The sequence below is a fragment of the Dermacentor andersoni genome, chromosome 2 (assembly GCF_023375885.2).
Source record: "Dermacentor andersoni chromosome 2, qqDerAnde1_hic_scaffold, whole genome shotgun sequence".
In the NCBI taxonomy this organism is placed as follows: domain Eukaryota; kingdom Metazoa; phylum Arthropoda; class Arachnida; order Ixodida; family Ixodidae; genus Dermacentor; species Dermacentor andersoni.
The window spans coordinates 14,846,901-15,135,258 of record NC_092815.1 but is presented as its reverse complement, the minus strand read 5'-3'; the positions used below and the strand labels follow the sequence as shown (position 1 = coordinate 15,135,258).

The following is a 288,358-nucleotide window of genomic DNA, read 5'->3' as shown; positions in this document are numbered from 1 at the left end:
AAAGGTGTCATAGACTCGGCAATAATTTCAGAGGCCGGTCACGTCCGTTATTATGAAGCTCTATGATTTTCAGGATAAGGCGCTGGTGCTGAGGAATTTCTATAAACTTAAACACACTAGCTTTCGTGTTTCGGAAGACTTCTCGCGACAGGTTCGCAATATTCACAAGAAGCTTTGGAAAACGTCCTGCTCTTGTAGGGATAGTGGATAGTGATTTGATCATGTATTTATTGACAGGGTACGATGCTATTGGGATAGCACATCCAATACTCTCGTCAGATCATCTGCTGGCTCAACTAAACCCGCCAAAACACTTGCTAGGACCAAATCCCCTTGACTTCACAGTACTGGCAATAAACTTTCCATTTTAAATGTTACTGCAAGAAGCCTCATCAGCAATTTCTCTAAATTTGTTTCCTTGGTCTTCGTCTTACTCGCCACATATTATTGGTGTTACTGAGATCTGGTTACATGATGGTGTGCATGATTCTGAGGTAACCCCCCCTGGTTTCAAAGTGGTTCGGTGAGACAGAAAATTAGGGAGAGAAGTTGCTCTATTTCTTCAATCTCACCTTCACTTTTCTGTGCTCCTTGCCCCACCTGATACTGAGTCTTTGTGGTGTAAAGTTCAACTTGAAAATATGTCTGATTATAGGGGTTGCTTACCGTCTGCCTGGTTATAATATTGAGCATTTACACAATCTATGTGAATTTTTGCAAAGTTATAATACTTCTTCATCCAACATTATTTGCATGTATGATTTTAATGCTCCTAGTGTCGATTGGTCTTCTGTGAAAGTAAGCCGACACCAAGTAGCTATCGGGTGGGAGTTAGTCCACATTTCATTGTCCTGTGGCTTGCACCAGATCGTTCAGGATTTCACTTGGCAAACTTCAGTCCTTGGATCTTGTCTTTCTTACTACATCTCTTTTTAATGCCGGTTGCAAATACGATGTTATTGATGCATTATCTGACTACAATGCTGTGTTAATTTCAGTTCCAGGCATCTTCCCTAAATCCTGCTATATCTACCGCACATTTCCTGACTTTAACCGCGCTGATGATTTGGCAATAACAGACGCCCTATGTGATTCTTCTCATGAGTTTGAACTTATAAGTACCACTCGTGGTACTAATACCTTGACAAGTTTCTTTGAAAATCTTGTCAGTAAGTGTATCAACCTTTTTATTCCTTTAAAAACAAAGAAAACAAACACTGAAATTCCTTGGATGACTAGGGACATTTTGCATTTATCACGTCGTGTGGCCAGATTACGTCGATCGCAACACTCTGGTGACTTAACCAAACTCATGCAATTCCATAGCGCTAAAAAGGAACTCTGTTCCAAAATGGTTGCTCCAAAAAAATTTTATTACAAGGTAACCTTGCCGAAATTAATGATGGCTAAATCCCGTAAATTTTGGAAAGCTATCCTACCACCTGGGTCATCCTCAGACACGCTAATAATTAACAATGTTGCAGTTTCTGATTCGCAGACAATAGCTTCTTCTTTTAACACCTACTTCCACTCTATCTTTACGACTGACAACTCTGTAACCCCAGTTTTTTATTCCGAACCATACCCTCCTATCGACGATATATCACTGTCTCCTGAGGGTGTACTTAATCCTAAACTGAGACACCAAGAAGTCGTGTGGTCTGATGGTACCCCGACTGTCTTTTTCATATGATACTCTCTTTGGTGCTGCAGATATCTAACAATTATCTTTAGAAAATCTCTCTCAACTGCCACCCTTCCTCCCTCGTAGAAACTTCCTTCAATTCTGCCCTTACTTAAGTCAGGTAACATTCAATTGTTATCTAACTATAGGCCAATCTCCTTAACAGCACACTCATGTAAATTACTCGAACACATTGTCTTTAAACATATTATGGAATTTCTTGAAACTAAAAAAATTTTATGCACTTCCCAGCATGGTTTTAGACGTGACCTTAGCACTATGTGTATAATACCCCTGTCACACGGCAAATCTAATGTCATTTCCAACAAATGACATTTGTTGCGATTAATGTCATTATCGCAGTGCACTGTCACACGGTGAAAACTAATGTCATTTGAAAATGATGATAATGATGATAGTAAAAAAAAAAAGACACGCCTCAAACCCACTTTTGTCTAAAAATTATTTTCCAATATGCTAAATTACACTAGAATATGTGATCGTTGCTTTCAAACCATAGCATTCGATCACTAACTTTTCGACATTGCCAACGAAGTCGAGTCAAGCCAAGCCAAAGCTAAGGCAAGCAACAGGGCGAAGAGAACGATAGGCGCGTCCGCTACATCTGCTAAAGTGGTACGAGAAGGGCAGTTGCATGTCATCGCCGTTCTGCGTTCTGATGTGCATGTGGGCTTCTAATATCCTCATTCTTGGCAGGTGCAACAGGAAAATGCGCATGTTTTTACGCCAAGTCAATTGAAGCAGCCGCGGCAGATGCTCCGGTGCGAACCAACACGACTGCTGCAGCCTACTAACTCTATGGCTGCAGCGAAAGCTAAAGACTGCTGTCTGGTCACTGGACTGAGAGTAGTTTTCTGTATTTACGCACGTGGTGGACTTCAATGTCGCTAAAGCAACAATTAGGTAATAAAATTGATAGAATAATAGTGATCCTTTGTTAAAACAAAAAAGCATGTACTGTTTGCGAAACACTGGTACACTCATGGTGTCGAGGATACACATTCGTTTCCAAACGAATGCGAATGAGTTTGGCGAACTCATTCGTTTGTAAATGTCATTTTCGACAAATGTCATTACGTTTTACCGTGTGACAGCAAACAAATGGCATTATCAGCGAATGTCATTCGTTGTAAATGACATTAGATTTGCCGTGTGACAGGGGTATAACACTACTGACAGAATTCGTTCACAACATCAGCAGCTCTTTAGACAGAGGTGACCAGATTGATGCTATTTTTGTAGATTTTGCAAAGGCCTTTGACGCTGTCTTACACCATAAACTTATGCACAAGCTGTTCGCTATACTAAAAAGTGCATCTTTGGTTGGCTGAATATTACACTTCCTTTCCCAGCGTTCGCAATATGTATGTTTCAACTCTACTAACTCACCCTTGATGCCTGTTTCATCAAGGGTTCCCCAAGGCTCAGTACTGGGTCCTCTTTTATTCCTGCTTTTGTATTAATGATCTCCCCCTACACACCTCAGTTAAAATATCCCTTTTTACAGATGATTGCATTTTATATCATACAATTACATCTCCTACTGATCATGTTGTCCTTAACAATCATTTTTCTGACTTCTGTAACTGGTCCAAAGCATGGCAAATGAATGTCGAACTTTTCCAAAACTGTCTCCATGTCCTTTACACAACGCTCATCCCCTTCGTTCTTTGCCAATGCTTTTAACAATATTGCTTTAAATACGGTCTTCGAATTCAAATATTTAGGTATCCTACTAACACACGATTTGTCATGGTTAAAACACATTGATGTCACCTATAACAAGGCCCTTAAGGGGGGATGAGGGGATCGGAACTAACTTTTTCATTTTTTATCTTAGAGTGATGAAATTTGGCATACAGGTTCGAAATAGCATCAAACAGACAGCTGCAAAGTTTCACAATCATATCTTCAGTAGTTTTTATTTTATCATTATTTATATATTGCTCACATGTTGCTTGCTCGTGGAAAGCCTAGCGTGACAGCAAAATGGGTTATGGGTCTGTAAATGTTTTTAATAGTTACTAAGAAGTATAGTCTAAGTCAAGATTCTCTTAATTTCTTTTTAAATTTCTCTGCTCTTCTTCTAAACGATATAGTATGCACCTTCTCTTTATGTTTAGAATGTATCATGCTCCAATTATTGTGTAATAAAAAAATGGTGAGCCTAAATGGTAAATCTGAGACTGTCTTGACATAAGGCACACTTCACCAATTGCAGCAAAACAAACAGGATTAAAATCCGTGCTCCCATTGCCGTGCTATGCTTTCCACGAGCGAGGTGATAAGCTCAAAACAAACTTTTGAGAAAACAAGCCTCAAAGTTCCATACTGGCACACACTGTCTAGAATGCTCCTGCATTGTAGAATTTGGTGTCCTTGGCAGCAGGTGACTTCTTAGCCCTCTGTCCTTTCAGGAGATGGACTTTGTGTGCCTTCTTCATTCGCTGGGAGTCTTTCTCGACAGCCCGCTGAAGAGAGAGGGCACCAGGGCGCAGGCCCAATGTTGTGCACAGGTCTGAATAAGCTTTCAGACTGCCCGAGTTGTACTTTGAAATTGCCTCGTGCACTGCTGTTTCCACAGCAAACAGTGAGGCATGCTGGTCTTTTGATACTAGTGACCATATCACTGAATGGAGACTCTCAGCCGCGTTTTGAGTTTTGCCTCCTCTGCACCGGGCCAGCAACTGAGGGTCTGAGAGGCGCTGGTACACAGGCAGGAGTGCTTCAGCAACTTTAGCTGAAAGCTTGTACTTGTGAGCTGGTGCTGGCTGCCCTTCTGCCTCAGCTGACCGGTGGTTGCACCAGCTAAGGGGGCCAGGGGGACACAGCTCATGATGGGGCTCATCATCTGTTGATGTGATGTGGTAGTACGTTGCCATTACTGCCCTTTGCATTTCCTCGACTTCCGAGTGGTTCCGCAGAGCAAGGCCATAGTAGTTTGTCAGTTTTTTGATGAGCTGCTGTGTCAGGCCCCCCTTTCCACCTAGTGGCTCTCCTTTCTTTGCCTTGGCCACCAAAGAGCGAAGTGCAGCCCCCATTCGTTTTTTAACATGATTTATGCAGTCCTCTTTAGATAGCTGCACAAAACCATAAACTTCTTCATCACATAGAGTGCGAAACATGCGGCTGTCCCCGTCACAAACTATGTTTGTGTAACGTAGATCATTTCTGCTCAAGGAGCGCCTGAAGAGCTGTAGTGCAGCCTCAACCTCCATTCTTCCAGAATTCACATCAGTGTTTTTCTGGCACTGGTGTTGCTGCTTCCATTCAGCATAGTTGGGGTCACTTTCTGCTGGCTGTCGGCTGCACCCAAGGCAGAAGTTGGACAGAACTATGCAGTCCAACACAAGCCCTGTATGGAAATCAATTATACAGCCTACGCCGGTATGGGAGCTGTGGCCGCGTGTCAACCATGTGCCATCATACACTACTGTAATGTTCTTTGAAAATGTTGTCTCCATTTCAGTGTACACCTTTTTCACTGCCTCTACAGCATCTGTGAAGATGTTGTGTGCAGCTGCCGCTGCGGCAGGCTTGAAAGTCTTTTTGAGGTGCCCATCATATGTTTTGTGGTGTAACCCACGATGCGAGACATTCATGGTGGCCCAGAAGTCATTAAGAGCAGTTGGTCCTTTCCCAATGCTCTTTATTGCTTGCATAGCTCTGATGTTGACCTCGAAAGCTCTAGAGCCGCTCTTCCTTTGTGAGGACCACTCAGACTGTAGGGTACTACCACAGGAAATGCATGAAAGTACCATCTTCACAGCTAGTCCCAGTTCAGTCTCGCGGTGCACTGCTAGGCCGGGCTGCTGACAAGTTGGGCAAAGCGGGGAACCAATCAGCGAGTTCAAAGCAGCAACTTGAACAAGCATAAACTCCTCTTCTGGAGGTGCGGGAATGGCATTTTCCTGTGAGCCAGTCAGCCCGAACTTGCGCTCCGTTGCTGAAACCGCGCGAAGCGATTCGCGAACTCTCGACGCTTGCAGTTCTGCAGTTTCCGCGGACACAAATCGTGTTTCCAGGTGAGCTTGAATAGTGCGACGTTCACTGGGCGAACAGTCAACACTGCGATGAGCGGCAAGGTCGGCCGCCGGCGCATCCGCGGCAGCGAGCGTGCGCCCGCGTTGCAGCTCCGTCGAAGCGCCGGAACTCGTCGATGGCATGGGACTGCCTTCACTGGCGGTTGTTGGCTGCGGAGACATCTCGGCGTTGAACGAAACACCGCGGAAGCGCGTCTCCGATGCTCTGCAGTCGGGCGGCGATGACCGCTGCAAGCTCACTCCGTAATCTGTGCTGGACGAACTTGCGACGGGACGCTCGCGTACGGCGAGACTCACTGGCATGTCGATCGTCACCGGTGAAGTAACACTGCGCCCGCGCTTCGACGGCAAAAGATCATGGTTCGTCTCACTATCGCTGGCTGGTGCTCGACTCGGCGCAAGATCCCGCAGCACGTTGGGCGAGAGATCGCACAGCACGTTGGGCGCGTACTCCGCCGATTCTGAACGGACGCTCGGCTCGGCCGAACCACCTGCTGACAATCGCCGCTTCTTCCTTGCTGTGACGGGCTTGCGTTTCCGCTTCCCGTAGGCATGCTTCGTCCGGTACTTCTTTTCGAACGTGCGCGGATCCATTGCACGTGGCCGACGTCCTCGAAACACAAGAGAAGGAAAGTCCAGAAAGGCTTCCCAGCAGCGGACAAAAGCAGACGCTCCTTGCGCTCCTTGCCTCGGCCGCCATTATGGCGCGGCGTCGACCAATGAGGAGGCGCCTTACAACGAGCCGCGGCGCAGAGCCAATCGGGGCGCGGCAGCCATTGGCTGCTCCGTGCTGCCACTCTCCTGTTTTTCTTTTTTTGTGCGCTTGCTGGCTGGCAGGGAAGGAAGGGAAGGGCTGGGACAAAGAGTCAAAGAGTCGGGCTTTCCAACGATACCAAAATGGCGGCGCTCCGTGGCGGGAAAGCCGAGCAGTCGCGCGTTGAACTTCGCGGCTTTTTCGCGATTTCGGGCGGATTTGTGGACGCCGGCACCGACAAATATATTTATTTTAAGTGCTTAGAGTTTGTTTTTCGGTGAAATATTTCAGTACAAGATAGAAATGATGCTGTAGATTCTGAAAAGCGTACTTTTCAAAAATCGATTTTTTTCGCGAAAATCGCGATCTGATCCCCGCTTCCCCCCTTAAGAGACTAGGTTACTTACATTGTACGCTGTGTCTTGCTCCTCAAGAAACTAAACATCTTACATATAAAACCCTCATTTGCCCCATCCTCGAATATTTATGGAATCCATATAAACACTGCGACGTCAAAAAACTAGAATCGGTGCAAAAAAAGGCAGTGCGTTTTGTTTGTAGGAGATGAGAAGTAATTTTCACCAACTCTCTTCCCCTACTTGGTCTCACTCTTGTTGTAGAGTGTTGCAAACTTGAATGCCTAAAATTCGTTCACACATTAATCAATTCACCTTGCCTCTCCTCTATAGATAACTATTTGACTTTTTCCAAACCCTCATGTTTGTTCATCCCACTCCTGCAGTAGCCTCACACAATAGCCACACACACACACGAGCACGCACGCACATGTGTGCGCGCTCACACACACACACACATGCACACACACGCACACACACACGCACACACACACACACACACACCTATGCAAATGTAGTACAGCAATGTACTACGCGTACATTGAATTCCCGTTCACTGTCACATGTGAGTGTGCTTCTCTTAACAGAGCTGAAATCGCTTCTTGTGGTCATAAATATTTAATGCCAACAAATTCGAAACAGCACTGTTTTGGCAGATGCTGTCAAACAAGAGATTGAATCTGAAGGGCACTACATGCCATGGAAGAAAAATTAACAGGGTGCTCTCAGTTTTGCTTGCTGCGCATATGGATGGCTCATTCAAACTGTGGCTGTTCGTTATTGTGAATAGCATTTTAGAAGCTCGCAAGCGGCCATAATGAATCTGACCCCAACCTTCATTCGGAGGGATCTTTACATTACAGTTTGAATTTAACAAAACCACTGCACACCACATTTGCACTTCGAGGAAAGAACCTCCATTGTGGCAGTAGCACGCAAAACATAGCTGTGCGATTTGCGGGTCCATGCCAAAAGCGTTCCATTTGTGCTCGCACGGTTACACTTAAGTTGGAAGGGATTCAGATGCTCTGCAAGCCGAAAGCCACTTTCGAAACTAGCAGCATGTATGTAGTGTTGGCAGTCACTGACTTGGGGGCCAGAGGGGAAGGGCCAAGAGTGAAGGGATATACCAGTCTTGAGGCATCGGAGTGCTGAGTGGCACGCAAAAAGAGGCGCATGGACTTTTTAGGACAATCCAGAAGCAAGGATGACTGGTTCCAACAGGAATTCGATTTCGAAACCCAAAACCCGGTTCGTTGACCAAGTATGATGATCGGCTGTTCAAATGGCATATTGTTGGTATTGTAACGGGTGCACCAGGCATGTTCACATGTGATTTAGAGTACAAGTGTGTTGTTGGGGGCACTGCGCATATCCATAGACGCTAGTTTGCTACCGTGGTGTGTCTATTTCTCCCTTGTCATAAGTGAAATGCACAACAAGCATTTCGACGCACTCAAGGCACACCGTGGTCTCATGTCCAGGCTACGCGGGCTTTTAGGGTTAGCATTGCAATCAGCATATCAAAGACTATGCCGCAACACAAGTGACTTGCAATGTTCGTGAACAAAAAAGTGACTTGCAAGAAAAAATAAATAAACTTTTGTTCGTACAAAACAGCCTTGGAGAAGCAAATCGTTAATGCTTGCGCTTTTCATGATCTCCAAAAACTGCCAGAGACGTGTGTAGGTCTCACACCGGAGTCACATGGCCGCTTTTATTTACAAGCAAGCTCGATCCGCATTGAAAATCGACTGCCATTGGCTCCCTCCTGCAGCTTCCACAAAGACGCTAATCGTGATTGAGAAATTTTATCTCAGTTGGGCTTGGCTGCGATCGAAAGTGGGTCATGTGAGTGCGATATCAGATGAGCTTCAGATAGGCATATTGTATATTTCAAATTATCAATATACATATAGAACTATTTCACGATCCCCTTCGAGTTCGATATATCCGGGATTGACTGTACATAGAAATTTCTATCTCTTTCCTCTTTTTTTTTTTTTTTGATCAGCTGCGCAATCAGAATTTGCTTTTGATGGCTGCATTCAATTGCAGCTCCATGTGTCTTTGTTGTGAACTTAGCTCAGGCAGGAAGGTTGTGGTTAGGTTTATTTTAGTGACTCTTCATCGTCCTCATCTACAGTGCCATTTGAGCAAACAAGCTAGTTTTCAAGGTATTCAGTGAAGGCTATACTATGTTCATTGTAATCTCAGAGGCTCCCGAAAGCTTATCTTCAAAAAGGGCCAAAGAGACCCTCAGTGTTCGATCCCATGGGAGCATCAAGAAACAGAAAGAGTAAAAATGAACAGCACTGTTTAAGATTTCTTATTCTGTGCTCAGCCAGTAAACGGTAGCGCTAGGCTAATTTTATATGACAAATAAAAATTATAACAGCACAAGTGTTATTGCCAAGGGTGGGACGAGCAAATGATGCTTAAAGCTACAGTGGTGAAGAAAAGGCCATATAGAGGGATGTGCATTGGCTTTTGATATTCATGGAACCAAAAGAAAAAGTAGATAGAAAGCAATTCAGTACTGACTGTTCGGCGTGTTGGTAATCCATACTCAAGGAAAAGTGCAAACGAACAGGGAAAACATGGACTGCGCTCGTCCATGTTTTCTATCTCGTCCCTGTTCATTTGTGCCATTCTTCCTTGAGTAGAATGCAAAGGTTCCATGAAATACAGTTTGGCAACTCCTGTTGTAAATTATGGCTGTTTGTATATTTGGTTGCTGTGGCACCTATTCTGTTGCCGTAATGAACTTGCCTGTTTGGACTTCATCCTTATAATCTCAATCACAGTATACTGCCATCTATCCACATTAGTTCTAAAAGCCATGCTGTTCTCTTCCTGTCTCATAATGCTGTGTTCTTTAACCTCTTATGTTACATCCTCTAACGTAATATCACCAAGGGAAGGGAAATGCAATCAAGGGAAGCAGAGGATTAGTTAGTGTGATAAGAATAGCATATTTGCTGGCACGGATGAATGTCTGCCCATATGAGACAGGGGTAGTTGGAGATCACTGGGAGAGTTCTTTGTCCTGCGGTTGGCATAAACAGGCAGGTGATATGTTTGCTGCAAGGCAAGGTTACAAATATTTATATCCGTGCTTGTCTTGTGTGTTCTTTTCTTCGTCCGTTGTCGTCTGCACGGTTGCATAATGCATTCCAAGTTACAAATATGCTCCGTCATGCCCATTTTCTTTCCTTTGGGATTCCATCTTGCACACAGGTGGTGGACTTGAAGGAGAGCCCAGGCAACCCACTGGACATTGTACAGACCTACTACCTGATGACAGTGAAGCCACAGGCTTTGCCAGACGAAGATGTGACCGCACTTGGTGGGGGAGCTCCTGCTCCCACTAGTGGCATGACTGGGGGTGCTGCCACCCCTTTGGGAGCTTCTACACCATTGAGCCAGTCAGGGGGTGGGGCAGCGTCTTCCGTTCCTTTGAGTACTGTGCCAACTGCTGTCACCGTGGGCCGGAGTTCTGAGGAAGGCACAGCTATGGAAACGGAACTACCCAAAGCATTCCTGCGAGTGGCCAACTTCCTCCAGTTGGACACATTTGCCATTGTGCATGGGCCCTGCACAAAAATTGACAGTGAGGCACAGGTTATCTTATCTTACGTGATTTGATGACCACGTTTGATGGGGGCAAAGTGCAAGAATGCTTGCATAAGGAGCATTTTGTGCATGTTGAAATCAAGGTGGTCAGAATTCAGGTCCTTCCACAATTGCCTTTCTCATTGCTTCTGTGTTGCTTTGGGACACTATAATAAATAAATAGACAAACAAACACATACATAAATAAATCAATAAATGAAATTAACAGTTTTAACGAGAATGAAAATTAACAGGGACGTATCCAAAAGGTTCGTTGAAAATAACAGTTTGCCATGAGGATTTGTCACAGCACATTTGAGAGACTGCGTGCAGGTTGTCTACCAACCTGGAAAACAGGGAAAACCGGAAACTCTCGGGAATTTTGAATAATCTGGAAATACTGAGGAAGAACTCGGGGAATTTGTGCTTCTATCAGGGAAAATTATCTGTAATTTTATTGAAAGGGAACGAAAGTTGCGGTAATGGTGGCTCGAGTAACAGAGAGGAATCGTAACAAATCGTCTTTGACGCCCTGTCGTCTGCTGGAGTTGCCAGTGTACAGTTGATGACTGACTTTCTGGACGCCCGATAATTCCGACGGCTTCACGGCACCACCACACACCCCATAGAGTCAATGTATAAGAACGTCTAAAATTTTCGGTGCAAGAACACTTCACAGTCCGATTTTCTGAACTGTTTGCCATGAGCGCTGGTCTGAAACGGCTGTAGTCAAAGCTACCACTGCCACCATTTTGATTACCTCGCTGCCTCGAACCGGCGCTCTCGCAGGCAGTTCCGTTGGCAGCTGCAGCCAACACCGCAGCAACGCTAGGCGTAGCTGCTTCGGCGTTAGCTATTCAGCTTCTTGCCGTTTGCTGCTGTGTTTTTCATTGAAAGAATTCGCCGGTGTCAGTAATGGCACCAACTCAGTCTTTGTGGGCCTCGCGATTGGCTTCGAAGCTCGGAAAGCACGATTCATTGCATAATGCCGGTTCCTGAAAGTCAGCTCCGTCTCTATAGACCGTTTTTTCGTAGGCGCCGCCATATTGTGAACGCAGTGGCGCCGCCTATGAGCAGCGCCATACTGGCTTTGGTGAAAGCGGTCTTTTGCATGGCAGGTATGCGCTCGGCGGTAGGTTCTGGCGTTTGTTTTCGCGGTCGTGTGGTCTGTTTAGTACGACGTGCGTCTTCTACGTGGTAAACGGTTCTGTGAGACGTGCTGAAGTGGTTTAAGGCGTCATGGCCGGAATTTCTGCTGGCGTTGAGGTGGACGTAACACACAGCGTGATGTGTGCGTGCATATTTGAGCCTACAATCAGCCTCGGAGATCAATTGTGTATTTCTGAATGTTCCAATCACTAATGTGTCCTTATTGCAGTATTATCCTCTATTTCTAAGCTGCGGTTCAGGAGCCATGAAACATACGCGACGATCGTAACAGCGTGGGTACCGTTCTGCTACGATAGGAGCTGTGCTGTTATACTTTGACAAGCGTTCAAACTGTTCGCTGCAGGTTACATTGCGTGACTACTTCGTTGGATGGATGAGGTTTCCACCCATGAATAAAATAGTTTTGGCTAGTAATAGCAGCATACCTTACCGTCTGAATTAAGCTTGTCCAGCAAAGCGACCGTTTACAAACTGCGCGAGCGTCCTAATTAAGCAGTAGTAGGTGCTGGATTACAGATATTTTTGTTCTATATAGCGCATGGTCCAAGCATACGGCATCAGCGGTTATATAACGTATTTACTCGCATAATGATCTCACCCCTGAATTTTGTCGTCAAAATTCGATTTTTTTTATTTCCCGCGTAATGATCGCACCCCGAACTTGCCGCAGCGATATGTCGTGTGCCAAGTCTAGCTTATAATGATTGCGCTTACCATCTGTTGAATGCTACGCGAACGACTATTCAAGACAAACCAGGCGGTCTGCACGCACCAAACACTCTTAAGTAGATGCCTCATTTCATTACTTTCATCACTTTCCGCACTTCCATGACAAAAAGAGGTACAACCAAACTTTCCTTTATTATGTGTAGGCTTTATAATGGTTGTGGTCAACAACAAAAAAGGCGCCTTTCGATTCTCCTCATCTGCACTCGTGGGCAAGCAACAAATCGCAAGCGGCAACGATAGTAGCCACGTTTACACTGATACGTTAAAAGTGTACCTTATTCATACGCCAACGCTTGTAACACAGCTAAGATATTCACCTACCCTTAGCGCAAACGTGCGGTATTAGGATAGTAGTGAAGACAGATGCCGCAGTTTCCGCAGCATGCCCGCCATGTGTTTCTATGTCACTGGCAGCTAAGCGCGCCCATCTGTTTCTGCCCCCTCAAAGTGGACATGGCTACGTTATTGCCGCAAACTTGCCAATATTAACGATATTATTCGTTACTGATACGGAAAAAACTGTTTCAATGCATGTAATGTACTCACGAGAAGAAAAAAAAAATCGCGTTCGGCGCTTTCAGCTTGCTCAGCCGGCCGCCATTTTTGTTTTGGTGTCCCGCACCCGCATCCCGCAGCAAACGGGGGACGAAAAAAACTATTTTTTTTTCGCGGGAAATTTAACCCGCGTAATGATTGCACCCCTGAATTTGCGTCAATTTTTTCTCACAAAAAAGTGCGATCATTATGCGAGTAAATACGGTATTTATAAACGTTGTGCGGTGTTAGCCCGTTTTCTCTTGCTTTTTAGAGAAAGAGGATGATAACCGAATTTTTTTTTTCGGTTGTGTTCGTTCAGTTCTCTACGACGCACTCACATGTATTACGGAAACTTTGCGCTCAAAAATAGCCATCACATTCTTTTTATGCGAACCCTCTCATATATTATGGCTGTATACAGGCCAAAAAGGCAATGCCGAAGCACACAGCTTATATGTGTATCTTGCTGGCTCACCAACCGCAGTGGTCACTGTGTTGAACAAACAGCACCATGGGCCTCATGCAGCAAGGCTAGCGTAGACATATGGTAATTTCAAGCATACTAGACTTGAAATGCGTGAGAACGATGCCAGTGTATCACAAATATTTGATAGCGCCTGCCGCTCAGATGTTTTGTGGTTGCCTTAGGTTGGCCGTGCACGAGCATGCGCTCTTATGTTTTATGTTTTACTCCCTACGCCAATCGATCAGACAGTGAGCTGATTTACCATTTAATGTTGGTAATACAGAGACGCCGGTTTTCTTTGTTGAATTAAAATCGATATAAGCAAAACAGTAAACAACACATACATGCACCGCGGCTGATAATGCGCGTACACCGCGGCTGATTATGCGTGTCACATTTTTGCGCCCCCAAGACATATTTCTGCCTACAGTAGTTACCGATGCACCGAAAGGCTTCCCTGAGGACCTTATATCAACGAACATGGCGTAAATTTCACAAAGTAAGATCTAAAACATCTCGAAATCGTTCCGCAGCATGCGACAGCAATATTTTCAAGCAGCGCCGCGCCGGATCGCCCAAGCCAGAGAGGAGGAAAGGCTCTCCGCGTGCACTTTCCTCCTCGCCCGATGAAACGGTCTATACAGCAGTGTTACGCGATGAAGCATAAGCATGGGAAAGGGCAATTGCCACGGTACACAGTTGTCCTGTCACAGTATGAGCGCTGACATGCCTAATAAGTGTACTGGCAGGCCTTCAGAGCATCTTCAGATGTGCCCGTGGCGATTTGAGCCCTTAAGGACAGTAAAAGACATTAAATAATTTTTTCGAACTGACTGATTTTTTGGACATTTTTGCGGCCCCTAGGGTGTCCAAAAAATTGGACGTTGACTGTACAACTGACTAAGAGGATCCTTCAAATGGTCCGTAGGGCGAACACGTGGCAGAAAGATGACGAGAATAGAATGACATATGCATTGAGAAATAAACAGGAAAGGAAGCGAGCCGCCGCTTCTTTGAAGGAGCTTGAGCTCAAAAAACTAAGTGTTGGCTGACGCTGAGATGCAGATGTCCCTCATCCAAACCAAAATAAACTCTTTAAAGCAGTGAAACGCAACGCTGAGGCGTTGTGCGGGCTCTGAGAGTATGTCAGGACAGTTGAGGTTCACTTACCAGTTGTTGAAAGAGAATCTCACTTGTGACAAAGTTCGGGCCTCGTACCTTTGAGCTTGCTATCAGTTGATAGAAATAGCTCATGTTCTAAAATATTTCCTTCTGTATGCATCTTATTTTTATTCATATTTGAGAATGTTCAACTCGATTTCCAATGGGTTTCACCATTTTTTTATATTTTTTTTATAAGATATTCACTGTGCATTTTGCTAACCCCTCGGTTCTGTTTTCTTTTTGAATAAAACAAAAACTACTCCTCAATATTAAAACTGGATTAAGTCACTGTTCGAGTTCGATTAAGTCGTTCTTTTTTAAATTTTTTTAACATGCTTACCAGGGAGTGACAGCATTGGGCGACATGGCGTCAGCCCGTCTTGACATAAAACATAGTTCTGTGTCACTCAGGGAATTTTGCAAAGGCACTCAGGTAAAAGCTGAAAAACTCAGGGAATTTGCAAAAGTAAACTTGGTTGACACCGTGTGCATGTGTCGAAAGGGCTACCTGCAATGGTGCTGTTCCAAGTGGCGATTATTTTGTCCGTGCATTTTGATGTGCACAAGCTAACATGTTATTCTTGCAACATTTCAGTGTCCTTGCTTTCTGCTGGTGGAAAGAGAAAGGTGAGTTTACAAAGTTCAATTTAGAAAAGAACATTTATTGATGCCTTTTATTTACATGATAGCTTTAAAAGTTTAAGGGGGGATGCGGCTTTCGTATCGCAAAAAATGACCAAAAATTTAATTTTTTGAAAAGCACATATTTCGTTTCTATAACTATTTATTTATCTGATTCCGAAATATGAATGCTGAAAACCGCATAGAAGTGCTCAAAAAAATTTTTGTAGCAGCCAACGTGACGAAAGAATTCCGAGGAAGTCACGAAAAAACGGCGTTTTTCAAGCTGCGATATCTCCGCAATAGCGCAACCGAGTGCGCAATCTGAATGACGCAACCTCCATTCAGAAGCAAGCACACAAAAAGCAAATGATTCAAGGTCGTTCCGAGGCCTCCAATTGGCCACGCCCGTCACGTGGCCAATTGGAGCTTTGCCATTGGTCTCGTTGGCAGTGCGCATCTTCTGCTACCGCGTCGCCACGCGCAGGCCGCGCCTCTCGGCGCGCGATGTTCGTCTCTATGTGTAGTGTATAGTTTCAGAAGCTTACATCTGATATCGCCCATGACTCGCGCATCTGACAATCACCTCACATTGTTCGTGAGCACATACGGAGCGTAGTTTCGGCAGCGGACTCCACAAGTGATAAGCGCCTCCTTGCATTTCGGCTCGCCAGGATTGCCAGTACTTGCGGAACTTGGCTGACTTGTGCTGCGATATGCGCCTCTGGACATATCGGCTCGCCTTCAGTGCGTGGAGAGCATAGTTTTGGAAGCTGGTTTGTGTTGTGATACGCTACTCTGGACATATCAGCTCGGCGCATTCATCAGTGCTTGTGGGGCGTAGTTTCGGAAGTTTACTGGGGACCATGAGTTGGCGACCGCTGAAGTACAAGACGGCTCATGCTTCCGGCACTCGCAAGCGAAAATCGCCGACAGTGAAAAAGACCTCTTCAAGGTCGCGTGGCAGTACTGTGCAGCATAGCACTGAAGTCACAGACGCGCAGCCGAGGACTCCACATGCGGGCAGGATGTGTACACATGCCAATGATGCCATTCAGGAGCCGCTGCCGAGCACTTCACACGCGGGTGGAATACCTACTTGTGTCAACGATGTTGAGGAATTGCTCTTTAGCACTTCTTACGCGGGCAAGACATCTCATGTGAGCAGCAGTGGCACCATTGAGCTTGTCGTGCCGCGTTCCACATCGTTGGATGCATCCAGTGATCGTGCCTCGGATGTGTCCGATTATTGTCTCGGCACTTCGCACGATGTTGCTACACCGTCTACAAGTACGGGCGGCACCACTCAGGCGCACCTGGAGCCGCGTTTTGTATCGGCCGAAGCATCTTGGGAGGTCGCCGCGAAAGAGCAAGCAAAATTAAGTTCGGTGTCGGCGACCGCGCGGAAAATGGAACTGAAGGGTGAAGGCGAGGTGCTTGCCGGTACAACAAGCGGAGAAGTTTCTCATCGTTCAAATGTCTGCCCTGACCGCTCTTCTCGGCAAATCTAAGTGCCAGCAGTGCTCCCAACCACGACTTTCAGTTCAGCTGGAAACAAGACATGGATTAGCAGCGCAAATGATACTGACGTGCATGTTTTACGGCACTGTCGCAAAGGGATGGTCATTGCCGCGAAAGGAAGGTTGCAAAATTTTTTACGTGAATATGAGAGCTGTACATGATGTTAAAAGTATTGGCAAAGGGGCGACAGCTTTGACCGATTTCTGGTCAATATTGAATGTCTCCCATAGAGGGTTGCATCATAAAACATTTCAGAATCATCTCAAGGCTGAGTTTAAACCTGCCAGTGAGACAGGTGCGGCCAATATTTTTTTCTGATGCTGTGGTGGCAGTGCGCAATGTCTACAGGGAGATGGACCCTACCTTTAATAACAACATAACAGTGGTTTATGATGGGACATGGTTAACTTGTGGCCATACATCCCTCATAAGTGTCGGCTCTGTAATGGAATTTTTCACAGGACTGGTGCTCGACTGTGTCGTCCTATCAAACCGATGCCATGGTTGCACGTTTGGCCCCAAAGAAGGGGATGAAGGCTATAATGACTGGAAAGCATCACACGTCTGTCAAAAAAACAACAGATGTGAACTCTGGTAGAATGGAGGTTGAAGCAGCATTGACTCTATTCAGGAGGTCCCTTAGCAAACCTGGTTTGCGATATACAAACATTGTTTGTGATGGTGACAGTAGAACCTTTGTAGCACTCTGTCAGGACAAGACTTATGGATTTATTCCATTTACGAAGGAGGACTGCATCAATCATGTCAAGAAAAGGATGGAGACGGCTCTGTGTGCCCTGATCACAAAAGGCAGGAAAGGGCAACCTCTTGGAGAGAAAGGTGGCCTCACTCAAGATTTAATAAAGAAACGGACATATTACTATGGCATGGCTCCGCGTGACAACGACAATGTTCAAGACATGCAAAAGGCCGTGATGGCAACATATTATCATATAACATCTACCGATGAAGACCCCCATCATGACCTTTGCCCGCAGAGGCCCCAAAGTTGGTGCCAACATCAGGCTGCAGAAGCAGAGAAGCCTCCACCTCCTCACAGTACCGGCTTGGAAAGCATGTTGCCAATGCATTGCTGCCCGTGTACCAACGCCTTTCTGACATGCAGCTCCTCAGCCGTTGCCTAGGAAAAAAAAACAAAAAAAAAAAAACAGTACACTGTCAAAAGCCTTCATTCGGTCATATGGTCACTGCTGCCAAAAGATAAAAACGCATTATTGGTTGTGACAGAGAGCTGTCCATGAGGCAGTCTGCAAATACAATACTGGGGCCTGCTGTGCATATGCTGAGTATTGTGCAACACTTGGACTGCAACCGGGACAACATGCTCTTCGCAAAACAGCTGAAAAGGATGTCTTGCGGAAAAAAAAAAGTCAAGCAAGGCATATCAAACCGAAGGCAGGGCACACAAGAAGCCGCGCACTGAAAAGGACACAAAAGACTACAACCCCGGTGCCTTTTGATAATGTGAAATCTAAGGTACAACTTTGAAAGCCTGTTTCTTAAAATGACTTTTCTTGCTTCCTACTTTGCTTGTACCACTGATTTCTTTGTGACCACTAGGTCTATTTCAGTTCTGTTTTTTCCCTGTATTCCTGCATGTATGTCCAGGGCATGACACTCTTGCTTTTGCAGTTTGACTTTCCTACAATTAACGATTTGGCTACTTGCTCACAGCCTAAACGCCTGTGGTACAGTCACCTCTTAAAAAATGTAAACTAAAAAAAATTGCATTGCAAATAAAAAGATCTAAAAATGTCACGACGTCAACCATTCATCTTAGAAGGCACAGTGCTTTGCACAAGTGTTCTATCATGCGAAAAAGGAGGTGAGGCGTGCAGACAGGACACAAGAGTAGAGAAGTGGACAACATGAACGCCTATCATATTTTTTAAGTGATTCAGGCTTGGAACAAGGCCAGAAGGAGAAAAATATTATACATAAAAAAGTTCTAAAGATATCTTTATGAAATTTATACAGTAGTGTCACAGAAACATTGCTGATAAGTCTTCCAATTTTCATAAAAATCCACGAAGAAATAAGAAAGTTGTTGTCGAACGCCACATCCCCCATTAAGAGGAAGCCTTAGCTCAGGTGCTCCTATCTAAATACACAGGAAAGGAGAAATCGTTTTTCTAAGCAACCACACCCGCCCTGGTTGCTCAGTGGCTGTGGTGTTGGGCTGCTGAGCACGAGGTCACGGGATCGAATCCCGGCCACGGCGGCCGCATTTCAATGGAGGCGAAATGCGAAAACACCCATGTGCTTAGATTTAGGTGCACGTTAAAAAACCCCAGGTGGTCAAAATTTCCGGAGCCCTCCACTATGGTGTGCCTCATAATCGGAAAGTGGTTTTGGCACATAAAACCCCATAACTTAACTTAAGCAACCACGGCACCAAATTTGATGAGGTTTGTTGCATTTAAAAGAAAAAGTTAGAATCTAGTGACAGTTGGCAGCGAATTTTTTATTTATGTTGTCAATTTATTAATAAAAATTGGCAAAAATTGCAAATTCTCAGAAAACGAAACTGTCATGTTTACCACTGTGTAACTCAGCAATAAAAGGTGCTACCAAAGTTCTGTAAATTGCATCTAATAGTACTTCTAAAGCAGACAAAATTGATATAAAGTAGAACCTCGTTGATGCGTTCCCATTACATACGTTTTCCCAGTGCCAACGTTCGCAAATGAGAACACAGAAAAGGACCCAATAGAGTTACGCTCATGTTTTACCAGTTCATATGTTCCCAGAACATCAAATTTTTCGCCACCAACGTTCAGTACATCGCCAAATTGCGATCATATGATACGGCTGCTAGATCCCATGTAAATAAGAAAATGCGCGATCGAGAACAGTATATAGCTGCCCGCCATGGCAGTTTCACCGCAATACTCACCCGCCTGTCTCACGTGAAAACGTCGGTGCACACTCAGTTTCTCATTTTGTTACCAGCAATTCTTCTCCGGGGTCGTCATACATGGCATTCACAGCTATCACCGCCAATCTTATTGTGATAAGCATCTTTGCTTATCTGTTTTGCAGCGCATGGTGCGTAGTGCCCTTGGTAGCGTACTGCACAATTTTAGTAGGCAATGCTCCAAACACACTGCCGTTCCCTGCTGTAGGCAGCGCGATGTGGGCATCACGTTTCACTTTGGTAGCATCAGGTGTTGCCCACCAGCTCAATTTCGTTTCAGTTTCCCGTTGTCCTCTTAATACCAGACTCGCGAAACGCTATTGCGTTAGTAATCTTCTGGTGGAAAGTGATGGCCGCAAATGCGCAAATCCTGGCGCCGATCGGATAGCGGCAGTCCGATGCGCTGCAGCCAGTTCGCTCGTCTGCTGCCCTGCAGAGGGACACGATGTCACAGCTTGACATATTGCCAGTTGCTACGTTTGCATTCCACAACGTAACAAAGTCGAATCACAGTGCTTGCGAAAAGACTGAGACAGCTCTGACCGCAGAGCTCTTGTCAAAATGAAGTACGTCGTAACACAAGCAGACGATGATTGCTGTGTGCCGGAAGTGCTTAAGTGTAGTGAGAAATTGTTCTTGTGCATTCTCTTTCTGTTACTTTCTTTTGATAGATATAAATTAACTAACATAACAACTATTACAAACATCATTTGTTCGCCATAAAGGTGGAAAAATTATCGATGACATGCCCTGGGCAGCCAGTCGGATAGCTCGCCCTAATGACGTCGATTGGGTGATTTACGTCATATGGGTAGAGGCGGATGAAAATTCCGCCGAGCAGTGTGCTGCGATCGGCAATGATGTACATATTTAAAACTTTGGAATAAATTACACGCTTTACGCGGAGCACTTAGATGCATCGATTAATGATCAGAAAGCCCTACTCTAACGACTCAGTACGTTTTTACAACATTGTCAAAATCGTTTCAGGGTCCCTTTAACTTCTGAGGTGTTTCTTAAGGCTCAGAACTTTTTTGATTATGTCCTCTTCATGGAGAAGAGTCTTTCAAATTGTTTGAAAAGGTTACTTGTGCCACTTCCCATCTTTCTTGTGCTCAGCTCGTTTCGGCTTCCAATGAGACGCTGGCCAAACAACCTCGTTATGCGGGCTACTTCATTAGTGAACTGGCTCATGTGGTGGCCTTCTGTGATGACCGCATTCCCTTCTGCACCCTGACTGTAGAGGTGAGTGCAATAATGATTCTGTGTGACTTTCATGGTGAATGCATGCTTGCATGGGCATGCTGGGCAACAAAAATTGCAACAATGTTTTGGAGTTTCGCTTAATTTGTTGCAGTTACTTTATTTTCATTCTTTTATTTACTGACCAAAGGTCCCTGTACAGTCCAGGACTTTGGGACCTTCTTCAGTGTAGCTTTTGCGTGCCTTTATTTTTTTGGAATAAGACTTGCTATAGGAATTTCAGGGCAGTGTAGGAGAAAAGGTGGACCAGAGTGATGCAGGCACCAGCTTTTTAAGTTCATTGAGATTAAATTTAGTTCATTGACCAACAATGGAATTTTGGCAAGGAGTGCAGCAAAAGTTTATTTGATAAGTTTGTGCATCTAATGTTCCCTCAAGCAGTAAGTCAGTGTATTCCTTTATTTCTTTTAGTCATTTAGCAAAATCGTGCTTTCAATCAGAATGATATATTTTTATAACCATGTCTTCTGATGGATCGTCATACTAGTGTTAGTGGTATCCATGCTATATTTTTTTATTTACTGTAGTCAACAGGCTTTTTCTGACATGCACAATAATTCAATTGTCTTCGTGACACTGCTACCAACATGTGACTGCAAGTCACCACTCCCCGCCATTTGGTTCTCCCGGAGCCTCAAACCAGTGAGCCAAAAACCTCAAACCTCAAAAGCCTCAAACCATGCCAAATAGCTGGCGGACGTAGCTGTCGATAGCTGTAATCATTTGTGTTTATCTGCATGTTGTTTGATGCATTCGGTGTGAGGTTGTCTTGTTTTATCATGCGCTCTGCAACGCTTGGCCTAGCTGCTTCGAAATTTGCTACCAAGCTTTTTGTTATTCAGTGCTGTGATTTTCATTGAATGAATTTGCCATCCTAAGCAATGGCATGTACACTTATTAGGCGTATAAGTGCTTGTATTGTAACAAAAGACGGCAGATGCTTATATGTGTAATAGAACACGTACTGTGTCCCGTGACAGTGGCCTCTTTCCATTCATGGTATGCTTCTCCTCAGTATATAATGTACTCTTCAAAGCGTAACATCGATGTATTGCGGCATAGCTGACTGTTGGGAACTGGCATTATGCAATGCTTAACCCTAGCTCTACTTTCCGTGCTTTAAAGCCAACTGCAAAGATAACAAAAGCACAGTTAGCACCATTGCTGACAGCAGTGTATTCTTTCTATGAAAACCAAGCAGGAAGCTTGGTAGCAGACATTGAAGAAGTTAGGACTAGTGTTGCTGCGGAGGTGCGGAGCACTGGTTCGACGTTGCAAGATAACTAATTAGTAGGGGCGGTGGCATCAATTAAAGCCGGCCTACAGTGACTGTAAAAAGTCAGGAAAATTCAACTGCGAAGGGTTTTAGTGTCTGAAATTTCAGATGTCCTTATTCATTGGCTCTATGGGATATGTGGCAGTGCTGCAAAGGCGTCTGAATTATCTGGCATTGCCTAAAAATCATGCATCCGAAAAATTGGTTGTTGACTCTAAATATAAGAAGCTCAATATAACTACATACAAGACATACATAAACACAACGGTGTATTTTGCAGAAGTTGCAAGAAAACTTCAGCATCGTCTTAAAAGCTAATTTACAGAATACTGTTTTAAATGTGCCATTATGGAAATTGAAACTCAATTGTAAGAGAAAAAAAGAAAAGAATGAAAAATTGAACTGGTATGCCGATACAGTAAAAACTCGTTAATTCGAATTCTTTGGGGATGCTACGAAAATGTGAATTATACAAAATTCTAACTAATGAAAGTCGGAGAAAAAAAATATTGCTCGATTAAAGCGCGTATATAGTCTGACATACCGTGAGTGTGCACACGCACACGCTACGTCATGTTGATGCGAATAACAATGTCTGTAGTTTGAAGCACTGGCACAGCCAACGTAACCGGATGCGGCCAACGCGGTCCAACGTGCTCGACATCGAGATGGCTCCAAGATGTAACAGAAAGATGTGAGGCTGTAAAGAAAGAAAAAGAAAAAAGAAACACGCTGTGCTGCGTTCGTGTTTTTGTCTTGAAGGTCTTGAGAAAGGGAGAGAACCGACTTGCAACAGAGGCGTTGGCCATGCGCGGCCCGCGCGGCGATGCCAGCGTCGCCAAAGTGCTTCTGCGCACTAGCACTCTCCCCATCCACGATGGTGCGAAGTTCGAATTGTCGGTGGTGGAGCGAATTTCATCGTGAATCAGCAGGATGCGTTGCAAATTGCTTTCAATACATTGTTGGAACGGACCACGGTGTCTACTTTGAGTTATCCGAAATTTCGAATTAACAAGTTGTGAATTAACAAGCTTTTACTGTACTAATGTACGAAGAGAAAGTTCACTTCTGATGCTGTGTGATGGTGTATGCCCACAGCTCAACAAAAGAAACATCTGCCACCAGGGTATGCAGATTGAAGCCAATGGGACGAACTTCCTGGTCAAGATTGTGCAGTGAGTGCCTAACAATTACCTGTTTAATTTCTTATCTGCTGTACAAAATTGAGTTATTCTGAGACTGGCTGCATTGCAATACAATATTGTACTTGTTCACGCTGACACGAGCCAGGGCTACTGCTGAGCTATTTCAAGTTCTGCAGGTGCACCTTATTTTTATCCTGTAGTAAATGTATGATGAGGCATAGAGCACAGTAAAGTTCATAAATGGTCAGAATGTCTATAATGGCTTTATCATACCTGCCAACTATTCCAAATTTTCCGTAAAATGTACGAATTTCGAGCAGTCTTACGATTTTACAAATCTTGCTTGAAATTTTACCGAAAACATTTTATTTCGAAAAACAAAAACAAAGTGAAAATGTAGTAAAATTGCACCCTGATACCTTGCACTGCCACTAGAGGGCAATACGTATGCGTGGCATCTAGGGTGCCTCAATGTAGCGCACCACCGTACAGGGTGGTGACACCTTTTGGTCTGTGTCACACCGCCGTTTCGCTCCGCGGTCGCCATATTGGGGCAAGTCGCTTGCTGCGCCTGTTCCTTCCAGAATTTGTAAAGCAGCATTGTTGGGGAGAGCATTGTTGGGAAGCTGCTTTGTCATGCACCAGGTGCTGGGCAATTGAACTGTGTTCAGTCGCAAAAACCAGCATGCCAGGGTGTTGTGTACCGCTGTGTGCCAGCTCGACAGCAAAAGGCATGCGCTGTTTTCGCTTTCCAAGGGATAAAGAACAGAGAAAAATATGGGAGGCGAATGTGAGGCGTAAAGACTGGAATGCGAATGATAACTCAAAGATCTGCGAGGTAAGCCATAACACCTATGCTGCTCCTTATAAGAGTATTTCACCTGTCCGCTTTTAGGTACCAGTGTTGTATGGTCAGAATAATGTCGCGAAGCTTGCTTTTGCTCGCTTGATCATTCTTAAAGCTGCCAGCACGCCGCAATATCGGTTTTTCTGTGATGCGAGATGCAACCAGATTTATCTCCATTGATCCAAGCCACGTGCGACTATGTCGGGTTCCAGAATTTTGTCGTTGTCTTTAGCATGTTATCTCGAAGTTTCTTACCGGCTTTAAATTTAGCTTGGCCGAGAGCGGCGGGCATCCTGTTTGTCGATGACAGGCGAGCACATTTGCTGCTATTGCCGCCGCGAAGTTGAAAGAATATAATCCCGGAGCACGCAACCTTGTTTATGTGAGTGAAGAAGTTTTAAGCTTTGTTTCTTCTTGCGAAAGCGTGTTCAAAAAGATCTCAGAAGAAGAGGGCATTTGCCGCTTGAGGAGTCTAATGAAAGTCGTAAAACTCCTCATCGAACAAGCCATTCCCATTCCAGCAGTCGATTGCTTGGAGCACAGAAGTCTAATGACCAGATTGCTGGAGCTATTCATGACGACGTGCCTGCCCGTTTACTTTATTTAGGATTACTTTATTTACTTTATTTATTTAGGATTGCGAGTAAATGTGCAAGACCTTTATACACCTGAATTTGCTGGCGCAAGCGCATGCTAAACAAGAATATGGGCTGACGCTCCATTGCCCGCCGTATCTGTGCTCGCTCCAATATGGTGGTAACGAAGGCAGTGTCTCCACCCTGTACGGCGGTACGCTACATCGAGGCACCCTAGTGGTATCATCATCAGCAGCTGCAAGGTTGTAGTGACTTCTTTTGTCTACTAGGGGGGTCATGAATCCATATCCAAAGTTCGATAGTGCCTCTAGCGCCTCTAGCGCCTCTGCAAACCTGTTGCCATGCTGTTGCCTTTGCTCGCGTGGGCGCGCGGGTTTGCACTTCAGTCAGCTTCAGTCACTGCAGTGTTGGCCTCGCCTTTTGTGTGACTAGCTACAGTGTCGGATGCAGTGCGACTCCGGCCTGTAGCGGCTTCGCACTGCAGTGGCGGACTCGAAGCCCCAACAGTACTTCCAAGTGTCTTTGAAATCGTACACGGCAGAATTTCCGTGCTTCGTGCCGTCGAAGAAAGGGGAGAAGTTTGGATTCTGCACCACGTGTGCCTATAATGTGAACATCTCGCATGGCTGCAAGTCTGACATCAAGGCCCACATTGCTTCGAAAAAGCATCAGGAATACATGCAAGCCGCAGACAGCCAGCCAAGCCTGGCAAGTTTTGTGCCCAGCTACAACGACCTCGATGTGATTCGTGCAGAATGCCTCTTCACGGCGTTTTTAGTTGAACACAACATCCCGCTAAGTGTCAGCGGTCATGCCGGACCACTTTTCCGGAAGAGGTTCCCCAAGTGCAAAGAAGCAAAACGCTACGCCTGTGGATGAACAAAGACGACGTCAATTGTTCGGGAAATGGCTGCCAACGCAGAGACTCTTTTGCTGGATGCCCTAAAACAGGAAGTATTTTCGATTGCTGTGGATGGCAGTAACAGTAGGGATATGCAGCTTTACCCTGTTGTTGCGACGTGTTTCGTTAAAAAAAATGAGTAGAGTCTAATGCCACCTTCTTTGTCTCAGGACAATTCAAGGGGAAGCGACGGGTCACAAGGTTGCAAACCCGGTTCTGGACGAGATGAAGTCTCGGAATTTGGCTGTTGGAAACCTGTTGGCTATGTTTTTGTACAATGCCAATGTCATGATCAGCAAGAAAAAGTGTTTCTACTCTATTCAGAGAGGCTCAACCAGGTTTGATAGGGGTTGGTTACCCGTGCCATCTCATCAAGTTGGACGCCCAGAAAGGAGCTTCATGTCTTGCTGTAAAGGCTGATGAGGCTTTGGTTGACAGTTTTTTTCATCTAGAGAAAGAGCTCGAAACGGAAAGATCGACTTAAAAGAGTTACGAAAAATGCATGATGCCTAGGTCAGAAAGATGTTGAAGCATTTGCCGACACGTTGGCTGTTGTTGAGAAAGTGTTTGAAGAGGCTGCTCGACCAGTGGAAACCACTACTCAGCTTTTTTTTTTTTATCAGAAACAAAGCAGTGCAACAAGCAGAGCTTGTTTTTGGAGTCATCCTAAATTCCAAGGACTTCCTCACAAATCCCCAAGAACCCTACACTGACCCCAAAGTCTGCTAACATCTTCACAAGACTGCTGCAGGCCTCGGGAAAAAAGCACCGATGGCGATGAACTCTCGCTAAAGAGGAGAGGAGCTCATTCTGGACCTCAAGCAAAAAAACTGAAACCTTATACCAACGATTCTGGGGAAGCCAGCCACGTGACCCGGGAGGAGCGCCTGTTTTATTTTTTGTCATCGGAGCTAAACAGGGCAAGCTGTCTTTTTCTCCAAAATGTTATACTGCTTTTTGAGAAGGCAAACTGCCTTCTTCAGGCACAGGCTCCTCAGATTCGTGTACTGAGGGGCCTCTTGAACCGCCTTTTCGAGGATCTCCTGACTAGATTTATGTGCCCAGGTGTTGTCTAGGCATGTCATTCATTGCTGGAATTTGACTACGGAGCTGCAGAGAACCAGAAAGGTGATGAAGACATAGTCATTGGCAGCACAACCTACTTTGTGGTTGAGTCATTGAGCTGCATTGAGAGAGAGCAGTTGTTCTCTGCTGTACATCTGTACTTAACGGCAGCATGCGATTACATTCGCCACAAATGCCCGCTAGAAGACGTCAATCTCAAGATGGCTGAAGTTGCTCAAGTACATGCTCTGGAAACTGCTTCATTCAACAGTGTACGTCATTTTATTATGGTGTTCCCTGCTATCCTACCCCAGCAGAGTGGCGAATCAAAAGAAGAAGCAATCGACGCACTTGAAGTCGAGTTAGCCAACTTGCAAGCATATCAGGTTCCAGCCGACATATTGAATGAGCCAAGGTGCGACGTGCAGTGGTCGCAATTAGGAAGCGTTCGAAGCACCGGCGGATCGCTCAGGTTCCACAGAATTTCAATGGTTATGCTGGGTATTCTCTCGATTCCCCACAGCAATGCTGAATGTGAGAGAATATTCAGCACTGTGAACAAAACTCGAACGGAGTTTTGCTGACCTGTGCGTGAGAAAACACTCGAAAGTCTACTGATAATGAAGGGGCACCAGAGTGGTACTTGCTTTGAGCAAACCTACACGGAGAAGTTTCTGAAGCACGCAAAGTCGTCAACAGCAAAATCATTGCAAAAGTAAATTGTGCCCCAGTGGAGCTTTCGCTCTTTACTCTTCAAGACACGGATTTCACTTGTGGTTGTGAAAACGTGAGTAAGCTTGTCGCAAAAGGTAAATTCCTTTAAAAAAAAAAAAATGCTGCCTCGATAGTTCTACGAATTTCCAAATCTTCAGGTTGGCAGGTATGCTTTATGCTTTTTTACCGTGTTTGAAGTAGGTGTCATGAACAGGGAAAGGTCAGTTTGCAGGGATGTTTTTATAGAAGGATCAATTGGGGCGTAAGAGGGTGTAGAAAACTGAATAAGTTTGGTAATGTACGTGGAGCACATTGCTTATTGTAGTAATTAGTATTCTCATCTGCCTTGTCTAGCCATCCACATAGGGCTCTGTATGGAACCAACTCACTTTGCTCCTAATTTTGCATGGTGGGTACAGTTTAGAATCTGATTGTATTTTTTTTTTCATGCCTAGCATAAGGGTGCATAAATAAATTTTTTTTTTTTTTTTTTAAATGTATCAGTGTATTTTGAACTGTGGTACTTTTTGGTTTGTTGTTTTATTTTGTAAGTTAACAACCAGACAAAATAACGCAGTTTTATGTAGCTTAGCCAAATTCCCTTGACATGACATCGTTAGCCTATTAATTTGCCTGGAAGTTTCACACTGATTCATTATCTTCTTGCTTTGTAGAAATTGATTCATTTCGAATTTATTGCGCATGCACGCTTAGTACATTGCACAGACTTGTGTAATAGCCATACTTTTTCTATTTAATGTCTTGTGCAAACAGTCGAGCTGCAAAGAAAAAAAAAAGAAACACATTAATTTAGGTATGGGTACCTTCATTAATATCAGTCCAATTGTCTTTGCCAAATGAGAGTCAGTGCCGCAGCCGCCATTAATCTGTACACATAGTGCAGAGGAAGGCCGCTTATCTCCAGCTAATCTCCATGAGTGCTGTGGAAGCTGTGAGCAGGACACTGGTCGGCCACCTGTGTTGTCATGGGGATATTCTGCTAACTTAAATGGATACATTTTCTAGTGTAAGGTTGTAGCTATGGTTCAGCAAGGCTAAGCTGGGCATGCTGTCTTTTTCTACCCACCATATTGGGGCTGCAGTTTATACATGGGTATGATACTAAAGTAGTTATTCACATGTTGAATCTGCTATGGAAACGATAGCAATAGCTGTGAGAACTGTTATGCAATCTGTTGGCATTGTTTGCCAGGCACCCTTGATTTTTCAATGCCTCTTGAGTGCTTTAGTGAATCACAATAGGTCTCGGATATTTTGTGTTCCACTACTTGTTGTTTCTCACGCTGTTTTATTGTACCAAGTGTGGCTCTGCCGTAGTAAAGCTGCTGCAGCATCATTCACTGTCATCACCTTCCCTCCTCTGTGCTGTTGGGTTCCCTTCTCTACTGCAGTGCACTCTCCTCCTCTGTGATACCCTGTCCTCTACCACATTGAATGCCCTGTTCATTTGTTGATATTGAGAAGAAATCGGGAAAAAACACAATACTGTACATTAACGGGGAGATATTGCCTTTTACAGCATCTGCGGTAAAGTTTGCGCTGTCACCATTACATGGTCTATATGGTGGCTTTGAGAATTGTAGGCTTCAATGGAACCTGTTCTGTTTTCGACTGAAATGCATCCTGGACTAGGTGTTAGATTTGTTGGGTGGCATTGCAGGATGCCTGCAGGCGAGGACTGGGAGAAAGAGACAGCAGCAGCACTGCAGGCTGCAACACTGAGCTGCACATTGCGGCTTCAAGTCAAAGGCATCAAGGCTTGGCAAGCTGAGGTGGGCTGTGTTCTTTCCTGGTGCCACACTTTCTGATGGCCTGCTTTGAGTACCATATTTACCCGAATCTAACGTGCACATTTTTGCTGAGAAAATGGGTCCTAATATTGCCTGCGCATTACAATCGGATACGAAACCAAAACTGCATTCGTGGTGTTGGCAACACGTTGGCATCAGAGCCATCAGATGCAGTGTCATTGCCATCAGGAGTTGGCAACAAAGCATGTTTTCATGAAGGTTGCTGTTTGTGGTAAAATATGATCTTGAGCATCCTCAGTCAAATCACTCCTGCTAGATCTCGCACGATTCAACACCAGATGCGTTGGTGTGTATGGCTGCCAGTACTTCCGGTGCTATGCCAAGATCGCTATCTGCGCACAGTGCCAGGAATGCTGTTGGCTGTATGCTTTGACAAGTGCTATGCACAGTCTCGCAAAAGTAAAAGTAGTACCTCTAAGAGTGATTGCTTTTGAATACTGCCCCGGTATGCTTTGGCATATGTGGTCAATGTAGGGCAAAGTGCGACGACGAAACGCTGCTTTCAATATAAAAGCTTTTTTTTGTGTGTGTGATTTACGATGTGTCCAAGAGGATGTACATTAGAAACTGTCCCATTTTTTTCTTTACTTGTTTATTTGCAGCCAGTACCTAAAACTAAGTGAAGCGAGTTGCTTGCTCATATGGGCATTCTCTCACTGAAGTGGATAGGCAATAGAATCTTTATAGCGGGATCGAATCCCGGCCACGGCGGCCGCATTTCGATGGGGGTGAAATGCGAAAACACCCGTGTACTAGATTTAGGTGCATGTTAAGAACCCCAGGTGGTCGAAATTTCCGGAGTCCTCCATTATGGCGTGCCTCATAATCAGAAAGTGGTTTTGGCACGTAAAGCCCCATTAATTATAATAGACTCTTTAAGGGACTTTCTCTGCGACCATGACCTACTCTCACAAATGACTTCAGCAGTTCTACTTATGGGGGAAAAAAATGAAGAAGTGGCTGTTGTAATGGCTAATGCAGACATCTATTAATGGAAGTTTATCCTGCTGACCGGCATCCCACATTGAAACTTCTGTCACTACTCAAGTACTAAGAATGGGTTGCCCTTTTCAGGGATTACAGAGGTGTTCCCTTATACCCCTGTCACACGAGCACTCGCAAACTCCTTTTGACTCCGTCGTCTATATCTCGAGGGAGATGCACTTGGTGTCACATGGTCGTTCTTCCGCTAAGGGAGCTTAATGGAGCTTTTGGTCAAGGGTGATCGGCGATCTCCCTTGGTGGCTGAAGGGAGTACTCTCGCGCCCATACTTGTTGTTGTAAAGCTGATAATTTAGTTATTGTTTGCATTAAAATTAGTGTTGTGCATGTTTAGAATGTTTCTATTGAATTGAATAAATGTTCAAGCACAATCCAGCAACATTTATGATTGCTGCTGCACAATAATCTCGACTTAGGCCGCTTTGTGCCATGTTTTTGTCGTCTTTCAGTACGTTTACATGAACCCGACAGAATCAGGTCGAGTCAGCTTGTCGGGCTGGAATATGCCTGTCGAGTTCATGTAAACGCTAACCGGTCACACAGAACAAGTGCCGACTCAGCCCGACGCATGGGGTAGGTTAACCCAGCCCTGCCTGTTTGCAGCGTGCATGTAAATGTGGACGGGTCTGGCCTGCCAGCGTCAAGACTTGCATGGGAACACTGGAACATTGTGATTTATGCACCGGCAGCGGTGATAGTATCAGGACAAGGCCAACACAAGGTAAAGGCCGGTGCTGTGCAACCTCAACATAGCGATAAGACCCATGAAGTAGTGCTGTTGCAGACAGCAGCGGGAACAGCAAGCCCAGTTCGAACACGTTGATGTCTCAGTTCGATGCTGTGTGCTGTCGTTGTCTGGACTCGTCAGAAGAGAGTTCATGTAAACATGGTCACATCGAGCTCAGTCAGCTCGATTCTTGACTTGACCCGTTCGTGTCAGGTTCATGTAAATGTAGCCTTTGTCGTGTAGTGGTTGGTGTAGTCACTCATGAATGACACTGGCACAGTAGACGAAAGGAAAGGTACGCACACAAGGTCACTGTGCACGAAATGTTGCGTTTTGAGTATAGTTTGCAGCAGTTGGGTATCACAACACAGAGCCTGCTCGCCATGCTATGGTGGCTAGCTACGCCGCAAAGGAAAACACACATTCAGCACAGGGTAATTAGCATTGCGGTAAGCACTGCTATGTTTAGCGAGCGCACTTTGATTTTTAGTGAGGTGCATGTCTTTTGCATCAAATATATTGAATAACATTCTTATGGAAGGAGCATTAATTATAATAGAAGCATAATTAAATGTTACATTCTTGTACTTTTACAAAAAAACAAACACCACTGTATGCGCCTCTGGCGGCCATCTTTAAAGAAGACTTGTTATTGGCTGTGTGACACGACCACAATTTCCTTGAGGTCGAACTCCCTTACGAAGTCTCGCGCTTCCGTGTCCTAAAGGAGTTTGTGGGTGCCCGTGTGACACGGGTATTAGGGTGTATGGGTCAGTTCCCCTAAATTTGGACACTTCAGTATATGTTGTAACATTGTGTTAGTTAGCTGCCTGTCAGTTTGTCTTGTGCCTCTCTGTGCAGTTTGTGTTCTGCAGCTGCCCACTGCCGAGTCTGTCACCCAAGGAACGGGGCCCCCGGCGACCTGTGTGCTTCATGTACGACTTCGCAGCTGGCGCACCTACCCAGGTGGCATCCATGGTAGAGGAGATGCTGCAGGACTGGAATACTATCGGGCACCTCTACGGTGTTGTGCTGCGGTTTGCTGAGGCCCTACGTCTAGGCAAGTACTTCATCTGAAAGTTCCTCCAACTGTTACTTATGTTTGCCTCCTTCTGGCTCTCATGTGTCAATCTATGACCACAACGAGAACGAGGTAAAAGCATTTTGCTCATCGCCTTGAATTTCTATCTCCCACCTTCCCTGTGTTTTCCCTGGCAATCTATGGCCAGGAAACATTTAACAGTATTAATTGTTGACTATTACAGTAAAACCTAGTTAATACCCGCTTAATAAGTGATTTGGGTTAAAATATAGCCGCGATGAATTGCCATTGAACCTAATGTATTGGCTGAGTCCTTAAGTTGTAGTCACTTAACGCATACCAAATGGTTAGTGTGTAGTATTCAATTCATACTTCGGCACATACAAGTGTAGAATCTGCAAAATTTTGTGCGCACAGACCATAGATAAAAAAATTGGGACGCACAAACCATTCCCAGGTTACAGAGAAGTTGGTCCTGATGGAGAAACTGGCTTGTGGCCTTGCTGCAAGGCCGCCATGGCGGCAAGTGAAAACACAGATTTGTTGCTGCTTGCTTTCAAATAAAACTTGTCTGCGTGTGTTTGAGTGAGAATTAACTTCTTTCTTGGCCAGTAAGTCTACAGCCGCTCGTCTGCGATTGTTGGTTAATTAGTGCATAGCTTATTGTGTGCCTGCTTCACGTTCCCCACCAACTACATATTAACGAGGTTTTACTGTATAAACTGTACCTCTGGTTGATTTCCTTGAGCTTTTGGACATCAGATATTCTTCTTTGTTCAGTTTCTTTTGTGTTGCTTTTGGCCGTTGGAGTACTGTCACGACTGTCTTGTGCAAATAGTCTCAACGTTTACTTTCAGACCAGCACAATTCTCTCATGTCTGTTGTGGACATCAAATCCTTCACGTACAAGAAGTTAGTCCTTGGTTATGGCATGAACAAAGCCAGCACTGTGAGTATCCAGGTTTTTGCCAGCATTATCTTTTAATTTTTACTTGTTTTTCTGCCATGCACAAAAGTTGTTAATGGTAAACGAATATGGTAAGATTGGGGAAAAGATTGGGAATTTCAATATTATGTCCTTGGAAATTAAAAGTGTGCTCTTCAATAATAACTTTCACAGAAAAGAGGCACGGTTAAATCTCGATATAACGAAGTCGGTAAAATTGGCACTTTATTTCAGCATATTAAAATTTCGTTGTATTGAAATTCGACCTTTTATGCGAATATCTACTGTTGCTGATGAATTTTTCTTACACGGAAGGAGCCGCAAAATTTTCCGTGTTATCAGGTAATCGGGAAAAACAAATTTAAATGAGAAAAATTAATCTTACTAAATTAGGGATTCAGTGATCGAATATATGGTTTCATACTGTGCCAATGATATATTGTCATGTAGCATCAACAGTGAAGAATGCAGCAAAACTGGGAATGATGAAACTAACGTCTTATTGGGCGAACCTGTGCCCACAAAAACAAGCTATATTCAAAGCACAGCAATAACGATGAACACAGTCGGCAATCGGCGAAAATGTGATCAGCGGGTCAAGCGCGTCGGCTTTTATGCATCAGTCATCGAAGGTTTCAGAGTAATCGCTGGTGCCCGCATGTCTTCCAGAAAGTTTTAAACAAACCATTCGTGTCATGCTTACATGCAATCAGATTACACAAGGTTTGGTGACAACAGACAGCGGATAGAACCATCGATAACATTCGAGGAACTTGCGATACATGCGGGCGCGTCACATGCTGAGCGATAACATTTGTTAGACGGTGAAAAGTGGTCACCCGATAAAGATAAATACAAGTACATGTGTCAGTATTCACATACACACCACAAAGCAAAGCCAGTGGGGCTGTTGCGTCCACTTCACTCTGGCTGCTGAAAGTGTTGCCCGCAGTGGGACAGTGCTGTAACGAAAAGTGCTGGCAGAGGCAAGTGAATGCTTCGTCTGCTTCTTGCTTCAATGCGTTTCTGAAGGTCGATTACCCTACCTCCAGCACTAAACGGGCGGCAAGGCAGCGCACATTTTATGGCCACCTTGGCTTGCCCAGTCTTTGCATCCGTGGTAGATTACCCTTAAAACAAGACGTGCGGGCTACTATGCGCTCAGCCGAGCTGATAGCCTTGCACAGCCACGGCGGGGCTCGAAAAGAAGACTCACGCCAATCCACCCCCTCCCCTCTAGTTGTGCTCGATCCCCTTTCCTGTTTTGCTCGTGCAGGAAGATGGCGCCTCAAGCCACCATCTTTCTCGGCTCATCCTCGCATGCTTTATTTCACACCCAAAGCATACATAGTATGGAGTGCGATGGGATCTTATCACACTTGAACTTTAAACGGAACATGAGGCGGCTCTGCTTCAGCGGTCACTCTGTGTTGTACAATGTGAGAGGCACGTTTGCAGCAGCCACATGTAACTCAACCATTCCGCCATCTGCAGCTGCTGAAGTTTGCATTTATTGTCTCGATATTCCTTTGCAGCAGCAGTGAAATTTTGTTATATTGAAATCATGTATAAATACACTTTGTTATACTGTATTGAGGTTCGAAATGCATGGTGTTCGGTGAACAAGAAATAATAAAAAGGTGAATAACTTTGTTATATCGAGAATTGTGTTATATTAAAGGTTGTTAATCGAGGTTTAACTGTAGTAAGCATTTTGGCAATATGCTGGGATTGCACTGCCATACATTGTTTTACTTTTGTCGATGGCCACTCTTCTGAATGCTCTTATTGAGTTATCGCTCTCGCGAATAATGTATTTTCTTATCTGAAATTTCATGAACACAATTCGTATTCATGAACGCGGTTTTGAATTGATAGCGAGATTGCTTGTTACATTCTTGAATCTACATGAGTAGGGGTGATTGCTCCCAAATGTGCAATGATGCGTGCATAAATACCAGGTAAACCTGGGCCATGATATTAGACAGGATGACTGACGGCTGTGCTCACCGCTGTTGTTGTAATTTTAGTGTTTCTGGCCTTTCTGGGCACAAGCTTGCTTAATAATGGGCTTGATTCATAACTCGCATTTTTTACAGCATTTCTGGCTCATCACCATTGCTACAACATGACAGTAGAACCTTGTTTATCCATTCCCATTTAATATGATTTTCTGGCGCCAACGTTTGTGATCGAGAATGATAAATATGACCCATTGCAGTCATACTTCCTTTTTACAGATCATACGTTCCCAGACAAATAAATCTTTTATCGCCAACATTCAGTACATCGCCAAACTGCGATTATATGATGAATTTTTCGGCCACTAGATGATGTGTGAACAAAAAAGCCACTGTGCATGCAATTGAGAGCACTAGCCACCTAGCGCAGCAGCTTCCCCGCAGTACCCGCCTGCCCGTGTCGCATAGAACACCGGCATGCACTCGGCTTCCTCTTCCAATATCGGCTAATCTTCTTGTGGGATGTCACACCTGGTCTTACCTGATCGTGTGTCACATTCGTTGCACTTGCATTGGCTTGTTCAACAGCAGCGGCAAGGTATCAAGGAAGCACAAACCTTTTTACCTCAAGGAGACACTGAATATAGCTGCAGTCGTCGATCAGAACTCGGAGAGAACGCATGTAGACATTGGCAGTGAACTTGCACTGCCGGCGTCAACTGTCATCATGCGCAGCCCGTTCAGCCTGCGCGCCGTGTTAATGATCGCATCAAGCCGAGAAGGCTAGTGGCTAGATGTCTCCATCTTTCTGCATGCTAAATATTGAAGGTCACACGTTCGAGTCTGCACAGTACAGCGCATGCGCACCTCACACCGTGTGCTGAAGGTCACACTACGGGTGCCAGGATAAAGGGCAAGCATGCAAGAGCAAGCCACCAGACAACTTCATGTTCGCTGTCTTGCAGCACAACCAGTGTGTGAGGTCATGTGATCTGCTGAGTTGTGAAGGCGCAGCGCATTTGAAATGGTGAAGCAAGCAGCAGAACAAAACATTAATTTTAGTACGAGCACGCATGCTCCTCATCATGCCAGTGTTATGGCTGCGAGTGCTGGCGGTCATTGAGCGAATTCTGTTCGTGTGTGTCTTTAGACACATGACAGCATGCTTATTTAGTTAGCAAGCAAATGTTTACTGCCATTCGTACTGCTTACGAAACCATGAGCTTTACCTTGTGTAATAGTCTGATATTACTATAGATTAGGGTAGTGCGAATAGTGGATTTTGAGCTCGAAGCGAATAGTGATTATGGCCGAATATGTTCTAATCGAATTTCGTATAGTTGTTAAAAAATACTTGGCCCAAAGGTGATATGCAAGAGCATTATTAGATGCATGAAATTATTAAGTAGACTAACTTAATTGGTGAAAATACCACAATAATTTCTAGTATGAATTATTTATAAAAACACAAATATGAGACTAAATGAAATGGGACACAGAGTTTAGTCAGTTGTCATGAAGGAATATAAGTTGTTAGACGTGCTCTGGAAGCAGGTGCTCCCTCCTGGTCGTCACAATGTTGCCTGCAGTTGAGGAGACCCTTTCGCTGGATGCCTGGGTAGCTGGAATTGACAGGTACCTCTGCGCGACTATAGCCACCGCAGGGTAGAGCTGGGAGCCCAAGGTTGACCACCATAGCAGGGGATCCTCTGACCGGCCAAGCTGTGTGGTTTGAAGATACTCATTCACCTGTTTCTTGTACTGGGACATGCCAACCGACTGCAGTCTTTCCTCTGAAGCCATCTTCACTTTTGAAAACGCAGCCCACACAGAGCATGCCTCTTTGGTGCTTGAGGCACTTTCATTCTCTCTGGCTTCTTCTGTCCTGGTCGGGTGCAGTTTTTCAACTTCAGAAAGCAGCAGGCTACTCGCCCAAACCTTTTCGCTTGGTGCGGAATGAAAAAGTGCCTTATAACGGGCATCTACCAACGTTGCCAGCACTAACAGTGGACACAGCTTCACATCCACAAACCTGGTCTTCAGACTTCGCAGGAGGCTGCCTCATTGGCTCCCGAAATGTACTCTTTCAGTGCAATCTCGGTGCACTCAAGCAAGGGTATCACCTGCAAGAGTGTTGGGTACGTGGTCGTAGACAGTTCCGTTGTTGCTTGCTGAATGGGCTGAAGTACACTGACCTGGCTGGCCATTAGCTTCCACTCCGCGGACGACAGGTTTTCAACACTATCCAACTCGGATAGCTCTGCAGAGGTTGCAGTACGAAGCTCAAGGTGCCTGGACATCATGTCATGTTCGCTATTCCACCGCGTAGGCACGTCTTGCATGACTTCGAGGGGTTAAATCCCCATATTTTTTTGCATTTCTTGCAGTCGGGCGCGTGCTTGAGTGCTATGTTTGTAGTGACAAACAATAGCACATGCCTTTGCACATAGCTGAAAGAAAGGTTGTGCTTGCTTTTTTGCGTCACGTGATGCAGAGTTGCAGAGTGTGGGTGAAACACTGAACCCTGTGCCACTAGGAATGCTCCACAGCAGCGACGAAGTTTCTGCCATTATCGGTGACAATATATGTTGGCAAGTCTTCTGGGAGCTCCCAATGCCTAATCACATTCTGCAGAAACTGGCGAATGTTTTCCGCGGTACAGTCTTCAGCCATTTTGACCGCATGTTAGAGTGTAGGTGTGCAGCACGAACTTCCTGTCCATTATGTGGCATGTCACACTTACGTAGCTCTGACAAGCGCGTGAGGTCCAGCTGTCGGTGGTCAAACTGTAGCACCTGACTCCAGCATCAATTATTGATCGGAGCTCTTTCATAACTTCAGCCTTTTTTGCGACGTACAAATTGGGGATCACCGACCTCGAGAATGTGGTCCTTGAGGGCACGCTGTACTCGGGAATAGCGCACCTCAGCATTTCGACAAAGCCACTTTCCTCGCCCACGCTATGGGAGTGCAAGCCGCCCGCGATGAAGGTCGCAACCTTCTCAGTCAACTGCCTTGCCTTCGGTGCAGTCGATTTCAATGTCGGCCGAAAATGTGATGAAACTGACGGCTGCGGTGTAGGCATCCCGGCGGTCTTTTGTCTTTCACGGGTGGCGCATTCTTCGTAGGCTGCATGGAAGCTCGGATGCTTTTTCGGGTGGTTTGCAAGTGTGGTTGTTGTCCCTGTTGGCGTCTTCAGTAACTTTTTATTGCTCACACCGTGCTTCGTCTTTAGATGGAAGTTTACAGAAATACCTTAAAACTGGGTTTTTCACACTGTCGTCTACTTTACCACGAGACGTTCATTTGAGGGATCGCCAGTCGTTTGTGCGCAGGCGCGAGTAAGAGCGGGCGCGAAAGAGAAAATCTGGGGGCTTTTGCTTCTTGAACATGTGACTCTGCCAAGGCACTTAAAGGGACACTAAAGGTTAATATTAAGTCAATGTGGACTGTTGAAATACCATCCCAGAAACCTCGAAACGCTTGTTTTGTGCGAAGAAAAGACTTATTTTAAGAGAAAATGCGTTCTGAAGCGTCCGCGTACCTCTAGTGCAGGTCAAATCATCCGCCCTCCGACCGAGGAGTATTGGCGTCATGGTCTCATAGTGACGTTGCGCCGTCGGTTAGAAAAACGGCTCCTGTAGACGGCACTACGACTTTTCTGCACAAAACGCAAATGCGCGGCCAGAAACAGCCAAGACAGGGCTGACAGCAGCGCAAAAGCGGAACTATGGTGGCTATTGGAAGGGAAAGCGCGCGACGATAAGCTGGTTCTTTATTTTACGACACCAACTTCGACGCTCGTTGCAATGGACGACCCTGATAACGACACATTGGCTCGCGATGCTGGGCTCGGGTTCAGCGATTTAAGCACTGATGAATGTGATTTTTCAGTGATTTTTCGGCTCTTTGCGAGCGCGCTGTGGCAGAGGTACGGCACTTAACCACTTCAAATGGAGAGGTTCACTCGTTGGCACACAGTGATAAGTAATGTTGGATTTGCCGCTGCAACTGCCCTTGACCAAGTTCCACAGACCGTTCGCGCATCCCACTACATCACATGGACATGGCATTCTCGCAGCTTGTTCCAAATGCAAGTTTTGCGAGCCAGCAGGACCACCGCAGCACGATGCAATAAAGAAACAACTGAAACTCCAAAGCGCGCGCGGCGCAAAGTCGAGCGCGCAGAGTCGAGCGAAAACGAAACCTTTCGATCACCTATACTACTCAAGGGTAACGTCAAAATATTATTTTTTCTTAGAATCGAATAGAAATAGACAAGTAGCATTTTCTTCCATCTTATAATCTAATGAAATGATCTTTTTAATACGAGTAGTTGAGTACTATTGACATAAATTATGATGAGGAGTGCTTTCGTCATCGGGCTAGTACCGGAATGTCGCTGGGGGGTCTCAAATCGTGTTGTGCATTTACCTCAATTTCTCGGTTACTAAAGCTCTGTTCGCGATTGTATTGACACCTTAGGCATTGTAGAGCATTGCTTTATCACTTTAACTTGACTTTCTGGTAACCTTTAGTGTCCCTTTAAGGAGGAGGTTTCTCAGCGCGTGTTGTTTGCGTTTGTCCCCTAGACATTGCCGTGTCCGCTGGCTGCCCGCGCAGTGAGGCAGTGGGCACAGATGCCCCATTTGGTGATTGCTGTGTTTGAAGGGTCAATGTTCAGACTGGTGTTGTATAAATCGCGGGTCACTTTTTCCGTCGCGACGATAACTTGGACATATACAAGCACCGCTCCAGGAGGGCACATGTAACCGGCAAATGGAGGCCTCAGGGGAGCACCTGAGGTTATAGTAATTAAGCAGGTGGCGCAGGTTCTCCAAAGGGGTAATGGGGTGATCAAAGCTGGAAGCATGGAGGCCCGTTGGTTGAGGCCGCGGAAGCCAAAGCATGCTAGGGGGTGTTCGCATAAAAAATTGCCTGTCCCCGATAGCAGACAGCCGATCTTATAACCCCTGGCATTCGCAGGCGTCGGCAGCGTCCTGGAGGCATCGTTTGGTGTCCCGGAGGTGCCGCCAATAATGCGAAATAATGACACATTGTTACAATTAGTAAACAACACGATTGAATAAATATATGTACGTCAGCAGCCACCAACTTGTGATGCTAAGTTCAGCGCCACCGCGCCCAGCGAATTCTGCAACACCAGTCAGAACTTTGCCTCTGAAGGTACGTCGGACAGACTTTCTCGCGTCTGCGGCGCTGGTGCTGGGTCAGTCATCGTCACCGGCGGCCTTTCAGCCACTTGCGTTCAACCACGGTTGCTAAGGCGCTCTGCTCTGCCTTCTAAATTTTCAATATATGCGGCCCAGGCTCTACTACAGTCGCTACTGCTCCCACAGAAGCATCTGTGATGTTATTTACAAGGTACATCGCCTTAAGCCGCAAGAAAGCTACAATCCGCCACAACTGACTTAGCCCACTGCTTCGCCTGCTTTGCCACGCCGGCAGCCAGCATCCGAGCGTAAACAAACTCGATCCCACTCCGCAATGCTGCCACGCCTAGGGACAAAAACCTACAACACGCACTAAGCCTCGTCTGCAGTACCTAGGCAGACAGAGTCATATATTCAAGGAGCAAAAGCCCCCAGATTTTCTCTCTCGCGCCCGCTCTTTACTCGCGCCTGCGCACAAACGACTGGCGATCCCTCAAATGAACATCTCGTTACTTTACCGACGAACAAGGCTTCCGCCATTTTTAACTTTGGCAATGTTGATGTCATTCTCATTCACTGAGCTTCAGCAGCGTTGGCCTCAGCATTTTTCTATGGAAATATAAAAATGACTGCAATATTTAAAAAAAAAGGATAAATTAATGAAGTGATTATTTAAAAGAGAAAACATGTGTCAGGTCAAAATAAAAAGTTATCTTTATCAGGACCTCATATTCTAACTGTAGATTTGGCGCTGGTGAGAAAAGACTGCTGGCAACAAACGCGCCAAGATGGCGCCGCCCTATGCCGGCGTTGTATCGGCATATCGTCACTCTTCTTTTTTTTGGTAAACAAAGTCAATTGAATTATTATAAATAATATAGGTGAAAGCTCCCGACATAATATTTATACAGTTCTGCCGAATGTCTGAGTTTTTTTTATCTTAAAAACTCTGCTTTACCGATTATTGGACAGTAAACAGACCCACAACCGTGAGTTTGCCAACACTTTGAAAAGCATGAATATTACAACTGCCCTCGAAGCGAATATCGAATAGCATATTATTCGAAAGTACTATTAGAAAATTAGAATATTTGCACAAGACTACTGTAGATGCTTCACATTTTGAGCAAACCTGCAAAATTCTTTAGTGACTTCGGATCGTACGTTTTCCTGGCTAATACGTTTTTCTCATGCTTCTTTTTTCAGAGCTTATGAAAGAGGTTCCACTGTACTTCAAGTTTCAGAAATAGGTTTAGTGTCATTCACAGTTGGTCTTAGTCGCAGCAGACTTGCAGAAGTGCCTGTTGTGAAAATCTATTTTTCTTTCTCTGTCTTTTTTTTTATTTACTTCCGTCATTTGAATAATGCCTTTTTGTCAGCCTTTCTGTTGGTGGCTTGCTTTCAGGTGACCATCTACTGGCGTCACTCAGAGAAGCGCTTCCACCTGGCTTTTGGTGTTGTGGGCCACACTGCTTCGGCCAGCAACCCACACACTGTGGTGGCTCCACAGCTCCAACACGAGTTCAACCAGCACCGTTCAATAGCCACATTGGTTGAGGTGCGTATGTGGACATTCCGTGCTCATTATGCCGCATGTGCATTTTGTTGAGCTGTTACGCTATTGGGCACTGGCTTTTCTCCTGAAGTATTTCTGGCTGGTATAAGCTGTAAAAGAACTGTGTATTGGCTCTGCAAGGATTTGGTACACATTCTGTGTCTCAAGGTGTGGATGTCACACACACACAAAAAAAAAGCTAAATAAATGACATTGAACAAAATACAGTTGATCCCTTATAGTATGTCAAACATGGACACATTGAATTGTCTATATCAAGCAGTTGTAACATCCCCTTGGAAATCCCATGCAGAAGTACAGTAAAAGCTCGTAAATTCACAATTCGTTAATTTGAAATTTGGGATAATTCGAAGTAGCCACCACGGTCCGTCCAGCAACGTATTGAAAGCAATATATAACGCATCCCACTAATTTACACTGAAATCCGCACCACCACCGATAATTCGAACTCCGCGCTATCGTGGATGGGGAGAGTCCTAGTGTGCAGGAGCACGTTGGTGAGATTGGCTTCGCCGTGCAGCTTTGCTCTTTCCATCTGCGGGGCCCTTTTTTCAGGCCTGACTGGAGAGACGCGTTTGTGCCTGGCCAGGCATGGCCGACGCCTCTGTTGCAGGTCGGTTCTCTCCCTCTCTCAAGACCTTCAAGATAAAAATGTGAAAGCGGCGCTGCATGTTTTTTTTTTTCTTTCTTTTTTTCATATTACATTTTTTGGAGGCTATGCTCTTTCTCTACGAGACGTTCTGCCGAGAAGCGGCACCAGGTAATGTCTAAAACATGGGGGCCACGATGTTTATTGTTGCTCGCAGTACCATAAAGCATAGCCTTTGAGATTTGTGGCTATTACTCAAAGGAAAGCATCACTGGGATAAGTGTTTCGACACCACCTATACGTATAGTAGAACTCAGCCGCATGCAGCAGGTGCAGGTCCGAAAGTACAACGGAGGCCAACGTTGCAGCAGGTTGTGGTGCGTTTCGCGAGTGCATTTTAGAGCGTAGCTCTTGCTCTTGCGACGAGTGTCGGCATTGCAAAAGTGTGTTTACATACTGATGTTTTCGGCCCGCAGTCATGCTACACTGCTTGTGCTGTACCAGCCGAAATGCTGTCCCAGCCGTCCCCTCTATACTCGCGGACAACTTTCTGCGTCTATGAAGGGAAAGCTACGGGGGCAGAGCTTCTGCACGTGTTACTGTGCTAAGCAGTCCGCCAGCGTTTGACAGTGCTTCTGGTTGCTCGGAACAGACACTGAATTGATCAAGCTTCCATGTGCGATGGTTCCGTGTTTGCCCTGTCGCGGAAGGGAAAATCTTCAAAATAAGTAAACTTTTACATTCAGTGGTGTCTCTTGTCTTACTTAACTGTTGCTAATAAGGTGTTTATGTTTTCTCTTTCCCAGCTTAAACTAACATGGATGAAAACACGGGACTCTTTTAGAAGTGCTCTCACTTGTGCGCGCTTTGCCTCTGTAGCTTTCCCTTCATAGACACAGAAAATTGTCCGCAAGTTTAACAGATGTCCTCTTTGGAGCATGCACAGAACGATCCCCAACTCGCGCACCGCTTTGAAAGGCTCTTTGCGATCATCAGCGAAGCGGCGTGGGCACCTTCTTTCTCCACTCCATGCATTGTGGGTCAGCGCAGTCGGCATGATGAAGGTGCAGATGGAGTAAGAGCCATCTCGATTTTGGGCACGTCAGACCGCATTATCTGTGTCTGGTTACGTTGGCTGAGCCACAGTGCGCGCGCGCGCACTCGTGCTATGTCAGATTATACACATGCCTTAACTGAGTGATTTTTTTCTCTGACTTTCATTATTTCGAATTTTGGATCATTTGAATTTTCATAGCATCCCCGTGGAATTCGAATGAACAAGCTTTTACTGTGTAGTGCTGCGTACACGTGTATGAAATCCCATTCGCTGGCACAATTCAGTTTATTGAGCCCTGCATCACGTTGTGTCTCTGCAAGTGCACTTCTCCTGATGGGACCGCAATCATTTCTCATGCCATTAGAAATATTCTAAGCTGAAGAAATAACGCTGTTTTGGCAGACGTTAATAAACAACCTATTTCATCTGAATGTCAGTACTTGCCATTGAGGAAAAATGACGACGTCCATGCCTAAGTTTTGGTCGCCGCTATGTGGATGGCTTATGCCAACTGCGGCCATTTGTGGCTTCGCTGCTTCAAGAATGTGAAAGGCCACCCGGTCCTATACATGTTTCATGAGAAAGTGTTGATGATGCTCAGTTATTAAAACGAAGCTTTCTTTGCCTCTTCCTTCGACTTTCCCACTGCTGCTGCTGTGGGCTACTTCTGTCGTGCACATCACGTTGGGGGATGGTTCAGAGTGTGTATATATATGACAGGTGCGAGTAAGAGAGGAAATGCGACAGGAGAAACTCGTTTTCACTCCAATGCGTCGAATGCGCACAATGCCCTCTGGAGCTCCCTGGCCGTCGCCACATTAGTCGCTTGACAGCAGTAATTATCCGTGACTCCCCTCAGAAGCATTGCAGAAACTGCAGCGCTTCCCTTTCTGCTAACATGTGCGGCCAGAGGGTATGCAGATACAGCTGTTGAGAGGAGCTGAAGGAAAGGGAGGAGAAGAGGCAGTTCCTATACAAGAGAGGAGGGGCAGGGGACGTGAGAAGGCAAGGAAACCTCACTACTATACAACAGTGGTTGCGGGTAAACAGGATAAGCTTAAGTTCAAGGTACAGTACAATACGCTGTTGCTATTTCTGAAAAATAAACGCCACGCAAATATGTCAAGATGCAGGGCTTACAGAAAGAGAGCCGCAATAATTAAAGTGCACCGCAGGGTCCAGGAGACACTATGGGAGCAGTCGACCGCCAACTCAACACTTGTCCGCCCGCTGCATTAGCTTTGCGGCTATGGCTTTCTGGAGGTCGGAGATTTGATCCCAATCGCGGCAGCCGCATTTCGACGGGGGGTGAAATAGAAAACGCACTGCACTTAGATTTTGGGACACGTTAAAGAACGTCACGGTGTCAAAATTAATCCGGAGTCCACCACTATGGCTTGCTTCATAATCAGAGTGTGGTTTTGGCACGTACAGCCCCATAATCCAATTCAAGTTTAATACTTCTGCCACAATACTATGTGCCATGTGAGGAAATGACAACACTCAACCCTCTCAGAGGTTATAAATGTGGCGCACAACAATGCCTCAAGCAAACACATCTCCCTGTGTGTTCTGTGTACTACGCAGACAAACAGCAGTGGTGCACATAAGGTAACGTTTAACATCAGCTCACCACTCTTGTGTTAGCCTAAACATTGAAGAAATTAAGCTTTAGCCGTCAATATCACTGCCAATTATTGTCAATCAAAGCATCCATCACGGAAAGCTTCACTTACATAGATTCCCACAGTGCGTAGGATCTGCATAATATTTTTACTGAGAGGCTCCAAGCGTGGGATGCTGAACTGGAGATGTCGACTGCAAAAGAACTGATAGTTCGGCGAGTTAGTAAGTATTCATGGCGAAATTTGTAGCGTGCACAGTAGACAAGAACGCACCAGCACTTTAGCGCTTGTGCCTCCACCTTCTCTGCGTCCTTGTCTATCGTGCATGCTGAAATTTGTAGCGTGCACAATAGACAAGGCTGCACGAGCGCTAAAGCGCTTGTGCATCCACCTTCTCTACGTCCTTGTCTATTGTGCACGCTATAAATCTCGCCATGGAGATGTCTACTGCCATGTTTGTCTTGATGCAGACCAGGGTCTTTGCGAAACTCGGGGGTCCACATTTTAGGACTCCGCAAGCGGCTAAAATGAATCCATAATTAACATTATGATGGATCTTTACATTAAAGCTTGGATTAAAGAAAACCACCGTATGCCACATGCGCACTTCGTAGTTTTCACGGAAATACCATCGAGGCAGCAGTGCGCAAGACTCATATCTGTGCTATGTATGCACCCATAGCCTGGCTGAATGCATTTTATTGATACTAGGGTGTGATCTGCAACACACTTGTGGGAATGGACTGGAATACTCTGCAAGGTTCGGTCCCCTTTAGATTCTAACATTTACCTGGTTGACTCCTTGAAGATGTATGACAATCGATCATTTCAATGTGTATTGTAACATACACGTGGGTAACGTTCATACACAACTTGCAGTACAGGTACACTGATGGTGGCACAACACATATCCGTACAGGCTGGTTTGCTCCTGAGCTGCACCTATTTATGCCTTATCTGGTCTAAAAAATGCACCGCAAGCACTTTGACGAGCGTGAGGCGCACCACAGTGGGCCGGACAATGCGAGCTTTTAGGGTTATTGTTCCATTCTGCAGCGTGAGTGGTTTGCAAAGTTTGTGTGTAAAACGGAAAGTAAGTAAACTTTTGTACATTTGACATGGCCTATGAGGGACAAACCCCATTTCCTCGTTTCATGATCTTTGAAACCTGTCCAAGACGTGCAGAGTTCTGAGGTGGGCTTCAGATGGGCATGTTTTATATTTCAGCTAATTGGTATAACGAGCTAACTTAGAAACGTGGAATATAGGTCGATCTGCCGAACTTTAATTCTAAAAAAATGAGGAAAAAGAAACAAACAATACAAATGGTATAAGCTGGTAAAAAATGATCAGTATATAAGACGGGGGTTGACTTTTTGCCGTGGTTTTCTGAAAAAAAGCCCTACCTATATTCCAATCTTGTGGTATACTATAAGAAGCCAACAAACGCTGACACCAAGGACAACATAGGGGAAATAACTCGTGCTTGATAAATTAAAGAAACAATAAATTATTGGAACTAAAAGTGGATGAAAAAACAACTTGCCGCATGTGGGGGAACGATCCCACAACCTTCGCATGTATTTTGTGATCTGCTTCAAGTGCGATATACCCAGGATCAAGGTTAGTGGCACCCTTTGACTGTCTGCCTGTGTGTCGCACACTCCGTGAACGAGGTGCCAACGCCGGGCCAAATTTCAAAGCCAACTTATCAGCCTCCGAAAGTAACCCCACGAAAGCATGGACAATTAATGAAAGGCCTTTTGGTGTCCCAGCAAACACAGGTTGTGGTCCAAAGGCCTGAGTCGGAGCCCAGAGTTGCCAAACTCACCAAAATATATTCTTCAAATAAGGCAGTTACATTCATACATGCACTCTTTGACTAGGTACATCACAATCCAATTCATATGGGTATTAACACAACTCTTGAAAATAATTAACGACAAGCACTAAGATTTCAACACATACCCTACAGAATGAATAGGAGCACTTAGTGTCCACTTGTATACACCCGTGCTGGTCTTGAGCCAGATGTCCCCGACGTAACTTGTGGCAAATCTCGGAAGACATCTCCAGAAATGCGGACTCCTGAGGAACTCATCGAGACGTCCTCGGCGTAACTAGAGGCAAATCTTGAAGAAGGAGCTTCTTCCAGAAATGCAGACGCCTGAGGAACTCATCTGGCCTGAAAATCCCCTTCTGCAGACGGTCGATCAACGCGTCACATCTCTTTACTGACGCGGTCTGATCTTTGAACCCCTCTGATTCCAGCACGGCGCTTTTATAGCCTTTGCTGGCATTTCTTGAACTTTCTAACAGAGTTGTTCTCCCATAGCATGAACAAAGCTAGACATCTCTAGACATTTCTTGCGTTTTCAGCCGCAGCCACAATGACTCATCCGTTGGTGCACAATTGAGCTGTCCCCCTCTCTCTCGCTGTCCTCGCCGTGTGTCGAGATCTGAGAGGGTGTTTAGGCACATGCCATCTCTCTTCGAAGCTTCTAGTCGCCTTTGATTGCGTTGTTTGTGGTGTATGCACTCTCTCCCTCTACCAAAGCTGTCGGGCAGAGGTGCTGCTTTGCTGGCTTGGGGGATGCATGATGTGCGCTTTGATTACATGCACTTTTGTCACACTGTGCCTATGCTGTGTGTATTGTGGGTTGCAAGCTATCAGAGGACTTCAGAATCTGTGTGTCAGAACGGAACGAAAACCAAAATGAATAACAAAATAAAATGATGTTTTTGCCCAGAACGAAAACGTAACCACATTATTCATTATTCTGTTTCAAAGTGAAACCGAAATATATTTGATCAGTTTTTGGTTCAAGGGGGAAAGTCATCAATCTGAAACAACCGACTTCAGGCAACGTCAGAATGTGCGTATATCTCCGCCAGGGATAGTGCGAGCGGTAGCCAGTCAAGCTCTGCACTAATATAAGCCCATCGCTCGTTGCACTAGCAGATTGGTATTGTAGCAAAACACAGGGCTAGCGTGCTGATGCGCTTAACGTTTCATTTTCTACGGGAACAATATATATAGTTTGTTTTGTTCACTTAAATTCGTTATAGTGGAACAGTGGTCTCGCATTTCAGCGAGTACACTCCATGACGTGCTGCTTTTGAGATCATGCTCAGAGCCTTGACTCAAGGCACTGAGGATGATCTTGGAATTCATAATTCACTTATTGAGAAAAATAAATACTATGTTTTTATTGTTACATTGCTTCAAAAATTTTTGCATGCGAACCTAAACCGTTATGAACTGTTGTGGGTCATTCTTTTTTTTTTTTTTTTTTGTTCAGAAGCAGAATCGTAACGGAACATTTTTCAGTGGAACGAAACTAAAACCAGAACGAAAAACATTTCATTCTGGCATACTGCTGAGAATAATGTAAAAAATTCTTACACTGTGCATTATGCCAGCCTTTTCTACCTCAGTATTGGTTGTCCTGACCGAACTCCGAGACCCTGGCACTTTCTTCAGTACTGACACCATGGATGTCGAAGACTGGCTAACCGAATAAAAGAGAGACCACAGCAACTAAGATTGCAGACTGGGCCACACTTAATCCCCTATCCTGCCCACTAGATTTCAACAGCTTCTTGCACGTAATACTGGCTCGTAACGTTACCAGTTTGTGTGTAATAATGGTATAAACTTGCTTTGCCACTGCAACTTTTAAATTGAGGCAAGTCTTCAACTGTTGTGAATGTGGCAAGAGTAGCATGAATGCATATTGCACGCTAGGATGTGTACGGCACATGCACAGTGCGAAGCACGTAGAGCATACACATTTGCCTAAGGCCTTTTCATCTGATCGTAATACAAAATTTAAAAACTTGCTTTTATTTTATCACCGCAGTGCATTTCTTTTGTTATGCTGCTGTAAACTATTAATCTTTGCCTTTGTGATTTGTAGGCAGCAGTTGAGTGACAGTCTCTCTTGGCAAATGTCTAATGTTGCAGGTGTTGAGAGACACCTATGCACCACTCCTTTCCCTCACCAAGCTCCCATCTGCGCCTCAGCTCGGTGTCATCAACAGCGTAAGTGCTATGTCAAACTGCTTGAAAGCCAAACATAGAACGTCATAAAGCTGAACAAGTTGGTAAAGTTTCATGGTACAAAAAGTGAGGCATATAAGACACAAGAGGGACGGTGCTCTTTTTTTTTTTTTTCTTATGTTCGTGTTTTACAAGCCTAACCTTCCTGAACATAGTATTTCTTGTTCCAAGGTTTTCTTTTTGTGGTCCTTGCTTCTAGGATGGAAGTGTCTCACCTGAGTTGTTAGTGAGAATTCTTTGAGATGGCAGCCAGCAGTGTGATATGCTGGGAAACCAAGTAGTGTAAAAGGATGAAGACACAGCATAACAATGCACAGCACATTGTGTTGTACTTTGTAGCTGTCCGTGTTCTTTCCCAGATAGGCTAACCTGATGAAACTACATACTTTTTTTAGCAGTGTGTTGTTTCATTTTGGTTCATCAATGAATATTTGGGCTTTGATTGGAATTGCTAATTGGTTTCAACCAGGCAATCAATGGTCCACAGGTAAATAAAGCTTTGAACTGCAGTATCTCCATTGGCCATTCCTGTAGACATAAGAGCCGTTATTCTTGCTGTATTTTTTACTCGTTTCTACTGCTGTTTATACAGAGATAAGGGAATTGAATGTGCTATTTGGGGTAAAGTAAGGGAAAAAATATAGTTTTGGGACAAGCTTTTGTGTTGTGATTCACGTTATATTACAGTGAAACAGTGATATCACTGTATGACTGTATGATTTGAAAATCGCTGAACTAACGTTGCTTGACTTCTTTGTTTTTGTGGATTGGTTAGTTAAGTGCTTGTGTGAAGAAACTTCTGAGTGCAGTTGCCCCTTTTTCAAATTTATTCTGTTTTGTGTACTTACTCGTGTACCACGCTGCTAAGATCTTGTATAAGATAGCAGTACTAATAAATAAATAAAATTATAGATATAAGTGATTATGTGCTAAATTTCATGAATCTCTTTTCATAGATGATGTATATGTTGATGCAATCACATTTCTCGATTGTTTGCAGAGGCCTCAAGTTCCAGTCCAGACATTTGTCATAATTCCTCAGTCATCAACTCATCTTCGCCTTGTATATAGAAACACGTATCCTTTATCACTTCGTGGTATCATGATTGAAAGTTTTATGTCTAAAATATTTTAATCAGTGCTAATATGCTGTGCTCAATAAGCCTCTGTAGCATTAAGTACTAGCATTATGTGCGTTAGCTGTTTATTTAATGCTGCATCTTTCTGGTCATGTGAAGTTTGGACACATCCTTTTAGCATCTGCCTTTTCCTTTTTTTTTTTTCATAGCTGTTTCTTGGCCTAATTTGACCACTCAGCAGACATAAAAACAGTCAGATAACAAGAAATGAAGAATGTAATCAATGATTTATTTTATTTATTTATTAGTACCTCAAAGGCCCCATTGAAGGGGTATTACATGAGGGGGTGGAATTTCAGCACTACATTCCTTCTATGGATGATCAGAATGACGATGAATCGATCTGATCAACAATGGCATTTGGCAGGTCATTCCAGTCCCTTGCTGTATGGACGAAAAATGATGACAGATGCGCAGAAGTGCGAGCAGCGGGAGGGCAGACGGCCTTCCCGTGGTTTATGCGATTGGAAATGCGATGGGTTGGCTTGATAATGGAGTTCAGAGATGGATGATAAAAGAATTTATGAAACAAACACAGTCCGGAAATTTTTCGGCAGTTCGCTAAAGTTGTGAGATGAGCATTGCATTTTAGTTCAGTTACACTTACACGATATGAATAGGCGGAGAAAATGAAACGAGCTGAGCGATTTTGTACAGATTCAAGAGTAGTGGAAAGGTTACTTTGATAAGGGTCCCAGATCGCGCATGCATATTCTAATTTGGGACGGATAAGTGTTAAGTAAGCAAGGGATTTCACTGATGGGGGTGCTAGTCGCAGGGTTCGTCGAAAATAACCAAGGACGCGATTTGCCTCGTTAGTAACTTGTGATATATGAAAAGACCATTTTAGATCAGGTGTCAAATGGACGCCTAAATACTTGTAAGTTGCTACCGAAGCGATTTCCGCATTCCCGATTAGATATTTTGAAGATGGTTGTGAATGACGTCGGTGGAATGATAGCAGAGATGTTTTTTTCACATTTAAGGATATTAGCCATGAATTACACCAGGTTAGTACGTGCTGAATGTCAGACTGAAGAAATGATGCTATATACTTGGAACTAAAGTGCAACCTTAAATGGAAATGGGCACTTAGAGAAAGAAAGCTGTTTTTTTATGCTTGACTGTGCCTCAGCCATCCATGCAGCAGCACTGACATGCTGGTTATGATCATTTCTCAGCCAAAAGTACATATTTATCATTTTTTGCTAACTAAGAACTTGATAAGAGTGCTTAAAAATTATTAAAAAATTAAAGTACACAATTTGCTATGCTTTTATTTATCTTTATTTTATTTTTTTGACATACAGTGGAATCTTGATAAACGGAAATCGCCAAAACTGCCCCTTAAACGGAGCACCATCCTCATGGTTAGTTGGCTTTGTATTCATGCAATTGTATTCAGCTTTGTCTCTCAATAAATGGAACTACTCCTCCTAATCATCATCATCATCATCAGCCTACTCATGTTCAGTGCAGGACGAAGGCCTCTCCCTGCGATCTCCAATTACCCCTGTCCTGCGCCAACCGATTCCACAACTAGCACCTGCAAATTTCCTAATTTCATTGTCCCACCTAGTTTTCTGCTGTCCTCAACTGCGCTTCCCTTTTCTTGGTACCCATTCTGTAACCCTAATGGTCCACGGGTGTATAACCTGTGCATTACATGACCTGCCCAGCTCCATTTTTTTCTCTTAATGTCAATTAGAATATTGACTATACCCGTTTGCTCTCTGATCCAAACCGCTCCTTTTCTGTCTTTTAACGTTATGCCTAGGATTCTTCGTTCCATCGCTCTTTGCGTGTTCTTTAACTCGTCCTCAGGCTTCTTTGTCAGTCTCCAAGTTTCTGCCCCATATGTCAACACCGATAAAATGCACTGATTGTGCACCTTCTTTTCAATGATAATGGTAAGCTTCCAGTCAGGAGCTGACAATGTCTGCTGTATGCATTCCAACCCATTTTTATTCTCCTGTGAATTTCCTTCTCATAATCAGGGTTCCCTGTAAGTAATTGACCTAGGTAAACGTACACCTTCACAGACTCTAGAGGCTGATTGGCGATCCCGAACTCTTGTTCCCTTGCCCAGCTATTTGTGATTCTCTTTGTCTTCTGATACTCCTGATAACTTCTGATAACTCCTGATAACTCCTGATAAATGGAACCAATTCCTCTGGTGCCTTGAGGTTCCGTTTAAAAAGAGTCCACTGTAGGTGCATTTTTTTCTTCTGATAGATTCAAGTGACTGTATTGCCTATTTGAATGGCACATTGCACATCACATGCTAACACGCTAACATGGAACATCAATGATGACTTCCTGCGAGAGAGAACCCTCCATAACCTGTGAGCACAGTTATGTCCTCGATATTCAGTGCCGGCCAGAGGGCTTTGTGGCAGTCAGGGACGGCGCATACAGCAAATTTGATAAAACCAAGGCTGTCGAGGATTTCACCCCTATTCAGGGACTGAGGGTAAGTGCAGTGTGCTTTCCAGAATGCGAAATTGTTATCATTTCTCGTAGAATTGCAGTGTGAATAAAGTTTTGCTTGTACTGAGATAAAGTGATAGTCTTCAGGGCATCTAAGCTTGCCTTCATTTAGTTGTTGCTGGTAAATAGGAAGTATGCTCAGTGGCACTTAATGCATGTGGCTTGCCTCACTGCATAGCATTTTGTTACTGACTTCAAGGGCTTTGTATAAGAAGTGACAATAAGAGGTATGAAGTTTTTCGATTTCTTTATTTCGTGCCCTGTAGTGTGTGTGTGTGCTTGCTTTTTGTTTCCTGTGATCATAAGAAAGTAAAAAAAAAAAATAGATTTAGGTGCACGTTAAAGAACCCCTGGTGGTCGAAATTTCCGGAGTCCCCCACTACGGCGTGCCTCATAATCAGAAAGTGGTTTTGGCACGTAAAACCCCACAATTTAATAGGAAAGTCAAAATTATACCTGTTGAGTGCAAGAATGCTAATGTACCTAAATTTAGGTGCATGGTAAGCAACCACATGGGGTTGAAATTAATCCTGTGGTGTTTTTTGTCGCCCTTATGTTGATTTTAGGTGTTGTAAATCCCACAGTTTTATTTGATTTAAGAAGGTTAAGATGGACAAGATGGAACAAGAGAGAATAATGTACAATATTTAAACGATGGCTTGATCCCTATTTGGGGAAATGGGTATGGGGGTAGAGGGCTGGGAGATCAGGCTGTGTGGCTCACTATGCAAGCTTCACATACAGTGAAGCCTCATATAGTGAGTTAAGCGTCCCTCTGACGGTAACACATGGTCGAACCCAGTCCTCGAAGGGTGTCACCTCCTTGGGCTGCTACTTTTCCCAAAATGTCTTTAGTCCATCACATTTCCACACGAGGTTTTGAACCCTTGGAGTTACCTCCCTCGTGCGCACATTGTGTGCAGAGTGAGTGCATAGATAGGGCTTCTTCTTCTTATAGGCTTTCCTGAGCAAGTTTGTGGATGAGAGTGCGTGCCAGCTGCGAAGGCGTTCCCAGTCAGAAGATGACAATCCTCCATCACCTATCCCTACACTTGAAGGTATGGATTCCTTTTTGGGGACTGGGCTGCGGCCAAACTCACCAGCTCAGCGTGGGCAAGATAGCAGTTCAGCCGCTGCTGCTGCAGTGGCTGCTGCCACAGGTGGACTGCGCTTCCATCATCCTATGACGCCACCCTCCAATCCTCACACACCAGCCTCGCCCCACCCATCAGTGTTGTCTCAGGTGAGATGTCTTTTAGAGTGGTCATGAGTTTACGGCCTTGTATTAGGGCATAAGCGGCAAAGCATTTGAAACTCTTTGGGGCAACATTTGAAGGTACTCATCAGGCTAAATCAACTTATGTAGTCCCCCCCCCCCCCCTTTTTTTTTTAAGGAGAGCAGTAGGAGTTTAGAGCTGATAGGAATGCAAAAACAAAGCATTGCAGTGTACAAGCCGCACCTTTGAGACAGCTGCCATGAAACATTTATGGGAATGCTCAGACTGGTCAGGGCCACTTATGGCATGCTTGAGTACAGCACTGCTAAGGCGTGTTAGCAGGCTGATACAGGGGCTTTTGAAAAATATTGTTGCAAGCATCCTGAATTGTGGTTTGGCTTGTCCGCAATTCACAATTATGCCAGCGGAGGGCTGCAGGTGTCTGCGCTCATCACTGGGTATGTGCAGACGCATGCATGACCTACCTCTGCTCACTTGCACTTGTACGAAAGAAAAGGCTTGTAGCACTTGGCTGCTGAGCTCTCGAAATGCTGATCAGCCAAGTGACAGCAGGGTGCTGAACAGAGAGCGATACGCCGAGTTGTGATCCTCACAACCAACTGTGTATGTGCAGCATTTTAGTGTGACCGGACGGGCTATTTGGGCCAGCATGTACTGAGAGCCTCATGCTCTGCCATTTACGCTTCATTCCAGCATGATGGTACATTTTCCATGCTGGCTGAACCAGTGGTGCATTCAGACACTTGCATTACATCGCCTCCTAGTACAGTAAATCCCTGTTAACTCGAAGCTGTAAAAACCGCAAAATGAATTGAGATAAGTGGAGTTTCAATATAAGTGAAATCACGAAAATAGAAGACCACTGGCCATGCATAGACCACATAGAGCCTTTCCAAAATACCGCAGGTAGTAATAATTTCTGTAACTTTTGCATGCATTGGCACTGGAGACGTCGGTGTCTACGGGCAATGGCGTTGCTGCCATTGTGTCAAGATAGCATACTTATACAGAGTCAATGTTTGATCCTAATGATATATTTGAAGCCAGTCATCAGAGCATAGCTGTTTTCAGACATCAAAAAAGCTGACGCTGCTACTTTCTGCATTATGATGAATTAGGGACAATTCAACTTCAAAGACCAAAACTACAGAAGAACACAATTGTCACGCCTTTAGCAGAGGACCACAAGTCACGTGGCATTTGCACCTCACCGTCGCGCAAACATGAAGTGAGCGTCTTTAGCAAACTGCAATCTTGTTGAAACGTTGTCTCGCATGCTGGCTACTTTTGGGTGCAGCGTGTGGGCTTATGGTGTCCACTTAAAAGTGCCAGTCATCCTGCCCAAGATCAGGATTGGTATGCTGTGACCATATTGATGCATCATTGACAGTGTCCTCAAAGAGAGGGGAAAAAAAAAGGAAAGACAGACAGACTCTGAGCTCACTGCTGTCATGAGGGGCCATAACAAAGTGACAGCAAGTAGCCGAGTAAACATGTGCGAGCAGTAATAGGCAGAAAGAAAGGAGAAAGATAAGCAGGAAGCGCAGCTCAGCGTAGCGTCTGGCTTGGCAAGCAGTGCTGCCGATGCTGCCTCGTTGCCTTTTACCTGGCATTTTCGAAGTCAATATTTCGAGATACTTGGAGTCTGGTGCAAAAACTTTTCAAGATAAGAGCTGAAAATGAAAAGCACATGGGTTGAAACCATGACTGGAAAAAAAAAAACCTACTTAACCGATATTTTAAGAGATCAGAGTTTGAGTTAACGAGGGTTTACTGCGTTCCTCATGCGAGACACCATAGTGCTCTGTGCTACTACGAGATGTGTTCTGTTGTCCCCAATGCAGGCACAAAGCCCTGGGCATCTCTTTGGTGCTGGCTCCCCTGTGAACCCCCTCCATGCCCCCTCGCCATCCTTTCTGGCTCCATCACCTTCGCAAGTGCCCATGCCCAGCCCTGCCACACAAGGATACATGGCATCCTCTCAGCAGCAGCCTGGTAGGTTCCACACAGAATTCACAACGCATACACAAGGGGTGTAGTGCTGATGCATTAATGATCTGATTGTCTCCTTTCAGTTCACTGTAGCATCATCATCATTTTAATTAGGTTACCTACCACAGTACAAATAACCTCAGGATTATACAATTACAAATAATCTCAGGAGTACCGCAGGGTAGCATTCTCGGGCCTTTGATCTTTAATTTATACATAAATGACATAGTCCATATGCCTTCAGAAGGTAAATTCATAATTTATGCTGACGACACTAGCATATTTGTTTCGTCTTCATCATATGCCAAACTTTTTCAGAAAGGTAATGCCATTTTAGAGGAATTAAGCACGTGGGCAGCTAATAACCAATTAAAGATAAATACAAAGAAAACAAAGGCTGTGATGTTTCATTCTACGGGTAGGAAGGTTTCAGTAGTATGTAACCTAGTTTTTCGCTGCTCAGAGATAGAGCTCGTTAGCTCTATTAAAGTACTTGGTGCACATTTTACAGAATCACTGCAGTGGGATGAGCATATCAATGTGATATTACAAAAGTTAGGTGCGATAACAGGAATTTTCAACCGAAACCCCTACTTAATTCCAAAGTCAATAAAATTGTTGATCTATAATGCCCTCTTCGCTTTGTATCTAAACTATTGTCATTTGGTCTGAGAGACTACTCCACAATCGAATTTCTTGCAGCTATTAGTAATGCAAAAAAGAGTTTTGAGAATAATGGAGTATGTGCCACTCCGGCATTGTACTGTGGAGCTCTCTAAAAATTTTAAATAATTAGAGTACAAGATACGTATGAGTATAAATTGTTGCGTGAATATTGCCTCAACTATGACTGTCATAATTCTCTCTTCATGGGTTTAGTAAATCTCCATTCGAAGGAGATATCATATGCCACAAGAACAACAGAAATATTGAATGTTTCGTATTGTCGCACTGGCTATGGTCAGCAAATGCTCCAAAACAAACTTCCACGTCTACTAAATGAGTTTAATCAAAAACAAGTCGATATTCGCGAAGCAAAATTATCTGACTTGTACACGTTCTTTCTAGCCTAACATTGACCTCTAGAGCTGTTTATGATTGGTATTTAATTATATTGTTTCAATGCCACTATTACTAAGCGTACGTTGTTATGAAATGTGCTCGCATTCGATGCTGAGGTGAAGTTACGTATGTTAACGGATGATGCCCTACGTAGGACAGTAATTAATGATGTGTTTAATTTTATGGTTTTGTCAAAGTTTATGACAATGTTGTGTTTAATATGATGGTTTTGTTAAAGTGTCCGACCATGTCAACAAAACAGGTGTGCCTCTGCTGTTGTCTTTGCCAGTATAGGGGCGAAGGACTCCCTCAAGCCATCCCTTTGCCTCCCATCACATGTATATGTGATAAACCAATGAAGAATCAATCAAGAATCAATCAGTGGTTCAGTGGCTATGATCAGCTGCTGAGCACATAGTCGTGGGGATGATTCCCTTGCTTGGCAGCTGCATTCTAATGGTAGTGGAAAGCAAAACTGCTTGTGCATTTGGCTTTGGGTGCATCTGGATGGTCAAAACTAATCAAGAGCCATCACCGGATAATTTAAATTAGACCGGAGTCATCCACTATGCTGTCTCTTATAGTCCCCATGTTGCTGTGGGAAGATAAACCCCATCAATCAACAAATCATTTTAACTAAGTGCACTGCAGCACAAATGTGTTTTTTGAAACTCTGTTTACCACTGTACTGTGTCAACTGAACCCCCCTCATGACTGCAAGTTTCCTAATGTCACCTCTCAATTCACATTATGGGGTTTCCGTGGAAATTATTGTTTGTAATTTCATCAAGGCTTAATGTTAACCCTTTAAGAGCCATGGACGAGTTTTGCTCTGTTACAAATTTTTTAAAGTAGGCCCAAGGACGAATCTGTCTTTTCCACGTAATTGGGCACTCTTTTTAATTCTGGTAAAGAGCCAGCCTGGTTCAATTCGTTTTGATGTTCTGGCGAGTTCCCTCTTTGTCCTGTTAAGGGTCCTACAGAATTGATTCATCTGTATTCGTCCAGTAGAGATTTTAAAGGTGGCAGCAGCTAATCGGCTTTCATTTAATTTAGTCATTAAGCTCCGAAGATGATTTGCTTCTGCATGAAAGCATTGACAGTGATGGCGATGTTTTTCATGATTTTTCGTCCAGTGATTCTGATGTTGCCGACTAGATAGTTTTCATACGGTGTGGCATTTGTTGGACGGAACCTCCTGCCAGTGCCTCCTCATTTTCAGTTTGTGTATTTTCAGACACAGATTGTGAACTTACTACCCTCATGTCATATATCTTTCGAATCTGTAAAAAAAAAAAAAAAAAAAAACAAATTGCTATCCAGATGTGCAATGAAAAAAATCCATTTTCTCAACGCAATTTCGGATTTTCTGCCAGTACTAAAGAGTTTAGATGTGTAATGCAAGCTTGTAATTACTTCTGTATTTTCGTGGTCACAAGTTAGTGGTTGAAGAAATTTTCAATTGCATTCATTTATGGGCAAGCACTACACAGTGCACCAGGATCCCACTGCTGTGTGTTGCATGCTGTACATAACTATGCAGAAACTTACTGTTGTGTACCGTATGTACTCGCATAATTTGCCGACTTTCTTTCGCGATTTTAGAGCTCCGAAAAGGAGGTGCGCAAGTTACACGGAGATTTTGCGAACACATCTGAAATAACGTGCAATATGTAGCAACATGCACGGTACTATATACACGAGGTGGTATGACCTTCGAATAGAAGATGAAGAAGCGCAGGAACCGAGGTACAGGAGAAGAGGAGAATGAAGTTAGCGTAAAGGTAGACAAGATGGGGGCCAGTTCCACAGCAATGCTTTACGTCTATTGTGTCCTTTAACTAGGAATGCTACATTACTTTGGCGCAGCCGACAACTGACTCCAGCATGTGGGTGACATTTTTCCTTGAGGGGACCTCCGCAGAGTCTTTTCGAGATACCAAGCTCAAGATGAACCAGCAGTGGAACTACCTCGCGAACTGAACTCGCCAGAACTCATGAACCTGGTTTTAGAAAAGGCTTCCATGGACACTGCCGAACTACACCGAAAGGGTGCTGTGAAAGTGAACTTCTGTCTGGCGATCTTCGACGAATTAGTTCTCCAACCGATGCGTCGAAAGGACTCTCGATCACGGTCTTCAACTGAAGAGGTGAGCCTCGTTTTGAAAGCTCTTCAGCTACAGCAAGAACAGATTGCGCAACAAAACCAACTGGTGACATCGCTTATAAGCCCTCTAGACACTGAGAAGCCGGTGACTAAATTTGTAGAACCCAATGCGTTCGATGACGTGTCTTTAAGTCCAGAAAGTTGGCTTGAATTCTGTGAATATACCGCTGAGAAGAACAACTGGCACTCTAATGAGGACAAGATTACTAACATGTGTAGTTACTTAAGAGGGTTGCACGTAAGTGGTACGATCTGCATATTGTTGAAGAAGCTGGCAACTCTTGGAACCAGTGGAAGGAAAAATTCTTGACAACATTCTGAAGCAACCCAGTGCAAAGATGGGACGCCGCGCTTAATTTCAAATTCAAGCAGGCCTCCCTCCTCGAGTATTTCTTTGAAAAACACTGCCTTTTAAAGCTGGCCGATCCTATGCTTCCTTCTTCTGCCGTAGTAGCACTAATAATGCACGGACTGCACATGGAAGTCCTGAAGCAAGTGCAAGTACGATCACCTAAAAGTATGGACAAGCTCCTGGAGTGCCTTCAGGACAAACCATCTACTTTAAAAGAAAATATAACCCCTAACTCAAGCAGTCACTTCAGACGGACCGGCACGGATTGGCCAAGCTGTAATCGGCGAGAACCGAGCCACCTTGCAGGCAGCATAGAGAACTTGGGTTGGCACACTCCCAGCGGTCGGGTGAATAACGTCGACAACGACCCTGAACCCCTACTTTCGGACACTCAAGAGCTCCTGACGACAAAAAACTAATAAACAAGGGTGATGAGTCCAACCCGATGACCATAACTGAGACTGTTTATTTAACTTGCTCTAGCCTACTTCACATTCCTGTCAAAGTGTGAAACAGACATATAATGGCTTTGGTTGACAGCGGTGCTTCTATGTCTATAATAAATGCCAAGCTGGTAGATGCAAGTCACCTGTATAGTAAAAGAGTACTACGGGTGCAAGGTTACGATGGAAAAGTGACAATGCAGAATCAGTGGGCCTCAGTAAACATCGAGTTCCAAGGTCATGAAATAGAGTGAAGTACTGGTGATAGAGGGTGTGGCGTACGACTTTCTGCTATCCAGACCAGATATAAAGGAACTAAAATTCAACATATACTGGGATGATGCGATTTTAGTGGAAGGGCTTTCAAGAGAAGAGACACAGCAGGGTAGAAAAAACCTACGAGTTGTTAAGTGTGCGGAGGATATTGCACTGACCTACCCTGAACTGGTATACATAGGAAGCTATCCACATGCGATGAAGTCACACAAAGTGCCTTTCAATCTAACTCATAAGACCGTCATCTGAAAATCACCTTATAACATGTCAAGAGAGCTCAAGATATAGTTGAAGAAAGAATTGCAGGAGATGCTAGACGCCGATATAATCCAACCTTTGGTATCACCCTTTGCCTTTCCCACAACAATTGCGCCGAAGGAAGATGGAACTTTCAGACTGTGCACAAATTACAGGGCTCTCAATCGCCAGACAGAACTTGTACCATTTCCCATGCCGAAGATAGACACGATTATAGATGAGACAGGTGGTTGCCGAAATTTTTTACGTATTGACTTGTGCAAAGGTTTCTGGCAGATACTGCTACCCGAAGAAACAAAAATGTACACTGCTTTTATCATGCCCTTCGATCTGTACGAGTATAACCGGCTTTCTTTCGGCTGAAAAAGCTCGCCAGCATGGTTCCAGAAGATTATGAACGAAGTCCTGAAGCCTTTCCTAGGTGTCTTTTGTAACGTGTACATAGACGATATTATCGTCTTCTCCAAAACACAGGCGGAGCATCAGGAACACCTATCTCAGGTATTCAATGCCTTGAACTTGGCACACCTCAAGGTTAATTTTCAGAAAATTGCATTCTTTCAAAGAAATGTTGCGTTTCCTGGAAAAGTCTTAGATGGAACTTCCTAAAGCACGAAACAAGAGTCCGTCGAGAGGAAACCATATGACGTCTACTCATTGCATGTGTTTTTGGTATTAGCGGGTCATTTCAGACCTTTCGTAAAAGACTTTGCCATAAAAACAAGATGCCTCATGCACCTAACGCAGAAAGAAGTTCCATTTGCTTGGGATGATGAATGTGAAAGAGTCTACCGTGATCTGGTGCACAGAATCTCTGCTGACCCTATTCTACGCAAACCAGATTTCACTTTACCCTTTGAACTGAATACCGATGCCTCACACTATGGAACAGGTGCAGTCTTGTGCCAGAAATGTCCAGAAGCATCCGGCCGAGAAAAGCGACACGCAGTAGGTTACTACAGCTACACCCTCAAGCCATCTGAAGTCAACTACACCACTACTCAAAAGGAAGCTCTTGCAGTGCTTAAAGCAATTCAATACTTCCATTTGTACTTGGAAGGTGCGAAGTTTACTTTGTTCACCGATCACCAGGCCCTCACTCATCTCTTGAATATGACCCAACCTAAGTGACTTATCGGCAGAAGGGTGAACTACTTGCTGCAGTTTGATTTCACCATCTCCCACAGACCTGGACCCCTTTTGACTGATGCAGATGCATTGTCTAGACTGATGATACAGGCCAACAAAGAACAATCTGAAGAAATCAATGAAGTAAAATTGTGGGAAGACACCGAACAATTGATTTTTATGGAAGGTCGCTATCAAGTCCCACCAACGCAGGTTTTCAGGGTGCTTTATTTGTACCAGAATTTGGAGGACACGACGGATTTTGGCGCACATACAACAAGCTACTCAAGAGATTTACGTGGCCTCACATGAAAGAAGACGTCAATCAATACGTTTGTTCATGCCACATTTGTCAAGTCAACAAAGTGAAATATAAGCAATCTATGGACGCCATGATAATACCTTGCCACTCAAACGTGCCTTTTGAAGTTATACACCTAGATTTTGCTGAGCTAAATAAGAAACGAGAAGGAGTCCGAAAAGCGCAAGCTTTTCTTCTGGCCATAGATGCACCATCGTGGTGCATTCGTACCAGGATGGTCGTGGCATGGGCAGGAAAAGAAGATGCGAATAGTGTGATCGCCCTCCTCGAACGGGATATGTTTAGGACAACCAGGACGATCGTATTTGACAACGGTCTAGCATATTAGAGTGAAAAAATAGCAAGATGGGCTCGAGACCACAATATATTAATCAAATTCTGTGCGCCATACCATCCCGTGGTGAATGGGCTTGCAGAGCGTGCTATACGAGATGTGAAACAATACATCAGGATGTACGATGTATGGATATTCCCTGGTGGATGGAAATGCGCTTTAGAAGCAGCTGTAAGACATAACAATTGCTCCTACACCAGTTGCTTCGGATCCAGCGCACAGTTCGCTTCGTCAGGAGAAACCCCTATTCTTCAGGCAGACTGTGAGCTGGGACTATTAGAAAATCTCAAGATCATCGAGGAGAGGCAACAAAAATCTCAGCAGGAGAAGTACCGTAAACGAATGAAAAAAAATTTTGACAAGAGACATTGCTCAGATATCCCAGACATTCAGGTCACCAACCTCGTTCTAGTAGTAAGAGAATCCAGTGCCAAATTTTATGGTACTTGCTCTGTGACAAAGACAGCCACTCAGAAAGGAATATTGAAGACTGTGTGGTACATTGGTGAACGTGGCTCAGTTGAATGGGCTTCGATTGGAAATGTTTTCAAGTATTACCCCAGAAGGGGTTAGCAAAAGAAACCTGGAAGGGTGAAGCTGTACGAGCCTTCAAATAGAAGATGAAGAAGCGCAGTAACCAGAGTACAGGAGAAGAGGAGCATGAAGTTGAATAAAGGTAGACAAGATGGAGCCAGTTCCACAGCAATGCTTTACGTCTATTGTGTCCTTTAACTAGGAACGCTACAATACATTAAAAATAAAATAAATTATAGCACAAACGAAGGGTACTTGTTTATTAACCAGAATTAGCACGTACTTTAACCTGCCAGATCCGGTCATGCACAGTCTAGTCGGAATCACTGGTCGAGAGGTCCGACTGGGAATCATCGTCACGGCCGCTGTCACCGCCCTCCCAAAGTGCATCTTCGGTTCTGTTGAGCGCGTTCAAGAGTGTCCAGTCTCTTTATTCTGCCAGTAGGAGTGAGCCCATGCTCTCCGCTGGCCATCCATTCCACGTACATCTTGCGCACGTAGTTCTTGAAGGGTTTATTAACGGAGACATCCAAGAGCTGCAGAACAGATGTTAGTCCGCCCGGGATAATATCCAGGTTGATCCTCATGTCCCGCAACTTCTTTATGCTGTGCACGAGATGGCCTTTGAAACTGTCGACTACCAACAACAATGGCAGTCAGAGTAAGGCCCCTGGTTGCTTACCCCAGACAGTGTCGACCCAGTTGTTCACCAGTTCTTCATTCATCCAGCCTTTTTCTTGTGTAAGGATGTGAATACGGTGTTCAACCTTCAGCTTGGGCTATGTCTTCCACTTGAAGATCACGAATGGTGGTAGTTTTTGGCCATCAGCTGTCACGGCAAGCATAACCATGCAGCGTTGCTTTTCCCAGCCGGTTGTCTTTATAGCATAGAGTTTCTAAATAAATAACCTAGAGGGAAATGTGGCGCTAGTGTCTGTGAGGGCTCTCATGAGCGTTGCCTCAACCTACATGGGAATGATGGGAAGTAAAGGCTTCGGATTGACTTCTATTTTTAGACTAGTGGCATTTGCTTGTGGCGTAGTAAACAAAGTTATACTCAAACATTATCGGGTAAAATTAATTTTATTTCTGCAGTACGTTATATAATATACAACACGTTACATAAACTTTGTATGACTTTGAGATGGAAGCATGGTTTACTATGGTTTATCACTATGCATTCTTGTGTGATTTTGTTCCCGATTTAACGCAAGAGAATAATTATTTATTTATTTTTGCAACAGCAATAACAACCGTGCATGTACTTATATAAAGATACTCATCAAGTACTTATGGAAATAAAAATGTTGTATTGTGAGAAAGTGTTGGGCCCTTGAGTGGAATGTTACAAGTGTCGTCTGCTACGACGCCTGCTCGCTGCAAATGCGAGACTTTTCTCGCAGACGACAGGCACTTACGAACTCTCTCACTCTTTCGAAAGGCTGCATCGGCTGTCACGATTGCTGAACGTCTTCAAGTACTTTTAAGCACATTTGCTGCAGTGCTAGCTAGGACGCTAGTGGAGGGCCTCCTACGAGTACGCTTCATCATATTTCATACTGACGTACCGCTTCCGAAGTGTTATGGCGTGGCTTTGCACTTACACATTTTGCGACACTAGACTACAGCCAGGAGGCAGCAACCTTTCCTACCACAAGTAAGTTTGTGTTCTCAAAATCCTAAAACACGCATTTCAATGAGCACATAAACGAGCAATGCATAATAAAGCCCTCAATAAAATTTGATTGTCAAGCCACTAGAAGTACAACTGTATATGTCTTGTATCAGCAGTGCCTTCTTTTTCCTATCCTGAAGTTTCGTAAAGCATATAGCGCTACAGTGCCAACCTAACACACTTAACAAACCTGGTCCAAACGGTCAAAACATATTCTTTCAATGTTTACGATACCGTCGCTTTCTCGTCAGGACTTCGACACCACACCGTTACACAAACATCGTCCCAGCCGCTGGCCCAGCGCGCTATCACCACTTCAAGCAGCAAAACAAAGGCAGAGAGCATTGCGTTGCACTGTCCCGCTGCAGGTTATAGCAATTGCGCTTGGAGCGAAACCAAAACTGCCAAAAAATACTTGTAGACTAGTTTGCCAGTCAACAGAATGTCAATCCGAAGCCTGTACTTCCCATCATTCCCATGATGGTTGAACGATCGGAGCGCCAGATTTCCTTCTAGTTATACTAATATGAAACTCTGTGCTTTATAGGAACGGACGAGACGCCTTTCTCGCTCACTGTTGCGTTAGGTGGTGCATCAAAGGTCAACGGGGTTTCGTCTGCATTCCCAATCTAGGACATGTCGAAGTTTCCAGTTTTGTTTAGCCCAATCACAATACAGTGAAACAGAACAACTTTCTCCTCGTAATTATGTGGCATCCACTCACAGGGGGTAGTTCTCCGTCTGCTGATGGCATCTCATGAAGCGCGTCACCCACCCTCTGCTTGCCTTGAACGTCGCAGCAGGGACCCCTTTCTCCTGCGCTATCTTTCTTGCCTTGAACTGCAGCATCTCGCACGACACGGCGATACCGGAAGACCTAAGCTCTCGCACATATTTGATAAGGTCTTCTTCAACGGCAGGAAACTTTCCTTGCTTCGGTCCTCGGAATGCTCTCCTTCCAGGTCTTGTATTTGCAAGCGCTCTTAAGCTTTCTCCAGTACCATATGTGACTCTCATTCACGCTGAAGTGCTTGGCGGTGGCATGGTTCCTGTTTTCTTTGGCAAACTCTATAACAGCAAGCTTGAATTTCGCTGTATAGCTATTGTAGCCCATCGCAAGTGAACAGCGAAAACGCGACTGGCTGATGGCGTAACCTAAACTTCCGAAATCAACCAAAGATGCACTGCAGCGCGTACGCAGAGAATGAGGGGCAACGAGGGGAAAAGTTGGTGCGACTGGCCCTCGCACACATCCGGTGCAGAAAATAGTCCGAGCCGTGTCATGTGCATGCATTCTCATGGCGGGAGAGAAGGGGAGGTAGAGGGAGGCAAACGCTCGAGCTGTTCTGACAACCCGTGAACAGGTCCGCGTCGCGTGTTTGGGTACAGTCCCTAGAATATAATATTCTAGGGACCGTAGTTCAGGGGCTTACGGAGAAAAGAACGAAGTCCTGAAAAAAAAAATAAGGGACTTCGCACTCGCAGCCCGTCTTGTGTATGATTGCGCAGCGAAGGGCGCGGCCGTCCAAAGTCTCTCCATGTGCGCACGCCGGTGAGCTGGCTCGGGCAGAATGGGGAGCGCAAAATATGCGAGTAAATTTTTTTTTCTTGTAAAGCTGGCGAAATATTAGGGGTGCGCAAATTATGCGAGGATGCAAATTATGCGGGTAAATGCAGTGTACTGTCACTTTCATGTGCATTCATGGACTTCGTCAGGCATCAACTTCAGGAGGATGAGTAATGAAGCTGACTTGTTTTGCTGTTTTGACTGTTGTGTGTTTTCCATCAAAGCACATGTTGCCATGAAATTTAAGAAAATGTTCCATTCTGAATTCATTTGCAGTGCAAAGTTCTGATGTGTTGAGTTTTATTGAGTTTTACAAATAATCAGCCGTTTGTGTGAGCAGATTGGCCAGCCAAACTATCTTCTGAAAGTATGTGCATTTGTAGCAGTCCCAGTATCTCGCAATGTAGCCTGGTGCGTACAGCACATGGTAAGTTTTTATTGGCACATGTTCAGTAAGTGAACAGTAAACAAATACCCTATTTACTCGAATCTAACGCACACTTTTTTTCCGATGAAACGGGCCCAAAAATTGCGTGCGTGTTAGAATCGGGTACGACCTTAAATCTGCGTTACCATATCACCATCGGCATTTCAAAATGGCCGCCTCGTACATACTTCGAGCCTGGCTGTCGTAGCTTCCTCCACGTTCCGCAGTACATGTTCTTAGGCAATGCTTCCTTTGGCTTATGTTAGTGCACCGTCCGGCTTCCCGTTTTCTGCATTTGCTCTATCAGCATGGAAGTGCCAACTGCAAAGACATGCCGAGTTTATGACGATGCCGCAATTGAAAGGAAAGCGATAATGTGTGCGGAGACGGAAGGAAATCGGGCTGCATCGCGGGCGTTCGGAGTTCCCAAAACTTGCGTACGGGAGTGGCGCATACAGGAGAGGCGTTCTACACCGGCGACTGCTACATGCGGCGCGGCTCCGCGGCCCCTATCTTGAAAGCAATCTGCGACGGAGACAAGAGTCTACGCATCTAGGTGCACCACGCTGTGTTCTCATCGTTTAGTTCGCGTTGAAGAGAAAGGCCGCACAAAGGTCGATTGCCTCGCTCCTGCTACCCCACTTCCTCGCTCCAGCGTTTTGATAAAAGAGTTTTCCCGGTCATTGAGTGAGATGTATTGATGTTTACTTGTGTGCACGTGACACCATGCTTGTTAATTTAGCTAGTAAGCGAATGTTTAAAAGTTTATACGGCCGATAAAACTACTATCCTTACTTTTTCGTATAGCTGTCTACTAATTTGGTATCGTAATTGGTGCTTCGCCTTTCGGGTGAAACTGCGACTTTGTTTATTTATGGCAACTTTAGTGCATTGGGATTAAATCTTTGTATTTTCCAAATGAGAGAAAGTAATATTTCTGTATGAAAGAATGAGGTGCGCGGTACTGTAAAGGACTTTTCTTTTTTTAGGTCACGCACGTTACAATTGATAGCGTTGTTCCTTTTCCTTTTTTTTTGGTTGCGGAAAACAGGTGCACGTTACAATTGAGGGCGCATTAGAATAGAGTAAATACAGTAACCTAATTTGTAAAGGCAGTTCTGCCAGAGCTGAACCTGTGTCCTTTTGATTCTGCGACAGGTGTTCAGCCAGTTGCACCATAAGGACATCAGCACCTGCATGCACTGAGAGGATCAATGCCTTGTGACAGCATCACACAGCAATGGCGTACGGGTCTGAATGATTGAGGGACATGTAATGGTAGTGGTGAAATAGAGCATGCATTAAAGCACATGAGTATCTCACCTTGATCAGTTCAGTTTGAGGTTATGGCACTAAATGCAGGAATTTTCTGACACATTGGAGTTATTTTTACTGTTGAGAAAAGCAATCGTGTTGTTACAATGCTTGCTTGTAGCTAAGAGGATGATTTCAAGACCACAGATGTTCTGCTGGGGTGCAGGTAGCCACCCAGAGGGTGGGTCTCCTTTTCCCACACCGGGGGGCTCCACAGGAAGCATGTCACTGTCGTCACCCATTCCTGGTACGTGGCCTGGCAGCCCTTCTGTACCGCGGCCATCCCCACGCCTGGCACCATCACCACATGCGCCCCCGTCAGTTGGCGGTGCTCCCATGCACAGCCCCCAGACAGGTGCACCTCTTGACCACAAGCCACCTTTGCCACCTCAAGGTGAGCCAAATATTGACTGCTTGACTTGAGCATTAGACCTAAGATATGGTCTTTGTTATGTGTACATTTAGGAAGTGGATGCACATTACGGTTTCATGTGCAGCGATTTTCCTCTGCACCAACTATAACATGGCACAACATGAACTAATACAGAAGGGAGCATTTTATGTGTGTTCAAATGTTGCTTCCTTCAGACATATAAATTTGAACGGCCTTTTCTGCTGCCTGCAACATAGCTCCTATAATGAAGAATCTGTCTACTAACACTTACCTGATTTCGGTGCAAAAATGAGAAATGTTATTGGCATTGACTGGTGTTTCCTTCCATATAGGATGCGAAAAGAACATCAAATGAGTGCATCGAGTGAGGCTAGATTCGTTTGTTCTTCTTACTGAGCAAAGTACTAGCCCACTTTTACCAAGGGGAGAGGTATGGAAAAGTGGAAATATATGTGCAAATAAAGTACTGCTACTAGTAGCAGTATCACATAGAGATCCCTGAAACCGCTCCTTGTGGCATCACAGATGGTGGCATTGACTTGCCGAAGCCAGCTTCTCATTTTCGAATGTTGTTTCATATGAAGCACTAAAACATTATTCAACCTAAAAACCTCTGGGGCACGATTTTCTCTGGAGAGCAGCCAAATCTGCAAAAAGATTGCTACACCATCATGCAGCACTGTCTTGACAATGCCATTGTTGCTCTAGTTTGGCCAAGTTCCACTGAACAATTTTATCCACTGATATGTTATCCTTTCTTTCTTTTTTGACTAAATGCTGAGAAGGTTTTAAAAGACCATTATACCTGTCTAGCATTGTATGTGTAGTGTTTCATATTCCGGTTTAAAGCCTCAGTATCTCGAGAGCACCACAAATATTTAATTACAGCACTTTTTAAACTAACCATTCAAAACATGTGTCAGGCACTGTACGACTTTGGAGATGAAAAAAAAAAAAAAAAAAGAGGACACATCACCAAAAACAGAGGGGGCTGTTAGGTGGTTTCACAAACAACTTGGAGCCCGCCATTCAACCCAGTGTTGTGATTGAAGGGCGTACAATGACCATATTGCCAAAAGCTGTCAAATCGGCTTTTCCACTTGTGTGCTTTTAAAGTGCATGGAGAAATGCTCTTCCCTCTTGTCCCATCGAGCGCTGAATGGACTTGGCTTTCCGCAGCACAGCCATAGCGAGTGTGCGCATCATGGTATCTGGTACCACAGACTGCTGCAACAGGTTTCGATGATGTGATGAGTATCTTTTTTTGTTTCATGTCTGAAACCACATTACTCTAGACGCATGCTTTGAAATGGTCGCATTAAGAGGTAACATAATTAATTATTTGTTGTGCTCTTGGGGAATTAAGGCACCATAGCATAGTTACTGTTTCAACGACTATCCAATAAAGCAATAAAAACCAGACAAAATCTCTCTGTCTGTACTCCTTTGATGAATTAACAAGTATCAGCAGTGCCAGTAATTGATGGCTCTGCTAGCGTTGTATTATGCGTTCATTCATAGTCACATTAATTACGGCATTGTTTCATGGGGCAACACGTACGCTTGTCATTTATCATCAATTCAACATATCCAAAATCAGTCAATACGCATTATCACTTCTAGCTCCATGCAATCCAATGCCTCTTTGTTACTTTGCGCGTATAATATCTTCCCTATTAATAATTTGTTCCAGTTTAACATACTCGTCTTACTCCACAAGTTGCTTCATAATAACCTTACGTTTCCGTTCATTACAACTGACCTTTTGCAGAATAAAAATATGACCAGATTTGCGGCTAACAACAATTTCTTATTACCCATGGTTCATACCAATCACGGCAAAAAAACATCTTCCTTCGCTGCAATTTCTCTTTGGAATGAATTACCATCAACCATAAAATCCTGTACTTCTCTTGCAATTTTTAAAAATCACCTTAAGCATCATTTCCTGTGATAACTACGATCTGGCGGTGTACCTTTGACTTTTATCTCACATGTCATTTTTTGTATTTCGCCCATGCTTTTTTCCGACTTTCTTTTATAACGTGGTTTTTCGTGTTTGATTGTAAATGACATGTCTAATGATGTATTTGATCTGTAGTTGTTGTTTAGAATACGCTAATTTGCTGACTATTGATATCACCATCAATGTTGTTATTAACCGAGGGTCCCACTACAGTTCTTTCACTTTGGGACCCTCGTCTGTATATTTGTCATGTAATTACTTCTGTTTTTGGAACCAAAAAAAAAAAAAAGGCAGATGTGCCAGAGTTGATGACACTGGTACCTCATTACATTGCTAGCAGCTGCTAAACCATGCCAGCTGTCTTTGTAAAAATTTTTCTTTGTTGTTGGTTTCAAGCAAGTATATCCCCTTCAGGTGCCGTTTAATTTTGTTTGTTGGAACTTTATTTTAAACAAAAATTCTTGCATCTTATGCTTCTTATGAAAAAGCTTTAGCTCGGGGTGAACTCCAATCTCCCTGTTCAGGTAATACAGTCAAATCTCAATATAACCATTCATGCGGGACCGGCGAAAATCGTTTGTTATTCTGAAAGGTCAGTATAGTGAAAGCCCCAAAATTATAACCAGTCCACCCATCAACCCATCAGTTCATAAGTTGGCACCGTTTGAGCTATCCATGAGGATGTCGTTGTAGGCTCTCGGCCCGCACTGTTGCTATTTTCGATAGATTTTGCTATAACGCACCACCGAAGCACCGTATAGTAAGAGTGACGTGTGCAATGCAGACACTGACGCTAAGAAAACTGACAAAAAGGAAGCTCCATGTCACTTCCAAATCGCAATGTTTCTTGTTTGTTTGTTTTCACATTCCTTGCCTTGGACACCTGAATACAACGCAGCTGTCTCACTCGAGGTGGACACCCTAACTATTCCAAAGTGCAAGCACGTGTTAATGACACTGTCCGGAAAGTGCAAAGTGGGACTGTGTGGCATCCCTGCGAGTATGAAGCGTGAAAGACAGAAGAGATGCGCCTCCAATCTTAGGCGGCACTTGCCTGAGTGGAGCATGTGCTCGCGAAGCCCGATGCATTGTCGCCTCGGGAATAGATGAAAAAAAAATAAAAAAAATTAAATTATCTGTCCTGTGCATTTTTTTATTGAGCACCATCTCAGGTTGTCCGAACCCCTACGCTACGGCGTTCGCTTTCTGCGTCTTGTCGTCACAGGTTAGTCTGCCCCCCGGTGTAGTCTGCTGTTTTGGCTGCTGTGAAATATACATGGAAATCTAAGAATCTAAGAACTAATTTCGGAATATTAGTTCGTCGTACTGAGGCATTGTCAACATGACATGAAAACTGAATAACAATCATTATTCTGAAAAGTTCAGTGTTCTGAGGTTCGTAGTACCGAAATATTTTTACATTGAAACCATAAGTCAGCTGGGTATTTCTGAAAAGTTCATTATTCTGAAAAGTTCGTTAATGTGGTGTTCGCAGTATTCACTGTAGCTGTAAAACGGAGAAATGCTTTTATAAGACAACTGCTGGACCGACTTGAATAAGATTTGTTGCATTTGAGAGAGAAGGTTTATTCTAGTAGCACTAAGAAGCAGAATGCTGATTTAGGGGCTGTAGTTCGTTACGAAAATTCCCAAAAACTATTGGTTTAAAATAATAATTGAAAAATGAAGCTTACAAATATATAGCTCTGCATCAAAAACAGTTCTGTAACTGCATGTGTTAAATCATATAAAGTGGACTAGTTTGATTTATGAATTTGCAGCTTACGTGAAATTGTTACAATGCTTGCAAGTGTTCTGAAAATGTTCTGTTTACTAATTAGAGTGGTATATTTCAAGTTCGTATGTACCGTATTTACTTGCATAACGAATGCACTCACATGATGAACGCACCCCCCACTTTTAAAAAAAATTATAGATTTTTACCTGCCAAAACCACTTTCTGATTATGAGGCACGCCGTTGTAGGAGACTCCGGAAATTTCGATCACCTGGGGTTCTTTAACGAGCAGCTAAATCTAAGTACACGGGTGTTTTCGCATTTTGCCCCCATCGAAATGCGGCCGCTGTGGCCGAGATACGGTCCCGCGACCTCGTGTTTGGCAGCCCAACACCATAGCCACTAAGCAACCACAGTGGGTCCCCACTCTTCCAATGAAAAAGTGCGTTTCTTCTTTTTCCCGCATAATGATCGCACCCTGAACTTGCTGCTGTGAAGTAGGCGACACGCAATATGGTTTGCCGTCCAATGAGGCGTCCGACCTACCGAGTTGCCCGGCAGCCGGATCCGAGGCATTCTGAAGTGCCATAACACTGGATGAGGCACCTGGCGTCTGACAAAAGTAGGAGACACGATTCAGCGTCTGTTCTGGCGTGTTGGACGCCTTATCGGACAACGGATCATAAAGGTGGCTGTGGGAAGAAAATAATTCTAAATTTTAACAAGCACATCGAACGCACCCCCCAATTTTGCGCAAATTCTTCAAGAAGAAAAGTTCATTTATTATGTGAATAAATATGGTAATACATCAATGTTGTCCACTTGAGAGGTCTTAGTAGGTGCAGTTTACAGAATATTGATACCATTACATATTATACTCAGTTTCAGTGTTGAAACTTGGCACTCAAATCATTTTTCAGTTTTGCAATTCAATATTTCTAAAAAGTTACTGCTTAAATAATAATCTGCTTCTTACAGTCAATAGATTTTAACTTTTTTTTTTTAGACGCTACAAAACTCATCAAGATCGATGCATTGGCTGCTGAGAACAACTATTTCTCTGTTCTCATATAGGATTTATATAGGAGATGCCAAGGTAAAGGTTCGTCTTTAAACATATCCAGTGCCTTAGCAGTGTAGGAATTTCTACTTCAGTGAGTTTTGTTGCTTCTACAAATATGAACTTTACCCCTGAAATCACGGAATACTTATGGTGCTGGAACAAAATAAACTATTTTGAGTCGGTTGTACTTGGAAAATACTAAGTTACTTAAGTAATCCTAGTGCAGAACATTAACACTACCTTAAACAGTGGAAGACAACCTTGCTGCAATATGATGGCATGCTGTCACTAGCAGCACACATCCAAATGTAGTCTTTCAACGCTTCACTGTACAATTCACACATATTAATCAAACTTGGGGCTCAGATTTAATCAGATCTGGCTTATGATGCATGCAGTCTGTGTTAAACATTCCTTTTGCTTCTAATTTTGATGTTGGGATGTACGGTTGTGCACAATAGGGAATAGAGAGATAGTAAATGCATGATCGCCGTTCACTTGTTCTCGACACACAATGCAATAGCTTAGTTGCTCTGGCGTTGCGCAGCTGAGCTTGAGGCCGCAGATTCAATTCCATCTGCGGCATTCAATGGGGTTTACATTTGGCTGGTCGAACTTGAGTGCTTGAAACACATTTGCCTGGTTCATTCAGAGTTCCGCTCTTGGAGGTGCTTCTACTTTCAGCCTGTAAGCGCGATTGAGGTTCGACAGGAATTCGATCACATAGCTACTCCGATTGCTCAGAGAAGCCACCACATTCGGCAGGGATAGGCTTTCTCTGGCTCCGATCTCGAGAGGGCTCGACATTGCTGCAAACTGAATGTGAGCACAGTAGGAACCAGTTGAATGAAGCTATCGTTAGAGATAGGTGCATGTTAAAAAACTCCAGGTGATCAAAATCAATGTGGCGTTCCCTGTTACGGCATGCCTTGTAAACAGGATGTGGTTTTGGCATGTTAAACCCCAGAACATAAATTTTCTTTTGCTTGTTCTTGACAGGTTTGGGAATGCCTGGAGGTGCGGCCCGAGTGCTTCCGCAGCGCTCATGGGCTGCTGCCATACCAACCCTGCTTTCACACAAGGCGCTCGACTTGGCCTGCCAGAGTGGGGCCGGCCATGGTGGACCCATGGGAGCTGGGGCACTCATGGGAGGTGGCGCCCTGGCCCCGCACTGTTCACCGCTTGAGCGCTTCCTTGGCTGTGTTTTCATGCGCAAGAGCCTCCATCGTGTGGTTCAGGGAGATGATAATGTAAGCACTGCTCAGAGACACGATAATGTGAGCATTGTTACCATAATAGCACTGGCGTTAATATTTGCGTGGCTCAGTCAGTTTTTCACAAATGTGTTGGCAAATCTCTGGTGCGAATTGCCAGCTTTGATTTCGTATTCATATCTTGTTCAAAGCATAGTAAAACTGTGCTTAACACTTTCCTGTCCGTGCCTATGCCCATCGATAGCCCGTTGCAATGGTTTCAGCTTCATATTTTGTTGTGCTTGGGGCACTTTCGGACAGCTAGCATCATCTAGCGCATGAAAGAGCAACTTTTTTTCTAGTTTAGCTTTTGCGTTCTTTTTTTACCACTGTAGGTGGATTTTTCAAGTGCCTTTTAGTCAGGCATGACAAGCGCTCATAGCTTTTGACATGGCGTCAACGTCACGCACAGATGCCCTTCAAAAACGGCGTAGTTCTATGGATTCCAATGATTCAGCGTCAGAATTTTTTTATGGTGGTAGCAGCACGGACTCGGAAGATGATTTTGATTTTGACTTCAGCATGGACAGCAGAAGTACATCAAATAGCCTTGGAATGTCAACAGATATCCACCGGCAGGTTTCATTTTCTACTCCGAACCGTTTCGTTGCTGCCGCATTCAGATCTAAAGATATCCGGTGTGTTCTAAAGGTCACAGTTCTTATCTGTAAGGTGTCAGTGTCGTCTGAGCAGGACCACTTGCCAGTGGCGGCGCAAAGAGTGTAGCTTTGTGCAAGAAGGTGCCTGGGAGTGAACCTCAGCATTGCACAATTATTGCACTCCGCAGTGCCGTGCGGCCGTTCATAAGAGCCGCTGCACAAGCACGATGGCCACTAGGGCTAACATTTTCCTTTGTATATAAAGAACTTCTTCAGGCGGAAAGCTTATATTTGCAATAATGTTGTATATAGCCTTTTTTGTTCAAAATGCATATTTAGAAATTTTATTATGTTATTATAGTGCAAAGCAGCATGAATGTTTTTATGGAGCTTTCTCGTTTTTGTAACAATTTTTTTAAATGAAATAATTTCTTCAGAGAATTGTTAATAAATGTTCGCTTGAAAATAATGCCATTAGGAAGCACATTGCTTCTTCTACAGATTGATACCGTACATTCTAAATCAAGCATTTGCTGTAGCAGTAGAAGAATTGTCTGCTAGACTACTCAAAAACTGCCTATTTTCCCGCGGGCAGGAAAGTGTTAAAGAAACTTGAAGTCGTGTTAAATCTGCTTTATTGTAAAGAGCAGCCTCCCTCAACTCACTCATTAAAACATGTTGGGTCCGACATTTGCATGTTTTTTACACAAAATTTTATATAACTCTGAACTGTCTTATATAGGCAGCTGTCAGCAGCTGCATCTAAGTGAATACTTTAATTTCATGATATTTGTGCACAGTTCATTGCTACTCATTTGTAAGGAGAGGTTCGTGACAAGGGCCAGAATAACATAAAGCCATTCCATTCTGTTTTTATTACAAATTATCCGATTGGTCGAAATGTCTCGGACACCCCGCCCATACGGGCACAGCCCGTGACAGCTTGACCAATCAGAGAAGGCTAATGGTAGATTTGAAGTGAGAACAGAGTGGAATAGTTTTACATTATCTCAGCCAAGGACAGAGTCATAGTTTTGACATTGGTGACAATTGGCCCATTTAGTGAGGAGGTGAAGGGAACACTGTCGCTTCGGTGAAGTGAGAGCTAAGTGAGTGTACGGGACACTTGTTGCAGATGACAATGCTGGCTCCAGCAGAGCCTGGTGTGATCCAGTTCCGGGCAGAGACACTGCAGTGCCGTGTGAGCTTGAACCCCGCCACGCTGCAGTCGCTTCACCTCAAGCTTTCCCAGTCGGGGCCCACTGACCAGTGGGCACCTGAAGAGCTCCAGTTGCTGGAGCGATACTTTGACACCAAGGTAAGCCTGTCTAGAACACTTTCTGAGTGTGGTACTATATAAACCTGCTCCTAGTATCTGGCAGCACTGTTATCAACATGTGAGGCAAATTGGCGGTACTTACAGTAGAGCACTTGCAGTGTCATTTGATGGATCACCTGCTTCCATCAAGTGCCCAAAGTTCTTGCAATATTTGTGTGTATACCTACAGTGCAGTCCACTTACAACAATACCACATATAATGATATACAGTTGCCGACCATTTTCTGGACCTTGCTGCGACCGAAATATAGTAAAAAAAAAAATTGTTCAGCCAGAAAAATAAAATTTATTAGACTTAGGACAGCCCAGAAAATATCTCTAATAATGCCCTGCCTCATACTACGCTTGTAGGTGATCAGACTTGCTTGGATTTGCGCTAGAGTGACGTCGTCTCTGTACACAGTCGCCAATAGCGTCACTGTGTTGGCAGTCTCTGCCTGAGGAGATTGCCATGGAAATTCCTGCGAAAGCAAGTGCAGATTTCTTACTATTTCAGCGCACCTAATATCTGTCACGCTGTTTAGAGGTACAAATGAACATTTAATTTTTCACTGCCTACTTTCTACATCTATTTTTAGTGTGCGTGGCAAATTTGGTTTCAGAGCCACAGAGGTATGTTCGTGGTGGTTAAAAAAATTTTTTTTTAATGACAGTTTAGATATAGCGATGATTGGTTATAATGATTAGATTTTTCATTCTTCTTAATATTGTCACTAGTGCGCTACAGTGTATTCACTTTTAAACACGATAGCCATTGACTGAATTTATTTTTGCATAATGACTAAGCAGTGCCTGTGGCAGAAGCGAGTGCACAAAAATATCTTCACTGATAAAACAGCAGCACCACTTGATGATGGAAAGTGATACCAGTGCGCTGGCCTCCGACATTGGGTGGTGCACCAAAGTGTCGTGTTACACGATCTGGAGGTCATGCCAATACACTAGCTTGGCCGAATGGTGGGTGGAGCATGGCACGAATCATGTTGTGTGTGCTGCCAAGCACACATAAGTGCTGCTTGAGTGCAGCTTGAGTGACAAATAGAAGAAAAGTACAAGGACGTACATTGGCAGCGGCAGCATTTCATTGTGAACAACTTTGTTAACCCTTTCAGGGTCAATGACGTAAATATACGGCGCCGCGAACAAGTCCAAACTGGTCGATGCCGTATATTTACGGCGCGAATTTCCAAATTTTTTCTTTTCTGACATATGCTGCCACTATGTGGGAATACAGGGAATTTCTTTCTCGCACCTCCCTCTCTCGGTTTTTGTTGCATGGTTTGTTTTAGAGCTAGTTTGCTCCGGCACATCTACATACTACCACTCACGCATTGGTGCGCAGACTGGCGGGTGGGCGGGCGGCCATTTGGGTTTTGTTCCTTAGGCAGTTTCGGCTTCGTGCGCTTGCAAAACTGATGGCTATCAACAGTGTTACTAATCGCTCAAAGGGTGGCCTCCTGTTTCTCGCTTGATTAGTGCTCACAGAGGGCGCATAGGAAGGATGCCGCCGTGCATCTTTACAGGTATCTTCTTACTTTTCTTGTGGAGAATTAAGGTTGCTGTGGAATCTCTGTCGATATTTTCCAAGATATTTACATAAGTGTCCTGTACAGGAATGTTGCATCATTTGCATTCTCTGCAATGGATTAAAAATTATGTGTGTTGTTTTTTAATATTTTATTGTAAGTGTATGTCTAATATGTAGGTGTCAATTTTTTCACATTCGAAAAGGCTAAAGATGAATGCTTTTCATTGTTTCTATTGCAGGTTGCAAGCTTCCCGTACAAGCCCAATGCCTTCATGTCATTCACAAGGCTGCTTAATGCTCCCATCAACATTCTCAAGGACTTTGTTCAGCTGATGAGGTTGGAGCTGGTAAGTGCCTGTGGAGAATGCTGCATTCACTTACCATAGTTGGTTTACAAGTGCATTGGTGCATGGAATATGTCATGCATTAGATATAGCTGGTACATGTAACTGTGCCTTGGTATTGCAGTTAAACCTCGATATATCAAACACGGATATATAGAATCATTGCATATATCGAACACTTTTTATATCACCTAAAAAATCACATACATTTTAAATTTTTTATTTCGAACAGGGTCGGACGTAAAATGAATATATCGAACTCCGCCACCCAAGACCACGTGCACTCCGCTGACAGGCAGTGAGCTTTCCGCAACACCCTCGAAGATAGCAGTGGCGCGATAGGCGTTCCCGACTGCTGCGCACTATAGCTGCACACATCGATCGTGCTGAGGGCGCCATTTGAATGTAGCGCCGCACGCACGCGCCAGTCATGGCTAGTTTGATCAAGTTCGACAATGTTAACGACGCATTGCGTTTGCCGCACCGACTCCTCCTCGATGCCGTGCTCTGCGCCTGCCGCACCTCGTAAGAACCGGCGGTTTGCATCCGCAACGGCGCGCGACAGCACGTGCTCACTGGGCTCACTTATCGTCATCATCAGCCTATTTTATGTCCACTGCAGGACGAAGGCCTCTCCCTGCGATCTCCAATTAGCCCTGTCCTGCACCAACCGATTCCAACTAGCACCTGCAAATTTCCAAATTTTTTTTGTCGCTCCACTTAGTCTTCTGCCTTCCTCTACTGCACTTCCCCTCTCTTGGTACCCATTCTGTCACCCTAATGGTCCAATGGTTATCTAATCTGCACTTTACATGACCTGCCCAGCGCCATTTCTTTCTCTTAATGTCAATTAGAATATAGTCCATACCAGTTTGCTCACTGATCCAAACTGCACTCTTTCTGTCTCTTAAAGTTATGTCTAGCATTCTTCGTTCCATCACTCTTTGCGCGGTCCTCAACTTGTTCACAAACTTCTTTGTCAGTTTCCAAGTCTCTGCCCCATATGTCAGCAGCGGTAAAATTCACTGATTGTACAGCTTCCTTTTCAATGATAAGGGTAAGCTTCCAGTCAGGATCTGACAATGTCTGCCAAATGCGCTCCAACTCGTTTTTATTCTTCTGTAAATTTCTTTCTCATGATCAGGGTCCCCTGTGAGTAATTGACTTAGGTAAATGTACTCCCTCACAGACTCTAGAGGCTGACTGGCGATCCTGAACTCTTGTTCCTTTGCCCGGCTATTCATCATTATCTTTGTCTTCTGCATATTAATCTTCAACCCTACTCTTACACTCTCTTTGTTAAGGTCCTCAATCATTTGTTGTAACTCGTCTGCATTGTTGCTGAATAAAACAATGTCATCCGCAAACTGAAGGTTGCTGAGATATTCGCCGTCGAGCCTTACTCCTGAGCCTTCCCAGTTTAATAGCTTGAATACTTCTTCCAAGCATGCAGTGAATAGCATTGGAGAGATTGTGTCTCCCTAGCTGTCTGCACCCTTTCTTTATAGGTATCTTCCTGCTTTTCTTGTGTAGAATTAAGGTAGCTGTAGAACCTCCGTAGATATTTTTCAAGGTATTTACGTAAGTGGTCTGTACTCCTTGATTACGCAATGCCTCTATGACTGCTGGTATCTCTACTGAATCAAATGCTTTTTCGTTATCTATGAAAGCCATATAGAGAGGCTTATTGTATTCTGCAGATTTCTCAATAACCTGATTAATGACATTGATGTGATCCATTGTAGAGTATCCCTTCCTGAAGCCAGCCTGTTCCCTTGGCTGACTAAAGTCCAGTGTTGCCGTTATTCTATCGGAGATTATTTTAGTAAATATTTTATAGAATACTGGGAGTAAGCTAATTGGCCTATAATTTTTCAGTTCTTTAACATCACCCTTTTTGTGGATTAGTATAATGTTTGCATTCTTCCAGTTTTCTGGGACCCATGCAGTCGATAGACACTTTGTATAGAGAGCCGCCAGCTTTTCTAGCATTATGTTTCCTCCATCTTTGATTAAATCGACTGCTACTCCATCTTCTCCTGCCACTTTTCCCCATTTCATGTTTTTCAAGGCCCTTCTGACCTCATCTCTAGTTATAGGAGGAGTTTCTGTATCCTGTTCATTATTATTTCGAATGGAGTACTCCCGAGTCCTCTGGGTACAGGTCAGTGTAGAATTCTTCTGCTGCTTTTATTATACCTTCGAGATTGCTGATGATATTACCCTGCTTATCTTTCAGTGCATACATCTTGGTTTGTTTTATGCCAAGTTTCATTCTCACTGATTCCAGGCTGCGTCCATTTTTTACGGCCTTCTTCAGTCTTTCTCACGTTATAATTTCGAATATCACTTATTTCCGCCTTGTTGATCAGTTTTGATAGTTTCGCGAATTCTATCTCATCTTTTGAGTTGGACACTTTCATACTTTGTCGTTTCTTTATGAGGTCCTTTGTTACTAGGGAGAGCTTGCCTACTGGTTGCCTTGGTGCCTTGCCTCCCACTTCAATTGCTGCCTCTGAAGCCAGCCTTGATACAGTTTCATTCATTACCTCTATTTCATCATCATCATCATCTCTCTGTTCTAAGGCTGCATATTTGTTTGCAAGTACCAGCCTAAATTTGTCTGCTTTTACCCTTACTGCCTCTAAGTTGACCTGTTTCTTCTTGACCAATTTTACTCTTTCTCTGTTCAAATTGAGGTGAATCCTAGCCCTCACTAACCTATGATCCCTGCACTTTACCCTACCTATCACTTTTACATCCTGCACTATGCTGGGATCGGCAGAAAGTATGAAATCAATTTCATTTCTCGTTTCACCATTAAGGCTTTTCCAGGTACACTTTCTGTTGCTACGTTTCCTGAAAAAAAGTGTTCATTATTCTCAGCTTATTCCTTTCTGCGAATTCTACTAGCATCTCTCCTCTAGCGTTTCTAGCATCGGTGCCGTAGTTGCCAATTGTCTGTTCACCCACCTGCTTTTTCCCCACATTTGCATTGAAGTCACCCATTACTACTGTATACCGAGTTTGCACTTTTCTCATCGCTGACTCAACATCTTCATAAAGCTGATCTACTTCCTCATCGTCATGACCAGATGTAGGAGCATAGGCTTGTTTTATCTTTAATCTATACCTCTTATTAATTTTGGTTACGACTAGTGCTACCCTCTCATTAATGCTGTAGAATTCATCAATGTCGCCTACTATGTCCTTATGGATTAGGAATCCTATCCCGTATTGCTTCTTATCAGGGAGACCTCTATAGCAGAGGACACGGCCGTTATTTAGCAATGTATAAGCCTCCCCAGTTCTAATCTCACTAAGGCCGATAGTATCCCAAACAATGTCTGATAGTTCCTCAAAGAGTCCTGCTAAGCTAGCCTCACTCAACAGAGTTCGGCTGTTAAAGGTTGACAGGGTCATTTTCCATTGGCGGCCTGTCCAGACCTAGAGATTCTTAGCACCTTCTGCTGCGTTACAGGTCTTACCGCCGCCTTGGTCAGGTGCTCCGCAGCTGCTGGGGACTGAGGGCCATGGGTTATTTGTAGATATCATAGACACCTTAATTTGCAGACACCACTTGGTTATTGACAGTATTCCAAATGCTTCGATTGACAGACATGGAGATCGCAGTAAAAGTAACGGCCAAACGAAGACGCTGCTGAGGCTGATCCCGCAAGCGCTGACATTACCCTGCTGCCGACTTCAACTGAGGCTGTAGCTGCTTTGGCACTTCTACGCCACTACTGCGGTGCAATAGAGGGCACCGGCTTATCGCTTGTGGATCATTTAGACTATGTTGAGGACTTCGTGTTTAAGCACGCGGCTGCCAATAAGAAGCAGGCTACACTGCTACAGTACTTTCAGGCAAATAAATGAATACTTTCTGTGAAGTTTCAAGTGAGTATTTACTGCGCTACGATTGGAGCGCGATCGGGGATCTTTGTTTGGAGCGCGCGTTCGGTTGCGCCGCATGCGATTGGCTTAGACCGCGCCGACGTTGCGCAGCCGACAAAGTTGGCGTGGCTTATGCTAATTATGTGTGGCGCAATTGACCGCAAGCTCCCGGCTGACGAAGTCGGTGCGGTCAGGCCAATTGCGCGTGGCGCAGCCGAACGTGTGCTCCGAACAATGGTCCCCGATCACGTCCTTGGTTCATTGACTGATTTGCAGAAGTTTTTAATGCGTTTTTTACATTAATTTGTATATCGAATTCTGGCTATATCGAACTATTTCGTGATCACAGCGCTGTTTGATATATCAAGGTTCGACTGTATGTACCAGAAGTTTCTTTAGCTTTTAATGTAGCATATCATAATGAATGCACTGTGAGCCTTAGGAAAGTTTCCTAAGGTCTAGAGACTTTCAGCACTGTGTAGGAGGATAGAAGAAATTGGTGTAATGCTAGGTAAATTTTTCACATCTCTTTGCCAGACTTTGCAGCCTCGGTTACTAATTGCAGAATTGTGACTGTCGCTGGCATCTCCATATACACCGTATTTACTCACATAATGAATGCACCCCACACATTTCCAATCAAATTTTTTCCTGAGGCGTGCAGCTGTGAAGTTTGCAAAACGACAGGTTTTCGGCTCACCGTTGTCGACTACACCGTGCTAATTCTACAAGTCATGTCTCGGTGTTCACGCACTGTCACGTCCGCGCCATTCACAAATGTCTAGGAACAAAATTCAGTGACCCTACAATATATTTAGACTATTTGCATAAATTTGGATGGCGCAAATCGAGCATGACTAGCTCAAGAAAATCGCCGGTGGAACACCAGCTTGCGTTGACCCGCCATGTTGACAGCCTGACTCGTAGCTGGCGACGCTCAGATTTTTCGGGTTTTCGGCAAGTTATCGGTAGATTTGCACCGTCAAAAGTGCAACGAAACTAGGGGTGATGTTTTATTGCAATGCAGGCCAATTATGGCGAGCAGCGAGCAGATTTCTAAACTGGCTTCCCCAAAGTGATCTTCCCGATTTGTTAACGTAGCTCCTTGCGTCGAACATGGCACTTAAATTGGAGGAACACTTCTTTTGTGCTTTTTAGTGCATTTCAGTGCCAGAAGTGCTCTTTAGAACGATAAAATTTTGCTCATCGAGCGCACTCCATGGAATGCTACAGTGCAAGTCTGCCCGCGGTCTTTTGGCCACTTTTTGGCACCCAACAGAGCGCAATTTTTTGGCATCGCAAAGCATCAGGAAAACTTTCTTTTCGTGTGGATTCTATTACGGGGGACACCAGCGATGCGATTGGGACCGAGAATAACAGTTTGGGTGCGCTGCACCATGGAATTTGACAGCTTCCGTTCTCTCCGCAGTAAACAGCTGGGAGCACTCGGCACTTGCTTGGTACCCGTTACTAGGCAGTCATCAGTCATGGGTTTGGTACTTTTGTGGCCTGTTCTGTGCCTGCGTGAGACTTATTTGTCGGCGGTATTAATTTGACACTGCATGTGCAAAAAGGTCACTGCCGCTCGGTGACGCTGATGTTTCCACTCGCCACTTCGTTCTAAGCGGGTCAAGCTCTTCGTGTGCTTCGAGTAATGCAGCTTAATATGCAAGCGTTTGGGTCAGGACCGGAAGAAATTTCGAGTAAAGTGATTTCATTATAATGAGGGATTACCATATTCACATCGGCCGGTTTGAATTAAGTGAAGCCAGCCATGCTTTTGCGTGCTCTCCATCTCCGCGGCTGATACTGTCGCCCACAGTGGGACGACACTATCATGAAAAGTGCCGGCAGCGGGGAGCGAATGCTTTGTCTGCCTCTCGCTCCAACGGGTCACCGAAACTCGAGATTACACAACCTCCAACGCTCAAAATGCGGGAAGACAGCTTACGTGATTCCATGCCCTCTCGGCACGCCCACTTCTTACACACACGGCAGATTATCTGTAAAGCAGGGTCACTCAATCACTTAGCCGGGTCACTCAGCCATGTGCAGCCACGGCCAAGACGTGCCCTAGAAATCACGACGCGCGCCACCTTACCCCCTCTCCCCCCGCCCCTCGCGTGCGCTTGATTGCGTTACCGTGAGCTCGCTCCCCTCCCCCTCTTTCCCTTTGCTCGCACGAGAATGCAAGAAGATTCTTAATAGAAAAAGGGTAAAGTTGGATAAAGTGCAGTGCAGTAACTGTCCCTCAGCAGTGGACACCTTAACCGCACAAGGGGGAGAGGGAGGAAAAGGAGTAGTGAAAGAGAGCGCGCAGCAGCAGCAGCAGCAGCCAAAATGCGACAGGCATGGGGAAAGGTGCGGTCAGAGGCGATCAGTGAGGCTGACGCCTTCGGTGAAGGCCAGAGTGCGTGGAAAAGCCACCTCTGTGAAGAATTGCAGCCCGAAGGGTGCAAGAGAATATCCACTGAGGCAGGCAGTTCGTCAACTGCTTTTGGAGCAGCTCGCCCTACTGCTAGCACAGCGTGTCGCTTACAGGCTCCACGCACTGCAGCATCAGGGTCTCAACCTTCGAGTCCAGTGGATACCATTTCATGTGGGCGTCGCCGGGAACGAGGCCGTAGACGAACTACGCACACGAAGCATGGGAAAGTGGCACCCCTGATGCCACCATATTTCTTGTCTTGCCCTCGCACACTTTCACTCACACCTATAGCACAAGGTATGCACGGCGCAATAGGACCTTATCGCATTTGGACTTTTTGTGGAACATGATACAGCTACACTTCGACAGTCACTCTTGTCACGCTTTGCGTGATTGGAGAGGTGTGTTTGCAAGCAGCCGCTTGTAATTCAATCATTTGATCATTTGCATCCGCGGAAGTTTCCATTTATTGTCTCAGCATTCCTAGTGGTGGAAGCAAAATTTTGTTGTATTGATATCGAATACAAACATACTTCGTTATATTGAGGTTTAACTATATATTAGAAGGCAGGATATCAATGGGCTAGTTGTTATTGGAAGAAAGGAAGCACAATGGAGGCGTAATGCTTTGTTTAATAAAGGAAAACAAAATTTATTTTAGGTTCTTGTTTATGACAATGCCTCCGTTGTGTGATCATTTGTGTAGTATGTATATATTTTGTCCATATGTCCTTATATATTTTTTTCAATGTTGAACCATACTGCATTTGTCACATATACAAAAACTGACAAAGGAAAGCAAAAATAGAACTGCTGTCACACCCCAAAAATTCAGGATGAACATTTATTCAAAGTGACCATGACACCACATTTGCAAACATCAGCTCTTCATCTCCCTGTGTCTTTGCAATGAACTGATCACTAGTTCTTGCTTCTGGCAAAATGTTTATATGTGACTGATCCCTTGAAGATCCTGTGAGAGTATCGGGCCGACGCCAGGTGGCGCAGAGTCGCACGAATGAGACGGTAGGCAACTGTGTAGAGTAGCAGGCACGGGACAGTAGGCAACGGTGTGTGGCGGGCAGGGAGAACTTGGAAGGCGTGTGCACGTGGTCGGCATGCGGGGAGCGTGCAACAACGAACTGAGCGATTGAAGTAATCGGCGGAGCAAGCCGCATGCGGTGGAGCGGGACGGAACGCAGACTGCGTGTTTGTGCATGCGCCGAGGATTTCCCGAAATAAAGAACGTACTTGATAATCCATTCGATGACAATTGGGTTGTTGGCACGGGAGCCTGCCGAAGTACCTACTTCCACTTGTCGGTTGTATTGACATTGTTTGCATAATAAGACAGATTGTTATGTCAGCTCTGTCTATAGACAAGTCAGCCAATGTTATGTCAGCTTTACTGTTGATCTGTCTTAAAATGACGACTGCACAATTAATATACTTTAAAAAACGAGCTTATACTTAAAACTTAATTTAATTTTTCATAAGTATGTATTTATCTTTGCGATAAGCAGCTGCCAACTCAGCAACCCTATGTTGCTTGCAAGAATCTAGGAGAACTTTGTAGCCTTACTAGAGGAAAATTGGCTCCAGAGGTTGGCACCAATGTGTGATATGTTTCCCTAAGGAATGTGCAGGTTTTTTGTGGAAAACCGGCCATCTTCTTTTCTCACAGGCCCCAGACCGGAACATGAAGTGGAGCATGCAGCTGTGCCTGACCATTCCGCCTGCCGCGCCACCTATTGCGCCCTCTGGCATGAGCTCAATCGTCATGATAAAGAACAAGATGCTGTTCTTCGTTAGTATTTCTTGTCTTTTTGTTTTTGTCCTGCTTTTGAACTTTTGTATCCTCTTCTTCACTTCTTCATCTGGAAAGCATGTACTAAACTACTACGTTGGAATTACAACCCACGTGAAGCCAACAGGCCCAGCAGTTCCAGGACTATAACTAAAGGGTATACTACACAAGTATGCAAGAAAGGAGGATTGCCATGGTGGTAGCTTAGCGATAGAGCATTGCACACACACAGTGGGGAAAGTGTAGGCTCAGCTCCCGACTGCAGCAAGCTGTCTTTTTATCCACTTTCATATCCCGTTTTCTTATAACGTCTACATTTCAATTGAGAATGAGCACTTTATTTACGCCTGTGTTTTCCTTGGCTTCTTTGTCTGTTGGCTTCATGTGGTTGTCACTACCAAGAATTGAGCCACTTGGTTCCCCTTATTTTTCTCACTTACCACAGTTGCTGACCGATAATTCGAACTTGACGGGAACCGTCAAAAAGTCAGAATAATCAGAAGTTTGAAATAAGTGCTTTTATTCCACAAATGGCCAGAAAGGTGTGCCTTATTGTCAGGTCGTCAGTTTCAGGGATACCTCCAATTTCATGTGACTAGTGCAAGATGCACTAGTGCCTATGAGTGACAGCATTCTTGGCACAGTGCCAAGCACACTATCTTTCATGTACTGTATGTACACAAAATGTACTGCATACGTGTACTGCACATGGTATGCAAAAGAACAGTCGTCACATGTCAGTAGAGGTCAACGCCTATGCGACCAAGCCTATTGGCCACAAGATCGAGCAGAGTCGCTGCCTGGTGGGTACTTCCTGAACCACGGATAGTGTGGATTGCACCTTACGTCTGCTACGACCACGTGTTCACATGTGCACGCATATTGTGTGCATATCTTTTAAGATTATTTTTTCAGGGGTTTAGCACAACTGCTGGTCTGCATTTTTTGACAATTTACAGAATCACTTAGCTTCGGGCTGTTGTCTTTACGCTGTAGTGAGATCAGTGACTGCCCATGTTGAGCACATGATGAGAGACCATCGCACCCTCTGTTTGCCACAGTTCTACCAATTTTATTGTGGCTTTGGGTTTCGAGTAAACCACAGAAAGCTGTTTTCCTTGTTTTAGAGAAATCAAGTACTTGCAACGATTCTTGAATGCCATGCTTTAGCGACTTGTCGGGATGTGTTGATCACTCCACAATCTCTGTGATACCATGCGATATGAATGAGGTGGTGTGAATATCACTCAGCAGTAAACAAGAGAATTGTTAGCAAGCACTCATTATCGCGTTATACACTTTATTTTACAATAACAGCATCATGATAATTGCAATAATTGCATAACTCTTGCTTAGTGGTTACATGGAATCCCTAGATGTCCTTTAATATATGGTTCTGATGCCATGAAGGTGAGTTTATTTTGCCTCGCACAGAAATCGTGGGCCTTCGTGTTTCGAGTGGCTGCTACAAAAGTTAAGCAAAAGTAGGGTATTAGTGAGTATCACGTGTGACAGCAATCTCTAGACGCAGGATGTCCTAACACTGAGTTGAAAGGCGGTTGGTATAATTTTCTTTCGCTCTTCAATGAGAAGTTGTTAGCTAGACAGAAGACAGCGGCCATTATTAGCTGCAATGAAACTACCTAATGGTTTTAACCTCTGAAATAATTAGAACTTTGCGCTTAACCATGCAAAGGCAGCTTTGTGCCTAAATTATGCATTTTTATTAGAGAGTTTTGGTTTAGGGGATGCAAGGCGTTGGGGCCCCTAGCGCTTGGGTGCGTTTGCGTTTGCGTACACAAGCAGAAACACGTTATATGTTAGCGGCCCCAAACGCAAGCCGCAGCGAGGTCGCATGCGCTCGCAACGCTATCAACATCTGATCTTTGCTGTCTTATCATTTGTTAAAATATGAAATCAAGCATAGGAAGTAAAGCACATAATAATGTTCTTATTAAAAGCAGTTAATAGAGAGGTTTAGCATGTCCGGTATTCGGGTAAACGGAGTCTGGACGGGGCGTTGGGGCGGGGGAGTAAACGAGAGCGGCCTGCATGGTGCAGCCACCTGGTAGCGCAAAGCTCAAACAGCCAAAAACAGCAAATATTGCAGTAACCAAGTGTATTTTACTTTGCTGCGGGTGTAAATTTCTGGCAGCAACACGATTACGCCAGTGCCGAAAATTTACACCAGCAGTGAAGTAGAATAGAGTTGGTTACATCAATATTAGCTGTTTTTGTTCGTTTGAGCTTTGCGCCACCAGGTGGCTGCACCATGCAGGCCGCTCCCGTTTACTCCCCCGCCCCAACGCCCCGTCCAACTTCGTTTACCCGAATACCGGACATGCTAAACCTCTCTAACATATATAAAAACGACGTCTGTCGACACTTGGCGAAAGATTTATAAGGTTATCTACCCGTTAGCTACTAGTAAGTTCTCATACACCACCAGAGTCATGGGGGTAACGTAGCCGCTTAGGGGCAGCGATGTTTTCGGCTGCACCAACAACCCAAGGACGGAAGTAGACGTAGCGGTCTGCGCAGGCACAGTACCGTCGCCCCTAGTTCTCGCGTACGCAAGCTGCTTGCGTTCCCTAAACTAAACTTTCTATTGTTACCACGATAAAAGTATCCTCCTGTGAAGTGAGCTGGCAATCCTGCTAATGTGCTGGCACTCTCAGTGGCCTTGCGTGTTTAATTGAACTGTTTAACTCTTTGCTTTTCGCAGCTAATTAAAGAAACATGGAGAAACGGAGGTGTATGTCTAAAATTGGTGATGTAAGATGCACAATACTTTGCTACTTTAACTTCATTGTACAGGGATGTTGACTTTATAAGAGATGCAAGATTCACAGAGAATTCAGTAATAATTAGGTTGTACAACAATATGATTACAGCAGGCAGGATGCCAGCGAAACATGCATAAAAAGCCCCAAGGAAGTGCCGAAACGCACATTGTTTGGCCGAGTGCCGGTCACCCGTTGAATGACAGTTTGCACTTCTTTCAAGTAAAAGAAGCTTTCGCCGCATTTCTTGTAAAAATTGTGGCATGGAAGGGCAATATGTAATCAGCTCACTGCAGTCAGTGTGTTTAATTACCATAAAATTTGGCCAAACTGCTCGCAGCAAAGCATCGTTGTGTACATTTCAATGTGTGCCGCTGATGACTGTCTGCATTAACGCAGTAACGGTGCTGCCACATGTAGCTCGATCTCGCTGCGAATAGCTGTGCCCGCCGTGCCATTTGGAACAGGCAATCAAAAAACAAGGTGGCCACCATGACGTGCTTGTGGCATTAGGAATCATGGGAGAGAAAATGCATTTGCGCACTCTTTCCACTCTGTTGATGTTACTCTGGTTCTGGCAAATTTTGTTGATGCTTGATTTCAGTTTAGGGACATTTCGTTGTTGAGAAATGTGATATGCATTGAATCCTATGGGCGTTTGCCTGGGATACGAAAACATTTATTTGCGGCAAGAATTCTGTTTTCTCTGGCTGTTGTCATTGCATGGTTCGACTGTGTGTAAAGCATTTTTTGTGTGTGAAAATGCGCTGAGCACATCAGCATGTGCTGCATGCACAATTAGGACACTTGTGTTCTGTGATGTGTGCAATGTTTGGTGACGTCTGCAGGCCTTAAGCTAAAGTAGCTGTGATAGGGAAATTGGAGCAAAATCCTAGGGACCCTAGTGAAATTAGAATTTGCTATTTCATTGCAACAACTTTTAATGCAGGGAACAATCACAACTTCTGAAAAACTCATGGGAATTTGTTCTTAAGTGCTTTTTGTATTGCTACAACTTTTTATTCTCAGGAAGTTTTGCCACACGTCAAAGCAGAGGAGTAGCCAATGCCTCTGAGGCCCCAATATCTCATTACATACATTTAATTTTAAAAGAATAAACAACATGAGGGACCCTTTGTTTTGCAGTTGCAGCTGAGCCGGCTGGTGCCGGGCGAGCCATCGCACATAGCAGTACCCGTGGTGTACGACTTGAGCGCCAACGTGATGCAAGTGGCCGACAAGCGGCTCGAGACCCCTGGGGCACAGCCCAATGCACCTGTTACACTCATCAACGCCATGCTGCGCCGCTTTGCCGAGTTTGCCCCACCCAACGGTCAGTGTGCCTCAAACCTTATGGGAAGAAATTGCTTGCGACTGTAAAACTGTAGCCAAATGACTTTTGGCAGTGTGTACTTAGTACCGGAGCTTTTCTTGACTAAACTTGTTGTGACCACTACCTGATGATGCCTGATGTGGTGTTTTAATATCCTTGTTTTCCTTTTATCTTTCCAGAATGTTGCATCTATCCATCAATACGAGAAATTCTTACCAGTCTCACCATTCCACCGCAGTAATGCATTCATCCTGCAGGGCTCAGTCGCATGAAGAAAGGAAATGCAAGTGGTATGCACACACGCAAGTTGGGGGAAGGGGAATTGTAACATCACAATAAATTTCATGTTCTGAGTTCACACTTTTAACATAACAACTTGCTGTGTGGATGTTCTTTCACTCTCCTCGTTTATGGCACCGTAGGAATGCTTGTGACCTGCGAGTATCAGCTGTTGTGGTAGCCATGCTGCCATATACAATATATATTACATAAACAACTCGTATGGAGTTTTTGTAGATACAGTACATAGCAGGAAATGTATTTGTAGAATGTTAATGCAGTAATTAACTTCCTCACTCAGTGATATGGTCAAGTTTTATCAGTTCAACAGGAAATAGTTTGAATCAGTTTCTTGACACCCTGTGGTGGTCAAATTAGTCTAAGCTTACGGTAGTACATAGAGAGAATAACACAGGTTATTGGAACAGCCATGTTCTTAATTATGTCAGTTATTAATTACTGTTTTCTCAGACAGTTTTGTATTTTCTATCCGAGTTTCATTTGGCTAATGTATTTCGTATATTGTTTTACTTGTGCATTTTGCTAGACATCGTACTTTTGTATAACTTTTGTGTTTTGTAAAAATTGTTATCTTTTGTGTACTTCAGTTGTTTTTCCGTAACACGCAAAGCTCGCATTTTTTCATGTATCGGTTCCCCCTATGTAATACCCCTTCGGGAGCCTTTAGGGGTATTATGAAATAAATTAATGCATATTGTGAGTGCTAGCTGCATGACACATACACTAAGCTTAGAAAAGCAATGCATAGAAAACAGTTCTGCCTCAGGCACAGTTTTTTTTTTTTTTGCCTTGGCATAACTTATGGGGCTGCGAACAGGTGAAATTTTCAACACTTGAATATTTTCGTACACAAATACACGTAGCATGTATTTTTCTGAAATTGTACTGTTTAGAAGAGCTTCCTGCTGGCATGACTTGGCATTTTGGTGTGGTTTAAAGCAAAAGAAGCTCTGGGCATTGAAGGAATCTGTAATGCTACTAATACTTTGTCAGCTGGTATATCTGTGACGTTCAGCATGAACAAAAGATAATGAATGAAAAGGAACCACATTTTACGTTGAACAGATTTAAGTTTGTTGAGCTTTCTGAGCAGTCCTCCAACCAAGTAATTCTGAAGCAAACAATATTCTGTAAAAGATGGAACAAGCAGGTTCTTTGCAGTTCTAAAAAAGTGGTAAATGAAGTATGTTAAGGTTTTTCAGGCATGTCTCACTGAAAACCTAAGAATTCAGGAGAACCTACATTTAAAATGGCGTGCTGTGACGTGTTTTCTTGTGAGTTGGAATTTAAATAAAGAAAAGAAGAAGGAGCTGTTATTGGAAGACTGGAAAGCTGAGCTAGTTGATAGCTGTTCATTATGTGCTGACTGTGCAAAAGACAGGACACAGGGAGATCTTTTTTCTTGTGGGAAAGTCTTTTATGTTTCGTACAGACACAAAGAGTAGGTACAAATGTGCCTTGGTAGTAAACAGTGATCATTCTAAGGCCAGCTACACACAGCACAGATGTTTAGCATCCAGCATTGGTCCCACGTACATGCACACTCATCTGGCATGTAAAAATGGGTTCCATGCCACAAAAATTATATAAGTTCTCAACTATTAGTGTGTCATACAAGTGCACGCACATGCACATTCACGCGGGATGAAGTGTGGCAAGATTATTTACTGATGAGTGCACATGAATTCACACTTGCTAGAAGGGAAATTAACAGTGGTAATCAGCCTGTACATGCATAGAAATTCCTTTCGAGGTACAGTCTACCGATTCTTTAACAGTACCGTGTGAGTGCCGACTGGCCGGCCGGTCAGCGCCTTCTAACAGCGTGAAGCGACGAGATCAGCAAGAGTAGCGCATGCGCACCAAGTTCACTGGAAGCCGTTATCTCCGATAGACCGGGGAGCTTGCACCGAGTTAATCATGCCAGGGGCTGTGTCATGCTGGTGGAAAGAGCCTAGCAGACGAAACTTGCGGTTCCAGTGAACTTGGTGTGCATGCACTACTCTTGCTGATCTCGTCGCTTCGTGCTGTAAGAAGGTGCTGAACGGCCGGCCAGTTGCCGCTCGTGCGGTACTGTTAAAGAATTGGTAGACTGTATGTTTGCTATTGCATTGTTGGGTATTAACTGACTAGTCATGCATGATCTTACAAACTACTAAAATGGCAAGCAACAATAACACATCCAAATGCAATGTTTAGTGGTTATTTGGAAAAGACTGCCATGAAAGGTGTTTGTCAGTCTCATAGAGGAATAATCTGAGTAATCTCGTTCACCTATGCATTTGGTTCAGAATAGCATGGTGGCAAAATAAGTATAGTGGCAGCAAAATAAGTGAAAATCAGCATACATGTTCGAACTAAAAGAAGTACTTTTGTCACTGGTGCTGTGAGCACAGAAATAACAACGTTCCAGTTGTGCTTCAGGTTGACAATATTTGTGTTTGAATATATTCAAAAGCTATTTGATACAATTCACCCTGACTTCTTATTATTCATATTTGCTTCATGCGTAAACATTTGATGTTCACACACACTGAATTGCAATGTTACCTCTACATCTTGGTGTGCTTCTGCTTTGTCATACTATTTGGTTGACGTCTCTCTCTCTACAAGGTTGACATCTCTCTCTCTAATACAATATATTCGTAAATGAAGCCTTTCTCAAAAAAAGAATAGAACATGAAATTGAGTCAAATCTTCATATTTACAATGCATGCATACAACAGGGATCCATTGGTTGGTGCTGCTCTCCGATTTGCACATGCTTTAGCAGCTCATGTGCTTGTGTAGACCGTCGTGGTGGGGTGAGAAAGCGACGAGTAATCAGAAATAGTGATCTGCGGCACCCTGGTGGCTTCTGAATAGCTGGGTGGGCGCCTCCCCTGCAAAATGTTTTACATTGCTGAAGAGCCACACAGTCGTGCAAGTGCACATGTGTTGTAATATTTGGGTCAAGTACATAGATGTCGTTCTGATGGACCTGACATTAACTAAAGATAAATTCAACTGCCCGCTCTTGAGTGAGTTCCTTGCTCTACAGCAAACACTTTGTCCTCAGCAGACCGGTGCAGTGTGCACTTGAGTTTTCCAGTGGCGCCCTCGTATCAGCCCACTCCGCACCAGGTGGCTCCTTTTTGATCCACGATTGAGGCGTGGATTTAACTAAAAAATACTGCAGTGTGTTGCTTAGTACTGGCTGCACGTGATAACATCTGCTGCTATTCAGTGAGAAACGCTATGTTCTGCTCTGTAAGATTTTTGTTTTTTCTTTGACAGAGTTCAAGTTGCAAAATTCAAGTGAAATTTTGTCGGAATGTTGGTGCACACGCACTGAAGGAAGGCTTTGTTTTGCTACTATAGTAATGCTGATTCATCCTCAGTATTGCAAAGAAAGAGAATACGTGACTGTACCAACACATAAAGGCTATTATGCAGAAGCAGTACAGGCTGAAACTGATTTATCGATGTTCGCAGCATGTCACTTCTTATTTGTATCAGTGCAAACTGTATGTGAACGAAGTATGGTCTTTCTCAGTATTTCCTCAGTGAGATGTCTTGCCTCAAGTTAGTACAAATAAAAAAACACGTCAAGATTACATTTAGAACATTATGTGAGGTGATGAAATTAGAAAAATTTCCAAGCACACTTAGAATCAGCTAGTGCAAGACAGGGGTAATTGGAGATAGCTGGGAGAAGCCTCTTTCCTGCAGTGGACATAAACTTAGGCTGATGATGATGGGGATGATATAAATTAGTGTGTATACCTCATTTTATAGCAGGTCCTCGTATCTAGGTGCTAATGTCTGGCTTTTATAGTTTTACTTCACGATAAGCTCCTAGTGTACCGAATGGTTCTCAGTGTTTGTTTGCTTTTCATGTAAAAACTTGTAGGCATATTAACAGTCTATCCTCATGACTTACCGGTGGAAGAAGAGCTTGTGTCTCATTGTCTGTAAAGAATAAATATAACATTGATGGTTAGCAGTCATGAGCAATCTTAAAGCTACACTACTTTAGGCAATTGTTCTGCACACCTTTGAGGTAACCCACGGTGAGGTAGTTGTATTTCCTGGAATGTTTCCTCTGAGGTGGTGATTGTTGCTGGTTCCTGCAGCAAGTTTGCATCAATGTTGTAAGATGGACTTTGAGAAAACCTTGGTAAGGACACAGGCTTGCTTCTGTTCCAATTTCCTTTAATTTACACATTATTTATTAAGTGTTCTATTTTAAGGCTTCACGGAGCTTAAATTAGAGAAGCACAAACAGTTTATGCATGCATAAACATTGGCATGTCAGTGCTTTAAAAAAGTTGCTTATTTTACAGCTTGTACTACACAGCTGATAATGATGTATGTGTTGTAGTGTGTGCTGCATTGTAGAAAGTACGAAATAAGCACTAAGTCGGTGATACTTGCAGTACAGGGTCCATTATGAAAGTAATGCACATGATTTTATTATGATGCGACTATCCATGGCAGCGCGGTAAAACCGGTCGAGAAATGTGGCGAGGGTTCTGCCCTACCCTACACATGTCCACATTTGCGGTACCTGGGATAGTGAACGAGGATCTGCAAATGCGCAAGGTCTGCACAAAGCTTGTGCTGAAAGTGTTGACGGAAGATCAGAAAGAACTTCGAGTTTCGCGCTGTCAAGAATTGTTGGATTTGATCCAAATGAGCCGGAGTTTCTTAACTCTGTCGTAACCGGAGACAAATCCTGGATGTTCAAGTACAACCCAGAATCGAAAAGGCAGAGCAGCAAGTGGCATACAAAATCATCCCCTCGCCCTAAGAAAGCGCGAATAAGCAAGTCTCGCATCAAAAATCAAAATGATGCTAATTGTCTTCTTTGACTCCCGAGGAATTGTCCATTTTGAGTTTGTACCGCAGGGAGAAACTGTCAACTCAACATTTTACCTGGAGGTGCTCAAGAGATTAAAATGCCCGGTCGCGTGCGTGAGGGCTGACATCAAAGACATGGTCAAGCTCCACCATGACAATGCCCCCAGCCACACGTCCTTCATCGTTGCCAACTTACTAGCCCAGAGCAACCGCCCTGTGGTCCCTCATCCCCCTACAGTCCCGACTGGGCTCCGTGCAACTTTTTTTGTTGTTTCCCTGACTGAAGAGAGTGCTGAAAGGAAAGCACTGGGAGACCATGGAAAAAATCCAAAGGCATGTTACAGCATTCCTGAGAGACATTCCCGTTGAAGACTTTCAGGGTGCCTTCCAGGCGTGGCAGACATGTCTCCGCAAGTGTATTGATGCAGGGGGAGAGTATCTTGAAGAATTTTAACCATTTGTACAGGTCCGGCCAATAAATATATTTTTCCCAGAAAATGTGCATTACTTTCATAATGGACCCTGTACACTGATATTATTGGCTATTCCTCCTAGTCAGTCAGACCAAGACCATTTTTTGGCTGAGTAGGCATATTTGAGCCACTCTACGGACAGCCTGTTCTTACCAGTTGCAGATAACGAATTTGAGGAGGCAGGCGACTGCTAGCACAAATGCCAGTACCAGCACGATGATGCCAAAAGTTGTGACGCCGCTGCCATAGGAACTGCGATGTCCTGTGCAGATAAAGAAAGAAGCAACAGAAACCTCTCTGTATCGCTATGCTGTGTGTGTTAAACCTTTCTAGGAGGACAAGTTCAATGCAGTTCTGGAAATTCAGTAAAAAAGAACTCTACAACAATGGTGTGAACCAATATCATTCCAAGAATTCACTGCCGCATTGCTTTTTATATTCCTTAGTGTCTTTAAGGTTACTAAAGATGTGCAGATTTTTGTAGGGAAACTTGTGTTTGCTTTTTAATGATTCTAATTTGACAAAGATAATAATTATGTTAATGGTGATGTTAAGTATAGTGAGAAATAGGGCTAGTTGATGTTCATTCATCTTGTGATTTACTAAGTACAGTAAAATACTACTTGAACGAACTTCATTTAAACGAAGTATTCAGTTGTACGAACTTTTTTTCAAACCCCCACCGTCGCGCCATTGAACCCTGTGCAAACGCCCTTCAGTTTAACGATATTCAGTGCAGTGCGCATTTCACTTCTATGAACAGTTTCCGAGGTGCCATGCCATGTCTCCTAGGTCATACTGAGCACTTCAAGTATAAACCGCCCTTTTTGCCACGCTTTTTTACGTTGAGAAACCGCGCCGACCGCGTTCCATTACTGACGACACGTGCAAAAGTGGAAAGCACTCGAAGGTCAGGATCACAGCATTGTTTTGCTGCAATGCATCGGGTACGCATAAGATGAAACCTTTAATCATCGGTCGCTACGCCCGCCCAAGGTGCTTTAAAGGGCTTGCATCACTCCCATGCGATTACACCCACAACTCAAAGGCTTGGATGTCGCGTGATGTGTTCGCAAAGTGGATCGTGGGCGTGAACGACGAGATGGTGAGAAAGAATCGCAAGATTTTGTTAATTTTGGACAATTGCTCAGCACACTTAGTGGACACACGTCTCAGTAACATCAGAGGCGAGTTTCTGCCGCCCAACTGCACGTCAATCCTGCAGCCTCTTGATCTAGGCATCATAAAGAATGTAAAAGTACACTACAGGAAGCGGCTTGTGCAGCGCATTCTGGTAAATTTAAGAATGCAGAAGCCTGACGCGGTTAATGTGAGGCAGGCAGCAGAAATGCTCACAGGAGCTTGGTGGAGTGTGAAACCAGCAACGATAGTGAATTTCTGGCAAAAAGCAGGTCTGCATGCAGCAAACTGGACTGCTGTGGACACCAATCTCGAAGCAGAGGACCATGGCACTGATGAAGAGAACAGTGAGCCAGGTGGCTGGCCAGAATTGTCAGAAAGGCTAGGTGCAGATAGCCCTTTGTCTTTTGAGGAGTATGCTGCCTGTGACACCATGTTGGAGACATGCGCTGCACTCACTACGGAAGATATTGTAGCAAGTGCATTACCTGAAGAAGGCGAAGACAAGGAAGATTCTACCAGTGATGACGAAGCGCCAAATATATCTGCCAAAGGGGCACTAATCGCCCTGGAAAAAGTTAAAGCCTTTGCTGCCCAGCAGCCCGCTGTGCCAGAGAAGGTTCTCGAGTGCTTAGACACAGTGACTCAGTTCACAACTGCTGCAGTGCTAAGTGCTAAAGTGCAGCAGAAGACCACAGTGTTCTTTGCAAAGTGCTAATTAGCGGAACTTGAGCAGAGTGACAAATAAATGCGTTGATAAACAATTTGACCACCACTTCCCTTGTTTTTACATAACGGCAACAAGCTGTCGCACGCTTGCTTATTTCAGTTTAGTGAACTTTCACTTTAACAAACTTTTCCCTGGGGTCCCTTGAAGTTCGTTCAAGTGAAGTTTCAGTGTACTTCTGAAACAACGAAAAAGCTTGTGCCTATGGATTTGGTACCTCAGAGGGCAGGCTTTAGAGGGAACTGTGCTCTCCTGTCTCCAGGACGCCACCACACATCAGGGAATACCACTGTTGCAATACATAGCAGAATGCATTAGTGTTCTTTTTTTTTTCTTTTTTTCGTGTTTCCCGCCACCATTAATTGCTCAAGTTCGTCCCAGCCAAGTATGATACAGATCAGTGAAGGAGGAGACCCAACGAATTCTCTTGATCTAAATAGAACATTTAAGTTGGGAAAATTCTGCCATTTAGGGCTAATTTTCACTTAGTGTCGAGAGAGAGAGAGAGATGCCAGATCGGTGGAGTAATTGTCCTGCCTGTGATCGTGTGTGGTCTCAGTACGTCCGGATACTGACGGTCGTCGTCTGCCTCGGCGGTGGTGCACTTCTTGGTGTCCTGGCGCATCGTGAACCCCTCCACGCACACACAGTGGCCTGTCAGGTCGCATGCGCTGTGCGGGTCGCTGTATTGGCATTGGGCATGGTACGTACACTTCCCGCCAAGCGGCGAAGCTGCAAGAGAATGGGGAGACCGTTGTGAGAACCTGTCCGTCTTAAAGTGACTCTGTGCATTTTTGCGAAACTATTCCTACTTCATTGTTTTCTCGGGAACTCGTAGATATCACATCATATCTTCTGTAACACTGTACAGAAATCATGTAGATTTGGTGTTGGGTTTAACTCGGTGACCGTTTCACTCGGGCAATTGAGAAGACGTGGAATTGGAAAGTGTGCGGAAACCATCCACGATGATTGTTGATGCAAGCAATGTTATTCAATATGTGCTTCTAGAGGCGCATACATATTTGTTGCACTGAGGCCATTTAGGTAGCATTTGTTGTTTCATTGCGTGATTCTGTAGACGACTGGGCCCCTGACCAGTACTTGTGTATCTGTACCAGAACCTTCTGCAGCTGCCACTGTGGGCAGCAAGAGTAGAGGACTGTGCTACCCGAAGGCTCCACCACAGCATCTAAACCTTCGTACGGCCCAAAGCTCTCGTGCTGCAGCACGTGCTGGTGTGCCTGGCTATTCGACTGCACGTGTTGATAATGTTACAAAGGCATGCATGTCTAAACTGAGCCTGATTGCCCTGGATGTGTAATTCAATTTGACAAAATATTAATTTTTCTGTTGCAAATGCCATATCTAGAACTCATAAGTTTGTGTCCGATAATTAAGTTCACATTGAAGTTTCCTTTAATTTGATATATTTACCCTGTGTTTCGCAACTCTTTGAAATGGTGCAGTAAATGTCCGACCACCAGCCACTGACCGCTAACCACCAACCAATGGCCACGAAAAGGGGAAAAAAAGCCATGTGGCTTATCAGTTCTTGTATGCCGATCTGCTAGCATTACGCAAGCCCGATGGAGAGTACTTTTCGAGAATCTAAAGATGCTTCTGCTCATTTTATTGCACCAAACATCACTACTAGAAAGGCCAGTTCCTTGCCCATAGACTTATCAGTGGGCGCTACACTCACACAGCCGCACCACACCTAAGATGTTTTGCACACCTTGCTTCTTGTGTGCCTCTCATTTCTTAGGCCCTCTGTACTTGCTTTGCTATAGTATATGCAAGGAACGCAAAAGGCTACTGGTGCCAATATTTTGAATATGTTTGCCTCTTCATAATAAACGTGTGCTTCTGTAACACGTAGTTTCGGTTTGTGAACAGTCTAGTCACCAGCAGCGTTACGTCACAAATTAAGCCAACTGCAAGACGTGACAAGCACAAAATTAGGCCACTGCCCCTCCTGAAACCGAAACTGTACTCAGAAACTGTGATAGCAGTTGCTTGAAACAAATTTGAATTGGTGTTCGGTATAGTTCCGGTGTTCCGTGATTAGTGATTGTGCCTGTTGAATAGATACACCGCTACGCCACGATACAGTGCTGGCAGTTTACGTTTAATTCTGCATGCATCTGTATGGTATAGTTTATTGCAAATTGGTCCCATAGCATTGGGTAGTGAAATATAGCAAACTCTATGCTCAGCTTTCCATCACATTCCCTTTTACCTGTCCAGCCAAAAAGCCCACCCAGATCAGCAATAAACGCTTTAACTCATCCATTTACACTTGATAACCTGTCAAGCTTTTTAAATCTTAGCTGTCATGTTTCTACACGGAACGAGAGGCGGATTTTGGCACACTGTACCTGGGTGGCAGCTGAACTGCGCCGAGACGAATCCATGCTTACAGGTGCACTGGCCCTTGACGCAGAGCAGGTTAAATGCGTCGTGGCAGTCACCGTCGTCGTTGCAAGCGTCGCCGAGCCATTGGATGCCTGCGTGCAAGAACACTCTGTGAACATGCACGTGCATGTCAAGTGTGAACAAGCACGTACCCTTAAAGGATGACCTTTAGAAAAGGATCAGTTTATGACTTTGGTAAAATATTCTCCAGAACGAAGGAACTTGGGAGCACAATAGGCCATTACATAGTGAGTAAATTGCCATTCTTGTTGCATCACATCGTGCATTACTACTGCACAATTAAAAAAAAATGTTGCGTTACACACAAGATGCTGGCAGCCATGGTCGGCTACAGCTGGTGTTAACTGTCAAATAGCAGCAAGGAGGGCAGCATGTGTCCCTCAGTCGTGCACACGAGGAGAGTGTCCCTCAGCCTGCACGTGTGGTTCGCCCAGTGCCATGCACCAGAACGTTCAGTCAATTGCCATAAATAGTGAAGTAGAGTTCACATACAGTATTTTGTACTCCGACAGCATTTATGGTCTAGGAAATTGGTTAGTGGTGTTCTGTCTGTGTACGTTAGCACCAGCTGACGATAGAAGCGTGCCAACCCAATCTTTCATCGTCATCATCAGTCTATTTTTATGCCCCCTGCAGGACGAAGGCCTCTCCCTGCAATCTTCAATTATCCCTGACCTATGCCAACTGATTCCAACTTGCGCCTGTGAATTTCATAATTTCGTCAGCCCACCTAGTTTTCTGCCATCTTCGACTGCGGTTCCCTTCTCCTGGCACCCATTCTGTTACTCTAATGGTCCGCCGGCTATCTATCCTACGCATTACATGGCCTACCCAGTTCCATTTTTTCTCTTAATGTCAGTTAGAATATCGGCTATATGGTTTGCTCTCTGATCCAAACCGCTAGTGCTCTCTGTGTCTCTTAACGTTATGCCTAGCGTTCTTCGCTCCATTGCTCTTTGCGCGGTTTTTAACTTGTTCTCAAGCTTTAGGTATAATCTAAAAGACATAAGCTGGCCGATTCGCTTATGGCGTGGTTCATGCCATAAGTGTGGTTGTCGCACGTACATTTTGCAGGAGCAGGTAGACAAAAAGCAGACGGGTGGCCTGATCACATGTGTAGGTTCTGTAACAATAGCATGTAGACTTCAGCAAAAAGCCAATGGAGAGAAGGTGTATAGGTTGGACAAGATTTCCAACACTGGAGGAACTGCAAAATATTTGGGGAAACTCGAACAATGTTTGCACGACATTGGAGGGATCGCATCTGCGGTGTTTGGGCAGTGTCACGCGACTCCCCACTTGCATATGACACTACAAAACAACAACTGATCGAACACGAGTGAGTAACCATGGTGTCTGTAGAAGAACAATATTTGCCTGTGTCCAAAATACATGCTGCGAATTTCCACAGGTCAAGTGCTCTTAATTTTAACGAACATCACAGCATGGCATCTGTCGAGGGCTGTTTGGCCACTGACTAATGTGAAAAACTCGACTCGCTATACATGGAGCCATCATGGGGCTTCGCATGTGAAGTTTCTCGTATATATATATATATATATATATATATAGTAAGCCACACCTAGCTCCTTATCCACTCCCCGAATAGGCCTTGTACCATCTTTGAAAGATATAATTGTCTAGGACGTTGCCCGCAATCGCGCTCAATATCACCGAGGACCCCCAGGACGAAGCACAGTAACCCAGCTGTGTTAGACATGGAAATGAAGCTGGTCAGTGATACCTACTACACTCTTAGACAAACGTGCACCCTTTGGGGTGTATATCTGCCACGCAACGATAATCGTCATCTGCCTTGTTTGCGTTTCCTTTCTTGAAAACGCCGCGCTCGCTATGTTCCTGTCGGGAATGCTATGTCAGGCTGATAACGCGCATGCCGTTCGTTACTGGGAAGTACCGGGCTCGCAGCCTTAAAGAAAGGAAATGCGGACAAGACTGATGACGTTTATTGTTCTGTGGCAAGATACAAACCAAAGGGTGTAATTTTGTTTTAGTGTGTATCTCGTGTAATTTTGTTTTAGTGTGTATCTCGTGCTCAGCAGCGGAGTGCTGTTGCGACGGGTGAGTAACTCGACAAACACACGGACTTGCTAATTATATATAGCTTCAGATTGAGTATTGCGCTCACTGCTGCATATAATGAACAAAGCGGACAACTTGCCTAAAAATGCGCGCTGTATAATTTCCAACGCCAAGCAATAGCTTGGTGTTATCGACCTTCTGCGATCGTCAAACAATGGTCTGTACGCAGGCCGCAGCTCACGTGATGTCATTATCTGCTGGGTCCTTTGACTTTACAGGACCGCGCGTTCGTGTATTTATGGTGAGGTGCCCATGTCCTCCGTTTGAAGAATATCGTGCCAACAAGAATTGTTGTGGGTGGCCTGCCTCAGAATGGCTGACGGCCGGATTTCGACGCGGCGCAGTTGTGTACCGATGTTTGGTTTAATTGCAAATATATGTGATGCACTAATCTTTGGTGTCAGCGCTATCGCTCTGCTAACGTTGATGTTTGCTCGCGGCGGTCTTGTCGAGGCTGGCGCCGTAAGCGCGCTATCGCGACCGATACCGGCTGGGTTTTCAGCTCGTCGTGCGTCATAGCTGACGTGGAGATGTTCGGCATCTGCCATTGGCCGCTTGTCGGGGCCTGCGAGGTAAAGAACGCGATTTGAACGGTGCGCTCGGCACATTATTTTATCGTGTTTTTAATTAAACTATACCGCGTGCGTGCTTTTTTCTATATGTCACTTGTAGCGCTTAGTCCACAGAAATCTGCTCTTGCAGGGCGTCGAAATCCTCCCTCAGGTGCATACCATAGCTTCCCGAGTTTTTTTCTATCTCTGTCTTTCCTTTAGAATCAGGTTCCTGAAATATTCAATATCTGACTGATCATTTTCGCTTTCGAGAACGGTTCTACGAATTTAGTTTTCTGTCGCATCCTCCTGTACCTATAAATCTAGGTGCCGGAAGCCTAGATATAATTAATTCGTAATAATTCTCGTGAATGGCGACTGTCGAACGTATGAGATAACAGGTGATTCACTTTCGCGTATGCATCTGGCTACCACTTCAAGGCGGTACCATGTCGGTAGTTCGTATTTCGGAGCGCTGCGATCTCTTTCGCAACACGTCACTCGTTCTTTTCTACTCGTTCAAAGTTTTGGATGTTACCTGCGGAAGTACGATAAACCGCCTCTTTGCATGGCCGCAAGCAATACCGGCTGACACTCTGAGATGCCCCTAGGTTGGCAACCCACCGATAATGTGTTGAATTTCAACTCACGGGCTTCATGGCCTCGCATCACTCAGCTTAGCCAGCAAATAGCAAAACGGCAGGATGCAATACTTCGCCAATACAGCAGCTCGCACCTGGCAACACTGCCGCTGCGCAGTTAACCAGTTTTATAAATCAATTCTGCTGAAAAATGCGCAGTATATAGTGCGACACACCTGACTTTGAAACGTGAAGCGAGTTGGCTGTCGAAGGCAAATAAACCGTTAGTTTTGAAGCGAAGCTTTGTTTACCTAATGTTACGTAACTATACGTATACAGAACACAGACCATAAAGCCTGTGTGAGCTACTAAGCACTTTGAAAAACTTCACGACTTTATTTCAGCGGTTGCGACAGGCCTAACTGCAGATCAACCCGCTGTCCATTACTTTTCCCCTTCCCTCTCGCCTGTCTTCGCATCAGCCCACGTGGTTGACCAGGGCCGCGCCAGAGGACGAAGACTCGCACCACTGGTGAGACCCTCCTCCCTGCAGAGAAGTGGCCGTGGTCACTTGGAAAGTCGTTCAGGTGGGCACGCTGATGATGGGGGCAGGTTTGATCCTCTCGAGAGCGACTGTGTCCTCATGTTCGTTGCACAGTATATAGTAAAGCGATATTCTGAATGCTTGACGACTGGGAAATGACCGTCAAAGCGAGGTTGAAGACGACGACGAGGCGCGTCAATACGAACGAAAATGTGAGAGGGCACGCGCCAGAATTTTGAAGGAAGAAGGAGAAGAACATGATAGGACGTTTGCATGCTTTGGGTACCGGGACATCATGGGTTGCACTTGAATAAAATGGCAGATTCACTCGCACGAGCTTCCCTGAACGGCCCTATCATATCTGTTTTGCCGACATCAGCTTATGTCACCGCGGCTAGGTACAGAAATTTCGCTATATCTCAAAACTCTGCAATATCCATTCTAACACCGTCTTCTGATTTCCACCATCTTGGCTTCCCATGGAATACTAATTGGTGTCCTTCAAGGCAATTGGAAGTTTATATTACAAAATTGAGAGGTCGCATACCTCCTCTAAATTTTTACTTACACAGGTCTGGTCTCGCAGTGTCCCCTCTATGTTCTTTTTGCAGTGAACCTGAAACCATCGAACATTACTTTCTCTCGTGCCGCCGCTTTCTAAGACAAAGAAAACTATTAGAATACTCATTTACCAAACTTGGCCTCTCGCTAACCTCGCCAACCATTCTTTCTTTTGGGGCGACTTCACTGGGATCCAGCCACAGGGATGCTTTTCTGGCAGTTTACAATTTTATTAGAGACACAAAAAGAGTACCTTGCTGAATTTCTAACATTATCCATAATTTAAGTTATTTCATTTCTTTACGTTTACTTATTTTATCGGAATTCCTAACAACATTTAATTACACTTCTAAACTACAGTACTATCGTCCCACGCTCCACTATACAAATCTAGTTTCTCTCTACTTCTAACCATACGGAAAACCGCCTGCTTCTTGGCCAATCCCCCATAGTGGGTACGCGCCACTGTCTGGGAAACAAGATAAAGCTTGAGGGTACGAGGACGTCAAGTGGACTCGAGGGAGCAGAAGTTGAAGTACGCAACGTTTGCATGAAAGTCGGCGCTGGTCGAAAGAAGCTGGGTCAGGAACAGACAGCGTGGAAGAGGCGGCGACGAGATCAGCCGGCAAGCGTAGGGTACAGCCGTAAATGGTCTCGGCTAGGGTGGCATCGGAGATCGTTGTTCGAAACGCACTAGCTCACAGCCCAAAAGAGGTGTTAGGGATGTGAAAAGGGTGAACTCGAACTGTCTGCAGCTGTCAGTATTCACTGTCGACGGCATACCAAAACGGCTGATCCAGGTAGAGAGGAAAGTATGGGCAACTGCGTCCGCCGTGATGTCAGGCATGGGAGCCGCTTCAGGCCACCGGATGTACTGAACAACACACGTAAGCAGGTATGTGTAACCGCGGGATGGTGGTAAAGGCCCGAAGATGTCCAGATGAATGGTGTCGAAGCGTACATGGGGGAGCGCAAATTGCCCCCATGGAGGCTTGGTGCGTCGTTGCACCTTGAAACGATCGTAGGCTCTGCAAGCACGAGCGCAGTCACGCACGTCGGCGCGTACACGAGGCCAGACGTAACGCTAGGTGATAAGGTCTTGCGTGACACGTATGCCTTGATGGCAGAGCGAGTGCATAGAATCAAAAAGGGCACGACGAAAACGAGGAGGGACATAGATGCGACTCATGCGAGTACGGCTGGCTCAAACGTTGCACCAGAGCGTGTCGCCATGATCGGGGAAGGGGACCGCTCCAGACGAAGTGATTTAGAAGACCAGAGGCGTGGAAGCTCAGGGTCGGATACTTGTGTCGCCTAGAACGAGGACAAGGAAAGGCCAGCGAGACCTGTCGTGGAGTTAATCCCGATGTGGCTCAGAGCGTCAGCCGCAGTGTTGAGGCCGCTTTTGACATAACGTAGGTCAGTCGTGAATTCGACGAGGAAAGCAAGATGACGCAGCTCTCGGAGATTGGTTGGCAGTGAAGGAACGTATGGCGGAGGCGAGAGGCTTGCGGTCGGTAAGGATGGCAAATTCTAGACTTTCGAGGAACTACCTGAAGTGCTTCACTGCAAGGTACGCGGCGTGCAGCTCCCGTCTGAAAGTGTATAGGCGCTCAGTGTCGCGCAACTTCCGCGAAAAGAAAGGTGGTGGGGACCAATGCATAATTAAGCTACTGATGAAGAGCAGCTCCCACGGCTACTGAAGAAGCGTCCACCATTAAGGCTAGTGCGAGTAGTCTGAAGGGTGGTGCAGGAGTGTGGCTTAGACGAGTTTGGCGGCGGAAAATACCTGATCGACGATAGAATCCCAACGCAGAGTGGCCTTTCGAAGTGGGAAGGAGTGCTTCAAAAGGCTTCAAGAGTGCAGAGCATGTAGGGATGAAGCGACGAAAAAAATTGATCTAACCGATAAAACAATACAGGCTGCATATACGTTGGAGGTGGATGGTCGATGACGGCGCGTACCTTAATTGTCGGGCAGCGGAGTGATGCCTTGCTTGGTGATGCGATGTCCTAGAAAATCTCCAATAACCCAGACTGATATTTGTTAAGGCTCACAACACTAGGCCGACCGGACACTGATTTCGGTCTGCCGACTGTTGGCGACAGCGTTTTTTACCTTCGTGTGACCGCCTCTGTCACATTGTACGAGTATACCGATGCCAAGCTCTCCGTCGAGCGTTGGTAGGTTGTCGGCGTCGGTACAGTGTGACAGAGGCGCCGACACGGAGGAAGAAACGCTGTCACCGAGAGTCGGCAGGCCGATATCGATGTCGGTAGGCGGCCTAGTGTGAGTGAGCCCTTAGCATTGGTGACAACATCATAATCACGCAGGCGAGCAAACAGTTGACGGAGGTATGCTTTGTGCGTCTCGGCATCTTTACTAGCGATGAGATCGTCAATGTAGGCAAAGCAAAACGATGAGCCGCATATATATATATATATATATATATATATATATATATATATATATATATATATATAGAGAGAGAGAGAGAGAGAGAGAGAGAGAGAGAGAGAGATTTACAAAGTTTCGTATCAACCAGGTGACAGCGCTTCATGTCCACGAGCAGGTAGAAAAGAAATGTTTAAAGAAATCGGCTCTTGAGATTGCATAGCGCACATCTGCTATCCAGAACAGCCATTGAAACCGCCTTTTGAAGCCAAGGTCAATGGTGAGGGACTTCTAGCCGTAGGTTGCAATAACCGAAGAGTTAATAGCCTGAAGGGGGGTTGATTTTGCGAGGAGACGCCGATCAGTTTGAGACGCAGGGATAAGGCCGACTTCGGCCTGGTGTCAACGAGCCACCGCAAACCGGTGCTTACGGTCGGGGACGTAGAAAAGGCGGCTTACGGAATGGGCGTGGTCGCTCGCTGCTGTATTACAGGCGATCGGCCACAGCATCTCCTGCGTGCCATGACCAGGGACATTGACTAGCAGCAGCATCAAAACGTAGTAGCACCAAAGCGGTAATAGCACAGGTTCTGCGGTGAAAAACTGCGTGAAGCTTGAGGAAACGACCGACGTGCAGAAGGAGGCGAGAGAGGCTGATGAAGTGGACAGAATAGAGATGCGGAGTGTCTCGGAAGTTCTTGGCGCAATTCGGCTACTTGAGACGCGAGCTTTTCTATTGTTTCCCGGAGTGAATCGAGCTTGGACACCGGACACCTACAAATAGCGTTGATGGCTGCCGGCGCAAGTCCATCATGTCGTGGGCCAGTTTCCGACAGCGATCTATTATGAGCTTAGACGAAAGTCAATCGTACGTTGGCCTGAAGACGCTTCAGGGACAACTCGAGTAGTACGGCCATGTCGAGGGAATCTGCTGTGTCGCCGAGCAGTTGTGCTGAAGATGACGCAGAAACTAGGTTGGACGTCTGTCACTGAGCTTCTCGGTACTCGGGAGCTGCTGGATACGGTGATGTGCAGGCGGGACGAGGTGGCGAAGAAGAGTCCCTTTGATTGCCGTGTACGCAGTTTCGACCAGCGGTATAGTACGAGGATGTCACGTATGTTTGTCATTGCTGTGGTGGCAGCGTTTCAAGGAGCAGCTCGTATTTACGAACTTTCGAGTCATGCGGAATTTGTACTCAGCTTGAATGAACCATAATGACGGATCGGCTATTCACAGCTGCGGTAGGGTGATGGTAGCTGCAGCTCCTATCACACACGTGGGAGGCTGAAAGGGTTTCGGAGGTGGTACGGGCGGAGTTGCTGGCGTCTGTGGTCCCCCGTTGATCTATTGCATGCCTTGTTCGAGTCCGGGTCACCAGTAACTTTGGGCTACTAAGCACAGTTAAGAACTTCGCGACTTTATTTCAGCGGTTGTGAGATACCTAAGTGCGGTTTGGTTTAGTTTGGTGCCTATGGCTTTCAGAATAGCTATGGACTTGGCGCTGTAGAACGTAAGATTATTTGTTCAAATAAAATCAGTAAAGTCAGATGGAATGAATAATCGTTAACTTAAAAGCACAAACAAAAAAAAGATGGAATTTAGCAGGGCATTCGGTTGGATTCCGTAAGAAATTTGGGACAGCTGAGCATATCGTACGTCCTTGTGGCTGAATCCCAAAGTGGAGGCCTCGAGCGAAAGAATAAGAAGTCCAGGCCGAGTCGTCGAAGAGTTATTTCCAATATTTCTTTTCTTGCCGCAGTAAAGTGGCTACGAGATGGAAGTGATGGATTGTTTCTTCCTCATTACAAAACGAGCAGAGAGGGGAGGGCACCAACCCGACCTGCGTTAAGTAGAAGTCCCGGAAGGGAATGCGGCAAAGTAATTTTGTGAGGGGAGACCTCAAGCATCCTTCTGTTACAGGATTCACTACGCCAGGGAAATGTCAGGTGCTTATAATCTGGAAAAGCGTAGTCAGTACTGGGTCTGATACGGCTTCCATAACTGATCGAATCCGAAATCTAGCTGCCCTAATGTGTCCTGTCACTGGCAGAACAGGAAGGACTGGGCCGAAAAGTGACGTCAAACGAACATTTGCAGATGGACGGGAAGTAGCAAGTGAGAGAGTTTTAGCTAGAGAAGAGCATACGCAGAAATTGAGTCAGTAAGAATAGCAGCTGTTGTAGTCGTTTGGTCTAATTTACCTCAAGCTAGAATTACTGCTATAAACTCAGCCAGAAGAATAGGCACCAGATCAGGCAGACAGTGCAAAAGACCAGTCTAGTGCAGGACAAAATATTCCAATGCCTGCCTTTCCCTCGCACTGCGATGCATCTGTCGCAATGTCAGTGTTAGTTAAAAATTCAGATTGAATTAAATTATGGGGTTTTACGTGCCAAAACCACTTTCTTATTATGAGGCACGTCGTGGTGGGGGACTCCGGAAATTTTGACCACCTGCGGTTCTTTAACGTGCACCTAAATGTAAGTACACGGGTGTTTTCGCATTTCGCCCCCATCGAAATGCGGCCGCCGTGGCTGGGATTCGATCCCGCGACCTCGTGCTCAGCAGCCCAACATCATAGCCACTGAGCAACCACGGCGGGTTCTATGTTAGTTGCTAGTGTGTTTAGATGGTCTTGTAATACGCCGTTTAACATACCGTAAGGTAGTAGTTTCGCGTGGCTTGAATTTGAATGCATACTACTGGGGAGCAAATCACGATTTTGTACACTTAGTGGCTCAAGTACTGTTCGCACAAATATAATCTGTGGTGTATGAAACCTGGGTCAATTAATTGGTGAAAATAATTCTGGATCGTATAGATGTAAATAATATGAGCACGGCTTAATGACCAGGGCCGCGCCAGAAGAAGGAAGACTTGTAAACTGCCAAATGGACGTTTGCTCAGCTGTGGATAAATTTATGGTTCAGAGAGATTTTCTTAAATTCTTCATACGTCATATTCTTTCATTTTGTCTTGACAATTTTACTAATTTTAGTAATGAGTGCAATTTCTTAATACTATCCGAATCTTGTGAGTATGCGCCATGAAAAAGTAAAGCGAAGCGAAACGAAACCAGCTTTTCTTATTCTGCTGCCGCTTTTCTTATTCTGCTGCTGCTTTTCTTCTTTACGGGAAAAAAATTTGAATCAAGGTTTAGCCAACTTGGTATAAATATTTCCATTCGGAATAGTCTTTTTTTCTAGGAGCCTCCTCTCTTGGAAACTACCACAGGGATGTTTGCTCAGCCGTGGGGAAAATTATAGTCGTTTCAGGGGATTTACTTAAATTCTTCATATAATACATTTTATTCATTCCCACGGCGGTTTCCAAGGGAAGGGAAGCGTAACAGAGGGCGGCAGAAAGTTAGGTGGGTGGATGAAATTAAGAAGTTTGCAGGGACAACATGGCCACAATTAGTACATGACCGGGGTAGTTGGAGAAGTATGGGAGAGGCCTTTGCCCTGCAGTGGGCGTAATCAGGCTGATGATGATGATGATGATGATTCATTCCCTCCCGACAGCTTAACCAATTTCAGTATTAACAGCAATTTCCTAATATCCAAATCTTGACCAATCGCCCCGCACAAGGTATGCGCTCCATAGAGGGCAAATCAAACCAAACCACCCAAGGTGTTCGCCGAGCACATCGGCCACCTCGGGAACACGCGCCAACTGTGTCAAGGTTATGTTTGAGGGTGACTGTTTTCCAGAATATGTCAAAAGTGGACCACTTCCGATGCACAGTTTGCACATTCGAAAACTGCTTTGTTGCCACGAGTGCACAAAGATTGGACACGTGAAGGTCGTGTGCACCAGTTCAGTGGTTTGTGCCCAGTGCACGGAGGACCTCACAGAATGCGCCTACCGTGCAGCCATGTTCAGGTACGCTCGAACTGCCACGGATCTTGTGTGTAGCCACCATCCAAAGACTGTCCTCTCTTAATAATGGGTTCGCCGTCAGGGGAAATTCGACCCGCAGAGAAGCCACTGAAATTGTCCGGTGTCGCCGACTCCGTCACCGACTGCCTTCCAGGCTTCTGTGAAGAAGACTACGACATCCGCCTACTTTGAGCGCCGCGCGCAGCCGATGCTAACGGCACGTCGGAGGCAGAAGCCGGCAGAGCTGACTGCCTGGTGCAGTATCGCCTATTGTCACGGAGTCAGCGTGCCGCCCCTGCTCAGACGCGCACTACACCTGTTGATGAGGCATGACAGTTGCAGGTAGACAGGTACGTCATATCCATGCTACGGTCATTAATGGATGTTATCCGTGTGCTCTTAAACAATGAGCACTGAGTGCAGTGCAGGCATCCGATGAGTTAGAGAATACTTTGGAAATTACCATCATTTCGTACGGAAGATCCAAAAGCGACCTCACCGATTGCCAGCACACAAGATTTCGCGCTTCCTTCGAACAACTGCACAAACGCAGAGCTACGCGTGACGTAATCGAAGCTTTTCACATCCTCATGCAAACGCTGACGGGTTGGTAGCTGAACTTTTGTTTCATTGACGTCCAAACAGACAAGTGGCCTTCTAAGCACTTGACGAGTTACGTGTTATCTAATGTTGTCGAGTTTTTAAAGATGGCCTAGTGTTATCACATGCGCGCCTGTACCTGTCCCTGGCTGTATATGTTCAGTTTCTTCTTCAAAGAAATGTTTGATAGTCGCCAGTATAGTACCGTTGTTTAGCTACTTCACATCGTACCTTTTCTGTCGGCGCTTTGTTCTCAAGATGAAGAGATTCCGAAGCCTTTTCGCTTCGATTTGTAACGTTACCTTCTGCATTTTCTCAGTCGCGTGTGTCGTGAAGCCGTACAAACAACTCAGGATCAGACGCTATTGCAGGTAAACCAAGATTTTACCAGGTCATCCTAAACGTCCCGCCAGCTAGCGCATTTTCATACATGAGTGCACACTATATACGAGGTACATTTAGGAAAATTTATTCATTCGGCGAGAAGTGCATCTGCGGGCTACTTAGTGACGCTCTGCTGAAAGTCCAAACGCGAATTCAGGCTTGCGGTTTCCGATAACGCTGTACGTACCTCTGACACGAATTTCAATATCATTTCGTAATGGGCTGCCTGGAACAGAGACAAAAGAAAACTAACAAAAAAATGTGGCTTGACTGGGATCTGTTATCCCGCTACGAGGCGTAGCAGAGCATGCGGTCAAGAGGATACATATCTTAAATCCGTATTCAGACGTGATGTGCCGGATTGCTAAGTGGCATCACTTCGCATAGCAGTCATGTATTGAATTGCTGTTTTACATTAGGAACGACGGGACATGACTACCTTGAGCTGGGTCTAAATCAATATCCTCGTATAATTTGCAGCGCACACCTGTGAGCCTTTATATTTAGGCTGATGTGAGCTGAAATCCTTGCGTATAAGATCGACGCAAATGTCTGTGTTACCGCGCTCAGGAAATTACAATTCACGTTTTACTAATTGCGGCGATCCTCCAGCCTGCTCTGGCAAGAGTTTAACCAATCCACAGAAAGTCTATAGACAGCCGGTGGACTGATGACTTTGCGCTTTATGTCGTTAATTGTCTGTAGACCTTGTGCAAACACTCAATTGGCATGCCTATGGACCGCTTTCTTATAGGCCAAAGCAAATAGATTTGGTAACTAACTACCTTTGTCTACAGATTGTCTCTATAATTTCAGCAGGCAAATCAGTAAGGAAATAAAGCAAATCAGCATAGATGCTTATTCGTCAAACACCCAGCTCGGGAATAAAAGTGGCCACTGCCCGTCAGCGCCGCAGAGTGCCTCACCATCGTCTGCATCCGCGTCCTCGATGGCGTCGAAGAGCGACACGATGGCGACGATTAGCAGCCTGCCGAGCAGCTTTCCGGGCGCCATGGTAAGCGGCCCTTCGCAGGCGTGCGCTCCCGGCGTCAGGCACGGAGCCCGCCGCTGAAAACCGCTCCGACCAGCCGCACTCGAAATCTCCTTCTCCCCACAGCTGCCGCTGCTGACTGGCCGAAGGCTCTATCGCCGACTCTTGGCTGCAACCGCTATCGGGGGCTTCTTTCTTCCCCTTCTGTATGGCCCCGATTATCGTTACATGGAGGCGTATCTCTGTGCCGAATGCAACATCAGATACCACCACTTTCTCTGCCTGAATTGTTTTCTCTGTTGTACGTGGCGGCCGGAAGGCGACAAATCACTCGAGAGAGCAAAGCGTGCGTAACCTTAGCCGTAAAAAGAACGAGGAAACATCGGTCTTTCCGTCTGAAGAATAAATGCGCGGTTCTCTCGCGCTTTTAAGCCGACTGGACATTTGCTAGAAGTGCTGATACATTGGCTCTGTGTTTGCTTAAGTGCATATATACTGACACGGATCGTGGAGTGTTTTGCACATGCTCTGAGGCACGCCCAAGGTCGCTGCCGCGTAGATTACATGCTGGCTGTGCTTTGTGACGGCGAACTGACCGTCGGAGGACCTGCATACATTTGCGAGTTTGACGGAGTGTTTTTTCCAGCAGCTGTGATAGAGGTGTGGCTTATGGCTTGCGTCACATATTTGTAGCGCCGACCCGTTTTTGAACTAGTCATGAGACTTTGGTTTTCATACTGCATTCTTATACAATGTTTACATTCATGTCCAGTGCTGTTGCTGCTTTTGACGATTTCCCATTCGCTTCGCCAAACCATTCATCCGTTTCTCCTTTAGCTTTATGTTCTGAAGGTGTTTCACGAGGGTGTCAAACCAATTGGTTCGGCTTTATTTGTCGCACTCACCTTTTCTGCAATGACTATAGCGTATCCTTCCTTTTGCCAACGTGCGTCTGTTTGTGGACACGCACGTCGCTTGTCAATGACGCTGGTGCCAAAGCACATCCTTTAAATCTGAACGTGCCCATCCTGCAAAAATAAATGACATCGTTACTTTCCCAGTACCGCGTAGAGGTGTCATTTTCTCTAGCGACATTGTAGTGAGTGGATTACGGACTCTCAGGGGTTTTCAAATCAGACAGGGATCTTTATGGAACATAGCATTCACCCAGATGAAAAGGCACATGGAGGCGCCCTGCATTCGCGGTCACCGTCTATCAAAAAAGTGAACGAGACATATTGAGGGCCGTTTGTGACAACTTGTCTATTTGAAAGTGTCTCCTTCATACTTCCCACTTATCGAGATGAACTCAAAAGCGAGAAGGATTCATGTCACTCATGACTTGCGATTTAAACTACCTTGACAGAACGTGACGTACCCTCGTTGCAGATGGTAATCGTAGACTAAGAATGACAATAAAAACTGGCGAACTAAATCCGACAGCTGCAAATATTAGATGCGTTTAGTTATGACATCAGCCCAACGACTATCTTCATTTGAATGTTCATGCATATAATCAACTAGCTCAAAAAGATGATGAGTGCTTTTAAAAGAGAAAATAGAAGATAAGTACAGCGCCGTTACTGCCTCTCGTGCGAGGGCACCTCCACAGCGCTGTACAGGTAAGGGAAAAGGGATAAAAAGGGTAGTGGAGAAAATAGTGCATAGAGAGAGATAGCTCAAAAAGTCACATTAACGACCTGTATAGGCCGGCCAGTGTATCGTTGAAGGTTTATGAACTCAGTCGCTATTTGTCAATTATACTTTAATTCTATAATATCGATCACCCGGTGCATGCAGATGCCATCTGTTCATCGCCTAGTTCTTTATTCGCAAAGCAGATGAGCGAAGACGGCCAAACATAATTAAGTGTACGGATACAGATGCTTTCACTTGCGTCATGTGGAAATGTCCACCGCATCTGAACACGAAGGTCGTACAAAGATTACCGCGTGTTAACTAGAATAAAAGAGGACAATGACCACGAAAAAAAGCCTGCATACAACATTGTACAGCGCAGAGCGGACAGTACATCAGCAGTGCAGTCTGTTTATCGAATGCTGTCGTAAGGATGAAGAACTGCAATGGCAGCGAAGTGATAGGCGATCGTCACAACTCGGTAGGCCGCCTCCGACGTTGCTTCAGAGTGAGCGACCGTGAATGAAATTTGTGTTCGTGTACTGAGACAGAAATTAGGGAAGATTCGAAAAAAAAAAATCGAACTCCGTTAAGTCAGAGCTTTGTGCGTGTGAATGCGTTTCTTGCTACTTCACATGCGTCTGGGCTCTTAATAGCGGCCTTTTAGACTCCATAGTTTGTCCGTCTAACTTCTACAAAGCTATTGCAGGTACTTTGGGCATACATTATAGTTTCACATGATTGTCTTAGTTAGCGGTTTTGCTTTAGGCCGCTAGAAAATGATTACGTCAGAATATTAAGTCACTTTCGTGTAAGAGCGATAGTTTATCAAATCAATGTTCATTCAACATGTAAGATTATGGGAGCGCGTTTCCACCGCTTTTAAGAAAAGAATGGAACAGGACATGAGGAACGCTGGTATTCAACTGATTTTTCCAGAAAAGAAATTAGACCGTGTAGATTAGAAAAGCGTACCATCAAAGCGCATGCCTATCACTACTTATCACGCGTGCGTATATGTAGTTGAAGACTAGCATTCTGAGGCCCTGTTTTCTTCCTCTTCTTGAAAGCGCTGAAATTATTCGTTAAATATAGTGTAAAAGTATTTATTGCAAATATCGAGGACGACTCACTTGTACGAGAGCAAAAAAAAAAAAAAAAAAAAAAGAAGAAAAAATAAATCACCGACGGTTACGTACTTCCCAATGCGAAATTCGAGCGCATCTCTATACTTGTTTTTATTTCGCGATATATTGGCTGGCACAGACAATCTGTCTCGTGCGGCACGTTCCAAACGGAGCGAAGTCTGCATCGCTAATCGGACGATCGCGAGAGACAGCGCGTGGGTGACGCGTGGGTGCGATTCAAAGAAGCCGCCGCAGACAGACCTCTGGGAGTGCGGGTCGACATACCCCAAGTTCATCAAGGAGGAGTGGGACTCGCTTCTGCGTAGCCTAGAATGGGCGCCTAGAACTGCGCTCTAAAACATGTCCAACAATTACGATGCCCCCTACTGCGAAATTTGAGCGCAGCAGTATACCTGTTTTCATTTCGTGATATATTGAGCCAAATAACTTGAGACCGAATCACCGCACCGACTGGCGGTGGGCCAATGCCGTTAGCGCCTTCGCAGAGGGAGTGGCAGTATTGGAACGCTGGTATGATGAGCGGCATCGGAGCCAACTATGGAAGACGACGTCGACGGAGGCGCGAGCAGTGGCACGAGTGCGTTCGCACGGTTACGCCGAGAGACGGCGACGCTCAACCCAGGTACGGTCGTATAAGAGCTGCGCTTAAAAAAATCCATCGCCGATACAAAACCATCGTCGCGTGACCCATCATTCCACGTCAGGGTCAGGCACACGTGTGCTGAGGATGGCGCCAAAGCAGTGGCGTTGTATACTTACTATCCTGACCTCTTGTATTATTGAGATAGCAATTATATGGACACTCCAGGCGAATTTCCTTCTTCGGCGTCGCCGTGACGTTGCGTATGAAGCCCAAAGGCGTTAAAGTCGTCGCCGAGCGCCGTGTGCTGTATGTGCGAGTGAAAGTGCGCGAGGGTGAGCCGGCGATCGCAGCTCAATCTCGCGCGCGCAAAGGAGGGAAGCGGGAAGGAAGCGCGCCGTCTTCCGTCGGGCGCGAGACTGAGGCTAGGAAGGGACGGGGGGGGGGGGGGGGGGGTCGTTCTACTCCGAGCAGCCCGGCCTGCCGCGCGCGCCCGCCCGTGCCGCTGTATCTTGAAAGGCATATGCGACAGGGACACATTCCGCCGCTCGTTGTTTCTGCGGCTTAGTTCGCGTTGATGCGAGGCGCAGCACGAAGGCCGATTCGCTCGCTCCTGCTGCCGCACTTCCTCACTGCAGCGTTGTGACAACGAGTTCCCGCAGTCATCGAGTGAGATGTGTTCATGTTTGTGCGCGTGTGACACTATGCTTGTTAATTTATCTTATTTTATTATAGCGCAAGCTTGACACGGACAACAGAAGGCACATCTGACACACACAGCGCTTGTGTGTCAGATGTGCCTTCTGTCGTCCGTGTCAAGCTTGCGCTATAATAAAATAAGATATGCCGTACCAACAAGCCCCTATTGCTATCCTTGTTAATTTACTTCGCATGCGTATGTTTACAAGTTTACACGGTCGCTAAAACTAATATCCTAACTTCGTATTAGCATCATCATCATAATCATCATCATCACCACCACCACCACCACAACCATCAGCAGCATCATCATCATATTTTATGTCCACTGCAGGACGAAGGCCTCTCCCCGATATCTGCAATTACCCATGTCCTGCGCCGGCCGATTCCAACTAGCACCCACAAATTTCCTGATTTCGTCGCACCACCTAGTCTTCTGTCGTCCTCTACTGCGCTTCCCTTCTCTTGGTACCCATTCTGTCACCCTAATGGTCCAACGGTTATCTAATCTGCGCATTACATGACCTGCCCAGCGCCATTTATTTCTCTTAATGTCTGTTAGGATACCGTCTATACCCGTTTGCTCTCTGATCCAAACCGCTCTGTTTGTCTCTTAAAGTTATGCCTAGCGTTCTTCGTTCCATCGCTCTTTGCGCAGTCCTCAATTTGTTCTCAAGTTCCTTTGTCAGTCCCCAAGTCTCTGCCCCATATGTCAGCACTGGTAAAATGCACTGATTGTATACCTTCCTTTTTAATGATAACGGTAAGCTTCCAGTCAGGAGCTCACGATGTCTGCCGTATGCGATACAACCTATTTTTATTCTTCTGTGAATTTCCTTCTCATGGTCAGGGTTCCCTGTGATTAGTTGGCCTAGGTAAACGTACTCCTTCACAGACTCTAGCGGCTGACTGGCGATCCTGAATTCTTGCTCCCTTGCCCGGTTGTTCATCATTATCTTTGTCTTCTGCATATTAATCTTCAGCCCCACTCTTACACTCTCTCTGTTAAGACCCTCAATCATTTGTTGTAACTCGTCTGCAGTGTTGCTAAACAGAACAATGTCATCGGCAAACCGAAGGTCACTGAGGTATTCGCCGTCGATCCTTACTCCCGAACCTTCCCGGTTTAAAAGCTTGAATATTTCTTCCAAACACGCAGTGAATAGCATTGGGGAGATTGTGTTTCCTTGTCTGATTCCTTTCTTTACAGGTATCTTCCTACTTTTCTTGTGTAGAATTAAGGTAGCTTTGGAATCTCTAGATATATTCCAAGGTATTTACGTAAGCGGTCTGTACTCATTGATTACGCAATGCCTCTATGACTGCTGGTATCTCTACTGAATCAAATGCCTTTTCGTAATCTATGAAAGCAATATAGAAAGGCTGAATGTACTCTGCGGATTTCTCGATTACCTGATTAATGACATGGATGTGATCCATTGTAGAGTATCCCTTAATGAAACCTGCCTGTTCCCTTGTTTGACTAAAGTCCAGTGTTGCCCTTATTCGATTGGACATCATCTTGGTGAATATTTTATATAATACTGGGAGTAACCTAATCGGCCTGTCATTTTTCAATTCGTTCACGTCTCCCTTTCTGTGGATTAGTATAACGTTTGCATTCTTCCAGTTTTCTGGGACCGTTGCAGTCGATAGACACTTCGTATAGAGAGCCGCCAGCTTTCCAAGCATTACGTCTCCTTCATCTTTGATTAAATCTACGGTTATTCCATCATATCCTGCCGCTTTTCCCCGTTTCATGTCTTGCAAGGCCCTTCTGACCTCATCTCTAGTTATAGGAGGAGTTTCTGTATCCTGTTCATTATCCTTCCGAATGGAATTCTCCTGAGTCGTCTGAGTATTGTACAGGTCAGTATAGCTGTCCACTAATTTGCTATCGCAGTGAATGCGTCGCCTTTCGGATGAAACTGCGACTGTTTCATTAAAACCCCTCCGTACGCGCTCTGGTGGAGCGTGGATTGAGGTTCTTTAGTATCTTTTTGGCCGATGAGATAGAAGTGCTTATGGGTACAATGATGGTTTCAACCACTTCTATGGCGTTATCAAGCCAGGTGAAGAGGCGTGCACGAATCTCGACCCCTTATGTGACTTTTCAGAGGTAAAATACAAAGAAGAAAAAGTCAGACGCCCTTGCTCTTCGTACAAAGCAGCGACAGCTGGCTCAGCTGTACGTATACCACGCAGGTAACTCCTTGTCTATATAATCATTCACATATTCGAGTGATATCGTGATAGTACTGCCTGCAGAAACATACTACATTTCGCTATCTTTCATTAAAGAAAGTTTAGTTAAATGTGAAGAGTCCGGACGTCCCGATTCACGTGGGAACTGTCCTCAACCTTTACGGGCGCAGTCAAGTGCCCCGCGATTGTGCTGCACACTGTCTCGCTTGCTTATGCTGTGTGCACGCCGTGCTGGAACGCAAGTTATGGAATGTGCAGGTGGGCAGCGTGTGGCAACATGGACCTCCCTAACCCGGTGACAGAGGCACTGACACCGAAAGTTCTGGATCCCCTTCTGTATCCCCGAGTCAGAAGGCTCATTTTGAAGTTTGTATAGTGGTGTCGCACTCATCCTAAAACCACCTGCTGCAGATAAAGGGGCTGCGACATTAATAATTAACCGTGTCATTTTCTTATCAGCGCGATAAACGAGACGTGAAGGGCGAAAATACAAGACAGCGCTATATACTATGAACTGAACTCTCTCTCTCTCTCTCTCTCTCCTTTATTAAAAAATCCGCCGCCGCGGTGGCTTAGCGGCTTTGGTGTCGCGCTGCTAAGCACGAGGTCTCGGGATCAAATCCCGGCCTCGGCGGCCGCATTTTCATCGTGGCGAAATACAAAAACACCCGCGTCTCTTGCATTGTGGGCACGTTTAAGGACCCCAGGTGGTCAAAATTAATCCGGAGTCCCCCTCTACGGCGTGCCTCATAATCAAATCGTGGTTCTTGCACGTAAAACCCTAGAATTCATTCATTCATTATTAAAGAGAGGAGACTACATGTTAGGGCGATGCTAAATTTGTGGCAATAAACAAACGCACAAAGCATCAACAAAAACAAACCACCGCAGATGCAAGGCCTATGATACATCTGGAAACTATATTTCTGTCTTTGACAGGGCCATACTTGACTGGCTTACACAGGATTCTGCTTCTTTATCGATATGACACGGCTCAGTGATTTGCCTCGTGTTTTAATCACGACGCATGCACAATATGACTGTATCATCAAAGAAAGAAACAGATCTACATTATCGGCTATGCGCAGCTGAGTGTGACACTGCGTCATAATTATCTCGCTTTTTTAATTAATTAATTAATTATGGGGTTTTACGTACCAAAACCACTTTCTGATTATGAGGCACGCTGGAGTGGAGGACTCCGGAAATTTCGACCACCTGGGGTTCTTTAACGTGCACCTAAATCTAAGTACACGGGTGTTTTCGCATTTCGCCCCCATCGAAATGCGGTCGCCGTGGCCGGGATTCGATCCCGCGACCTCGTGCTCAGCAGCCCAACACCATAGCCACTGAGCAACCACGGCGGGTGTCTCGCTTTTGTGTTCATTAAGGCGCACATTTGCAGCCTACAGCTGGTCGTCTGCCACTCGGAGTCTGAAGGCACAACTGGAACGTTACACTTTCGTTCCAGATGGGAAATAAGATTGCTTCCTTGCGCATGAGTACACAAGCAGTGATTCATGCTTTCTTTCTATGTGTTCCCTTAGCCACCACGTAGGCTCGTCCGAAGATCGGCTCTGTCCTTACATCATTCTCTATAAAGAGAAAACAGAACTTTCCACAAAAACACAAAACACTCAAGTTATACCGCGTAGTAAATTCGCTTGCAACTCGCACAGGCTTCTGTAAGGCGCATCTGGGCCGACTTCTTCCGCACACGCAACGAATTGCTGCCCGTGTTTTGAAGGACGCAATCTGTTGAACGTATTCGTTGCACACCCACGTACCGTAAAAGCCAATGACATTTTTCGCCTTTACTCGTGGTACACACATATTAAGAAGTAAAACTAGAAATCTGAGATTTACAAAAAGCGTCAATAGCGTCGCCTTTCATTTTTAAGGCTTTCCACGCAGACACAAGTACGGCAGCCTGGATTTTCTGGTAACAGCAGATTTGTTGAAGGATCGATGGTGGGAACACTGTCCTAGAAAGACTGGCCGCCCTATATACACAATGCCTCATGACCTCAAACGTACCGGAATCTTGGAAGAACGCTAACATAATCCTAATCCATAAGAAAGGGGACACCAAAGACTTGAAAAATTATAGGCCGATCAGCAGTACAACATAAAGGCAACAGGAAATTTACTTGTGCTGCAAACGTTGTGTTATTAGGATTAAAAAAGAGATCAGAACTAATGAAGTTGTAAGAAACTTGCTGAGTTAGTAATTTGAAAAATAATATCGCTAAATGATAGTTAAACAAATCAGTAATTTGAAGAATGCGGTTTGTACGTAGTTGTGAAGAGGCGTTAGAGAAAAAATGGCTTCGCGTTATAATGCGGATAGCCTGATTTTGAATGTGCTGAATAGAGGAAAGATGACAATGATAAGTATTACCCCAAGAAGCGTTACCATAAATGATATGACTATGAATGAAAGCGAAGTATAACGATAAAAATGCTTCTTTAGAAAAAAATGCACGTGATTTGAGTAGTGCTCTAATGCCAAATGCTGTTTTTTGTTTGATGTGTGCAATGTCGTTAGTGAACTTAAGGTGGGGATCTAATTTGATGCCGAGGAAAGAAACACAAGTCGAGGCAGGAATGTCATGCCCATTGAGAGTTATGGTCGGAGAGCAAGGTAAATGTCTGTGTGATGACTTAAATAACATGAATTGCGTTTTCGTAGGGTTTATAATGAGAAAATTGGCGTTACACCATTCCGTAATTTTTGACAGATCGCTGTTTAGATTCAAAGTTAGCGAAAGTAATGATTTATCCGAGAGGGCAACAGTCGTATCGTTTGCGTATGATATAGGTAGGGTATATTTAAGGCAGTCAGGTAAATCATTTATATAAATGAAAAAAAAAATGGTGGACTTAAAATCGAGCCCTGAGGCACTCCTTGGTTAATAATTTTGCTCTCAGAGAAAGTCCCGCCTGCGTACACTGCTAATTCACGATTGAATAGATAACTTTTTGATATATTAAGAGCTGGACCAGAAATTCCAATAGACTCCAGCTTAGTAAACAAAACTTTGTGGTTTATTGTATCAAAGGCTTTAGCAAAGTCTAAATAGACAGAGCCAACAAAGTATCCGAGATTAAGTGAATGTCGAATATAATAACTTAATGTTAGCAATGCCAAGTTAGTCGAACTTCCTGAACGAACACCGAACTGACAGGGTTTCAGCAAGCTAAATTTGTTAAGGTAGCTGTTAATACGACTAAGTATTAATTTTTCTACAACTTTACTATTTGAAGGTAAAATACATATAGGACGATAGTTTACGACTTGAGCTTTGTCACCCTTTTTATGAACAGGAATTACTTTAGCTTTTTTTAGACTCTAGGGAACATACCAGTTTTGAACATAAGGTTTATTAAGTTACTGAGAGCATCAGAAATAGTCGGAACAACAAGCTTTAAATGAAATGCAGAAATTCCATCAATACCAGGACTGGTGTCTCATGTTACAGGAAACATAAAGAAACATTGGTCGCATCGGCTCGTATGATAAACAGAAGAAACATGGGTAGTATAAATTTCATAAAAGTGATTACTGAACGCACGAACAATGCTAGGCGGGTCAGTGATAGTTACATTATTGTAAATTACTTTTTCAATGGAACTACCAGAATGCGGCATCATTCAAGGACTCGTTGATAACTTGCCATCGTTTTTTTGGATGAAACTTATTTTTCATGAATTCATTTTAGTAATATTGCCTTTTTAAAAATTAAAATAAATTATGGAGTTTTACGTGCCACAACCACTTTCCGATTATGAGGCACGCCGTAGTGGAGGACTCCGGAAATTTCGACCACCTGGGATTCTTTAACGTGCACTTAAATCGAAGTACACGGGTGTTTTCGCATTTCGCCCCCATCGAAATGCGGCCGCCGTGGCCGGGATTCGATCCTGCGACCTCGTGCTCAGCAGCCCAACACCATAGCCACTGAGCAACCACGGCGGGTATTGCCTTTTTGATTTCTTCAATAAATTACACAACATGCCGCAATATTTCTTATAGCGTAACGCTAAATTAATATTGAAAGGCTGTTTTTCAGTCTTCCTATACATGTTTTCTTTTTTCCTCATGCTCATAAAGTAGTCCTTTAATGATCCAAGGATTATGCGGAAATTTATATATTTTGTGCACCTAACTGTGACAGTGTTAGCATGAATAGCTTGTAAAAATAAAGAAGAAAATAACTGAAGTGCTTCTTCTGGATTTAGTTTGGGAACTATAACTGTCCAGTCAATTTTCTCCATTGAATCAACAAAATTTATCTTATCAAAACGAGACGTAAGATAACAGGGATTTGACCTAGGAGGTTTAGATTTGAAAGTGACGAATACAGGGTAATGATCTGTCTATGTAAATTACACCAGACTCTGGTGAAGGCGAAATATTAGTGAGGGCAGGGTTTAAGAGGGAGCTGTTTCCTTGAGTGGAAACCTATATAGGCCTAAGATGGAGATAAGCATTAGTTTGAAGTATTCGCCAAGCCATAGCCTCTTCACGAGTGAGGGTTTTGTATGGGGGTGCTACGGTACGGCCGTTTAAGCGATATTGCTGTTGGGGATTGGCGGACTGACTGCACATAAAGGCCTTCAATTGTTTTGGAGAACTTTATAAGCACACCATACTACTAAACTGCACTAATCGCACCGCTTTTCAACCCCTTATAGCGGCAACAATCGACGAGGTAGGCGACAGTGCGATAACCAAGCACTCTATCAAGCGCGAACGTCGTCTGCTCCGCTGTTCGCTTCGGAAGAGTGCGGACGCCTGGCCTTTGTTATCCGCCGACCCCAGTCGCGCACCGCAACAAATGCTTTTCTTGTGGGAATTCATCGTACACGCTGATATTCCTTTCTTTCTTTTTCAATTATTTTTCCTTTAGCATGTGCGGGCTTCAGTAATATCAAAGAAGACTGAAATGTGCATCGCAGATTACACGTTTTATAGTCGTAGAAGTGTTTTCTCGCCGAATTTTGGTGCGTGGGACCAGGCAGATAACTGGCGGGGCGTGTGTCCTCGTGAAGGCCACAACGTAGCAGCCACTGATGTGTGTTCTGCCGGTTGGTTCTTGCGCGAGTCGGACGCCCACCCACGCGATAGTAAGAAAAAAATAAGAAGGAACATAGAGAGAGAGAGAGAGAGAGAGAAAAGAAAGCGAGTCACTAATATGCTCAGTATATTTTTCACTTGCGTGAAATGAAAACTGTCAACATTAGAAACTGGATCAGCGTCAAGTAGCCGAACGAAAATATATCAGGTCGCACTGGTCGGCTTTTATAAAAGCCTTTTGCTGAAGTTTTGACCTTGCCTTCGGCGCGCTCAAAGCCATGCAATCGCTCTCCAGCTGCTTGCTTTATCGCGAACGTTGCAGCATAATAGAAGCTTTTTTGTGAAAATGGACGTATGCTCACTGTCTGGTAACACACATCGGATGGATTATCTTCAGAGGCTTCCGGCCTTTAAGAGCTTGTGTCCGCACTGCACAATATGCTTTACCTTATCAAACAATACTCTACTAGGAAACAGCGTTCACATATACTCTGACTCTACTGTGTTCTGCGCTGGCGTGCCTAACGAATTGTGCACGTAGGCAGAACTGTCACGCAAATCTCGAAATGTCGCTGGGATCGATGCGGGCTGCGCTCAAAGATCCTTTGGGGGGGCACTTTTACTTTCTCTTTGCATTTCTGACTCAATTTCATTTCGCTTCACTGTTATTTTATTAACATCGTCGATCAGACACAAAAGAAAGCCTCAGTGATGCGAAATCTTTTTATGTTGCTGATCTGTGTGTTATGAACCCACAAAAATCACTCGTTTGCTTAAATGCCAGTGCTACGTGCGCGGAGTACCATGTCCACGTATACATGCACAAAATTACTGTCATCCAGTTTGCACTGGGGTTAATCTAGTGAAAATTCTTCGAGCGCATTTTACTTCACAATGCAGGGAAATCTTGTTTTTAAAATAATCGAATAAACAACTTTATTGCGGTTGTAAAAACACCGCTCCATGCAGTTCTGCAGGTCGTAGATGCGTGTTGTTAGCAATCTTTGCTCCGCTGTCGTAATAATTGATGTTGCACTGTACCTGTATAAGGAGTCTTTTTACCGTAGTCTTCCCTCTCAGTTCTCTTTGAAATTTCTCCTGTAGCCGAAGGTATTTACCGGATTCCAGCCCGTTTATAACATTGTTATAGCGCAACCTTTTCAAGGAAAGATGGCAACATTGCTGCCTCTTTTCTTGAGTATTAGTGGTCCGGACTGCATTGGCCTCAAGTTGTCCTTGTGCGTATTCTCTTCGACCTCTTGCATGTCCTCATCTGTGTCTTTTCTGTAACAACGCACAAGTTGTCAGAAGAGACACAAAAGGAGTTGCGTGTCTTGTTTATTTATTTTGCATTGGTTACTGTAATAACAACCAATGTACCAGAGACAAGTTGCCCAAGCAGCTACATTCCGAGATGCTGTCCTGTCAAACGTATTGGCTCAAGCAGTAAGTATTGAGTTTGGTGCTATCTTTTGTAAAGTGTTGCCAAGCTCCCGTCTCCTAGATATTAAAAGGGTCTCTTGGAAGGCCACATCTTGAGTTTTCAAACCAAGATAGATATTGCTACAGAAGTTTCCGTCAGGAAAGCGAAGGTATAGTTGGGGATATTTTACTGACTGTATTTAAACTGATGTTCTTTAACTTCACTTACCTACCCGCCGTGGTGGCGTATTGGCTCTGGCGTTGCGCTGCTAAGCCCGAGCAGCGGGGTCGAATCCCGGCTGCGGCGGCCGTATTTCGATAAGAGCGAAATGCAAAAGGGGAAGAACGGAAACGCCCGTGTACCGTGCCTTATGTGCACGTTAAAGAGCTCCAGTATCCTTCAGGCAGAGTCATTGACAACAATATTAGGAATTACAGAAACTCCTTTCGTCAATTTCGCGAGTCATTACCCTTTAATTGATTGTCAATCCGTTTAATTTTCATCTTTATTCCCCCTAAATATGTCTTACGATCTTTGAAAGCTTTAATAATTATTTCCTAGTCATTCACATCTCTTTTGTTTGGTGTGAGCTCGTGTCACAAGGGTTTATTATTAAACCAATAAGCTGATGCACTTGTGGCCGCACCCCTTGATGACTCCGTGCTCTCCATTCAACCACTTCACTGGCATACATGTGTTACCGCTTCGCGGTTGAGAGAAAGTTACAGGGCCTCTTAAGACCTCTCTTAAGAGGTGAACGGCGAAAGCGTACTCTTCATCCTTTTATCATTCGCCTCTTTCTCTTTGCCTCTTCTGTTTCTCTTCTTTCTTTTCCTCTTTCTCTTCTTTGTCTTTCTCTTTCCTTCTTCTCTTTTCCTATTTCTTCTTTCTTTGTCTTCGTAGTCATTAGCAGTCATTGCAAGCCATTTTAGTCATTATTAGTCATTACTGCTTATCAGTAAGCATTTTTAGTCATTTGTAATCACTTGTAGTCGTTACAATTCGTCGTTAGACATATTGGTCATTTCGTAGTCATTAGTAGTCACTACAAATCATTTCAGTTATTATTAGTCATTAGTGGTCATTACTGAGCATCTACAGTCATTTCTAATCATTTGTAGTCGTTACAAGTTGTCGTTGGACATATTTGTCATTTCATAGTCATTACTAGTCATTACAAATAATTTAAGTCATTATTAGTCATTACTGCTCACTAGTAAGCATTTTTAGTTATTTTAATCAATTGTGGTCATTACAAGACGGCATTACACATATTGGTCATTTCGTAGTAATTAGTAGTCATTACAACTTATTAGTAGTCATTTTAGTCATTACTACTCATTACTAGATATTTCTAGTCATTTATAATCAATTGTGTTCATTATAAGTCGTCGTTAGACATATTGGTCATTTCGGAGTCATTAGCAGTCATTACAAATCATTAGTATTCTCAGTGATTACTAGTCATTATTACCATCTACCAATCTTTGTTATAACGTTATCGTTCACTAACTGTCACTATCAATCATTTTTCATTCTTCAATCTGTCTTTAATCAGTCTTCAATGACGTGATGACGCCTCCGCGGACACTGCGGCGGTCAGGTCTGCTGACACAAACCGTCATCATGAGCCTAGAAAGGCTTTCGCCTTAAAAAATTGCTGCTGTGGAGGGCTCTGCCGAAATGTGTTTGCCACTTTGCTGTCATCCTCAGCGTCCCAGTTTTGCTTAGTACAGCATGTGGAGTCCCATATGAAAATTCAAATTGTATTTATTAGGCTTCACTGCCAAATACTGCCACTCAACTTTTATTTACACAGGTCTGTTCTGGCTTCGTCCCTTCGGTGTCATGTTTTTAATGAAAATACACTTGCAGAAAATTATGTTTAATATGTCATCAATTTTTATAGCAAAGCAAGTGATTCCGATGCTGTATACGGAGCTTCTCGAACACACAGTGAAAGCTTTTCTTACGATGGGTCTTCCGCCGTTTTCCTTAGAGCATCAGCATTGGTTTCCATCCTCAGGAGCGTGTGTGGTGCCATATTTAATTCTACGAGTGAGAGAAACTCACGCTGAAATTATTTGCTTAGCTTGGACCACGAATCGACATCTACGGCGGTAGAACTGCTTGTTGTACGAGAGGCTATCCATTTCTTCAAAGCTCAGGCAGCTCAGAAATGGACAGTGTTCTCTGATGCTACGTCAGCGTTGCAGGCGGTAGAGTGTTTGTTGGGAAAAATCCCTGTGCTACGTCCTGGGGCTAGAAATTGCAGAGCTTCATGGTAGAGTTTAGTAAAGCAATGAACGGGGCTAGTTAGTTCATGATTGTATGGCGCTTAGCTTTACATTTACGGAAGAACTAAAGAACGAACATAAAGTAAGAAAAAGTGGATGTACGTCGTACAAACTACCAACTCGTTTAATACTGTTAGAACTGTTTAATACTGTCTCGCTCTCTTTTCATAGCAAAAACGAAAATATAGACAAACATGGAAAGCACTTGCAATAGCAAAATAAAAAGAGAAGTGCGTAAGCACCCTGTTCATCACGCTCGTCGAAGCTGAGGTCGAGTTTTCCAGGGCCAACGGGTGCAAGTGAACGCTGCTGATCACTTGTCACAACCTTGTAAGATTTTGTACTTAAAAATTCAGGACAACCTAAAATTACCACTCTGTATGCTATATATCACGTAAATATTATGTACATCAGTACTAATTCCTCATCCTCGAATCTCGTTGATCTCTCGAATGTTGCTTAACTTTATCTCCTTTACTGTTTTATTTATTTAGTGTTTTTTTCTTCAAATTCTTTTAACAATCTTGTCCTTTCTTGCCGAACTATTCTGTGCCTATACCCCATAATGAGTATGCGCCCATTTTCAGAAGGAACGCAAACCAAGCCATCGAAGACCGCTATCTTCCTTTTCTTTAAGTTTTGTTATTTGTAGCGCTAGTCATTTCAGTTCACCCGTTGCCCACACTCCTTAAATTTTAAGGAACCGTCAACGTCAGCAAGCTGTAGCTGCGCCTTGTGCGCACTTTGCTGTCCACCAAGCTTGGCGTCGCTGGAAGAAGACGTCGCCCATAAATTCATCACTATATCGACGGCTGCCGCAATAACCGATTTTTTATCCTCATGCATGTCCATCGCTCTCAGCAAATAGTGGTACTCGCCTTTCAAGTATACTTGTTTTGCTAGTGCCTGCCCACATAAATTTAATTAGATTGCTTTGGATGCCTGCCCACAAAGAATTATTTATAAACGAAATGGCTGTCCATTCCGGACATTCTTTCTCTGGGAGTCCCCTCTTAGGGTCGCTACCGTAGGGATGCTTGTTCAGTCGTGGGTGAATTTTTACTTAATTCAGGGTAAATTTTCTTGATAAGTTCTTGATCAAATATTTTAAATTTTTTTCTTCCTAATAACCTTTTGTTGATTTTAGTAATAAATTACTTTCTTTTTTCCTGATACCATCTTCACTTTGGCCAATTCGTCGTGCTGGGTATGCGCCATCTAGAAGGAAAAACGAAACGTAACGAAATGCTCGACAGTCCACCACTTTTTATCGTGCCGACGATATTCACACCAGAGAAAGATATCACTCGAAGCTCCACCCTGCGAAATTAGATTATGATTAGGTATACCGATAATATTATCATTTGGGGCCATTGCACTAAATGATGAAATAAATAAATAATAAATTAATACTAAATAATAAAATAAATACTAAATTAATCAATAAAGAAAGAAAGAGGCTATAGTCACAAGGAAGTTTGTTGTGCAGTGTTTGATTCTTTAAGTGAAACAAAACGATTGCCCTGCTAATTATTGTAGCTGCATTCTACCTACCAGATCAGCATTTCACTGCAATTCGTCCTCCAAATTCTTTCTTGACATTGTTTTTATTCTCTCCTTGATTATAACATCCCTTTAAATTTTCGCTGCAGTTAGTTTGACTGCTCGCTCGCATAATAGTCTTTAGTACTCTGCTTTTCCTTTTGCTTTGCGTTTATACTTTTCAAACAAGTATTTTCTTGAGTTATCTCCAGCCGGCCGATTCGTGGCCCTCAGTGGGTACGAGTCATAAAAGAGCTCCATCGCCGTCACCTTGCTTGGTTGTGGCCTCGAAACATGGCTAGTAACCTTGCTTGGTCTCGCCGAAGCCGAGCGTCTTCTTCGTCTTTACGCGCGCGGCCATGTTCACTCGAGTGCTCAAGGTGGTATTCGCGGTCGCGACTGCGAGCGTCGTCGTACGCCTGATGCAATCGCTTTCAGAGCCTCTGTATCCCAAACCCGAGTACTACCGGAGTCACTGGAAAGGCGCCTTTCGCGAGGTGTCACCGAGCGGCGAGCGGACGCGTGGCGACGGCTGGGCGGTGAGCCAGCGATGCCGCCAAGGTGTCGACGCACTCGTCCTGGTGCTCAGCGGTCCGCGCCACTGGCACCGGCGCGTGACACTGCGGGACACTCTCTTCGAGGAGGCGGCCTTCCGACACTTCAAATGGGCCGGCCTGTTCATTTCTGGACGGGAGAAAGGCGGCAATGAGCTGGACCCGTGGCTAGACATGGAGGCGGTAGCCGCGGGGGACTTGATCTTTATGGAGGACGCCAACGTGAGTTCGTCGGATCGGCGGATCGCCGGCATGCGATGGGCGTCCGAAAACTGTTTGGCCGTCAGGCATGTCGTGGCCATGGATGACTCAGAGTTGGTAGAGCCCTTCAAGGTAATCCCCATGTGAATAATTGTCACAGGTAATGCATGCACGGTGTCGCCTCAGTGGGAAGCGGCCGTAGCACGACGCGATGCGGCGCCTGATTATACCTACTGATAAACCGAAGATAGCGTTGATATTAACATTCCGCGCCGTATTTTCAAATTTCGCTTTGCTTGTGTTTTTAACTAATCATAGACCGCATAACTGCTGTCTGCAAATCAAAGCTGCGACAGAATGGCGAACTAGACAGTAAGGCGGAATTTGATCGCGGAGGAAGGAAAAAAAATCATTTTTTATGAATTTTGTATGTTATCCTGAACCACACCTCGTGCACGATGGTCTATGACGGCGGTAGAATCGGAGAGATGGCCCAACAAGCGGCGCGAGCGCGCCTCTGCACCGCTCGAGTTTCTTGGGAAGTCGCCACCCAGTGACAACAATGACGTCCTGCGGATATCTTATGGATCCACTGCATGCCAGGACATGGATATCCTAGGGATGTGCCGAATACGTTCCGCGGACGTCCCTCACACAATCGTTTGGCCACACTTTCCGTGTCCAGCCGACATCCTTGCATGTCCGCGAGGGACATCATGGGGACGTGCTGCGTACATTTTACGGAAATGTGAGGGCCTTTTGCCCAGTGTTTGCGTATTACGTCCACGATGTGACGTATCCAACGGCCAGAGCACCTATGCATCAAGAACAGACACGTCATGTGCGCACGTTGCATGCGCACGCACGCGAGCGGCGGTGCAGTGTTCTGCTGATTCTTCTAAGCCTTCCACCACGCGCAAGTGGCTCATTGAACTGAACATTTCACACTAAATTGGGCCGTGAAATTTGCAAAGTACGACGTACACACAAGCTACAGACATGATAGCTTCCATTTGTAATTCGAACATGCGAGAACACATAATTCTGTTACGAGAAGACTGAAAGAAAAAGCCTCTTGGAGGACAAATACTCACTTGTATACCGAAAAAAGCTGCATGTGGGATAACCTTTGACATCCGCAGTAGGATATCCGAAACAGGTCCATGTGCGATATCCTTGGGACGTCCGTCCTAAGATATTCGAAATTGAACGTTCGGTGGATGTCCTCTTTGTTTCCTAAACGGTGCACGTATATTGGGACATGATTCGGATGTCCTGCGGACGAAGGGTTTTTACTGGGCAGCTGGCACATACAAGCGCTCGCAAGCTTTCGCTGCTCTGTATAAGGTCGGCGATTCTCCCAATTTTTCTTGCGTTGAGAGGATGTTTGTGTTTTTAAGGGCATTTTAAGCCTTGCACACGAAAAATGAGTATACCAGGCTGTGTGGAGCTTAAAGATTACAATAGGGGCGTGCGGTTTCTACATGACTGACGCTATTCGCCGATCGTAAGCGACGCGCCTGTACAAAAAGAAAAAAAAAAGGAAAGAAATAGTATTTGGCATACACATCACTGTGCGTAGCATCGAGCTTATGGACAAAATTATTTTATGCAAGAGGTGTAATTGCTAGGTAGCACGCGATGAGCACGCATTTATTTAAATATTGTTTAGCCACCTAAAGAACAGTATAAAAATCAGCTATAAAGTGGATTCCGAGCAAATAACGATTCAAGGTTAGAATGCACCATGAAAACAATTACGCGGGATTGAATGGCGATGCTGGGATTGAGCCCAGAAAATTAAGTGAACACGAACGCTCCTGCGCCTATTGCTTCGAAGCCAGGGCTGGACAAATATACTTTGCAATTGTATATTATACAGATACAAGATACTGAGACAATAAATATTTGAAATAAAGATACAAGGTAGAAGCGAATAACCATCGGTCCTTTTTAGCAATGGCGTCTGCGTTCACGCGCTGCCTGCGCAAATCTGCTCGAACAGTTTGTTTTAAGCGACCGATACCATTCGGCGTGATATAACATCTCTCTAATGTATGACACTATGACGTGAAGCTGTTTCTGAAACGTCCGAGACGTAAAAACAGTTTCATTGCTCGCGACGCCTGCGCCTGCGTACTTTCACATACAACGGTGCGGCAAAATTGGATGATGATGATGATGATGATGATTTATTGGCATCCCCTTTGAAACGGGGCGGTGACCAATAGTCACCTAGCCTGCTTGAGCTAATCAGGTATATTTTATTCTAGCGTTTTTGTATAGATCTCCTTAATATTGATACATCCATATGTCGTGTTTCTTGTGGACCATGCACGTGGGCGCACCGACGAAGACGACGTGCACTCCTTGGCTCTCGAGCTGTCAGCTGAACTGGCCAGCGCTGCATTATCCTTTGTAAATATAGTTTGTAAATAGTCTCCAGTTGTTAATCCTTCGTTCGCGTAACATTTCGAGGGAGGGTGCTGTGCCCCGTCCTCGCCACGGAGCTCCGCAGCGGCCGCACCGTCCTGATTTCCGCCATGGCTCCCGGTGACGACACCTCGTCTGCTTCTACTCCTGCGACCCCGCCAACAACGCGCGTTACTGTTACCAACCCCCGCAATCGTGGCATATTCTCCGGCCAAGATAATGTCGACATTGAGGACTGGCTCAACCTGTATGAGCGTGTTAGCCAAAACAACCGCTGGGACCCTACCATTATGCTAGCGAATGTCCTATTCTACTTGGGCGGAACTCCTCATGTCTGGTTCCGGACACACGAGGACGAGATCTTTAGCTGGAATGCTTTCAAGGAGAAGCTCAGCGACCTCTTTGGTAATCCCACCGGTCGGCAGCTGGCTGCTAGAAAAGAGCTTGCTACCCGATTTCAGTCTTCTACTGAATCGTATGCCTCGTACATACAAGACGTGCTCCCTCTTTGCCGGAAAGTCGACGATCAAATGGCTGAGGTTGACAAAATCGGCCACGTACTCAAAGGGATTGCGGACGACGCGTTCAACTTTTTGGTATTCAACAATGTGTCCACCATCGACGTCATTGTCAAGGAATGCCGCCGCTTTGAGCTCGCCAAAAGCCGCCGCGTCATTCGACAGTTCTCCCGGCTCCCTAACACGGCTACGACGTCGTTTTGCGTCGACCTGACCACTTCACCACCCCTAAATGAGCACGTCACACGTATTGTTCTCCGCGAGCTCGAGGCTGCAAGTCCTGCGCCGCTTTATCAACTCCCACTTGACCCCCCCCCCCTTTGACCAACCGGCCCCAGTGATCTCTCTCATTCAGGCAGTGGTGCGGCAAGAATTTGCCAACCTCCGTTTTCCTGCTGCCCGGACCTGACTCCCGACCGGTGCCGACAGCTCCAACTCACAGCGATCTGTATTCCCCTCCCAGATACCGCAACCCTACCGAGTGGAGAACTCCGGACGACAAGCCCATTTGCTTCCGTTGCCTCCGCATTGGCCACGTCGCTCGCCACGGCCGCACCTCCTGGACTTCACCGTATTCGAGCTCGTTTTCGCCGTCTCCTCGCCCATATACCGACCCGCGCCGTTACTCGTCTCGCCGTATGCCTCCTACGTCAGGCGTATTCGTCGATGACAGTCGTCCTGCTCACTCGCCGTCACCTCAACGCCGTCGGTCACCGTCGCCCCAGCCACGCCGCTATTCGTCACCGCCCAATTATGGACCCTCCCGGACAGAAAACTAGACCATGCAGCTCCTGGATGTAGTGCTCCATTATCTTCGTCGTGTCGAAATCCTCCACTGACACTCCCAACGAACCAGAACTTATTTGATGTTCACGTCGACGGTGTCCCTTTGACGGCGTTAATAGATACTGAAGCGCAGGTGTCCATAATGAGTTGTAACCTCCGTCGTCGACTGAAGAAGGTTCTCACGCCTCCTACTACTCGAGCCGTGCGCGTGGCCGATGGTAGCACTGTTGAAGTCACTGGAATGTGTACTTCCCGTATCAGTATCGCCGACCGCCACGTTCCTGTTCTTTTTACAGTGTTGACCAATTGTTTTTCTTTTTTTTTCCGCCCTCTTTCATTCTCTCTAATCTTTTTCTCCCCACTTCCCCTACCCTGTGCAGTGCTGTTGAGGTGTCCTCCTTTGAGAGACAGTTACGGCACTGCACTTCTCTCTTCCCTTCACCTAATAATCACTACACACACACACACACACACGTCTCCCGCACCTACGACCGGATTCGCCGACGCTTCTTTTGGCCAGGCCTTGCCCGCTCCGTCCGGAAATACGTTGCGGTGTGTGAGAAATGCCAGCGCCTAAAAACACCATCGACGCTGCCTGCCGGGTGCCTTCAACCGCTCGACATTCCTTCGGAGCTGTTCTTTCGCGTTGGCCTGGACTTTCTTGGCCCTTTCCCTCTGTCCACGTCTGGCAACAAGTGGGTCGCTATGGCGACAGATTACGCCACACGCTACGCCATCACCAGAGCCCTTCCAACGAGCTGTGCCACAGATGTCGCCGATTTTCTTTTACGCGACGTGATTCTGCAGCATGTTGCTCCACAGCAACTGCTCACTGACCGTGGTCGGACATTTCTTTCTAAAGTCATCGCCGACATCCTGCAGTCCTGCTCAACCAAGCACAAGCTGACTACGTCTTACCATCCACAGACTAATGGTCTCATGGAGCGTCTGAATCGTACCCTAACAGCATGCTTGCAAAGTATGTCTTGTCCGACAATACTGATTGGGACTTTGCCCTACCCTATGTCATTTTTGCATATAATTCTTCGCGTCACGACACTGCCGGTTATTCCCCTTTCTTTCTTTTGTTCGGCCGAGAACCCACATTGCCACTGGACGCATCCCTTCCATCCGCCGTGGCAGAGACCAGCGAGTATGCACTTGACGCCATCACCAGGGCAGCCCAAGCACGCGAAATTGCCCGCGCTCGCCTCCTGACCTTGCAAGAGAAGCAACGGCGTTTGTACGATAGCCAACACAGAGACGTGCACTTTTCGCCTGGATGTCTAGTACTCCTGCGGTTCCCTACTCGTCACGTTGGCCTGTCAGAAAAATTCCTGTCTCGGTACACAGGCCCATATCGAGTGTTACGTGCCCTGACTCTAGCTACCTACGAAATCGCCCCAGTCAGTACCAGTGCCTCATCTGCCCCGAATTCCACTGACGTTGTGCATGTCGCACGCCTCAAACCATACTAATCTCCTGTTATCACCGATATTTAGACGCACCGGGACGGTGCTTCTGCCGCCGGGGGTAGTGATACATGCATATTGCGTGTTTCTTGTGGACGATGCACGCGGGCGCCCCGACGAAGACGACAAACGCTCCCTGGCTCTCGAGCTGTCAGCTGAACTGGCCAGCGCTGCATTATCCTTTCTAAATATACTTTGTAAATAGTCACCAGTTGTTAATCCTTCGTTTGTGTAACAATATCTTTCCCTCAAAACTTCTCTATCTACTTTGTACCGCTGCCTATGCCTGTATAACGGATCCGGCTGTGTGAATCTCTTCCCTGACTTCTTTAGAGCGCAGCTCGTAGGCACCCGTTCCTGCCGTGAGCGTCGGCGTCGTACCTCGTAACCGAGCGAGCGAGCACAGCGAAAGATGAGAGCGAACGCGCAGAGCAGCGGACGATGAAAGATGGCGAGAGCGAAAAGAGCGCAAGGGGGAAAGCGTTGGAGGTGGAGGGTGCAGCGGAACCATGAAGCAGAAAGCGGAGGACGAGGGTATGGCGAAAGCGCGAGAAGAAAACCGTAGTCCCGCTCAAGACGGTCTATGGCGACGATGACTACGAGATGGCGCCAGAGTAGAGTGCCTCGGTGCGCTCGCTCGCCTCCACTCCGTTCACGTGGGCGCGCGCATCGAGGCACTCTACATGTCGTCTGTTCACCAAAGCACTGTATGAGCGGAGGGTCTGTCTGCGGCGGCTGCTGTGGATCACACCCACGCGTCAACCACGCGCTGCCTCTCACGATCTTCCGATTAGCGAGACAGTCGCGCCACACTTAGCTCTGTTAGCAATGGGTCGCACGAAACAGATTTTCCGCGCCAGCCAATATATCGCAAAATGAAAACACGTGTAGAGCTGCGCTCAAATTTCGCATTAGGGAGTACAGTAATCGTTGGTGAATTTCTTTTGTCCTTATGAAACCGGCTCGAGCCTTAAATAACCAGACACTGTGCTTCGTGCCTTCTGGTTTCTTTGTTCCCATTCTTGTAAATCTACATGGTCGTTTTTGTTTCCGTTCTCTGCAACTAATTTACTGCCTCTGTTTCTGTCACTTTATTTTTGATGACTCCTGGTTGTTTATTTACACTTTTAATTACCCTTTTCTGATTGTCAACTTTCTTGACCTCTTGCTCCATTCTGTGTCCACGCTTTTTTCAGGTAAAAGAACTTGGGCTCATTAGCCGGCCTTTTATGTTTATTCATGTACCTGGGTCTTAAAAGCTAATTTTGTTCTGCGCTTCTCTCATTTCAAACTAGGGCCAACCCGTGTCACCCTGCACTGCCTCATTTGTAGTTTTGCGGTGGGCTCCGAAAGCCAACCGGCCTGCCGAACTTTGGCTAACTTCCAACTCAGACAAGATGCCCGATTTTATGCACAGAATGTCATTTTTGATTTGCATGCTGCGCCCTCTGTAGTTCCGCGAGGCCGATAACACAAAGAACGGCTGTGCATTTTTCGTTGATTTGTGTAGAAAGAACAATGTATTTAAATGATGACCCGAGGCCTACTAGGGCGATGCGAGGGGAAGGGAGATCTGGGTGAGTGTTGAGAAGGTTATGCCGTGGCCGGACCCAGTCCTCGAACAATGTCACCACCTTAAGCCGGCACTCGTCTTGGAATGTATTTAGGAGTTCGAATTTCCTGCATGAGGTGATGCACACTTGGAGTAACCACCTTCGCGCATGCATAAGTTTTTCTTTGCTGAAGCGATTGCGGGCGTGAGCGGACATGTCTGAGCGTGCAACGGGTCCAATGATATTATATTTGCTAGCTTGCCTTCTTTTATTTTCTCTACTCTCATACCGGACGCAATACTAATTCAAAACTCTCTCGCAGATGGCGCAGTACATAAAGGACCAGCTGCCGTTGAGACCTCACAGCCTACACTGCTACGTCCGAAACTCAACGTCGAGCAAACCGACGTCGTCGTGTTCGGGAAACTTCATCATAATGACATTCGATGTCATGCGTGACCTGCTGCGGGCTGCCACCTATGCACCGTCTGACCACCCGACGGTGCGATGCTGTCAGAGCTCACATACCTTGCCTGCCTATTCGAATTGACGTCTTAGTATAATCTAAAGCGAGTGTTGATGTCATTAGGAGGAGTAAGTAGGCACTATTCACCACCTCCATGACATCGCTTTACTGACGCGAACGTCGAAAAAAAGAAAATACTTTGGTATCACCTAAATCGGGATGGCAAACCTACAAGCAGCCTGAAGCCGAGACAACGTTAATCGAGAACACTTTTGACGTGTTAAAAAAAGAGCATGCAGGCTCGTGCCGCCCTGCAGAATCGCAGCCCGATTTCAAGCAAAGCTGTTTCTTTCGAGAAGTTGTACTGAAGATGCCTGAAACTAAATCACGCACTTTATAACGTTGCCCGCATACGACTCAACCGTTGGAAGCGTTGCCCGTACACAATGCTTTCGGAGGTTTAAGAAATTTCGACAAAATCTGTGCTTCACCTCCATACCTTCAACTTCCCAAGCATATCAGCCAATATGTCTCGCCCATTTTCACCAAACTGGATTTTGATGGCGTTACAGTTATTCCACTGCAGCTAGATAAATTCTATTTCTTTCTTAAAACACACTGATCACGCTTCGGAACGCTTGCATACGTAATTTACTTCAAAGGCGTCAGCTAACCCACACACACTCAACTTTTTCTTAACAAATCATACATAACCTGCCTTCCTATTTCCTCAAAATATAAACAAGGTGGTTTGTTTGGTTTACTAAGGACACCGCGAGCACTTCGTATATGCCGCATTGAGGTAGCGAGAAAATGTATGGTTCACTTATCATTTGCAAAGCCCAGAATTAAGCAAGAAACGTAAAGTTTTCGCCATTTACACTTAGCGTGCCCCCATTTTCATCAAATGTGAACTCGGTGTGACGCTAAACTTTTTCAGGAATCAAACAAACAGCAGATAACGACACTATAAAGCTTTCCAGCACTTAAAATTATGGGTTTTAGCGTGCCAAAACCAACATATAAGTGCAAAACCGTGGCTGCTTGGATTAGTCACTCGACAGGAGAACAGCGCGAAAAGACGAAGGACAAGAAGGAGAACACACACTAGTGCTGACTGATGACTGAATTCTTTATTAAGAAAGGAACGCACATGTATATATACCTGAAGAAAACAAAGGTACACCATTGTGCATGACCATACAAGAATGAGACGCCGACTAGATTTCCCCAGCATTATTGCGGTTTTTAAGATATGTTAGTTCTGGCTCAGTTAAGGCCAAAGACGTAGGCTGACCCAAGACGCACGACTGCGGGCAGCACAGTACGGGCAGCAACTTGGCCTTACACTACGGTGAATGTGATGGGTGCTGTACTAAGGGGCCTGATTTTTCACGGTCCGGAATGCGCAAAGGCTACAATGAACCTTGTGCACGCGAAATCTTTGAGGCTGCTGCTATTACAGCGAATGGTACGTCTTGCGTCAGTACTCCGTCTTTGGCCTTAACTGAGGCAGAACTAACATATCTTAACCGCAACAATTCTTGGGAAATCTTAGTGGTGTCTCATGCTTGTTTGGTCATGCAAAGTGATGTACCTTTATTTTCTTAAGATATGTGTGTTTCTTTATTAATAAAGAATTCAGCCGTTAGTCAGCGCTGGATTGTGTTCCCCATCTTGTCCTTCCTCTTTTACCGCTGTTCCCCTGTCAAAATATGATCATGAGGCACGCCGTAGTGAAACACGCCAGATTAATTTAGACCACCTGAGGTTATTTAACGTGTACACAATGCATGGTATGCACGGGCGTTTTTCCATTTCGTCCCCATGGAAATTCGGCCACCGCGGCGGGGATTTGATCCCGCGGTGTCGGGCCTATAGCTGCGCAACAACAAAGCCATTATACGCCGCCACGCCGGGTGCTTTCGAGCCCTTGCTGAAATTTCCATTGCAAGTAGTGGACACTCCAGGCGCATTCTTGCGTCGCCGTGATGTTCCGTATAAAGTCCGAGGGCACCGCCGCGCGTCGTGTGCTGCATGTGCGAGTGGTAGTACGCGAGGGAAGCCGACGATGGCGGCTCAATCTGGCGCGCGCGAAGGAGGAAAGCGGAGAGGAAACGCACCTTCCGTTGCACGAAACGCTTGTGGGGGGATGGGAGGGAGCGAGGGGAGCGGGCGTTGTGCTCCGGCAGCAGCTGCGTATTTCGCGACCACGCGCAAAGGGAACTGACGACCGCAGCTCAATCTCGTGCGCGATAGAGAGGAAATCGGGGAGGCAGCGCGGGAGGAAGAAGGACAGCGGCTTCGACTCCGCCGAGTGCGTACTTTGCACTGGCGGGCGCGCTTGCGCGCGCCCTGTTATGAAAGAGATCTGCAGACGGCTCATACCTTTCTGCGCGCTGTGTTCTCGCCGCTCTTGCGTTGAAGCGATAGGCAGCACGAAGGTCACTTCGCTGGCTATTGGTGCCGCGCTTGCCCGTACCGGCGTTTCGACAGCGAGTGTTCGCGCTCATCGAGTGTGATGTGTTCATGTTTGCTTGTGCGTGCTGACACCATTCTTAATTGTTAATTCCGCTACTAAGCGAATGTTTCCAAGTTTATACGGGCTATAATTCTACTATCCTTACTTCGTATAGCTGTCGACTAATTTGCTATCGCAATCGATGCTCCGCCTTTCGGGAGAAACTGCGATTTTTTTCACAATTTAACCACACATGTACCCGCGTGTGCACATTGGCCAACACGTTCTCCTCATCTTAGCTAACTTTGGTCACGGTGCCAGTTATAGTTCAGAGCGGCATAAGTGTTGCACCGTTCGTTAAACACACCTCTTCCATAGCGTTGGTATGTGTAATTCACTGCAAATACCGCAGATGATTCGCACACTCGACGCCTTCCTTATTTTCAAGAATTATAAGCCAGGTAGGTGCCTTAATGTTTAGTTCAGCGAGGGAATTGGGGAAACCTACTAATGGCCTCGTCGAACGCGTGATAGTAGGCAGAAAACAATGCTCCCATTTCATCGGAATGCGAGCTTGTCGCCACCCTAGAATATTGGAACATAACGGATAAAGGCCGACTCAGGCTTTCAAGCCATATTTTTGGAGGAATCTTTTGTAAAGTGCGTATTGAACTGACACACTTAAAGTTTTATCCACAAATCACTCCTTAAAACTAGCCACATTTCCTTAAACTATAATCTTCGTGGCGCACTGCATTTTTCCAGGACATTGGGCAAACTTTTCCTACGTGGTTCAGAAAATACGTTGATGAAGCTGTGGAACACTATGGTGTATCTAATTTGCTACAAAGGCTGTAATTAACCTACACACTCCAAACTTTCTGTTCTGTAATTTCACCTAATGGTTAGAGCATCAGTCTTGTGCTCGAAGACCGAGGTTCGACCCCACTGTCGCACACGTAATCATTTTATTCTGTGTCTAATTGCTATTCAACGAGGCAGCCGCACCCAGCAGCCGCGGTCAGGAAAGGCCGCCATGGGTCCTCTAAAAAGGTTCGTAAAACAAAAAAAGATAATAAATAAAGAACGTGCTCGATTTGAAGTGACGAAGCCTCCCCCAGCCTTAAGCAGCAACCGTGTGAAACGAGTATTTCCAGGACATATTTCGTCTGAAGTGTACGTCGCGTGTCCGTTTCACACAACGTGATGGTCGCTACGCGATAATAGACAGTTTTAGTTCACGTACGTAGAGGCTTCACGTACGTAAACGTGAAAAGCATACGTACCTTACGTGCACGCCATCTGAAACGCTTTTAGCTACACGTACGCGACGCACGCCAAGAGGGACCCCGTAGCTCCATCTATCGGGAAATGTGAACACGGCGGTAGCCAATTCAATCCTGTCGCCGTGTTTCAATGCGAACCATCTGCGCGCGCGCGGCCCGCTATCGCTTGTTCATGATCTTGCGGAACTCCCGCGCGAAGCTGTCTACGTGCGCAAGAAACGCACGCAAAGAATTGAATCTCACGTACGTCCGTGAGACGCGCGCGCGCCCGCTACGTTCTACGCATGCGCACTGCTCACACGTAGAAGCTGTACGTATGCAAAGCCTCTACGTCCGTGTAACTAAAGCTGTCTAATTTTAACGCGACAACGTTAAGGAGCACGTGTCGCAGAAAAGCCGGTGTCGTCGGCGTCGGCGGCGTTGGCCGTGAGTGATAAGTCCCGGGAGGCACTTCATGAATAAAAAACAACTTGCAAGATGCGCTGGGTGGGAATCGAACCAGGGTCTCCGGAGTGTGAGACGCTACCACTCAGCCACGAGTTCGATGCTTCAAAGGGATACAAAAGCGCCTCTAGTGAATGCGGTGTTGCCTTAGAAACGTGCCGTAGAAAGTTATACTGCGGTGTTTATCGGTATTTATGAGCATGTAACTTACAGAAGTCACAGTTACACGAGTAGCGAAGTACGTTTCCGCTACATTTCTTCTGCGCTTTGCGCACACGCAGAGCCATCTTGCGGCAAACACAGAAGACCCCCTCCTCGCAATGTGCGGCGCTGCCCCCACATGTGCACGTGGCGCGCCACTCGCCCGCTTCTCCTCTTCGGGCCGTGCGGGGACCAGTGCGAGGATGCCCCACCACCCTTGCGTTTAATAAGTTCTCTCGCTCTCTCCCCTTCCAACTTCACTCGTCACTCGCACCCTCGCGTTTTGGCGACGTGGCTCCTCTTTCCGCTCACAGCATAGAGGAAGAAAAAATGCTCACAGCGCGATTCCTAGGTGCAGCGTCCGATGCGGGACGCCTCTGACCTGATCGCTGCGCCGTAGCGCGTCTGGTGGGAAAGCGTCCCCTGTGATGTGTGCCGAGCTGCTTCCAAGGAGTCATGCGTCTGCGTGGTGCTCCCAAGCGAGATAGAGGACGATCCCATCGAGGCGTCAGCCCGGCTTTCCTTGCTGATCACGACGTTTGGCTCGCTAAATTTCTCCCTCCGAGACACCGAGTTCTTTGGTTCGTTCCGCTTGCTCAGGCGCACGTTTCGTTGCCGCGCCGAACGCTGCGTTTCTCGGCGCTCACCGCGTGATTGGTGGGTGCAAAGTCCGATGCAGGGCACCTCATAAGTGATCGCTGCGCCGTAGCGCAATGTCTTACACCCCTTGGCGGGTCGACGGGAACGCTATCGCGTTCCACTCTTGAAGGCGAAGCTTAAGTGTCCTCCAATTTTTTTGTCAAGATGCGTACACGGTACATGAGGTTACTGAACACAGCAGGTGCTCCGCGGTACGCGCATGGGTCATTATGACTGCGTATTTATCGCGCAGCAGGAAATTTAGGATTCGACACGCGTTCGCTGCGCAGAATTGCGTCGCACAAACGCTTCGTCTCACGCACACGCCGCGGTGTACAGCTTATGTGGCTGTAGCGTTGCATTGCTAAGGAGCTAAATGTCGCGGGTTCGATCCAGGCAGCCGAAAGGGGGAGAAATACGAAGACGCCCGTGTGCTTAGATTCAGGTGCACATTAAAGAACTCCGGGCCGGTCAAGATTTATCCGGACTCCCTCACTACGCTGTTCTCATACTCAAGGTCATGGTTTTGGCTCGTAATGCTCTTACGTGTCGTCTGCTTTTTGCCGCTTTAGGCTGCGCAGTTAATCGTCGCGACTGCGTCGACGTACCAGCTAGTGCTGGTGCGAATAATTGGAGGATAGCGAGAACCACTCTGCGTTGCCTGACGTACAGATGGAGTCTCAAACAGGCAGGTTGCGTGCATACGGGCCCCTGTGCTCTTCTATGCGCCCTGCACTCTGCTTTCACTTATTGAGCTCTTTGCTAAGCTTGATACAGTCGAATGCCTGTACAACGAAGTGCTTTGGGCCCACGAAATTATTCGTTGTACAGGTCACTTCGCTGTAAAGGTTGCGCACCGCACAACTCGCTATAGAACTGAAGCAGAATTATTCCTTCGTTACACAGGTCATTTCCTCGCAGAGGTTTTCCTTGTAGATGCGCTCGACTGTACTTCACACCTGCATCGCTACCTTTAAAAATATTAGATCAGGAAAAAGATAGCTGGAAAGGCTGCACCTGACCCGCTATTACAGTATGGGCCTAATAAAAATTGCGCAAAGGAGCAATTATGACAACATCGAAGAAAAGAAAAAGGGAAAGTCACTAATTCCATGCAATTTGGCAGTTACAGCAATAAAAGTTGGGATGAGGCTCTGTGATTGAAATTGACTTGGCTACGCTGGGTCTACTGTGTGCCACTATATGTCGCTTGTGCTGCGGTATGTGCGGTAAGCCGAGGTAAGTGCGAGCTTGAGTGAAATCTGAGAAAGCGAACTGAGATCCTATACGGGGGTGACCGGGCATATACATAGAGTTAGCAACTGCAGCCTTAAGCTAAGGCAAGTAAATTCTAAGGCTAAACTAATCATAGTGCTGATGATACAGTACGCGCCGCGTTATGCGACCCAAAACTTGGCATGATTTTGAGGTCCCTGTTGTGCAAAACACTGTGTTTACTTAGAGAGTTGCTGGTAATTATGCTGCAGTCACCGCTACAGTCAACAGTTGGAGAAATTCTTTGCATCGTTTGACATGCAGGGCGGCGCTCACATGGCCGATGGGCTGGCTTTACTGCGAGGCGTCGGCCACGCGAACATCGCGCCGCCGCTTCACGTGGATCCGAGTAAGAGTGACTGCATTCTTCTCGGCACATGCGCCATCGCGTCTGAACCAAACGAATACGCCGACTGTTGGGACACGACGTGCCGAAGAGGCCAGTGGGGACTCATGCTTTTGCTTCGCTGGCTAAACGCCGGGGAACGCCTGGAACTGTCCACCAGGTTAGAGATTGGCAGCTACAAGCAGTTGTTCGAAGAGACAAGATTCGCGCTGCGTGCCAATAACAAGGAAGGTGACCCAGAGGCTGCGGACCTCAGTCAAGCAATGGCGCTGTAATGCGCAGCGACATAGCTCGTCTACGACCAGTTTTGACGGGGCGAACTCACTTATTCGTGTAGACAGGATGTGAGTGATGTTGAGGGCCACGTTATTAAAGCTTTTTCATTCGGGAGCTTCACTGCGCAGGATATATATATATAAACGAGGGGAAAGGGGTTTAACCGAGGGGCCCGATTTTTATTAGTCATCTCATAAGAAGCCAACGAACACTGGCACCAAGGGCAATATAATGGAAATTGTGCGTAATACATGAAATAGAGAAACGATAAATTAATGAAAATGAAAGTGGATGAAATGAAGAGGCTTCTTATGATATATATATATATATATATATATATATATACACGCGGGAGTCTTACAAGTGGCATTCACGTGTGCGTGGAAGAGCAGCACACTGCGTGAAGGCCGTTTAATTGGGTGTACAGTTTGCTCGATTAGCGCTTGTCGTACAGCGGTCATGTGTACGACTTCCGCAATTGATAGCGATCTGTAGGAGGAAATGATGCTTAATTCTTCAACCCTTGAAGGAGCACGGCGAAGCGTCGTCAGGGGAGAGGGAGTGGGAAGTGAAAGTGGGTAGAGGAAGAGGGAGGATGAGCGGTAGAGGCAGTTCCTCCTTCTGCACCATGTGCAGAAGGCAGGTGGAGGCCCTCAGCAAAGGGGCCAGCGTTGTAGCGGGCGCTCATAAGGTGGCGATTCCCATATTAAACCTACAAACTCCAACAGGTTTCGCAGCGCAGCCTTCCGTAATTGTCAAATCGACACACGACTGTTCTGGAGGCCATGGTATTCGCTGATTAGAAAGTGAGGCAGAGGTGGGAGCATAATATGTTTGAACAAGGCCTCCGAGATTGAGTGGCGAGCGCGCTCCGCCAGGTCTCGGAGGCCGTAGGTTGAGACATAGGTTTTCCTACAAAAATCACTGTATTTAACTGCGGCGCCGCGATCGTTGAGCTGCCATGGGAATGATGTTTAGTACGTGGATGTGCCTTAGTCTTCACGCTTGTGGCTCCAAACGTTGTTGTGACGTTAACTATTATTGCTTTAGCGTTCTAAATTCACAAGGACTTACAGTTTCCTGAACACAACAATCTAAGGAGTATCTGCACTAACGCGTAATTATTGCGATGTGTTGCATTTGTAACTTAATATGTTGTTAAAAATTATAAATTCGTAGAGCCGTAGCGATGCCATAGCGTGGAGGGCCCAATTGTCGTAAGTACTGCTTCTGAACATTTGCTCAGGTGCCAATGCCATTTACAGTTCTGGAAAATGCTGCGCAGATTGTCCTCATCCCTCAATACCTTGAGGCGCAAGCTCTTGCCTGCGTTCTAACTGCGCCTCAGTGAGGCCCTATCAAAGCGCTCCAAGCATCTCAACACGATTGCTTGCCCGCGAGCAGTTGAACACTCGAAGGACCGCTCAGAGGCGTTCAATTGGATATTATTGTTTTCGCATTCACAATTCATAAGTACTTAGGTGTCATCGGATTTTATTTTAACCACTTTATCATCATTTTTTTTTTGCACTTCTACATCAAAATTTCTCTTGGAGTATGGACATTCACGGCTGTAGAAGTAACGTGATGACGTGGAGGGTGCTATTCTTCCTTGGCTTATCCTTCCTGAAATTTGCATCGATTATCTGGCAGTGATCTTGCAAATCGTATTGTGTATATATATGCCCGATGTTACTAGCCGTGTAGCCACGTGCGAAAAAATAACCGCGCTCTCTGTTGTAGCTGAATATGGCCTTTCATGTATACAGGCGTCATCCTCCGTTTTCGCTGCAGCTCGCAGCGTCAATAACTACGAATGCGCAATGATGCAACCTAGCAGCTTTCTCGTGTCACTGCTCTTGGTTTACTCATAAAGAAATTGCTTCCTGCAGAGCATGGGGCACTGCATTCAGAAGTCAGCCAGTTCACGTTGAAACGAAGTCCCAGCTGTGGTACTTGTGGTCAAACGCTCTATGATAACGTCTCCGCTTGCAACCCGGTTTTGTGCGCTTTTGTTCTCGTTTTAGTTATTGTCACGTTAACGCCCCGAGTCCTTGTACCCTTGGTTGTCATTAACAAGCCTCAATTAGTTTCCCTCTTTTACCTATTACTCAGTTCTATTTTTTTTTCAGCAGAGGCCTGGGATGTATTTTGTGCCTTCCGAGGCAACCTTTTCAACCAAGCTGGAAAATGAATCGTAATATATGTAACATAGTTTGCAGAAGTGTGTTTCAAAATGACGTGATGCTCCCTATTCGTCCTCTTGCATCTGAAACGAAAAAAAAAACGAAGAAAAATATTAATTACGGTTCTCTGAGACAGATGGCTCGTGAAAGGTAGCTGTCGCCCTACCGTCTGCTAGCCGCCTGGTTAGCCTAGGTGGTAGAGCGGCTGTGCCGGAAAGGCAGTGGTCCCTGGTTCGAGTCCCGGACCAGGGTGAATTTTTCTTGAACTGTGAGGCTTTTTCTTCGAGGAATCCGTATGTTTCCTCTGTAGCAATTGCTACGATTGGGTGGATGTCTCATTTTTCCTTTATTAATTACTTCTCTCCACCTGGGTTTCAGCAGAACTATTACGTCAAACTGTTAAAATTATCGCTCGGCGCTAGACTCGCCTTCGGGGATCGGAACTTTCTCGAATGTTGTCACCGATTCTTTAGAGAAAGCATCCTGCCTGTAGCGAGGTTGAATGCTTGACGCGAATAGTGATGTGCGTTCTAGAACGTGCGCGGACACCAGCGATAACGCTGGAATGTAAGACGAGAGTTGTGCAACACGGCCGGCGCGTCTGACTCGAGACGACCGACGATTGGGCTCGCCGCTTCGTTCGGCTCTGAGCGTTACTTTCCTTCTTAGCGCAAGATTACACAATGAAGAGTTAACTTGTTAAGTCACGCCTTTGGCAGCTTTTCATGCTTCACCGTCATGAGAACATGACAGTCTACACATACATAAAGCACTTCACCTGGCAGCTCTTGTAGGACTTCCCTGAGAGGCGGTGGTGCCTTCTTTTTGCGAAAAGAAAGAATGAACTTCAGGCTCCATGTGACAGTGAAGAATGCGTTAATGACGGCCAGCAACAGGTACAGCGGCGTGTACGAACCCAGCACGTCACGGCAGTAACCTGCACAGACGTGCGCGCACGTATTAGGGTGTCAACAATACTGGTCATTTCAAGGTGCTATGAGAAGTTTTAGCCTGTGTTAGACTGCGATAATCTGCAGCACATCGTGCGTTTCAGTGACTATAGTGGTCACCGGGAATTAATTTTTCGTCGAAGGCTGTACTCAATTATTCGAGTGGCGCCAGTACTTCTCGAGTTTTGCGGCTTAGCGTGTTCACACGAAAACAAACGCATAGAGGAACGCAGACAGGAAAGAAGACATAAGTGACCCTTCAACCTACTTTATTCGAGTGTTACGTCACTATTGCTTTCTATGTATCTTTTCTCTTCTTGAGCCGGCAGGCGTTGTGCCCCTCCCAGTGGCAGTTGCCAGTTAGTTCTCTTCCTATTCTCTGGGATTGTTTTTATGTGTGCAGATCAAATAATAAATAATAATAAAATACTGATGCAACAGCCAGCACACGAAAAAAAAAGGAACACATGCAAGCAAACTTGGTGAGCAACGAAACGCGGTATAATTCAAGGAATTGACAACACCATTCTGGTAAACAATATTTAGGGCCCACCAGATTCACCAATTCGTTGTCGCTACTGAATTTGCTAGTTAGCGCTGCCAAGCCTCCTGCAACCCAGCACCTGCAACCTCACGCGACGCCAATATTCACGCAAGTGGTCGATGCGGATGACGTCAGTACCTTCGCTATGACAACGGCTCTCCAAACACCTGACGAAGCCTGACGAAGGATTCTCTTCTCTCCATATACATATCTGCCTATCCCTTCTTTAAAAGGTTCGCATATATATATATATATATATATATATATATATATATATAATCTCCCGGAATGGGAGGCCTCGAGTGAATCCTACTGACGCTCACCGATTATGGGCGGTCTGATGAAGCACGCGATGCCGGACACGAAGTTCATGACCCCCAGGTTTAGAGAAATGGCGTCCTCGTCGAATTCCTCGGCCACCATGACGGTGCAGGTGAAAAAGCGGCCGCCGCTCGAGAGGCCGGTGACGAAGCAGCACACCAGCAGCACCCAGTAGTTCGTCTCGAAGCTCATGACGGCCATGACGACCGCCTGTAGCACGAACATGCACAGCAGCGTGGAGCCGGTGCTCATGAAGCGTGTGTCGAGCACCAGCGCCGTGATGAGACGCGAGCCCAGGTCGCCGATGGCGTACGCCGTGAGCAGGGACACGGCGTCGTACCCCGACAGGCCGTTGTCCTCGCCGAAGTCCACCACGGTGATGAGGATGGTGGTGAGCGCGAACAGGGCAGCCGCGCGCGACACGCAGATGTGCACGAAGGGCAGCGCGAGCATGGAGCGCATGTTGCGCCGCAGCTGGGCCCGCGCCGAACGGTCCCTGCAGCGTAGGGACGGGGATTCTCGGCAATCGAAAGCTTTCGCCGATGACCGACGGAGGAGACACGCGCTAAGCGCGAACAGGCCGCCCTTCTTAAGAGTGCACCTACTATACAAGTGCTGTTGGAATGGATTACGCGGCTCTGTTACATGCTAGCGCTGTATCATATGGTGGCGATGACGCCAACATCTTTTCGGGAACAGATTAAAAAAGAACGAAAAGGAAACGTGAGTTTTCCTCATGTTCCGGAAATTTTGAAACTTGGAGACGCAATGCAACAGGGAAGTTGTTCACTAAGACCGCACATACGAAATTACGTGAGGTGGGCCGTATGAAATATAAGAACAGCAGACGCACAGTTGAAGTTCACGCAGAAAACGGCAAGATGCGTTACCTCTTGTCCAGCGACATAATGGACTGGGCCAGCTTGATGGAGCATGACTGTCCTAGCGAGGCTGCTTGGAAGCTAGACCTCCGCCGTTCGGCTGGCATTCGAGGCGGCTCGGCAAGCAGGTCCTTACTTTTCGTAGGGGTGACTGGCGGCTCGTCGATCGAACTATCGGTGCGGTCGATGCGGCTCACAATGAAGCACCCGAGCAGCATGTTGAGTATGATGGCCCCGACCAGGTGCAGAGTGCAGCGGAAGCCGTAAGTCTGGCGCAGGAACTCCAGCGCCATGGGGGACACAAAACCCGAGACGGAGGTCACGATGAACAGCAGGCCCAGTGCCGTGCCTCGGAACGACACAAAGTGGCGCGCCACCACTGAGAACGGCACCAGCTCGGCGCATGCAAGGCCGAGGCCTGCAGTCAAGGAAACGCGGACGCCTTTAGCCGATTGGCTGACGCAGGCGTAGACCGTTTTAAAGGGGCACTGAAGAGAAACATTGTTTTAAACTGTGCTGGCAATTTTTGCCTTTGCGATTGCTAAACGGCCACTCTGCTACAAGTCGTAAAAGAAGCCATATAGCGACAAACGCGTGGCGACGCCGGCCCGGACCAGCTCGTCGTGACGTCATGCATTTCAACTAGCGTGTGTCTAACGGTGGTTGTTTACCGGCCAAGAATTTGGGGAACCAAAGGCGCAGCCTTGCAAGCTTCTCAAAATACGAGAAAATATTATGAAATCATTGACGTCACACCGGCGTACCGGCGTCGAGATTTCAGCGTTTGCTCTTTAGTATGCCCTTAGGAGGAAGCATTATCTTTTGAATACATCTAAATATATGCAGGAATTGAGAAATCATGTTGCCCGGCATCCACTAACCAATATTGACATGTTTTTTTCTTCTTTGAATTAAAAGAGAAAGTAAAATTTGTGTCGGAAGCATCGTTACGATTTAGGACGTCAAGTTCTCTGTATTTTCCTACTCAAAAAAGAAAACAAGAATAATGCTGAAGAAATAAAACATCAGGTTTACAACTACAGTTCCGGAATGGAATATAATATATTGATACTATGAGTAGTATCGATTAGGACGTCTAAAGCGAAAAGAAAAAAACTGATATATTCACTGCACTGAGAAGATGACGCGTTGCAGAATTCGTGCGAACAATGTTACGATTTGATGTTTTCTCTAAGAAAACAAAGTTCTTCAGCAGTGTAGAAACTTGGGCCGATTGGTGTTGCATAATCCAAATTCTAGATGAACAACGCTTAGACTAAAGGGCACAGAAAAGAGCGAGCTGATCTCGCTGTGGTGTTGTGCTTATGTGTATAGGAATATGCTTATGTGGACTAGCTCTTTCACTCATGTGTAATGAGTGGCCACACCATAGTTCCTGGACTTTGCTTTCAGTGCAGGTGCTCGTAGGTAGAGACAGTCTTTATGCGCTCGTGTTCATGTGCAGTGCATCGTGCTTTCTGATATTTTCTCCTTTCTATTTCGTTATTATTGTTTCTTGAGTAACGAGATTGCGATTTCGGGATAGCCGGCTCTGATGTGGTCTACATTCCCATGTTTCTATATAAAAAATATAGTGACACTCACATTGCACTGTGTCTGTCGCTCTTTACAGGTCTGCGTTACAGATCTGCTTACGATTAGCCCTGTAACGCAGCAGAGGGTGCTAAGAATCTCTGCAACCGGACAGGCCGCCAATGGAAACTAACCCTGACAACCTTTAACACCCGCACTCTGTCGAGAGAGGCTAGCTTAGCAGGATTCTTTGAGGAACTATCAGGCATTGTTTGGGATATCATTGGCTTTAGTGAGATTAGAAGAACTTGTGAGGCTTATGCAGTGCTGACTAACGGCCATGGCCTCTGCTATAGAGATCTCCGAGATAAGAAGCAATACGGGGTAGGATTCCTAATCCACAAGCACATAGCGGGCAGCATTGACGAATTCTACACCATTAATGAATCATCATCAAACTTAATAAGAGGTATAGATTAGAGGTCGTACAAGCCTACGCTCCAATATCCAGTCATTATTACGATGACGTAGATCAGTTTTATGAAGATGTTGAGTTAGGGATGAGAAAAGTGCAAACTCAGTATACTGTAGTAATGGGCGACTTCAATGCAAAAGTGGGGAAAAAGCAGGCTGGTGAACAAGCAATCGGCAACTACGGAGTCAACTCTAGGAATGCCAGAGGAGAGATGCTGGTAGAATTCGCGGAAAGGAATAATCTGCGAATAATGAACACCTTCTTCAGGAAGCGTAGCAGCAGAAAGTGGAACTAGAAAATCCCTGATGGCGAAACAAGAAATGAAATAGATTTCATACTTTCTGCCGATGCTGGTGATGTCTAGGGTTCACCTCATTTGGAAGAGAGAGAGAGTAAACTTGGTCAAGAAGAAACAGGCCAACCCAGACGCAGTGACACTAAAAGCACACCAATTCAGGCTGCTATTTGCAAACAAATATGCAGCCTTAGAACAGAGAGATGAAGTTGACATAGAGGTATCGAATGAAAATGTAACTAGGCTGGCTTCAGAGGCAGCACTTGAAGTGGGAGGTAAGGCACCAAGGCAACCAGTAGGCAAGCTTTCCCTAGTAACAAAGGACCTAATAAAGAAACGACAAAGAATGAAAGTGTCCAACTCAAAAGATGAGATAGAATTCGCGGAACTGTCAAAACTGATCAACAAGGAGGAAATAAGTGATATTCGAAATTATAACGTGAGAAAGACTGAAGAAGGCCGTAAAAAATGGACGCAGCCTGGAATCAGTGAGAATGAAACTTGGCATAAAACAAACCAAGATGTATGCACTGAAAGATAAGCAGGGTAATATCATCAGCAATCTCGAAGGTATAATAAAAGCAGCAGAAGAATTCTACACTGACCTGTACCCAGAGGACTCAGGAGTACTCCATTCGAAATAATAATGAACAGGATACAGAAACTCCTCCTATAACTAGAGATGAGGTCAGAAGGGCTTCGCCAGACATGAAACGGGGAAAAGCGGCAGGAGAAGATGGAATAACAGTCGATGCAATCAAAGATGGGGGAGACAATGCTTGAAAAACTGGCGGCTCTCTATACGAAGTGTCTACCGGCTTCAAGGGTCCCACAAAACTGGAAGAATCAAACACTATATTAATCCACAAAAAAGGAGACGTTAAAGAACTGAAAAGGTATGGGCCCACTAACTTACTCCCAGGATTACATAAAATATTCACCAAGATAATTTCGAATAGAATGCGAGCAACACTGGACTTTAGTCAACCAAGGGAACAGGCTGGCTTCAGAAAGAAATACTCTACAATGGATCACATCCATGTCATTAATCAGGTAATCGAGAAATCCGCAAAGTACAATAAGCCTCTCTATATGGCTTTCGTAGATTACGAAAAGGCATTTGATTCAGTAGAGATACCAGCAGTCATAGATGCATTACGTAATCAAGGAGTACAGGCCGCTTACGTAAATATCTTGGAAAATATATACAGAGATTCCACAGCTACTTTAATTCTACACAAGAAAAGTAGGAAGATACCCATAAATAAAAGGATCAGACAAGGAGACACAATCTCTCCAATGCTATTCACTGCGTGCTTGGAAGAAGTGTTCAAGCTATTAAACTGGGAAGGCTTAGGAGTAAGGATCAACGGCGAATATCTCAGCAACCTTAGATTTGCAGATAACATTTGTTAAGAATGGCCGTACGGGGTGGCAACGTGCCAGCTTTCAGCCCGCTGCACGTGTTCCAAGCCCACCAGACGGGGCGCCCTTCGGAGAACTGCGAAGGGCCGGCAGCCACGTGGCGCGCGATCAACTCAGGAAATTGGTACTTGGCCGAGCCATCCGGGACAAAGCAGAGTTCTACGAAGCCCTCTGACGTCGGCACTGAAAGCTGGGCGGTACCGAGAACTGTCCGGCCTTTTCACCTGTGTGTGTGTGCAACACGAACATTTCCGTCCACGGGGCCCTCGAACGTGTCAGCCTTTGTGTGTGTAGGCTCGAACGTGTGTGCCTTTGTGTGTGTGGGCCGTACTGCGGGGCGGCGGCAAGCTTACAATGACTGGACGAGCGTTTCCGCCCACTGGGACTCCGTCCACGTGGACCTCGAAGAGTGACGCCGAATGATGACGTCGAACTATGACGTCAAGCGGAGAGCTTATAAGCAGCGTTTGCCGGCTGCTAGTGTGCTCGTGTCGTGCTCGTTGTCGGGAGCTGAGTGCTCTTTGTCAGGCTAGAAATGAACTAGTGAGCTGTGTGCTCGTAAGCTGTTTGCTGTATGTTAGTCTTGCGGGCTCCATATGGGAGTCGCGCTAGGCTGCCAATGTATGTCCTGTTCAAAATGTAAATACTGCCGTTAAATCCTGCTCGCCTAGTCCTGTCGTCCCAAGTTCATCCCGACAGCTACGACTGCCAAATCTAATAACTGAATGGCAGCGGTGAGATGCGACTACGGCTCCTAGATCGGCCTACGACTCGGGAGACAGCAACGGCAGCTGACGGACGTTGGCACATGGTGACCGACCGGCATCCTGATCAAGTTGGAGGCGACTTGAGATTGACCACCTCTTGCAACTGACTGGATACGGCGGGGAAGGACTGGTGATATGGTGCTGCTTCAGTGGGTAAGCGTTTGGTTTTGGCTGTAAGATTTACCAGGCTTCAATTTCACTGTGTTTTGGATTTGATTCGCTGGGATCTTTTACTTGTATTTTGATTTGCGTGGGTATCGCAACAAGTATTGTGTGACAGCAGAGCCAAAGCTTAAAGTAGCGACCATGGTCCTAATGTGTTTGACGAGAGCTGACCTGTTGTGGTTGTGTGAGGAGATCGAGGTAAGCGTAGATGAGGACTTGAAGGAGTCAGAGATTCGTAAAACCATTCTAGAAAGTAACAATGATTTGAAATTCATAGAACAAATGGGCAAACGAATTCTAAGCAAAAAGCGGGAACAGGAATCAATTAAGCAAGAATGCCAAGAGCGCGAGCGAAAACGCCAAGAGCGTGAGCAAAAACGGCAGGAGGTTGAAAAAGAAATTGCAGCAGTAAAGAAACAGATACAGGATTTGCAGCAGCTAAACGCAGGAAGTCAACAGCGGCTTGAGAAATCTGTAGGCTGGACGCAGCAAAAGTGTGAGGAAGTAGATTGCAGGTTTTCGTCGAAAGCCGAGAAAAGTAGTAGTACCTGTGAGAGTAGCAGCACGTTCATAAGTGAACTCGAAGTGCTAGCAGCTAACGAAGCCTTAGTGGCAACAGGGGCCGTTAAAGGCCAGAGTGAGAGCGACGAGGTGCTGTGCCAACAGAGGACTGTAGAGACAGCTAGGCCAGCTGCGAACAAATTGGCACAGTTACCGCGCGTGTGCGTCGCATCTCATGGTAGCGAGGTCGTTAGCGAGGTACAGAATACTACGGCCTTGACAGACGCGAGCACCCATGTCAGGTCAGATCTGCGTGCAGAAGTGAAGTGCGAGCTGGACGATGCAGTTGAGAATAGTTCTCGGGGTGGCGAACTCCGTAGCTCACGAGAGAACAACTGCATTGTTCAGGGATCGGTGCGGCTCTCCGCCAGTCTAGATAGCCTAGATAGGGATGGTTCAGTTATTAATCATTCGGACTGTGCGCGTGAGACAGCGATCGATACCGACGGACTGTGTGTCGATGCACAGCGTGAGCTGGGCAATGTAGTAGAGGGCAGTTCGCAAGAGTGCGACTTGTCTAACTCGAGTAAAGCCTGCTGCATTGTTCCAGAGTCGGTTGGGCTGTCCGCCAGTCGAGGCAAAGTGAGAGTAGATTTAAATGTAAATCACTCAGACTGTGCGGGTAAGAGACCGATCCGGGCCGACGAAATGTGTACCGGCCAGCACGAGGCACGAGAAGGCGACATGAAAGTGAGTGCGAAGAGAAAGCGCCGTAAAAAGAAGCGCGGTAAAGACCGAAAGACGGTAACTAATGTAGCGCCGCCAAAGATGGCGAGAGACCCAAGAGGGCAGGGCGCGAGGAAAAAGGTGCGGTCGTCACTGACGATGTTGACGCATCGAAAACGTTCGAGCCACCGGTCAAAAGGAGACCGAGAAGCATGTTCTGCACGAACGCGGACAAAGGGCACGGGGCTGTTAAACTCCCCGTCGTTCCGTAGTTCTTTTTATAGCTCAGCGTGCAGTACGAAGAAGCGCAAGGTGGCAAGACGAGACCAGGTGGGGAGTAGCGACGCGGTCAATCGAGTTTGTGAGGAAAGCGGGGCGCCAGGACGCAAATTGGCAGGAGACCCTAGCGTCTTGGGGGAGCTGATAGTGAGTCAGCCCTTTTGTTGTTCCTCGGCAGCCAGAGTAGCTTTCAAATCGCGACCACCTCGGGTACGACTCAAAGTATGAGTCAGACGTAAGCGTTTGGAAAGGGAGGCCGAGTGCCCTCCGTAGAAATGAAGTGTGTTGTTTTTTTATTTTGAGCATCGGAAAGTTTTCGCTATTTGAGACTAGGATTTCTTTCAATATGTAAGGTTTGAGCTTTGTTTGTGTTTTCGTTTGAGAAGCTTGAGATTTGAAAGACGCGTTTTAAGTAAACATGTAGTTTCGCGAGGTGTTCATTAATAAGTATATAGGCTTGCTTTTTTGTGTGTGTGAGTAACCTGAAGGTCAAGGTTATCGTTGAGAGGCCTATCGTAACGCGCGTGTGTGTTATTTAGCCTTCTTTTCTTTTAAGTGTTTTTTGAATTTTCTAAGGTTAAGCGCGTAGATTTTCAGTAAGTGCACGATTTGCACTGAGAAGAGCTCTTAAGTCCATTAGCGCGTGTCCTGTGTGGACGGAAAGAAGCAGATTTATGTCTGGGTTGCTTGTGTGTGTTGAGGGCAGCCGTATTCTGACTTCTCTAGTACGCGTGCGTAGAGCTAGTTATTAGAAGACACATTTGTTCGAAGGTTCCTCTGTGATGCGTAAGTTACGCAAGTTTGGTTGTTTGTTTAAGGAACGTGTCCTGTGTGGACTAAAGGAACAAATGTGAGTCATGGTGATGAAAACTTTGTTGGATGCAAGCACGTGTTCGGAATAGGGACCACAAAGCTAGCGCGATTGTGATTGCGTACCTGTGGAGTTGGCCAGACTGTTCAGTGGCAACAGTACGTGAGATAAGTACGCCACTGCGATAGGGTAAGAACAGGCTGTTCGTGAAGTTAGGCTGCTTATGTTATGTTTGGGTATTGGTGTTTGAGAGCCTTCGGTTTAATTCTGCGTAAACCTTTACTCTTGTGCAGCACGACAGTCAAGTTTGGTCGAACTGAAAGGGGAACGTGAACGCTCGCTTTGACGGCACGAAATTTTGGGGCAAAATTTGGGATTCCCAGTTGAGTGACTTGCATTGGAATTGTGATAGGAGGCCTGTTGGTTTAGCAGCTGATTCCGGGCGTTTGAACGCTGAGCGGTATTGTGTTGCCGGGTCGGCTCTTCTGTGCCAGTTGTTGTAAGATGGTTGAAGGCATTCCAAGTACGCAGGGGTTGCAGAGAGCAAAGCCATCGTCTTGCTCGCCAGCCATTCTCTTCCTGCCCAGCGGTTGCCAGCACTGGCCAGGCGAGATTTTCCGGGCCATGGAGGAGCTGTTAAGAATGGCCGTACGGGGTGGCAACGTGCCAGCTTTCAGCCCGCTGCACGTGTTCCAAGCCCACCAGACGGGGCGCCCTTCGGAGAACTGCGAAGGGCCGGCAGCCACGTGGCGCGCGATCAACTCAGGAAATTGGTACTTGGCCGAGCCATCCGGGACAAAGCAGAGTTCTACGAAGCCCTCTGACGTCGGCACTGAAAGCTGGGCGGTACCGAGAACTGTCCGGCCTTTTCACCTGTGTGTGTGTGTGTGCAACACGAACATTTCCGTCCACGGGCCCTCGAACGTGTCAGCCTTTGTGTGTGTAGGCTCGAACGTGTGTGCCTTTGTGTGTGTGGGCCGTACTGCGGGGCGGCGGCAAGTTTACAATGACTGGACGAGCGTTTCCGCCCACTGGGACTCCGTCCACGTGGACCTCGAAGAGTGACGCCGAATGATGACGTCGAACTATGACGTCAAGCGGAGAGCTTATAAGCAGCGTTTGCCGGCTGCTAGTGTGCTCGTGTCGTGCTCGTTGTCGGGAGCTGAGTGCTCTGTCATACTAGAAATGTACTAGTGAGCTGTGTGCTCGTAAGCTGTTTGCTGTATGTTAGTCTTGCGGGCTCCATATGGGAGTCGCGCTGGGCTGCCAATGTATGTCCTGTTTTAAAATGTAAATCCTGCAATTAAATCCTGCTCTCCTGGTTCCTCCGAAGTTCATCCCTACAGCTACGACTGCCGAAAATCCTACACATTGTACTGTTCAGCAACACTGGGGACGAGTTACAACAAATGATTTATGACCTTCACATAGAAAGTGTAAGAGTGGGGTTGAACATAAATATGCAGAAGACAAAGATAATGACCAATTGCCGGGCAAGGGAACAATAGTTCAGGATCGCCAGTCAGCCTCTAGAGTCTGTGAAGGAGTACGTTTACCTAGGTCAATTATTCACAGGGGACCCTGATCAGGAGGAGTAAATTTACAGAAGAATAAGAATGGTTTGGAGCGCATTCGGCAGACATTGTCAGATCCTGACTGGAAGCTTACCATTATCATTGAAAAGGAAGTTGTACAATCAGTGCATTTTACCGCTTCTGACATATGGGATAGAAGCTTGGAGACTGACAAAGAAGCTTGAGAACAAGTTAAAGACTGCGCAAAGAGAGATGGAACGAAGAATGCTAGGCATAACGTTAAGAGACAGAAAGAGAGCGGTCTGGATCAGGGAGCAAACGGGTATAGCCGATATTCTAGTTGACATCAAGAGAAAGAAATGGAGCTGGGCAGATCATGTAATGCGTAGGTTAGATAACCAATGGACCATTAGGGTTACAGAATAGGTACCAAAAGAAGGGAAGCGCAGTAGAGGACGGTAGAGGACTAGGTGGGGCGATGAAATTCGAAAATTAGCAGGCACTAGTTGGCATCGGTTGGCGCAGGACAGATGTACTTGGAGATCGCAGGGAGAGGCCTTCGTCTTGCAGTGGACATAAAATGGCATGATGATGATGATGATGATGTGATAATGTCGCTATTTTCAGTGTGCTTCTTTAGGGGCTGTTCCTGCAAAGTATGAAATCAAGTTTGCTTGCTTAAATGTTTGGTGGGAAGTTACGGTTTTGTAAACTTGGCGCTATAAAGCTCTCTAGATTTAATGAATTGCGGCTTCCAGATATTTGATAGAACTCAACTTCCAGCCTAAAATGTATGAAATTCCGCAGTGAGAGCATTTCTGCATTTCATATGTACAGTTGGCACGGAAGGTTTCCGAACCGCGTTGTTGAGAAAAAGTGAAATATTCCTGCAATATAGGCAGGCATCATGGTATTAGGATTTCTAGCTTGTACAGATATGCGCAAGCAACATAGTGTCGCAGGGTTTTACTGTCTGGGGGCAGAAATTGCTGGGAAATTACACTTTTTCACGAAACCTACGGCCTGCAAAATTTTGGTGGCTACATTGCTGTATTTGAGAATGCTAATCGCATTTGGTTATGGGTGTGAGTTGCTTCATAAATGGGAATGCTTGTACTAGTAGAAATATTCAACAGGTCCTCTGAAAAATATTTTTCACTTAGTTGAGGTATCGGGCACGTACGCGTAATTCCGCCACTCACAGCCCGGACTGCGAGGAGTGCGATGTACACAAGGCAAAAGAATACGCCCGCGATATAATCCGCAAGAACCCCCCTCCTCCCCTCCCTCCACTTCCTATCATAGACACAACAAACGTCCAAGTTCAATAAGCAACCCTTGTCTAATAAGGTTTTATTAGGGCCTTGGCCGCACGCGTGCCGTCGGCGTGGTTTTCTAAAGGCCCTCAACAATTTTCACACGATAGTCGTCTGGATTTGAGATTTTGAAGGGTATTCACTATTCAAGTTCATTCATCACCGTATTCGTCTTCACTCATCAACACCTCTCCCTCTATTTCGTTCCCTCGCTCTACTTCCCTTACCTAATACTAACAGGTCAGAACTATGATTAAGGTGGACCAGTCATATTTTCTATAATAATTAATCTCGCTCTCTCTCTGGCGTCACGCTGTGCGAACGAAACGTGGTACTCCTCACAATGCGATCAAAACACAAAGGTTGTGAAGCTCACCGAAGAGCACTCCGTAGAGCACGTTGATAACGGCGAGGCTGTTGGCGAAACCGCACGCCATGACTGGCACGGAACAGAGCAAGGCGCCGGCGATCAGGACGGCCCTCTCGGACAGCCACAGGCAGAGCAGGCCGAACACAGGCCCTGCGTCACCCCGTTCACGCGCACGAAAGTTTCGATGGCGGCCGAAGGGGTGGGATATAGATTCGTTTCTGAAAACAAAAAGCTCTATGAGTACAAACTATTGCACTGTTGTTGTCAGCCTTGAGTGAGACATAAGCTGCCCCGCTAGCGCTGAGCCACTAATGTGTAACAGTGTTGGGAAGAGCTTTCACGGCTTTTTCAAATGCCGATGGCAGGCTGGTCGTCGTGCCAGATAATGGCCGCGTTCGACGCAGTATTCGCGTGCCGAACGGGGGCAGCATAAGGATGCTAGAAACGGTGAGATATAAGAACCATCACTTCATCCACAAAAAAGGCTATGATGTAACCGTGCGCACACTCTTCAAATAACCGTACTACAACGGTGCACGCTACCCGTAAAAGAACATTAGAAAAAGCTTGGATCAGATGGATAAAGTCAAAACAAAATACACTATACTGATGGGCGACTTCAATGGCAGGATAGGCAAGAAGCAGGCTGGAGACAAGTCAGTGGGGGAATGTGGCATAGGTTCTGGTAATAGCAGGGGAGAGTTATTAGTAGAGTTTGCAGGATGGAATAATTTGCGGATAATGAATACCTTCTTCCGCAAGCGGGATAACTGAAAGGGGACGTGGAGGAGCCCGAATGGCGAGACTAGAAATGAAATAGACCTCCTACTCTGCGCTAACCATGGCATCATACAAGATGTGGACGTACTCGGCAAGGGGCACTGCAGTGACCATAGAATGGTAAGATGTCGAATTAGCCTAGACTTGAGGAGGGAACGGAAGAAACTGGTACATAAGAAGCCCATCAATGAGTTAGCGGTAAGAGGGAAAATATAGGAATTCCGGATCAAGCTACAGAACAGGTATTCGGCTTTAACTCAGGAAGAGGACCTTAGTGTTGAAGCAATGAAAGACAGTCTTATGGGCATCATTAAGGAGTGTGCAATAGAAGTCGGTGGTAACTTCGTTAGATTGGATACCGGTAACCTATCGCAGGAGACAAAAGATCTGATCAAGAAACGCCAATGTATGAAAGCCTCTAACCCTACAGCTAGAATAGAACTGACAGAACTTTCTAAGTTTATCAACAAGCGTAAGACAGCTGACATAAGGAAGTACAATACGGATAGAATTGAGCATGCTCTCACGAACGGAGGAAGCCTAAAAGCAGTGAAGAATAAACTAGGCATAGGCAAGAATCAGATGTATGCGTTAAGAGGCAAAGTCGGCAGTGTCATTACTAATATGGATAAGATAGTTCAAGTGGCTGAGCAGTTCTATAGAGATTTCTACAGCAGCTGTGGCACTCACGACGATAATGGAAGAGAGAATAGTCTACAGGAATTGGACATCCCACAAGTAACGTAGGAAGAAGTAAAAAAGCCTTGTGAGCTGTGCAAAGGGGAAGGCAGCTGGGGAGGATCAGGTAACAGCATATTTGTTGAAAGATGGTGGGCAGATTGTTCTACAAAAGCTGGCCACCCTGTATACGCAATGCCTCATGACCTCGAGCGTACCAGAATCTTGGAAGAACGCCAACATAATCTTAATCCATAAGAAACGGGACGCCAAAGACTTGAAAAATTGTAGACCGATCAGCTTACTGTCCATTGCCTACAAAGTATTTACTAAGGTAATCGCAAATAGAATCAGGAGCATCTTAGACTTCTGTCAACCAAAGGAGCAGGCAGGATTTCGTAAAGGCTACTCAACAATAAACCACATTCACACTATCAATCGGGTGATACAGAAATGTGCGGAACATAACCAACCCTTATATATAGATTTTATTGATTACGAGAAAGCGTTTGATTCAGTCGAAACCTCAGCAGTCATGCAGGCATTACGAAATCAGGGTGTAGACGAAACGTATGTAAAAATACTGAAAGATATCTATAGTGGCTCCACAACCACCGTAGTCCTCCATAAAGAAAGCAACAAAACCCCAATAAAGATGGGCGTCAGGCAGGGTGATAGGATCTCTCCAATTCTATTCACAGAGTGTTTACAGGATGTATTCAGAGACTTGGGTTGGGAAGAATTGGGGATAAGAGTTAATGGAGAATACCTAAGTACCTTGCGATTCGCTGATGATATTGCCTTGCTTAGTAACTCAGGGGACCAATTGCAATGCATGCTCACTGACCTGGACAGGCAAAGCAGATGGGTGGGTCTAAAAAGTAATCCGCAGAAAAGTAATGTTTAACAGTCTCGGGTGGGGATGGTGGGGGGTTCTTAAGCTTAGTGCACTCTGCATGGATGTGTGCTAGAGTACCTTTTGATCGTCTGCAAAACGGGCATGAAGTGTCATGATCTGTTGGGAACATCTTGTGCAAGAGCACGGGATGTGCTAGCGACCCCGCTTGCGTGCGTCGCACGATCGTTTGCTGCGTTCGGCTGAGTTGCGGATGCGGACGGGGAAGCCTACACCTGCCGCTTCTGTACATTTGTGTGATTTCTTTGTAACTTGTCACGGGGTGCGGTAGCTCTGGCTCGTCCTCGGCCCAACTTCCCCGAGCGATGGGAGACCTTGTTGTCCAGCCCCGACCTACCGACCCAGCTGGCGCTGGCGGCTAGGGGCCAGGAACTGCGGGACACATATGGGACCTGAGAAGAAGGTACGCGCTGGCACCCCATCTGGTGCCAGCGCGCACCAACCGCTCAGTATAAAAGTTGATTCTCCCTCTCTCTCTCTTAACAGTCTCGGAAGAGAACAGCAGTTTACGATAGGTAGCGAGGCACTGGAAGTGGCAAGGGAATACATCTACTTGGGCAGGTAGTGACCGCGAATCCGGATCATGAGACTGAAATAATCAGAAGAATAAGAATGGGCTGGGGTGCGTTTGGCAGGCGTTCTCAGATCATGAAGAGCAGGTTGCCATTATCCCTCAAGAGAAATGTGTATAACAGCTGTGTCTTACCATTACTCACCTACGGGGCAGAAACCTGGAGGCTTACGAAAAAGGTTCTACTTAATTTGAGGACGACGCAACGAGCTATGGAAAGAAGAATGGTGGGTATAACATTAAGGGATAAGAAGAGAGCAGATTGGGTGAGGGAACAAACGCGAGTCAATGACATCTTTGTTGAAATCAAAAAAAAAAAAAAAAGAAATGGGTATGGGCAGGGCATGTGATGAGGAAGGAGGATGATCGATGGTCATTGAGGGTTACGGACTGGATTCCAAGAGAAGGGAAGCGTAGCAGGGGGCGGCAGAAAGTTAGGTGGACGGATGAGATTAGGGAGTTTGCAGGGACAACATGGCCACAATTAGCACATGACCGGGGTAGTTGAAGAAGTATGGGCGAAGCATATGCCCTGCAGTGGGCGTAGCTAGGCTGATGATGATGATCTATATTGTTTTATTTTTATTTTTGCTCTCTTTGACAGCGTGATACCCGATTTTAGTTTGCGTATAACGATAGATTGGTTCAGCCACTGCGGGTGTACCAATGCCGTACTGCACCTGACAGGAGGGTAAATATTTCTTACCGGCCAAACTGAGCAAGAGGAGACATAGTAACCGTGTTACTGCACGTCTCATACGGAAACATGGCAAAACTAAGTACACCTATTGTGCAATAGCCAAACTACATAAAGCGTATCAGCTTCGAATCTTTAGAAAAATTGTATTTAGTTGTCCATAAGAAAGTTTATACATAGCGGCGGAGCATCCGAAATAAATGTGCCCGAGATTTAAAAAATAACGGAGGGCTTTACGCGAACGGTGTCCTCTTTATGTTGGCAAGCGTGATCCTGATAGTCATGAGTATTTATTTTTTCATTTTGCACGTACATAAATGTACTTTATCAAAATGAATTAGCTAATGTTTTATTAATTTGTTTAATCGACAGGGTGTCAATGCGAAAATTGTGAAGGACGTAGAGGATCGTTTAAGGAACGTAAGTCTTGCGTGTTCTATTTTTTTTTTCAGCGAAGAATCGCGTCCGTACGCCAGGCTGTGCAACAGCGGCTGACTGACCTACCGCGATTTATCGACCGCGGCCGACCGGATTTAACATGGTATGTGAACACTACCTACAACGCTTACACCCACAACACAACTTATACAATGCTCACTCCGGATGAATGTCGCCTATGGGTCTTACCTTAGACCGAACCCTTTAACTCGATGCGCAGGGTCCCTTTTGCTCAATTTGCGCGTCGGATGCGTTATTTAATGTGGCACACTACCTTCACTGGCAAGAAAATGTGCCGACACCTTCGTGCCCGGCCTGTGGACACTACAGCGAAACACTTAGGCGCTTGCGTTTAGAGTGCCCAACTTTCAGCAGTTGTCACTCTGTCTGTACTGCTAACTCCCAGCAGCTTAACTTTCTCGAACTACGCTCAATATTATTTTTTTTCCCAGTGAGGCCGAACTTCAACTCGATACGAGGTCGCTGACGAAGCTATCGCGCAATTCTTGTCAACTACGAGACTCGACTTTCGCCTGCAGTGCTCATGTACTCTGCACAAGTTTACAGGAAGATAGAGGCTTGAAGTGACAACAAGGAGAAGTCGAACAAAGAGTGTTGCTGAAGTCAACACACGGCTTATTCACCTCCTCCTCCTCGCTGAGGGGGTGGGGGGAAGAGGGAGCGACGGGTGCATAAGAAACGTCGCTAAGGAATGCGGTTGCTACTCTGACAAAGACAAGTCCCCTTGTCGAAACATTGGCTTCAGTGACATTCGTTGTTCGAGCACACTTAAATTACTTAATGTACTCTGTGGGTGGGGATGTGACGCGTCGTGGTGCGCCTGCTCTTTATCTCCCCCTTTCTTTCTCCTTTATTTCTCTCTGCCTCTCTTCCTTTCTTTCTTTCTTTCTTTCTCGTTTTCAAGCAAGGGGGTATAAGGTCCCTAGGTGGATATGGTGTCCGTTTTATCATGCTTGTCTATTTTCTCTTTCTCTGCGTGGCGTTTATAACGTTTACACGATTAATAATAACTATTATTAGTAATAAACAATATATGAATATGGTGGATATTTATGCACATAAAATAAGTACGTACGTAAAATTACAGCGTAAACCTTTTAATCAACTAGTGCCAATTAGATATATATGGGGAAAGTACATGCACACAGTATACATGGACCCGCCGTGCTTGCTTAGTGGCTATGGTGTTGGGCTGCTAAGCACGATGTCGTGGGATCGAGTCCCGGCCACGGCGGCCGCGTTTCGATGGGGGCGAAATGCGGAAGCACCCGTGTACTTAGATTCAGGCGCACGTTAAAGAACCCCAGGTGGTCCAAGTTATTCCGGCGTCCCCCACTACGGCGTGCCTCATAATCGGATCGTGGTTTTGGCAGATCTAATGCTCGCTAGGAAGGCAGAGCAGTATAGAACATGATAACAGACCACCCGCACAACATATAAGCCTATTTTATAAGCGACGTGTTTAGTAATACGATTGTAATAAAGATGGTAAGGGGTTCTCGGCAGACGACAAATAACGATGCAAACTCACCGGCCAGCTGCGAGACTACGAGCGATATGCTGAGAGGCCAGGAGGCGTCCTGCCTGCTGAGCTGAAGCATCTCCATGAAGCCAACGTAGATGACCGACTCAGTCTTGACCAGGATCATGGAGAAGAAAACGTACGTGGCTGCCGACGCGGCCACGAGCCAGCATTCCCGCGAGTCAGGCTGAACCACTCTCTTCGACGGAGACATGTCTCCAAGGCCCCTTTTCATACCGGTACCAGCAAAGAACGCCTACTTGTTCATCTGCAAAGTCGCTGCAACGAACACGCACTGATGATTATTAATACGTCTAAAGCGATGATAAATAAAGCTGCCAGACACTGCCTGTCCAACTCTCCAGCACGAAAATTATAAAAGGACGGAAGGGAGATCCCACGACATAGCTGACTATTCGTGTGATTATTCGATGACTATCCGATTACTATTCGCTAACTAACCTTGTCGTTTGATCTCCCTTAAGTCATTGTGTAATTTTTGTGCTGAACAGTTAAACATGAACATGTGATAACTCGCTCACTTTACCCTATACTTCTCAGGCACTACAGGTGGCAAAAAATTAAGTGGGACAGGAACCACAGACGAGAAGTTACTGCGCCATTTCTGGATGGTTAAAGTGACGGCCTTCTGTCCAAACCTCGACTTCAAAAACTGACTGGTTTGCATTTTCCATGTTGCACTGTGTCTGCGCCAACTTCTGCAACCAAAGCACCCGACTCGAGCGTATGGGGCTGATTTTGCATTACAGGCGCGCAAAAGTGACGCACATTCCGCGAGATTCTCCATGCTGCAGAGTTCACGCTTCATTCTTGGTCTCACAGTACAAGGCAACACCATTTCCACGCTTTCTCTGCCCCGCGCCTGAGCGACCTGCGCTGCTCAGTTTCAACGCGCAGGCCTTCAGAAAATGGAGACCACAGCGCCGTCTTAATCACCTCAATATCTTGCTTTCTTAGAAAAAAATGAATCGGCTCTTGACAGATTCTGATCGTTATAGTTTACATAAGGGAGACGTTAGCTTTAAAGATATATTAAATTGAGAGTATTGGGAACACAACATGTCAGGAAAAACTAATCACTAAGAAAAACGGGCGTCATTCTTGCATTATGTAAGAACGGATCCTAACGTTTTGGCCGAGTTGTCTTGCCTTCGCGCAACTCTGAAAAGAAAGCGATGAACTTCTTGCAGAATGGGGTGGAGCCTCGTATGAAAAAGACACCAAAGAAGAGATAGGCGAAAGAAAAGCACGTAGAATCGCAGCTGTTTTACGAAGCACTCCACAAATAATTTTTCCACAGAAGTGCCAAAAATTTAGCTGCTTAACTGAGATAGGCACCATGAGCGCTGGCTAGATTGTTTATTTCAAAGCATCACACTATATTTATACAGGTAGATAATATCAAATGCATGATGTGAAGGCCCGAATCATTCGTTGCAAACTTATGCTCTTTTAAACTTGACCAAACTCTGCATCTTGGTGTCGCACAAATGCACCAAAATCATAATTGACGCACTCGTTCCTTTTGTCTTTGACAAAGAGCGCATGCTACATGCCACGTGTTTGCTCCTAGAGAAAGAAAGCGCCAGGTCGTAACTGAATTGTTGGGCTGAGATGGTCTATGAAATTACCATATACGATGCGATGTATCATAAATTGAGCCTCAGAAGAGAGAATAAGAATGTGAATTTAGAAAAGCCCTCAGTCACAACCTGAACTGCGCTTTGTTTGTCGGTTGCGCAGAGAGCTGCGTAAAGATAATTTTTGTACTTGTAAGACTGATCTTAAGTATAGTTGAGAGGATATATGATTCAGGTCGAAGCCAACTTTGTTTGTCATGTCAAAGTTAGACGCACGAAAGTTTTCACAAAGCAATCGCCGAACTGCCTTGAATGAAATTTGTTACGAATGAGAGAGAAATTTAAATTCTGGCGACTTATGAGAAGAGAGCTTTGATTTGTCTGTTAGCTAAACCGAAATTACCGGAGTACTCATAGTCGCGCTAAAGAACTATGTGGTGAGTGCAAAACAGTGCGTCGCTTCATAACTATCCTACCCGGCGTATCGCGATGATCTTGGTGATAATAGAGTGCGCCTTGGTATAAATTATACGGTAAACTAATCTCAGAGTTATCTTAGGGCACAATAAGAAGTTATCAAATTTGTGCGAGCAGGAATTTTCAATGCTTGTGACCAGTGACTAACACGTTTGCCGTTTGTGAACTACACCCCCGTATTCTAGAACGTTCCTTCACTCAGCACTGCACCTATGTTTAAGAAAGCTGATGGGCGCGCCACCCCTCGGTAGAAGGGGTCACTTCTCTACATTGCCACTGCACAATTCGTGAGAAGCAAGGGGTGAAGCGGTGCTGGTGGTCAACAGGGTGGCCGCAAGCAAGAGAAATGGCTGCAATTTGAAACGCAATTGAATGACGAATCCGTTAGCGTGTACACCTTGACCGAAACGCACCCACGAGAGTTGGAGCAGCCGCCTGTTATTGATAATTTTGCATGGGACGCGTGCAACAGAATGACTTGGTCAAGAAAAGGCGGAGGCATAGACATGCTAATTGGGCAAGGTATGAAGTGGCAAAGGGTAAAAGAGGCATGTAAGGAACATTAATAGAATAGCGGCACATGGGAAGGCAAAAAAAAAAAAAAAAAACGTGGCTTAGAATAGCTTACCTATGGACAGGTAACGTGGCAATGTGGAAACAGGCAGTCTTGTATCTACTACGCCTTAGCCTCAGAAATCGTCTACGAACGACCAGACCGAATGATGACAAACGAGCGTGGAAAGAAATAGCCTGGGTAGCGATCAAAAACGTCCAAGCCTAATGTTTGGAAGAGATACTAACTCAAAACATGAACCAATAGCATCGGAATCTCTCGAAACGAATGAAAAGCAAACAACAAAGATCGCAAGGAACATATAGAAGAACATGGAGGCATTTAATACAACAGTCTGTGAATATAAGGAAGTGGTAGACGTTATGCAGCAGGAGATAAGACAGGCACGGCAAAGAAATTGTTGGATTGGAAAGCGGAGACTGCGTAAGTGGTGGAACAAGGAAATAAAGCGAGCTATAGAAGAGCTAAGCAGGCGTCAAGGAATCACCCAGAAGCCAAAAAGTTGGGATTATAGGAATAGGAGGTGCTCCTTGTATATGGAACAAATGCCGAGAAATGAAAAGGGTGGCGAGGACGCTCGTTCAAGAAAAAATTAAACGCACAAGTGAACGTTGGGTGCATAACATTCGCAAAACAGACTTAGGTGCACCAGAAAGATTTTGAAACCATGTAAGAGCACTCAGAGCTCCAACTAAACATTCAAAGGATGAAGACGGGAACATCATAGAAAGGGGCGATGCGCGGCGGTATATCAGGGACGTTATTAGGGATAATTTCTGCACGAAAGAAAGCGTAGTTCGGACTCAAACAGACCCATGAGCAATAGAGAAGCCTAAGAAATCAATATTTAGAACGGAAAATCTTTTCTGGAAAAAAGCAGAAGAAAATGTCCCTAATAACATTGCGGCAAGGCCCAATGAAATCTCAATAAAGTTAATCAAAAACCTCGTTCCAAAGAGCAAGACATTGCTGACGAATGCCATAGAGCAAGTGATCAGAACGAATAAAATTCCGGTTGGATGGTGTGAAAGCAAGATGAACCTCACCTACAAAGCCAGAAGTGATAAGGATGACGAGCTTCTGCAGGCCAGTTACGATAATGTCGGTATCGCTATTATATAGATTGGTAATGCAAGCCATAAAATTAGAACTGTCTAAGTGGGTGTAAAAAATAATTTACGGGAGAAACTACAGAATGGGTTCGGACCAGGCAGACGCTTAGAGGATAATATGTTTGTACTAACTCATTGCACACAGATTTCAGTAGCTCATAATAGACCTTTATGGACATCATTTCTAGACATTAAAGAGCCTGCGACAACGTAGACAGGGAATTGTTATCGAATAGACTCAAGCATGAGGGCATCATCATCATCATCAGCAGCAGCAGCAGCAGCAGCAGCAGCAGCAGCAGCAGCAGCAGCAGCAGCAGCAGCAGCAGCCTGGCTACTTCTCCAACTACCCCGGTCATGTGCTAATTGTGGCCATGTTGTCCCTGCAAACTCCCTAATCTCATCCGTCCACCTAACTTTCTGCCGCCCCCTGCTACGCTTCCCTTCTCTTGGAATCCAGTCCGTAACCCTCAATGACCATCGATCATCCTCCTTCCTCATCACATGCCCTGCCCATACCCATTTCTTTTTTTTTTTTTTTTGATTTCGACAAAGATGTCATTGACTCGCGTTTGTTCCCTCACCCAATCTGCTCTTTTCTTATCCCTTAACATTACACCCATCATTCTTCTTTCCATAGCTCGTTGCGTCGTCCTCAATTTCAGCAGAACCCTTTTCGTAAGCCTCCAGGTTTCTGCCCCATATGTGAGTACTGGTAACACACAGCTGTTGTACACTTTCCTTTTGAGGGATAGTGGCAACCTGCTGTTCATGATTTGAGAATGCCTGCCAAACGCACCCCAACCCATTCTTATTCTTCTGGTTATTTCAGTCTCATGATCCGGATCCGTGGTCACTACCTGCCCTAAGTAGATGTATTCCCTTACCACTTCCAGTGCCTCGCTACCTGTGGTAAACTGCTGTTCTCTTCCGAGACTGTTAAACATTGCTTTAGTTTTATGCAGATTAATTTTTAGTACCCACCCTTCTGTTTTGCCTCTCCAGGTCAGTGAGCATGCATTGCGCTTGGTCCCCTGAGTTACTAAGCAAGGCAATATCATCAGCGAATCGCAAGTTACTAAGGTATTCTCCATGAACTCTTATCCCAAATTCTTCGCAATCCAGGTCTCTGAATACCTCCTGTAAACACGCTGTGAATAGCATTGGAGAGATCGTATCTCCCTGCCTGACGGCTTTATTTATTGGGATTTCGTTGCTTTCTTTATGGAGGTCTATGGCGGCTGTGGAGCCTCTATTTCAGTATTTCAGTATTTTTACATACGGCTCATCTACACCCTGATTCCGTAATGCCTCCATGACTGCTTAGGTTTCGACTGAATCAAACGCTTTCTCGTAATCAATGAAAGCTATATATAAAGGGTTGGTTATATTCCGCACATTTCTCTATCACCTGATTGATAGTGTGAATATGGTCTATTGTTGAGTAGCCTTTGCGGAATCCTGCCTGGTCCTTTGGTTGACAGAAGTCTAAGGTGTTCCTGATTTCATTTGCGATTACCTTAGTAAATACTTTGTAGGCAACGGACAGTAAGCTGATCGGTCTATAATTTTTCAAGTCTTTGGCGTCCCCTTTCTTAAGGATTAAGATTATGTCGGCGTTCTTCCAAGAATCCGGTACGCTCGATATCAAGAGGCATTGCGTATACTGGGTGGCCAGTTTTTCTAGAACAATCTGCCCACCATCCTTCAACAAATCTGCTGTTATCTGATCCTCTCCAGCTGCCTTCCCCTTTGCATAGCTCCCAAGGCTTCTTTTTTACTTCTTCCGGCGTTACTTGTGCGATGTCAAATTCCTCTAGACTATTCCCTCTCTTCGATTATCGTCGTGACTGCTGCTGGTACTGTATAAATCTCTATAGAACTCCTCAGTTACTTGAACTATCTTATCCGTATTGGTAATGATACTGCCGACTTTGTATCTTAACACATAGATCTGATTCTTGCCTATTCCTTGTTTATTCTTCACTGCTTTTAGGCTTCCTCCGTTCGTGAGAGCATGCTCAATTCTATCCATATTGTTCTTCCTTTTATCAGCTATCTTACGCTTGTTGATTAACTTGCAAGGTTCTGCCATTTATGTTCTAGCTGTATGCATGGTTAGAGGCTTTCATACATTGGCGTTTCTTAATCAGATCTTTCGTCTCTTGCGATAGCTTACCGGTATCCACTCTTACGAAGTTACCACCAACTTGTATTGCACACTCCTTAATGATGCCCATAAGATTGTCTTTCATTGCTTCAACACTAAGGCCCCCTTCTTGAGTTAAAGCCGAATACCTGTTCTGTAGCTTGATCCGGAATTCCTATATTTTCCCTCTTACCGCTAACTCATTGATGGGCTTCTTATGTAGCAGTTTCTTCCGTTCCCTCCTCAAGTCTAGGCTAATTAGACATCTTACCATCCTATGGTCACTGCAGCGCACCTTGCCGAGCACGTCCGCATCTTGTATGATGCCAGGGTTAGCGCAGAGTAGGAGGTCTATTTCATTCCTAGTCTCGCCATTCGGGATACTTCACGTCCCCTTTCATTTATCCTGCTTGCGGAAGAAGGTATTCATTATCCGCAAATTGTTCCGTTTTGCAAACTCTACTAATAACTCTCCCCTGCTAGGCCATGCTACCCTGCTAACTCTCCCCTGCTAGTCCCAGAACCTATGCCATATTCCCCCACTGACTTTTCTCCAGCCTGCTTCTTGCCTACCCTGGCATTGAAGTCGCCTATCAGTATAGCGTATTTTGTTTTGACTTTATCCATCGCCGATTCCAGGTCCTCGTAGGAGCTTTCGACTTCCTGGTCATCATGACTGGAAGTACTCGCGTAGACCTGTAGGACCTTCAATTTGCACCTCTGATTAAGTTTCACAACAAGACCTGCCATGCTCTCGTTAATGCTATAGAATTCCTGTATGTTACCAGCTATATCCTTATTAATCAGGAATCCGACTCCTAGTTCTCGTCTCCCCGTTAAGCCCCGGTAGAACAGGACGTGCCCACTTTTTAGCACTGTATATGCTTCTTTTGTCCTCCTTACTTCACTGAGCCCTATTATATCCCTTTTACTGCCCTCTAATGGCTCCAATAGCACTGCTAGACTCGCCTCACTAGATAACGTTCTAGCGTTAAACGTTGCCAGGTTCAGATTCCAATGGCGGCCTGTCCGGACCCAGAGATTCTTAGCACCCTCTGCTGCGTCACAGGTCTGACCGCCGCCGTGTTCAGTTGCTTCGCAGCTGCTGGGAACTGAGGGCAGGGGTTTGATTGTTGTATTCACATAGGAGGTCGTGGCGAAGTACTGCACCAGGGTGGCCAATGCTGCTCTGTTGAGGGAGTGCGTTACCGGTTCTGGTCGCTGGGATCAGGCCGCACTCCAGGCCTGTTTATGGAGTTTTGTCAACACGCGGATTTTTTTGTCTTTTTTGTTAATGCGGTGGGAAATTGCGCGGCACCTGGATTCGAACGACGGTCCTCTTGCAGGCGAGGCGGTTGCTCTACCTGTATGCCACCGCTGCACCCGACGAGAACATAGATGACAGTTTACTGAAGCTGCTTATACATATATATATATATATATATATATATATATATATATATATATATATATATATATATATGTAGTGACGGTTTGCTGGTGCATTGGTCACCATCACTGTCCGCGAGAGAGATTATTTGCGCATGGCATGATGGCTCACCGTATTTGCAATATGCCATTTATTTTTTTTGTGTTTCCTCCAATAAAGTTCTTGTCACTGTCACTGTCCTGATGTATCGATTTTAGATTGTTTTCATACCGTCATATACGTAAGTGTATCTTCAGTGTTGATATCGCTGTGCACATGGCTGTTTGAGGGTATAAGTAGGACCGATCCGATCCGGCCTATTTAAATACATGCAAAAAGCAAAAAAAAAAAAAAAGAACGTTTTGCTGAGATGAACCCTGGACCGATTTTAATGAAATTTGTTGCCTTTGAGAGGGAAGGTTAAATTATAGCGACTTTTGGAAGCGGAATTTCCATTTAGTGCCCGAGTTTTGTTACAAGCATTTTAAAAAATACGAAAATCTGAAAAGAAGATAGAAGCACGAAGTTTACAAATTAAGAACTCTGCATCAAGAACAGATATCACAGTTCTGTAAACGGTATCCATTAGACCATTGAAAGAGGACAAATTCAGTATGTCATTTTATACCTTCTATACCTCATTCTATTTTTTACGTTGTGTACAAAGGTTCCGCAAAGGCTCCACACTTAAATCTCGTTATAACGTAGTCGAAAGGGTGCTAACTTTTGTTCGTTATAAGCTTTAGTTCATTATAGCCACTGACTAATAATTTGAGACTAATTTATTGCACACGAGCGTGCACTTACTACAGGTAAGCCATCACCGAGGCACCAGATCCCGTCGCGGCCGACTGGCTGCGTCCTCGGCAAGTGCTAATCGTCCATACCGATATCGCACACAGGGAGAAACTGGAACCAAAATCGTAAGAACTGATTTTATTGCCTTCCATGTTGATGGCGCGAACCTTTCATGTTGATGGCGCAAAATAATCGGTTATGCTTCGCTGCTGTGTCTTCCTTAACCGAAGGACGGCCTTCTCGGCAGCAGCGGCTATCTCAAGCCCATCTGCACCGTCTTCGTGGCCGCCGAAGTGGCGGCGCAGCAGGTCCACCGCGTCCAGCGCCTGGGACGATGTCGGTACGTCGTAAGCATAGGGCGGAGTGTCGTTGTCCTCTGCGGCACCTTCATTGTCGCTTCCTTCGTGCTCTCGGGCAGCAAGCACAAAGTCGTCGTCTGTCAGCTCCTCTGTTGCCAGAACGTCGGCATCCACGCTCACGTAGTCGCAGAAGGTTTCACCTTCACACATGACACCGGCATCGTGGAGCACCCTCCATGACGCTAAAGCTTCGTCTGACACAGCGGCACCACTGGGTAAGGCTATTCGGTCCATTGAGTCGTCGGTGTCAGGGTTGCTTTCGTGGGCAGCAAATGATGCACGTCGAAAGCAGCTGGCGATGGTGCTGGCTGCCACATGCATCCAGGCCGCATTAAGCACCTCTATTGCCATATACAAATCGGCCTTCGTGTCGCGGTTCAACTGTATGTTTAACACAAGTCGGTATATCACCCGCTTCCGGTATCCAGCCTTAAATGACATTAACACGCCATCATCAAGGGGCTCTATCACTGCCATGAAGTTCGGGGGCAAGAACCGAAGTTCGATGTTCGTCAGCGCAGCAATCGTGTGGTGGGCACCACAGTTGTCCAAGAAAAGGCATATCTTGCGATTCTGCCTCTTCAATTTCTCGTCCCAGTCACGCAGCCATCCCGCAACAACTTCCCTTGTCATCCAGGTTTTCCTGTTTGATAAGTACTGCGGTTGAAGTCGCCTCTTGCCTTTAAGGTATCATGACGACGCGCTTTTTCTATCACCAAAGGTGGCATCTTTTCCGATCCGTCCATATTCATAAAAAGGAGCACAGTGACGCGGACCTTACTATGTTTCCCGCCGCGACAGAGCTCACATTTTAATGATAGGGTCTTCTGTGGTAACATTTGGTAGAAGAGAGCTGTTTCGTCTGCGTTGAACACATCCTTCTCTTCGTACCTTTCAAGGAGAGGACCAACGTTAGCTTTCACCCACTCCGTTGCGGTTTCATTGTCGACGGCCTGGGACTCGCCAGTGACGACCCTGCCAACGATATCGCGGCGCTCCTTAAAACGCTGCAGCCAGCCATCGCTTGCAAGGAAGCTGTCGCAGCCCATGATGCAAGCAAAGTCTCTCGCTTTTCTCTAGAGCAGTGCCCCACTCACGGTCAAATTATCAGCCCTTGCATTCAAAAACCACTTGAACAGCGCCCACGGCTTCAAAGGCAGGAGACCGCAGCTTCTTCCGGCTACCTTTCACGCCACGTGCGACAGAGCCAGCGATGACTTCTTTGCTGCTGAGGATTGTAGAAAGGGTACTCGGCGCGATGCCGAACTCCTTGGCCATTTGAGTTTTCTTCGTGCCTGACGCAACAGCCCTAATTATGGCTGCCTTCTGATCCAAGGCGATAACTTTCCGTTTTAGCTTCAAGCTGCTGCTACTGCTGCCGTTCATTTCTCTGTCGTGAAACTGGCGTCACGGCGGAAAAAGCACTGACGGACAGCGTACGGAACAACGCAAACAAAGGCGCGCGACACTCTGCTGGCAGTGCGCACTGCACGTAACGGATGGAGTGGCTTGGCTGCTTGACCAGCTTGGCTTGGCTCGGAGCGTTGCCGGATGTTGAGGGGCCGCCGCTGGAGATTTTAACTGCCGCATCGGAGGGCCTCAACGCGTCGCGCAATTTAAGAAATCTATATGTTGTGTACAAAGTGGCTTGTTAGGTGCGATTTCGGAATGAAGATTTTTCGTTATATTCGTTCATCAATGAATCTTTTTTCGTTAAAACGAACTTTTAAACACATGGGTTTTTATGGGGACTTTCAAGCGAATTACAATTATTTCGTTATATCCATTATTTCGTTATAAGCCGTTTTGCTATAACAAGATTTAAGTGTATTTCTATATTATTAGATTTATTGAGATTCATGTGTAACATAATCAATTTAGTACGCTTGAAACGTACTATTAGATGCAATTCACAGAATTGTGGTATCATGTTTGTTGCGGAGTTCGAGTTGTAAACTTGATAGTTTCGTTTGCTGAAAATTTTTGATTTTTGCCAATTTTTAATAAAAATTGACGACCGAAATCAAAAATTCGAAACCAACAGTCACTAGATTTTAAGTTTGTCTTTTGAATGCGACAAACCTCGCCAAATTTGGTGCACTCGTTACTGAGAAAAACGAATTCTCCTTTTATATGTATTTAGATATGAGCACCCGAGCTAAAGCTTCCTCTTAAAAGAAAAAAAAATGGAGTTGGGCAGGCCATGCAATGGGCAGATAACCGTTGAGCTATTACAATTACAGAATGGGTGCAAAGAGAAGGGAAGCGCAGTCGAAGACGGCAAGGAATTAAATGGTGTGATGACATTAGGGAATTTGCAGGCATAACTTCGAATCGGCTAGCGAAAGGTAGGGGTAATTAGAGATCGTTGGAAGAGGTATTCGTCCTGTCAATGAACATTTAACATGGGCAGCTGCTGCTGATGATTACATGCGTATGTCTATGTATATAAAGCTGATTTCTGTTTTACCAAACGTACTCAGCTCAAACTTCATATTTCATGTTGCTTTAAAAGTGAGAAAATATTCGATATTGGAGTCGATTCGAAAATCGCACTATTCGAACACCCCTGCTACCTATCGTGTCCCGCTATTGCTGCAATACGTTGCTATTCGCGTAGCTATTAAGGAACTTCAAAACGTACGCTTACTTCTTATTTGCATATACTGCCGTCTCAGTGAAAGACATTCTAAATATATGAACGCGCATACATGACAAGGCCAGCACATTGCAGCATTTATGCCAGATCATATGTACAACCCGCCGTGGTTGCTTAGCGGCTATCATGTCGGGCTGCTAAGTACGAAGTCGCGGAATCAGATCCCGGCCACGGCGGCCGCATTTAGACGGGGGCAAAATGCGAAAATACCCGTGTACTTAGATTTAGGTGCACGTTAAAGAAACTCAGGGGGTCTAAATTTTCGAAGACCCTCAATACGGCGTGCCTCATAATTAGCTCGTGGTTTCGGCATGCAAAACCCATAATTTAATCCTAAATTTAAAGATAGGGTTGCCGCTGAGTCCTTCCGACCGCGACAGAAGTAAACAAAACCGACTGTAATGGTGCACACTGTCTGTTAGGTGGAGGCCTATGGGAAGGTGAATGTGTGTACAAATAAAGTAACATCTCTGTAATACGCACGGAAGTCGAGCATTACTTGTCGAATAAGAGCTGATGTCATGGGAGATCGGGTGCAAAAATAGTTAACACATCGCAACCTACACACAGACACCAATAAACGTCTGTAGACCCCTCGTTTTGTGTTTTCCCTCCTGCTAATTTACTTGACATGTTAGTCATGGTACCGCAGCATACCGAACCAACAGAAGAAGCTGAAATCAGAGCTTATTTTTACCGATATCTGTAAATCAGTGACATGGCTGTTTGCTAATTTAAAATGAGCACAAGCATTTTCTAGTTTCTTTGCTGGTAGCAGCGTTGGCGGGCGATTATTCAACGGTTAGTGATGCCAACAGCGCGAGTATTGGACACTGTTCACTGGAGGGATGAACTGGACCAGCGTACCCGACAAGTTCAAAGAAAAGCGCGCTGTGCAGCCCGCATCGGTGTGAGTCGCGGGGCGTTCGTCTAACCTTTCGCCGGTGTCGCCCGCTTCGTATCCAGATGCTCCCTGACGTTGGTCCACTTCCAGTAGTGAGAAGTACGCCAAGGGCCGACCGGCTCCTTTGCCGGGCCGCCGTCGAACATTGATGCCAATGAGGAAGTGTGCGCGACCCTTCAAGTACGCCGCGTGCTCTCCCTTCGGAGAGTCTTCGTCCCACTACGGCGGCGGAGGCCGCATTTGTTCACAAATACGGTGTCCCACAGGGAAGACGTGTACATTTCTCATGAGCCGTAGTGTGAGATAGCTAAAACAGCGCATTCCGGCTTTGAATATTGCGAAATCGGGTGCTTAATGCGCTGCGAGAGAATATATGCACTGTAAAAAAATTTACCCCCTTTGGGATGTATATCTGCCACACAACGATAATCGTCATCTGCCTTGCTTGCGTTTCCTTTCTTGAAAACGCCGCGCCCGCTACTTTCCTGTCGGCAATGCTATGTCATGCTGATAACGCGCATGCCGTTCGTTACTGGGAAGTACCGGGCTCGCAGCTTTAAAGAAAGGAAATGTTGACAAGACAGATGACGTTTATCGTTGTGTGGCAAGATACGACTCAAAGGGCGTAAACTTTTCTTAGAGTGTATACTCTAAGAAAAGTTTACACCATTTGGAGTGTATATTTGACGCCATCAGCTTCGTCGCGGGTTTGTTCAAATTTTGTTTCCAGTGAGCGCACGGCGACGAACTCGGCACCCGTGATCAAACTGGGATATGAACGAAATGTTCGTATTCCAGTCGGTCAACTATTGTGGATGGCCGAAGACAATTATTTCTGTTCGCGTGCTTTCTGATCATGCTTGGTAACGCAACGTTCTAGTAGTAGTTGACCTGCTGTGCATCGCGAAAACAGTATATACGTGCCGACTAAGAAAATGAAGGTGTGTTCTTTTTCTAACGTGTGCTGGCTACCCTTAATTCACACAGGTTCTCTCGTACATCCGATTCTCGCCGGCAAGTTGTCTGGCCGACACCGCGCATCGCGCGCTGTATTACTTCAGGAAATAAAGTTACTGTGGCAAAGAATAGTTGTTCGTCAGTCGGCGAGGTGCCCTTGCACAGGCACCACTCGAGACCTAAGAGTGCGCATATTTTATCAACGCATCGCGTGCGTCGGGTTTATTCTGGCATATTCGCGGTCGCTGTCGTTAGGCTGTTTCATCCATGTTTCATCCAGTTTCCCAATCACAAAAACTTTTTGACACCTCTCGGGAAAACGCGAAAACTTGCCACTCGTCGACAACACCATGTTCGCGGTGCACCCTTTAGCGCTATCTCTCACATACCAACATGGCTCAGGACGAAAGACGGCGCTGTGATCTCGAAATGGCGGCGTCTTCAATGAAAGGTCTGCACACATATAGGCCTTGAGCGGCCGTAGATTGGATACAATAACTGATATTTCCACTACAGGGAGCACAGCTGTGGGCTGTCCATCGGGCCCGCGACGCAGCAGAGGCTTTCCGTACCGACGTGGGAGCGGCCTGCGACGTGCTGACGCGCGTTCCGAAGGACCAGAATAAAGTTTTGCCATACCATACAGGGAGCGAGAGGGAATGCCCTGCCGGCGCGCATTGGTGTTCGTTTGTGCCACGGTGTAAGAATATACCATACTTCTTGCACCGTGGTTTGTGCGCACGCTGAAAGCAGTGTGACATCAGGATGCGAACCGAACATAAAGCTTCAAGTCCTAAAAATGAGGCGTAGTGTAGTGTTCAGTGCGCAATCGTCAAATTGGTACATACTATTGGCTAACAGTGACTGCCTACTACTTGAGTTAATTCTGTTTAACAAACTGAAATGCTTTACTTCTTGTTTAGGTTTCTGACTTGAGCGTTTCTTGTCTTTGTTTTTTATAACGCAGAAGCCGTTTACGGATAGGTTCCTGTATAGAATGGAACAGAAACTGAGTTATGGCCCGACGCGGCAATGCCCAGCCTTCCCGCTTAAGGATGAACGGGTAGCCAATTCTTGCTTAAGAGTAGACGGGTAGCCGATTTGCCCATTTCATGGGATATCAAAAGTGTAGCAGGCTTTCATTTCTTCCTTTATTTCACCTCGGCAACGAGTGTAGAGGGTTATCTTCTTGAGCTAGCTTCTCCATATAAGGCTTGAAGGCCTATACGCGTAGACCCACATAAAGCCAACAGTCAATGAAGCCAAGGAAAACAGAGAGATCATTGGCTGTGGTTTAAATGGAAATGTAGAAAATAATGAGACAAAGGCAACCGAAAGTATATGAAAGGATAACTTGTCGCCGGTGGGAGAGGAACCCACAAACTCCGCATTACGCGTGCTTTGCACTAATTCACTGATCAGTCTAAATCAGTCTGTCCACTGTCTTGCGTGTTTATGCGTACTAGGTCTAGCCCTGGAAGTGTTAGCCAGCGACACTCAGGGCCACAGTAGGCGCAGAACATCTTTTTTGCCTGATGCCGTCGCGTAACACGTGAACTTTAGTAGGAAGCTTTAGGTTGGGCCGAACTTCAAATGCCGCCTATTCATGTAAATGTAAAACGTAGAAACGCTTTTCTGAGACAAACGCATGGCCAATTTTAATGAAATTTGATGCATTTTAGAGAGAACGTTAAATTCTAGTGACTCTTGGAAGCTAAATTTTGATTTACGGCCTGAATTTATTTAGAAAGAATTTTTAAGAATTGTCAGTTTAAAGAATGGAAGCCCGAAGTTTACATATTTGGCCCTCTGCAACAAAACAGATATCGGCGTTTTCTAAACTGCATCCGTTAGAGTATTTCAAGCGGACAAATTAGATAAATAAATTTACGGCATACGTGAATTTGTTACAATGTTTACGAGAATTTTACAAGAGTCATACTCACATAAGAACGGTATATTGCAGAGCGGTGTGTAATACATTCATTTTGTCCGCGTTGGATGTGCTGTTAAGAGGAAGCTTTAGCTCGGGAGCTCCTATCTTAATACATGTAAATAGAGAATTCGTTTCTCTCGGCAACCACTGCAGCAAATTTGACGAGGTTTGTTGCATTTAAAAGAAAACTTAAATCTAGGTACTGTTGGTTTCAAATTTTTATTTAGGTTGTGAATTTTTTATTAAAAATTGCCGAAAATCGAAAATTTTCAGCAAACGAAACTATCAAGTTTACAACTCTGTAACTCATCAACGAGAAATGATAATACAATTCTGTGAAATGAATCCAATAGTAAATCCAAAGCGGACAAAATTGATATGTTACACATGAATGTCAAAAAATTTACTAACATGGAAATACAGCTTTTGCAGAACCCTTGCAAACAATGCAACAAATTCACGTAAAAGGTAAAATGACATATCGAATTTGTCCGCTTTCAATGATCTAATGGATGCCGTGCACAGAACCGCGATATCTTTTCTTGATGCAGAGCTGTGAATTTTTAAACCTCGTGCTTCCATTTTTTTAAACTTACGAATTTTCGAAAATTCTTTGAATAAAATTCAGGCCCGAAATCAAAATTCCGCTTCCAACAGTCACTAGAATTTAACTTTCTCTCTCAAATGCAACAAATTTCATTAAAATCGGTCTAGGTGTTATCTCAGAAAAGCGTTTTTTTAGCTCGGGCCCAACTCCGATGCGGCCTATTCAAATACATGTGAAACGCAAAAAACACTTTTCTGAGATAACACCTGGACCGATTCTAATGAAATTTGTTGCATTTGAGAGAGATAGTTAAATTCTAGTGACTGTTGGAAGCAGAATTTCGATTTAAGGCCTGAATTTTGTTAGAAGATTTTAGAAATTAGAAAAGTTCGAGAAATCTAGACGCACGAAGTTTACAGATTAATAGCTCTGCATCAAGAAGAGATATTGCGGTCCTGTAAACGGCATCTATTAGAAAATTCCAAGCGGACAAATTTTATATGTGAATTCATATGTTACGTGAACTTGTTACGTCGTGTACAAATGTTATGGGAAAGCGCTATTTCCATATTACTGAATTGTTCTAAATTAATGTGAAACATAAATTTTGTCCTCTTTAAATGGGCTATCATATGCAATTCACAGAATTGTGATATCAATTTTCCTTGTTGAGTTACATAGTTGTAAACTTGATAGTTTCCACTTGTGAAAATTTTCTACTTTTGCCAATTTTAATATAAAATTAAGGATCTAAATCAAAAATTCGAAACAGCAGTCACTAGACTAAGTTCTTCTTTTAAATGCAACAAACCTAGCCAAATTTGGTGCAGTGGTTGCCGAGAAAAACAAATTCTCCTTTTACAAGTATTTAGATAGCAGCCCCCGGAGCAAAAACTGCCTCTTAGGCGCAGTTGACAGAATTGTTATATTGTTTCGTATTGCTGAGTTGCAGAGTTGTAACTGCAAGCTTACGATTTCTGACAATTTGTATAAAAATATCGACAGCCTAAATAAAAGATCCGCTTACAACAGTCACTAGATTTTCTGTTATTGCAATAGCAATTACATGGATACTCCAGGCGCATTTCTGCCGTCGCCATCATGTGCCGCATAAAGTCCAATGTCGATAAAATCGTGGTCGCACGCCGTGTGCTGTATGTGCGAGTGGAAACATGCGAAGATAAGCCGGCGAACGCGGCTCAATCTCGCGTGTGCGAGCGAGCAAGGCGGGCCGGAAGCGCGCCCTCTCCGGTCACGTGCGAGGCACGGGAGTGAGGCCAGGGTCGGGCAGCGTTCTTCTACGGCGACTGCTGATTATGGCGTGGCCGTGCGGCCGCCGTATCTTGTTGTTAAAACGTGTATTAAAATAACCATAAAAAGTTTCCTCCCCCAGGAAGTGGGTCCCACAGGGCGGGGAAAGGGAGAAAGGAGGAGGTCAGGTCAGATATTATTTACCATCTTCGAGTCTTGTGGAAATTGTGGTATTGACAGGAATATGAGGCGCTGGCTGTCGTGGGGGCCAGTGGGAAGGCGCCAGGCGTCCAAATCCTGAGGCCTCAGAGTAGGCGGGAGGGTGGCTATCGCTCTTCTACGGGGCTCGGCGAAAGCCGAGAATACCCAGAGTATATATGTTGCTGATTCAGCGGCTGGTTCCCCGGAGAGGAACGGCAAGTGGATGATTGCCAGGTCTGGAATGGCATCCTGGCGCGGCGGGCTGGTGTCACTGCTGGTGTCACTGTCATATGCGACGTGGTCAAAGTGCGCGTGCGCGCCCGCGCGGGCCTCATCGTCAAAGCGATCTGCTATGTTTGCAGAGTGTGCGTAGTGCCGGTAGCTTCGTATGCACTGTGCTTTCGACGCTTCGTTCGCGTTGAAGCGAAAGATCAACGAAGGTCAATTCGTTCGTTGCTGCTGCCGCAATTCCTCCCTCCAGCGTTTTGACAGCAAGTTTCCGCTGTTTTGGGGCGAGATGTGTTCATGTTTACCTGTGCGCGCGGGACACCGTGCTTGTTAATTTAGTTCAAGCACATTGGCGGGCTAGTTGGATTGAATCCATGATAGAATGTGCAAGCGTGACTGAACTAGGACATAGAAACAGACACACAAGGACAGCGCTGTCTCTGTGTGTCGGCTCTGTGTGTCTATTTCTACGTCCTCGTTCAGTCGCGCGTACATACTATATAATTCATTTAGTTAGTAAGCGAATGGTTACGAGTTTATATGGCCGACAAAACTACTATTCTTACTTCGTATAACTACCTATAGTTGCTATCGCAGCCGGTACCCCACCTTTCGGGCGAAACTACGACTTTTTTCTTAATATATCACATTTGTCCACTTCGGATGTTCTGACAAAAACAATTTTCAAAAGTGCAATATTTAGTTTTGGTGCACAGTTAAGGATTCGTAAACTTCGTGCTTTTTTATTTTTTTCGAACTTACCAATGTTTTAAACTTCTTTTAAGAAGTTCTTGTTTCAAATCAAGATTGCGCTTCCAACAGACACTACAATTTAACTTGCTCTGTTAAATGCAACAAATTTCATTATAATCGGGCCTGTGGTTATCTCATAAAAGCATTTCTGCGTTTTGCATGTATTTAAATAGGTGCCATCTGAGTTGGGACCGAGCTAAAGCTTCCTCTTAAGAGGGCGGGCACCTGGTTAGAAACCCTCGTGCGCCACCTAATGTCAGCAAAGCTGCCAGATTCGAGACCCTCGCTTTGAGTGAACGAGAAAAAGAGAAACAGATGAGCCCGATTTTTGTTCACTATACGACCACACGAAACCAACAGGCAATGAAGCCAAAGAAAGCATTGGGGTAACTGACTGTGGTTGAACTGAAAATGTAGAAGGCAATGATGAAAACGGGAAACTAAAGTGGACAAAAATGTCGCTGGTGGGAGACGATCGAACCCACAACATCCGCATTAGGCATGCATTGCACTTCGAATTGTGCTACTGCGACGGCCACCAATGCGTCTACTATCTTGGGTAGCCTTTATGAGGTCTGGCAGCCTTGATGCTATTAGGTAGCACACGAGGGTTTTATATTATTAGCAACATTATGGAATTTATTTGGTTTATAGGCGCCATTTCCATTGTTGAATTAGGTAGATCCTATAGTAAACGCTTTTGGGGCAATTTTGCCCCAAAAGTACAAGTTGTACAATAAACGAATGAAAAGCGAGAACCACATTGTTTTTATTGCGACAGCGATTATATGGACATTGCAGGCGCAGTCTTGTCGTCGCCGTCGCCGTGATGTTCTGTGTATAAAGTCCAAGGGCGTTAACACCGTCGCCGCGCGTCGCACGCTGTAGGGGCGAGTGAAAGCACGAGACGACGATCGCGGCTCAATATCGGGCGCGAAAGGGGGAATGCGGGGAGGAAACGCTCCGTCTTCCGTCGCGTGAAAGGCCCCAGGTGGAGGGGAGGGAAGGGGCTGGTGTCTTACTCCGGCAGCAACTGCGCATACCGCAGCCGTGCGCGCCTTATCCTGAAAGCGATCTGCATCGGGCGCTGTGTTATGTACGACGGGGGCTCGTACCTTCGTGCGTGCAGCGTTCTCGCCGCTCAGTTTGCGTTGAAGCATTACACAGCACGAAAGTCACTTCGCTCGCTGCTGCTGCCGCGCTTCCTCACGCCAGCGTTTTGACAACGAGTGTCCGCGGTCATCGAGTGTGATGTGTCCACGTCTGTCTGTGCGCACTGACACCATGCTCGTTAATTTGGATAGTAAGCGAACGTTTGCAAGTTTATACGGCTGATGAAACTACTAACTTTATTTCGTACAACTCTTTTTGCATTTGCTATCACCATACATGGCTCGCATTTCGGTCGAAACTGCGACTTTTTGTCATATTCATTAAACCATGAAATAATGTCACGTTTACCATTCATTATCATGCCATCCCCACCATACTAAACCTCTTACCGTCCTCGCTGTCTTGCTGTCAAACACACACTCACGTCACATACACAATTTCTCGCTTTACACAAACACGCTAGTCCATTTGGCAGCGCTTTCCAGAACCCCAACGATGTTGTATAGGCTAGGCTGCCTACAAAATGCTTTGAATAACATAAATTCCCACAGTGCGTGGAGCGGAATATATATATATATATATATATATATATATATATATATATATATATATATATATATATATATATATATATATATATCCTTACTTTTCGTCCAATATTAAGTTGCTGCTGACAACTAAGTTGTCTGTCGCTCCTGCTTCAGCGTGCTTTACATTTTGTCATGATGATGATGTTTTTGACTCTTGCAATCAAATTCTTTCTGCTTGTTCCTTCTGTTGTTGCTTATGGTGGGTTTCGGTACCTACCTTCCACTTACATCAGAGAGTATGTATAGACGTGGTGATACCAGAGTCCTGGAAGTGCCTCGTAGACAATTATATAAATTTAAATACTGCGCCTGCTTTGTTAACCCCACCGAAACAAACAAAAACGTGCTATCACAGTCGTTCCTGATTCTTCCTTTCTTGATTCTCAACCTTGCAGTACGCCCTGGTCGTTTTCACCTGAAAGAAAATGGTAGGCGACGTTAGCAAGTTCGCGTACTCCTCTCTGGAGTTTATACGAACATCTCGTCTTGTCCCACCTTGCGTGCTATATTGACACGTGTACTTGCTTATCTCTCTCCGGTCACCGCTTTTCACCGGCTAACAAATGTTAAACGTCATCGCTCGGCGCAGGACGCGCCTGCACGTATCGGAAGCTTCTAGAATGTTATCGATTGTTTTATCCGCTGCCTATTGTCGCAGAATGTGATTGTGTGTGCGACGCGAATTGTGTAGCACTTTTTGGAAGACACGCGGGCACGAGCGATTACTCTGGAGCCGTCGACGACGCATGTAAAAAAGCCGACGTACTTGACTCGCCGAATTTCGACGAACGCCGAATGTGTTCGCCGCTATCGTTGTGCTCCCGAGTGTAAGCTGATTTCTGGGCACAGGTTAGCCGAATAAAGATTTAGTTTCGTTAGTCACAGTTTTTGCTACTGTGCTTTTCACCGTCACTACAACGTGACAATATGACAACGAGCACCAGACACTGATGAGAGCCATATGTGCAGCCGGGAGCTATTCTGTACACTGCGTTCTCGACGTTTTATACTTTTCAGAACGCAAATGTAGCAGGCAGAAAGCATGGCATTGCCATCTCTTCCAGACTGTAGATGACAATAGACCAGCTGACCAGTGGAATTATGACGCTGGTACGGTCTTCGTATTTAGAGACACTCTCAACGCACTCACTCACTCACTCACTCACTCACTCACTCACTCACTCACTCACTCACTCACTCACTCACTCACTCACTCACTACCCGCCGTGGTTGCTCAGTGGCTATGGTGTTGGGCTGCTGAGCACGAGGTCGCGGGATCGAATCCCGGCCTCGGCGGCCGCATTTCGATGGCGGCGCAATGCGAAAACACTTGTGTACTTAGATTCAGGTGCATGTTAAAGAACCCCAGGTGGTCGAAATTTCCGGAGTCCTCCACTACGGCGTGCCTCATAATCAGAAAGTGGTTTTGGCACGTAAAACCCCGTAAGAAAAACAAAGAAACAAGAAACTCACTCACTCACTCACTCACTCACTCATTTGGGATGGTTGGCTCCTTACTTGAGCAGAAAACGGCGCAATGACAGGACGTAAGAAATGGACAGGAATTACAAAGTTGGCTTTAAAAGCCTATGATAGCTTGCGCTGTGAAGAAAAACGAGCATGAGTGATTCAGAAAGCAGGGGCCTGTATGTTACCAGCGAAGAGCTCTTCTCGGGGAGGCTCAAGCCTCGGAACATTTTCGGTGCGTGACTGTCATCGATAGTTCATTCGAAATATGCGAGAAGTATACCGGTGCACCAGACTTGTACACGCTACAGAAAAAAATAACCGATTACCGAAAACAACTACAAAAGAAAGATGTCATAATCAAAGTAAGACAAGCAAGAAAGGTTAAAGCTTGCACATAATTATTTTGAATGTTATATGGATTCGCTGATAACATAACGCAACAGCCACTCAGCATGTGTAACCATACAAAAGCTATGTATAGCAGTACCAAACATTATAAATTAAAAAGAAGACCGTTATAACACAATTACAACACTCTTCGCATTCCAATTCAACTCACAGGAATTATAATAAATAATTAAATTTTGTCAACAAAGTTTATATGCACTATGTGAGTATTTATCAACCAAACCAATGCAAACTAAATATTTTAGGAGCCTCGAGATCGAGATTTGTAAGCTATTAAGACCATGATATGTCTTCGCAAACGGCCAAAGTAAGTGCCCTTATTTTGTTTCGGCACATGGAAATAGATATTGTCATGCCAACTTTGCCGTTTCATGAAAGTCAAGCGCTCTTTTTCTCTACTCACGTTTTTCAAAATATTTATATAGTTTGCTTGAGTGACGTATTATCAGTAAGACTGACATCACCACTAGTGTAACCGCACCGAGTGAATTGATCCGGTCGCATTGGTACGTCGGCTGCAGTACACAATGGAAAAATTTTCATCCTTGACGGCTGTAACGAACGTAAGAGGGTAATTTCTGGGGCTGACTGAATGAAAAACCGTATATCACATGTCTCACCTGATAGACCGGGGAGCGGCTCCTTCTGCCGGCGTCTTTGAAGCGTCCGCCAGCACAGACTGATCGTCCACGTGAGCGTGAAGACGCCGTTTACGATTGCGAGGGCTACGTAGAGGAGGTCGTACGAACCCCCAACGTCCCGCGCGTAGCCTGAGAACGTGATAAGAAGCGCACCAATAACGGCTACTAGTAGGAAACCGCCACCTTCAGTAAATCCATCAAATGTGCCTATTTATCATTTCGCCTATAACACAAGACACGGCAAACTGCAAGGTACGGTACGCCACGGCGCATATACCACGGGGTGTGCGCAGTGCTGACCATTTAACATATTCCGCTGTCAGATTAATAGTTGAGACAAGCGAGACAAGGCTAGAACTGGAACGATCAGTGGATGATGGAACAGATCTGTCAGGGCGTGAACAAAGTTTGGACCAGGTAAATTTTCATTAAATGCTGGGTGGCACTTGTCACTTTCCCGATACAAAAAAGCAGCCTCACAATGTCTGTATCCAGATGTAAACCAGACGCCATTAACGTCTTTCTTAAAAGGGGCAGGAGACCATGCACAGCTGCAAACGCTGTATTATTTGAGCTTTTGCTACTTCGAAGCTGCTTTGAGGCATCAAACTGCAGTCACCTTAGGCGTAACGGCGTTGCATGTTTTTATTGGCATTAGACAAAACAATAGTTTAGCTCCCGTAAGCGAATATTGGTTCTCAAGTTGATCGACATGGCTTACGCTTGGCGTAATGAAGGTGTACTTAAATCGACCATAATTACAAGCTACCCTTAGTGCGCTTTTCACTTTGGGAGCAGGTCTCTAAACTTGTCTTCTGAGAACAGAAGGCTGACTCGCTCACCGATCAAAGGCGGCCGAGCGAGACAAACGATGCCGGCGATGAAGTTTGTGACGCCCAGGCCCAGCGGCAGCGACTGTTGGTCGAACAGGTCGGCTACCACGACGGTGCAGGCGAATATTCGACTTCCCCCTGTGAGCCCGGTGAAGAAGCTGCTCACTAGGAGAACCCAGTACTTCTTGACAAGCACCGTGACTACCAATGAGGCAGCCTGGATAGCGAAGCCGCAGAGTATCAGCGCTTCATGGCTCAGCATCTGTATTGAGTGGAGATGGTGCACAGCAAAGGAGACATTAGGCAGTCGAAGACAAAGGGAGCGCTGAAAGCTTGAAAAAATGCATAAATTCTTGGCTATTTACCCAGCGCATTCTTCATTGTCGCACAGCCTTCACATTACATGCGCTTTGCACTATCGCATCGATGGGTATTTCATGCTCCATGAATACTTTGTTTAGCGCAAAACAACAGACACAAGAAAGACGACCAGGACAAGGCGCTACTCTCAACTGACATCATTTTATTGCGTCACTCCTTTATAGACCGCTCAAACTAGAGGAACATGCGCAGTGAGCACCATGCGGTGGAGCCACCAACATCCGATCCCAAGAGCGCACTCATGCGACAGAATCTAAAAAACCAAATTCAGCGCTGTACAAGGTTAAGGAAGGCACACTAATGAACTGTGACCCCAATGATTGAATGAAGAATGCTTCCGATAACTCTCGGGTGGTGGTGTCACGGCTCTTTTTCAAAATCGTGGTATCACGAAACATGGGTTTGCAATTGCATGTTTTACAATGCTGAGCAAAATGGGAACCTGTGCCTGTTGGTATGGATCGCTCATGTTCTCTAAGGCGCTCGTTAACGCAGCGGCCTGACTGCCCTACATACACTTTGCCACATGACAAGGGAATATTATAAACCACACCGACGCTGCATTCTACAAACTTCACGTGGTTCTTTTCGCAATCAGGTTTTTTACTTGTTTTAGAAATACGGCTGCACAACATTGACAGTTTCTGAGGAGCGGAAAACACTACCGGAATTTGGTATCTAGTGGCGACATTCTTTAGACTGTGAGCCACTCTGTGGGAATACGGCACAACTTCAGGCCTCTTCTTTTGTATGATGCAGTTACTTCTGTGCCGCTTCCCTTTCAGTTTCTGAAGCAATACCTCCGAGACTGACGTCACCACCGCACTTGGGTAACCAGCAGCCTGCAGCCTAGTTAACTGTGCAATGAAACTCATGTTCGCAGAGTGATGACAAGATTTCATTAAGGAAGATTCTAAACACATCAAAGCAATGGCACGTTTCACAGTCTTTGAGTGCGCAGACGCGTAAGGCAAAAGTTCCTTACGTGCACGTGGCAAGTACATCCAACAGGCGTGGCCTGTTTGTAAGAATAGCTGCAAATCTAAAAACTGGAGTTTACCGTCCCTAGATAGCTCATGTGTGAAAGTTAAACCTTTGCCATTGATTCGCACCAACTAGCCCGCCAACGCATTGTGCTGTATTTCATGCTGTCACGTGCAAAATACAGGTACAGTGGCCCACAACTTCTTTGTGCTGTCACATTAACATAAATATTTAGCTCGGCGCTTCTATCTAAAGACACGCGAACGGTCAAATCGCTTTTGTTGGTGACCACTGCACCGGGTTTGATGAAGTGTACTGCATTTGAAAGGAAAAGTTAAACGCTGATGACTGTTGGAAGGAAAGTTTTTATTTAGCCGTCGAGTTTTTAAAAAACAAGAATTTTGAAAAATTTTCACATAAAAAAGGACAATATTACGAACTGTACAACTCTGTAATTCAACAATAAAAACGTTATCGCAATTCTCTGGACTTCACCTAATAAATCTAAAGCGGACAAAATTGATGTATTATACATTCCTCCGAAATATACCGCTAATTTGTTCGCAGGACTTTTGCAAAACCCTTGTAAAAATTGTAGCAAAATCACGTAAGCTACAAATATACACGTATACATACCAAATGTGTCCGCTTTAGAGGCTTAAACGGATACAGTTTACAGAACTGCGGTATCTGTTGTTGGTGCAAAGTTACGGAGTTGTGAACATTGTGCTCGCATCTTTATTAAGCATTTTTGGCAATTATGGTACAGAATTCTGAATTCTGCTTGCTACAATCAGTATAATTTACTTTTCTCTCTCAGATGCACCAAACTTCATCCAAATCGGTTCACTGGTTGTTTGAAAAAAGCATTTCTGCATCTTTCAATGTTTTGAACAGGTGGCATCAGAGTTGGCCACGAACTAAAGCTTCTTTTTAATCGCTACCTATGAAATTGGCTACCTCGGTTGGTACTCGATGTGACAGCAACAAGTGTGCTCAATTAGCGCATTGATCACGACCAGAGTACTTTCTTGCAAGTTCTTGCAAAACATGCCTCGACTGTCTCGTGACGACTTCGCAGAATTCTCGCGAAAATTCGGCGGAAATCGTGCAAGAACGTCGCAATAATTTTCCGAACACGGGACTCGAGTAAGCGCTAAAATTATGCATAATTGAGTACTTCAAAAGTCAAGGTGCCAGCACATGTATAAGGTGGACATAAAAGCGAGAAAGTTAACGGCGCTGTTCATTTTCTGTAGGGGCTTTAAAAAATTGCACTGAAAGAGTACAAATAATAAAACGTTTCAGTGTGCTCGAGTGTCGCACGGCTAACGAAAACCCTTACCATTCAAGCTATAAAAATTTTACCGACGGTTACGATATTCCCCAATGCGATATTTCAGTGCAGCTCCATACGTGAAAGAAGTATGCGTGTCAATATTTTGCATCACGATTACGGTTTACATTAGGAAGAGAATGCCGTGAGTATAGCGTGATCGGTGCGGGCAATCTGTCTCGAGCGGCACACTGCAAACGGAGCGAGGTGTGGCGCGACTGCCTCGCTAATCGGGAGATCGCGAGAGGCAGCGCGTGGGTGACGTGTGGGCGCGATTCACAGCAGCCACCGCAGACATACGTCCTCATGCAGCGCTTTGTTTCCACATAGGGTATCGGTGGACGCGCTCTCCGCATAACTTATCGATAGCGTCATCGGTGAACAGACGACGGCACGCTACTCTGGCGCCATATTGTAGTGGTCGTCGCCGCAGAGCCAGTCTTGCGCGGCTCTACGCTTTTAACGCGATAGCGTTAACGAGCTCGTGTCGCAGAAAAGCCGGTGTCGTCGGCGTCGGCGGCGTTGGCCATGAGCGATAAATCCCAGAAGGCACTTCATAAATAAAAAACATCTTGCAAGATGGGCTGGTGGGAATCGAACCAGGGTCTCCGGAGTGTGAGACGGAGACGCTACCACTCAGCCACGAGTTCGTTCCTTCTAAATGGGACAAAATCGCCTCCAGTGAATGCGGTGTTGCCTTAGAAACGTGCCGTAGAAAGTTATACTGCGGTGTATATTGGTAATTATGACCATGTAACTTACAGAAGTCGCAGTTTCATGAGTAGCGAAGTACGTTTCCGCAAAATTTCTTCTGCGCTCTGCGCACACGCAGAGCCATCTTGCGGCAAACACAGGAGACCCCCTCCTCGCGATGTACGGCGCTGCCCCGACACGTGGCGCGCCACTCGCCCCATGACCGCGTCCGCCTTCATGGCGCGTCGCGGCCCGGCTATCTCTGCCGATCGCAACGTTTGGCTGGCGTAGCGCGTTTGAGTAGGCGGTGCGAACGGGGTGCGATAACGCTATCGCGTTCCACTCTTGAAGGCGAAGCTTAAGCGTCCTCCAATTTTTCTTCTACGTTTCCGCCATACCCTGCTCCTCCGCTTTCCTCCTCGCGCTCTTTTCGCTATTGCCATCTTTCAATCCCCGCTACCAGCGACCCCGGCAGCCATCTTCTGCGACTCCAAGGCGGCGCTGCTCTGCCTGCAGATCCCTTGGGGTTGCGCTGCTCTCTTCAAGATTGACGGCCCTTCAGGGCGCAGGATGCTCACTATCCCTGCATTGGATACCGGCACAAGTGCAATGAAGATTGAAGATAATGCAATCCCGAGCAATGAAGAGGCGGACACTCTTGCAAAAAGTGCCCACCACTCAAGCGTCCCCCTCAGCCCTGCTGTAACGGCTGCAGACTTCTCGAAGCACAGGCTGCGCCGGCACATCATCGCCTGCCACCCGGACAAACGGGTATCTCTGGGTCGGCCTCCATGGCCTCTTCCACAGCACGGCCTCCCATGAAGGGATGCCTCGTTGCTGCTCCGACTGCGAGTTGGCTGCTACTGGACGGCAGCCCGCCGGCACCGCCTTGGGAAAGCCACCTCGCCAGCCTGTGCCTCTTGTGGTGAACCAGAGGCTCTGGAGCACCTCCTGCTGGCCTGCCCTGCTCACCTGCAGCACCGCGGCCGACTTCTGCAGCAGTTTCACCGCCTGGGGCTCCCATGTTCGTGACAGGAAGACATCCTCTTCCCCAGTCGTAATCAGCTACCAGCCTTCCTAAGTGCCGTCGAGTACCTCGACTTGTCGGGGCTCTCGGCGAGACTATACGAAATTTCCACAAAGACGGATAGCCTAACGGCCATCCCACCACCTCAGGCTTCCTGATCCGCCACTACTTCGCTTCTGCTGGGCCACCTCCTATACGGTTTACTTCCAGCCTACTCCTCCGGTCGAACCCACTGGGCCCTTCCGGCCGGGCTTCCGGCCGGGCCGGGACGACCCTTTACCTTTCTCACTCCTACCCTCTCTCTCTTTTAATCCCAACGCCCCTACCCTGCTGGCGCTGAGCCGTGCTCCCGCATGGGTTGCAGAAGATAGTGCTAGCATTTCCTCTTTCCCCACAAGAACTACTTCTCTCTCAACCACCGCTGCGCTCTGTGTTCGCTCTTTCGTCTTTCGCTGTGCTCATTCGCTCGGTTACGCCGAGGACACCAACGGACGCCAACGCGCAACGCAGGAAGGGGCGCTTAAGAGCTGCGCTTTAATATTACTGCGCACGACATTGACTTCAAATTACACCTGCGATGAGAGAAGTGCTAGTTGAAAACGGTATAGCCTGACCACTTGTTGAGGACCGTAATGTCTGAGAAGAAAGTTGGCAGCTATTAAAGTTTACTGTATGCGATGGTCATGTCGTCTCTAGCAGACGTTACCATGTTTACTTGCCACACAACGTCGCCAAACACAGAAAAAGAAAATTTGGAGCACGCTTAAGCTTCGCCTTTGAGAGTGGAACGCGATAAATTTCAAAGATCCCCGACTGCTTGTCACGCTTCCCGGCAACCGCCACTTTCTTGCGGATGCGCGGAGCCGAGCGCGATGGTGCTTTTTTTTTTATATTCAAGTACCCTAAAGGCCATTACGGGCATTACGTAGGGGTGTTACTATAAATCAGTGATAGTTACAGTACACGCATTTAAACAGATAATGCACGTTAAAATAAAAAGAACACAAGCGGAAAACAAGGAAGAAAAAAATGGCTGTGGCTTAGCTAAGGTTAAGCCCAGGATGCGAAGCATACTAGCCTTTATTTTAGTTGTTGAACCACTGTTTAGCCTGGTGAACTGCTGTTGCTTGGCTATATTTGGTTCGGCTAGACGAAAAAACAACTCATGCAGGCGAGCGCACGAGCTGAGACCCGGCTATGTAGCTACGCGGCCGCAAGCGAGCGCACGAGTTGAGCCTCCGCTTTTGCAGCTGTTATGACGTCATATGGTAGCTACGCGGCCGCGCGCGGCGCAGCAAGGAAGAGCGTGGTTGTGCGGCTAGTATGCTTCGCATAAAAAGAACCGTAAGAGCACTCAACGACACATCCTAAACGTTGAAGATACCTATAGCATTAAGATCGGTGTTACACAACATCAACGTTACTTGGTTACTTCATACAAGGAAAATGCTTGCTAAAAAGGTACACATACCAGCAGATACTGCATGAAACAATGAAATAACACAACCATAGAAAATTTTATGCAGTACAAGGAATTCGATGCTAACCTAAGACAAAGCTATTTGCGCAAGGAACATGAAAATATGGTGAGGAAAAATAAGTAAAATAAGAAAAAGGGGCACAAGAACACGGTGATGCCTATAATGAATGAGCAAGAGAATCCTACGTGAGTACCTTAACATAGTGTTTTAGTTTTGCTAGGAAACTTAGAGCGGATACGATTTCACATGGTAACATATTCCAGTGATATACCGCGAGAAAGAGGGTCGAGTGACTCCAGAAGTTAGTGCGCGCAAGAACGGGCTGCACTTGAAATGGATGATCAAGGCGCGGAAAGATGGGCGGGTCTGACGTGGCATGCGCTCACAGACGACCTGCAATGATAAAACTTGTGGAAATGGGAACGAAGTCCTATCACTATTCGATTTTCTAGAGAGGGGAGATTTAGAGATATTTTAATGTTAGTGATGCTAGACGTTCGTGAGTAATTTTTCGTAATGAATTAGCCTGCTTTGTTTTCGACGAACTCGAGCTTGTTTATGAGGTACTACTGATGCGGGTTTCAAATAAAAGACACGTACTCCATTTTCGAACGAACCATTGTCGTGTAGGATAATAATTTAGTTGACTTTTTTGCCGAGCAAAGGTTGCGGCTAATGTAGCCAAGTGTTTTACAGCCTTGGCTACATGTTGCAAGGAACCGAGCGGGCCGCGCCGCTCGGGAAAGGTGTTTGTTTGAGCTTCCGAGTAACAGAATTAGGTTTTTCTTGTGTATTCAAATTAAACTCCGACGCTATCATGTCTGCATGTCGAGTTTAGATCGTACTTCACGATTTGTCTGACGTATTTTCCTTTGAGGAGTTCAATTAGTTCAGTAAGGCCCACGCGGAGGGCCTGTGTGGATGTGATACGGAATTATTTTTCGGCAAGCGGCGTCCGATGCCGGCATCGGTTATTTCGCGACGCGGGACCCTGAACGCTGTCGCGTTAAAGCTTAATTTGTCGCTATTCACCTTTTCAGCGTCGGGGTATTTTGTAGGTAACGCACCTCCTGCGTCGGTTCCTTTTTCTTGGATATTATAAGACGTACACAACGGTGAGCGATCCACTCACAGCAGTCGCAGCCGCGCTGGAACGCAGCAGCGCCATTGCTATACGTTGATGCTGCGCTCGATCCCGGCCGTGGCTGGCTGTTCTTGTTAATGACGGCTACGCCCTTGTAGCTGCGTTCGAGCGCGGAGCGATGCGGCCTGTTCTGCTTCGTTCGATGGATGTTCTTAGTGACGGCCACGGGTGACAGCTCTCACCACACGTAGGCTGCGTTGCTAGGCTCCGTATACACCTGACGACAGCTTTCTGTGGCGGCACGAGCACGCACGCGCGGATCTTGCTACGCCAAGCAGTGCTGCTGCCAGGAGAGTTTTGGTGCGAAAGCGCCACATGGCCCATTGAGCGATAAAGCCGGCGGCGTCTGTAGTAGCGAAACTTCCCAGTGGCGGCGACGCCTCAGGCGCTCGTGAAGTTGGCTCGCGCTTTCTGGCTCGGGCCTCGACGGAGCGTAATGTGCTTTATTCCTCCTCGCCCTTCGTCGCTCCAGGCCAAAGGCACTAGGTGGCTTTTTTCAGGCCCGCATATAGTGCTAGGGGAAAGACGTTCGCTTGCCTAACCTAAAGAAAACCAACGCCGAGGCATGCAAGTGCCACTAAGAGACGCTAAAAAGAAAGATTAGGGTCGCTTACCATTTTTGTTGACATAACGCTCAATAAAGATTCCTTGCATTTGCGTTCCCGTACGTTAAGGTAAACGTCTTGAGGGGACGCACACCAAAACATCTCGCAAAGGTGTTTGCGTTTAACGTATACACGTGAGGCGACAAGTGCTATTCTAAAACTATCTTCTCCCGAGAAATATCAGTGCTTTGGCTGCTGCACAAAAATACGAAGTGATGTCTAGAAAGGCGAAAATGTGAGCCAAGTGGACGTGCTCTAGCGCGTGTCTTGTAGGTTAACACCGTCATTACTCGCGAGACGCGACAAACGCACAAGGGGCGCGGTCGCGAACTTTCCAGCACCGGCAAGCACACGTGTAGTTTGGCCTTAAGAGGAAGCTTTAGCTCGGGTGCTCCCATCTAAATACATGTAAAAGGAGAAGTCGTTTTTATCGGCAACCACAGCACCACATTTGACGAGGTTTGTTGCATTTAAAAGAAAAACTTAACATCTAGTGACTGTTGGTATCGAATTTTTTATTTAGGTCGTCAATTTTTTATTAAAAATTGGCTAAAATCGAACATTTTCAAGAAACTAAACTATCAAGTTTACAACTCTGTAACTCATCAAAGAAAAACGATAATACAATTCTGTGAAATGCATATAATAGCACATACAAAGTGGACAAAATTGATATGCTACACATGAATCTCAAAAATTTAATAACATGGAAATACAGCTTTTGCAGAACCCTTGTACACAAAGCAAAAAAGCACGTAAGATGTAAAATGACATATCCAATTTGTCCGCTTTCCATGATCTAATGGATGCCGTTCACAGAGCCCCGATATCTGTTCTTCATGCAGAGCTATGAACTTTTACCAAGATTTCGAAAATTCTTGTAACAAACTTCAGGTCCTAAATCGAAATTCTGCTTGCAACAGTCACTAGAATTTAACTTTCTCTCTCAAATGCAACAAATTTCATTAAAATCGTTCAAGGGGTTATCTCAGAAAAACGTTTTTGCGTTTTACATGTATTTGAATAGGCCGCGTCGGAGTTGGGCCTTAGCTAAAGCTTCCTCTGGAACGCGACAGCATTGAAAGATCCCCGATTACTCCTCACGCTTTCCGGTAACTGCAGCTCCTGGTAACCATATATGTTTACCAGGGAACGCTGGCGGCGAACGCTATGCACGAAGGCGAGCTTTCTGGTACAGAAATGTAGCCTCGTGCGTGGGCCAATCTTCTGTTATTGTTTCGTACTTTTAACATATCAGTCTGAGAAGAGAAAGAGAGAGAGAAGGACAGGAAAGGCAGGGAGGGCAACCAGACGAGCACCCGGTTTGCTATCCTACCAGTCTGAGAAGATTTAACATAAAATGCATGCGCTGTCGGTGTTTTGTTTCATGACATTTGTTTGTAAGCTGTCATTCTCAAAATTGCGAGCAAAGACTTTGTAAGGAGGGAAGACAAGGTATGCGCATGTTTGATGATGGAAGAACTTTAGTGCCGTACAGAACATTTAGAGGAATTTTAGCTCACGCGACGCCAACACCCGCTACGGTGGCGGACGCGGACACCGAATTTTCTGCGACAGGGGGTCGTGGCTTAACGCTATCTCGTTGAAACTTTTCTCATCGCTCGAACGTCGCTTTGTACCTCTCTGTCTTCCGGCACCTGACACGGAACCTTCTTGGCCGCACGGACTTCCGACATCGCTGCACTGCTCGACGCTTCGCTGTGCTCGCTCACGGGTTGCAGAATCAAGCGTCTTTCCTTTCTTTCGATCACTATCATCATCATCTATACTGCGCACGTTCTCGCCTGCGTTCTAACTGCGCCTCGGTAAGACCAAATAAAAAAAATTGGCAGTGGCTTAGCTCGGCTATGCCAGGACATACGTATACCGAAAGCTAAGGCATAGCATGGTTAGCCTTGGTTAATCTTGATTGCAAGTCCAGGCTAGTCTGGTTGTTTAGCTATGCTGCGGCGTTTAGCCAGTCGTTCGGCGCGCTGTTCGTCTGTTTCCTGGGCCATTTGTTTCCTCTTCATCTCGTTCCAATGTCGATTCCAGACTTCCTCTTGCTTATCAGGATTGTCGCCATCCATACTGCCGCCTCAACTGTGGTTGCGGCGCACGCGAGCTCTCCTTTTCAATCCTCCGACATGTTATCAGGCATGTGACGCAGCTGGCGAAGCGAGAGGAGGCGAGCGCAACGACGAGGAACGCGGTATGACGTCAAACGGCGGGAGCGGAAAGGCGCGGCGCTGCACAGCGGCGGAACACCTGTCGCCTGGTGCTACTAGTGGCGCATGCGCAGTAATGACTAGGGAGCGAGAGAGAGAGAGAAATATCCGCGGCGAGGCGCGCATTGTGACGTCATGTGCCTCCTCGGAGTACCGCCACGGCGAAATCGCCAGTTCGCGGCCAGTAAACATTTCGCTTTACTATTTATTTCCTTGGGTCAGCTGCATCGTGAATGGCGACGGGAATGCGGCAGGGCGTCCATTATCTCCTCGGCAGCGCTCGGCCAGCAGCAGTATGCACTTGCGCCGTCGTCCGACGAGAGCCGACCTTGTTCGCCGAACGCACGCTTGAGAGCAGCGCGATACCACTGCGCAAGCGCTCCGTCACGTGGCTTTATTCATATTTGAAGTAGTGACTTAGTGCGAATAAAAACACGGAAACAAGAAAGACGGGCAAGGACAAGCGGGCTTGCTTGCTTCGCGGGCTTGCTTGCTTCGCGGGCTTGCTTTGCAACCCGGAAAAAAGGACTACGTGAGACGTAGCGTAAAGGAAACTGCTCGATCGGTGGTTTCTGAAGGTGCTGTACAAATCTGCGTATCATACTTGGGGTCCTAAGCCAATAATTAAAAAATTGGGTAATTAAACCTAATTAATTAGTGAGTTATGGGGAAAACAAAACGTTGTCTGAGTTACTATAGGCTATTGCGAATAGTATACGTTCGGTTCAATTCGCTTCCGACGCGCCTTTGATATTTAATTTCTTGGCTCAAGTTACGTGGTACACACTGTAGAACTTCCTAAGAATTTGAGAACTCACTTATACAGCATCGTATAGCTGTCATTGATGTAGCGCTTGTCAGATTGGCATATATCTGTGAATGACTTTTTTTCCCCTTTTGCGCCTACCAACTATGTGCGATTGGCCAACATCGGAATGGAATCAAAAGAAGGCATTTACTACTGAGAAGTTGGGGATTTGAAATTCATCCAAGGAATGAACGATTATAATATACTATAAGCTTAACAAGAAAATGGCCTTGAAACAGTTTAGAATTCTTCAACGGCTGAGCAAGCGTCCCTGTAACAGGCTCGAAGATAAATAATGTCAGTAAACGAAAAACTCCCTCCAAGTTGTTTGAACGTGCCTCCCCCCCCTTCCCCCCGCCGGAATATGACGGCGTTTTCGTTCCATTCTGATACCGAAAGTCAGCAGGTGACCCATAAAGGACTTTTGACGTAAAAGCTTTATATGAATGGATGCTTAGTCTGAGCGTTTTGATCCAGCGGCCGTAGTCTAGGGATGTAGCGATTTCGAAACCTCGTTTTTTGACGAGCTGTAAGCGCCTTCAACACACGAGGGAGGCGGGGAACGCACTGCTCACCTTGGCGTCCAGGACGCAGCCGATCGCGATCTTGGACACCAAGTCGCCGACGGCACAGGTGGTGACCAAGGCGACTGCCTGGAAGCTGACGAGGCCGTTGTCCGCGCCGAAGTCGACGGCGGTCAGCAGGAACGAGGTGATGACGAAGAACGAGACCGCCCGCGACACGGCCACGTGCAAGAACGCCCCGGAAGCGAGCGAGCGCAGGTTGCGCGTCAGTTTGCCCTTCACCGGCTGCCACTGCCCGAGCAGCGGATTGGTCTCGCAGGGCGCCTGGCTTTCTGCGTGGTCGCTTGGATGCACGCGACAAGTGAAGCTTTAGAGCACACACGTGAAGCGAACGCATTTGGCAGTTGGTGAACCGATATCAGCAAAATTCTTGCATGAAAAGAAACAGAGATGTTCTAATGGCTGATGTTCAGGTAACCTTTGTGTGGTGCGCAAAGGAATTCTGCGACAACTGTAAGAACAGAAGAATTAAAAAAATTATATCAAGACAGAAATTTTAACAACTCTACAATTATATAAGAAAGAAAAATCTACGACGCAGTTTTGCCAATGGAACCCGTATCTAAGGTGGCGAAATTTCATATATTACAGGTATTTGGTTGAAGCGCCACTTTATGAACGTATAGTGTTTAAAAAGCTCAGACAATCGAGGTATGTATTTGTATTACGAGATCGCACATATTTAGGCTTGAAGTCCCTGTCAGGGTCATCTTACAGATCTGACATTGACTTTTTGTTGCGGAGTAGTGAAGTAATGAACTTGCCATTTACGTTTCTTAACTTTGTTTGGTAGTTGAAATTTTGTGAATATTTAATGTTTTGCGTGGGCCGACATAAAAAGCAAAGATCATAACTCCATATCTTAACATTCTTCATTAAATTGAAGCAAGTATTACTCTCGTTGGTCTATAGCACTTGTCTGAACCGAGCATGCTCTGTCTCTGTCTCTCTCTCTCTTTTTTCTAATGTATCCGCATAATGGTGGCCTATGTTAAGGTTCTGTTGGATGCAGCAGGGCGATAGTTTTTGGTTAGCGCGCTGGGCTGTTAGGTGCTCCTTCCTGCGATTACCTGGCTTAAATGCCACCAGCAACCGAGGACAAGATTTTTTGTTTACTCTGTCGTTTGGGGTGAAATGGTTCTTGCGTTGGATCGAAATTGGGTTTCTTTGTATTTCTGTCGACTTCCAGCGCTTTCGACAGTACTTATGACGAAGTTGTAGACGTCACCTCCGAAATCATTCATAACGAGAGCGAATTAAAGTTTTTTGCTCCACTCACAGCTCTCGTAAAACCCGCATATCCATTAGCCTCAAGGAGTTCGCGTTGAAGCTGAGCGAGTCAAAGCGAACGTCGACTTACCTAGTAACGGCCAGGGACGTGACGATATCTTTGGTGAAGGACTTCGCGATACAAGCCTTCTCCAAACTGTTTGCGCAGGCGACAGACGGCGAGGTCGCCGGCTCGGCGTAGCCCATGGAACGGGAAGCACCGTCGTCGCTTCGGGGAACACGGTCTACGACGATGCAGCCCGCGAGCATGAAAAGTTCCAGTGCTCCCAGCGTGAGTAGCACGTAGTGGAACGGGAACGCCTTCCGCAGCGCTTCAACCATCAGCGGGAAGACGAATCCCGACAGTGCAGCGACCACGAACACTGATCCCATAACCGTGGCCCGGTAGCGAACAAAGTGACGAGCCACGACCGTGTACGGCACCAAGTCGACGCAGGCCAAGCCAAGGCCTGAAAGTGGGATACGCGAGAAAGAACGTAGTTAGAGCAGCACCAAAGAGAAACACTTACTCAGTTTAGACTGACAAAGTGTTATTTTAAAAGTTAATTAGCTTTAATTTCCTGGTAATTGGTTTAATGTTAAGAGAGCAAATGAAGCTTAGAAATGCCCCTTTACCTTGAGTTTAGCGTCGAAATTCAAGCCTCGTTCGTGCTAAGGGTACAGAATAAATAAGTAAATAAATAAATAAATAAATAAATAGCCGTCATGGTGGCGTTGTGGCTTCGGCGTTGCGCTGCTAAGCCCGAGGTCCCGAGATACTTACCCGGCCGCGGCGGCCGCATTTAGGCGGGGCCGAAATGCAGAAACGCCCGTGTGCCGTGCACTGGGTGCACGTTAAAGAGCCTCAGGTGTCAAATTTCTTCTGCAGCCATCGCACTACGGCGTGCCTCATAATCATATGGTAGTTTTCTTTCATTTTCTTTGTCTTTTTATTTGAGAGAATTTCATACAAATTGGCTCAGGAAGCACAGCAATAGGCCCGGAAAGAGCCTGACTAGGCTATGCCACCTTGACAGCGTAGGCAGCAAATCTTATTTACAGATGATTACACATCATATGCCGACACAGATAGATTACATCAATGCAAATGCAGTGAAATACAGTGAAATATGCAGTTCCTTTTACGGAATGAAAATCACTCAAAATCACACCTAATACACAATGCACGCACATAATGAAATAAACCTACATAATTCACAATGAAAAAAATGTGATTTAACACAAAAGACTACCGAGAATTGGCTCAAGGGTTAAAAATCTCACACCTGCTCCAATAGAAATAGGGCGTTAACTTGTTTCTTGAATTGTGTTGGAGAAACTCTAGAATTTATTAAGTTTAATATGTCATGGCACTTATTGAGGAGTTCTGGCATTTGTCACGCTGGCCTCTGTAAACCATAATTTGTGCGTGATCTGGACTTCACTATTAAGCTCTGTCGTAGTTCATAAGTGGACTGCTTAACTTGACAGGTTTCCTGAAAATTCCTTTTCTTTGCTCGGTATCGGCGTAGGGCTTCCAGGAGATAGTTTTTGTTTTAAGAATTGTTTTATCTGAAGTGTGCTATATCTGGTAAAGTACGATGCAGTGCTTTCAGTGTAAGGGACGTTTCCAATTGATCGTATAGCTCCCTTTTGCAACGATAAAAGATAGTTAAGGTTTGTCTCGATTGTCGTGGACCATACCAGAGAGCAGAATAAAAGACTTGAGTGCACAAGTGCATAGTAGATTTTGCGTTTAACTTTAGAAGGGAGGACTGATCTTTGTTTATTTAACATGCCAATGGCTCTAGATACGTCGGTTTATAACACCTCCACATGAAGAGGCCATGATAAGTTTTCTTGGAACACGACACCTAAAAATCGGATCACAGATGTGTGTTGGATAGGTACTCCTTGAAATTCCAAAAGTAAGGCTGGTACATTTGTTGTTCCTTTCGACCTAGACAACAAATACCCCGTTTTTTCTGTATTTAGTTGCATTCTATTTGATATTAACCCCGTATTTGGATTTTAAAGCCATTTATTTGCTTCTGCGCATATTTCATGTGTGTTGACTCCTGAAAAAAATAAATGTTTGTGATGTGCGCAAGGCACCATCTTTTTACGCCCTTTAGCATTTATAATATCATTTATATACAGTAAAAAAACAGTACAGGTCCGAGAATAGACCTTGGGGGACTCCAAATTTAATAGTTTCCATCTCCAATTCAACTTTATTTATTACTGTGAACTATGACCTGGAAGTTAAATAGCTTTGTGTTAGATGTAGTGCTATACCTCGGATACGTAAGAGGAGTTCATGCTGCACGCAGGCAAACGCCTTTCTAACGTCTAGAAAGATACCTAGTGTGAACAGTTTATTTTCTGTTTTCGAAAATTTCTTCTTTAATTCCAAGAACGGCTGTTTCCACCGATTTATTTTTACAAAGTCCGTATTGATCCTTCCTGACTATGTTGTGAGTATTAAAGAAATGATGTGTTCTGCTAGCTTTGAGAATGCAGAGAGGATAGAAATCGGTCTAAAGTTATTTAAGTCGTCAAAACATCCTCCTTTATGAAGGGCAGAAACTCTTGCTTGTTTCGTTTTGTTTGAAAACTCGCCTGTTGTCAGAATAATGTTGCAAATGTGCGCCACAGGGACTGCAACTACACCGCTTACAATTTCGGTGGTTTTGGCTTGACTTATTCGTAAGGGTCACAGGCGAAATTATCTTTCATAGACAGTACTACGCCCTACACTTCATGTTGGTCTGTTGGAGATAATAAAACAATTGATGGACAGTTCACAGCCATGTAATTTTCACATGATATATGAAGCGGGACATCTGAGGAGGAGCCCACTGTAAGAAAGTGTTTGTTGAACAAGTTTCAGATCTCTCTTTCAGAGGCACCAGGTTTCTCAAAATAAATCTTTCTGGTCATTGGTTTTTTTGTTTACTATTTCCTTGAAAGTATCCCACAAAAATCTGGAATTGCCGTCATCATTAAGAAATTTATTCATATAGTATTCAGCTTTCGCTCTTTTGACGTCCTTGTTAAGTTTATTGCGCCGTCTTTTTATATTCACGAAGATCATGTTCATCTTTTGTGTTCAAGAATAATTGGAAAAGGCGTTCGCGAAATTTACTCCTTTCGTATAGTTGGATAGTTATCCACGGTTGCCGCAATTTTCTGCGTTTTCTTCGAGGCTTGAGTGGAAAACAATGATTATATAGGGACCTAAATGGGGACATAGAACCCCAGAATAAATATATAAATAGAACTTCAACGTGAGGTCGCCACCCTTCTCTCGCTTTCGCGCCTTTCCAGGCTTATAGCCTCTTCACGGTGATACTGCACCGCGCACGGAACAAACGAGGACACAATCCCTGACTCGCAACTCAGTTTATTTTGGAGAGGTAGTTACTTATATATATATACCCAGGCTAACTAAAGAGAACATGTGCAAGATGGTACAGATATATAATATAAATATAAGGGTATATAATATATAACAGGATATAGCATGCAAGAGCATATTATCAAACCTTCCAACGTAAGAGTGACTTTTGTTTGCATCAATATAAAAACGCAATTTACTAACACAGCTGAACTTATTTTTCTCTTTAGTATCTTTTACTCCACGGCCCCATTTCGTCCTCCCAGCTGCCCTCCTGGCGTCGCTGCGAGTGGTTTTTTAGCACCTAAGTTGGGACTACCATAGTGAGACGGTGCCAAGAGTAAGATAAAATGCATAATACCAGGAATTTCACGCGGAATGGACTCTGACGTGTTGAAAAGTTCTGGTTTCTCGTTTCTCAAAACCCTCTTCAAATTGTTTTAAGTGACACCTAATACTGCAATAAACGAGAAGAACGGTGGTTAACTGAGGGGCCCGTTTTTATTAGTCATATCATATCATATTATGGTATGACCTAATACCGCAGTAACAGTCGGGGGCTACAACGTATCGCTCTCGATTTATTTTATTCGGCTTTACTTGACGCCCGATTTTGGCTAAGTAAGAACTAGTGTGGGAATAAAATTAATGCAGTTTTTTTCCCCGCTTGATTCTTCTCCAATGACCGCCAAATTGAGCTTGAAAATATTTGAAAATAGTACGAGGATAACACACGAAGCTAACAATTTTGTTAGCAGTTCAAGCTGCAGAAATTGTGAAAGACTTCATTCTGTAGGTTTGGTAGCCTACAGAACGCATTCCTGACTTCCTGCGCTGTGTTTTTGTTTTTACGTATGCGTTACGTGATGCCGGCTTCCATGACATTTCACGCAAAGATGGTTTTCTTTACATTATTTTCCATTTCACTGAGCACATCGCAGAACTGTGCGCCATTTGTTTGCTTTTTTTTCTGCCGTGTTCCACGAGCGCAAAGGAAAGGCAACGAGTGCCGCCACACTATGTCAGCCGAGCTCGCCGACTTATGTGTTGTACAGTTTGATTAAAAGCTTTGTGCTTCAAGCACGATAACTGATGACAGGTCTCTGTGACCGTTTATAGGCCTGGCGTGGATCTTCAAGCGCGCAAGCACTTAGTGCTCTCTCTCTTTCCCATTCTCTCTATTTCTCTATCTCGTTTTACCAATTTGTCCGGTATTTTCTAGGGCAGGGTATCAAACCGGGCGTGCGTCTGGTCAACCTACCTGCTTTTCCTTGCTTCTCACTCTCTGCATCTCAAGCTGTCACTGGAAATGACCCGAACGAGCCGTGGCATCTAAACAGCAGCTATCAACTGACTTCATTTTCAGAAGGACCTGAACAAAAGAAAGGCAGTAAAGTGCCTGTTATGCATTTGCCGTCTAGCTGGTCCGTGTTTTGGTTTTTCCTCGCCTTCGTACATTTACAGCGCACTCTTGAGATGCGATGAACCAAAGAAAGGCCAGTTTGTGGCTCTCCGGACTTTTGGTGAGTTTCTTTTATTCAACTTGTGCTTAAAAAATACTCGCCGGTTGTTTTAGACGAAGGATAAACTAGAACAATATTTGGGAAATCTCAGGGTGTTCATGGTACCGCTGGATGATTTATTTACTTGCCAGGAGGCCGTGTGCTTTCTGTTTGCACCGCGCTCATGTGTTGTTGTTTCCTGTTCTGTCAGCGTTGTTTACCGATCACGTCCCGTAGTTCGTTGCAGCCTTACCGAAGAGGACGCCGTAGAGGAAAACGACGAGTCCGAAGCTCTGTACCAAGCCGCAGGCCATCACAGGCAGCGCGCAGAGCAGGGCGCCGGCCACCATCAGAGTCCTGTCCGAGAGCCATATGCCGAGCAATCCGTACAGGGGTCCTGCGGTTCAAGATGTACGAGCCGTAGTGTTAGCTAGTGCACGAGTGTAGAGACAATATCCCTAACGTTTAAGAATTTTTGGGCACATATAGTCGTCCCACATAGGGACGCCCTGCAATCTTTGCCATAAGGCGTAGGAAACTTTAGGACTCCTGACGCTGTTGACAACCAGAATATACACGATGCACGACCTTCGATGAATCGTGTCGTCAGCCGTTAATTTTCAGGTGCCTTCGTGCACCTACTGACTATAGGTCTTAGTGTTTTCGAGCAATCGCGTAATTCGTGATGTATGCTTTGCACAGTTACGTCGTTCAAGCTGATAATCCTCGAAACTCACCCTCCAAACGAAATCTCACCTTCAAAACGAGGTTTCGCAGTTATTCAAACAATTTACCGCTCGCTCGGCCTAGTCAAACGTACTTTGAAGCACGCACCTACCCAGATGCGTAAGCTCGCCCACCGTTCATTTGTTTGTCCGAAAATAGAATATACTTCCGCCATTTGGGATCCAGGTGAGGCCTGCCTACCTCATAACATTGAATCCTTGCAGAACCGTGCTGTACCCATTATATTTTATGATTACTCACGTCGTTCTAGCACCATGTCGCTGAGAAGTCGAGCTCATTTAGAAAGCAAATCACATCGTCGCAAAATCGAGCATCTTTCACTCTTCCACAAGCTTCATCATCATTCATTTCTTCACGATGACTTCTTTCAGTCTGCTGCAGCCATTGTTCCACGCTGCGATGACTCGTGTAATGTTAAGTGCCAAACGTGCCTCTCCCATTGTTTTGCAAGTTTATTCATACTGCGCACTATACTCGATTGGAATAATCTGCCATCATACATCGCCGCTGAAACTAATATAAGGAAGTGCCAGAAGCTAACGAACACTGAGCAGGTGGACCGACATTAATTTTTTTTACAGCGAAGCTGTTAAGGCCTACTTTCTCCACTATCTTGCCCACGTGTAAAAAAATATTCCGAGTACAGTGCAATACCGGGCCGACCCGCGGCGGAGGTGAAGCAGGCGTTAAGCACTCCCCATACGTGGGCCGATGCCGAAGGTAGTGCAATGCCGTACCCACCCGCGTCGGAGGTGTAGTTTGCCATTAAAGGGCCCACATAGCTTCGCTGGTCATCCTTCTTCACAGAGTGAAAGGGCTTTCCTTTATTTTTCACGATTTCCATTAACCGAAATTCATTTTGATCTTATTTAGCGATAATTTACCGTTTCTCCCCATTCTTCTGTTTATTCAGTTTTAGGATCCTTGATAATGTATGCTCTGTACTAATTTTCGTCGTAATGTAACTTGAATTCAGTGCACATGTATAATTTTTTTACTTATTTTGTATTGTGCTTGCACTATGCCTTTCCTTGTAAATTTTCTTAACGTTCTTTATTTTTTATTATTGATTATACCACACTGTTTACAAAAGTGTTGCGATTTCACTATATGTTTATTGTTGTTATACTCATCAGTGGCGTTGCCAGAAATTGGGGGGGGGGGGGGCTCACGTGGCAGCTCGGCCTCCCCCTTATAGAATTTGTCGAGGGATCAACTACATTAATAATAACTGCATTGCCATTGCCAAAGATGCGGCAAACGAATTCTTGAACGCTACGCACTGTCATGACAAGTAAAATATGTATTTTTTCATAAAAGAATATACTAGTATGTCTCAAAAACTGTGCCCGAAATAACTGATATCAATGCTGTCATGTTTCCTGTCTATTTATTAAGTAAATAAAGTATCACCCGAACTTTAGAACTATATTAGTTGGAGACGAGCAAAGCGCTGCATGCCGCTGATATGAACTATGTAAAAGCCATGTAATGAACAAGTAGAGGGCAAACATTTTAATGAAACCTTGTTAACCTCCTTGCCTTTCTCTCATTTGCATCTATCTCTCTCTGTCATTCAAGAACCTTGTTTATATTTTTGTACATTGCAACGACCAGGAAAAAATCTCAATGACGCTGTCCTTTGTGACAATGAATTGCGCCGAACCAGCTGTCACGGGTCGTGTATTGTGAGTAATTGCACCGAAATTATAGTCGTAACAGAGAGCACATATAAAAAGCAGGAGTTATGCAAAATATACGAGGGCGAGTCAAATGAAAGTGAGCCAATGCGAATATATGACAAATGGGGTACTTTATTTAAAAGTAGTCTCAATGAGGATTTGGACATTTGTTCCACTGACTAACGAGTCGAGTGATTCCCGACTAATAAAAATCATTGGGTTGCTGCTTCAAATAGTCTGTAACTGAGTCTCTCACGTCATCGTCCTACATGAATATAGTTCCGTTGAGCTGGTTTTTTTCTTCATATGCTCCAAAATGTGGAACTGGGCTGTATGGCGCATGTTCCAGTGTTTCCCACTTGAACTTTGCCAGTTTTGTGGTAACCACATCAACGACGTGGTTGATGACCACGTTGTTGAATAGATGACCCTATTTTCTAAATTTTCCACATCGTTTGCTCTTGATTGCGACGCGCAGCCGATCCGACGTTTCACAATATCGGAAACGATTGATAGTCTGTCCATGTTTAGCAAATTCGATCAATAATGGCCCCTGACAATCGAAAAGAAGTCAACAACACCTTTCCGGCCAAAATGACGGCCTTTGCTTTCCTTGGGGTGGGGAATTCAAACGTTTCCACTGTAAGCTTTGCCGTCGTGTTTTAGGCTCGTAGCAGCAGCACCATGATTCCTCCCCGAACACAAGTGCAGACAAGAAGTCTTCATCCCCATTGTGATACCGGATAAGGGGAGTCAAGGCTGCGCCGAACCCCTCCGTCTTCTGGCGGTGGTTCAAAATCTTCGGCATCCATTGCGCACACAAGAACTGATAACGGAGGTGTTCATAAATAATGGTGTGACCCGAACCGTGACTGATATTCACACGCCCTGCCGATTTATCAATGCTTTTCCTCCGTTCTTGTCTAATCAGCCTTTGCAATTGTGTTGGGGGTAATAGCACGGTGGCTTTGGCCCGGTCTTGGATCGTCTTATTAACCTTCACGTCCTTCTTTGAACTATTTCCTCCAACGCTTCACAGTGCCCAATGAAATGCAATGTTCAACGTACACAGCAGTCATATAGCGACTAATTTATTTTTGGAAAACATCTTCAGCTGTCAAAAACCTCACGACACCACGCTGTATAACTTTTGAAGCGTTCATTATGTCACACAACCATGTTCAACGCAGTGTGTGAGAGCATTAAAGGACATTTATCCCCACACCTGTGTGTTACTTTTTTAAATGAGAGATGTCTACGTGCATGCCTCGCAGATAATGAACCGAACCATTATTGCGCGGGGTTGGTTGGCTCACTTTCATTTGACTCGCCCTCGCACATTAGGAATGCGAAGATAGATTGGAATATACAAATACGGAGATACAGCTTGATAAAGCGCAAGAAAGTGTCACCGGAAATAAAGTCCGCTGCACGTATACACGAAACCTCGCAACAAGATATTTAAATATACATATAAGTATCCAATAAATCTACGAATCTAAGAAAAAGTCACTGTATGTAATGCGTCAAACTAGGCAAATAAACATCTTGCGCATCCACCGATTCACAGATCACAGCTCCCCCTCCCTCCACTCCCCCGGATGTATCGCGCACGAGAGGAGGCGGCGCGCCTACTCCCCGCTTTTCCCCCTTGCGCACACAAGACTGAGCCACCATCGTCGGCTCACCCATGCCACACCTCACCCCTGCGCTTTCATTCGCACATACAGCATGCGGTGCGGGGTCACGATGTTATCGCCACGGAACATGAGGGCGACGGTGACGGCAGGAATGCGCCTGGATGATCCATATAATTGCTATCGCAATAATATACTAAGAGTATCCGGCAACGGAAGCGTCCCGTGGCCCATTACCTTCCGCCAAAGAAGTAACAAAATCGAACCTACACCATGCGACAATTTGCTGTGCCACAACAATGTCATTCTTTTTTGTGGGGTTGGGGCACCGAAATGAAAAAAAGAAACGCAAAGGAAAGTATGTTGGCCACAATCGAATGCCTACTTTGGGCACCTAATGTGGCTACCGAAGGAATATCGAAGAAAACTCGAGACGTTTGGTCTACAGAGAACCATATGCATACTGCTCAGTATCATACACCGGCGAGACAATACTTTCCGGAGAGGTTGCGCTCAAGCGAACGCTTTGCAATACGTCGAGTCCCCTCAGTGATGGCGGCGAAAGGCCATTGTTTCTTTTTCTCGTCTGCTAGCCACAAAGCGTCCAAAACTCTGCCAGGCGGAAATCCACTCGACCAGAGAAAAACAAACGCGCACCGAAGGGCGCCCCGCGGTGGTTGAGGCAACAAGAGGAACACGCATGCGCTTTCGCTGGCTCTACCTGCCCGCGCGGGTAGCGAGAACAAGAAAATTGAAGACGCTCAATGTGTTCTCGCGAATAAAAGTCAAAGTAAAAAAAATTAAATTATGGGGTTTTACGTGCCAAAACCACTTTCTGATTATGAGGCACGCCGTAGTGGAGGGCTCCGTAAATTTCGACCACCTGGGGTTCTTTAACGTGCACCTAAATCTAAGTACACGGGTGTTTTCGCATTTCGCCCCCATCGAAAAAGTCAAAGTAGAAAAATAAACAGGAACGTAGTTACCTTTGCTGGCTTTAGGGACTTGATATGGATGCTTTGGCGCAGGTGAAAAAAAAATGTTGATATTCTTTTCTGTGTCATGACAGCACAAATGACAAACAACGCTTCGTCTCATCGGACCTCGTTGTGTGCTTTGTCACCTCGTCTGATAGTGTGTTGATTTGGCTTGTCTCGTTGTATGTTCCGATGTACAACTTTAAAGAGTCTATGTACCTTTGGCGTCAAGTGTTTATAACAACATTAAACCCACAAAGTTCCAGAATCAAAAATCTCAAGCACGTCTTTGACAATGTCAACGCACGTTTCTCATCAAAAGTTTATGAGAACTCTGTACCCATAATGTTTCAGAATTGCAATCGATACACTCCGTAGTTTCCCCGGCCTCGGCGAGATACCGCGACGAGCCTGCTCTCTATCAAAAGGCCCTGGAAACTTTGTGCTTGGATGGGACTCCTTGCGTTACGGTATGTGACTCCCGGTGCATGGGCCTTGCTGCGAAATCCAGCCCGATTTGGCAACGTTCGTGCTGAAATGTTTTTTCGAACGTGAAAGTGACATCCTAGACAAAATCCAGCATAATTATTGCCGCCAGGGGTTGTTTTGGTCGGCGGCGCATGCCAGCACGAAAAAAATTTGAGGGGGGGGGGGCTGAAGCCCCATAAGCCCCTCCCCCCCCTTGCTACGCCCCTGATGCTCATGTATTGTATTAGCCCAACCTTCTATGTAATACCTTCACTGAGGGCCTTTAGGGGCACTTTTGTATACATGAAGTATCCGTAATACTGAGAAGCAGACAATACGTGTCTGTTGTGTATGTTACCTGAGAGCTGCGACATGATGATGGCGATAGTGAGTGGCCACGATGCTTTCTCTCGGTTGACATGAAGCATGTCCATGAATCCCAAGTACATGATGGACTCCGACCTGACCACCATCGTGCCGAAGAAGACAAAGACCGCGACTGAGGCCGCCACTGGCCAGCAGGCCCGCGTGTCCGGCAGGGCCATGGTCGCGTCTGCTGGTTCCCACAAGCTGCGGCCGAGGTCCCGCTCTCCGAGCACCTTTCGTCCACCTGCGGAGCCAGTATGCGCCTGCGAGCGGTGCGTTGCATGTTATAACGAGGCTGACACGTGGGACAACGCTGCCAAATTTAACGACGATTCGTGAGAAAGAAGCGGTACCAGAACTTTACGCTCGTATGTCGCCCCCTAACGCGTCTTTGACCACTGAGATGTGGATTTTTAGGGCAGAAATAAATACGGCAATAATTTTATAAGCAAGCTACATAACTACAGTTACCCTTGCAATGTACTTGTATCAGTAGCAGAAAGTGGGTTAAATAACTTAATACAGAATGGCACGCACATGAGCAGTAGTGACAATATGACAAATGTGATCGTTCCGTATTTGCATAACGTATCACACATGCTAAAGAAATTTGGGCGAAAGGTTAATGTAGGTGTAGTATTTCCCGCTCCGCACAAATTGCTGAGCTTACGCAGTGCCGCAGATACGTTTGCCAAAGAACGCGCAGTTTGTAAAAAGTATCTTCGGCCCCTTCTAGTGTTACGCGCAAACAATGTTGTGTATCACCTTCCGTTATCGTGCAGCAACATTTACATTGGGCAGCCAGGGAGACGCCTGAACGATAGGTTAAGAGAACATAACCTAAACATTGAATCGATACCGGGATGGTCATTTGTCTGTGCATTGCAGTGATTGTGGGTGTAAACCCTTGTTTAAGAAGTGTTTTGTTTTGTATAGAAATGTAGACAAAGTTACACGAGTTGTTGAAGCTGCTTTGATGGCGAGGGCCACTGATAACTGCATCAGTTTGCCTTCAGTTTCTCTGACTACAAGTGAACTTGCCTTCATGGAAGCGGCCGGTTTTCATGCGTGGTGATTGGAATCTTTTCGGTGTGTGGGTCTACCAGTACGGCGGTTTTCTGGAAATAAACGCTCAGTTGAAAGTTAGCGCTCACTCCTGTTGTCTAGCTTTTGTACATGTCTTCCAGCGCTATGACCCCCATTGCTACATAACAGGGTCGCGAACTCAAGCGTTTACGCTCGCGTGGCTATACAAGATCGGGCTCGCCGCGACTCCGTTATGTGCGGCTTGTAACATTTTACCTGATGTCGAACACTATTTGTTGGAGTGTTCTGAAGTTAGTACAGAGCACAAGTTTTGTTTTATGCACGCTAGCGTCTAGGCTCTCTTTCGTGCTGTTGTGAACGACGTGATGTTTCTTCGTCGGCACCGGGCATTCAGGATGGAAGTGTCCCGACTCCGCGTCAAGTTTTTAGGTGGCGTATACTTAGCCAATGGTTGATAGCCCTTGGCAGGTTGCGTCGGGGGCGGACGAGCTGGCGTGGCACGCGCGGGACGGATCACACGCTGCGGGCTCGTGTCCCGTTCTACCTCGCTGTGCGCGTCCTTGTGTTCACCCATCTAGCTCTGCGCTTCTAAACCGCGACGAACTTTTTCCTGAAACCAGGCGCTCGGGCGGATCATGTCTTGCAAGGCTAGTTCGCCTGCAGCATACAACGTCCTCCTCCTAAGGATAATTTAGCATCATCTAAGGACACCGATTGGCATAATTAACAGCGCAACGCCGTCACCAGTCTATGCTGCGTTACGGAAATACAAAACCTCTGCGTTCTTACACCCTTATGAGGCATACTCCGAAAAAAAAAAGACAGTGAAAAAGAAAAAAAAAATATGCGGATCGCATGCACTGTGGGAATCGATGTAAGTGAAATTTTCTGTGCTGTTTGCTTTGATTCACAATAATTAGCGGTGATGTTGACGGCGAATGTTTAATTTGCTCAACGTTTAGTCCAACACGAGAGTGGTGAGTTGGTGTTAAACGTTACCTTGCGTGCATAACTGCTGTTTGTCTGTGTAGTACACAGAACACACAGGGTGAGGTGTTTGCTTGAGGCGTTGTTGTGCGCCATACTTCATGCCCACTGAGAGGCTTAAGCATATTCATTACCTCAGATGGCACATCATATCGTGCAACAAGTATTCAACTTTAATTGAATTAGGGGGCTGTACGTACCAAACACTGTAGGAACGTCGTAGTGGGGGACTCCGGATTAATTTTGACATCGTGGTGTTCAATAATGTGTCCCTAAATCTAAGTGCACGACTATTTTTTTTATTTGGCTCCTGTCTAAATGGGGCTGCCGCGGTCGGGATCAAATCCGCGACCTCGAGCAACGCCACAGCCGCGAAGCAACCGCGGCGGTTGCTTCGCGGTTGCTGTACCAAACTGTACATTTTTTGCATTCATTTGTTCATTGTTCAGGCTCCTTATTCTTATTGTATCAACTGTTCCTTTTATCAAATCTTGCTCTGTAATATGCACCTCCCCTCTGTAATGTGCAAACCCTGAGGGCAAAACAAACAAACAAACAAACAAACAAACAAACAAACAAACAAACAAACAAACAAACAAACAAACAAACAAACAAACAAACAAACGACCAACCGACCGACCGACCGACCGACCGGCAGCAGCAGCAGCAGCAGCAGCAGCAGCAGCAGCAGCAGCAGCAGCAGCAGCAGCAGCAGCAGGCATAAAAACTTCGCTTTAAAAATATGGGGCACAATTCCGAGATTCCTAGAGAAGCACTCAAGCTCCAAGAGTCGTGTACAGTTGGGCTACTTCGCGTTATCACTGAGAGGTGTACTGATATGCGGCTTCAGTAACACGTACGTGATAAGGTTGGCACGAAAGTGGAGCGGTACACTTCAAAGCTTCTTAAAGCCTGCGGATCCTTGCTTTCAACGTATGCTCCAGAGTTACGCCGATATGCTAAATGTGGGACCGCATGTGAACGCACGTGGTGGAACAAGCGATAGGGTGATGACTGTTTCTATCGTGAGCCATAGAGTTTCATGCAAAAATGCATCGAGTACGACCCGGCATGTATTATTATTAATAAAATGTGTTATTCTTATTGTTGTTAGCAATATTACTACTACTGCTACTACTCCCTTCGTAGGACGTCACTTTAAATACAGAAAATGTTTTTTTTGTCGAGTCCCGACATGAAATTGTGACGTTCCTGCATTTAGGCGACTGTTTGGTACTCGGGACCATCGTTTCCGAGCCAGCCGGGCAGTGATGATGACGAGTGATGAAAACGCTGGCGCATCATTTGCTTGACGCTATCCAATCGATGAATGGTACTGGCTGGGCACAGTGATCCCCCATTGCAGGCAGGGCAAACGTGTGGGCTCTTTTCATGCTAATCCGCGTGCGCTGTAGATTTGCCATGCGTATTGCCAACTGGCCGAAACCTTTGCAAATTACGCCCGCCACATTGTTGCGCCGCCTTCGGCTCTGGATAGCATTTACAAAGGATCACTTATTCCTCATTGGAATTGGTGCCGCGCCTACGCGGAAAATAGAGACAAACACCAAGGACCATGGGTCATTGTTCCTTATGACGCTGAGCGCGGTCTCCTCCGGACGTAATTAAGCAGGTCCATGGGCTCAAGCCTTTTTCGGAAGCAAAGATTCATAGAACTTGGCCGTGGTGTCGCTAGCGGAGAAATCCATGACAACATTACTGCAATTCTCGCAGTCGTCAGGTCTCTGCGACCGCTTATAGACTCGATGCGCGTCTTCACGTGTGCGCTCAACTCTATTGCTCTGTATTCCCCATTAAGTATCTTTCCTCGTCCCTTCATTACCTTCCGCATTAAAGGGTACAGAAAACTGACTGTGCGCCTGATTAACCTCCCTGTCTTTCCTTTCTTCAATTTCTGATCGTGCCCAGTCGGGAGTCACATGCCTCGACTACGAGATGAATGTTGGTTAACAGAGCCTCGCAAAGTGTGCAGTTTGTTTTGTGACGAGTTACCCTTAAGCATTTTAAACCAAAGTTCACAACGCATGATGATGCAATCAAGCAATGAAGTAAAACGCTCATGGAAAGTTAGCCAAGGATGAACACTCGCGCAGAAGGTGTTGTTGCTATGGCAACGAAACTGCCTGACATTTAGGCCCCCTTTCTCGGAAGCCAGCTTGTTGAGCTATTGATTGCATGTGGCGTGTTGCATAAAGTGTTAATATGTCTGCTTGGTTCCAGTGATTAAATCGCGTGTGAGAGCACAGTGCTAGCAAGCGCATTGCGCTCTTACATTTTTTTTTTTGAACTATGACTTGTTATTAAAGCAATGTGTAATGGGGGAGAAGCGTACTATGCTAGTTAGGAAAGATGGTCGAGAGCAGCCTGCTGTTGAGCGGTCAGTCGCGGCGTGGCACGAAACCGAAAACTGCAGTAAGGCAATACGACGAATAACATCACTGCAGGACAAATATTTGTTTCGTGGATAACACGTACCATTGCAAAGGCAACCGTGCAAGTTCGTGCAGTCTTTGCCCTTAGAATATACCGTCGATGCACTATTCGTATATTGCCTTTTCCCTTTTATTTACGCTAGTATGTGTAAACGAAATAAGCCAAATATCGCTTCTAGTTTGGGGGAATGCTTGCAGCGCCGTTATAAGTTAGCAAACGACAACTAAAACACGACAAATACCGAGAAAAAGAAAGGAGAAGTCTTAAGGCTCTTCGTCTGGCTATTATGCATGGTACTTCACACACGCCTTGACAAATATAAGCCCTCTTGCTGAAATGTTGGCCGCGGTCTAAGTTTTATTTATCTCTACTTCAGTCCTAGCTTCTTGATTGAATGATATCAGAAATAGCATGTTATGGTTATCATGGCCAACGCACGCACAACATAGATCGGCATAAAGTAACAAAGAAATAGAGACACGGCGATCATCATTCGAGCAGTAACGTCCAGAAAGGTCACAACAGAGACAAAATGGCGGTCCTCAGTCTTTTGCTGGCGGTACTCGTATTCTTTCTGCTGTGCTCTGGAACGACTGGCGCATCAGCACATGGCGCTTATTTCTCACCGAAGGCTTTAATTCCAGAGCAGACAGGCCCTCGTCACCTTACATTGTGAGATATGTCCGCTTACTGATTGCTTCTGCCTGAGACAATGCATTGCGCGGGCTCCGTTCGCGTTGAAGCGCTGTAGCGAGCCCTTGGACGTCGCTTACAGCCCGTCCGGCGACTGTAGTTGTGTACACAGCAGTTGGAAGCCCGTTATCGGGCAAGTTCCTCGTGCCTTGCTCTTCAGTAGCGGTTTCGGCCACCCGGTTTCGGCGAATGTAGAGCACAATGATCCCACACGATGAGTACCTAAAGCTACAGTGCATATCTGTCTACGGAAGGATGCCTTTGGGACTTTTTTATTGCACATGACAAGGATTAAATTTGACCTCAAGGACTGACCTGACGTGGATGGTGAGGCAGTCCCGATAAAAACTGCCTGCAGTCGAAATGAACATTTCTGCAGCCCGGCATATTTCGGTGTAGCGTAAAACAAATTCAGACACACATTCCTATTCGGGTACACAGGGAACGCAGGAACGTTGTTTCGAGAAGCCAATGAAGTTATCTGATCAACGTTTAACAGAATAAATCAATTTTGTTGGAAGAACTGGACAACCTCACGTAATTATTGGACTCAGAATATTGCGTCAGAACCCTGAACGCCCACACACACAAAAAAAGGAAAAAGAAAATATTTAAGTTCCTGAGTTCAATATGCTGAAATAGTATAACTTACAGTGCGAATGAAAGCTCCAGCAACAGTTGCAAGTCAGCGAGTCCTGCTAGTCCAAGTCTCCAGTCGGCCAATGAAATCTGTGTATAGAAAGGATGAAGCCTGATCCATGACTCATCGTTTCCGACATATGGTGCCGTACTGTGGCGGAGCGTCTGACAAAAGAAGGGTCGCAGAGCAGCGCCTCCAAGTGATTACACTGTCCTTGTATCGGTTGTGCCGCTGATAGACGGCGCAAGTTGCAACGCCTGCATACCCTCATCCGCCGTCGGTCGTTCTATACTGCCGTCACCACAATGTTGACAACACTGGCATGAGCCGCTAAGTGAACGGGAGATGGCACGAAGCGTCCCAACCGTGTATGCGGGCCGGATCGTGGGATTTCTGCTGCTCTGAAGGAACAGCGCTATTGTGACGCGCGTCCGCTATCGCGCTCCAACCTACGCAACCCGCGGGCAGGCGCGCAAGAGTCGCCTGCGATCTAGAATAAACAGACAAAGGTGACTGTTCTGACAAGACCAACGATGACCGAGCGATGGGATTGCAGAACGATAGTGACACATACCGCAATGAGCGGAATATCGCCGGTCCCAGAGCAGATAATGGTTCTATGTCAAGCGATTTGGAAGTGATCACAAGATGAGGTATGCTGGATCCAAACGGCTAACCGGCCGAGCTTCGTCCGTTTCACGCTGTTTGGTTTCTAAGCAGATGAAGGTGTAATAGCGGCGAATTTATCCCCGATGGTAGTAGATAAGTTACGTTCCCTGCCGCTTACGTGTAGCGACGTTCAGGAAAGGCAAATTTGAGGTTGCAGATTCAAAAAAAAGAAGAAAAAGAAAAAATCTACAAACTGGAGCGAATCTTGTTCATACGTACTTTACAACGAGCACAAGGAGGGGTATGGATAAATGTGTAAACAGAACATGCACTATGGTACGAAGATCCTGTGCGATAATTCATTAGAAAAAGACACCAACCTTAACAGTTACCTTCCCGTTCGTCATGTGATTCTTGAATCCAATACGCAACCACTACTTACGGTGGAGAAAGGCAGATACCTCCTCTTGAAAGAAGCAGATGCTGAGCTTTATTAATCCATCTCGGTGATTCTTTGCGTGAGATGCTTCAAAGACATCCTCTCGTGAAAGAGAAATGATTAGAAAATTATAGCTTAGTAATTGACCATGAACATAACTTGAGCAGCCTGACTACACTTAACGGGCACTAACTAGAAACACTATATTAATTGGTTTATACCGGTATAGCACTCTATCATACATTTATCAACGTTTTTTTCGCTGACAGAGGTCAATTACACGAGAGAAAATTGACCAAATTTTCCTTCTTTGAATTTCGCGGTCGAATTCGATGACGTCAGTGTGACGTCATGGAATTCGGGGCCTTTTCATGTGCTTAGCCTGTTTCTGGAGTGTGCAGGGCAAGTCCTTATCGCAATAAAAAAAAAAGAGGGAATGTTGATACATGACTTCGCGGTCTCATGAATAGCTATTAAAAATGTTGTTATGCTAAATTACAGAAAAATATATCGCCAAAAAGTGCCACCGAAGCGATAAAGAAAAAGGGGTACTGGCTCAAAGTAATGCATGTATCGCGCGGTCAATCTGCGCTGATAATTGGTTGAAAAATGCTTTCGTAAGTCGCTAAGTTTGGCTTGCCTGACTGCTTCATCGACTCTGCGCACGTGATAAGGGATTCGTTGTCCGTGAACAATGATGTCTGAAGTGTAAATATTTGCGCGGATGTGAGGTGATAAGTAACCATGCACATGTGTCCATGTAGCCATTACGGTCACCACGCGGCTTGCCGTCAGCAGAGAAGCACAATGCACACGAATGAAAATTTAATCTAGAAGCACAAATAACCAACAAAATAATGGTAAGCAACAAGAAAGCACTTTCCAAATACATCGATGATCAAAGTGACATGAGCGGCGCGTGTCAGCCTACATGCTCTGTTTCGAGGTCGATAAGGGCCACTTCTGAGCAATACGACGACTGCTTATTTAAAATACTTCTTTTCCACTTCTTTTCCAGTCCGGCAGCAGTGCACCCAGCGAGCAGGGCGACTAAGTGATCCTGTATATCGTTACAGCCACACGTTTCCTGGGGCCTTGGATCAACGCTTCGGCTTGCCATCAACGACGCAGGCTGCCTGTGCCCTTTGGTTACCGTGACGCCCGTGCATCCTACTGCGCATTCTCGTCTCTGCCTACGCTGACGGAGCAGAGTGCCCGGCTGCCTACATAAGCCCGGAATCCTTGCTTCGCTCTTCAGTCCGGCAGCAGTGCACCCAGCGAGCAGGGCGACTAAGTGATCCTGTATATCGTTACAGGTAAGAACAAACGACCTTGACACGTTATAGTAATTACCTTGCTTGCTGCACTGCTGCCGGACAACCAAAAATAGATATATATTTTGTATTTTGACTGCTTTTTGACGTGGGCACACGATGTCAAAGAAAGAAGAAAAGGAGCTCGCAAGTGCGTTTTCAGACTTCCGCAGGGAAATGCGGGCTGAAATGAGGCAAATAAAAGATAGTCTGCGCTTCTGTAGCGACACCTGTGATGAAGTTAAGGCAATTACTGGTGACATCAAGGCGTTACATCAAGAAATAAAAGCGTTAACAGCTCAGAATCAACATCTCAAAGCGGAAAACGAGAGACTTGAAAAGAAAGTGGACGAGCTCGAACAATATCAGCGAAGTAATAACCTGGAAATCAGGGGTGTGCCAGAGGAGCTCGACTCGACCTCAGTGATAAAAAAGATCGGTGAACTTGTTGGTGAAGCGGTAACTGATACTGATATCGACATTTGCCACCGGGTGCCCACGGCCCGCAGAGAGGATAAGAACATCGTTGTACGGTTCATATCGCGAACCAAGCGCAACACGTTCCTTGCCAAGTCAAAAAAAAAGAAGCTGTCATCTGAAGATGTCGGATATAAGGGCACAGGCATCACTACCATTTACGTGAATGAGCACTTAACACGACAGAACAAGCAACTTCTTGGGGCTGCCCTTGCGGAAAAGAAATAAGCCGGATGGAAATACGTCTGGGTCAGCTCGGGTAAAATTTTGGCACGGAAAGATGAACAGACCGATGCCATTCGAATTGCAAACAAACAAGATATCGCCCGCATCAAATAATCTTAGACGTCATTGTGTTGGTCCGGGTTTCTCATTTAATCAGTATGATGCTCAACTCATCCTCTTTCATTACTGAATCGTCCACGCTAAAATCAAATCTTCAATATTTACACCCATGTTTTTCCTTATTACACTCAAATGTTCGTAGCATGAGGAACAAGCAAGATGAGCTGGACATCTGGCTAAAGTCCCTGCAAGTTAATTTTGACGCATTCATGTTCACAGAAACATGGTTAAGCAAAGATGAGCCTTCTCCTTGTTTCACTGATTACATTCCAATACGATTAGACAGAACTGGTAGAGGTGGTGGCCTGATTATTTATCTAAAGCGAAAGTATGCATATCATATTGTTGATGAGTGCACAGTTATGAATAGGGATATAGAGTGCCTAACGGTGGAAACCAGCACGTTTTTAATTGCTGATCTGTACAGACCACCGACTGGATACAAGCGGCATTTCCTACAGCATTTAGAAAATGTAATAATCTATTGTATTAATACTAATAAGCAGTTCTTTCTCTTGGGAGATGTAAACATCGACACGTTGGCCGACGACTCTTCTGCGCGCGACTTGATGAATCTTTTATCCTCTTATGGGTGCGAAAATGCTATTTCTATGCCAACCCGAATTACTTCACAAAGTTCTACTTCCATAGATATATGTGTTTCAAACCTGAATGCATCATATTTCAAAGCAGGGGCATTATCATGTGACATCAGTGACCATCTGCCTATATTTTTTGCCACACAACACATCCTAACCACGAACTATAAACGCAGCAGGCTTGAACATAGGGTGGTGAACGACTCATCGTTAAGCTACTTTCATTCTTTAATTGAGCGGGCTGACTGGTCAAATGTGTACTTACAGCAGGATGCAAATTCTGCGTATGAGGTTTTTCTTCGGGTCTTTCTTAGTTGCTACAATGATGCATTTCCACTGAGAGAGTATAAGAAATGCAATGGGAAGATTAAAAAGCCATGGATTGACACCGCCCTGCTAAAACGCATCAAGAAGAAAAATAATATGTTCCACAAATTCATAAAATGCAAAGACGATGACTTGTTCAAAGAATTTAAAAAATATCGCAATCAATTAAACGCTGATATAAAGAAAGCCAAACTTGCATATTATGAAGCAATGTTTGCTAGGATAAGAACGGATCCGGCAAAGATCTGGAGACAGGTAAATTATCTTACTGGAAGGAACCCATCACTGGTTAAGGCTGACCAAATAGTAATCAATGACTCTATAGGAGGCAAGACGCTAGCAGATGAAATTAACGAGTATTTCATTAATGCAGCCGTACCCCAGCCGTCTATTCAACAAAGTGGGCTCTACTGGCCTTCTCGTCGAGTAAATTCATTTGTTTTGGATGCCGTTACCGAAAGAGAAATCAATGGTCTTATAATATGCTTAAAAAATAATGTCGCAAGTGGGTATGATGAAATTAAAGTTGAACCTGTAAAGCGAGTGTCACTAATTATCAGCCCTGTCCTAGCCTATCTCATTAGTCTCACATTTTCTACTGGAGTCTTCCCAGATAAATTAAAGCTGGCCAAAGTAATTCCGATACACAAAGGAGGTAGAATTGACGATATTACTAATTACCGGCCAATCTCAGTGCTACCGGTGTTTTCAAAGATTTACGAATTGTCAATCAATAACAGGCTGTCAAAATATCTAACCAAGTATCATATAATATCACCCTCACAGTATGGTTTTCAGAAAAACAAGACAACTCAGGACGCTCTCCTTGCCGTCAAGCAGCAAATAATCAGAAATTTCGAAGATCAGCTTTTCACCTTAGGCATATTTCTCGATCTGCGCAAAGCTTTTGATTCCGTTGACCACGAAATCTTAGCTATAAAATTAGATTGCTATGGAATTCGAGGTATCACATTGGACCTTATCAAGAGCTACTTATCGTTTCGGCGTCAGTTTGTTAAAATAGACTGTAGTTCTTCAAAACAGCTTGACATTAAACTAGGTGTCCCGCAAGGTTCGATATTAGGCCCGTTACTTTTCCTTTTATATGTTAATGACATTACGGAACTACAAAGAACACCCACAATAACCATGTTTGCAGATGACACTAGTTTATTCTTTACAGGTAGAACACTGCATGACATTGAGCAATCGGCCAATCTGTATTTAAGTGATTTATCCGCCTGGTTACAACAAAACAAACTTCAGTTGAATGCAGTAAAAACAAAGTACATGATATTTAAGCCAATCAATAAGCATAAAAAAATGATTAACTTACAGTACAGAGGACATAACTTAGAACAAGTAAGTGTGCAAAAGTTCCTTGGGGTATGGTTTAGTGAAGAGTTGTCTTGGACCCCCCATGTCAATCATCTGCTCTCCGAACTCGCGAAGTCTGTTGGATGTATTAGAAAAATAGCTCCTCTTATACCCCTTTGGCTAAAGCAATCACTATATTACTCCCTGTTCTATTCTAAACTTTTGTATGGCATTCTGGTCTGGGGGACAACGACAAAAGGAAACTATGATAGGCTACAGCTGCTGCAAAAACGTGTCCTCCGGATTTTTGTGAACCACACCAGCCCTATTAGTTTGTTGCCGACACAACCACTATTTCCTAGATTTGATGTTTTACCTGCAAATAAAGTCTATTTATGGGTACTGGCACAGCGAATTTATAAACAGAAACTCCACAGTATTTACACACCTGTCTTGGCGCAATATGATATCCGTAACCCCAAACGCAGAAATAAAAAAGTCAGAACAAATTATGGCAAACAAGATCTGGAATATCAGGTAATAGACATGTTAAATAGCTGTGCTTCTGTTTTGGATTTCTGCCTACCCAGAAAAACGTTCAAACGTGAACTGCGGTCCATTTTGTTTTCCGTCGATTCTGTTTTTCGTTGAAATTGTTAAGTTACAATGACAAATGTAAATTTCCGTTTCAATTGTTGACTTCATTTTAAGTATTTTTGTGATATGAGTGAATCTTCAATGTGATTTTAAAAAAAAATAAACTGTCCATAGTGTTTAAGTACACCCACATTGTATAGAATGTATGATGTATGTATGATGTAGGCTGTATACGTGTACTATTTGTAACGCCGCCTCTCTTTTGTTACCAGCTCTCTGCTGTACTGCTGTGGACGGCTCCTTTTGTTACGGGGGCAGAGACCTCGTCAGGCAATCATGCCTTTAGTCTCTGCCACCCGCAGGATCATGTGATTTTCCTGCAAATAAAAACTGACTGACTGACTGACTGACTGACTGACTTTGAGCAAGAAATGCTCAGGTAAATCTCCATCACAAATGCGTCAATCACCGCATTTATCTAGAGCAAACAAAGCGATTCCTTGGTGGCTTTGTGCGTGCGCGTGCGCCGGCCAGTATCAGCACATTTTCTTCCGAGAGCGGTGATCATACAATTAGCTTAGACTAGCTCGCAGATCACACCGTTGGGTGTCGGAGGAGTGCCAAAGAAGGTGTTCTATTTCTCAGTCGTACCCTCAGCTGCATGCAAGAATTGCATGAGGCGCTGTTCGCCGTTGCAGTGGGAAACGAAAAGCATTCGCAAATGCGACGTTTCAGCCATGTGCGACACAATAAAGCTTTGCAACGGGTTAGTCAAGCAAGAGTCCAATGAATACAAGCGGGAGTTCATAAAATCTCCTGAATTCCGTTGCTGAAGTGTGATGTGGTGAGTGAGGGAAGTCGGTGCGCAGTTCTTATTGATCAGCCGAGCGCTCAGCTTCATCTGAGCTCTACTTTATCGCGCCAGTCAGTTTACATAGAGCTACGATGTCAAGCGCTAAATTTCAACGCTGTTTCGTAGTCAATACTTTTTTTTGTAAAAGTATGTTCACGATTTGTCACACATTGAAGTACGCAGAAATCATTTGTTGTTCTTTACTGAGTATAAGAAATGATCGACAAATTGACTCGTGCACTCGAGGTGCCATGACCCGCGCATACAGAAGTAGTTCTTATTTATTTATTCTTGGACCTTCCTATCATGCCGACAGGACATCGATGGATTGTGACAGCTGTCGACCACCTTACACGCTACGCGGATACCGCTCCTCTACGGTGTTTCTCTGCGTTAGACGTCGCCACCTTTTCTCTGGAAGCCATCGTGTTACTTCATGGAGCTCCCGCGTCCTGTTGAGTGATCGAGGCAATACTTTTTGTCGACAATCCCCGAAGTACTCAGAACCTGTCTCACAGTTCATATAAGACGACGTCAGCTTACCAAACACAAACAAATGGCTGGACAGAGCGATTTCATCGCACGTTAGCTGATATGATATCTATGTATATCGGACCAGACCACAATAACTGGGACACAATTATTCCATTCGTGACGTTTGCTCATAGCACTGCTGTCCAAGGAACTACTGACTGCTCCCCTTTCTACCTCGTTTACGGCCATTCGCCAATATTTACGCTCAATGCATCTGTCTTTGATGTCCCTATACTAACTCCTCGGTATCTGTGTCCGAACAGTTCTCCTGAAGACTAGACGAATGTCGACAATGTGTCCCGCTCAATATAGAAGCCAGCTAACAAGATCGCAAGTAGCCTTACGACAGCTCTCGCCGCCACGTTGCCTTTCGTCCCGGAGATGAGGTAGTGCTCTGGACCCCCGTTCGAAGCCCTGATTTGTGTGAGAAGTTCCTCTCGCGTTTTCTAGGCCCCTACATCATTACAGAATAAACCTCCCCTGTGAACTACCATGTCAGTCCCGTTGAAGATCCTTCTGACCGTCGTTGCCGTGGTTCCGAGATTGTTTACGTTTCGTGTCTCAAACCGTTTATTCGGTGTTTCTTGCCAGTCTAAGTTGCGGCTGGGCGGCTCACTGCAGCGCGCGGGGAAACAAGTGTTAGCGTTGCGTGTGCGTTTCATCTTCCTCATCTGTACATACTCATCATTACCACTCACAGCAGTAATAGTGGGTGGCTCGCTCGCTGAAATAAAAGACCTGCGGCCTAATCGTTGCCTCATAATACACATATATACCCGTGCGTGACCTAGCGAGTCAGTGAGTGAATAAACTTGTATTTGGTCCAGCAAAACACGATAAAACGCGCTCCCGGCTACTCCCACGACGGGACTGGCAGGTCTAGCCTGCCGGCCCGATCGCGGGCGCGCTGGACAGCCAGGATTTAGTCTTCAAAGACGGGACTTCGCAGGAGCGCGTCCCACTCTTCCTTGGTGAACTTCGGGCCCAACGACCCGCACTCCCAGACCATGTGAGACAAAGTAGCAGCCTCACCACAGGCCACGCAAGGACAATTCGGGTAAATGTCAGGATATATGCTGTTAAGGGACGCCGGATTGCGGTAGGAGTTAGTTTGCAGGAGTCTGAGCGTGACCACTTGCAGCCAGCTTAGCTTGGAACGAGGGGGCGGGAAAATCCTTCTCCCTAAATAAAATAATTTAGTCATTTCACGGGGCGTGATAGGAGCACCTCTGTGTCCGGGGAGACAGTCGCCGATCCGAGGGCGGCGCGGTCGGTAACGTCACGCGCAGCCTCGTGGGCAAACTCGTTCAGTTTCAGAGAAACTCCCTCAATCGCCCCGACGGGGGCGGGGAAACAAAGGATGGAGTGTATGGAGCTGTCGCCGTGTTTGGCGCCTTTCAGAATTTTAACTACCTGCCGGGCTACCCTGCCTTTCTGGAATGCCCTGACGGCCTCTTTCGAATCACTATACACCCTGTCTCTCCGACCGCCTTGCATGGCGAGTGCAATGGCCACGTGCTCGGCCTAGTGGCTATATGTGTATGTGTATGTGACGATTGAAGAACGCAATGACTGGAGAAGCGGACTACAAAGAAGTGTGCGTGCTTTAGATTAAAAGTATTTCTATGATTTCATTTTTTACGTTAACATATTTTACCGAAATTCTTAACAATATTTTCATTACACTTCTAAATTACATTTCTATAGTCCCACGCAGTACTACTCAAATCTAGTTTTGCTTTACTTCTAAGCATACGGAAAACGGCCTGCTTCTTGGCCAATCCCCCATAGTGTTTAGGATACAAGACAAGATTGCGTCTCAGCCACGGTACGTCTGTTGCTTCAGCCATGGCTGCCCGGAAACCTCCGCTTAAAGTACCGAAGTGAAAAGGAACGCCAGAAAACGTCTCCGTTGACAAGCGGCTACGTTTATCTTATTCGAGATGAAGGCGGCTGAAGTAGCGTGGACGCAGCGCGATCGGATCAGTCGCTTCAACGAGCACATCGAAGGCAAAGAGTTCAAGTGGTACCTGACAAAAATATTAGGTAACATAGAATAATGGGAAGGCATCAAGCGGGGCAAGCAGGACCGCTTTGCGATGAACAATGGATATGCCTTTTGACTTTTCAATCACTACCGGCTGAAAGGAGGAGAGACAATCAAGGAGTACTACGACGAGAAACGCCGACTCGGTGCCTTGGGTGACCTTAAAGAGTGCCACATCATGTCTGGGTTGATTGACAGTGTTCGTGGAAATACGTGGAACGAGCGCTAGCCCGACTGTCTTTCACCTCACCATGAGAGTGGGTCGTCGCTGCCCAAAAGGTCGAGACTTCCATGAAACAGGGGAGAGGACTTCCGTTTACTCGAAGTCTCGGTATAATACCGAGAGAACCACTTCTCTTCAGCAGACCGCAGCACTCAATTTTGACATCTAGCCCACGTGCTCCACGAAACGGATGTAGGTATTGCTCGGCTGCTGGTTTCCCCCGACAGTTTCATTGGCGCAATGAATGTATGCGTCGCGACAACGTGTCTGCCCTTGTGACTACATCGGGAAACGGAGAGAGCGACCCAGAGTTTCACTAATACGCTTCAACGCTCTCATAAACGGAAAACCAATCAGTGCAACTCTCCATGCAGGAGGAACGATTGCTTGTACCAGTGAGGCTGTCTGTCTATACAGACAGCATCGACTGCAGTTGATGAGAGACCTTTGCATCACAGTTCAATAAGTTACATTAAGCATTCAAACTTTGGGCCGCGTAATCATTCAGTTGCAGATTGGAAACATCTCAAAGAAAGTATATGTGCACTTGCTGCAAGGCACGAGAACGCAGTTGGTTCTTGGCTTAGACAGCGCCTCGTACTTCAGTCTTTCTGTAAAGTTGGAAAGCAAGGAAGTTACAGAAGCATGCGACATTTTGAACGCACACGATCAGAACCATGGAGAAAGCACGAAAGCCTCTCTAATTAAGACCCTGAAAAAGGTAGATTTGCCAGAACGGCAAGATGCTATGCTCAAAGGTCTTTTCAATAAATATGAAGATATCTTCTTGAAATTTCAGACGGATATTCGATGCATTTCTACTGAGCAACATAGGATCTCACTTACCAATGCTGTTCCAATCGGTCGAGCACTATACAGTCGTTCGCAAGCAGACAAGGCAGAATTAGAAAAACAAGTTGGCACCCTTGTTAAGCTAGGTCTTGTGAGGCCTTCATTGTCCCCTTACTTCACACTGATCCTTCTAGGGGAAAAGGAAGACGAGGGACGCACTAGTTTATGTATTGATTACCGCAAGCTGAACTACGTAACGGTGCCAGAATATCAGCCAATATCAGCCGGTGCCAGACGATGCCCTTGAGCGCTTGGTAAAATGCAAAGCTTTTTTGCTACATTGAATGTAACTTCCGTATACTGGCATGTCCAAATGCACCCTGACGACATTCACAAAACTGCATTTGTGACTACTAATGGTCATTGTGAATGGCTGGTGATGCCGTACGGGTTCAGCAACGCTTCCTGCTACATTTGAAAGAGCGATGAAGCAAGTGATAGCGAAACATCAGGTAAATATTGTAATCAACTACTTTGACGATGTTGTTATATACTCGGAGACCTTCGACGACCATCTGCGACATGTCGAGGAATTAATGAACGCTTTAAGGCCGATACTGTAAAACCGAAATGCAAAAAGTGGCAGTTTGCCAAATCCCGCCCTCGAGTATTTGGACCACAAAATTTCTCAAACAACTCTGACACCTAAGCAATACTCAATTTTCCAACAACCAAATGAGAGAAAGATCTCCAGCGTTTTCTCGGCACCGTAAACACTTACCGTCAATTCATCCCTTATTTCAGCGATATCGCTCTTCCTCTTAAGAAACTGCTCCATAAAGATACTGAATGAACGTGGACAGAAGCATGTGAATGAGTCTTCTTGGAACTCAAGAAACGCATAGCTGAAGAACCAGTGCTTCGCATACGCGACGCTTCAAGGCCGTGTACTGTATACTGTGAGGCACCTGGTGAAGGGATTGGTGCCCTGATGAAGAAGCCAGATGACAAAGGCAATGAACATCCCGTTGCCTATTATTCCCCGTGAACTACTCAAGCACGAAGTTAACTACACCATCACAAGGAGAGAATATCTTGCTATCGTAGATGCGATAGATAAGTGGCATTCTTATCTTCATGTGAAACTATTCACTGCTCTAACAGATCATTCTGCGCTACAGTGTCTGAAGAGTGTCAAGAATTCTGAAGGTCGGCTTTTTCAGTGGTCGTTGATGTTGTCAATGTATGAGGCGAACGTTAAACATCAGAAGGGCATAAGCAATGTTGAAGCTGGCGCACTTAAGAGAGCTCCTGTAGTGCAGCTTCTCTCACCCACTGATCTTCAGAAATGTAACAACGAGCGCCCCAAAGGAATGTATACTCGCTAGAAAACGACATAGTCATCTTCAAAAAGAAAGATCTAAGGGAGATATACTTGCCTTATGAACTGCGCCCAACGATTCATAGGAAAGCTCAGCATTTTGGCCATGTCGGCGTGAAGAAGATATTGTCACCGTTGTCTCCACAATACTAGTGGCACGATACAGTAAGCGATGTCGCCAACTACTTTCGACATTATGATGCGTGCCAGAAATTCAAGAAGACAAAAGCAAAGACGTACGCATCACTTGAGTCACGGCCTCCAGCTGAAGAACCTTTCGATCTCCTTTCAATGGACACCATTGGAGGATTTTCTGGATAGGCTCATCAAAAAAATTATACCACTTGGTCATTTACCGTAACACTGGCCGTTTGCTGCCGGCAAACAAGGGAAGTTCCTTTCATATCGTGGAACAGCGTTCACAGCAGGAAAATTTAAACAGTTCCTAAAGCAAAGCTGAATGCACCAACTCTTCACGTCGTCTCATCATCCAGAACGGAACGGTATGAACGAGTGAACAAATCACGCCATATTCATGAGCCTTAAATGCAAGATCAACGATGAGCCATAGCAATCTTAGACTAAGCTGCTATCGGATGTCATCGGCGAATACAATAGAACGCCTCCCGAAGTTATTGGTTACGTACCTCCGTGCCTGATGTGTGGAATTCCATCTTATCCGGCCATACTGAAGCAACGAGATGAAACTGTTGAGGAAGCAAGGAAAACTGCGGTTCAGAATCGCTCGGCTACCACAATAAGTACAAAGTAATTTACGATAGTAAGTTTCGCCCACTTCAGTTTAAGTTCAAGTTCAGTTTATTTCAACAGCAACATCTACAGACAGTGACGCTGCGGACAGCGGACAAAAAGCTTCAAGGTAGAGCTTGATTGCATCCACTGACCCTCTACTTGATAGCAGTGCAAATAAAGATTGCATGCAAGAGACAAATCGAAGAACACAAGAGATAAAAATAATAACCTTCTAGTCCTTCTAATAACCTTCTAGTCGGTGACTCGGTACTTTACGCGACACCATGACATCCCAGCAACGGCAAGTTGTGTTCCCTCATGGCAGGCCCTCACAAGATGCTAATCAAGGTATTGCCAGTGAACTATGAGATCAACCGCGAGGTCACACATTTACACCGAGACAGCGACCTGTCTCGTTCTGACCTGACTTGTTCCTGTCAGCAAATTGCGGTGTTATTTTACACCTTCTGAATTGAGACTTTCTCGAGTGGAGGGGGAAACGTGGGACGATTGAAGAATGCCATATATATATATATATATATATATATATATATAGTAGGCAAAGAGGGATTCTTCAGGCTACCTTTCAAACGTAAAGAACTTGAGTGGTGCTACAAGGTAAACAGAACAAGTATTTAATTTCGACAGTTTCGATCGGTGGACCGATCTTCATCAGGGTTTACAAAAAAAAAGGTATATATATATATATATATATATATATATATATATATATATATATATATATATATATATATATATATATATATATATATGTGTGTGTGTGTGTGTGTGTGTGTGTGTGTGTGTGTGTGTGTGCGTGTGTTTCCTTTTCTTCTCAGCTGACCAGTGCATTTTTTGTATCGTATTGGACCTGCCACTAGCCAAATAAGGCTATTTGTTCATGTATTTCTCTATATATTTTTGTGTTCTTGAAAATAAAGTTCGATTATTTGATTGATTGACTGACTGAGGCCACAATCTGGGTGAGGTTTCCCAAGAATGCTAATCGCACGAATAAAACTATATATACTTCGCGCTCTTCAATGAGTGGTAAATGATTCTAGTAGTAGTTGTCCTGTTTCGACAGATGAAAGAAGGTCTCAATAACGTAGACATTGCGAACATTTTATTTCGAAATAAGTTACGGATGTTCCAGGTATTAGTTGATCAATTTGTAAATGTCGCCGCGATAAACATGGCGTTACGTTGGAACATTCTAGGTCATATTCTAGACCATAGAGAATATTCTATTGTGTAACGACTGTATCTTGTTCCTCAAGCTGGTGTCCCTTGATTCTTTTCATCTGAAAGCAGTTGAATAAGAGCTAGGTTAGAAGGTGAACCCTTTACGATGCATTACTCAAACGCAATCAAGATCGCCAGTTTAATTTTTAATTTCTTTTGCCATAATTTTATAAGTTTAGCTTCATTTTATATAATTTAAATCGGCAGAATATTTGCTCGGACAAGTTGGTTCATAACTGAAAAGAGAAACCGGAAGCGCGAGAAAACAACAACCAACGAGTACGAAACGGCTACACAGGACTGGCGCTTAATCAAAGTTGTGTGTATTTTTTTGCATTTTGCATGTGTGCCTCTGTTTGCTGAAGCAGCACCTTGTTATTGTTATTTATTAGGCATTGTTATTGTTATTTATTGTAATTTGTAGTTAAACTTGTGCATAATCATTGCATTCTACCGGTGCTAAAATCAGCGACAGAAACTTAGAGGTTAACAAAGAAGCTAGAGAAATGCTTAAAGACCGTGGAAAAAGCGTTGTAATAAAAAAATGACGGCCGTAAATTTACGAGACAGGAAGAGAGCGGTGTGCATCAGACAGTAAACGGGGATAGGCGAAATTCTAGTCGACATTAAGAAAAAGAAATGGAGCTGTACCGGCCATGTAATGTGTAAGGCGGATAACCGGCGGACCATTATACTTAAAGAATGGGTGCCAATGGAAGGGAAGCGCAGTCGAAGATGGCAGAAAATTAGATGAGGTTATGAAATGAGGAAATATGCAGGCGCAAGTTGGAATAGGCTAACGGACGACAGAGGTAAATGCAGATCGCTGGGAGAGACATTTGTCCTGCAGTGGACATAAAGATAGGCTTATGGTGGCGATGATGATAATGATAGTGAAACATTTATATATATTTTAGTTAAGTACCTTTGGTTTTCTGGCTTTCTTGTTCTTTATGATTATTTTTTGTTACGTATTCCTGCCGGGATTTTGTAACTGGCGCAACGTTGGTAGGTCAGTCTCAACCTACCCTCTCGTATTTTTTAGAGGCAAGTGTCGTGGTGTGCTACATCTCGATTGTCTGTTATCACCTCCGCTATAGTGAGTCGCACGGTTCCGTCACAGTGCATGGCTACGACGTGGTTGCACGGGGGGTCCTGCAAACTCGGATCTTTGGTTGTTTTATCATAAATGTGATAGCACATGCTAGTCTCGCGCTGTTCCTATGAGTATTACGTTTATTCAATAAGCTTCAGTTGAAAAGCGCCAGTCCTGTGTACTCATCTCGTCCTCGTCCTTTTTTTCGTGCTAATGTTTTTTCGTCCGATGAACGACATTCATATATGTCTTCTTCCTTGCACGTCAACTTATCTTCTTTCTTGCATCTTCTCTTTTAAATTAAATCCTCCCTCTCTCCTTTTCCCATTTACCTCTCCTTTGGCAGGAATAAAACCAATTAAGCAAACATTCTGGTGGTTAAATTTTATGCCTGTTTTTGCCTTCTTCCTGCCATCCTTTCTTTTGAAGCTGATATTTCTACACTAACATCTTTCAACGCTATAGGGGGGACTCACTGTTACTTCAGAATATTGACTTCTACCCGTACATGCTTGATTCATTTGCAACACAGCAGCAGCAACAAGTCGGAGCTTTTTGGGCAAACCTAACAGCTTCCCTATCCCAGAAACTTCCTCTCTTTCATTGCTATACACGCAATATCAGTGACACGCTGCTATTGACGTTCGTTTTGTACGCTGACATGAAATGCTTCCACGAATTACTTATAGGGAAGTCGGCGTTTATTTACTGAAATATTCGGGTTGTCGTTTAGAGTGCTCTGGAAACTCTACCAGAACATGTAAAACGTAATTACGTGTTACTGTTAGCATAAGCGGGCTCCACACATAATAATGAAGCAAGATCATTACTTCTTTATCCCGTTATTCTTGTCACACTGCTTTAAAGCAGTTTTGACTGCCTTAGTAGCAGGGCCAGACCACCCGAATATGTCATTAGGCTTGCAGTCCAGAGCGATGAATCTTCAGTCTAAATTGTTAGTGTTTCCTGCAGAAGATGCCACCAAGGTCCAGCCACCTAACCTGTGACGTCGTTCGCTAGTTTGCGTTGCAGGCGTGTCCGACACCTGTGCCAGCACAGGCTCACCGTCCAGGTGACTGCAAAAACTGCGTTGGTTACGGCGAAGGCCACGTAGAGGGGGCTGTACGAACCGACGACGTCTCGTGCGTAGCCTGCGAGGATCAAGCGCGATGGTCTTTGGTTTCGATGGTGGTTTCAGTGCTCTTTGAAAGTGTGCGTGTCACCGCGACAGATTGGTGCTAACCGCCGAGTACATGCTAGCGTCTTCCTTTGCCTTGAATTTACAGTAGGTTGGCGTTCATTCTTGAAATAATCATAATCATCATAGCCATTGTCATTATCATTACCATCATGATCATCATCAGCATCAGCAGCAGCAAACTATTTATGTCCACTGCAGGACGAATACCTCTCCCTGCGATCTCGAATTACTCCTGTCCTGCGCCAACCGATTCCAAATAGCGCCTGCGAATTTCTTAATTTCATCACCCCACCTAGTCTTCTGCCGTCCTCGACTGCGCTTCTCTTCTCTTGGCACGCATTCTGTAACCCTAATGGTTCACCGGTTATCTAACCTACGCATTACATGACCGGCCCAGTTCCATTTTTTTCTCTTAATGTCAATTAGAATACTGGCTATCCTCGTTTGCTCTCTGATCCACCACCGCTCTCTTCCTGTCTCTTAACGTTACGCCTAACATTTCTCGTTCCATCGCTCTTTGCGTGGTCTTTAACTTGTTTTCGAGATTCTTTGTCAGTTTCAGTTTCAGTTTCAGTTTATTGATGCGCTTGCAATGTTTTACAGAAAAAGTAACTCTAGGAGGTCCCATAGTCAAAGACTGTGGGACCTACTAAATGTGTCAGTCTCTAAGTTTATGCCCCGTACGTTAGCACCAACAGAATGCACTGATTCTGCACCTTTCTTTTTAATGATATTGGTAAGCTTCCAGTCAGGATCTGACAATGTCTGCCGAATGCCCTCCAACCCATTTTTATTCTGTAAATTTCCTTCTCATGATCAGGGTCCCCTGTGAGTAATTGACCTAGGTAAACGTACTCCTTCAAAGACTCTAGAGGCTGACTGGCGATCCTGAACTCTCGTTCCCTTGCCCGGCAATTGATCATTACCTTTGTATTCTGCATATTAATCTTCAACTCCTCTTACACTCTCTCTGTTAAGGTACTCAATAATTTGTTGTAACTCATTCCCAATGTTGCTGAACAGGACAATGACATCTGCAAATCGAAGGTTGCTGATATATTTGCCGTTGATCCTCACTCCTAAGCCTTCCCAGTTTAATAGCTTGAATACTTCTTCCAAGCACGCAGTGAATAGCAGTGGAGGTATTGTGTCTCCTTGTCTGACCCCTTTCTTTATAGGTATCCTCCCACTTTTCTTTTGTAGAATTGACGTAGCTGTGTAACTTCTGTAGATATTTTCCAAGATATTTACCTAGATATCTACTTTACTCCTTAATTACGTAATGCTTCTAAGACTGCTGGTATCTCTATTGAATCAAATGAGATTACGATTTATATCTCAAACCAGATTTCCTGTTTCACCTCTTAAATAACAGAACTCATGTGCGTTCTTTCTGTCTGACATCATTTAGGAAAACCAAGGCTCAGTATAAAAAACCATGTATTGAAAATATGACAGCGCTAAGCATTGCCTCTGTCACGCACTCAAATGTGCGGGCTATCGGCCTTCCCGCAGTACGTCACGGCTCAATGTGCACGGAACATTTGCTATCTAGAAGGCGTTGCTAGGTAAATTAAAGAAGCACTTGCTAAAAGCCTGTCTGGCAACGTGGTGTGGTTCAAGCAGAAGATCTTACCACTTAGACGAAAGATGAGCGAAACGAGAACAAGGTGAAAGCAGGAGCCAACGTTTCGACAAGTGGACTTGTCTTCTTCAAGTCCACTTGTCGAAACGTTGGCTCCTGCTTTCACCTGGTTCTCGTTTTGCTCATCGTCTTGACTTTCCATCTCCCGCATTCCCCGTGTTTTCACTTAGGCGAAAGGTGTTCAACATGCCTTTGAGGAGAGGCCTCGCAATGAAAGAAATTTTAAAGAAGCAACTTGGGAAAGCATTCTAAGACATCAGTGGTCTCCAAATTGGACAGAGCCTCGAACATGACATTGTTGATGCTGTAAAACCGAACGTTCAAATAAGACCATTTGCAGGTGATTGTGTCTTGTTTAAAAAAAATTGCCCACGCTAGTAACCAAGATGATCTGTATGAGAGCCTCCGTAAAATTTTCTATTGGTGCACTGAATGGGAGATGACCTTGAATGTTGAAAAAAGTGTTTTTCTTCCCATTTCCCGCAAGAAAACATCTCTCTCTCTCTATCTCTCTCTTGTAGTTGTGTGCTAGGCTCTTCTAGACTTAAACAAGTTTCTAACTATAAATATTTAGGTGTCCCCCTCTACTGCAGCATGTCCTGGAACATGTGCAAAATATATCTTTCTCTGCTTTCCGCAAACTGTGCTTTGTCATTCCATCCTCTTTGACGCCCCATCCTCTGTTAAACTACTTGTTACTACTACTTAATTCGGCCGAAGCTCGAGTGCGCCTGCATTATCTGGGATCCCTGCACTCAATGTAACATAAAGAAACTTGAACGAATCCAAAGACAGGCTGTCCAGTTTGTTTAGGACAAATTTTCGACATTCGACTCTCCAACTGGAGTAATGAGGTCTAATAGTATTCCTACACTTGAATCTTGTCGAAAAACAATACGGCTCGACTTTCTTTCTCAGTTAATAATGAATGAGCACTTGACCCGGCAATATGTGTAAGTCCACCAGTAAGACCTACTCGCGAACATCACGAAAATTATCTAACCCCCTATTTTGCCCGAACCAACCTATTTAAATACTCTCTCTTGCCACGCACCAGTAATGACTAAAATGACTTGCCTTTATAAAATTTGTATCAGCATTATCACTGTGTTGCTGCTGCATTTTGTTGTATTAGCATTGTTTTACTTCTTATGACCTAATATTGTATTTTAACGGGACATACAACCACTCAGGACATCAATCGAGAAAACCCCGCTGATGGTACGATTCCCTATCGTAGTGTCTAAAAGGAGCCATGTTTTTCTCATTCAACATGAATTGGTATTTTTATTCCATCACTAAAAGTCGCGAGAAATGTCCTTTGGCGCCCCACGCGGCGAAAACATGAAGCTGCATAAGAGGTCCACCACGTGACCTTCTACTAGAGTGTGCAGTTGCTGGTCTTTTTATTAGTATTGAAATGCAGTATACGTTTCAATATTGTAAGTTTTTCCTGACTTACAATGTGTGGATAAGCCTTCGTTTGTAGTGATCACTAAAGTGGCGCCGCCTTGGCCTTTATTTTCAATGAGTTGGCTTAGCTCGTCTATCGACAGAACGCACTACAAATATAAGGAATGTCTGTACAACAACGCGAACTTATTGCACCAGCTTTTTATATTCAAAAGCAGTTGAAAAGGTCTACATGTGGCTGGTTAACTACAGTTACACTCACTCTCGTGAAAGCAGAACGACGGGCGGCTTACACAAGTTGCGAGGCGGGCTATCGGCATCGCTCTCACTTCTCAGCGTTGCTGGAGGAGGGACTGTTACTCCTTTAGTGGCTGTTGAGATCGAAAAATTCTGCTTATTAAATATTCACGCGCTTTGGGAAGTAACCGCTGCAGATGTAAACACTACTGAGGGAGAGCTTTGTGTTGTGCCATCAAAAACTAGGTCCTTAAAAATCAGTTGTCACTCCCTTTAACCACCCTGCATGAACTTCGTGTCCGCAGTATGTATTAAATAAATAAATAAATAAATAAATAAATAAATAAATAAATAAATAAATAAATAAATAAATAAATAATTTCTTTCCAACGCACAGAAGTAGACGTAAGCATTGAATGTTGCCAATTTTTTCGGCAATACATCTATCTTTGTACTTCAGTTAAGAAAATCACAGTCTACGTTGGCTCGTATTAACAGCAATTGTCAATAACTCTATTGACAATTTACAAGTATAATCCCCTAAGCAAAATGAGTGCCTCTCTCACCAATGAGGGATGGCCTCGCCAAGCAAATGATTCCGGCTGTGAAGTTTGTGATGCCCAGACTGAGCGACAGCGACTGTTCGTCGAAAAGCTCGGCAACCATGATGGTGCAGGCGAGTATTCGACCCCCTGCCGTCAGGCCAGTGAAGAAGCAGCTGGCAAGGAGAAGCCAGTATTTCTTCGCGAGTGCCAAGAGAGCCATGGCTGCTGCCTGGACAGCGAAGCTCCATAGCATCAGGGCTTCGCCGCTTAGCACCTGTTTCGAGTGGAAGAAGCGGGATGCATTGCTTGAAAGAGTGGCTTAGTGGGGGTGGCACGAGTATCAAGGCGACAAATGGGTAAGCTCTTCATGCTTGAAAAGCTCTTGAAGGGAAGGGGAGGGATACTTCAGAATGTTCTTTCACTTATACTGCGACCGATCAACCTGCACGTCATCGCTTGCTGAAGGTCGACGGAAAATAAGCGCACAGGAAGACACACACGAACAGCCGTCCTGTGTCTTTCTCGGCTGTTCGTGTGTGTCTTCCTGTGCGCTTATTTTCCGTCAATCTGCAATGCAACATCTAGCCTGTCTGCAGGTGTTGTTAGATTATCTTGCTAAAGGATTTAAATAATTGAAGAAAAAAGTGTATTCAGCCCATATTTAGGCGGACCATCAGCGTCTAAGACGGCGCCACACGTATGTAACAAATAAAAGGCAATCCAACTAAGCATAAATCGTCACGCACCTGAAATGCGTTCATGAATACTGAGATCCTGTATTTTTATCGCTGCCTTAAGACTTCTTTATCGACGGTCTTGAGGTATGCAACACGAGGAATACCCGTGCGTATTACTTACTTTAGCGTCCAAGAGTAGGCCGGTGCCTACTCGTGAAACCAGGTCTCCGACAGCGCTCGCAGTGACCAGAGCGACAGCCTCGTAGCCAGCGAGACCGTTGTCCGAGCCAAAGTCCACGGCGGAGAGCAGGAACGACGAGAGCATGAAGACGGACACTGCTCGCGACGCCGCGACGTGCAGGAACGGCGCGGACGCTAGCGAGACCAGCTTCCTCGAGACGCCTTTTGTCAGCAGCGGGTCCGCCTCCTTCGGATAGCTGCCTGCGGGGGACCTGGAAGGCACAAATGAACGCTCTCTGAAAGGCACCCTCAACAGCGCGACAAGACAATCAGAAAAGAGACAAACGCACACAGCGTATCTGGTTGATTGTTGAAGGTGGTCGTTATCATCGCGGCTGTCATGCATGTGTGCGCATGAGTTTCTGTGCTTGTCTCTTTACTTAGAACGACAGAAAGCTGAGCTAGTTGGTAAGGATTCATTATGCAAAAAAGGTGAGGCGTGCAGACAGGACACAAGAGAAGATAAGTGGACAACACGAACGCCTTTACGCTTCCAACACGAACGTCTCTTTACGCTCCCTAAAATACCTCAAAACTAACATCAATGTGTTTGATAGCGAGTTATTTTGCGACACATTGTAGGTAACGGAATACCTGTGCACTTTCTGTGGTGACCTCGTTTCGGTGGGCCGATAGCCCGAACAGTTCCGTGGTGAACGCAGACGAAGCTCCGAGCAATAACCTTTTCACTCATACATGCCTTCCGATCTGATTCTTGTCGTTCCTACGTGACGTCACATGAAAAGAGAGCTCGCTGACCTTCTCTTATTAGCAGGTGTTGCACGATCGTGCTCCAGCCGTTTCCTGTAATGCTTTCAAAAAGGAATGCCATCGAGCTTTAAGCACAGGCAGACAGAGAAAGCGAACACGAATATGTTGCAACAAAACTGCTTGTTGGCTTAGTTGGTGCTTGCTAAAAGACATGTTTTTTGCCGCAAGTTAAAACACACACAAAAGGAAATCAGTTGGAAGTGCCGCCTGTGTTGCCTTTATGTGTCTTGATTTTGCGTGTGTTTTAACTTGCGGCAAAACACATGTCTTTTAAAACGAATATGGCTGGTTAGATCGTATTTCTCCTGAACCTACTGTCTCTACTCATTTTTGACGCTTGTTTGCCAGTTCACAAAAATTCTTGGAATGTGGTAACAGTAAAAGAGCATAACTACTTTGCGGCGCAAGCATGCAGTAATCAAGTGAGAGCATAAAATCTTACGGGTTGAAGAGAAGGAAAAATTAACAAAAGTAACACACGTGACATTAACTTCCAATTCCTTTTGAGAGCTCATGATCGTTATTGTACCTGATGGAGTAGTGGACTGCGCATGTCAAGCAACAAGACTTATTAGCGAAGGCCAAATGAAAGGTGCACGCTGCACACTTGAAGTTAAATGTACTAGTTGTAGGCGGTGCACCTAATCACTAGAGCTAGGTGCAATGCTTAGGCTCAGCATCCTAGCTTTATTACACAATGCGCATTTCTAAAGGTCTTGTAGCCAGCTCCACGCGTTTGCTATGTTTGTGCGCCATGATACGTAGGTTAACCGCAAAGTGTTATTTCCAGTGACCAACAACGGAACTGACAGAGTGCATTGCATAATCACATGTGTGCGCATATGTTGACCTATGTGGCCGTTGGTTAGAATAATATTTATGCACCGCTGTTTAATTACAGCCATGCATTAAGCAGGATACTACATGGAAAGATTCGTATGTCGGAGCAGGAACAACGCGAAAGGTTCGAACGTGGGCACAGAAAAAGGCGAGACAAAGCCTTGTAATTTGTCGTGCTCCTACGCCTCCGTTTTCTCTGGCTGCGTCTTTCGCTGTGATCCAGCTTCAAGCGAGAGCGCACTTAATCTATCACGGCAACATTCTAGCTACTGTTGTACTACGACGTTTCTTTAACTTACGAGGACAGAACCGACCTATGCTGCATATAGTCGATATCTAGAGCACCGATTGTGTGGGCCTGTTCGGATTGCGTGACGGAAAAATTACAGCTGGATTCACACAAGAAGACAAAATAACATTAAAGGTTAGAGCGTAGACTTACTATAATATACCTGCATGTTCCTCCGAACGCATTCAATTCGTACACGGGCAACTACGCTGCTTACTGTTGCCACTGATTCCTTAATCCAGCCGCATACACATTGCCTAAAACACCACTCGCCATTGTCTTCAACGCGAAAGTACAATGCGACACCACCTGCAGGATAATGCGTACAACACGTATAAGCACGTAAAAGCTTTGCCTTTCTACTGACCTTTCACCACGTTAAGTCACCGAATGTGCAGCGCCAAAGAAGCGTGCCAAAATACCGGTAGCTAAGCATTTTAAGACTCTTCGTAGTCTTCCACAGAGCCTGCGCGGTCATAGGCCACGTCATGCTCAATGCTCTTGCTCTTGGCGCTCACTGAAGCAGCGTGGAGCTGATCCTGACCTCGCGGAGGTGCCTACCTGAGAATGGCCACTATACTGACAGCCTCTGCCGCGGTATAGCTTAGGTATCTGACTCAAGCGAGACAGTTTCTGTGGTAAGAGACGACACCGCCTCACTGTGCCGACCGCTAAACGTTGACGGACTTAACAACCGCGGACAACGTGTTGCGAACACGTGTAACTGTATATACGTGCCGCGCAGTCGGCCTGCAAAAGTAGGCCTTTATACTCCTGCGAATTTAGCCACACAAGGACAAGACACTGAGTTCCGGTGTGCAGCTACCTTGGAATTGGAAGGGACGAGACGAGGTCCTTGGAGCAGCATTTGGCAAGCGACGCAGTGTGGAAGGTGCTCGCACGGGTGCGCCCTCGAGCGACCGACTTCAGGGGCGCTTCGCAGTCGCCGCCCACACGACTGCCGCTCCGTGGCACGCGGTCGACGAAGACGCAGCCGAACAGCATGTTCAGCTCGATGGCGCCCAGTATGAGCAGCGCCGTGCGGAAGTCGAAGGCCTGCCGCAGCGCTTCAACAATGAGGGGGGACACGAAGCCCGAGCCGGCGGTCACAGCGAAGAGCAGACCCATGGCTGTGCCTCGGTAGCGAACGAAGTGCCGGGCCACCACCGTGAACGGTAATAGCTCCTCACAGGCCACTCCTAGCCCTGTGCGACACACGTATTGGAAACGTCACAAACGCATAGAGATCCGGCTCGAAAATATGAGCCACGAGTCGGGAGTGTCTGCTGATGCGAACTCGCTTTCCAGAAAACGCAGCATGACTTCCACAGATCCCTTTCCTGTGAAACATAGCTGCACGGCATCTTTCGCGCATAGACTTCATGTAATTGTTGACCGGCGATCTATCGCTGATAGTATTTTCTTAGACTTTAAAGCGTTTGAGAAAGCTTAGCAAGGCTTCGTCCTCTTGAAGAGATCTTTGATAGCAAGCTACCACTCAATTGGCTTGAATATTTTGGTCCGGTTGTTCAGAATTCGTGTGTGATGACATATTTCATCCCCCGTCGCACCTTGCTCCTTCTGCCTTGCCGCAGAGTTCAGTATTGACGACGGATGACTGTGCAGTTTTCCATGAAATTGATGAACAAAATGACGTTACCATATTTTGAAGAACATTAACGCTATATCTAACTGGTATAAAGTATGGCTGACGGAACTTAAGAGCACTAACTTTAAGGTATTGCGTGTTTTCCGTACAATACCGTGCTTCTTAGTCGTCCCAGAATTACATATTTGGGACAGTTGTGCCGTATCGTTATCTAGGTGTTCTGTTAACGTCCTTAGTTGTCGTTGCAATTAAGCAAAATAACTAGCTAAGCTAACCTGCTAGAATACACTCTGTCATAACTTTCCTTCGGCTCCTGTTTTACTAAAACTTCAGTTTTAGAAAACCTTAGTTCGGTGTAAGAAGGAAATAAACTTTAATGAAAAGAATCGCCCGGCAGTTTTGGTTGTGGTGGCCTCAGGTGGCGGCTCGAAGCCCTTGCACTCGGGTAGCATATTCAGCTTGCCGGACGGCGCAGAGCTGGCCTTCTAGCTTCGAACTTATTCTGTGTCTATCTGGGACCAGACCACTCATATACTAACTATTGCTCTCGAACAAGCATAAGATTACTTTACTCGCTTTATTTCCGAAGTTATAGTCGTACCACCAGCATAACATTAATCGAAACTTTACAGCTTACTTTGTATTGCCGGTCGTCTCAAATTTGCTCGTCTGTGTTTCCCTTCACATGGTATACTACTACAACATCATGCACAGCGATCTTATTTTTTCTCCATCGTATATATCTTCTCGTTTTTATCCCTCACAAAAGGCGGGAACTATGTGATGCTTAACGATAACGTGACGTCAATCAATCATACCCCAGATTTCACGATACCGTAACCACCTTTCCGGACGCGACTTTACAATTGCTAGTAAGTACCGCGGGGCGTGGCATTTTCTGAGGCGCCGGACGTTTGTGCGCATGCGCGAGTAAGAGCGGGTGAGAGAGAGAAAATGTGGGGGCATTCGCTCCTTGAATATCTGACTCTGCCTACACTCTAAAAACAGTTCTACCCTTTAGGGTGTATATTTGTCATACAACAATAATTGTCATCTGTCTTGCCCGCATTTCCTTTCTTTAACGCTGCGAGCCCGGTACTTCCAAGTCACGAACGGCATGCACGTTATCAGCATGATAGAGCATTCTCGACCGGAAAGTAACGAGTGCAGCGTTTTCAAGAAAGGAAACGCAAGCAAGACAGACGACGATTATCGTTGTGTGCCAAATATACAATCCAAAGGGTGCAACTGTTTTTAGAGTGTAGGCACTCCAGAGAAGTTTCTTTGCGCGTGCTGTATGCGTTCGTCCACAGGCGTGCCGGCATTGCGGAGTTGGTCGCGTTTGTTTACGCTTGGACACTGGCTGCCAGCGCGCTGAAACAGGTGAAGAAGCGGGCGCTGACGCCCCATTTTGCGATCTCTGTGTCGGACAGACTCTCTCGCACCTGCGACGCTCGTGTCAAGTCAGCCGTGCCGGAGCATACTTTTCTCGCGCCTTGCGGCGATGTACCTTCAAGATAACATCACAGATGTTTACATGGGAGCAGTAGGGACCGTAGTAGAGGCTGGGCCGTATAGTTTGGAAATCTAGAAGGCAGAGCGCCTTACCAACCGCAGTTGAACGCGAGTGGCTGGAAGGCCGCTGGTGACGCTTGACGGCCCTGTAACCGCTATGAGAATACGCTGCGCCACCCTAACGCCTTTCATGGTAACCAAACTTAATCGAAGGTTAAACTAACCCAGCGTGGCCGAGAAGCAAAGAAAATTCTCACGGCGTAACCGCTGTGAGAATACGCCGCGGCACCCTAACGCCTTTTGCGCTAACCTAACCTAACCGAACGTAACCGAGACGCAAAGACAATAGAGTGTTTTAGTTTGGCGTTTCTACGCTCCGCTCAGCAGCTGAGCGGAGCGGAAGCACGAATGCTCATGCGCCCTCCGCTTAGCCGCAAGCGGACTAGCGGAGCGAGAAACACGGTCCGCTTACAAGCTGCCTGAGTGGAGCGTGGTGCGCGGCGCGTTGGCTAGCGTTGGCGTCAGAAAGGATTGGACTGGATGGAAAAGCACGCTCGCTGGCTATCACGTTGGGTTCCCCAAGACGGCGCTTTATTTTCCACTGGATGAAATGCACGGGTAACACATTAAAATTAAATTATGGGTTTTTACGTGCCAAAACCACTTTCTGATTATGAGGCTGTGATGTGTGGTGCGCGACATGGTGCGGTGAACGCGACGGTCAAGAGCAGACGACACTGAGTACACGCGCGCCGAGGTGGAAGAAGGAAAACAACGACGACGAAGAGCGTCCGGCACGAGAACGCGCGGCGCATGAAAGACAACTAAAAGAAGAAAAGCCTCACCAATCAAGAAAGACCACGGAGCGTCGGGCAGCCAATCCGAAAATGCCAAATCGGCCAGACCAAAAGAAAAAGCGTGGTGCGCTGGCAGAAGGGGGGGACACGCAAGAGGACACGCAGGGGGACACGCAAGAGGACACGCAGGGAGACGCCGGGGAGACGCCAGGAGAGTCCCAGGAAGCGACGGCAGGAGGAGGTCAACCACCGGAGCGGGCGTTGAAGACGGGCCGTCGGGTTCCGAACCCGAGCCCACCAGGACTTCACCCGCCCGGGGCCTCCTGCCAACCTGTTCCTGTGCGTCGCCCGTCTACCCGAGCGTGCCGTCAACTCCTCAAAGCCGGTGAGCTTCTGCGCCAGTGGGCAGGACGAAAACAGTCGGGCTACGGGCCCGAGTTCTACGCCAGCTGCCCGGCCAGAACGCCACCCCGTCTGCCGTGCCGCCTGCTGCCTGAGGCCGGCGTTCGAGCTTCTGCGCCCGTGGGCGAGACAGGAGCAGTCGGGCTACGGGCCCGAGCTCTACATCCAGCTGCCCGGCCAGAACGCCGCCGCCGTCCACTCCTGCCACCAAGCCGCCCACTTTACCTCGCCTAGCCAGAGCTGGCGCGCTCCGGTCGCTCGGTCGGTCAGCTTACACCGCGACCTATGGTGAGACCGACACCACTCCTTTCGCCAGCTTGTCGCCGCGTCGCCGCGTCGAGACTGTGACGCGTCCCCGCCCTCGTGGCAAGCCCGGACTCGCGCACTCGTTAACCTCATGCAAGCCCTATGTGTGTTCTTTGCCGCAATGTCTTCTTGAGTGTTTATTATAGGCATGCTTTATATTTCCTTCTATTTACTTTATGCCTCTTTTTAGTTTGATTAAAACTATTTGTGTGTGTGTTCAAACCAACGGCTTTGTCCTCAATTGGGTTCTCGGAGGCTCCGCCTTAGAGAACCAACCGAACCATTGAGTACACGAACCATTGCCCCATATTAGGGTCATCACAGAGGCACGCCGTAGTGGAGGACTCCGGAAATTTTGACCACCTGGGGTTCTGTAACGTGCACCTAAATCTAAATACACGGGTGTTTTCGCATTTCGCCCCCATTGAAATGCGGCCGCCGTGACCGGGATTCAGTCCCGCGACTTCGTGCTCAGCAGCCTAACACCATAAACGTAATTCCATGGGTGTTTTTATTTTCTTTCATTACTCTGAATTTGGCCAGGGGGCGCTGCAGCTACGAAAGGTCCGTTATGCTGATGACATTATGTTGATAGCTAACAGGCAAAGTGATTTGCAACGTCTGGCTAATATCTGCGGACAGGAAGGCAATAATTTAGGTTTGAAATTTAGTGTTAGAAAATCAGGTGTTATGTTATTCAATGAAAACAGTGAACAGACAGTGGAGATACAGGGCCAGGAAATACCTCGGGTAACAGAATATAAATACCAATACCAATATACAGGCAATCGATACATGGAAACACAGGAAAAAATAACAGTGAAGGGGAAGAGAAATGCAGCCACAATGAAGCACAGGGCGCTATGGGGATACAATAGGTACGAGGTGCTCTGAGGTATGTGGAAAGGTGTAATGGTTCCAGGACTTACTTTTGGAAATGCGGTTGTTTGCTTTAAATCAGAGGTACAATCAGGACTCAATGGGAACCAAAGGTCTGTGGGTCGCCTCGCATTGGACGTTCATGGGAAGACTACAAATGAAGTTGTGTAGGGTGATATGGGCTGGACTAGTTTTGAAGTGAGGGAAGCACGCAGTAAAATTGAGTATGAACAACGGCTGAGGAATATGGAAAAAAGTGAATGGGCTGGGAGAGTGTTCAGGTATCTGTACAGGAAAAAGGTTGATTCACAGTGGAGGAAAATAACTAGGAAGCTTACCAGCAAGTCTGCGGCCTGTAGGGTCGGCAACACAGCAACAAAGAAGGTCAAGCAGAAAGTCAGAGAGGCTGAAATAATCTCATGGGTGGCAGCAATGGAAAAGAAACCTGCCATGAGTAATTACTTAAGAGGAAAAAACGAAATCAGGAAAGAAACCATTTATGATAACTCAAAGGGAAGCTCATTACTTTACGAAGCGAGGTCGGGATGCCTTAGAACACGCACCTATAAAGTGAGATATAAGAAGGAAGAAGAAGCATGTGCTTGCTGCGGTAAAGCTAGGGAAACTATGGAACATGTTTTATTAGAATGTGAAGACGTCTACCCAGCGGTCGATTTAGGCACCACTGGCCTCCTTGAAGCCCTTGGGTTTAGCGGGAGCAGTGGTAAAATAAGCATGTCCGCAATAGATATTAGTAAGAGGCGATTGGAGGATTGGTGGAAGAAAAGTAGGGAAACGACAAAAGACAGAGACGTACAAAAGCACAGTTCGCAATAGGGGATCAGAAAATTTGGGTGTGGTAGTTCGTAGTGCTTTTTTGTTTTTATTGTTTAACCTAGGTAGGACATTAGGCAGTATAATAGCAAGAGCTCGGTGGCGCAACCCACCGCCCCTTTCCAAAGGGGACGCTCATAACATCCATCCATTCATCCATCCGTCCGCTCCGCTACGTTAAACGCATAACTAAAACGTGAAAATCGCCCGCCACTCCGCTGTGGCTTAGCGGGGTAACTCGGAGCGGAGCGCATTGTAAAGACAGCTTAACTAAAACACTCTAATAATCCTCACGGCGTAAGCGCTGTGAGTGTACATCGCGCCACCATAACGCCTTTTACGCTAACCTAACGTAACCAAACGTGGCCGAGACGAAAAGACAATTATCTGCACGGTGTAATGGCTGTGAGAATGCGCCACGCCACGCTAGCGCCTTTTAGGTTAACGTAAACTAACGTAAACTCAACCTAAACCTAAGCTTACCTAACCTAACGTGGGCGAAACGCAAGGCGAATAATCCACACGGCATAACATCAGGCAAACGCGTTCATTTCTGAAAGTAGAGGGCCGTAAGGCTCGACAAAGTTATAATCCGGCATAACTGACTCAGCACCAGCGCCGCAGGCGCGAGAAAGTCTGTCCGACGTACCTTTAGACACAGCGATCACCAAACGGGACGTCCGTGACCACTGCTTCACGTGCTTCACAGCTCCGGCTGCCAGCGTATGAGCGTAAACAAACTCGACCCCACTCCGCAATGCCGGCACGCCTATAGGGGACAAACGCATACAACACAAGCAAAGAAACTTCTCCGCAGTGCCTATAGGCAAAGTCAGATTTTAAAGTGTGCAAAAGCCCCCAAATTTTCTCTCTTGTACTCGCTCCTAGACGCGCATGCGCCCAAACGCCCGCCGGCTCCGGAAATGCCACGCCCCGCTGTACTTACTAGCAATTGTAGAAATGCTTCTGGGACCAGTCACGCTGGCAGTTAGTCACTTCCAGTTTCGCATTGTCTGGGATAATACTGCATTACCAGGTATGGCTGGTAACGCAGCATGGTATGAAACATGCTAAAATAAAGCACTTTGTAACCAGATTTGTTTTTAGACTGTGAGACATTGTTATGTTGTTCCATGTAATTGCTAGTAATTCCTATTTTTATTTCTATAGCTAATATTGTATTAACAGGAATCGAACAAAGGCTATTGTCATGCATTCTACGTATGTTCCACTCCTCTATAATGTCGCTTGCCGTGAGGCTAACGCAAGCAAACAAACAAACAAACAAACAAACAAACAAACAAACAAACAAACAAACAAACAAACAAACAAACAAACAAACAAACAAACAAACAAACAAATAAATAAATAAATAAATAAATAAATAAATAAATAAGCTACACAAGCACATTTTAGGTGTAAAAACATTACTATGTCACAAAACGCATGGTAACTTTTGTTTAGAAGAAGAAAGTCGCAGTTTCGCCCGAAAGGCGAAAGATTGATAGCGATACCAAAGCACTACAAAACTGCGCCAAATAGGGTTCGTAGTTTTCACAAACACAGTGTCACGTGCGCACAAGCCGACATGAACACGAAGACAGCGAACACACGCTGTGGCAAAGCTGGCATGATGAAGAGCACAAACCGAGGAGAGCGAACACTTCAGCTCCCTTTCCCTTCAACGCGCGTCCAAAACTTGACATCAGGCGACCTCCATTACAAGACACGCGCGAGGACAGCTATACATGCAGCCACCAGCTATCTCAGGTCACCCAGCTTTGCACCCGCCGCAGATTACCTTTAACATAAGGTGCGGCGGCGCATGGCTGCAGGGTATAGGAACAGAACCACGCTCACCTGCTCTCACTAGACGCGCGCCTGATGACCATACCGCACGCTCAGACAAAACAAATGAGATAGAATGTCAATAGAAAATGTAAACAAAGGTCTTAATGCGCTAATTGAGAGCGCACTTAAAGTTCAAATTAGCGCATTGTATGTCACAACAGATTGAATTTGCACAGGGAGTGCCAATTCAGATTATAGAGCAGTTGTATTTCAAAGAAGCCAAATCACAATACAATATATGCAAGGTTACACCACATGTTCTATGGTAAAACCAAAATCAAGGGCAAAAACCTGAAATTGCAGTGCATAATCGCAGAACATAACTCAAGAAGAGCATGTTACAAGGCTCTAGCAATTGTTCGCAATTCTTGTCCCCTCTAAAAAAAATTTAAGGCGCTCACTGGGCGCTTTTGCATTTCAATTGTTGTGTATATGGCCCAATATTTTCTATAGTGAGAGCGGCAACTTGTCCAGAGCGCACAATCTATCTCCTAATTTTAGTTTTTTTTTATTGCAGGGCATGAATGCCGCAAAGCAATGACAGATGTTCAATATCTTATGATTTCGAGCAAGCAAGCCCACCGCACTTTCCGCTCGTCTTATTCTATGTAAAAGACGCTTTGTGTACGCTGTGCTAGAAGTAATCGGTGTATTACTGTTTCGATAGAACCTGTGACCATTACTCATATACCGAACAGTATTTTGGGGTTTATGTGAAAGACAACAGTGTTTCAACCACCGTTTCCAAACCAAATATCTTTTGATAATCGGACAGACAGTTGACATAAACTGTTGCGTGCATTGCAATGTGAGAGATGTAATAGATGAGCCTCACTTTCAGTGTACGCCGCACGTGCAACTGTCTGCGTCTTTGATGCGTGCGAAGCCGCAGTCGCAAAGAATGCGCTGAAATAAAATTTCATGTTGGACGTCTACCTGTCGCCTTTTGTACTTCATACACTATAGCATGATAATATTTTTCATGCTTGACTAACTAATGCTCCATAATGTTTCTTGAGAGTCGTTCAAGATGACCCATTTGAGTCTGTGTGGTTGTGAGCATATGAAGGTCAAAGCAGGCATTATGGCGTAAAGTTCTGCTTCAGTAGAGGTAGCCATGCTTGATAATTCGTTCATTCTCTGTTTTCTCGTAGACGGTATCTAGAGTGCAGACGTAGAACTTTCATTTTGACAGGAGTCGTACGAGTAAACCTGAATGTGATTCCTATAGTACTGTAGATATGTTGCAGCGTTATTACAGCGAGGCTGCGTCCACTTTACGCATGCTTCAGACTAAGTGCTATCCAAACCTGGCCCTTTTCCACACGATCACTCCAGAGGTAAAAGCTGTACATAGTTTTCATATTATAGCCCCAGGAAATCCGTAGCACAGCCTCTTAACAGAGGTTTCTGCTGTGGTAGCTGCATTAAAAGAAAGCACCTGCCTCCCAGCCTTTGGGCTCCAAGGCCTTAAGGAGACATGTGTGCTATTTCTATATTCATGCATTTTAGCCCCATGATCACTTGTCATTCGTGCTATACCCAGAGACCACTCCACGTATCACTGTCATAATTTTATACGTATATATCGTTTTATGCTTCTACGATAGCGATTAATTTTAGGCCACTTTACAGCCATGTTACACCCCATCAGCGCTTAACACATCATTATCAGTCATGGCGCTCTTTGGCCAAACCTGGCCCTTGCGCCACTAAACAACACACATCCATCCATCCATCCACTCCAGAGGCTTTTAGCTCTACTTGCCCCGACTGTGGGGCTGTTAGCAATCTCGCACACATACTCTGGCGATGCCCCTCGTTACAGAGACTCAATTGCATCACAGAAGAAGAATGGAGCTCTGCCATCCAGAGCTCAGAACTTTCACGTCAAACCTGGGCTGTCCAGAGAGCCCACAATGTAGCGCTTAGGCTCGGCGTACCGGTCCCCACGTGGGAGCGGCCCGCAGCTCTGCCCTTGGGCAAAGCTTCTCAGGACCTTGTAATTAAAGTTCTTTGTCTGTCTGTCTGTTTATGGCTAGGTTCTGGCGGATGTAATCTCTCTGGGCATAGACGAACTATTTTTCATACGTGGGCCAATCCTGAAGATAGTGCAATACCGGGCCGGTCTGCTGCGGAGATGAATCAGGCATTAAGCACTCCCCATATGTGGGCCGATCCCGAAGTAGCGTAATGCCGGGCCGACCCATGGCGGAGGTGAAGCAGGCGTTAAGCACTCCCCATACGTTGGCCCATCCCGAAGATGGTGCGATTGCGGGCCGTCCCGCGGTGGAAGTGAAGTATGCGTCAGCCCTACCCATACGTTGGCCGAATTCGAAGACTGCAACACCGGGCCGACCAGCCGCGGAGATGCAGTTCGCCAGTAAGCGGCCCGTGCACATTCACAGCTTCGCTGGTTATCCTTCTTCACAGAGTAGAAGGGCACTGCATATTTTTGTTTTAGAGTTGTTTCTGGTAGGTCACATGTACGAAAGATGCTCGGCACTTTGATTGAGATCTCAACAAAACCTCAACCATTTCGTATTGCAGAATTTACAAGGCGTAGCAACAAGGCCTAGTCGAGGCATGCCTCTCTCACATGAAAAGACCTCTGTCCTCCCATTCACAAGAAAACTCATGAAAAGTTTAGCCTTGCAATCTGAATCATGTTCGACAGCGCAAGTATTAAGGTGTTGTGCTCGACAAAAAGGCTAACCTGGGCACCGCATGTAAAATACACCGAACAAAACATTAACGCGGTGATAAATGTTCTGTGGTGCACTGAGGGAACAAAATGGGGCTGCTTAACATTATCATAGCTTGGTATACACTGTGTAGTCATAACGCAAAGACTGGACTGGACTGCAAAACTTTATTGTGGTGCTGCAGGACGCGCTTAGCATGTAGCGGGCATCTACTACGTATAGGGACCGACAAGGAGTACCTGGCGGCCGCTTCGCGGGCCATGCTGGACGGCCCATTGCTGCTCAGCGAGTAGTGAGCTTTTTCAGGACCTCTCCCTCTTGCGTGATGTAGAGTCGGGAAGAGCGTTTCTACACTCCTAGAGCATGTGTGAGAATGTCGCCGTGTCTATGCATGAGGGGCACGTGTCACTGGGGTACGCATCGGGATATATAAAACGTGTAATTTGGCAGGGTTTGGGTATATGTGCGTCTATAGTAAGCGTAGTGTTAGCGTCTGCGGCGTGTTAAGTTTGAGCGGTGAACCAGATGACAGTGTGGTGCTTGAGGGTGCTCGGATCCGCGCTGCGGAGGATGCGTAACGCCTAGTCGGAGACGACGCCACGTTCGAAGGCTTTGGTGGCCGGTGTGGAGCCGCTGCAGATCACTTCCAGTTTGACGTGGAGCACAGCCAGGGATATGGCTACTTGATCCGCCACCTCGGGGTCTAGGGGGAGGATTTATTCATTCGGTTTTCTCGTATATGGTATCTAGAGTGCAAACGTAGAACTTTCATTTTGACACGAGTCGTATGTGTAAACCTGAATGTGCTCTCTCTCTCTCCTCCCCATCTTTCATCCCCCCCATCCCGCTCCCATGTGTAGGGTAGCAAAGCGGTTGAGCCAAACTGGTTAACCTCCCTGCTTTTACTTCTCCACTTTTTTCTTCCTTCTTTCCTTGCTGTGTTGCTACAGCGAAGCTGAGGGAAATACAACTTATGTTTAATAACTGGGTGTACTACTAGTCGTTGCTAATGTATATACGGTTGAGTACCCAGATCTATTTATGCACACCAAAACAGGAGGTCCTCTTGCAGCCTTGAGCTATGGCACCTTCTTTTGTATATTCAACCCTATATACGTACCATCTTTGTAAATAGTAAACGTTCTTCTGATATGAAAAATGAAATAGCGTATTCTTCCTCATTCTCTCACACTCTATCCCGCTCTTCCCAGAAGTCTTCGTATATTTCTTGGAGTACCGTGCACGTGCAACGGCAGGGTCTTTATCAAGTGTTGAGGCACGCCAACTTTCCTTTCGAGCCCTAGGATTTGTTGAGACATGCCGCCATTGCTGCCACCTGCCAACGCAGCATGCCGGTCAGCCCCTTCTTGAGCAACTAATTCATAGAAAGGGCGCACATGTACACGCGAAAATACAATTCAGATGCATTGTCCCAGATAATAAGTTTCGGGCAACAGAAGGTGAGGATCCCTCATGGCTGCTATCAATTCTATTACTTATTCGTTGGCTCGCCATAAACTCGCCTCAGTTTTTGTTTCTTTCCTCGAAAAAGCCATTCTATTTGCTTCTTAGGCCCCAACTAAAATTATTACCTAACACGGACTCTATTCTTGCGGCCGTTCTTCGTTAACATGTAGAGAGAGAGAGATAAATGGAGATGCGAAAGGCAGGGATGTTAACTGGAAAATAGATATCCGGTTTGCTAGCCTGCACAGGAGAAGGGTAAGGGGAGACAGAAATATTAAGAAAAGATGCACACGCATAGAAACAGAGGGAGATGGGGAGAAAAGAAAAAGAAAACACATACAAAGGAACGCGGGAGTGTCACAGCAGTTCTAACAGGTTGCTTCAACGGAGGAACTTCAATGGCACTTTCATCGCCTTCTGGTGTGAAACCACAGCAGCCGGCACTCTAAGATCGTCTACTCAGAAAGCGGCCAGAAAGCGGCCAGTCGAGCTGTAGCTAGGACAATAAGAGAGTGTATGTTCGATTGCTTCATCGCTGCCACAACTATCACAGGCATCGCTGCCAGTCATTTCGATGCGGCAAGCAAATCTATTCATAAAAGACACTCCCAACCACCGTCGGCAGAGAACAGTTGTCTCTATTCGGGATAGCCGAGATGGAATGCGTAGTCGGAGGGATGGGTCATGGCGGTGCAGTCGAGTATGCCGGAAACCTGGCGTGTTCCACATGAATCGTGTGGCATCACGCGCGAGTATGCGAAGCTTTGTTGCTGCATCGGTTCTTAATAGCGGGCCGGGTTCCTTCATGAGATCTTCGTGAGCACCTCCTAGCACCTCCTAACAGCTTCTTCGGCATGGTCGTCACCCATGATGCCGCAGAGGTCTGGGAGACACTGAAAAGTGATGTCATGTCCTTTCTCAGCTAGTTGGTGATATAGCTGTCTTATTCCCAGCACAAGTTTGTCTTGTGTTCGAGGACGTAGAGCGGATAGCAGACATTGTAGAGCTTCTTTAGAATCGCTAAGTATGCTCTACCTTATAATGTTGTACAGCCCCATTACGTGTCGATGAAAGTTAATAGAATCCCTTATTTGCTCGTTCTTCTGATCGAACGGCTCACATTTGGTTTGCCGTGCGGCGCTCAGGCTTGAGGTGTGTTTTCCTTCCCATCGTGCGTATTTTCACTGCGGGCTATTTTACTTGCGATTGCTGCGCCGCCTGTTTCATGGTGATTGTGACCCGCGCGTGATATAGCATGCTACTAAAGCGAGAGCTTTTTTGCTGCTCTACACGTTAATCGATGTATCATGCTAAGAAGTACTTATTATTAAATGTATTTAAGAAGTTGTTGCCTATGTGTGGCGCCGAATACTCCTCTTCTCTTACATGATAGTTATCGTCCGAAAGTTGTCAACAATCACAAAAGTGGACTAATAATCACATGGACGAACATTCACGTACTAAGTCTCAGTACTGCAATATAAATAAATGCTCGTGCAGCAGAAGAGTTCACATGTCATAAATGCTCACAATACCGAAGTGTTCACACGCAACACATGAGTTCACACAGCATAAATGTTCACAAAGTCAAGAAGTTCACACAGAAAATGTTGGGTACTTGAATGCCGGGCTCTATATACAACAAATAAATGCTACGTGAACACGAAGACACAATGAACATGTAATTAAGGGTGTCTGTTAATAATAACAATGCGAGAAATAACTGTTGTGTGACTTAGTATTTCTGTGATATTTTTTTATTCCTCTAAAAATTGTACTAAGGCGCGCAGCGATGTTTTGAAGTTTTTCGGTTGGCCATGGACCTAAAACTTTTACTAAGGATAGTGGCCGTCTATCCAAGCCATGCAGTTTTTCCGAAAGGCTCTTGCGGGGAGCATAATGATTTTTACACTGTAGAAGAAAGCGTTCTATGTCTTACTGAGCCTCTTCGTATGAGCATGCAGCATTGTTAGCTTCTCTTATCCTATACATGAAGCCTTTAGTATAGGCAGTGCCAAACCGAAGCCTATGAACTGTTGTTTCAACAGATCGACTAATTTTAAACGGAATATTTAATTCTATTCCAGGATCTTTCTTATATAATTGAGAGTTGTGCGCATCGTTTATTCAGAGAAAAATTGATCGATGCTTTGACTTCTTCGCCAGAGTTACTGTATTCAGGTGTGTTTACTTTTGCACTTGAGCATGTAATAAACCGACAGAACTCGTTTGCAATGGTCGTTTCTAGTAATTTCTGGACTAAATATCTAGCTCTGAATAGTTTTTGGTGCGTTACTGACCCAGTCAAAGAGCGCAGAACATTCCTTAATTTTGATTCAGGCGTGAGGGGAGTAAGTGAAGGGTAGAATTCCTGCCAGCGCTTTGTACCTAAGCGCTCCAGCTGCCGACCCATACGATCATGCCATCTTGTGACATTCTCGGTAATCTTCAATAACGTCAGTGCGTCGGTATTTTCTTCTAGCTTTGCGGCGTATAGCTCTGAGCCTTTCGTATACACCAGCGTAACCTTCAGGAATCTTGACAAACTTTGAACAAATGTTTAATTTGTCTTCTATAAGAAATAATAGACTGTCTCTTTCACTTACCGCATCAGCCTGACTTGTAATGCAATATCAAAATGCCTGCCAATTTGTCATCTTCGCAGAGCACCGATAAGTCGCAAATCGTAGTCTAGAGTGCTGCATTAAAATATGAAAATGAACGCTACACCTTGTTTCAATGTCTATTCTCCATGTTGCTCCACATGCAATATCGTTTGAGCAGAGCGTGAGGTCCAGCAGCTGGAGTAATTAAAGCCCCGTAGGAACGTCACTGAGTGGTCATTCAACAAACACAAACAACTCTTCTGAATTGCCATTTCTAGGTGATTTCCACGACGGTCGCAGTTGGCGCCTCCCCACATGACATGGTGCACATTGAAATCTCCGCAATATATTACATCTTTTGTGTATTTCTGAAACAGGCCCGTCAACGTGGAAAGTGAAATATTTGTAGAAGGTTGTAGATAAACATTGAATATAGTGACCATTACATGGCCAAACCGAACTTCACATGCTACGTATTCTGGGATGTCTGACGCTGACGGCAAGTCCCTTCGAACACAGATCATCGCTGTGCTTAGTCCCGAAGATCGAGAGGACGTATAGACAACGTAGTTAGCTAGTCTAAAAGCGTTGTCTACGCCGGCCTCTGTAATACATAACATTGGAAAGGAGAACTGAGCCATGAATTTTCTGAAATACGCACTCTTAGAGCGAAGACCATTCGCGTTCCACTTGAATATGGTGACATTTTGATAGCAATTATTCGTGCCCCGCCTGCGCAGTGGCTGATGTAGTGTTTTTCAATATCACTTGTTCCATCGACAATACGGCCTTGAACTTCGGGAGCTTATTAGCCTGTGGAATCCGGCAAGTATGGCTTTTAAAGCACAAAACAACATTGGTATGACAAGTTCGGCAATCGACGCAGTGTTCGTCTGTTTCGTTACAGTTACTGGTTGCGCTGTGCTCGTATTTTGTAGTATGTTAGCCATGTGGTTGCTCTTCTGACGAAATCGCTCCTGGACTTCTTGTCGAGCTTGGTGTTGGCTTGGTGATGTCCCAAAAGTTTGCCCTCGGTGTTGCGGCGCCCTTGCAATTTTTGCATGCTGCATAGAAGTGTCCCGATGCTTAGGCGCTTGTGGTCGAGGTGGTTGCGCTGGGTTCATAGTATTCATGCTTGGTTCCGGTGCACCGCGTGGTTGCGTGCGACCATAGACAATGTCGTGTTGGTATTGAAGAGAGGCCGCTTTGTTCTGCGTGCATCCAGAAAATGGTGCCGTATGGGGCCCGTTGCAATTCGCGCCCTTAGGTTGTGTTATATACTTGCAGTGTTTGTGATGGTGGTCTTCTGCACATATTTTGCAGCGCCTTGTTCCTCGGCAGTGTTTAGCTAAGTCACCAAATCTCTGGCAGTTGTAGCAGCGTCGAACTGGCCTCAGATTTTCCTCGACTGGATGGCTAGTGAAGCCAAGATAAACTTGCTCTGGGATTGGTGGGTCATAGCGCAATTGCAATATCACACTTCTAGGGCGCGATTCCACGATACCATCTTCTTGACGTATGTAACGGGTCTGGCGTCTAGCTGATGTCACTCCTGCCTCTCCTAAATATTCTGTTAATCGTTCTTCTGTGTATTCTTGAGGTACGTTTCTGATTCTACCAACATTTCGTATGGATGACTCTGGAATAAATGGCTTCACAAGTAAGCCAGACACCTGCACACTTGACAACAAACTCTTGGCGGAGGCGAGTGAACTCACAGTGACTGAGAAACTTCTGCCTTTGTTCACTCGGAAAGAAGCTACTTTCTTTTTTGCTAGCGCAACAATATCTGAGGCTACAACATTTAGGCTTACTTTCCAAAACGTTTTCATTTCTTCAATTGGTCGGAATACCACAGAAATTCCCTCGAACCTTCTTTTTTGTGCATCACAAGAGTGAAATAATCTGCCTCTTCATCACATTCAATCTCTTCTTCGCTAAGAGAGCACTTCAATGTTTTCTCATTCACGTGGTCGATCTCATCTTCCACTCTCACCTTATTTGCACAGCTTGCTTGACATGCTCGCAGCTTAATTCGTGACTTCCAGGACAAGTGTAGTGACTAAGAAGTAATGATAAATGTCGCAGTAAGCCAAGCAGAACGCACACGACGATAACGGGTGAAGTCACCAGCTGCAAGGTTAGTTCTCGTCTTTTCCCCAAATGATGCCACTTGCCGACAACGCATGATTGACTTAGTCACAAGCGATACGAAACCAAAGAGAGAGAAATCTTCGGAGTAAAAAGACCGCTTTAAACTGGAGTGATAAATATAATAATGTGTCGAAATACAACTTCTACGGCAAACTGAAACAAAGTAAAGTACGCATAGCTAGCAGTGATGCTTTCAGATGATGGAAGAAGGAAAAAAACTGAGGAGAGGCCCTGCCCCCTCCGCGCGTTAGGAGAAAAGTGTGGAGGAAGTGACGTTGTACTTGCCTTCTTTATTTTTTTTTATTTCGTTTGTTGTAGCGGCCATGTTCTCGGGCCCCAATAATGGCTTTGTTATGGTTGCGTGCGATCACACGTGTTGCTCCGTGGGTTTAGTACCGTGGCAAAGGCGTAGTGTGTGCAGCGTTGCATCAGTCTCCGTGTTTTGTTCCGCTGTGTTATTGTTATTGTTGTTGTGGCCAGGTGGGATTCGAAGTAAAAAGCGTGAAATGAGTGCGCATGCAACGGTGCACACCATGCACGGAGTACCTCACGGACGAAGGACGATGTGCGGATATATTTGCTGTCTCGGCGGGTTCATGCTAACGTGCTGAAACTGAAACCGCTGTAGTTCAGGTTATGTACGATGAACACCTTGCACGTCAGTGACGGCTGTACAGTGTTCCGGCTTTTGACAGCTGACGGTGCAATTGTGACACGTGAAACAGCCATGTGGAAGATTACTCACAGCGGCTGCTGTGAGTAATCAAGGGACGAATCCCCTTTACTGCAGTAATCTTATCTTTGTGCTTGAAGGGCGCAGGGACGTGAAGGTTGGCGGATGCGGTGCAAGAGTGAACAAGTAGCGACATAAGAACGCACGCCTGCGCGCACGTCGAACGTCTGATGGCACGTATGTGCGTATACTTACGTAGGCCCGGTCAACGCGCTGGCTGCACGCATACGCGCTTACTGTTCGGCACCGCTGAGCTTTGTTTCCATGAAGCTTGACTTACCGTGAGAACAATATACCTCAGGCCGCAGTCAGTGTAGTTAAACGCGTAACGACGTTCTCCTCCGCCGGACTGTTCGTCGGCGCGCTGTGGCTCGTCATACCTCCGCTGTGAGCGGCCGCCCGAAACGCGTGCACTAAAGCAGAACGATTCCGATGAAGCCACGACCAAGCATACGTGTTTGTTCGCATAAACTGCAGATAAGCTTACCATGGGTCGTATCGCGATTGAATCCACCGCTATTGGACCGTTGGTCAGATGGCTACGGCGCGCACCTAGGCGTGGTTGTGCCTGTGGTGGCGCGCCGAATGCGAGAAATGTAAACAAGAGAGGAGATCAAGCAGGCTAATTCTTGAGCTAGTTGGTACGGTTTACTCATTATGGCAAAGCCTATAGCGCCATTAAAAAAGACAGGGACGTGACAGAGACACAGGACAGCGCTAAATTTCAACTGACGTTTATTTAAACACAGAGGCAGATATATAGCGAAGCACATATGAAGGATACAAAAATACAAAAGATAAATCGCACTCTACGCATGCGCACGCCATTACCTTCCAGGAACGCGATTTCCTTCTCCGAAAGATTAACGGGAGGTGTACTAACACAGTCTGCTCCTTTTTTTTTCGAATCAGCCAAGCTTCGATTATTTCACGCATCCAGCGGTCTTTGCTTCTGGCCTCCACTGTGCATGCGCCGAACATTGGCTTGCACGTTTGGCTGGGACAGTCACGGCAATGTTCAGAAAGGTTCCCGTCGCCTGGTTTTGCCACATTTCGCTTGTGTTCTGCAAGCCTTTCATCGAGGCATCTTTTGTATTGTTGTATCTTTTGTATCTTTCATACCTGCTTCGATATATATCTGCCTCTGTGTTTCAATAAACGTCAGCTAAAAGTTAGCGCTGTCCTTTGTCTCTGTCACGTCCCTGTCTTATTGAATTGCGCTAAAGGTTTTGCCATTATGAGCAAGAGAGGATAATCTGGCCTGACACGATGGCGGAGTAACGCCGACTTCCGGCGTCACTTATCTTCAAGAAGAGCGACGTCATAGCACCTCCCCAGATTTTCCTTACTCCACGTTTCAGATGGAAATGGAAGAATGTCGAAAAAGAATTCATCCTTACTTTTTATATCGACAACGATGCAGCTTAGCTTCTGCAGTGCTCACCGAAGAGGACACCGTAGAGGAAGATGACGAGTCCCAGGCTCTGTGCCAGGGCGCAGGCCATGACAGGCAGCGCACAGAGAAGGGCGCCGGCCATCAGCAGGACCCGGTCCGAAAGCCAGAGACTGAGCAGACCGTACAGGGGCCCTGCGGGGTGCGCGGGACAACCCGGCGTTGCACCGGAAATTGTATCACCTATCAGGACTGGCTCTCTAATGATCATTCCTATCCCTGCAATACACAATCTCCTCGGCTTTCACATCTTCTAGGCCGAAACACCTTCTTGTCGCAAGGAGTCTCTTTCCACATGCTCCTGTTTGACTACTTCAAAGTCGTTACCCACAAAATGTTGTATAGTCATCCAATGTGCCTATTACGTATATCCTTGCAAACTATTTCAGCCTCATCTTTCAATGAGTCTTGATAGAACACTTTTGTAGGCTTTTAACTAAGCCCTCACCTTAGTATCCGCTTGATTCGGTTTGACCGTGCTCCGTATTAACACAGACAGCCGGTGAGTGCCACATGGACGTCACCGTTTGCCTGTGTTCCTGTAGCGCAGCCCGCACGACCGTCTCACGCTCTTCTACTCACGAATAACACAAAGCTTCCGCTGCACTCAGAAGCACATCGGAAGGGAAAATACGTGCCGCTCAACGAACCTGCGTCGACACTCGGTTGGGTGCATGTACCTGAGAGCTGCGACATGATGATGGCGATAGTGAGGGGCCACGACGCTTTCTCCCGGTTGACCTGAAACATGTTCATGAATCCCACGTACATGACGGACTCGGATTTTATCAACATCATGCCGAAGAAGACATATACGGCCGCGGAGGCCGCCACAGGCCAGCATGCCCGAGTGTCCGGAAGCGCCATTCCAGACGTCGTGTCGACTTCACGAAGAGAGGAATGAATGGCTTGCCTATCGTCTTGCGTTGGCCTGCGAAAGAACAGGTGGAGGAGATCGAGATAGGCTTTATCTGAGGAATGAGATCCTCCAGACTACCTATTTTTCTGGCAGGAATGCTCAAGCGCATGCTCTCTGATTGATTCCAGTACCACCGTGGCCACTGATAAGCGTACGGCCACCATATGTACAAGATAGTAAAAAAATGTACAAAATGGTACAAAGGATCTCATAAATCAGTGCGTTGAATGATTTGTTCCACGTATCGTCAATAAATCGAAAGAAAAGAAGCCCTGGATTTCTTGGAAGACGTTGCAGTTTCAAAGACGACTAAAACGGTTAAGAAATAAAGAACGCAATTTTGATGACGTAGGTGCTCTCCAGCAGCAAATAACGGAACTTTCTCCTCAAGTCAAGATAAATGTATCGGCTGACAAGGAACGCTATTTCGGGAAGCAGCTTCCCAACTTCATATCGTCGTCTCCTGAGAGGTTCCAGAGTCTGATTTCCCCAATTACTCTGACCAGTGATGTTCTTGAAGTTAACGGTGTAGAAATGAGCGAGTGTTTTGTTATTTGTAATGCTTTCAATGCTCTTTTAAATCAGCATTCACTAAGGATAACGAAGTCCTTGAGCGTTTTGATGTGTCGTGCCCACCTATATCTGACGTTACGATTAGAAAGCAGGGTTTTTTAAAATTACTTTTGCAGCTTGAGGTAAACAAATCTCCTGGGCCGGATGGAATACCGAATGAGTTCCTAAAACGTTATGTAAGTAGGTTTTAAAGTATCTGACAATACTCTACATCTTTCAATGTGAGCCGAATTCCAGATCACCGGGTAACTGCCATAGTAAAGCCCCTTCATAAGAGTTGAAGCACACATTACGCTAGTAATTATCGCCCAATCTCTTTCAATCCCAATCAAGACCGACTCCTGGAAACACTGTTCACTCGCCGGAAAACTTGGACCTACCAGAACACATCCACAACGTTTTGGCGTTGGGACCTAAGTTCGCGGTGGAGTCTAGTAAACCACCGGAAGAGATGCTTTCAATGGTGAGGCAGATTTCCAAGTTCGCGGCGGAATAGGATGTTTCGCGCGTTATTTCCGAAGGTGTAGGGGCCATATCCCGCTTTAGACAGGCACTTCCGAAGGTTTCGTTGAGACGTGTAGCTAACTATCTGCGTGACAATTCGATTTGCGTGTTACCGGCAGATAAAGAAGGCGGGTTCTGTGTACTCTCGGAAGGGAATTTTCACGCAAAAGCTGGTCTGGCAATTTCCGCCGTTTTTAAGCGTCAGGATACAGTGTCCTTAAGTAAGGTAAAAGATAAGGCTAAGAAACTTTGCAGGGAATGCAACTTGGACAAAGTGATGAGAAATATTGCCAGGAGCAAACGAGATCACCTAGAGGTGTTCTTTAGCGCGAAAACGCACAAACCTGACGTCCCGTTGAGGGTTATTGTTTCTGAAAAGGACACGTGGCAGAAGTCTTTCGCACTGTTTCTGCAGGCCAAGCTAGCCATTTTACCCGTGAATGACCCGTTGTTAATACGCAACTCTGATGAAGTAATTGAATTTTTAAAGGACAACTCTGATCGAGGCTTTCAACTCTTCTCCGTCAATGTGAAGGACCTCTACTATTCCATTCCTCACAATGACCTGCTGTCAGCTATTTCGCAGACAATTGATGAATTTGGCGTCACCCGTTTTCAAAATAATGCTGGGCTGTCTAGCAATCACTTTTTAGAACTTTTGAGCTTTTATTTGTCATCTACGTTCATTACATGGAATGACACCATCTATTTGCAGAAAAACGGAGTGTGCATTGGATCGTGCATTGCCCCGTTCCTCAGTGATTTATTTTTAGCTCGCCTAGACGTCGCCATGTCAGTCAACCTTTGTTAGACTAACATTTGTAAAATATTTCGTTACGTGGACGATTTTTTGTTTTGTGTTCAGTGTTCTCCGGCTGACCTTGAGACTGAGGTTGCCTCGGTAGTGCCAATAGTCCAAGAATGCCTTGCGCCCCTTGACGTTACCTACGAGCTCCCACAGGATCATGAGATACGGTTTTTGGATTTGCGCTTAGCTTGTTCGGATATTCATACGTGTTGGTCCTATGAACCTCGTGCTAACAAACCACTTCTTCCGTTTCATTCTGCCCATTCCAAGTTGATCAAGAGAGGCATTGCTAACCTTTGCCTTAATAACGCTTTGAAAAAGTCGTGCCACCATACTGCTTCGTCTAGCTTTGCCTCTCAGTGCGAACGGCTTTCGCAGGCTGGTTATCCCGTGTCCCTACAAGTGTCAATAGCAGAACGAATTCTAAGAGAGCGTAGAAAAGACAACCAGCACGCAGATAATCCTGTAACTACTCGGGGTAGGACTAGCGTCATCCCTTATATTCACACCGTCTCACATAATCTTAAGAAAATCGCCCAGCGAGCGAATGTTCGTGTAGTGTTTTCTGCCCCTAACAAGCTAATGAGGATTTGTAAACTCACTAATCCCAATAAGGTAGCTCCTCTTTCCTGTGACAAGAACCACAAAAATAAGTTTGTTAATTGCACACATTGTGTTGTTTATTGTTTTCCACTCAACTGCGGAAAACGTTACGTTGGTCAAACTGGCCGATGTCTGAATGACAGGATGCGCGAACATGGTTACAATGCCAAGAATTGTATTACAGCTGGGGGGTTTCTTGCGCAGCAATGCAAAACGTGTGGTTGCGAACCTGTCTTAGAGGAATGCGTCATTCTTGGTCGCAGTCGTAATCAGCTCACAAGAGAAATCATCGAAGCAAAGGCTATCATTGGTCTGGGCCATGCATGTGTAGCTCACCTTCATTATCATTATCAGGCAATGAATTGGCGTATTTCCGACTGCAGCCACAGGCTGTCTGAATATGTTACCACTTGGTTACTATCGGTTTTGTTGCTTCGTTTCTTTGTTATCTCCTGATGTCATATGGTTTGCCGAGTGTATAAGTAGTCTCGTGTCACGAAATAAACCGTCAGCTGGAAGTTAGCGCTCACTCGGTTTTCCGTTCCCTTTGATTACCCCTGCCTCCTTCCTTTTTTGCTCTTCCGAGCTGCGCTACAAGCCTAAAACAGTCATGACATACCAACTCGCCCAAACTGCCACGCTTTTGACTCTTTAATTTCCCCGTCATGTAAGATTCTTGAACATATAATACATAAGTATATTTCGGAATCTTTAGGTAGGTATAATATTTTGTCAAGTTCCCAACACGGATTCAGGAAAGGGTTTTCTACTTGCACTCAATTAGTAACTACCGTACATGATTTCGCGCAAGCTATAAATTATAGAAAACTGATTGATGCAATTTTTATGGATTTCGCTAAATCTTTTGATAAAGTATCTCACAATGAACTACTCTTCAAGTTAGATATAATGTTTGAAAACTCTCAGCTTGTGAATTAGATTTATGCTTTTCTCTCGAATAGAAAACAGTATGTTTCCTTTAATGATTGCTATTCTCACACAGTACTAGTTGACTCTGATGTCCCTCAGGGCTCTGTGCTCGGGCCTCTTTTGTTTCTTTTATTTATAAATTATATAATACAAGACATATCTCTAAAAGTTAAGTTGATGACTGCATCCTTTACTCGGAAATCGAAAGCCAGCAAGATCAAATTTATTTGAACGAAGTACTTTAACGGGTTGTTCGTTGGTGTGTGTTAACTTTGAAAAGACCGTTTTCATTAAAATTTACCATAAACGTAATACTCTTCATTTCACATATTCAGCTTGTAACATCTTTCTGTTGAAAGCGGAGTGCTCCAAGTATCTTGGTCTTTGGTTTTCACATGACCTTAGCTGGACGAAACGCATAAGCGATGTAATTAGCTCATCTAACTATGAGCTCTTTTGTGTCAGACAAGCTCTCAAACTTTCTACTCCCACTGTTCGCCTTGTTCGTTTAAGCAATTGTTCAGCCAAATTTAGATTACGTATCTATAATTTGGTACCTGTATACACTCAAAAACATGTTAAACAAATTGAAAGAAATGCAAAAGAGAGCGGTGAGATTTATTTATAGTAACTTTGGGCGAACTTCGATCACATCATTATTAGCAAAAGCCAACCTCCCAACGCTGTTTTGAGATTAAAATTTTGGTTTCAGTTAGTTAAAGGGTATTATAAGGTAGAGATATCGTAGATACCTTCTTTTTCTACAGGATATGCCACAAGGCAGGGACATGCCTTGACCATAACTGCTTTTTCCACTTGAAGTAACACCTTTAAGTATTCGTTATTTCATAGGTAAATAACTGAATTGAATAAACTTACTAATGAAGTCGTTTCCCAACCATCCGCAAACTTTTTGCTGTATACATACAGCAGTGACTTGTCTCACATGTCGTGATAAGCTAATTATATGCTCTTGTGCATGATTCCGGTACATCATTGTGTTTACATTGCCAAATTATGTACTTCCTTTCCGTGTATTTCTTTTATTGTTACAGTTGTCTGCCGATTTTCAAAACGCAACAAATGTATTTCCACTCTGCTAAAACCCCAAATCGGAGTTGCAGTATTTATAAATAAATAAAATAAATAAATGGTTTTGTTACAGTACATATCCTAGTTTAGGCTAAAACTATACACGCACTGAAAACATCGTCTGTCAGGTAAACTTTCATGACCGCTACCCTTCCTTATCTTCCTGTTTGGTCATATGATTTCCCTATATGAACAATCGTATGATTTGTATAATTGTCTGCACAATCTACAGTCTGCTATAAAAAAGTTCTATGTGCGCGTGTGCATTTGCATGCATTTCCTGTGTAGCACTCGCACCCCTGACCACCGGAATAACTAATCATTCAAGTACACCGTTACAAAAGATTTCATGTTGATGTTTGGTGGGCTCCTTACACTGATTCAATGGATCTGTATGTATGTTAAAAACGTGGCATTAAGCTGAATGTCAGCGCGATAGCGATTATATGTACTTGAGTTCACTGTGCTGCATCTCGTTTCTTCAAAATAATGGCCGGCTCTTGTTGACCAGTAAGTTTGTGAGTTCACAGGCATGATGAACTAATTCATCAATGAGTCACTGCTACGGAGATGAACTTTCTACTGTGATAGCTGAAAATTTTCGTTCGTCCATTGATATTGCTAAGAATTGTTGACATTTAAATGCCATAACCTTTTAAGGAGAAAATGCCTGTGGAAATATTTGTTGACCGTGTCATTTTCATAAAATCGACAATGTTTTGTTTGTCTTCACACAATCGATAATTGTTCTAATTTCCAACGAGCCACTTTCTTTATTTATCTGAGAAGTGTGCTTAGTAGTTAGAAAGTGCAGCATTGCAAGGATCCGCGTTATTAGGGAGTTTTAGTTTAGGGGGCGCAAGCGGCTTGCGTACGCAAGAACTAGGGGTGACAGTACTGCACATGCGCAGTACCGTCGCCCCTAGTTCTTGCGTACACAAGCCACTTGCGTCCCCTAAACTAAAGCTCTCTATTATGTGTGCACGTAGGGTCACACGGAACTGGCGATATCTCTGTTGTAGTCTGTTCAGGTTGACCTGTTTCTTTCTTTGTTTGCTGCCACGTTCTAATGAGGCAGGAAAAAAGATAGCGGGGGGAGAGTGGGGTGATACACAAGAAGCACATACTCTCACAAAGGCGACCCCCTGAACTGTCACTAGCGCTTGCTGAGGCCAACTGGCCTCTTAAAAGTTACTGCATCTAGCGCACAACGCAAGACAAAGACGGAGTGAAAACCGACGAAGACAGGCAAGACAATTATCTTAACACGAAGCGGGGAACGACTCGGCGAAAAAGGGCAACCCAACCATCTCATAATCTTGTAGGTTTCACTCTCTCTTTTTTTGACTGATCATCGTTGTGACGTCAAGATGTTACAAATGCGGTTGCGCAGGCTGTTACTAAAACCTCATATGTACGAGTGCGACGCGTCTGAAAATAAATCTATTGGAAGTTATCGCCTGTATTCGTCAGTTTTCACTCTGCCTTTGTCTTGTATTGGGCACTAGATTCAGTAATGGAACACCGGCATGTCCAGACTTACGTTATCTCTTAAATGTGATGCCGAGCCATAAAATGGGCGGCTTAAGATTGTGGTGAGAAGAGATCTAATTTCTTTTATCTGTTTAAAGGTAGCCAGAGCGCCAATTAATTACTGAATCATGGGGTTTTACGTGCCATAACCACTTTGTGATTATGAGGCACGCCGTAGTGGAGGACTCCGGAAATTTCAACCACCTAGGGTTCTTTAACGTGCACCTAAATCTAAGTAGACGAGTGTTTTCGCCCCCATCGATATGTGGCCACCGTGGCCGGGATCCGATGCCGCGACCTTGTGCTCAGCAGCGTCCCACCATAGCCACTGAGCAACCACGGCGGGTCCAGAGTGCCAATAATCCTAAAAGTATTTCAGTACTGCGGAAATATTTCTTATTTTTATTTTTTATTTATTAAGTTATTTAGTCTTATGTTCACTGATGAAAACATTCTACATGTTTTCCAAACCATAGGCGAGCGGTATTCAAGCGAAACAATACCCGTGGGCAAAGTTGGCTCTCCGGAACCTCTTACACGAGAAAAACAATCTTGCAAAGTTTTGGCTCTGCGCCGTGCTTGAGTATGCTATCGCCGCCCTTAGAAACAATTTTCCCTGTGAGACATTGTCTTTCGAGCAAAAAATATTTTTCTTCAATGTGGGTCCTTTTGCAAATGTAACAGCGGCTCTTTGGGTTTTAAACCCATGAACCGCTTCAAAACTAGCATTTCTACTCATAATTTCTACGAATCAATATATACACCTCAAAATACCGTGCTTCCTTTATTTTCTTCTTTATACCAACAAATTAAAAGATCACATTAAAAAAGATGAAAAAAGAGACCAAGAGCACAAAACACGCGCACGCATGTACGCGCAATCGTACAAGTTTGCCTGTTCAGGTGGATTGCCTGAAAGGGCGGACATTACTCGCACGATAACTCGCAATGTTCAGTTCCTCAGCAAACTTCTAACTTTTCGTTTATTATCTTTAGGGAGCGTGTTTAAATGACAAAATTGAAGCCGAGCAATAGTGTGGTTATGTCTGCATATCGGAAATCCTCAGAGCAGCCCTTGTTTCGAAATATATGTCTCCAAAATGCATTGCGAAATACGGGAAAAGTTAAATATGCGTAGGTGCAAGAGGCGCAGGGCTTGCTTGTGTAACTGTCCATATATGTATTTGGCTGGAAAGCGTTTGAGGGATTGATAATGATTCTGTGCGCGGCAAACAATAGAATATCGTGGCATATTTTGGCACTTACGGTCGCAGCGATACACGCGTCGATGCGGGTTTTCTTTGTGCTCGTTATCCATGTTTTCTTTTCAGCGCTTGGTTATGCCAGACCTCGCGTTGTAAATGAGGCCGGGTAGGACACCGGTCACCTGACCACCGAGAAGATTGTGGCTAACAATAATATTGCTCTCAGAGACATAGCTTTCGTCACTCAAGGTGAGACGTGTGCTTTTGTTTTTGCTGTAATTAGAAGAAGATGTCTAAAAAAGTGATAATGAGCCCTGTGTTTTATCGGCCAGCTTATTCCAATCTACTATAGTTCTAGGAAAAAAGCAATACTTGAAGGAGTTGACACGTGTAGTAACTGGAGTTACAACTAGCGAGTGTCTGTGCCTGGTAGCGTAACCTGTTGTATAGGTGAGAAAGCGAGACGTGTCGGTGTTGTAGTGACCACTTATTAGCCGGGAAATAAATTAAGCGACCCACTCGATTTCTATCGGTTATACAAGGCAAGCCACTCCGAGATAAGAGGTTAGTAATTTATGTACGCCCATATGCATTATAGATGAATCGAACTGCTTTTTTTGTAAGCTTTCTAGCTTTCCAATATCACTTTTAGTGAACTGGTCCCATATAGTTACAGCATATTCTAAAACTGGGCGGACAAGTGTTTTGTATGCCAATGGACGTACTGTTGGTGTGGAGGATTTTAATACGCGTCTTAGAAAAAACAACTTGCGGTGGCAGTTTGCGCTATTACTGTGGCAAAGTGCTTTGACCAGGTAAGATCCTTTGTTGTGTACAAGCCACGCTATTTATATTGCGTTACCTCTGACAAAAAACGTTTTCTGTGCCCTAGCGATAAAGTAGTGACTTCTTTTTAATGTTATCAAAGTTAATGCTTATTTGATATTTTTGCACCATTCAACTACCTCATTAAAGTCCCCTGTTTAACCTGAGTTGGTCCTCTTGAGTTATTTCATCGTACAGCACGCAGTCATCAACGAAAAGCCTGATTTTAACGGAGAGGTTAGTGACGATATCACTCATACATAACGAAAAGGGGACCAAGAACAGATCCGTGTGGGACGCTAGAATTGACGGAAGCTGTATCAGAGGTTGTTTTATTTACCGTAACAAACTGATGGCGGTTTGTAAGGTACGCTTTAATCTATGCTAATATTTTATCATTTTTAAACACAGCTCCTAGCTTATGAAGCAATTTAACATGAGACACCTTATCAAACGCTTTGCTGAAATTCATGAATATTTTGTCTGTTTCCCTTTGTTTATGGTGCTAGCAAAGTCATGTATGATTTCAACTACTTGAGTAATCGTCGAAAAACCACTTCTAAAACCATGCTGCGTGTTTGTTAAAACCTTATGTTAATCTAGAAAACCAGTTATATGTTTATAAATTATATATTTTGAGAGCTTACAAGATGTTGATGTTAATAAAATTGGTCTGTCATTTTTGATGCAATATTTATCGCCCGATTTATGCAAAAGTTTTGTTCTAGCAATTTTTCAGTCTTCCGGTGATGATCCTTCGTTGATTGACCTTGCAAATGAAATGTGCAGGCATTTTGCACACCATTCAACATAACGCTTTATAAAACAGTTTGGAATATCATCAGGCCCTGAAGATTTTCTAATGTCAAGCTTTAACAATAAATTTAGAATGCCCTTTTCCAAAATAACACTGTCAGGAAGGGAAGACAATTTAGCAGAAAAGCATAGTAAACAGCCGTCATCACTTGTGAATACACTCTTAAAATGGTCAGCAAGAGCAGAGCACACTATTTTCTCATCCCGAACACTTTCACCATTGACAAAAAATGGTGTCGGAAGACAAACAGGCCGGCGTCACAACCCTCCAGAATTTCTCGGGAGATGATCTGATAAATTTTTGGTAGTTTTGAGCTGTGACAGTGCTCTTTGTCTTTGACAATATTTTTTTCTTGAAGTGTTTCAGGCAAGTTATAAATAGCGGCTTTCAGCTCTTCGCCATCCTTCAATTTATTGCGTTTATTTTTTAATCGCTTAAGTTTCTGCCTCATTTGTAACGTCTCCCATGTAATCCATGAATATGGCGCTCGGACTTCTTGACTATATTGGGAACGAACCATCCCACACAATCAAAAACGAGGCCTACGAAAAAAAATAAAGAGATCGTTTACACAACAATAAAAGGCTTGAAGATGATCAAAATCAAAAGCTAACACATCTTGTAAAATTGCTTGCAAAAGTGCTTTCTCTGCGGCCGGCCTGACTTCCTTTTATTTTATTTTTGTACGCGGGGCCGTGCTGTTTTCCTGCCACACCATGACCCACACGCTTTCAAACGAAGCAGGAAGCAGGAGTTGGATTCTTTTCCCCCCTTGCCCGGATTCAGCGTAACATACCTTGCAAATGAAGCGCTGTGGTTGTTCCGTCACACTGCGCTGCCGGAAGACCCCTGTGCGCAGGCTTCACCGACGACACATTATCGGCACTTACTTTCTTCACTAGCTTCTCCAATGGTGCTTCCGTGGCCTTCTGACAAGAGGGCCATGCAATGTCTCTGAATATAGTAACTCAACGGTTTTCCTTGCTAGCGCGCCGTGTTGTTAAACTCTCGGCTTGTCTAAATATTTGTCAGTAATAGTAGCTGCACTTCAGCTTAGCACAACCTGGCCGTGCCACTAGTGCTACTGGTGTCAAGCTAAGTTCACATTTATCAGTACAAACATACAACTGAGGCTCGGGTGACGAAATCGACGGAGAAAAGTGAGCCGCTGACGCAGAGGCAGGCCGACCTTATAGAGTTTCTATGGCAGGTCAAAGCTCTCCTCTGTCTCCCACCCCTTCGCCTAAATGACGCAACGACCCCCTTGTGAACGTTATCGCACGGTAGCGAATCGGTACGAATATTCAGAAAAGAGAAAGGTTTGATAACGATGTGGAACAGAAAGAAGTGAGGGACACGGACGTGATAATAATAGCACTGGCAGTACGAGTGGTCGAAATCTGCACAAGTGGCATGAGCGGCCGGCACACTTGTCTGACGATAGCAATTGTAGCAACAACACGTTGGTGACATATGCACAGGTTTGCCTTCTGCAGAAGGAGTGAAAATGGGCTAGCTGGAACCTATCCATTCTTGGGCAGCGAAACACAAACAAAACACGAGAAAAAGACAGGACAATTGCTGATGTAACATTTTCTGGTGTAACACCTTATCGTGGCAATGGTGTAATGCGCTTTTATAAGAATAGACCATTAAAAGGATAGAAAGACAACGGAAAACGCTTTACAACTGGCATCTAGCGTCTCCTTCTGATCAGATTTGCGTTTGCTCGTACTTTTTCGTTCTGCACATCTATCATTGCTTCATCTTTCCCACAACGCAGTTTGTCAACATATTGGCGATGCAGTCAATTTTGAAAAGTAGAACCATACGCGTAAATGAGAGCGATCCACGAAGTTGGATATTGTGGCGTGGTTCTCATGACGATGCAATTCGTCTGGTGCATTGCCTACTAGCTACTATTTAAGCCTTCTTGAATGTGCGAGCGTGTAATCTGGAGAAACAAACTTGAAATAATGGGCAAAGAAGTTATCGAATGGACTCGTAGCTGGCACATTATGAATCCAAGAAGCTCACCCCACCGGCACAAGATATCGCGTTCGCAATGGAAAGAACCCTCTACACAAGATATATTGTCGGCAGTCATTGAACGAACTAGGCCAAATTACGCAAGAAATGAAGCAGGAAAACCCCTTTTGCCAATTAGGAAAAGTGTGCTTGAAACATCCAGAGCGAACGTGGCGGACAGGCAAAGACGTGGGCTAGGGGGAGAGTATAGTCCAGCGATTGTTGCGGTTGAAAGGGTGCGCAGGGATGCGAACGTCACCTGCCATGGACACCGTATATTAGTCTCGCACATAGCGGACACAATACTACTATGCGCTCGGTGTATTCGAGAGTGAGGAAATGTTACCTGACGGTGACGTCATATGATGGTAAAGAGAGAGAGAGAAAATGATAAATGAAAGGTAGGGAGGTTAACCAGGACTGAGCCCGGTTGGCTACCCTACACTGGGGAAAGGGAAAGGGGGACGGAAAGATTAAAAAAAAAAAGGAAAAGAGAAAGTCCACTGGAGATATCAGTCGGTCACTCAGTCTGGATCACAGACGCTGACTCAATCCGGTCGCTTTCAAATATCGCAGCAGCACTTTTGTGGCCTTTTGTAGCTGTGATATGCGAGGCCATGATCCCAAGATGTAAAGTTTATAGCTGCCATAGCCACCTCACGCCTCGCTTATATCTTTTGATGCAGACGTGCGTAGCTATGCACATCTGGTGTACCTTGCAGTAAATGCAATGGCCGCGGCAGCGCGACAGTTCCGGACGAGTGCAGCAGTGCCCCTTGTATACATTGGAGAGAGAAGAACCTAGGTTCACTAAACAGGCATTACAAGTTGGAGTAAACGTCGTTGCTTGTTATTCAAATATCGGATTCAAACACTCACCCAGAGGCCGTCCTATTCAGTAGCTGAGATCAGTCATTGAGGAAGGTGACTTGTTCGTATTAAGAAAGAGTCAAGAAAATCTGCTTTTTTTGCCTCTTTAACTATTCGTGGTGAGAAAGAAACATACGTTAGTCATTGCTGTTTGTACGTTGAGCGAGCTCGCAGTTCACACTTCCACTTAAACCGCAATGCGGGAGGAGGACAGAGAAAATTGTCTGCAGATTCCGTATCTGGAGGTGAATGCGTGACATTCTCCGTTATTAAGCTGTAATAGGGCACAATTTATTACGCGTACCCACATGCGTAATGACCCAACTACATAACTCACGGCGAACTCTAGCCAATTCTCTCTCATGCGTACGTGCCAGCAGCAAAAAGCGATGGCGACGACGCAGGGCGGACGTACGCCAAGAGAAGAAAGTGGTTGCCAGTCAAATGATCTACTGCAGAAACGTTGAAAAATTCATCACCAGTGACCAGCATGCAAAGACTGCTACGTTGGCCAATGTCATTGCGGAGTGAAACATGTATAGGTATTACGATATTCTCACTGTCTAGTCATTTACTTCCCATTTCATTGAACAAGAAATGTTTTCAAGTATTGTGTATCTACAAAATCAAACTTTATTTTGTTTTCTTCGGTGCACAAGTTCAACATTGAAGTTCCGCATCGTGCAAGCACAAGCATTAATCGTCATCGGACGCGCATAGACGATAAGCCAGTGCTTAGAGAATGGGCCTGTCAGGTATATACGCTTGTCCACAGTGGCTTGCTTCTATCTGACCTTCCTGCGCATAGGCAATGCTTCCTTTTCACTTTGTCCTCCATTTAACGGATCACTAGCGTCATAATCTCGTTGAAATATACTTTGTATTTCGATTGGTTTACATTGCTTCCCAAAGTGCTTTCGTCGTACTGGCTATTAGACTTCCGAAAGCACTCAGAATCAAATAAGTCAGCAGACGATGAAGCCAAGGAAGCATCGGTGAAATTATCTGTGGTTGGAATCCGAATGTAGAAAATGATAAAGAGAGGGAAAATGAAAGTGGACGAAAAGATAACTTGCCGCCGGCGGGAGGCGAACCCACAACCTCCGCATTACGCGTGCGTTGCACTACCAATTGTGCTACGGCGACGGTCATCAATTCGTCCACTAACTTGGGTACTTATGTGTAGTGGACCTAGCCCTAGGAGTGTTAGCCAGTGCCACTCAGAGTCATGGCGAGCGGATGTGGAACATACTTTTTGCCCGATGGCGTCATGTAACACGTGATATTAGGAGAGCAGGGACGAGGCTACTAAACCCTTGCATGTTACCTAACGACATCAAGGCTGCCAGATTCGAGACCTTCGCCATGAATAAACGAGAGAAGGGAAACCGAGGGGCTCGATTTCGTCTCACTTGGCGCAATACGAGTGAGACGAAAGAGCTCCTCACTCTTAAAGACAACAAAAAAGGCAGTCGTGGTAGCGTTTGCAGTATTTGCATTCTACCGTGAACCGCAAAAGACGAGTCTCGCCTGGACCTTAAGCTCGGACCAGACGTTGATGACACTGATATCACGACCTATTTGATACCTACATAATGCTCGCTTTGTTTCATATCAGCAAATATAAATGCAGAAGTCGCATGTGTGCATAATTTATACAACTGCTGCATTCAGCGAGCGCGGGCTACGAACCTTACATTCGCCTCGGTTGTCCTGCCGAAGAGCTCCACCGCAGCTGGCGTCATTCCAGCAAAAGCCACCACCATCAAGTTGAAAACATCGCACTTGGCAACGTCGACGGCACTGGAACTCGCAGCACTTCGAGTCGCACTATAATTTATTAATTACGAACCAACACACAAATAGTCGATTTTTTGCGACTCGAAGACGGCACTACGGTGTTCATTGTCATCTTTACGGCGGTCTGCATGAACAGTTGGTATTTGAAATCACAGAAGCCATACATCACCTGACCGAGAGAGGACATGAAATAATTTTTTAGTGGCTACCAAGTCACTGTGTTTTCACCGGCAATGACCATGCCGATCAAGCTGCTAAATCGTCTTATGCAGAAGACAACCGCCTATCGATCCCACTGTCTAGGACAGGTGCTGCAAGGATGATACGCCTACTTGCACGCCAATGCACTACATCAGAGTGGAAGCAAGCCCATTTTATGCGCGCCCGTTTATACACACTGGATCCAACCTTAAGCCTCCGACTTCCACCAGGACTTCCCCGAAGCGACGCGACCCGTTTGTGTAGGCCATGATTGGGCGTGGCGTTTATCAATGCCTACGCGTTCCACATAGGGATGGCCGACGCGGCAGCACATGCGGCGATTGCGGCGACGACTGCAGCACTTTGCCATTGCCCGCAGTACAGTGCGCAGAGACAATCGCTTTTCGTCGCGCTGAACCAGTTGGACGACGAGCCCCTGTCGGAAGAAAGAATTCTGAAACATCGACGCGGCTTAACATCGCATCAGAAGGCCGTGCAAGCGCTACTGTGCTTCTTGAGATCGACCGGCGTGTGTGGCCTCCTGTGATTGAAGCTCCTTTTCTGTTACCTGTTTCCTTGTCTTCTTTTTTTCTTATTTCTTTTTCTTCTCCTCTTGCTTTTTGTAGTCCTTACAACCCCTATATCAGCACCCCCCCCCCCCCCCAGCAGTGCAGGGTAGAAAACCGGAAACTCGTCTCTGGTTAACCTCCCTCCCTGCCTCCCCCCCCCTCTCTCTCTCTCTCTCTCTCTCTCTCTCTCTCTCTCTCTTATTTATGCATTTGTTGTCTCATCGCATGGTACGTAGGTTTTCTCGGCAACCCACCACGGTGGTTCAGCGGCTACGGCGTTCATGCTGTTGAGCGCGAGGTCGCGGGTGCGATTACTAGCCGCGATGGCAGCGTTTCGGCGGAGGCGGAACGCAGCAGTAACACCCCACGCACTCAGATTACATACACTTATTCCTTATTAGCCATGTATTCTTTCTGGACGTTAAACCGCAAAATTATGTTTTCTCGGGAACTGCGAGAATACGCATGCACGCACAATACGTGCACGTGCGCATCTATTTGGGCGTACCGTCTGTGACAGCGTTTACCTTCCATACTTGGACTGTGTAGCCCTGCGGATGCCTTGTAGGTGCACAAGGTATATGAGGTTCTTAACGACTGTTCGCGATCTCTGGAGTGCGCGCCTTATATATATACATTGCCGACCTGCCCATCGACCGCAGGGTAGCGAAAAAAAGGAAGCTTTTATTATGGAGGCGCGGGGAACCCCAAGGCAAACATTCAGCGCAACATAATGATAGGTAATTTGAGCCTACGTTTACTTCTAAAGAAGAGGTGCGCGATAGCGTCACTATACCCTTTAGGTGCGGATACAATGAAGGGCTGGTAAACCAGTGCGGCTGGTTGGCATGCGATAGCGAAGCTCACATAAGCTCGCGCTGGAATTTGCCCGTTTGGCAACCAAATTCGAGCACCAACTTCTTCACCATGGTGTATGGGAAAGAGATGTATGACGGCCGCACTACTTGGCCAGCAGCCGCTTCAGTATTTCGGAGAGTCACCGGTTAAATTTGACGGTCTTCATTTAAAGTGAAGCATTTAAATTGAAGCATGATTTGTAACGTTGGAGCACGCCAGCCTCCGGAAGAACTTTTCAAAGGTCGCGTTTATTGTACAATAAATTAAAAGGCACTGAAGACGCGTGCTTGGTGGTATATAAATAGTAAACAAAACAAGAGGGTTGGGGGGCACAGTCACAGCTGATGTGTCCGGGTTACGTGCTCGTCAGTTTCGTGTCTCCTGCTCCTCACCTGGAAACAGTTGGAAAAGAATGTCGGTTTGAAAGTTTGCGCTTGCCTGACTGAAATGTCAGTTGGTGCGTTTATTGTGTTGCGCCGATTTTTTAATGATTATTTAGGCTGCCACCCCAGGTGCTTTTCTTGTTTACTGGTAGACTTCCATCAAGCACGATGGCTTAGATACGCCCCTTTTTTACGTGATGTTAATGCAAAGGAGATGTTCGGGCCTTTATGCGGCAATGGCAAGCCTAACCTCGTCGTTAGGCAAAAAAAAAAAGAAAGAAAGAAAGAAGGAAGGAAAGAAAGAAAGAAAGAAGACGACCAACGGAACAACGTAAGGTAAATCAGATTGTGATTTATAACACTGATGATTTACGCTTGTGGTATACTATATAGCCTATAGCTGGCGATACGTTAACCGCGTGCCTGATAGTTCTACTATAAACAGCAGTTTCATGAAATACTTGTGATTTCAGGTATGGCCGCAGTGCACCAAATACACAACAAATTATGAAGGTTGGTCCCAGCAAAAGTACAAATGCGCTCCAACAGACACATGCCACGCAGTCTTTAGCTCTCACCTGCAAAATCGTCGATGAAATGCCACTCCCGTTTCCTATGGCATTTTTGCCAGCACAGGCTTATCGCCCACGTTATCGTGAAAATGGCGTTGGTGACAGCAAATGATATGTACAGCGCGTCGTAGGAACCCATGACGTCCCGAATGTAACCTGCAAGTGATAAGGGTGCTTTGTGTATGAACCTGGATAAAACTGAACTGAACGTGAAGACAAACGAAGAAAAGATCACACTTATTGTCAAAACCCCGCGTGAGCCTAAGTCTGCGCTTTGAAGAGACTTCGCAATGTTCGAGCTGGTTCCACTAGCGGCATCAATATTCCGCTCACATTTACTTCATCAAGCGCCACCGATAATTATTCTTTTTTGCATTAACGGAAGTTATAAATGCAGCTTTGTGTTCTCCTGACAACAATGACGGTAGCTAACCAATGAGCGGTGGCCGTGCGAGGCAGATTATGCCGGCGATGAAATTCGTGACGCCCAGGCTTAGTGGTAGCGATCGCTCGTCGAACAGCTCGGCAACCATGACGGTGCAGGCGAATATTCGTCCGCCGCCCGTTACGCCGGTGAAGAAGCAGCTGGCTAGGAGGATCCAGTAGCGCTTGTCCAGCGCCATGACAGCCAAGGAGGCTGCCTGGATGGCGAAGCTCCAGAGCATCAAGGCGTCGGCGCTTATCACCTGCGCCAAGGCAGTTCAGGAACCGAAACTATAATTTCAGAAGGAACAAGGCAAGTGCTAGGGTAGCAGACACTGAGTCGTGATTTCAGTTGTGAAACACATTCTCTTGGCTTCAAAGGTGTCTTTTGCGAAATCACGACAAATCGTAGTCCAGAGACGCGCAAACTGATAATAAAAGAAGCGACAGACGAGCCTGTCTTGTCCTTTTCTGTCCGTCTGCGTACGATTCGTCATGATGTCGAATTAAAGAGCCCAAGCATCAACCAGTCTTCTTCGAACTCAGGGCAATGGAACAGTTGGGCGTCATAGTTACCCGACCAACCAGTCCACAACATTTGAACTGTAACGAGCTGACTAGAACTTCACGGCTTGAAACCTAGTTTATCACACCTCGAAGCGACATTTAAAAATTTTAAGTGTTGAAGAAACAGGGAAAACTCGACCCATACTAACAAAATATTATAGACGAATCTAAGAAAACATTAAGCATTTTAGTGCTATGATAATTATCTTTGGCCGTGCGCTTTCAATCTAGTCGCAGCGTCGACTATGGACTATTATGTTATGTATGAATTTGTGATGTCAGAGCAGGAGGCCTAATAAGATATGAAGGACCGGGCTGAAGTCTACGACGTCGACTTATTTGTGCGTTCGGCCCACCATAATGTGAATTATGGTAACTAGCCTGCAAACTTATTTATCTCTCCTTTCTTTCGTAACAATATTGTTGCCTCGTCTGTCAGCGGCAATTAGGTGCGTTGGTGCAATAGTACACCTTCGAGTCCAGAATCAAGCCGGTGCCTATCCTCGACACCAGGTCCCCGACGGCGCTGACGGTGACCAGGGCGACAGCCTCGTATCCGCTGAGACCGTTGTCCGAGCCGAAGTCAACGGCGGTCAGCAGGAACGACGAGAGCACAAAGAGCGACACCGCCCGAGATGCCGCCACGTGAAGGAACTGCGCGGACAGCAGCGAGCGCATGTTGCGTGCGAGCCTCCTCGACGGTGAGTCGCACTTCTCGAGAAGCGAGTCCGCCTCGCGTGGCCGCAGGTTGGGCGGGATGGACCTGCGTGACAGGCGTCCCGCTTTCAGGCCATCGGCGTGGCCACTGAAGCAGTCATGGTGGGCGTTATCACAATGTCACATAGAGCATGTAATAAGTCGGGAAGTCCGCATTTTTCCGTTAGGAGTATCACGCTGGCGCCATTAAGTAATGACCGCGGCTCACTTGTCAGAAGTACTTCCTTGGCACACTTCTCACGGCTGTGAACGCGTCGGAGGAGGTTACACACTGTTGTCACTGAGTGGTTAGGAGGTTTTACAATGAATTAGGTTGCATTTTCGTGCGGTTGAAGTTGTGTTGAAGTTGTAGCCCAGTGGCTATGGTGTTGCACTACTAAGCTACTGAGTTCGGGATCCCGGTCGCGGCTGCTGCATTTCGACGTGGGCTGAATGCACAAACGCTCGTATACTTCTATTTAGTTGTGCGTTAAAGATCCCCAGGTGGCCAGAATTATTCCGGAGTTTCCTACCACGGCGTGCCTCATAATCATGTCGTGGTTTTGGCACGTCAAATCTCAGAATTCAATTAAATCAAATTGAAGTTCTGCAAGCATAACCGCACGAGTTCTAGCGTGTGCATATTCACTACTGCCCCCTCTTTCAATTTTTTACATTGGTTTCTTAGATGCGAACGCTAGCCATAACCTGCGTTGAGAGTATGCGGTGCGTATACCGCAGGATGCATTACAAGGCATAAGGTCCTCTCGGCTCATGCCCTTACCCGTTGGCCTATTTGTGGGTTCATTTGAGCGCGTGTCAGAATATAGACGATGCAAGTTTAATTGGGGCTGATTAGACACTGTTAATTTGTTCTAAGCGCGTTCGCGACAATATTAATCCTGATTATGCTAACGTTCTCGGTTATGTACGGCCGCGCCACCGCTTTTCTTCCCAAAGCAAACTCCCTGAAGATGCTAAAGATTCAGTGTGCGACGCACCCCTTTCACCATAATATTCTGAAGTTGCTTCACATTTCCGTCAACGACGGATACGTTTCGTGACGGAGTCCGTGACTAATTTGGTAGGATAGCATGTCGCGGCAAATACTGACACGGCACGTCGGGGCGGATGCTCGCCAGACAAAAACGTGCCGTGTTAGTATTTACGCAAAAATCATAGAATCGGAGTACTCGCAGTTGATCTTGCCAATAGCATAGTCATAGGTGGCTGCTGGTCATTAGTTTGTTCGCTTGTTTCTCCTTTCTTTATTTTAATAACTTATTTGAAGCACACCTAAAACGTAGTGCGGCCAAGAACAGGTAAAAGGTGTCCAACTAGAACGCGCAGGAGGACGCTAACTCATTTGTGCGCTTAGTATAAGCTGAAGGAAAGCAATAAAATGGTACTAGACAGGAACCGGACCTATGACAACCCGTCGTGGTTGCTCAGTGCCTATGGTGTTAGGCTGCTAAGCACGAGGTCGTGGGATCGAATCCCGGCCACGGCGGCCGCATTTCGATGGGTGCGAAATGCGAAAACACCCGTGTACTTAGATTTAGGTGCACGTTAAAGAACCCCAGGTGGTCGAAATTTCCGGAGTCCCCCACTACAGCGTGCCTCATAATCAGAAAGTGGTTTTGGCACGTAAAAACCCATAATTTTAAAAACCGGACCTAGGACGAAGCATTGTGAACGCATCTTTTAAGCGCTCAACACCGCCAAGCCAAGGTAGGTGCTGAATACGAAAGTCGCTTACCTGACCGCTGTAAACGATTCGACGAGGCTCTTAGAACAAGAATGTGCGAACGACGCGGCCTGGAAACTGCTCCTTCTTGGTCGCCTGACAGCAAGCGGTGACTTGGGCAGCTCGGAGCCGTTATGGCCGCTGGAGCAGTTGTCATCGCTACGGGGGACGCGGTCGACGTAAATGCAGCCGAACAGCATGTTCAGCTGCAAGGCTCCCAGTATGAGCAAAGCTATGCGGAAGTCGAAGGCCTGCCGCAATGTCTCGACGATCAGCGGTGATACGAAGCCGGACATGGCAGTCACCACGAACAGCAGGCCCATGGCCGTGCCTCGGTAACGAACGAAATGCCGAGCCACTACCGTGAACGGCAACAGCTCTTCACAAGCCACGCCCAGGCCTGCGTGAAATAACCTTGAATAAATTTACGGTAGCGCGAATAAAAGACAAGACAAAAGAAGACACACAGGGACACAAACAGCGCTGTGCGCGTCCCTGTGTGTCTTCTTTTGTCCTGTCTTTTAATCGTGCTACCGTAAACCTATTCAAGATGTGTTACCAACAAGCCCACATTGCAAACCAGCGGGAAATAAGCCACATATAGATGTTATATACAGTCGGGGCTGCATCTTTGGCGGTGGCAATGTCCGGCCGTTGAAGATACTCTTAGAAACGTGGCAAGTAATAAGCCACGAATCGAGCAACACTGTGCAAATCATTGATATACTACAAGAATGTTGCCCAATGGTCAAGAAGTGTTGAAGTGTTATAGAAAGAAAACCAGGCTGTTCCTACTCGGCCGGTGCACTATGGCGACTGGAGTGCCTCGTTTGCAACAAGGAGGTGCTGTTGATTTCTTGAAGAAAGGAAAAAGTCGTGACAGGGACACTCAATGCTGCTCACTGACACAGTATTTAAGTGCATGCGAGATCTGTGATGCAAAGCTAGCAACCAAATTGATGTTAGCCATCTAGGTTCCTTATTCAACGTTCGCCATGTCACTGAACACGAGCTTTCGTTCTCCTGCGTTCCGCGGCCATGAGAGGTCGCCTTGGCTGATGATCGAACCTGCGACCATTCGCAACGTCATAGCTGCTTTACTTCCCCCTGCACTCAGTGGCATGTAAAGGCCCCGAAGCATAACAGAGTGGTTGCTTGGGCTGCATGATGACAATTCACCAAGAAAGTAGCCTTTTTTCATACATAGTTCGCAAAGAAGAAAAGAAGACGCCCTTGCAGTTTTATAGCTTGCACAGGAATATACGTGTGTCCCAGCTAACGTTAGTCAAGCGGTTCAACGAAAAAAAGGAACGATGAAAAAAAGCTTGACATGTTTGCACAGCGCAATCGACGACGACTGAAGGAAAAAACGTGGTGAAAAAACGTGGCGCATGACATGATCATAAGCCCTACAGTGTTCGGTTGTCAGACGTCTGACCACCGAACACCATAGGTCTTATGATCTAATATTGCGCCTGTTTTCTTAGATGTAGTAGGTATAGCAGAATACGAATAATGCTACATAAGCGCTGCAGAGATTTGTCCTTTGGTCTTACCATAGAGGACACCGTATAGAAAAATGACTTGTCCCAGGTTCTGTGCCAGGGCGCAGGCCATCACAGGCAGTGCGCAGAGAAGGGCACCGGCCACAAGCAGGATCCGGTCCGAAAGCCACAGGCCAAGCAATCCGTACAGGGGCCCTGAAATGCAGGTAATACGACCAAGGGTTAGAGACGCAACGATTAACAGCGCATATTCGAGCTGTTGCTGGCATTTCACCGGGCCGTGGGGCCAAGAGGAAGCGCGGCCAAGTTAACTGGGATATACGGCGAAAAAGAATGGCAGACAATCAATAACCGGCCAAAAAACAGCAATGCGTCTTTTAATGAAAAGATTACATCTATGTGAAATTAGCATGAAGTTATACAGCACACAAACTCTTACGAGTTCCTAAAAAAAAAAGAACTCGAACTCGAAAAAAACTTCGTCCTGGCCCTGCGACAGAACTTACAACCACTGCATTTTCAGCGCAGTCACTCTACAAAATGAGCTAGCAGGAAAGCTAACAGCGGGCGTGGTGAAGGCGATTTATTCGATGACTCGATGCACTGCAATGCCGATTTGCCGACATAATTCCGACATAACTCTTCCCTCTGCCATTTTTTGTCCTTGCTTTGAGCCTCTAATAAAAGGAATGTTGCAATGACTAGGTGAACAACATTTATTTTTTATAGAGACTGTCGGATAGGGAATCGTGATCTTAGGCTATCCGAAAGAATGCGCCACGCAGTTGCTTTCTCGTGCATGTAAGTACCTAGGAGCTGCGACATGATGATGGCGATCGTCAGTGGCCACGACGCTTCCTCGCGGTTGATGTGCAGCATGCCCATAAATCCTATGTACATGACGGACTCCGACTTGGTCAACATCATGCCGAAGAAGACGAACACGGCCGCGCAGGCTGCCACGGGCCAGCAGGCGCGAGAGTCTGGCAGCGCCATTGCGGATACTGTCTCTGCCGGAGGGTTCTACCTACAGGCTTTGTTCGTTGCCGCACTCGATGGCGCCTACCTGCAAGAAAAAAGAACCATATGCTGCGGTTCATTACTATCGTGGACGGGATGTTATGCGAAGCTAAATCCGAGGAGCAATGAAGTTTTGGTTCAAGGTTGAGTGCTGGCTGTGTGTACGGGCGACTGAACAATTTTTTTTTGGTAATTAAACTCTGTGTTCTAACGTGCCAAAATCACCACCTGATCACGAGGCACGCCGTAGTGGGGGACTCTGCAATGATCCTGGCCACCAGGGGATCTTTAACGCGGGCGTGCATTTCGCCCCTGGCCCGGATTTGATCCCGCGCCATACCACAGCCGCTAAGCCGCCGCAGCGGGTCTTTTCCCTTAGCAGTTATAAACTCGACGTGTAGGTGTGCAAAAAGACCAACCCACAAACAAACAAAAACCTAATTTGTGTAAACTAGTAGCGTGCCAAATGTGACGTCATGAGTTTTCTGGCAGGACCAATTCCAACCTTGAATTTAATCTCAAGATTACTGTTTGAAGTTACAGAAGCGCATCTACAGTTGAGTGAGCCAAAAAAAAAGAAGGAGGATACTGTCGGCCGCTACTGTACGTAAGGACCGAGCGAAATGGGGAGGAAAGACACGGCGGTTAACTCGAGTTTGTCCAGCTGGCTACCTTACATGTGAGGAGGAGAATAATGGAACGAAAGAAAGAAAACTGCAGTTTAGATTGACCACATGCGTTAGGCAAGGCACAGCGTGTCTATACATACAGTCGGGCACTCAAGTCTCTCGCCCCCAAAAATGTAGGAATGTTAGTCCACAGACTGCAAACGCCATGACTACATGTTATACAGCAACCATGAACGAAAGACGGAAAACTCCCACCGTATAATGCGCACAATAATTTGAATAGCCTGCCAACATATCCTTCTCTTAACGACAGCTATTGGGTTGTGGATGCAGACATAGCACAAGAACGGCTTTCTACAGAAATTTAGAAGGTTATGTGTTAACTTCAATCCACACTGAGGCAAAGTAGTAGTTAATAACTGCTTACAGTTAACCTAAGTACTGCCTAAATTAGTTTCGTGAAGGAACAGATGAATGAATGAATTCTGGGGTTTTACATGCCAAAACCACGATTTTATTATGAGGAACGTTGTAGTGTAGGACTCCGGATTAATTTTGACCACCAAGGGACCTTTAAAGTGCCCCAAATTCACGGGACAGGGGCGTTTTTTGACTTTCGCCCCCATCGAAATGCGGCCGCAACACCATAGCCGCTAAGACACCGCAGCGGGTTAAACGAACAGATTAAACTCCTATTATGCATATGCGTCGTTTCGGGCGTTCTTATCATATAACGCTAATTTGTACCTCATTATTCCAGAGAAAATATTAGCGAAAACAAAGGAAGCTCCTTCAGTCCTTCAAGTGTTCCCCTCGCATTCTCTCTCCGTTCAGCTGATTCACATAATCCACGCATGTACAAAGGCGCGTACGTTAATGTTCAAATGACATCTGCTTAGGCCGACTAGTTTCTGAGCGTTCGCAAAGTACTTTTCTAGGCACCACTGCCTTACTATTCTTTCTTTTTTCTTTTATAGTGGCCTTTAATTGCAGGCTTTGAGAAACGGCTTGCGAAAAGAGGCGGTCACGTGTTCTCCTTTGCAACTCTCTCTCTCTAGCTCTCTCCTACAATGACATGGGGCTTGAATGCAATTTAGGCGCTCAGAAATATGGCTTGCTTCAGTTTGGGCTGGAAAGTATACGCATACGGTTATCGGTTAAGTACCTTTTGGGGGACGAGGATCTGGCTTGAACTCTGCTTATGAAGTAACAAAAGCGCCAGGGGAAGAAAATTGGAGTGTTTTTAGTGCATTTTAAACCTCATACTTAGACAGGTTCACTCATCTTAGTTCTTTTATGTTAAATTCCCGCCTGCTTTGTAGTCACGCCCTTTGAAGCGAAACCATATTCGCCCCCAGTTTGCCCTGGTGCTGCTACTGCGCCTGCCTTGCCGCACAGACAGCACGTGCATGGAGACAACATGTATACGTGTAACTAGACATGTGTCTCTGAGTATGCACACATTCTCAAACAGTCCGCCAGAATCGTATTGCATCTCCGTTATATTGTGCAAACATTTGCGTAATTATCCTTACATTTGCATAATCGCTTCAACATTTTCTCACATATATAAAAAAAACTTCACTTATCATCGATTCCCACATATGCGTGGCATGTGAAGATTTTTCCTGAGGCATAAAACAGCTTGAATATTTGCTGGTGACACTTAAGGACGGGCACTTTTCGATGACTTGCGCTCAAAATAAATCACAAGGGATAATTTTTAGCCTGATGCCTTGCGGCGTATCATTGACGACGATTAGCAATGTGTTTTTGCAAGACTGCGATTAGTGCTGAATAGAGCGTTTTGAGATACGACATACTTTAACTACGTCTTCTACTCCTCTCGCGGCAATACGCCTAGAAGCGTTGTACAATACCAGTACAAACATCTATGCTGTTTGACCGACGACGCTGCTTTTTCGTCAAAAACAGCTGTCTCATCCCACTGTCCACGCTCGAATAGGCTTGTATAGGCGTCGGGGAAAAAAAAGGAACGAAAGTGAGGGTTAAAATATAGGGTTATTGTATATATCAGACGAAGGCTATGCATTCATTGACCTTGCACGGCACCTACCTAGAGCGCACCAAATGCAGCCGGGCGTCCGAAGCTCTCGCGGAAGCGGTTCCTGCAGAAATTGCCGCTGTTTAGCGAGTGTCGCTACAGCTAGTGCTCCGGCATTGTGGCTGCGCCGAAGCGGCTAAACGGTGCTCCTATAGATGTTGCTCACCGAAGAGGCATCAAGCCTCCATGCGCTGTGTACTCCGCTCCTCGAAGGGTGTTGCGTCGAGCTGCCGACCAAAAAAGTACAATGTGGACAGCCCTCAGATTCTGGTAGCCAAAGAAAAAAAAAAGGAAACGCAGCCGTTGACTTGCGCTTGATGGTCTCACTAGCACTGAGAACGTCTTCTAAGTCTGCGACAGCATGCACTCTGCAAGCAACCGGGGAGTCTCAGTCGCAACTAGACCCTGAGTTCCCCAAAACGCAGCTATCAAATCGACTAGAGCTTATCATCAAAACAAAAAGAAGAAGAGAGAAAGAGAGAGAGAGAGGTTTCGCAGAGGACTTGAAATGCTAACAGAAGGTCAGCACTGGACCTAGAATCTATCCGGTCGTGTCCGGTCGTTCCTGGGCAGGCGAGCAGGCCTCAACCACAACAACACATGGCTCCATCCTCCACCCTCCCGCACCGCTTCCACCGTGCCGCTCAGTGTGACGCAGCACAGCGGTATCAGAAGGCGTTCGGGTTCCGATTTCTCGCCATGGGTGCGCTATCTCGGTGAAAGGAGAACACACGCGAATGCGCAGGGCAATTATCTCAGCGGCGATGGGTGTTGGTGGTGGTAGAATCTCGGCACAACGGCTGGCGAAACAAGCCAGTCTGAGACGGCGCCCGGCCCATCCTCCGTGAACTATACGTTCGTTTACTTCGTTGCAGCTGCCTGGAGTTGTATACGGTCAATTCTGCGAGGTTCTTCAGAGTGCGAACAGGAGTTCTCAAGAGCTTCAGCTCCAGAGACCCGTTAGGGCTTTCACCAGAAACGGTTTGGGCAGTAAAGATATCGCAGTTTTATTTTCTTGTCATCGTTGATAAAGCCATTAACCACGTGCCAGAGGTACTTCCTTTGGTACATAGCTTAACTTAAGAATAGTTTGGCGAGTCCAGTTTCGAAAACCAGGCACATAAATATTGTCGCTTTTTATAGCTTCAGAAGCTGAGTGGCCTTGTGCGCTTACATTATTCCATTTCTGCACATTATGGGGCTTGACTCGCCGCTGTAAAAGGTCTATCTGACAGGCTATTCAGTCATGTCTTTCTGTCCCCACCATCGGCTCGCATAACCCTCGTTCTCACCCCTTTCCTCTATCACAGCGCAGAGTAGCAGGCTAGAGGAGTCAACCACAGGCTGACCTCGCTGCAATTTTTTAAGTAAAGTCACAAAAGCACTGTGCCTGCTTTTTGTGCGAGCGCTGGCAAAACATCAATTATTAACGAGTTTCAGAAACAATGCCTGCCTCCAAGTGACTTTGCGTACCCGAAACCCCACTTGCGTTCTTTTGTACTCCTTTCGCGTTCTTGTACATTCCCGGTCGATAGGGCACCCCACCTCTGGTTCCGCTGTTTCCGAAACTCCCTATTGTGTCGCGCTAAGCACACGAACGTACCGCCAACCGTACGTCCAATGGCATCCCCGATCGTGACACCATCGGAGTTATCAGGTGTAATACCGACAGGTTCTGTTCTCCCATAAATTGGAATAGGAGCTGCTCGCTTCACACAGCATCGCAAATAATTATTCGCGACGTTTTGCACACGCAAAATTTCGAAGAACTCTCCGCGGTAGCTACGGAGCTGTCGGTGGAGCCCGGTGGCGAATTGGAGGCCGCTTCTTATGTTGCAGCCTCCCACATTTCATCAGTATCTAACAGGTAGCATCATGGGTTTGCTGATTCCCCCTATCCAAGCATTGAGCTGCTTTCAGCCGCTGACCAGCACGCGCTTGTTCAGAAGATGAATAACTACGTGTTTACCGTAAACCAACAGAGCATTATATTTAGTGGTCACAGGTTGTGTGATGAACTCGGGGTATGTCGACCCAAGGAGGAGCGGGACTCGCTTCTGCGTAGCCCCACTCTAGAAAAGCAAATCCTGGCGTTCCGGCGTGCCCGCGACCAGGCCGATGGGCTAGACCTGCCGGTCCCGACGTGGGACTAGCCGGGTGCGCGACGAGTTCGCGTCCTCGCCGGCCCTGCAATAAAATTTCTTCACTCACTCACACACTCACAGTTTGTGTGATCGCATAGCCTGACGACGTTTGTAACCCGGGACATTGCCGAGGCGAAAAAAGAAAAAAAAAAATATAGAGTGGAAAACTTTATCTCGCCATAAATGTAGAAGTTAATGCGATTAGCGATGAAGCAAAGTAGCGACACACTGTATACCCCACGACAGATCGAAACACGCCATGTATGAGGCGTGTATGCAGCCGCGCTCCTCTATCGCGCTTCCCTCTGGACATCGTACTTTTCGTAACAGCGCAAAACGAACAGGGACAAAAGGAAGACAAACACGGCAACGCAGCACTGACTCACAACTGATATTTTATTCAGGAAGTTCACACACATATAAAGAAGCCGAAGTCCAAGAAACGCGGACATGTAAAGGACATGTGATACGCTTCAATGATGTATTTATCGGGACTGATATAAATAGCGAAATTCTTTCTCGTGAAGAATGACCGGTGGTTCAAATATACATAGCTCCCCCCTCCCTTCCCTTAATCTTTATGTTGTGCGCTTCTGCTATTTCTCTTGGCATCTGGCTTGCCTGTTTGAAAATAGAAGCTTCATTAACGATAGGAACACTGCCACATTATTTGCAATGCATAGGAAGATGTAGTGGCACAGCCCTTCGCAGAGATATCTCACGCTCTCTAAGACGAACAATAATGCAGCACTTCGTTTGTACAACATAACCATTACCACACGACATAGGAATGACATACACAACTCCTTTTGCACATGCTATGTATTTGTTCACGTGACTCACTGCGCATATGCCGTTTGCCTGCTTATCTGTTAGCATCTTGTCTCCTCTAGAGCAAATGTGCCCTATCGCATTTCTTTCAGAAAACAGTGCATCTACGCCGTACCTGGAACCGACATTCTTTAAGCCATGCGCCATTTTGTGCATGTATGAAATTACCGCCCATATTTCTTTTTGCTTCACTAGTTTGATCAGATTCAAGTTCCTTATGGGCACACTTAAGGCTGGAAGCCGTACCTTCACAAACAGGTAAGACAGTGTTCGCAAATTCAGCGTCCTCTAAACGCTTAATCTGTGAGTTATAAGCTGGCTTTGACACATGTGAAGAATATTTCTTTAGTGCTGCATTCAGTACAGTAGTTTTGGTATACAGTCGTATCTGTAAACAGTGGACACCGTCGTGGGCCTATCGGGCAGCGTCATCCGCAATGCCGTCA

The 288,358-nt window shown here is 45.6% G+C and overlaps 8 protein-coding genes and 1 long non-coding RNA gene across 11 annotated transcripts in view; 3 read left to right on the top strand and 6 right to left on the bottom strand.

Annotated features, from left to right (window-relative positions):
- Positions 1–90,584, top strand: part of MED14 (mediator complex subunit 14) — a 162,200-nt gene extending 71,616 nt beyond the window's left edge. For both annotated transcript variants that reach the window (XM_072286352.1, XM_072286351.1), the window contains 20 exons: positions 10,099–10,471; positions 15,135–15,166; positions 20,739–20,864; positions 23,257–23,333; positions 29,108–29,219; positions 31,849–32,047; positions 32,887–32,978; positions 41,516–41,668; positions 48,925–49,002; positions 50,021–50,097; positions 52,515–52,632; positions 53,608–53,892; positions 55,732–55,886; positions 67,909–68,132; positions 73,898–74,148; positions 75,886–76,068; positions 77,857–77,964; positions 85,971–86,093; positions 90,023–90,209; positions 90,389–90,584. In XM_072286352.1, the coding sequence (XP_072142453.1) occupies positions 10,099–10,471; positions 15,135–15,166; positions 20,739–20,864; positions 23,257–23,333; positions 29,108–29,219; positions 31,849–32,047; positions 32,887–32,978; positions 41,516–41,668; positions 48,925–49,002; positions 50,021–50,097; positions 52,515–52,632; positions 53,608–53,892; positions 55,732–55,886; positions 67,909–68,132; positions 73,898–74,148; positions 75,886–76,068; positions 77,857–77,964; positions 85,971–86,093; positions 90,023–90,209; positions 90,389–90,450 (3,015 nt within the window). In that variant the 3' untranslated portion in view covers positions 90,451–90,584. The remainder of the gene's footprint in view (positions 1–10,098; positions 10,472–15,134; positions 15,167–20,738; positions 20,865–23,256; positions 23,334–29,107; positions 29,220–31,848; positions 32,048–32,886; positions 32,979–41,515; positions 41,669–48,924; positions 49,003–50,020; positions 50,098–52,514; positions 52,633–53,607; positions 53,893–55,731; positions 55,887–67,908; positions 68,133–73,897; positions 74,149–75,885; positions 76,069–77,856; positions 77,965–85,970; positions 86,094–90,022; positions 90,210–90,388) is intronic.
- Positions 90,585–93,194: 2,610 nt separating this feature from the next.
- LOC126542935 (uncharacterized) lies at positions 93,195–112,880 on the bottom strand. Its single transcript, XM_050190054.3, has 7 exons — positions 112,659–112,880; positions 100,073–100,201; positions 98,229–98,423; positions 95,978–96,086; positions 94,545–94,618; positions 94,432–94,460; positions 93,195–93,391 (listed from the first exon to the last, which is right to left on the bottom strand). The coding sequence occupies exons 1-7, from the start codon at positions 112,744–112,746 to the stop codon at positions 93,284–93,286; spliced, it is 732 nt and encodes a 243-aa protein (XP_050046011.2). The 5' UTR covers positions 112,747–112,880; the 3' UTR covers positions 93,195–93,283.
- Positions 112,881–129,320: 16,440 nt separating this feature from the next.
- LOC129387892 (acetylgalactosaminyl-O-glycosyl-glycoprotein beta-1,3-N-acetylglucosaminyltransferase-like) lies at positions 129,321–144,360 on the top strand. Its single transcript, XM_055077629.2, has 3 exons — positions 129,321–130,222; positions 137,175–137,354; positions 143,889–144,360. The coding sequence occupies exons 1-3, from the start codon at positions 129,695–129,697 to the stop codon at positions 144,243–144,245; spliced, it is 1,065 nt and encodes a 354-aa protein (XP_054933604.2). The 5' UTR covers positions 129,321–129,694; the 3' UTR covers positions 144,246–144,360.
- Positions 144,361–145,720: 1,360 nt separating this feature from the next.
- Positions 145,721–177,135, bottom strand: LOC126542936 (monocarboxylate transporter 13-like). The gene is made up of 7 exons (XM_050190055.3): positions 177,043–177,135; positions 164,959–165,228; positions 159,333–159,476; positions 149,138–149,546; positions 148,250–148,743; positions 147,211–147,369; positions 145,721–146,515 (listed from the first exon to the last, which is right to left on the bottom strand). Exons 2-7 carry the CDS (start codon positions 165,182–165,184, stop codon positions 146,478–146,480), a joined length of 1,470 nt encoding a protein of 489 aa, XP_050046012.2. The 5' UTR covers positions 165,185–165,228; positions 177,043–177,135; the 3' UTR covers positions 145,721–146,477.
- On the bottom strand, positions 173,260–174,081 carry LOC126542906 (tigger transposable element-derived protein 6-like). The gene has a single exon (XM_050190023.2). It carries the CDS (start codon positions 174,079–174,081, stop codon positions 173,260–173,262), a length of 822 nt encoding a protein of 273 aa, XP_050045980.2.
- Positions 177,136–184,596: 7,461 nt separating the features above from the next.
- On the bottom strand, positions 184,597–229,637 carry LOC126542938 (monocarboxylate transporter 13-like). The gene is made up of 8 exons (XM_050190056.3): positions 229,580–229,637; positions 211,251–211,521; positions 205,635–205,778; positions 200,571–200,949; positions 199,202–199,493; positions 187,949–188,201; positions 187,086–187,235; positions 184,597–185,002 (listed from the first exon to the last, which is right to left on the bottom strand). The coding sequence occupies exons 1-8, from the start codon at positions 229,604–229,606 to the stop codon at positions 184,971–184,973; spliced, it is 1,548 nt and encodes a 515-aa protein (XP_050046013.1). The 5' UTR covers positions 229,607–229,637; the 3' UTR covers positions 184,597–184,970.
- On the top strand, positions 218,884–223,496 carry LOC140216065 (uncharacterized). Its single transcript, XR_011892703.1, has 3 exons — positions 218,884–218,987; positions 219,204–219,443; positions 223,375–223,496. It is a non-coding gene; the product is annotated as an uncharacterized lncRNA (long non-coding RNA).
- A 1,157-nt stretch (positions 229,638–230,794) lies between the features above and the next one.
- LOC129387856 (monocarboxylate transporter 12-like) lies at positions 230,795–265,524 on the bottom strand. 2 transcript variants are annotated; one of them, XM_055077508.2, is made up of 7 exons: positions 259,876–265,522; positions 259,187–259,330; positions 240,711–241,089; positions 237,926–238,196; positions 237,089–237,341; positions 233,028–233,177; positions 230,795–230,989 (listed from the first exon to the last, which is right to left on the bottom strand). In XM_055077508.2, exons 1-7 carry the CDS (start codon positions 260,060–260,062, stop codon positions 230,961–230,963), a joined length of 1,413 nt encoding a protein of 470 aa, XP_054933483.2. In that variant the 5' UTR covers positions 260,063–265,522; the 3' UTR covers positions 230,795–230,960. The 2 variants fall into 2 exon arrangements, with proteins under 2 accessions (XP_054933483.2, XP_054933484.2); XM_055077509.2 differs by lacking the exon at positions 233,028–233,177 and having other exon boundaries at positions 259,876–265,524.
- Positions 265,525–275,696: 10,172 nt separating this feature from the next.
- On the bottom strand, positions 275,697–282,219 carry LOC126542939 (monocarboxylate transporter 12-like). Its single transcript, XM_055077618.1, has 7 exons — positions 282,033–282,219; positions 281,275–281,418; positions 279,731–280,118; positions 277,747–278,080; positions 276,719–276,971; positions 276,292–276,441; positions 275,697–275,722 (listed from the first exon to the last, which is right to left on the bottom strand). Exons 1-7 carry the CDS (start codon positions 282,217–282,219, stop codon positions 275,697–275,699), a joined length of 1,482 nt encoding a protein of 493 aa, XP_054933593.1.
- Between the last annotated feature and the right edge of the window lie 6,139 nt (positions 282,220–288,358).

Coding starts and splice junctions, on each gene's coding strand:
- LOC129387892 (XM_055077629.2), top strand. CDS start 129,695: ATGTTCACTCGAGTGCTCAAGGTGGTATTCGCGGTCGCGACTGCGAGC. Junction 130,223..137,174: donor AGTTGGTAGAGCCCTTCAAG/GTAATCCCCATG, acceptor ACTCTCTCGCAG/ATGGCGCAGTACATAAAGGA. Junction 137,355..143,888: donor CACCGTCTGACCACCCGACG/GTGCGATGCTGT, acceptor TTTGACATGCAG/GGCGGCGCTCACATGGCCGA.
- LOC126542938 (XM_050190056.3), bottom strand. CDS start 229,606: ATGGAATTCCACACATCAGGCACGGAG. Junction 211,522..229,579: donor TCCACACATCAGGCACGGAG/GTACGTAACCAA, acceptor CACCGCTCGCAG/GCGCATACTGGCTCCGCAGG. Junction 188,202..199,201: donor GCTGCGTCCTGGACGCCAAG/GTGAGCAGTGCG, acceptor CACTCAATACAG/ATGCTGAGCCATGAAGCGCT.
- LOC126542936 (XM_050190055.3), bottom strand. CDS start 165,184: ATGAAAAGGGGCCTTGGAGACATGTCTCCGTCGAAGAGAGTGGTTCAG. Junction 159,477..164,958: donor CGTAGTCTCGCAGCTGGCCG/GTGAGTTTGCAT, acceptor GGGGTGACGCAG/GGCCTGTGTTCGGCCTGCTC. Junction 146,516..147,210: donor AGTCCTACAAGAGCTGCCAG/GTGAAGTGCTTT, acceptor TTTTCGTTTCAG/ATGCAAGAGGACGAATAGGG.
- LOC126542906 (XM_050190023.2), bottom strand. CDS start 174,081: ATGACAAGGGAAGTTGTTGCGGGATGGCTGCGTGACTGGGACGAGAAA.
- LOC126542939 (XM_055077618.1), bottom strand. CDS start 282,219: ATGGCGCTGCCAGACTCTCGCGCCTGCTGGCCCGTGGCAGCCTGCGCG. Junction 281,419..282,032: donor CATCATGTCGCAGCTCCTAG/GTACTTACATGC, acceptor CCTGCATTTCAG/GGCCCCTGTACGGATTGCTT. Junction 276,442..276,718: donor CGCACGGCCACCGCTCATTG/GTTAGCTACCGT, acceptor TATCACTTGCAG/GTTACATTCGGGACGTCATG.
- LOC126542935 (XM_050190054.3), bottom strand. CDS start 112,746: ATGGCGCCCGGAAAGCTGCTCGGCAGGCTGCTAATCGTCGCCATCGTG. Junction 98,424..100,072: donor GCAGTTCAGCTGCCACCCAG/GTACAGTGTGCC, acceptor ATTCTCTTGCAG/CTTCGCCGCTTGGCGGGAAG. Junction 94,619..95,977: donor AAATTCGTTATCTGCAACTG/GTAAGAACAGGC, acceptor AACTTGCTGCAG/GAACCAGCAACAATCACCAC.
- LOC129387856 (XM_055077508.2), bottom strand. CDS start 260,062: ATGGCGCTTCCGGACACTCGGGCATGCTGGCCTGTGGCGGCCTCCGCG. Junction 259,331..259,875: donor CATCATGTCGCAGCTCTCAG/GTACATGCACCC, acceptor CGCACCCCGCAG/GGCCCCTGTACGGTCTGCTC. Junction 230,990..233,027: donor ACTAGCGAACGACGTCACAG/GTTAGGTGGCTG, acceptor AACTGCTTTCAG/ATGAAAAGAATCAAGGGACA.